We start from the raw sequence: 244,677 nt of genomic DNA on the forward strand, positions 1-244,677 counted from the left end.
AAAATGCATCCATTTCTGCCAGGTTTTCTTTCTTTAGAGAGTATAACTTTTGAAAATAGTTCTTCATAATTGTTTGGATATCTTGGGTATTTGTTGTGATTTTTCCCGTGGGATCCCTGATCTTGTTAATTTGGGTTTCCTCTCTTCTTAATCTTGCCAAAGATACATCAATTTTATTTATTTTTTCAAAGAACAAGCTTTTTGTTTTATTAATTTTATTTATAATTTTCCTATTCTCTATCTCATTAATTTCCACTCTTAATTTGATTATCTGGGTATGTCTAGTAACTTTAGGTTCGATTTTTTTCATGTTTTTTTAGCTGTTTTAATTGCAACATGAGATTATTTATTTGGTCTGTCTCTATTTTCTTGATCTAGGCACTGAGGGCAATAAATCTGCCTGTCAGGACTGCTTTTGCTGTGTCCCACAAGTTTCTTTGTGATGTGTCTTCATTTTCATTGAATTGTAGGAACTTTTTAATTTCTTCTCTAATTTCTTCAGTTACCCAGGTGTTGCTTAGAAGTGTACTGTTCAATTTCCATGTATTTGAGTAATATTCTGCGGTATGCTTTGTTATTGAGAACTAGCTTGATTCCACTGTGGTCAGATAGGATACAGGGGATTATGTCAATCCCCTTATATTTGCTTAAGTTCCGTGCATGAACTATGATATGGTCTATTTGGGAGAAAGTTCCATGAGCTGCTGGAAAGAACATGGACTGTGTTGTTTTAGGGTGAAATACTCCACAGATGTCAGTTAATTCCACTTGAAGTATGGCCTCACTTAATTCGGTAGCTTTTCTGCCAATCCTCTGGTTGGTAGACCTGTCCTTTGGTGAGAGTGGGGTATTAAAGTCTCCTAGTATTAGAGTATTTGGATCTATTTTATTCTGTAAGTTTGAGAGTATGTGCTTAACATATTTGGGTTCGGGGCTGGGAAGGTAGCTCAGTGGTAAAGCGCTTGCCTTGCATGAATGAGGCCCTGGGTACAATTCCTCAGCACTACATAAGCAAAAAGAAAAAAGCTGGAAGTGGCACTGTGGCTCAAGTGGTAAAGCGCTAGCCTTGAGCTGAAGAGCTGAGGGACAGAGCCCAAGCCCAGAGTTCAAGCCCCAGGACCGTTTTGTCAGATATCAGGATAGCTACTCCTGCTTTCGTACTGGAGGCATTTGATTGGTAGATCCTTTTCCACCCCTTCACTCTGAGTTTGTTTGTATGTTTGGCTGAGAGGTGGGTCTCCTGAAGGCAACAGATGGATGGGTCATGTTTTCTGATCCAATCTGCAGTTCTTTTTCTTTTGATTGGTGAATTAAGTCCATTAATATTTAAGGTTATTATAGAGAGATGCATTGTGGTCCCTGTTATTCCCTGTTTTCCTACGTTTTTCTTCTTTCCTTCCCTCTTGTGCTTACTAAGTTAGACTTCTATTAATACCTGTCTGGTGCAGGTCCCCATTCCTGGTTTCTTTCTTCAGGTTGTGTTCCCCCTCTTATTATTCTTTGTAATGCTGGCTTGTTGTTTATGAATTCATTTAGTTTTTCTTTACTATTAAAATTTTCCATTTCTCCATCAAATGTGAATGCTAGTTTTACCTGGTATATCAGTCTGGGCTGGCAGTTATTGGTTCTCAGGTCTCAGATGGTAATTTCTCAGGCCTTTCTTACATTCAGTGTCTGTATGGAGAGATCTGCAGTGATTCTAATTTTTTTCCCATTGTAGTATAGCTCCTTCTTCGTTTTTTCTGCATGCAAGACTGTTTCATTATTCAGATCTATTATTTTTACTATAATGTGCCTATAAGTGTTTCTCCTGGGATCCTGCTTGTTACGAGTTCTATATGCTTCTGTTATGTAGGTAAGATGTTCTCTTTTAAGATGGGGGAGATTTTCATTGATAATCTTGTTGAATAGGTGTTGCATTCCCTTTTTTTGATATTTCTCACGTTTGTCCACTCCAACTATACAAATGTTAAATTTCTTGGCATTATCCATTTGCTCTTGGATTTCCCTTTGGCATAAGTGATTTTTCCATATCTGTGACTTTTTGATCTAGTTGGTGCATTCTGTCTTCTGTATCTGACACTAAATTCCATATCGTTCTCTCTGTTAACTATGGCTTCAATTGTAGTTTGCATTGAGGAAATGGACTCAATTATGGATTCAATGTTGGTTCTCAAAGTACTAATCTCACCTCTTAGTGAGGTGTGTACTGCCTCTATTTTTGTGTGCACCTCCTGTCTGAGACCCTGCATCTCTTTCAATAGTTCGTCCCTGTGTTTTTTAAATTTCTGGTCTATTTCTCACTTTAATTCTTGAGTCATTGCCTCCAGCATCGCTTGGATGTAGCTTTTGTCTTCCATTCCTGCTTTGCTCCCACTGAGGCTCTCTCCTGGGTGGCTGCTGGCTTTTGGGGGTAGCTTGCTATCCTGGGTATTGATAAACCTTGTAAGTTTTCTCTGTGATTTTCGCATGGGGATTCAGGGATTATTGGAGACTAATCTGAAATGTTGTTTTGATCAACAGGTGTCTGTCTTTGCTTTGTTGCTGTTTCTGGGCTGGCAGAGAGAGTCTGTACCTGGTCTAGGTTCGGTTGTGGGCTGCCCTCCAGCTGCTGGTCTGACCCTCGTAGGGTTCTCGGCTCTCTGCTGTAGATCACTGGCAGTTCCTGCCTTTAATAGGACTCAGCAGCCTAGACTGCTCCTGTTTACTCCTACAGGTGCTCTTGGCAATATCGGGTGTGCTGGATGTACTCTCCCAGTTGCTGGAGTCTGCTATGGGCTCCTGATGGGTTTTGGGGGGTTTTGTTTTTTGTTTGTTTGGTTTTTTTTTGTGGCCGGTTGTGGCCTGAACTCTGGGCCTGAGCGCTATCCCTCAGCTCCTCAGCTCAAGGCTGGCACCCTACCATTTGTGCCAGAGCACCACTTCTGGCCCTTTCTGCTTATGTGGTCCTGAGGAATCATATCCAGGGCCTCATGCACACAAGGCAAGCCCTCTACCACTGACCACCTTACCAGCCTGAGCTCCTGACTATTATCAGGTGCTGGCGGCCTGAATTGTCCAATTCCCAGCCTGGGATATAAGGGTTGGGTTCTAGTGGGGTTTGGGCTTCTGGTTCTCTTGCCCTGGACACCCAGGTCTTTTGTTGTCACAGGTGTGATTCCCAAGGGGTTCAGTTCCCTGTTTTCCCTCCTCTGCTGAGGAGTATGCTCAGCTTCTGACTTCAATTGGGAGGAGTTGGTTGTGTTACTCAGGTACTGGATCCCCAGGCCTGGTCCTGGCTCCCCGTCCCCAGCCTGGGGCACGCCAGGTCAGCCTGTGCTGCTGTGCATCCTGCCTGAGTTACGCAGCCTGGAGTACACAGTTCAAGTTACTTCCACTGTTCGCTGTTGTGACCCGGGGCGCTGTTCCTGGCTTGGGTGTTTAAGCTCCCTTCCAGAGGCACTCTTGATCTAGCCTGGCCGCCTGGATGTGCTCCATGGGCTGGTGGATCTCTCAAACAGTTCCCAGTTTTAGTGGGACCTATAGTCCAGGTGTTGGGGTAGAGGTGTGGGTCAAGATTTGGGGGTTCCCACCTGCTCTGGTCTCCCTTGAGGAAGGATACACTGTCCCCTGCGGGGCACTCACCCTGGAGCTACTTGTTTTTGTATGATATAGGTGGCTGTTTGCCGCTGCAATCAGAGTTCAATTGAGATGCTTGTGGGCTCAGAGGGCGGGGCTGGATCTGCGTGTTTCTCCTCTGTCTCTGCATCTGTTGATGCTGTTGGGGTCAGTGCTGAGCGATGGGCCTCTGGCTGCGGGCCAAGGGGGTGGGGAATGGGTCTCTGTGCAGGTTCTGAGCGCTGGAGTTTACCTCTGTTTGAGCTCTCCAGATCAGCACCAGTACCTTGCAGGTCTTCTGCTCTGGCATTCTGATGACAACCCATGTAGTTCTGGGGTTGCCATGGGACTGAGTGGCTTTGGCGGGATGGAGCCCCTCTGCTCAAAGAGTGAGAGGTGGGGGTAGGATCTTTGTGCAGGCTCCCATCTCGGAGGTTTCTCTGCTCATTGCGATCAGTGGGTCTGACACTGGTATCTCAGGTGTCTTCTGCGCGGGTGATCTGCAGATGACCCTGTGTCTCTGGGGACTCTGGAAGCCCCTGCCAGGCTGGGCTGACTGTGGCTTGGTGCATTGCCATGCAGCCAGTAAAGGTTGGGGGAGGGGTCTTCACACTTCTCTGTTCTGAAATTCTTCCTTTTCTTTCTTTTTTGTTTTTTTCCACCTCCTGTTTTTCTCTGGGTGTTTTTGTTGTGGTCGGTCTCTTGGGAAATTAAGCGTTGGAACTCGAACTCTCTTTTTGGTTGGAGAGAGCTGTGGCATTGCCATTTTGGTCCCCCCTCTCATTATTATTCTTATGCAGCTGTTTTCCCTGACTTCAGTGGTTTTTGGTAGTTCACTCATTCCTTCACTATGTTTGTTCAACCACTGCAGATTCCTCTGGTATTAAGCAACAGACCACTTCTTTAACTAGAAAATCCCACCGTTTTAAAGGTCATGCTGAGAGATGGACCATAAATGGAGAGGTATTCTTTGTTTTTCAGAAACAGCAGAGACTTTAACTTAATGATTAAAATAATGATGAACTGCTTTTGATGGATGCTCAGATCAGTAATTCATTAAAACTGTTCAGTGTTTGCTATAGTGTAAATTATCATTTAGTTCACAAAGTACAGGAAACAACTACATTGTTGTCAGATAAGCAGATTCATCATCTCCAGATCTTCTGGAATTATCTGTATCCAATTTCATCAGCTCCTTTTCAACTCAGATTAAAATGAACATTTCTCTGGTTTTTGTTTTTGTTTGTTTTTGTTTTTTTGTTTTGTTTTTTTGTCCGTCATGGGGCTTGAATTCTGGGCCTGAGTGCTGTCTCTGAGCTCTTCAGCTCAAGGTAAGTGCTCTACCACTTGAGCCATAGTGCCACTTCCGGTTTTGAGGTGATTAATTGGATATGAGTCTCATGGGCTTTCCTACCCAGGCTGGCTTTGAACCAAGATCCTCAGATCTCAGCCTCCTGAATAGCTAGGACTACAGGTGTAAGCCACCAGTGCCCAGCTATTTCTCTGTAATTTTATCAATTTTTTTTTTTTATGGAAAATGGGAATTCTTGTGGAAACTATAGTAGTGAGATTTATACCAAATGTTTTCTTTGTAATAAACTTATGATAAATGTTAAATTAAGAAAATAAAAATCTCTGAAAATATCTGCTTTGGTTATAAGTATGGTGAGAGGGTGACTATGCCAAACACTGTGGCATGCCTGTCATCCTACTTTCTCAGGAGGCTGAGATCTGAGGATCCTGATGGAAGCCAGCCCAGGCTTTCACGTCTTTCAAGTCTTTGTAATACTCTTATCTCCAATTAACCATTCAAAAACTGGAAGTGAGCAAGAAAGTCATGAGACCCTTATCTCCAATAAACCACCAGAAAAATGGAAGTGGCAATGTGGCCCCAGTGATAGAGAGGTAGCCTTGAGCTGAAGTGCTGGGGGACAGCACCCAGGCCCAGAGTTCAAGCCCCATGACCAACAACAACAACAAAAAAAAAAACCTGGAAGTGTAACTGTGGCTCTAAGTGGTAGATGCTAGCCTTGCAAAAAATAGCTCAGCCCCACAATTCACAAAGAAAAAGAAAAAAGAGGGAGGGTAGAACATGAGTGCTTAAATTTATCTAGGATTAGGAATAAGTTTTCCTTATTCCTTGCTATGAGGAGCTAATTTTCTATTTTATGCCCAGCATATGTCTATCTGGCCTTTAGGGAATTCTCAAGAGTTTGACTCTGGTGTACATAATGGAATGTATGCCTTAAGACCAAATGGTGGCATTGATCCTTCCTATCTCTTGGTTTACTGGCACCTCATCTCTGCAGTCTATGTTTTGTTTGACCAAAGTTTATTCCATCCTGTGGACTGAGAGATGTGGGCACAGGAGATAGCTTAGTTTAAATGAGTGTTCATTTTGAGTTTCCCAGCATAAATTACAGACAGGAAAATCATGTGTAAGATTAAATTTTCATACAAGCAATATGACCAACTGGCCAGTAAAGTAGCTGTTTACAACTGGAAGTTTTTAGGCAGCTCCTACTACCATTTCTTCCCTCTTCTACCCATCTGGCTTATCTGATTTGTGAGCCACATTGCTGATCAGTCCTGTTGTTACAATTTTTACATTTTTTACCATATATTAGTTATACAAAGGGGTTTCTCTGTGATTTCTGTATATGCGTGCAATTAACTTATTCATGATGCCGTTATGAGGACCATTTAGACAGCTGTGAAAGAACTTTAAAAAACATGAGATGCTGAGTCCATTTTAGTGGTTAATTTATCCAGAATGACTCTAAGCCCTTTGTGATGGCACACTCCTGTAATTTCTGCAACTAAGAGCCTGAGTCAGGAGACTGAGCTCCAAGCCTCCTAGGGTTGCCTAAAAAGACACTTGTTTCAAAGTGAAAATAGTAACAAAAGCCAGACAACAGTGGCTTGTGCCTGTAACACTAGCTACTCAGAAAGTTGAGATCTGAGAATCTGTGCTTGAAGCCAGCCTGGGCAGAAAATTCTGTGAGACTGACTCCAATTAATCACCCAAAAAGCCAGAACTGGATGTTGTCCAAAAACAAATGTACTCTTCATCTGACTTATATAACTGTTCTCCTTTTGTATATCACAAAAATTAAATAACAATTTTTAACAGAATGCTTAAGAGTAGAGGGTCCAATTAAATATATACTAAGTACAAGCCAGAAGTGGAAATGCGTCCCATGTGGTACAGTGCTAGCCTTGAGCAATAAAAGCTCAGAGAGGGTGCCCATCAAGGCCAAGTTCAAGCACACACACAAAACAAAACAAAACCTGCGTCATCACCCGGTGATCTTCCGCCGCCCACCAGGAGTCCCTGCACTCTCTCTGCTCGATTACCGGCGGCCCACCACGCGGACTCACCCGGCGCCCTCGGCGCCTGGCACCTCCCCCCTCCCGCTGGACCCACCCTACCCCCAGGCCCGGGCTCTACCTGCTCCCACCTCCATTCCTGGAGCACAGACCGCTGGCATGCCGGGCTCGACGCCACACGGGCGGCCTCCGGGCTCTGCGCTTGCTGAGGAGAAAGCTACCCCCCCCTGGCCGCCTCTGTGCAGTGGCCTGGAGGGGAGGACCGGTGAGGGGGGTCTTTGTGAAGAAAGGACAATGGAGACGCTGCACAAGGAAGCTCGGGACTCTGGGGTTTTCCTCAGCAAAGGCAACCAAGCTTCCAAAATGCCGGCGCAGGAGGAAGACCATTGCCAGGCAGCACGGGGAGGAGAGCCCAGGGGCGAGCATGGGGGAGGAGCTGAGGGAAAAAGGCGGGAGGAATCTTGGGGCGGAGCAAGGCGATGCTCGCGAGCCCATTGGTTGCAATAGCTAGGGGGTGGGCTTAAGTGGCCGCTCCTCCCATGTGCGGGTGGCTCTGACCCGGAAGTATGAGGTCTTGGTGGGCTTGGCAGTGTGTGTGTGAGCGTCCCTGCGCCCCTCCCCTGCTCTCACCTCTGACCCCAAGGGTCACCTAGCACTCACACCAGGAGGCCTCACCTAGCAGCCAGTACTGAGCCATTCCTGGACCGCAGCCATCATCTCCCCAAACTCAGGCCGTGGAGCGATGGCTCCTGCCCCACTCCAGCTGCGCACAGCGCAAAGCCATCCCAACCTCAAGCGGTGTGCGGGCAACAGAGCTTGGCAGTGGGGGTGAAAGGCTGAGCCCAGGCAGGATTGCTGAACCACAGGGCAGGAGGGGTCAGGAAAGCCAGCTTAGTGACCCCCCGTGAGTGGCCTAGAGTTGGGATTCCTCTGCCCATCAAGTTTCCTGACTTCCTGCCCAGGACAAGGGAGTGCAGGACAGAAAGGCCCCACAGGGGCCTCTCTCCCTCCCACAGGCTCTGTTTGCCAGCTACCTAGCTGCTGTAGAATGGACCCCTACATCTTCACCGGGGAAAGCCAACTGGGGCCCTCTAGAGGACTGTTGACCTTCAGAGGTGCCCCAATTCTTTTTAAGGGTTGGATTTTGGTTGGTCTCCAGCTCTGCTAGGAAGTGTCCTCCCAGTGGAAAATTTAAAACTCTCTCTACCACGGGGCTGCCCTCGTACCACTTGCCTTCCCATCGCCAGTAGTTGTCTTTCTGCAGTGGAAGGCTGCCCTCTACAAGATGTGTGTGAAGTTATTACAGACCCTCTGAAAAGAAATGGCCACAGGGCCATCATTACACTCATGGGCATGCACAGGTGGGTGATGTGTTCCTTATCTCTGAAACGACAGTTTAAGCATGTATTTTCAGAATAAAGCAAAATGTTTAAAGCTCATAGTTGTTGAGTGTTCCAGTGTCATTCCAAGTGATGTTGTGGTAACAGACACTCTGATCCACAATTGGTTTTATCTTGCTTTATGGGTTTTTTTTTTTTTTTGGGGGGGGGGGTCCAGTCATGGGGCCTGAACTCTGGGCCTGGGCGCTGTCCCCTGGGCCTGGGCGCTGTCCCTCAGCTCTTCAGGTCAAGGCTAGCACCCTACCACTTGAGCCACAGCGCCACTTCCGGCTTTTTTCTTTTTGCTTATGTGGTGCTGAGGAATCGAACCTAGGGCCTCATGCATGCAAGGCAAGCGCTCTACCACTGAGCCACCTTCCCAGCCCCATATATATTGTTTTATAAATACCACAGTGACCTTTGGTAGGAAAAAAAAAGATTCCTCATCCCTGGATTGGCATACATTCCTAAAAGAAGGCCAGTTGGAGGAATTAGCTATAGCTGTGTAGTTTTCTTCCTGGGTCTTTTTATTGTTGGTCTTCAGGTCTTTCTTTGTGTCAGTTCCCAGATGTCTTACTTGTCTTACTATGACTCCTTTGAATAACTTGAAGTCTGAAATTATCACACACCACCTCAAATGGCATCCTTTTTCCTTAGAATAACTTTTGCTATTTGGGGTCTTCTAAGCCTCTATATGAATTTTTGGACTGTCTTCTCTAATTCTGAGAGGAATGATACTGAGATTTTTTTTTAGATAGGTATTGCTTTAAATTTGTGCAGTAAGGTCATTTTCATGATAATAATTCTACCAATCTATGAACATCAGATATATTTTTGCCTTGTAATTCTTTTTTTCTTCAAGCTTTCATATTTTCGTTGCAGAGGTCTTTCACTTCCTTAGCTAAGGTAATATCCAGTTTTGATAGTTTTTTTAAAAATTGTTTTAGGAGCTATTGTAAGTGGAATTATTTCCCTATTTCTCAGTTTCTTAGCCTGTCTGTTCCCCACACACACACATCCCAGTTCTGGCGCTTGAACTCAGGATCTAGGTGCTATCCCTGAGTCTCTTTGTGCTTAAGGCTAGCACTCAACAACTCAAGCCACTGCACTACTTCCAGCTTTTTCTGAGTAGTTTATTGGATATAAGAGTCTCACAGGGGCTGGGAAGGTGGCTCAGTGGTAGAGCGCTTGCCTTGCATGCATGGGGCCCTGGGAAAAGGAAAAAGCCAGAAGTGGTGCTGTGGCTCAAGTGGTAGAGTGCTAGCCTTGAGCTGAAGAGCTGAGGGACAGCGCCCAGGCCCAGAGTTCAAGGCTCCACGACCGGACCCCCCAAAAAAAAAGAGTCTCACAGACTTTCTTGCCCGGGCTGTCTTAAAACCGTGATCCTCAGATCTAAGGCTCCTAAGTAGCTAGAATTAGAGGAGAGTCTTCAGTGCCTGGCCAACCTGGTCATTCTTTGTCTTGTTTTTTTTTTTGCTAGTCCTGGGTCTTGAATTCAGTGCCTGAGTGCTGTCCCTGAGCTTCTTTTGCCCAAGGCTAGCACTTTACCACTTGAGCCACGGTACCACTTCTGGCTTTTTCTGCATATGTGATCCTGATGAATTGAACCCAGGGCTTTGTGGATGCTAAGCAAGCACTCTACCACTAAGCCACCTTCCCAGCCCTCCATTCTTGATATAGAGAAAAAGTGATAGCTGGGCACCTGTGGCTCACACCTGTAATCTTAGCTACTCAGGAGGTTGAGCTCTGAGGATCAAGGTTAGAAGCCAGCTTGGGCAAGAAAGTTCATGAGACTCAGCACCAGTTAACCACCTGAAAACCAGAAGTGGCCCTGTGGCTCAAAGTGATGGAGCATTAACCTTTAGAGAAAAAGCTCAGGAACAGCACCCAGATCCTGAGTTCAAGCCCTACGAATGACCAAAAAAAAAAAAGTGAACCTTTTTGAGTATTGATTTTGTATCTCCCTACCTTTCCAAAGGTATTTGTCAGTTCTAGTAGTTTTTTGGTGGCATGTGTACTATCTGTTAAGCATAGGATCCTATCATCAGAAAACAAGATTTTATTTGTATTTACTATTTGAATCACTTTTCTTTCTCCTATGTTATTACTGTGGCTAGGTATTCTAAAGCTATATTAAATAATGGGGAGAGAAGACATCCTTGTCTCATTCCTCACTTTAGAGGAAATGATTTTGATTTTTGATCATTTAATACAGTGTATGGATTTATCACATATAACCCTTACTAAATTTAGGTACATCTGTCTTCAGAGCTTTTATCAGTAAAGGATGTAGAATTTTGTTAAAGGCTTTTTTTTTTTTTTTTTTGTCAGTCATAGGGCTTGAACTCTGTGCCTGGGCACTGCCCCTCAGCTCTTCAGCCCAAGGCAAGCACTCTACCACTTGAGCCACAGCGCCACTTCAATTTTTCTGGTGGTTTATTGGAGATAAGAATCTCATGGACTTTCCTGGCCAGGCTGGCTTTGAACCATGATCCTCAGATCTCAGCCTCCTGAGTAGCTAGGACTACAGGCATGAGCCACTAGTGCCTGGCTTTGTTAAAGGCCTTTTGTGCATCACCTGATGATGTGATTTGTTCTAGTGACACATTACATTGATGTATGTACTTTTTCTTTTGATGTTGCTGTATTCACTTTTCAAGAAATTGAGAATTTTTGCTTCAAAGTTCAACAATGAAAATTGTGCATAACTCTTGTTATATCCTTGTTTGGTTTTGGATTGCTTTATATAGACTTTGACAGCACTGGATTGCTTTACATAGACTTCGGCAGCATTCCTTTCTATTTCATGGAAGCCTTTGTTTTTATTGGTATTAGTTCTTTTGAAGGTCTGAGGGCTGGTAGAGTTCAGCCATAAATCCATCTGACTTTGTTGAGAGACTATCACTATTTTGATATCATTACTTATTATAGCTCTGTTTAGGTGGTTTATATCGTCTTGGTTCAGAGGGTCAGCTGTATCTAAAAAAATCCACTTCTAAAATTTCTAGCTTGAGGGGCTGGGAAGGTGGCTCAGTGGTAGAGTGCTTGCCTCGCATGCATGAGGCCCTGGGTTCGATTCCTCAGCACCACATAAGCAGAAAAAGCTGGAAGTGGTGCTGTGGCTCAAGTGGTAGAGCACTAGCCTTGAGCTGAAGAGCTGAGGGACAGTGCCCAGGCCAAGTTCAGGTACCATGACTGGCAAAAAAATTCTACCTTGAGTATAGATTTTTAAAGTATTCCTTAATTATCCTTTGGGTTTCTTTGGTAGCTGTTGACATTCCCTTTTTCCACTTTTTTTTGTCGGTCGTGGGGCCTGAACTCTGGGCCTGGGCGCTGTCCCTCAGCTCTTCAGCTCAAGGCTAGCGCTCTACCACTTGAGCCACAGCACTACTTCCGACTTTTTCTGCTTATGTGGTGCAGAGGAATCGAACCCAGGGCCTCATGCATGCAAGGCAAGCACTCTACTACTGAGCCACTTTCCCAGCCCTCCACTCTAATATTATTGATTTGAATCTTTCCAGATTAGCTAGGGATTAATCTTACTTTTTCAGAGAACTTTTATATTTTATTTGTATAATGTTTTGGTCTCCAATTCATTAATTTCTGCCTTTTACTATTTTTGTTCTTTTTGCTGGTCCTGGGGCTTGAACTCTGGGCCTGGACGCTGTCCCTGGGCTTATGCTCAAGGCCAGCCCTCTACCACTTGAGCCACAGCTACACTTCCAGTTTTCTGGTGGTTAATTGAAGATAAGTCTCATGGACTTTACTGCTTGGGCTGGCTTCGATCCACAATCCTTAGATCTCAGCCTCCTGAGTAGCTAGAAATACAGGCATGAGCCACCAGCGCCCAGCTATGTCTATACTATTGTTGTATTGTTATTTTCTTTCTCTAAGTATATCAGAAGGCTATTTGGATGTTTACTAGTAATTTTTGTGATGTAGGCATTCTTGGCTACGAATTTTCTCTCAGCACGACAGTCTTTGCTATGTATGTCCCAAAGATTCTGATGTGTTTTCATTTGCATTAGTTTCCAGGAACTTTTTGACTTTTCCTCTTATTTCTTCAGTGATTCATGTCTGTCAACAGTGGTTGTTTGGTCTCCATGTATTTGAATATTTTCTGTAGGATCTTTTGCTGTTGAGCTCTAGTTTAAATCCATTATGATCTGACATGATATGTTCAATTGACAGGTTGAATTGAAACTCTTTGGTACATTAAAAGATTTTTTTTTTTAAAAACTAATTTCAGTTTTCTTGTGTTTTCTCATATTTGCTATACTCCTAAGATATGGTCTGTTTTGAGGAAATTTCCATGGCCTGCTGAGAAGAGCATGTATTGTACTACCACGGGGCAAAATGCTCTGTAGATGTTTGTTAGATTCACGGTGCCATTTAATTCAGAGGATCTTTGATTTTTTTTTTTTTTTTGCTTGATGACCTGTCTGTTGGTGAGATTGGGTAGACATATACTTAAATGTTTAAACACCTGATGAACTTAGTCTAAGTAATTGTACAATTTCACATTTCCACCAGCAGAATGCATTCCAGGTGCTCCATCTTCTCATACTTAAGCCATTCCAGTAGATGTGTGCTCGTATGTATAAGTTTTTATTTGATGGAAGAAGTCCCTTTCAATGGAAGATCTGTATTCAGAGCTGAAGAGGCCAACTGAACAGGAGAGCAAGGCCAAGTGTCAAGTGTCTCTCAAGATTCCAAATGTCTTTGGAGAGATGGCAGCTATAATAAAAAATTTAACTCTGGGGGCTGGGAAGTTGGCTCAGTGGTAGAGCACTTGCCTTGCATGCCTGAGGCCCTGTGTTCAATTCCTCAGCACCACATAAGCAAAAAGAAAAAAGCCGGAACTGGCGCTGTGGCTCAAGTGGTAGAGTGCTAGCCTTGAGCTGAAGAGCTGAGGAACAGCACTCAGGCCCAGAGTTAAGGCCCCACGACCGGACCCAAAAAAAAAAAAAAAAAAATTTAACTCTGGCTGGGATGTAGCTCAGTGGCAAAGTGCTTGCTTAGCAGGTGCAACACTCCAGGTTCGATCCCCAGTACCATTAAAAAAAAAGGGGGGGGCTGGGAAGGTGGCTCAGTGGTAGAGCACTTGCCTTGCATGCCTGAAGCCCTGGGTTCGATTCCTCAGCACCACATAAGCAAAAAGAAACAAGCCAGAAGTGGTGCTGTGGCTCAAGTGGTAGAGCGCTAGCCTTGAGCTGAAGAGCTGAGGGACAGCGCCCAGGCCCAGAGTTTAGGCCCCACAACCGGACCCAAAAAAAAAAAAAAAAAAAAACAGTAACTCGGGTCAACACACAGACCATTGATGTGGTAGCCTCCATGGCCTCTAGCAGCTTTGGGAAACAGACCTAAGTCCACACTGAATGTCAGTGGGCCCTAGGGGAGAAACTTCCCATTGGATCTGGCTAGCAGGGGGTCATCAGCCTTAGCTAAGCATCTGAAACCTGGGGGAGACACAGAATAAGAGGAGCAGTTGTTGCACAGAGACCTCAGTGCTGCCTAGGAAAAGCAGTAGCCCCATATGTGGATGTCTCAGTTAAGCAGATGGCACTCCTGCCTTGGTGAATGCCACCTCACTCACAGCTGATGGCCCAGGAGCCCCACTGGCTTCATGAAAATGAAGCTGTCATAGTTGCCTGACAAGAAACAAGTGCTGAAATCTTGTGTTTCAAAAGTAGCCTCTGCCTTGTTACTATTTATGTTTTTTAGAGTGCAAAATGTGGGGGAAGGAAGAAGTACAAGAGCCATCTAAAGATACTGCATAGCTCACAATTACACAGTACAGATTTGGCCAAAGACAAACTTACAGAGCAGCCAGTTTGGGAAGGCAAGGCATACATTACACAGCATTCACACTAGTTATGTAGTTCCTGGAATCCTAACAAGAAAACTCTTTAGTGATGATGGAATAAAAGTTTACACAGTTACAAATACACAGACTTTCATTTGTAAAGAAACACATTGTTTTTAATACCTACAAACATCATTTTCTTGAATCAGCACACATGCCAAACAGGTACTACCTCGTCACCCCTCCTGGCATCCAGGACCCCGAGGGTCTTGGGTGACAAGGGCCTAGATACATGGAGGACAGTTCATTGACAAGAGGTAGGTAGAGAATGCAATTCAGCAGAGGTGGATGGGACCAAGAACACCTTCCCAGGCCCAGGGGGACTCACAGGAATACCCACAGGTACAGAGGATCAAATACTTTTCCCAAGTGAACTTGAGTCAGGGATGTTTTCTCCCAGTGTTATTCTCCAAGCTCCCAAAAAAGTTACTGGCATACGGCAGGGCTTTAGTAAATAGGAGCAAATCAAGAGAACACAGAAAAAAGCATTTTATAGACTATAAAGTGCCATCCAATATACAGCATTAATACCAGTTCATCTTCCAGATTCTAGGCAGATCTCTGAATTTTTTAAAAAATACTCTCATGTTTATTCAGTGACTGATAGCAAAATATTAATTTCCTAATAGCTGTTGTTATAGTGCAGGGAAAATCGGGATGGGGAAATGTTACAAAGGGCAGAATGTTACAGCCAGACACAGGAGGCATGAAGAAAACAAACTAGTTTAAAGGAGAAATAGGAGAGGCTGGCACAACAGGGCTGTGACAGGGTATGGCACACCACAGAATCTCTGTGCCAGGAGCACAGAAGGTGTTCAATAAATATTTATAAAATGGGAAAGGGAAGGGAGGGAGGGAGTCTGAGCTGATGATCTTGCAAGCAGCACTGGGGTCTCAGGAAAATGAGCTCCAGGCTGCTGACCACATGACAGATGGCAATGAGCCAAGGAATGCTGAAGCGCCCTAGAGCTTCCCTGCATGCCAAGGGAAACTGTCCATGCCACTGCTGCGCCCTACACTTGCTCACAGGCTAGAGGGCATGTATAACCCACCCCTCACCCACCAGCCAAGCACATGGGGGTCTCACTGCACTGTGGGTTCTTGGCGATGCTGGGTCTTCTGGTGCCGGTTGAGAATGGACCTCTGGTTGAAGCTGCGCCCACAGGCAGGGCAGTGGTAGGGCTTCTCGCCCGTGTGGATCCTCTGGTGGCGGACCAGGCGCTCACCCTTGCTGAAGCGCTTCCCGCACACCTGGCAGCCGTAGGGTTTCTCACCAGTGTGGGCGCGCCGGTGCACGGCCAGGTTGGCATTCCTGCTGAAGCTCTTGCCACACTCGCAGGTATAGGGCTTCTCACCGGTGTGTGTCCTGCGGTGCACCTGCAGGTGCTGGCGGCGGCTGAAGCTCTTCCAGCAGTCAGCACACTTGTAGGGCTTCTCACCCGTGTGGCTCCGCTGGTGCACTTCCAGGTGGTGCCTCTGGCTGAACGTCTTCCAGCACTCGCTGCACACATAGGGCCGCTTCCCCAGGTGTGTTCGCTGGTGCTTGGTGAGATACTCCCTCAGGGTGAAACCCTTCCCACACTCCACACAGCCAAATGCCTTCTCCTCCTCGTGGGTCCTCTGGTGGCGGACCAGGTTGGAGCTCCGACTGAAGCCTTTCCCGCACTCAGGACATTGGAAAGGCTTCCACGAACTGTGGATGTGGGGGGCATCAGGCAGGGGGACACCGTGCTGGGGTGCAGGAAGTCCAGGCAAGTCACCCGCAGGGCCCCCAGGCTCCTGCTCACAAGCTCGTCCAGGGCCAGGCCCCTGGACAGCAGCTTCTGCAAACCTCTCAGGAGCCAGCCCACCGAATGCCCCTTTCAGGTCCTCCTCATGGGGCTTTGCATCCTTGTCCTTGCTCCCTGAACCTATGAAGCAAAGGTTAATACTGATGCTGTGACCACAAGGAACTACTGCCCACAGGAGTCCAAGAACTGCTCTTCTCCCTCACCCCTACATCTAAACATTCCCCTCTTTTCCCTTCCCTGACAGGTTCCAACAGCTGACAGCTACACTGCTTGCTACTGCCCCTTCAGTCCTACAAAATCTAACAAACACATTCCTCTCAGAGCCTGAGGATTTGCTCTCCATGGCATCTTCTGCACTATACTCAGTCCTTGTTCAGCATTTCGTCACTGCTTCCTATGGCAAACATTAACACTAACCATATGGTTCTCCCTGTCCTCTTGCTCAGCTCCTGCCCTCATGCTGCCTCCTCTGCCCAACCTTCTCTGTCACTCATTGGGCTTCCCGGCAGGGGTCACCTGCAGGAAGATGGCCATCAGTGCTGGCTGAATGAATGAGCCTGGTCTGCCCCCTATGCTGAAACAGCTGTCAGGAATGAAATGATCTGAATGTCACTACAACCCAACCTCATCCTTTTTTGCCCTAATTCTGGTCCCTCTACAACTCTATAATCTACAGAGACAACTGTTACTAGGGAATGAAGAATACTAAAGAGGATGAAATAAACCAGGCACTGGTAGCTCATGCCTGTAATCCTAGCTACTCAGAAGGCTGATATCTAAGGATCATGGCTCAAAGCCAGCCCAGGCAGCAAAGTCCTGGAGACTGTTATCTTCAATTAACCACCAAAAAAGCCAGGAGTGGAGCTGTGGCTTAAGTGGTAGAGTACTAAGCCTAGGCACAAAAGCTCAGAGACAGCACCCAGGCCCTGAGTTCAAGCCCCAGGACTGGCACAAAAAAAAAAAAAAAAAGGGCAGAAATGACAGTGGCACTTAAAAAAGGAGAAAACCCTTTCAGGTAAGTCCAGGACCACATGAAAAAGAACTGGAAGCCAGGCGCTGGTGGCTTATACCTCTAATCCCAGCTACTCTGTCAGGAGGTTGAGATCTGAGCACGGAGGTCCCAAAGCCAGCCTAGGAAGAGTTATCACCACTGATTTTTATTCTTTATGAACTTTTCATGAAGGGCACAAAATATGAATGCAGAGCTCAAAGAATTTCCATATCGAGCACAATCTTGTAAAGAGCTCCACTCCCAGCTACATCTCTACCCAGGCCTCTCAAGCCCGGAGATGCCTATCTGGTAAGGGTGGACTGGGAATCCAAAGGAGCTGAGAGCCCACCAACCATGTCCCCAGATTCACAGGCCAGGACCACAAGCAGCTCAGGCCCAGCCCCTGTGGCTGTCCCTGCAAGGACTAGATGACATGGAATGAATGCCAGAAGTGGGGAAGGGTCTGGAAAACAGACCTTCATGTCATCCAACAGAAACAACTTGGGATATGTGCCAGTTAGTTTTGAAACATGGAGCTAGTGAGGAGACAGTCAATATGCTCAGGGTCTCCATAACAATCAGAAACAGCCAGAAGGGTAGAAAACCACATGGAGGCATGGTAGAAGTTCATCTCTATGGGGGTTGGGATCATGGCACTGGGGAGCATCATAGAGCCCCTGTTTTAGGCAGTTGTTTATCCTAAGGGCTTGCTTCCATGTCCTTGGCCATCATATCAACCCCAGGGCTCCATGTAAAGCATGCCTGCCTTAGAAAGATAACCTGGCTACACCCATGTCTCCCAATCCACCCAGGGCTCTTCCCAGTTCCTGGAACCACTGTGGCATGACTTGGCCATCATATAAACTATCAGACCCTCGAGGCAAGCATGCTTCCCCTTAGGATTGGGTTTTACTATATGCAGCCCAGCCTGGCCTCAGCCCACGACATGGCACCACCATGCCTGGCTTAGAGGCAAGCCCATTATTTTTCTTGACTGTACTGGGGACAGAACTGGGGTTTGAACTCAGAACTCTGCACTTGCTAGACAGGTGCACTATGTAAGCTACACCTCCAGCAGCACTTTTATTTTTAACTCTTCATTGACCAGCAGAGCTCTGCCGTACAGTAAAATACCAAGTTAACCTTCATAGGTGAATAAATATCAACTGGCCTATAAAAGAATCAGTAGTATTTATACAACTAAGAAAAATATCTGACACCACTGTCTGACACATGTCCCCTTTCAGCCTCACAAAGCCTGAGGCCATGCCTGTGTACAGCCCATTTCACAACTAGGACGGCTAAGACTTGGGCATCAAGGGAAATGCCCAAGGTGGTAGTTAGGAGGCAGTGGCCAGAGGACATCTTCTGTCCTGAGGGACAGTCCTCACTCATCCCTTAAGTACAGGAAGGTGAGCAAAGACTAGGAGCTACTATCAATATACAACTTACCAAGTTATAAGAGGAAACAGAACTGGTGGGAAGGACGACAGCTTCTCCCAGCCATGTGTCCTTTCTCTTCCTCGTCCTCATTGAACCTGAGATTTTCCACAGTCCTCCTGACTGGAGACCTCCCGACTGGCAGACCTTCCATGCTGCCCTGGCTCTCTTCTGCTCCTATCATATGTGGGATGGCTATACCCTCACAGGTCATACCTGGCCACCAGCCAGGCTGCTGCCTCTATGACACAGGCCCACCCTGACCTCTCTCATTTCTAACACCTACTGCACATCCACACATGCACTTGTGGTCCAGCCCTACCTTCTTCCTGCCCTAACACAAAGCTACAGCACAGGACCTGCACACAGAGTGCTCACTAACAACCTCCTGAATGAACAAGATCAGAAGCCTCCTTGTTTTCATCCTGCTGTCAGCCCTCCCTACCCTTTAATCAAGGACACACAGCAGACATATGTGGTTCCTAACGACCAACTGCCATGTGCAGCCACAATAACAGCTTAGCATTTTCCTGCTCTCCGCTCAGACCCTACGCTTGACACAAGAGCACATGCAGCCAGCGCCTTCCATCCCCAACCCATGCTCTTCTTGGGTGCCATGGAAACCCCATCCCTTGCAAGTAGCACCAGGACAGGGCAAGACCCATTACGTGTAGGTTCCAAAACTCCGGTCTTACCTGGAGGGCCCCCACAGTCCTGTGGTTCCACATATTCCCCAAAGCAGTCGATCTGGGCTGGGGTCACATGCCTCCACTCCTCCTCGGGGAAGACCAGGGCCATGTCTTTAAATGGCCCCAGTCCCTGAAACAGCAAGAGATTGCTAGAAGTGAAGAGTGCCTACAGCTGGCATGGTGGTGCAGCCTTGTAATTCCAGCTACTTGGAAGGTAAAGAGAAAGGATTGCAAGTACAAGGACAGCCCAAGCTATACAATGACACCTGTGTCAAAAAAAGAAAATAGAGTGGGCTGGGAAGGTGGCTCAGTGGTAGAGCGCTTGCCTTGCATGCCTGAGGCCCTAGGTTCGATTCCTCAGCACCACATAAGCAAAAAGAAAAAAAAAAGCTGGAAGTGGCACTGTGGCTCAAGTAGTAGAGCACTAGCCTTGAGCTGAAGAGCTGAGGGACAGCGCCCAGGCCCAGAGTTCAGGCCCCATGACTGGACCCAAAAAAAAAGAAAACAGAGGGCCAGGAAGGTAGCTCAGGGGTCAAGTGCTTTCCTTGCATGCATGAGGCCCTGGGTTCGATTCTCAGCACCACTAGAAGCAGAAAAAAATGGAAGTGGTACTGTGGCTCAAGTGGTGGAGTGCTCACCTTGAGCTGAAGAGTTGAGGGACAGCATCCAGGCCCAGAGTTCAAGCCCACAACCGACAAAAAAAAAGAAAAAAGAAAAGAAAATATAGCCAGGTGCCAGTGGTTCATGCCTGTAATCCTAGCTATTCAGGAGGCTCAGATCTGAGGACTGCAGTTCAAAGCCAGTCTGGGCAAGACACTCCATGAAACTACTATCTCCAATTAACCAGCAAAAAGCAGAAGTGGAGCTGTGGCTCGAGTGGTAGAGCACTATCCCTAAGCAAAAAAAAAACCAACCTCCCCACCCCCCAAATAAAAAAACCAACTCAAGGAAAGCACCTAGACATTGAGTTCAAGTCTCAGGACTGGCACATACACACATAGAAAGAGAGCGAGAGAAAATACAAACCAAAAGACTAGGGTGTGGCTCAAGTGGCCACACACTAGCTTAACATGTAGGAGTCCCCAGAAAGTGCTCCTTGGGGCACACAGGAAGGACTCAGCAGAGGAAGGCAGATGCCCTGGAGTAAAACAACCCACCTCCCAACAGCTTAAGGGAGTGCTCAGCTGATTCAGCTTGGGCATCCCACATCCGCCCTCATGCTTCAGAGCCCCAAGCTGCTGTCTTAGGTATAATGCCATGTTGCTATGCCAAAAGTCAAGTGGGCTGGGGGATACGGTATACAGTTTAATGGACAACTAGTATATGCTAATAAAAAGAAAATACATAAATGCAACTTTTTTAACAATTGTGTCACACTACAACCTGAGGAACCACTAGGGTGAAGGGAGGCTCTGAACACAGGGAGAATTGCCCACACCCTTCCCTACACCCTGCAAACCATGTCCTTGGAAATCATATGGGGAATGGCAAAGGCATCAAGTCTCTCCACAGGCAGCTCCCAATGGGTCCAATGTACACCTTTTTTTTCTACCAAATAACCCCTTTCCCTTATCAAAGAACACTGGCTAGCTTCTAATTCATGATTCTTCTGCCTCAGCTTCTGGAGAAGTTGAGAGTACAGTATATAACAATATAACTTACTAAAGGTATGGCTTTTTTAAAGACATGGCTTTTTAAAGATATTTTTAACACTTGCCCCACTCAAAAAGGCACCTCTGGAAACCCTGTAGAAGATTCAAGCTGTGGCAAGAAGCTCTGTTTCTCACGAACCCTAACCTGTGTGTGGCAGGTTCACATGTTCACAAGACCCCAATTCCTGAAAGACAAGTGTGAGCCAGAGACACTGCTTAGCACCCAGGACCCCCCACTCAGGGCCCAGTGCCACAAAAGGCAGCTATTTCCAAACAAGCAGTTTCCCCAGACCCATACACAGGTTTTCCTCAGTAGCAATCTCTCCTCTCATGAGGAAGAAAATAACAGCCACAGTCAGTCTGGAACTTCAGCCAGGTATGATGTGCATACCTGTAATCCCTGCACTCGGATGGCTGAGGCAGACAGACTGCAAAATCCAAACTAGTCTATGCTACATTGTGTCTTTTTTATTTTAAATCTGGGGCTTTTCTTTTTTTAGTCTGGGATTTAGGGTCCAAGCATAAGCTGGTGTGTTTCACCACGGACCATGATGAAGTAGCAAGAACAACGTGGTAGAGCCATCACAGCTAGGAAGGCAGTGGCTGGCTTTATGGACAGCATAAAACCTCAGGGAACGAGAACCCCAGTCTAAGCAGGATCAGGATTTCCAAAAGAGGAGGGAGCCTTGCTCACCTGGGATCCTGCTGTAAGGAACCCAGCTGCCATGTCTTGTTCTCTGGCACTCACTGTGGGGAGAGATGGACCTGGCGGGAGGATAGGCAGCGCTGAGCAGGGATGGAAAAGACAGAAGGATTAGCACTCTTGTCAGTCAGTCCATTCTAAAAGGCATCACCCACTCAACACATACAGCTCAGGAACACACAGGCCCCAGAGTGACCCACATCCAGGGGCAGGGGTGGGGGTCTGACTGTCCTAGCTCTTCAGGGTCGGTCAAACTCCCTGGTCACACTCATGGACAACTCTCTTTGAGAGAAAACAAAGTCACATATGGGTGTGCTCTGATGTCAGCTGCACATTTCCTAGTGTTTTCTAGAAGGGATGTGAGGGAAGGGAGAAGGAACACTAACTCCACCATCCCCTCCAGACACCATGTGTTCAGTTCAGTTGACCAAGTGGCTGGGAATTCAGAGTCACACCTTGCAGGTAACTCAGTTTACGTCTACTGGACTTCTAAAGGAGGCTGTCCATAGGGCACGGTTTCCAGGCTCCTCACCATCTGCGTCTTACCCTGCTCCGGAAACGCCTGTGTCCGGTCCCCACGATGCTGACTCAGCTGTTCCTCGGTGCTTTGGTCTAGGCCTTGAACACCTTCCGCATGGGGCATCCCCCACTCAGGCTTAACCTCCACTGGCCCCAGATGAACCCCTGGCTCCCAAGAGCCTTGGCCAAGGGCTGTCTCCTGCTGCTCTCCCAGCACATGGCATGGAACCTGAGGACAGTCCCCAACACCAATTAGTATCAGGATTGGTCAAGGCCATTAAGAAAGGAGTTGAGGCACCAGTGGCTCATGCCTATAATCCTAGCTACCCAGTAAAAGTTGAAATCTAAGTATCAAGGTTTGAAGCCAGCCTAGGCAAGAAAGTCTCTGAGACTCTCATCTCTAATTACCCACCCAAAAGCCAGAAGTGGAGCTGTGGGTCAAGTGGTAGAGCACTAGCCTTGAGTAAAAAAGCTCATGGATAGTACCTAGACCCTGAGTTCAAGCCCCAGGACTGGCACAAAAAAGATAAAAAAGAAAAGAAGGGAGTTGAATTGAAACCTACTAAGAGAACCAAGGAAAGGACCTCGTGGCTTCAGAGAGGGAGTTTTTCCCAGGGCAGCAGAAAATGTTGGAAAGGAAGCTCAACTCCCTATATGGAGCCCAGAGCAACTTGGATCTGTGCAAGCCAATTGACAAGGGTCTCTCTGCTGCCTTCAGAGGCAGAATCCCCATGCTCCACATCACAGACAGCCCAAAACTGCACCACATTCACTGCAAGAAAAATCTCCTAAGCTGACAAAGCTGAAATTTCAAAGAAAAAAGACAATGCCTACAGTCTACAGTGGATCAGTGAGAAACAGCTGCTCTACAAAGAGGACAACCTGGAGAGAGGCCAGGGGGAGGGAGGAAGGAGGGAGTGAAGGGAGGACCTCACTCTAAGATACAGCCACAAAACAAAGTCCTCCTAGCCCACTTCTAAGCCCCTGCGTTGAGAGTGAAAATCAAATTCGCTTAGGACTCTCCGGTGAGACAAGAGGGACCCCAGCAGTGTGGCAAGCATGGGACTTGTCAAATGACTACTGCAGTGACCAAAACACAACCAGAGTCTGGAAGCATCATATGGTAAGTCCTTCATACCATGAGAACAGCACTACAGCTCTGTCACAGGGGCCCAGACATGCAGACAGCACAGCTATAGGCCCCTGCACTATCCCCCCCAAAAAAAGGGCTGGGTATGTGGGGGGACTCAGAATAATCACATCGCAGTCCTTTGACACACCAGCATCTTCCCTGGGAATGGCTCTTCTTGTGGAGACTCCTGCCTCATCCACTTCCTCTATACTCTCCACTCATTAGGCCCCACGCCAACCAAGACCTGGAGGCCCTCTTCTCACCCACCGCCTTGGCCTCCAGCGCACTCTCCGTCAAATCCTCCACCATGGCCACCAGTGCCTTGCCACTCTCCAGGCCGTGCTCCCGAATCCATGCATAGAACTCCCGGGGCAGGATGGTCAGGAACTGCTCCAACACCAGCAGCTCCAGGATCTGCTCCTTGGTGTGCAACTCTGGCCTCAGCCACCTGCGACAGAGCTCCTGGAGCTCCCTAAGGGCTTCCTGGGGACCAGCGGCCTCCTGGTAGCGGAACTGGCGAAACCTCAGACGAAAGGTTTCAGGACTGGAGTCTTCCCTCGCCCTGCCCCAGGGCAGCTCCTTCTCCAGCTTCACCACAGGAACCCCCATGTGCTGCTGAGGCTCTTCCGCCATCCCTGGGCGCTCCTTAAGCATCTTCACTCTCCCTCGCAGAAGACTGAGAATGAAGGGACAAAGGAGCGTTTGAGAACACAAGACATGTGACGGCCAGTCCATCCCAGTCCTGAGGCCAGTCCATCCCAGTCCTGAGGCATCGTCAACAAATATTCTACCAGGGAACAAGCTAAAGGCCAGCAGAGGCATTTCCAAAGGGCTGAGTATACATCCCCAAAGTCCTGCCCATTAAACTCAGGATTCGCTCAGTACACAGAATATACAGAAAAAAAAAAAAAATGTGGCACTATGGCTCACACTTATAATCCTAGCTACTCAGGAGGCTGAGATCTGAAGGTCACCACTCAAAGCCAGCCCAAGTAAGAAAGTCTGTGAGATTCTTATCTCCAATAAACTACTCAAAAAAGGCTGTAGCAATTGAGGATAGCCTAGAGCAAAAGAGGCTCAGGGAGGGGCTGGGAAGGTGGCTCAGTGGTAGAGCGCTTGCCTTGCATGCCTGAGGCCCTGGGTTCGATTCCTCGGCACCACATAAGCAAAAAAGAAAAAAGCCGGAAGTGGCGCTGTGGCTCATGTGGTAGAGCACTAGCCTTGAGCAGAAAAGCTGAGGGACAGCGCCCAGGCCCAGAGTTCAAGCCCCATGACCGGACATAAAAAAAAAAAAAAAGAGGCTCAGGGACAGCACCCAGGTCCTGAGTTCAAGTCCTACAACCAACAAAAAAGAGTGTGGGGGAGGAAATGTGTAAGATTCAGCTCATACCCACAAACAGCTCAGGACCTCACTGGGAACATAACCCTACAACTGGGAAATAAGAAAAGGGTAATACTTAGGTCTTCATTTAATACACACACACACACACACACACACACACACACACACACACACACACACACACACACACACACACACACACACACACACACACACACACACACACACACACACACCATGTACCACATAACAGAGCACAAGCATACATGATGGTGGTCAGCAAGGGGGCTAGGAGCCAGGTGCTTGTGGCTCACACCTGTACACACACACACACACACACACACACACACACACACACACACACACACACACACACACACCATGTACCACATAACAGAGCACAAGCATACATGATGGTGGTCAGCAAGGGGGCTAGGAGCCAGGTGCTTGTGGCTCACACCTGTAATTCTAGCTGCTCAAGAGGATGACATCTAAGGATTCTGGTTCGATGCTAGTCTGGGCAAGAAAGTCCATGAGATTCTTACCTCCAGTTAACCAGCAAGAAGCTGTAAGTAGAACTATGGCTCAAGTGGTATAATACCAGCCTTGAGGGGAAAAAAAAAAAACACAATCTCAATGCTAGGCCCTGAGTTCAAACCCCAGGACCAGGTACAAGAAAGGTGAGGCAGGTTGGGTAGGCAGCTTACCAAGGACGGCAAGGCCCTGGGCTCCATCCTCAACACTAGGGTTAAAAAACATTAACACTGAGCTGAAAAATTCCTACCACCTAGTAACATCATGGCCATGGAAGTATGTAACACGGACCCAACACATGACATGTTTGTGCTGACACTGGAGTAACAAACCTCCTGTACTGCCTATTGTAGTTATATACTACCCATAATATTCAATAATGACAATAAAGAACTGATAACAAATGACTGTTACAGTCATGTGTTTACTATACTGTATTATGGTTTTAACTGTTTTGCGTATTCCTTCTAATAATTTTTTAAAAATGTAAAAGGCATTCTCTGCATGTAGCAGCCTATGTGTCTCATGTTTATTGTATATATTGATTGTATCACAAGGCCCTGTCAAATAATTCACCCTTAACATCGAGGTTTGTATACGCACAGTCCATGATGTTCAAACAACAATGCATTTTTCAGGATAGATCCCCATCATAAAGTAACAAATGACTGTACCTATATGTCGGTGGGTGTGTGGGTAGACGGGTAGGTGGATGGACAAATAAGTAGACAGTGGAATATCTACTCCACTCTCTGACATGTAGAAGATAGAAAAAAGACAGGCAAGGCATTTATCCTCTTGAAAGAGGGTATAATGCTATACACTCACTCACACACATGCATGCACCCGTGCATACACACACACACACACACACACACACACACACACTAAATGTAAGCAAATACATAAAAATTGTAACTGGGAGCCAAATGCTAATAGCTCATGCCTGTAATTCTAGCTACTTAGGAGACTGGGATCTTAGGATCACAGTTCAAAGCCAACCTGGGCAAGAAAGCTTGTGAGTCTCTTACCTCCAGAAATGGAACTGTGGCTCAAATGGCAGAACCTTGAGCAAAAAAGCTCATGAGCAGGCCCTAGGTTCAAGCCCCAGGACAGGTGCGCACACACACACGCATACAAACACATACACACACGCACACACAAATTGAAACTGGGGAAGAGTTCTATGAACAAATAAGTAGAGGTGGGAACATGGGGGGAGACAAAAGGCTTAAAGAAGACTTTTCTGAAGATAGAATCTTAGGAATGAAAATGAGCCAGTCATTCAACTATTTCAAAGCAAAAGCCCTGAGACTAGAAATTGCCATGCATGTTCAAAGACAAGCCAAAATCCTGTGTGGCTTCAACTGTGTGGCTGAGGGGCAGAGCCATACTAGAACAGATGGCAGAATTAGGCAGAACCCAAATTACCCAGGACCTGGGCCATGGTGTGAACCATGGATTCAGGGAGAATGCCTGTTTCAGCAGTAGAGCACTTGCCTATGATGCCTGAGGTCCTGGCTCAAGCCCAAGCACTGTAAAATAAGAAAAATAAATAAAATAAAATAAAAAGATTTACCGGCTTTATTCTTACTTCTTAGCTTAGTAGGGAGCTACATATTTTACAAAAGTCATACATGCCTATGCAGACAGAACAGATTAGAAGAGACACAAAGGCAATGGCCCAAGCAAGTGACAGGAGCTGACAGGGTGCAGACAATCAATCAGATAAAATTAAGATATACTGGGGCTGGGAAGGTGGCTCAGTGGTAGAGCGCTTGCCTTGCATGCATGAGGCCCTAGGTTCGATTCCTCAGCACCACATAAGCAGAAAAAGCCAGAAGTGGCACTGTGGTTCAAGTGCTAGAGCACTAGCCTTGAGCTGAAGAGCTGAGGGACAGCGCCCAGGCCCAGAGTTCAGGCCCCACGACGGACAAAAAAAAAAAAAAAATTAAGACATACTTTGCAGATAAAACCAACTAACTAGCTGGCAGATTGAGATGTGATAGTACACTCAGTCTAAAGCTAATGGCCTTTCTCACAAATACATGGTGTAGATAAAAATCATGAGGGGCTGGGAAGGTGGCTCAGTGGTAGAATGCTTGCCTTGCATGCATGAGGCCTTGGGTTCAATTTCTCAGTATCATATAAGCAGAAAGAGCTGGAAGTGGTGTGTGGCTCAAGTGGTAGAGCACTAGCCTTAAGCTGAAGAGCTGAGGGACAGTGCCCAGGCCAAGTTTCCCATGACTGACCCAAAAAAAAAAAAAAAAAAAAAGGTAATCATGAGAAACTAAAATAAGAGAAAAATTGAAGGGATGGGGAGGATGATGAAAAGGGTAACACTGATTAAGATGTCATTGTATTGAAAAGCTGTTTTGTTGAATGAAAACTCCTTTGTACAACTATATAATTTTTTTTTAATTTAATTAAAAAAGAGCCAGGCACTAGTGGCTCAAGCCTGTGACCCTAGCTACTCACACTTAGATCTGAGGACTGCAGTTGAAAGCCAGGGCAGAAAAGTGTCCATGAGACTTTTATCTCCAATAAACTACTCAAAAAAGCTGGAACTGGAGCTGTGACTCACGTGGTAGAACCCTGGGCTTGAGCACAAAGAGGCTTAGGGACAGTGCCCAGGCCCTGAAAAGGCTTAGGGACAATACCCAGGCCCTGAGTTCAAGCCCCAGGACCAGAAAAAAAATTTAAAAAAAAGGACTGGGAAGGTGGCTCAGTGTTAGAGTGCTTGCCTTGCATGTATGAGGCCCTGGGGTTTGATTCCTCAGCACCACATAGGCAGAAAAAGCTAGAAATGGTTCTGTGGCTCAAGTGGTACAGCGCTAGCCTTGAGCTGAAGAGCTGAGGGGCAGCATCCAGGCTCAGAGTTCAGGCCCCCTGACCCACAAGTAAAAATAAAAAATAAATTTAAAAATTTAAATATAGTGCTGGGAAGGTGGGCTCAGTGGTAGAGCGCTCTCCTTGCATGCATGAGGCCCTGGGTTCGATTTCTCAGCACCACATAAGCAAAAAGAAATAAGCCAGAAGTAGTGCTGTGGCTCAAGTGGTAGAGCGCTCGCCTTGAGCTGAAGAGCTGAGGGACAGCGCCCAGGCCTAGAGTTCAGGCCCCATGACTGGACCAAAAAAAAAAAAAATTAAATATATATAGTAGAGAGAGAGAGAAATTGACTGAGACAGGAATCCCCAGAGACTGAGACAGGAGAACTGCAACTTCGACAACAAAGCAAGACCCTGTCTAAAAATTACAAATTAAGCTGGATGTGGGTGTCTATCTGTGATCCTATCTACTCAGGAGGCTGAGAGCTAAAGATTCTGGTTTGAAACCAATCCAGACAGGAAAGAGTGAAACTCTTCATCTCCAATTAACCACCAAAAAGTCATGAGTGGAGCTGTGGCTCAAATGGTAGAGTGCCAGCTTTCAACGAAAAAGCTAAGGAATGGGCTGGGAAGGTGGCTCAGTGGTAGAGCGCTTGCCTTGCATGCTCAAGGCCCTGGGTTTGAGTCCTCAGCACCACATAAGCAAAAAGAAAAAAGCCGGAAGTGGCGCTGTGGCTCAAGTGGTAGAGCACTAGCTTTGAGCTGAAGAGCTGAGGGACAGTGCCCAGGCCCAGAGTTCAGGCCCCATGACCAGACCCAAAAAAAGAAAAAGCTAAGGAAGCCTGTCCAGGCCCTGAGTTCAAGTCCTAGTATAGAAACAAATAAGTAAATAAGCAAGCAAGCAAAGGATGAATGTAAGCACCTGGTGGGCAGGAGGGTGAGTCCTAACCTCTGTGCTGGCCTTCAGGAAGGAAACAGACCTGAACCCCGAAGAGATGTGACTAAATAGAGAAAGAACAGGAGGCGTGCCCAAGCTTCTGATAAATAATCTATTCGGCATTTGTGTATTTATCCTCCTCGAAAAAATTTTGGTTAGGTTGGTTGCTTTTGTTTTGTTTTGGTGCCAGTACTGAAGTTTGAACTCAGGGCCTCACTCTCACCTTCGGGTTCACCGCTGGCACTCTACCACCTGACTCAAGCAGTTTGCCAGCTATTTTGGAAATGGAGTCTGGTGGACTTTTCTGCCCGGCTGGCTGTGAACCACGACTTTGCAGATCTCAGCCTCCAGATTAACCAGGATTATAGTCAGGGGTCACCAGCGCACAGTTGTTGGTTTTTTTGGAGACAGAATCCTAGTGTTTTTTTGTTTTTTGTTTTTTTTTTTTTTTTTGGGGGGGGGGTCCGGTCGTGGGGCCTGAACTCTGGGCCTGGGCGCTGTCCCTCAGCTCAAGGCTAGCGCTCTACCTCTTGAGCCACAGCGCCACTTCCGGCTTTTTTCTTTTTGCTTATGTGGTGCTGAGGAATCGAACCCAGGGCCTCAGGCATGCAAGGCAAGCGCTCTACCAACTGAGCCAACTTCCCGGCCCAGAATCCTAGCTTTGTAGGCTCAGAATGTCCTCCAACTCCTGCTATTCCAAGTTGGGCTTCCAGCGTGCTGGGATTACAGGTATTCACTACCAAGTCCGACCTTCAAGCCCAATTTACATCTTACTGTCTACGATATGCAGTTTCCCTGCTGGGTCGGGGTTTCTCCTCCTGATCTTATAGCTATGGCACTAGTTCCCTCCGCCGGTGCGTACACAGGTACCGGGGTCTCCTTCCACCTTTCTTCCAGGTGTGGTACTAGACAAACAGGAGACTTCGCGTGGCTGTTCTTTAAATGGCCCGTCCTACGTCCTGTTCTAAATCCGCACTTTCACTTTTCAAAGAGTTCCCCCGGAGTTCAAAATTCCCCCCGGGGTTCAAGTCCACCCTGCGTTAGGCCACACAGGGCCTGGTGGGACCAGCCACGCTCCTACCTGAGCTATCGCGATGCGACGCGACGCGGTACGTTCGAGCCCCGGTCCGCAGAGCCACGGCGTCGCAGCTATACCGCAGCCAGCCCTGCCGCCGGCCCGCCGCCACCTCCGCCGCCCGCCTCCGAGGCCCCGCACCCCGGCTCTCTCCCACGAGCACCCGCACCTGAGCGGGCCTCGCCTGAACGCTCCGCGAACCGGAAGTAGGTGGCGGAGGCTGTCGGACAGGTGCGCAGGGAAAGATAGGCCACTTCCGTTTCCCCTCTAGGGCGCTGGGAGGTCTCGGAGGTGCGTCTCGATGGTCTTGCGTCACCGCCATAGGCTCCGCCCTCCGGGCTGACGGCGGCGCGCAGGTTTCCCGCGCGGGCTCGGCAGTGGCTCTGCTGTGCCTTGGCCCCTGCTTTTCTCCCGTGGATGGGGTTCAGTGTGTTGCACGGGTCTGTTTTGCGCTACAGTGCTTTAGAAGAAGCGTAGAGGGAGGGAGGGTGGGATAGAGGAAACACTGGACATCTATAGGGCTCACCAACCAGGCAGGCGCCTGGAGCACAGGGTGTGTGTGGAAGGGAGGGAGAGGCCGGGAGCCCTTGGTGAGTGTGTGCTGTAATCTGGGAAGGCTTCCTGGAGGAGCAAGACAGTTGAAGTGTGGACCCAGAAGTGCCAGGAATTGGTGTTATTTCCACATCAGCACGGTCACTACAATGTATGGCTGCACTAGCATACAGCACACACTCTCTCCTGCCTGTAATCCTAGCTGCCTAGAAGGCTGAGACCCAGAAGATTGAAGTTCAAAAATTCCTCAATACGCCATTCGCAAAATAAGCAGGAAAAAGGGTCCGGAAGATGAATCAAGTGTTACAGTAAGCTGAATGAGCATATGGTCCTGAGTTCAAATCTCAGTACCAAAAAAATGAGTTTTAATTACTTGAGAAAATTTCTGAGGGAATGCATCTGTACATTATCCTTTTGTATTCCAGTCCTGGGGCTTGAGCCTGAGGCTGTCCCTGAGCTTTTTTGCTTAAGGCTAGCACTCTTACCACTTGAGGCATAGCTCCACTTCGGGCATTTTTATTAGTGATTAATTGAACTGAACTTGAGAATCTTATGTACTTTCCTGAATGGGCTGGCTTGGAACTACAATCCTCAGATCTCAGCCTTCTACATGATCTACAGGTACTGTGCTCTTTTTTTCTTGTTTTGCTTTGGTGTCGGTACTGGGGCTTGAACCTGGAGCCTTTTTGCTCAAGACTGGTCTGCTACCATTTAGGCCACACTTCCGTTTCTAGTATTTTGCTAGGTAATTAGAGATGAGTTTCATAGACTCTTCTGCCCAGGCTGGCTTTGAACCATGATCCTCAGAACTTAGCCTCTTGATACCTGGCTTATCATCTTGATTGTGGTGACGGTTTTTACTGAAATATTTGTCAAATTTTGTGGAGTTACATACTTGGTGTGCAGTTTCTTGTCAGTTCTACCTCAATAATGCCACTACCTTTACCATTACTAGGGCTTGAACTCACTGGGGCTTTTTTCACTCAGGGCTAGCACTCTACCACTTGTGCATGCCTTGCAGTCCAGTTTTTTGTTCATTATTTGGGGATGGAGTCTCTCAGACTTTCCTGCCAAGGTTAGCTTTAAACCTAGTCCTCAGATCTCGTAATTCCAATAAGAGAGAAATAGTCTGAGCATGCAGGAAACCTCTGGCCATCTTTTTGGTCATTAGTCAGGGTACCATACATGTAGGGAGGGAAAGCTGCTATGTTGGTAGATGACTTGCCTTTACTTCTCCTATATGCACAGACTTAATTAGGTTCAAGCTTCTGGTCCCAGGAGACAAATTTTTGCCCCCTTTCTCAGCCCCAAATCTCCCCTCCTCCAAATACATATTGGGGAACATTTCCTGTATTAAGACATGCATTTATCTAGGAACATCACTTTTTAATATCAATGCAAATCCTGTGAATGGGTCTACTCTATATGTTGCTTTAAAAATCTCACTTCCTTTGATCATGTAATAAATATTCTTTCATCTCCTCCTTGCCTCCAGCCTTGGTTTTTAAGGTATGAATCAACACCTGAAAATAAAGAAAAAAGTATAAAGTTACTCAAGCCAGGCACTGGTGGCTCATGCCTGTAATCCTAGCTACTCAGGAGGCTGAGACCTGAGGAACACAGTTCGAAGTCAATCTGGGCAGAAAAGTCCCCATGAGACTTACCTCCAGTTAACCACTCAAAAACCGGAAGTGGTGCTGTTGCTCTGGTGGTAGAGTGCTAGCCAAGAACTACTAATTGTATGGAGGAGAAAGACAGTCACTATAGCATGAGGGAAGTGGAGGTTTAATTTGACCCTCAGAAGTTCCTCAAAGGGCTGGGCACTGGTGGCTCACGCCTGTAATCCTAGCTACTCAGGAGGCTGAGATCTGAGGATCTCAGTTCAAAGCCAGCCTGGGCAGGAAAGTCCATGAAACTCTTATCTCCAATAAACCACCAGAAAACCGGAAGTGGTGCTGTAGCTCAAGTGGTAGAGTGTTAGCCTTGAGCTGAAGAACTGAGGGACAGCACTCAGGCCCAGAGTTCAAGCCCCACGACTGACAAAAAAAAAAAAAAAGTTTCTCAAAGGCAGCAGAGAGGCTGGGTGCTGGTGACTCACATCTATTATCCTAGTTACCCAAGAGGATAAACCCTGAGGATGGTAGTTCAAAGCCAGCCTAGGCAGGACAGTCCATGAGAACCTTATCTTTTTTTTTCTTTTTTTCTTTTTTCCAGTCATGGGGCCTGAACTCTGGGCCTTAGCGCTGTCCCTCAGCTCTTCAGCTCAAGGCTAGCGCTCTACCGCTTGAGCTACAGCGCCACTTCTGGTTTTCTGGTGGTTTATTGGAGATAAGTCTTTCATGTACTTTCCTGCCTGGGCTGGCTTTCAGATATTGGCCTCCTGAGTAGCTAGGATTACAGGTGTGAGCTACTGGCGCCCGGCGAGACACTTATCTTTAACCAACAAAAAGCCAGAGTAGAGCTGTGGCTTAAATTATTAACATAGTTACAGCTGAGGGACAGAGCACAGGCCCTGAGTTCAAGCCCCAGTATCAGAGAGCAGCAGGAGAGGAGAGTCATGTACACTAGGAACGTGTACTCACCCGGCTAGAAAGAAGGGTAGAAGGCGATATCTTGGGCTAGATAACTGTTTCTTCCTTCAGCAGTGTCTCCTTCTTTATGGAACTCAGGTCTCCTCCCAAATTCTCTAGCTTCTCCAGGTGTGGAGTCCCCTGGGACTGCTCAGTGTTCTGGGAAATGGGCAATAAATGGCAGCTAAGGCAGGTTATTTCCTCAGAAAGGCAGATGGCACCTAGGTTAGAGCAAAAGCTTGGGTCAGATTGGAGAGGAAGAGTACAGAGCTCAAAGCTCCCTCCTGTAATGCAAGCCCTCTCTGTCTTGGGGCCTCCTTCCATGGCTCCCCCTCCAGAAGAGTGCCTCAGAAATAGAATGAGTGCTTCCAACCACAGGAATACCACCACATAGATGGAAACCATAGATGGAGAGTGGGAAAAAATCTTATCAGGAAAATCCAGGCTTCTTGATGCCTAGCTCAAAAGGCTCAGTAAAGTAAAACAAAAGGACAAAACAAAAAAGGATGTTCATAAAATCAAAATGGAGGGGCTGGGAAGGTGGCTTAGTGATAGAGTGCTTGCCTAGCATGCAGTAAGCCTTGAGTTCGATTCCTCAGTACCACATACACAGAAAAAGCCAGAAGTGGGGCTGTGGCTCAAGTGGTAGAGTGCTAGCATTGGGCAAAAGAAGTTCAGGGACAATGCCCAGGCCCTGAGTTCAAGCCCCAGTACTGGCACAAAAAAAAATTAAAATTTTTTTTTAAATAAGTAAATAATAAAAGCTATATTAAGGCTATTTTTTTTGTCCATCATGGGGCTTGAACTCTAGGCTTGGGCACTGTCCCTCAGCTCTTCAGCTCAAAGCAAGCGCTCTACCACTTGAGCCACAGTACCACTTCCAGTTTTCTGGTGGTTTATTGGAGATGAGTCTCATGGACTTTCCTGCCTGGGCTGTCTTTGAACCAAGATCCTGAGATCTCAGCCTTCTGAGTAGCTAGGATTGCAGGCGTGAGCCACTGGTGCCCGGTCAGGCTAAATTTTTTTTTAACTTACATTTTCAGCATTACAAAAGAACAGATACTCTCAGCAGAAACCTAGCACAGGCTCATGCCTGTAGTTCTAGCTACTCAGGAGGCTGAGCTCTGAGGATCACAGTTCAAAGTCAGCCTAGGTGGGAAACTCTGTGAGACTCTTATTTCTAATTAACTAGCAAAACAGCTGGGAGGGGCCTGGACTTCAAAGCTCAGGACTATTAATAGCCAGGTGGCAGTGGCTCACACCTATAATCCTAGCTACTCAGGAGGCTAAGATCTGAGGATTGCACTCAAAGCCAGCCCAGGCAAGGAAGTCCATGAGACTTTTATCTCCAATTAGCTATCAGAAAACCGGAAATGGCACTGTGGCCCAAAGTAGTAGAGTGCTAGCCTTGAGCTGAAGAGTTCAGGGACAGCATCCAGGCCCAGAGTTCAAGTCCCACAAACAACAACAAAAAAAATCTATTGAAATATAAGCAAACAACAAGAGAATATAAAATGACAAGACTTACGACAACACTTATAGTTATGAAAATAGGTACAATAAAAATCGTAGCTGGTGGCTCACGCCTGTAATCCTAGCTAATCAGAAGGCTGAGATCTGAGGATTGAGGTTCAAAGCCAGCCCGGGCAGGAGAGACCGTGAGACTCCTATCTCCAATAAACCACCAGAAAACTGGAAGTGGCGCTGTAGCTCAAGTGGTAGAGCACTCGCCTTGAGCTGAAGAGCTGAGGGACAGCGCCCAGGCCCAGAGTTCAAGCCCTACGACCAACAAAAAAAAAAAGTCGTAACAGATGAGACAAGGCTAAACAGCAGCTGGGTAATACAAATGTGAGCGGGACCTAATAAAGAAATGAAACAAGAAGGGAAAAGGGTAAAAATGCTGAAGGATGTTGAGCATTGTGGTACATGCCTGCATGTGGTACATGCTTGTGGTACAAGCATTCTGGAAAGGAAGGCAGGAGGGTCATTAGCTCAGGAGCCCAGCCTGGGATATACAGAAAAACAGGCAAGACAGTGTAAAAGAGAGGGCAGATCTTTGGAAGTGTTTATTTCTAGACCCAAAAAGGATGAGAAGAGGAAGCCTAAAAATGGGGCACACGGCTCAAAGTGCAGAGCAATGCTGCCCCATAGAACTTTCTAAAGAGTTGGTATTTCCTCCACCTCCTGTTCAATGCAGTAACCACTATACTAGTCACCTATGGTTACTGAAAATATGAAATGTGCCTTGTGAAACTGAGGATGTGGGATGTATTAATGGGCTGGGGGAGGAGATACTAGGAGTTGAATTCAGGGCTTGGGCACTGTCCCTGAGCTTTTTTACTCAAGGCCAGTACTCTCCCACTTGAACAACAGCTCCACTTCCATCATTTGCTGGTTACTTGGAGATTAAAGAGTCTCAGGGACTTTCCTGTGATCCTCAGAGCTCAGCCTTCTGAGTTGCTAGGGTTACAGATGTGAGCCACCAGCGCCCAGCCATAACTGAAATGTTAACTTATTCCCTTTTAGTGAAGTGAAATAGTGTGTGTCATAGGGCTACAGTATGGAAGGATGAAGCTCAGAGACAATCCTTGAGCAGCTTTGTAACTGTGGCCAGAGGGCAGGCAGCAGGCAGCCCTGGGCACTCACCAGCCACTAGGAACAGCAGGATACCACAAGCCAGGACGTAGTACGGCCACTGCACAGAGAACTGCGTGGGAGTGGGCTTCGACCTCAGATCCCGGATCTCCAGGGCATGCAGCAACAAGGCCAGGAATGCAGAGGCCCCTGCGGGGCACAGGGAGGTGGCCTTGCTCTCCCTGTGCTTCCTGCCTTTGTCCCAGCCTCCCTCACAGTGAGTCAGATGTAGTGTGGCTCCTGCTTAAAGATACTTCTATCCTTACCTTCCCAGAGCCAGCACCCACCCTCCTTCCCAGCTTATCTCAAAGCATGCCCCTCACCTCCAGGGCCTGTGCCGTCACACATCCCTTTGCTGATCCCTCTGCATCTGGGTACTTGGCTCACATCTGGCTGGGCTCCCTGGGTGTCACAAGCCAAGCTGATTTTCCCAATGCCTGTGTTCAACCCCTTGCCTTGGCCCAGGAATTCCTGGGATGGGGCCTTCCTCTACCTTCTAAACATCAAAGAGCCCAAAAGGCAGAGACAGGCTCTTCCATTCATTAATTCCAGAAACAGTCACCTCTCCTTATACTAAATAATTCACTCAGAATTCTCTGCCACTATGGCCTCCCTAACATGGAACCCCAAGCCAACAAGGTCAGAGCTGGAAATACAGTGTTGAGAAAATCCTAAACTATGAGAAGGCGGATGTGGGGCCTTAATGATGTCTTTTTTCTCATTGCACTCCTCCCAGGTTCTCCCAAAAGATGGGGTCCACACCTGTGCAGAAGCTGATGAAGGCTGACAGGACATTGTGCTTCCGGGTCCTCAGGAGGAACTCAGAGGCGGTGGAGACCATGAGGAAAGTAGTGAGGAATGCTAAGACAACTGCAGAGAGCAGGAAGACTCGGCCAAGGAGGATGTAAACTGCAGGGGAGGGAGAACCAGGCTGGAGCTCAGGACACTGGCCCCCAAAGGACAGAGCCCCCCACAGAGCCTGGCACGATGACCCCAGGGCCCCTCACTACTCTCAGATCTAACATATGACCTTGGGACCTAAGCTGTAACCTGTCACTTCACCCCCAAGAATGCTCTGGTTCACCAGATTGCTTCCAACAACATGGAAGTGTACATTAAAAACAAATTAGAGGGGCTGGGAAGGTGGCTCAGTGGTAGAGCACTTGCCTTGCATGCCTGAGGCCCTGGGTTCGATTCCTCAGCACCACATAAGCAAAAAGAAAAAAGCCGGAAGTGGCGCTGTGGCTCAAGTGGTAGAGCGCTAGCCTTGAGCTGAAGAGCTGAGGGACAGCGCCCAGGCCCAGAGTTCAGGCCCCACGACAGGACCAAAAAAAAAAAAATTAGAGGCTGGGTGCCACCTGTAATTCTAGCTACTTAGGAGGCTGAAATCTGAGGATTGGGGTTCAAAGTCAGTCTTGGCAGGAAAGTCCATGAGACTTTTTTTTTTCCCATGGGGCTTGAATTCTGAGCCTGGGCACTGTCCTCAGCTCTTAAACTCAAGGCTAGTGCTCTACCACTTGAGCCACAGCGCTACTTCCTGTTTTCTGGTGGTTTAGTGGAGTTAAGAGTCTTTCGGACTTTCCTGCCTAGGCTGGCTCTGAATCTGGATCCTCAGATCTCAGCCTCCTGAGTAGCTAGGATTACAGGCATGAGCCACAGGTGCCCAACTCCATAAGACCCTTATCTCCAATTAATCACCAGAAAGCTGCAGGTGGGCCTGTGTCTTAAGTTGCAAAGTGCTAGTCTTGAGTGAAAAAGCTCAAGGACAGCATCCAGGCCTTGAGTTTGAGCCCCAGGACTGGAAGAGAGGAGAGGAGAGGGGAGGAGAGGGGAGAGAAGGGGAGGGGAGGGGAAGAAGGGGCCCAGACAGTATTCAGCCACATAGATCATCCCTGGCCTAAAGTGAGAGTTTGTTCCTGCACAATGGGTCCCAAGCCCAAGGAGAACCATAACTTCCCAACGTTTCCCAGCTTTCCACATTCACTCCTCTTACCCCCAGAGTAGAGACATGTTCTCATAGCTTAGTAAATTTGCCCTCCATCCCTAGGGCCCTGTTCCCTCCCAACCCCTGCCCCTACTGGCCAATCTCCCTTCTCTTCCCTCTCCCCAGCTTCTCCTTACTAGATAGGGGTCGGGGTTTCCAGCATTTGATATGGAAGCAGTTCTCAAACAGGCCACTGAAAAACACTTCCTGGGTCTCCTCATTCACAAGTCGCACCCAAAAGGGAAAGATAGAGACCAGCAGTATGTGTAGGTAACCCAGCGTGGTCAAGATTGGGGCAATGGCCCAGGCGAATCCCTTCCTGTCCTTGTTCTCCAAGCTGAGCATCACCTGGGGCAAGGAGAAGCAGGGCAGAGGTAGGACATTTCCTGCACATGGAGTAGGTGGAAAGAAGGTCTAAGGGTAGAAGAAGGGTTTGGCAGTCAGGTGAGGTTCCCTGGACTCGTCTCTGCTTTGCCTAACTCTAGAGCCTATACGTGCATACTGCCAACTGCTGCTGACTCACTGGCTTGTGTGTTGGACATACTGTGTCCCACTGCCAGCAGAAGGACCTTGCCACCTACCTCCTCTTCAGCACCCTTCCTCAGTGGCCTTCTGACCACAGGAACCTGAGAGATTCCAATGGGTTGGGGGTAGAGGAGCACCTGGCCAGGAGCCTTATGATAAAGAATGGGGACACCCCTCCACCCTCACCCCCACACCCACATAAAATCTGCACGTAATTTCAGTGTTTCACACGCTAGGCCTAAAAGCAGAGTTCTCAGTTAAGGAGTTCTCTTCCATCAAGTCCATTGTCCCAGTTTATCTTCTCTTTCATAGGTCTGTAAGATCTTCTCTCCACTGTTAGACCAGCCTCACCACGTCTTGAGTCATCTCAAGGAATTTTGCTCCAACTCTCTGGACCATGGCCTCCTCATTTGGAAAGGGGGGGGTCATAAGACCTGCTCCACAAGGCCATTGGGGAGACAAAGGAGGAAACATACATGCAAGTGTCACAACCCGTGCTCTGTGCTCACATCCCTGGTTAAACTTGGGGGTCAGGACAGGGGTGGAGACATCTAAAATCCACATCTCCCCTGCAGGAAGAGATGACAAGGTAGTCGCAACTTGGGGCCATATTTGCTGCACCAGTGTGCTTTCCTCTCCGCCTTGTGGAGCAGGCAGTGTGAGGAAGGAGGACTGTCTGTGAGGGAAGATCAGTGGATGGAAAGGAGGTGGCTGGAAGTCCCCAGCTAGCTTCAAGGAGGATAGGCCTGGTGCCTTGGTTCTAGCTCCTTCCTCCCCCTTTCCCACAGTTCTTCAGTACTGTATCGTTGCCTGTCACTGAATCTCTGACTTTGTCATGGCTCAGTCACATCAGCCCCAGGATCTCAGTCCTCCATTGTGCCATGGTGGCTTGGGCTGGAGCGGAGCAGGGTCCCAGTGAACGGTGGGGAATCTCCCATGACAACTGTTTTCTCTTGGCTCACCACAAAGCATCTAGAGGGGACCTCCATCCTTCCCTATTCTCTTCCTTCTCCAGCCCTCTCCAGCTCCAGCCTTGAGCCTGGACCACTTCCTCCGGTCTGTCCCTCACTCACGAAGGTGTGCAGGCTGCCATCTGCCTGCCTTCCTGTCCCCCACCCCAGTGCCTCCTGGGAACATCCGAGCTTCAAGGGTGTGGCTTGCTCCAGCCACTCTCTCCATGCAGCCCACCCTTACCCGTGGTTCCCTCAACAAAACCCAAGTGTGCACTTACTGACAGTCCCATGCCTATGGAGGGATGAAAACAGACAGGTCTCCTTGCGTCTTGGTTAACTGCAGATGGGAGAGACACGAAGAGGAACCGTGAGTTCCTCTCCCTAACTTTGGGTGCCCCCCTCCCCCACCCAGTTCCTCAGTGGCCTGGGCGGAGGGGATACCATGCTGATGGCCCTGGAGGTCCCTTTCCTCATCCACAGGGCCGTTTTCCAGACCCTCATCTCCACCCCAAGATAGGCCCCAGACCCGCCCTGGGCATCCCCATCGCTCCCGGGGTCTCTGGGGAGGGAGAGGAGCAGGTCTTCCCTCCAGGCTGGTTCCCCATCTATCCGCCTGCGCCCACCCGGGTGGTCCGCCCAGAGCTTCCGTTGGGTTCGTTCTCTGGGGATCCCCCGGCTCAATCAGGCCCTGATGCTGAGTTCCTCCACCCCAGACGCCATCTCCGGGCCCTGGGAGGATGGGGGACTGGGCCCCCTGCGCCACCGCCCACTGCTCACCTGCCTAGGGAGGCACTGGGCCTCAGCAGCTGGCTCTGGGGCTCCGTGAGCAGTACCGGCCTCTCTCCCAGACCGGTGGGGGTCGGGGTCACCCAGAGCTGGATCTGAATTCCAATCCCCACTCTGCTGTGACTAGCAGGGTAAATTACTTCTCCTTGAGAGCCAGTTGGGTCTTATTTGTTACAACAAACAAACATGAGAATAACAATGGTAACCTGCCCCATGGATGGCTGGGGGGGGGGGGGGGGGCAGTACCCAAGCAAAGGTATAGCTAACTAAACCACTGCTGCCACCTGCAAGTGGAAGGAGGCCCAGAGTCTCTGATTCCCCAGGTCCCTTACTCATCACCCCCACCCCGGCCCCCATGCCTCTGATGCCCTGCAGGCCCCCTGCTTCCCACAGTCAGTGGAGGATCTCCTCTCCCAGAGGCTGGTCTTTGGGGTTTGTATTCATTCCATTTTTCTTGGTGCCAGTCCTAGGACTTGAACTCAGGACCTGGACACTGTCCTAAAGCTGCTTTTTGTGCCCAAGGCTAGAGCTTTACCACTTGAGCCACAATTCCACTTCAGGCTTTAAAAAAAAAAAAAAAAAAAACTAATTTGAGATAAGAGTCTCTCCGATTTGTCTTCCCTGGGCTGGCTTTGAACTGCAATCCTCAGATCTCAGCCTCCTTAGTAACTAGGATTACAGGCACAGGCATGAGCCACCAGCGCCTGTCATCAAATTTCCTACACTGCCCTTCCACCTGGCCCAACAACCTCTCTCTTTTTTTTTTTGTCGGTCGTGGGGCTTGAACTCTGGGCCTGGGCGCTGTCCCTCAGCTCTTCAGCTCAAGGCTAGCGCTCTACCACTTGAGCTACAGCACCACTTCCGGTTTTCTGGTGGTTTATTGGAGATAGGAGTCTCACGGTCTCTCCTGCCCGGGCTGGCTTTGAACGGCGATCCTCAGATCTCAGCCTCCTGAGTAGCTAGGATTACAGGTGTGAGCCACCAGCACCTGGCTTCCTTTTTCATTTTTTTTTTTTTTAATTTTGTTGGTCATAGGGCTTGAACTCTGGGCCTGGGCCCTGTCCCTGAGCATTTCAGCTCAAGGCTAGCACTCTATCACTTGAGCCACAGTGCCACTTCCAGTTTTCTGGTGATTAATTGGAGATGTCTTATGTATGTTCCTGCCCAGGCTGGCTTCCAACTGTGATCCTCAGAGCTCAGCCTCCTCAGTAGCTAGGATTACAGGCGTGAGCCACTGGCGCCCAGCTCATTTTTTATTTTTATTTTTTGGGTCCAGTCGTGGGGCCTGAACTCTGGTCTTGGGCGCTGTCCCTCAGCTCTTCAGCTCAAGGTTAGTGCTCTACCACTTGAGCCACAGCGCCACTTCCCGCTTTTTTCTTTTTGCTTATGTGGTGCTGAGGAATCCAACCCAGGGCCTCATGCATGCAAGGCAAGCGCTCTACCTACCACTGAGCCACCTCCCCAGCCCCATCATTTTTTCTTTTTAATGGCTATACCCTAGATAATGGTGGGAAGGCTGACTGAAATAAAAATGCTGACATGAACAGATCAGTTTCATTTCCCATCAGCTGGTGGTTGACCTGTCTGTTTTACACCCACAAGGCAATCCCTTTGGGTTTGAACCTGGAGAGAAAATTGCATCTTCCCTAAGACAGGCGAAGTAGAATGGGTTAGGAATCAAATCTTTTCCTGGCACTGGTATGGCTGAGTTTATTAATTTATTCATTTTCTGAGCCTCTGCAAAGACCATGCAAGAGTTTTGTCAGTGCTGCTGTGGCTGTGCTCTGCCATGCAGAGATGGGCTTTCCTACCTTGTGATAGGTCTTCAGATCTTTTTGTTTTGTTCTCTAAGTCAGTAGTCTTGTACAGGGCCAATTCTAAGCATAAGCTTAATCTTGAGCCTGTGGTCTGTCTGAGGGTCATGGGTAGGTCAGCCTCTCACCCTGGCTTTAGCGGCTCCTGCTCTGGTGATGAGCCTATGGACTGTGGGGCATCAGGAAGCCCTAGGTTCTCTCTCTGATGATGCAAGTCCAGATCTCTATAGTCTTTGGAGCAGGGCTTGGGATGTACAGAAGCCTCAGGAAAGGGTGAAAGAAGGGACAGAGAGGCAACAGTGAAACTTCTAAGCAGCACCCAGCTCAGAAGCAAGAAGCTCCACGCCTTCTCCAGGAGAGATGCCCAAAGGGTACAGCCAGCCAGCTCAGCACCAACTGCCCAGGAGGGACCTGCTGAAACCAGTATCAACCTGCACCAAGGATCTGCAGACCTACCCAGCCCTCAGAAGTCACTCCGACTCCACAGGCCCCAGCTCCAGAGACACAGGCACTCCCAACTCTGGGAACCTTCAGAACCTCAGGGTCCTCCATGAGCACTTCCGGCTCCCTCTGGGCAGCTTGGAAGTCTAACTTTATCAAATTCCACAGTGAGCCAGGGTCGTCTTCTGTGTCCACCTTTACTCAAGGAGGGATTGAAGGCAGATGGTTGCCTTCATACCTACCTTTAATGGCCTGAGGAGACCCATAGTTAGTTGGTGGCCATCAGATTCCTTCTTGCTATTGCCCCCATCCCATCCGTCCCTCAACTTAGCCATCTCCACCTCCCTTGGAAGTCACAAGGCCAAGCTGATTCTGCAAGGCCTCCCTCCAGCCAATCCTCTATACCCAGCCCCTTCCAACTTTGTCTGAGCAGCCTCCATGGACCAAATAGGCACAAGAGCCTTTGAGAAAGGCCCAACATCCAAGCAGTTTACCATAGGCTTACCAGAGGCCTACTTGATAGATCAAAGCAAGAAAAAAGGTCATTTGTTCAACTGTGCATAAGGGAGTTCCTGTTCATTTCAAAAAGAGCAGCCAACAGTTATGGAGCATTGAGTCTTGTGTGTGTGTGTGCGTGCTGGTCCTGGGGCTTGAATGCTGACAGTTTTGTTGTTGTTGTTTGCTCAAAAATGGTGTTCTATCACTTGAGCCACAGCTCCATTTTTAAGTTTTCTTTTTTTTTTTGGAATGTGGCTTAGTGGTAGAATGCTTGCCTAGAACACATGAAGCCCTGGGTTTGATTTCTCAGTACCACATAAACAGAAAAAGCCAAAAAGTGATGCTGTGGCTCAAGTGGTAGAGTGCTAGCCTTGAGCAAAAAACTCAGGGACAATGCCCAAAAAACTCAGGGACAAGTCCCAGGAGAAGGAAGAAAGAAAAGAAAGAAAGAAAGAAAGAAAGAAAGAAAGAAAGAAAGAAAGAAAGAAAGAAAGAAAGAAAGAAAGAAAGAAAGAAAGAAAGAAAGAAAGAAAGGAAAGAAAGAGAAAGAAAGGAGAAAGGAGAGAGAAAAGAGAGAGAAAAGAGAGAGAGAAAAGAGAGAGTCTCATGGGATTTCCTGCCTGGGCAGGCTTCAAACCATGATCCTCAGATTTAGGATTACAGTCGTCAGCAACCAGCACCCAGCTCTCCCATGCTTTTTTAAAATATAGGGTTGAGCTCCTTAAGAACCTTGTTCTCAAACTTTCTCTACTGGGTGATGACTAACATATCTGAGGCCTGGATACAGTCTCAAGGTTGGGGAGTGCACAGCTGCTCCCACACCATTCCTAGGGTTGCCATCTTCATCTGTAGGGTTCAGAGTTGACACCCCCTTTGCTTCAGACTCTCCATGGTACTGTTGTGGCGCTCCCCATGTTTCATTAGGCCTCTATTTCCATTCAGGAATGCAGCTTGATTTTTTTTTTTTTTGGCCGGTCATGGGGCTTGAACTCTAGGTCTGGGCGCTGTCCCTCAGCTCTTCAGCTCAAGGCTAGCGTTCTACCACTGGAGCCACAGTGCCACTTCTGGCTTTTTCTGTTTATGTGGTGCTGAGGAATTGAACCCAGTGCCTCATGCTTGCAAGGCATGCACTCTACCACTGAGCTACCTTCCCAGCCCCTGCAGCTTGATTTTTCCTGTCATTTTGCTCCACTAGGGTAAGAATGCATGCCCATTACACCAAGCTTGGTTAGGAAAAGCTCAACAATTCTGGGACATAAGAAATGCAAATGTGGGGGCTGGGAAGGTGGCTCAGTGGTAGAGAACTTGCCTTGCATGAATGAGGCCCTGGGTTCGATTCCTCAGCACCACACAAGCAAAAAAGAAAAAAAGCCGTAAGTGGCGCTGTGGCTCAAGTGGTAGAGCACTAAAGTTGTAGAGCACTAGCCTTGAGCTGTAGAGCTGAGGGACAGCTCCCAGGCCCAGAGTTCAGGCCCCATGACCTGAAAAAAAAAAAAAAAGAAAAAAAAAGAAATGAAAATGTGAAACTAGCAATGGGAGTGGGGATGTTTGAGCAAAGCTAGGAATGTGGAAGCTTTCCAATTACCTGTCACCTTTGTTAACCTGTCAAATGACCAGTCTGTTTCAAGGAGCTTAGATTAGCTTTACATGTGCATTCACTTCTAGCATCCCAGAAAGCCCTGGGAGCTTCAGCATCATTTGCAGATGACAATATCCAACTAATGAGGATGTAATAGGACATGAAGAGCCATCAGAATTAAGTTCTCAGAGTTCCAAGTTGTCCAGTAACACCATCACCATGTCAATGAATAGTTTTGGAGTCAAACAGATTGGACTTTATGCCACTAACTTAGTGAGATCCAATTTAACTTTTCTACACCCCAGCTCCTCTACAAAATGAAGCAATTAATTCAGAATTGTGAGAATTAAGTTTAATCTGTACTTACATATGTGTGCATGTAGCCAGGTGGTGGAAGAAAATAAATGTTCCTTTACAGCAGGGGTGGGGAACATCAGGCTGCAGACTATGAAAGACCCTGAAAATGATCAGACACACAGTGGACAGATGTGTATGCTCCTGGTTGGCTGCACTTGGCTGTTTGCCTGAATTGATGATTTTGTAAGGTCAGTGGATAATATCAGAAATATTCAAATGGGCTTTGGGAGAAAAAAGGTTCCCACCCCTGCTCTATGGGCTTCTTCTCGCCGCCTCCCCTTCAAGAACAGAGACAGGACACAAATTTACATTGTATTGCACCAATTAAATAACGTGTCCTCAAAAAATATTTGGGCTTCTTTTCAAGTATATTTTTTACTTCCAAATTCCCCCACATTTTCCAAGTTCTACCAAAACTGCCAAACTTCTGGGCGCCCATGGCTCATGATCACAGTTCGAAGCCAGCCTGGGCAGGAAAGTCCTGTGAGACTCTTATCTTCAATAAAGTACTCAAAAAAAGCTAGAAGTGGTGCCATGGCTCAAGTGGTAGAGCAGTAGAGCACAAAGAGGCTCAGGGACAGTGCCCAGGACTAAGTTCAAGCCCCAGAATGGGCAAAAAAAAAAAAAAAAAAACCCAACAACTGTAAAACTTATTTACTCTTCTACAATACACAACAATCAAGTTAATAACCCATTAGATCCTGAACACTGAGCTGAGTTCCTGGGGGTAGGGGGGTGGCTATGGAAAAGCATGCTATAGGATCCATTCTTAATGAGAAGCAAAATTGCAGTCAAGGTTATTCCATATTCCCAAATGCTTTCAGCTGAGGCCTTCAGATTTTGTTTAAAACAGATCTCAGAATATCAAGCACACCTTTATTCAAGTACAAAAGCACATTCCTAAATCAAATGCATACATGTGATTTTTTAAAACATATTTTTCTATTTAGGGATTAATTCTGTCTCATAGTCACCAGAGAGGAAAGACTATTGGTCTCTACAAGAGTATACATGTGTGATAGAAAAAAAACAAAACAAAACCCAAAAACATGCATTTTTCATTTGCTTTTACATTTAGATCAACTCACAGCCTTACCTTGCCCTGATGGTGTCTTATGCTTGCTGACAGCAAAGAAGTAAAATACAGTGGCAGAGCTATTCTAGAGGTTAGCCACAAGAGGCTTAGAGAAAGAGCAGTATCTTTTTATATATTGGTTTAGAATTCCTAGTGAGTATTATAACATCTAAATATGAAAGCCCCAATTGCTTGACTGACAACTCAAAGTTTAAGTAACATTTGTCTTATTCACAAAATGTTCTAAAGACTAAAATGGAAAAACAACAAAATGCTTTGACAACAGCTGAAGAATCATGAACTCTTTAGGTATAGACCATGACACCAACACCCGTGATTTTTATTAATCAAAAAGAGCCATGTTCTTTTATATGGCCTGTAAATTCTACAACATACAAAAATACAGGCATGGTAGCACATGCCCAAAGAACCAGTTACGTGGGAGGCTGAGGCAGGACTGACAAGAAGAGGGGGGAGTTCAAACAGATAAAGAAGCAATTCTAATGGTTACACTTTTACCAAGAACAGACCTGCCACTTTCTTGAAATACTGCTCTAGAAACAATACAGAACAGCAACATCTTTGTTGGAAGGCCGTATTCATTTGCAATGTTCTCATTTCCTAGGTCCGTCACATTTTCCCTATCAAAAGCAGACCTGAGCATTTTGCTGGCCTTCAATAGAAGCATATAGAAGAATTCTAAACTAACACATGCAGAATAGGCACTGAATGAATACAGCTAGGTCACCAGGAGCCTTCCTGGCTACCTTATGTCCTTATTTCTTAGAGGGCTGTGGATGCAGAAAAGGCAGCTATAAACTTGGCATCACTTCAAAATATCTAATGGCCTGCTGCACGAAGGGAGATTGAATTCTCTGTCCTTGTGGATGGCTGGTGTGGAAATCCCAATTCTTAGAAAACACCAGACCAGCAATACCAAATTGGAACAGCATATGTACTAGTGAGGAGCTTAATAGGAAGTCATCACTTGAAGGTGCTTAGGAGAATGCAGAAATCGACAGGAATGTAAGGGTTGTAACTAGAAAGGAGCAGGATGTAGGATCCTCAGAAAAGAGCAAGCCTAAGAGTCTGTACTAGGAGAACTTGGGCCAAGAACATCATGGAAAGCTAAGTGAGCTGCTTTTCACTCCTGGCATCTTAAGCCTGGTGCATTGACAATATCCTACAGAAACCGAATAAGAACCAATTTCAAAAAATATAAATTGTGTATAGACTATAGTAAAATAAAAATAGCTTATGAGTCTGTAAATAAAATTCTCGTACCTACTTAGAACACTTAAATTAAAAAATGCCATATGAAAATAGGACTGCTTTCAGCAAGTTACCTTTCAGACTAGATTCATCTGCCGTGAAAAAAGACTGGGACTAAATACGAACAACTTCATACATGAATAACAATTTTCTCTCCAATAAGTTGAGGTTGGGCAAAGCCTGAAATACTTGCATTCCATCAGAACTTCATTTGGTATACAAATTCTGATCATGGCCTGACACATACACTGTACTCCAATGACTTCTCTGGGGCTATATTAGATGTTCAATGAGCACTGGGTTATGAGTGAATATCCTCACACAGAAACATTTATTACATTCATAGGCTTTCCATATGGCATGAAGTTGACACTCAAGGTAGCTTCTTTTACTGATGGCTTTTTCATGTTCAGTTCAGTAGAGGAATTTTATTCTAGTACCAATTCCCCAAATGTGGAGAATTAACCACATCCAATACATTCATCAGCTTTCCTTAGTAGTGTGGATTTGCAGGAGCCAATTAAGTTGAACAATACTCAAATACTCCCAATACTGGTCACATTCAAAGGGTTTCTCTCGATGTGAATTCTGCTGAACAAACTTGAGCAGTGGCTGAGTGCTTTACCACATCCAGTGTGGACATAACTTCATCCCACTGGGAATTCAGAGGGTGAAGGAGGCTTGAACTGGACTAAGTGCCTGCCCATGTTCACTGCATTCATAAGGCTTCTCTTTGGTCTGAATTCTCTGATGTGGAACAAGATGTGCTCGTGGACTGAAGTTGTTTTCCCAGGCCTCACAATCAAAGCCTTTTTCTCTGCTGAGAATTTCTTGTTGCAGGGTAAGATCTGAGCTGTGACTGAAACTTTCCTCATCTTCATTCCGTTCATAGGCTTTCTCTTTCCTGTGCATCTTGTGATGCTGAATTAGGTATGAGGTCTGACTGAATACCTGTCCACACTCATCACACTCGTGCGCTTTCTCTCCTGTGTGAATTCTTTGATGCTGAATAAGATGGGAATTCAATCTGAAGTCTTTTCCACATTCTTTACAAGTATAGGGCTTTTCTCTGAAACGAACGCCTCGATGTTTCACATAGGCCAACCCACACTCATCATACCCATAGGGTTTCTCTTGATGGTGGATCCTCTGGTGTTCAACCAGGTAAGAAGTATGACAGAAGTCACGGCCACACACACCACACTTGCAAGGCATCTCTCTGTGCACTCTCTGATGCTGCGTGAGATGCACGCTGCGGCTGAAGACACGCTCACAGCTGCTGCATTTGTATGATTTGGCTTTGGTGTGAGTCTTCTTATGCTGAATTACATCTGAGCTTTGACCACCGGATTTATCAGATGTTTCACATGACTTTTCAGATACTTCACATTTATAGGGCTTTTCTCTAGCGTGTATTCTTTTATGCCGACTGAGACTTGAACTCTGACTGAAAGACTTATCACATTCTTTACACTTGTAGGGTTTCTCTCTCGTGTGAATTCTCTGGTGTCTGGTGAGGGCTGAGCTCTGATGGAAGGCTTTCCCGCACATGTCACATTTGTAGGGTTTCTCAGTGGTAAGTGTGCTCTCCCATTTGCTAAGGTGGGAGAAGTCCATTATGCTTTCTTTATATTCACTACTTTGTGAGTTCTGTGTTAGACTTATGTGTTCATGTTTATCAGCAGCTGAGTTTTGGTTAAAGTTCATGTGGAACTTACTGTCATCGACAGTCTGTATTCTAAGAACCCTCTGGTCTGTATCAAGAGTGGAGTCGGCACAGAAGCTCTTCTCAGGGTCGTTACACTCGCTGCTCTTCTCGCTGGCAGAGGTTTTCTTGCTGATAGTTATTTGCCTAAACTCTCTCTCCAGGAAGAGGAATTTCCTTAGGATCTCCTGAAGCCTTTCTAATCTGTCCTCAGACCCTTGTGCTTCTCTGGTCTCAGGAGCCTGGGCAATGTCCTGTCTGGGTCTTCCTACTCCCATTTTGTCTGAACGAACTTCTTCCAGATTGTTTTCTTCTCTGGCTTCTCCATCTGATAAAAAATACAAATAGAAAATTCAAATGCAATCTGTACTCTGCCCTTAAAAAGAACCCCAGATAGGAACAAAGTAAGTAATTTAGTATCTATGAAGATCAGAAAATTTATTTACTCTGGAAAACATGCACAAAAGTTTAACAGCAGACATAAGGGCATGAAATGGACTGAGAAAAATGGCAGAAATGGGGGGCATTTCTTGCAGAGTAAAAAAATATCTAGGCAAGGTGTTTCAAAAGCAATAAAAGGGAAATAGTGAAAAGAATTTTAGACAATTTTGAATAGGGACCAAGTATTACTTGTACCAAAGGGGTAAAACACACAGAACACATCAGCCTAAACTGCAAAGAAAGCAGATGCTCTCCATTCAGGAAGGCAGAGCTCTGTTTTGAGTATCAAAGCAGCCAAAACATGGCTCAGTACTTAACTTTATATCCCTAAGTCCATTTGATTAATTCTGCCTTACTCACCTGAGCAGTCATCTCTTAAGACTTCTCTATCCTTAGTTTCAGGATCAAAGACCTGTAGATCTTGTTGCAGCGGGGTGATCTCATCAGGCTTAGAAATTGGAAATCCTGCTCATAAAAAAGGAAATGGGATGTGGCAATTTATCCTCAGAGGCTACACCAGCCACATTTTCTTTTAACTGATAACTAGCAGAGAGAAAAGGGAAGTTCTGCGAAGACATTAATACAGAAGGTTTGGAGAGTAAGGACGACAAAGATGCTCTACAAGGAGCTCAGATTCGTGCTCTTTTGTAGGAGGGGTGAGCTAAACACAGCACAGTGAGCTAAACTGTGGCAAAAAAAAAAAAAGTACATATTTCAAGGACCAACCTCAAGGAATAGGGAGCACCAAACCACAGAGGAATTAGTTTTCTGGTTCTCCTTTTGCACAACAGGGTTAATGACAGACTAAAAACACTATTTCTTTCTTCTTTTTTTTTTTTTTTTGGTCGGTCATGGGGCTTGAACTCAGGGCTTTGGGCGCTGTCCCTGACCTCATATTTCTTCAAGGATAGTGCTCTACCACTTTGAACCACACTATCACTTCTGGTTTTCTGGAGGCTAATTGGAGATAAGACTCTCACAGACTATCCTACCCAGGCCAGCTATGAATGGAAAAGCCAAGTGAGAGTACAAGGCCCAGAGTTGAAGCCCTAGTATTGCCTCATGCATGGGTGTGTGTGTATAAGTACATACATACATACACACACACACCACAAACACATACACACCATAAACACACACACACCATAAACCACACACACACGTGCACACACACAAATACACACCACCAATTAATGTTTAATCATCCTGATTTGGTTACTGAATTAGCACAATGTATCAAAGTATCCAATGAAAATATACAAATATTATCTCAAAAACAATTTTTTTTGGTGCCAGTCCTAGGACTTGAACTAGGGTCTGGTAACAGTCCCTGAGCTCTATTTTTTTTTCCCCCCTCAAAGCTAGTACACTACCTCTTGAGCCACAGCTCTACTTCCAACTTTTTGTGGTTAACTGGAGATAAGAGTATCATGGAATTTCTTGCCCAGGCATATTTTGAACCATGATCTTTGGATCTCAGCCTCCTGATTACAGACATGAGCCACTGGTACCTGGCCTCAATTTTTCTTTTTTTGTCAGTCATGGGGCTTGAATTCTGGGCTTAGGCACTGTCCCTGAGCTCTTCAGCTCAAAGTGAGTGCCCCACCACTTGAGCCACAGCACCACTTCCAGTTTTCTGGTGGTTAATTGGAGGTAAGAGTCTCACGGACTTTCCTGCCCAGGCTTGTTTTGAACCATGATCCTTAGATCTCAGCCTCCTAAGTAGCTAGGATTACAGGCATGAACCACCAACCCCCAGCTAAATTTTTGTTTTTGTTTTTTAAAAGAAATTATTTGTTTCAGTGCACATGAGGAAAAAAGAATATGGTCCACAAAAGTTAGCTTACAGTTTTGCTTATTCAATAAGCATTTTTGGAGAACATCTTATATGCCAAGCATGCAGGTGATGAGATCCGTGCAAAAAAGTCCATCTCACACTAACTGCAGAGACAGCTGTAAATAATTCAACATTACTACAATGTGGAAATATGATAAAAGTGATCACTGCAAATGGGGAACCATGGTAAAGAGGTTGTCAGCAGAAAGGGGACACAAAAACAATAGTGATCAGGGAGGAAAGAATAAAATCAAAGTATGTATGTATGAAAACAGCTTAATGAAACCCACTAAAAGCTATTAGAAAGGGGCAGTAAATTAAGAAAGAGTAATAGAGGGGGGGATTATGATCCAAGTACATTATATGTACATATGTAAATATCACAATGAAACTGCTTTGGACTATTAACTTGCCCAGGCCCAGAGTTCAAGCCTTATGACCAAAAAAAAAAAAAAAAAATTGTAAGCTGGGCACCAATAGCTCACTAAGCTATTCAGGAGGAAGAGATGAGAGGCTCATGGTTCTAAAACTTCACAATAACCAACAAAATGCCTGATTACAACATGGCTCAAGTGGCAGAGCATCAGAGGTGTGCACCTCAAGCCCTAGTACCAGCACAAAAGAAAAGTATATCTGCACAGAAAACAATTTTTCTATGACTTGTCTAAAGGTCTGCAAGGACCTCATCTCTTGCACTAAAGCAACAGGTAGTCTGATTCTAAGAGAACAAAACTTTGGTATTATTCTAATAGCCCAGAGAAGTTTTGTTTTGTTTTTGTTGGTCATGGGGCTTGAACTCTGGGCTTGGACGCTGTTCCTGAGCTCTTTAGCTCAAGGCTAACACTCTACCATTTGAGGCAAAGAGCCACTTCTGGTTTTCTGGTGTTTTATTTGAGTTAAAAGTCTCACGGACTTTCCTGCCTGTCAGAGAAGTTTTGAGTCCAGATAGTACACATACAAGATCTTCTATGAGCCCTTAATCTCCAAAAAGATATTTATTCAGTGACTATAAATTTTTTCCCCTTACCCTGACATGTCACTATATAATATTTACAGATTTTTACAAATTGGCTTTAGACATTATCATCCCCACTCAGTTTATACTTGTTGATAGTCAGGACTATGTACCTTGCACTTCTTTTGATTAATTTACTCAACAGCTACATATGTGCAAGTGTCAAAGTGTGACAGCATTTCAATTTTGTAAAAAGGGTATTTTGGACCAGCAAGCATGATAGACCAATAGCCTGGGATCCCACATAAGACCCCATATGCAAGGAGACAGAACACATCAAAGGCACTTACTACAATTCTGAATCCCAGCTGGGATTGACAGTCACTTTTCCTTTGGACATATTAATGTTTTGGGTCAAAAGTTTTGTGCAAGCCGGGCGCTAGTGGCTCACACCTGTAATCCTAGCTACTCAGGAGGCTGAGATCTGAGGATCGTGGTTCAAAACCAGCCTGGGCAGGAGAGACCGTGAGACTCCTATCTCCAATAAACCACCAGAAAACCGGAAGTGGCGCTGTAGCTCAAGTGGTAGAGCGCTCGCCTTGAGCTAAAGAGCTGAGGGACAGTGCCCAGGCCCAGAGTTCAAGCCCCACGACCGACCAAAAAAAAAAAAAAAAAAGTTTTGTGCACACAGCCATTGGTGAATCCCCAGTACTGAAAAAAGCTTAAAAAATAGCATGACATGGAAGACTTAGAATTCTAGCAGTATATTTTGTAACTTTTAACTTTTGGGGTATTTACTAAGGTGCTTTTTAGTATTTCATTTAGTTACACTGAAAATACAAAGGCATCAGGCAGTCCTCATGTGGGATAAGAAGTTGGTTTTTAGATTTGTTAAAGGCAATGCAAAGTGTGAGAGAAAATGCCTAAAAGGCAGTTAGAAGAGGTTAAGAGTGCCTTTTAGATATATACACTTATGAGTCACAACCATCCATATATTACAATATTGTTTACAAAATACTCAGTAGGTACAAGGCACAATATCAAGAGTATTAAGTTTTTTACTTATTAAATACTCACCATAACTTTACGAGGGACAACAATGGACAACTTCCCCAAGGTCAGAGTAACTGCTGAAGCTTGGATTCCAACCCAGTCTTACTTCAGAACTTGGCTTTTAAACACTCGACTATAGCATAAAATGATGACTATAAAATAAACCCAATTTTTTAGTTGATGAATAAAGAAGAGAAAACAAACATTGATAAAAAATTAAAATAGCTGGGCACCAGTGGCTCAAGCCTGTATTCCTAGCTACTCAGGAGGCTGAGATCTGAGGCTCACGGTTTAAAGCCAGCCTGGGCAAGAAAGTCCATGAGACTCTTATCTCCAATTAACTACCAGAAAAACCAGAAGTGGTTCTACGCTCAAGTGGGAGAGTGCTAGCCTTGAGCTAAGGAGTTGAGGGACAGCACTCAGGCCCAGAGTTCAAGCCCCATGACCAACCAAAAAAAAAAGAGCCGGGCGCTGGTGGCTCACACCTGTAATCTTAACTACTCAGGAGGCTGAGATCTGAGGATCACAGTTCAAAGCCAGCCCTGGTAGGAAAGTCCATGAGACTCTTATCTCCAATAAACCACCAGAAAACTGGAAGTGGCACTGTGGCTCAAGTGGTAGAGTGCTCGCCTTGTGCTGAAGAGCTGAGGGACACTGCCCAAGCCCAAGTTCAAGCCCCATGACCAACAACAACAACAAAAGATTAAAAACAAAAAGTCTTAGCACAAAATATGGGAGAGCTAGGAGCACAGCTCAGTTATAGAGTACTTGTCTAGCATGCAAGAGGTCCCTGGCTGATTTCCAGCCTCCTCTTGTCTTGACCAAAAAAAAAAAGCCAGAATTCTTAGAATTTGGAGTCACAGAAATTATATTTAAAAGTATCTAATTGGCTATTTTATGACAAAGAAATGCAAATTTCTTATATTGAAATTTCACACCAGTAGAATGGTCTTAAGCAAAATCTAACTTGAGGAAATTAACAGTATAAAGTAACATAAACATGCTCCTTTTGTGTTTGTCTTAGAAAATCTGGTCTACATTTCACTTGCTGTGCTCTCCAAAGTATTTAACATAAGACAAGATTTAGCCATCTGGAAGCATCATGCTTTTCTTGGTCCTTAATAAATATGCAAGTGAAAACTCTACATAGCAACTGCATTCTTATGTAGCTACCTGGTAGGCAGGAATACTTCTTGAATGCAGGGCCCTTCTGTTCTCACACTGTATGAATTGGCCTGTCTGCCCAATTTGTTATGGTCATTTTGAATTTTCTTGCCATCAGAAGAGACAACACATTAAAAATACCCAAACATGAGCCGGGAGCTGGTGGCTCATGCCTGTAATCCTAGCTACTCAGGAAGCTGAGATCTGAGCATCTCGGTTCAAAGCCAGCCCGGGCAGAAAATTCCGTGAAACTCTTATCTCCAGTAAACCACTAGAAAACCCAAGTGGCACTGTGGCTCAAGCAGTAGAGCGTTCGCCTTGAGCTGAAGAGTACAGGGATAGTGCCCAAGTCCAGAGTTCAAGCCTCACAACCAACAAAAAACAAAAAACAAAACTGCCATATGCAGTTGGACCTACTATCATAAAAGGACAGATTTGGATCCCAAACCTACTAACCCTGTAAAGGTAACTTCTCTGAGCCTCAGTTTCCTCAGCTATAAAATAATAATAATGTCCTCTGCTCACAGAACTTTGATATCTAGTACCACGTATAAATAAGAAACAGCCATCTCAGTAGAAAACATTTTATAGAAAATCACTTGTCCTCCATGACATCAATTTCAAAAAGCAATAGGAGAGCTGGGCCCTTGTAGCTCCCGCCTGTAATCCTAGCTACTCAGGAGGCTGAGACCTGAGGATCACATTTCGAAACCAGCCCAGGCAGGAAAGTCCCCATGAGGCTCTTATCTCCAATTAACTCACAGAAAACTGTGGCTCAAATGGTACAGCATTAGCTTTCAGCACAAGGAGGCTCAGTAACAGTACCCAGACCCTGAGTTCAAGCCCTACAACTGACAAAAACAAAAACAAAAAAAGCAATAGGAAAGATGTGGGAAACACAATCTACTGATTCATTTTTCAACTAGAATTACAATAAGCATATTTCTAACACCAGGACACCTGCCACAATGACACATGTGAAATACATTCCAGCCCTCTTCCCAGGTCTCACTCTCTAGGATTAACTCACAGATAACTCCCATTTGGGTATAACCCTTCAAGTCAGCTGTTCATTCATTGTCAACAGAATATGGTTCTTCTTAAATCTGATAATAAATAGCACTTAATATCTGATTTTCAAGAAAGTAGGACTGCTTAAGTCAAACTTAATTATGCAGTCCTATTCACAATTCTAAACAAGAAATAAAATGACAAACATATAACCTTAAACTTTGGGTGGAGTAGTGCAGAACTCACATATGAAAATGACTTCCCAAGAACTGTAGAAATAATTGCTAAGGAACCGACAGGTGGTTCATGCCTGTCATTCTAGCTTCTCAGAAGGCTGAGATCTGAGGATCAAGGTTCAAAGCCTGCCCAGGCAGGAAAGGACATGAGACTCATCTCCAATTAACTATCAAAAAGCCAGAAGTAGAGCTGTGGTTCCAGTGGCAGCTTGACAGTCTTTTGAGTGAAAATGATAAGGGACAGCATCCAGACCCTGACTTCAAGCCCTAGTACTGGCATGTGCACATACACAAAAATAAATTGCTAAGATGTCACTGATTTGGTCACAAAAGTGAGCTGAGTAGGAGGGCTGCCTGGTGTGAGTGTGCATTTGTATCCAGTGTGTATGCACAGATGGCAGGAAAAAAGAATAAAGTCTAGTTTGGTAGATTCTTGGGCTATTAGGCTTTGTTAAACTGATACCAACTTTCTTTACACCAAGAAGTAGACAAGTTAATGGTTGGAAATTCTGTAATTAATAGGTAAAATTAACAGTAGTTTACAATTATATATGTATCGCTTTACAGTTTACAAAGTTATTAAATATACATTCATTTTGATGCCCTGAAATAAAAGTCTTAATTTTTTCTTAACTCTCCAGCTTCCCCTCCATTAAGACAGCATTAAGGAACACTGAATTGGGAAAGGCAATATAAACACGCCAATCTGTAGGGCACTACAAAGAACCAAGGGCAGAACCTTGAAGGAAGGAGAAAACTATGATGTGAAACATGAAGAAAGTCCAAGAGTCACAGGACAGTGTGGCCACACAAGGGGCAGGTCATGTTCACTACTGAAAAGGAGGACCCATGTTCCGTACTCTAACATGAAAAGAACATAACTGAAGAAATGGGGGTAAAGTTGGTGTTTTTCAGAACAAAGCAGCTGACTACCAAACATGGTTTCCAAAGAAGCTGGGTTCAATCTGCAGCTGGTTGCACAGAAGTCTTCCTTCACCCCTCGAGTTAGAAACTTAACACCGGTCATTTGAGCAGTTGCAACTTTACAGAGTGGTGACATCCTGAGGAGCATCCACTCCAGGAACCAAGCTTAATCTCACAATTGTGGAAAAGAAGTTCCCGAGCAGGCACGTGCACTACCGATGGAAAGCCGACACTTGGGCCACCTCTTGGAGATTCCTGCCGTAAGGACTGCAAGTGTTTCTCCAGAGAAAGCACAAGCCTGGGTATGACTCAGGGCTGGGCAGGAATTCACACAATGAATCCGGGTGGTGGGAAGGCGGAGAAGTATGCCTACAAAGATCAAAGAACCACGAATGGGAAACACACTAAAAACCTTCCCAGTGGGCAAACTGCTTCCCCACAAGAAGACCTCTTGAACCCTAGGTGTAATCAAGAAGAGAAAAAGTGTCCTAGATGTCACCAAAATAGGCAAACTAAAAAAGGGGGAGGAGGCCCAAGAAGAGAGTGAGCAAGTATACACACATTCACAAGAGTGCAAAAGCAGACAGGCCAAAAAACAAGAGAAAAAACAATGCTCACCTCAAGGAGACTGTCAACAACCGCCTCTGATACTTCTCAGCAGCACATAGGCTTGCCTAATTTCAGCTGCCTACTGCACTATTCAGACTTACAAGAGAGATGTGGTGGAAGGATTTACCCCATCTCAGAGTGATGCAAGGAGTGGGGTAAACATGTGAGACTTCTGCTGGCCTGGGTGTGGTTATTTAGGATTACCATTTAGGTGACTCACTGAAAACTACTTAGTGAGTCATGTCTTTAAATGAAGTCTCTCAAACTTCCCTACTTAGAGATGAACTTAGGGATCTTAAGAAATGAGGGAGATTTTAGCTTATCTTTTTAAAAAGGTATTTTTCTTCAGTGGAAAATTTTCAGACACAGGGGCACTGATATATAAGAGGAAAAGAATCTAGCTGGGGGTTGGGAAGACATTCAGATCTCTCATAAAAAAGAAAAAGAGAAAAGGTGAGAACTTAGGCAAAGCACAAACAAGCTTTCCTTTGCTAACAAGGAACGGATGTCCCACAAAACAGGAAACATGAACTGGGGATAAAGAGTAAAATGTCTTCTTGACACTCCAAAGGAATTTTAGTTCCCCTCCCATAGGAGATGACCTTAAAGATAGAGGATTCAGAGGCTCTAAAACCTGAAATCTAAGCCACACTCTACTGACCTCAGAGATCATAAACCTACTCAGAAATAGGTAATTTGCATAATAAGAAAGCTGGTCCTTACCCAGTGAGACCACGTTCCCATAATTCTCTAACATCACTTCTCTGTAGAGATCCCTCTGAACAGGGTCCAGGCATCCCCATTCCTCTCGAGTAAGGTGTACAGCCACATCCTCGAATGTCACAAACTCCTGAAATAATACATTCTGGATGGTCTGGGGAATAAGGCCAATGCAGCACCATGACCAGAGAGTGAAGATGAGAACAGAGATGGTATTTGGTGTGTGTTTATGTTGGGGAGGAGGGAGAATGGAGAGAAGCTAGGGTATAAATCCCTTAACATCTAACACATGCCCATCACAATATCATGGACAAAGGTGGTGTTGGGAGATGGGAAAGAGGTTTACATAAGGTCTAGGTCTCCGAAGAGGAACAATGCCACACCTGAGGTCTGCTACTGAAAAAATAAATAAATCCACGCAAGGTTCACAGATAGGATGAGGGATAGGCCACACTCAAGCAGCAACCACAGTCCCTGAGGAAAAGCAGAGGGTTCCTCAGCTCACCTGGTACCTGGCTGTCAGGAGTGCAGCTGCCTGGTCTCCTGGGCTTCCCTCATGGGGAAGAGCAGGTACCTGCAGAACAGATGGAGCTGAGGGAGGAGAAAGGAGCCAAGAGTGAGAGCAGCCCTTTCCTAGGGCTCCCTTTCAGAAGAAGCACAAGGGGTGTCAATGGGACCCTCCTTCATGTCAAATGTTCTAATGAACCACTTCTCAGGTACTGGGCATGTCTGCTGCTCCTCCTACTAGCTCCCACTTACACATTTAGTCCTATCATACAGGATTTTACTACTATCCTCATGAATGATATTCCTCTTGCAGAAGAGTAAGCCCTGTACCTGTCTTGGCACATGAGCAAAGCAAAGCATAAAGATGTGGATGTGTAATGACTTATCTAGGCCATTTGTCGATGAGCACTGCCTCTGCAATCAGTGTGTAAAGCTTCTAGAAACAGGAATGATTCTCTCTCAATGCTCCCCCCCCCCCTCCACCTCATGGCACTCCACAGTGTTGCTGACACACAAGTTACTTCAAGTACTGGAGCTGGCCACAGCAATCTAGGAACCAGTTGTCAAAAACAGGGAAAAGAAAAAAAAAACCTGACCAACCTACTTATATACTAACATGTGACTGCATGGTCAATATGTAACATATATACATCCAAACAGGCATTATGCTCATCCAAGGATTAAATGGTTGTTTTCTTGCTGGGAGCTGGTGGTTCATGTCTCTGTAATCTCAGGAGGCTGAGATATGAGGATGGCAGTTCAAAGCCAGTCTGAGTAGGAAAAGTCTGTGAGACTATCTGTAGCTACCAAAAACCCACAGTGGAGCTTTGGCTCAAGTGGTAGAGCACAAAAGCTCAGGGACAGCACCTAGGCCTTGCGTTGAAGCCCCAGGAGGAGCAAGCACCCCCCCCTCAAAAAAAAAGTTGCTTGTCAAAAATTAGGTATGTTACAAACACTGCAGCTGCAACAGAATGCAGGGGCAAAGCACAAAACGTCACAAGGAAAGAGAAACTAAATTGAAGGGAACAGGAGGTAAAGGGGGGAATTTAAGAGGAAGCCAAAGTCAGTCAAGGACTGTGAGATATGGCAAAAGCAGCATATCTGAGGAATTATTCTGGATGTGGCAACTGGGACAAAGGGAAGGTTTTCTGAAGGACAAACAGCCAGAGCAGAGCAAGTGACTACCACTCTGACATTAAAGCAAGATGAGCCAGGCTTAGAAGAAGGGTCAAGAAGGAGCTGAGCTATAACTGCCCCTCCTGTCCAGTCCTCCCTCTAAGGGCCATCTTCTTATTCAAGGCTCTGGATTCATACCAGGCCCAGGATGTAAGTATCATCTCTGTCTTACCCCCAATGAGTCCCTGTTCCATGTTGGTATCTTGCATGAACTGAGGCTCTGGGGAAAGACACTCAGGTCTTTCAAAGGTCTCCAAAGACTGAAACTGGACCCTTGATGATCCTGCTGTTTCCTCAGTTGATATTTCCTCCATCCCTATCCAGGAGGTCAATGAGCATCACTGCAGGGTGAAATTAGGAGAAATTATTGTTGTAAGTTAAAATATCCCATAATTACTCAGGACTTAGCAAAGTATCTTTATATACTGTTCAAAATTAATCCCGATAGGCCGGGCGCTGGTGGCTCACACCTGTAATCCTAGCTACTCAGGAGGCTGAGATCTGAGGATCACGGTTCAAAGCCAGCCTGGACAGGAGAGACCGTGAGACTCCTATCTCCAATAAACCACCAGAAAACCGGAAGTGGTACTGTAGCTCAAATGGTAGAGCGCTCGCCTTGAGCTGAAGAGCTGAGGGATAGCGCCCAGGCCCAGAGTTCAAGCCCCACGACCGACAAAAAAAAAAAAAAAAAATTAATCCCGATAAACCACTCAAAATTTGGAGGGGGGGAAGGAAAAAAAGGATATTATTCCGTTTAAAATACTTAAGATCCAAATGAGAATGTCCTACGTTATTTCAACTCTAAGAAATTTGAACTTGTAGCTTTTTTGTTGCTATTTGTTTTTGTTGGAGTTGTTGGTTTTGGTTTTCCAAGACAGGGGCTCTGCTGAGTCTAGGCCTGGAACTCTGGCTCTCCCTCCCACTCACCCTCCCTTGTGCTGGGATTATAGGCGTGCACCAGCACACTAGCATTGTGATTTTTCCTTTAAGGGAAAAAAAAAAAAAAATCAACACATCAGTTCAACAGTGTAAGGCTTTTCGGAGCAAGTTTTAAGTATCTGGGAATTTGCAATCTTCTCTGGAGGCTCCAGGGTGTTCTCAAGAGAACCAAGTCAGTTATGATTACTCATTGTTTTTCTCCGCCCCCAAGGCAGGCCCTTTAGGAATTATTTAGTAACGCCGCCAGCACACCGTCAATTAATAAACAGGTCGGACTAATAATAAAAAGTCCAGTATAGGCGCCAGCCCCTTCGTTAGGCTGAGTGGACAGTCTGCAAGAGCTACGATTCCGATCGGGTTGAGTGATGTCCTTCAAACCCAAGGACGTAACGGGGCCCGGTCCTCCGCACCCAGCCCTCGCCCGCTCCCAGTCAGGCCCTCCCAGGGCCTCGCCCTACGCCGCCCGCCTCCCACTTCCCCTTCTGAAGCGAGAAAGCGCAGCGTCCGAGCGGGCCGTGCGGACGCAGCTCAGGCCAGGGCTCGGTCACCCGGTCCTGAGCGCCGAGCTCTGGGTCCCCGGGGCTTCGGGACTAACCAGGACGGAAGAGAAAACCAGGCCCGGACGCCTGGGCCTCCGCGTTCCCACAGACGTCAGCCGAGGCCGGCCGCCGCCTCCTCCTCCTCTCAGGGACTCGAAAGCAGGGCCTGCTCCCACGGCGGCGACGCCACAACGGCTTCCGGAAGACTCACCCGAGCGCAGAGGCGGGCCCGGCGACCGTCCCGTCACCGACACACTCACTCGTTCGTCGGCCACGCCAGCCTTTCCAGGGCCGCTCTAGACTGCCGGGAGGACTGCGCTTCTCGACGTCACTTCCGGCGGGCCCCGGATGAAAGCCCCGGATGAAGGCCCCGCCCAGGAGCCTTCTGAAGCTGTCACTCATCAGGCTGACGCTAGGGTCATCACTAGAATGATACTCTTTTTCCCGGAGTTAGTGGGGTTGCGCAAAGCCGCATGATTCTGAAAATCCCTTCTTCCTCTCTTTTGGTACTGGTACTAGGATTTGAATTTCACACTCTGTCCCAGCTTTTTCCATCCATGGCTGGTACTGTACTACTTGAGCCATGCCTTCAGCCCAGGTTTTGTGTGTGTGTGTATGTGTTAGCTAACTTTTCTACTCAGGCTGATTTGGAACCACTATCTTCAGATCTCAGCTTCCTGAGTAGCTAGGATTACAGGTGTAACTCACCAGCGACAGGAAATTCTCTAATTCTTATATTATTTTCCTCTTTGTCCTAAACCTTACGCCAGTCACTTCATCCCCTTCTACCTATATAGCATCCCAATCCATAAGTGATTGTCAGTAGCTACCAAGGACTAGCAACACTCAACCCATCCTCATTAATGGAGGTCTCACTGGTCTCCTGGAGAACAACAACTAAACGAGTCATTCAGGTAAAGTATATCAGCTGTCCAAGACCACTGGGTCCTCTAGGGTAGAGCCTGAGGCTGGGATGCAGAGTCATGTGATTTACTATGAGTAACTCTTCAGGAAACACTTCGAGTCAAGAGGCGCTGAGAGGACAGGGAAGACAAAGCAAGCATGGGTGTGGACTGATTTCAAGAAGGTTTGGAATACAAACTGCACTAGAATTTCCGTCTCCTCTCAAGGCAGCAAATGACTCAGCCTTTGTGCCTCTTATCAGTCAGTCACTGCAGAGTGGCTTGGAGGAAGAACTGTACAAGGCAGGCCCTACCTTCTGAAGGTGATTTTCCCCAGATTCAGAAGGCCAGGTGTGAGCACTTAGCAGCTGAGGTCTAGTCAAGGTACCATGATAACACACACAGAAGATCACAAGTACCAAATGGGCACTAGTTTTGCACCAGGCAATACCAGAAGGAGCAGAGATTCAGGAGGGTCTAGAAGCACTCTCTCTAGCAAACAAGCTCAAGTCCATGCTCCCAACCACCTCAATTTTCCCCCCACAAAAGCAGTGCACATCTGTAATCCCAGCACTCAGGAGGCTGAGGCAGTAAGAAGCCATCAATTAGAGGGTAGCCTGGGCTATATAGACTTCTAAGTCAGTGGAGCTGCAGAGTGAAGATGTGTCTCCAAAATAAAAAAATCCTACTGGGCTGGGAAGGTGGCTCAGTGGTAGAGCGCTTGCCTTGCAGCATGAGGCCCTGGGTTTGATTCCTCAGCACCACATAAGCAAAAAGAAAAAAGCCGGAAGTGGCATTGTGGCTCAAGTGGTAGAGCGTTAGCCTTGAGCTGAAGAGCTGAGGGACAGCATCCAGGCTGAGTTCAGGCCCCACGACCGGACCCAAAAAAAAAAAAAAAAAAAATCCTACCAAGATGTTCCCAAATGGCAATGCTGAAACACATCCCTCTCTGGTCTAGCTGTGACATAAACTGAAACTCACTGTAGATACCATCTCCTTACATGGGAGGCCTTCCCAAGTACCACATACTGCACAGACCAAGTCTTTAATTCAACTTTGTCCCATTCCTTCTGTGGAATTTACTGCCTTCTCCTTTTTGGTTCAAGACTGGGACCTGAACTGTTGGTGTGTGTGGGGATGTGTCATGGGTGAGACCTGAAGTTTGTACCTGATGCTTTTGCTTATTGGCTAGTGCTCTACCAACTGAGCCACAACTCACACACTTGTCTCCTTCTTGTACTATACTCCATTCCATAGCTTTGTATGTCTATTCTCTTCTCTGCCTCCTCAGGTCCCTCTCTCCTGACTTAAGTTCTGACCAACCTGTAGCACTGTTTCTTCATTTACAAATTAACACTCCTCTTTCTACCAGCTAGCCTTGTTCTAGAACAATCAAAATGAAAACAAGTCAGGGTTTCATGGAGGGTAAAGACTGAGGCAAGCAGGAACCACATCCCATCAGGCCTCTGAACTCCCATTTCGCTAAATAAAATAAATGCCTTAAGTCAATTTCTCTTCAAAGGATTTAATACTCAAGATGGGAACAATGGAGCATTCTAGAAAAGGTTCATTGCTGAGGTACCCAGACGGATATCATGCTAAGGAGTTCTTTCCTTCACTTCACTCTTCCCTGAATAGATACACTGTCCAAAAAGAAGGCAGAAACTACAAATAAAGCTTATTTCTACTGCATCACGTGTCAATTTTCTGAGTTCCACATAAGCAATGAGTACCATCCGGAAGGCTTTCCTTCATCCACCGTCCAGAGGTTCTTCTGGTGGCTTGGGGAGGACACTTCTGGAAAGCCAGCAGGGATTGATTTCTGGTGGACACTGGCGGGTAATGAACGGCTGAGTTCTCACGGCACAGTTTCACCACACCCACAGGGGACGGTTGGATGGCTGTGCGGGGGAGATGGCATGTGGGGAGCTGTGTGCGGGAGCGCAGGCCTAGACGCCGAAGGGGCTCCTGGGGTCTGTCCTTTCATGGCTTCTCAGGTGCTTCAGGAGGCTTCCGCTCCAGCTGAAGCTCACCCCGCACTCCTTGCACTGGAAGGGCTTCTCGCCAGTGTGGATTCTCTGGTGTTGGCTGAGATGGGACTTGAGGGCGAAGCCCCTCCCGCACTCGGGACACTGATGGGGCTTGGGGCTCACGCAGACTTTCGGGGGTGGCTTGGCGTGGGGGCACGGGCCCGCGCCTTCCCTGCACGCGGCGCACCGGCGGGCCTTCTCCACCGTGTGAGTCCTGTAGTGCTGAATGAGGTCGGGCGGGTGCGGGAAGGCTTTCCCGCACACGTCGCACTGGTATGGCTGCGCCTCCAGCTCCACCTTCTTCTCGTCGGTCACCGTGAGGTTCCAGCCCGGAGCCTCCTCGCCAGGGCCTTGGTTTTCCTTCTTCGGGCCCACGTGCAGCACCTGATGCTCGATGAGGCTGACGTACTGGAAGAAGATCTCCCCGCACTCGAGGCACTGGTGGGACCTCTGGCGGGAGTGCAGCCGCAGGTGGCCGGCCAGGTGCGAGCGCCGGCCGAAGCCCTTCCCGCACTCGGGACACTTGAAGGGCCGCTCGGCGCTGTGCACGCTCTGGTGCTGCACCAGGTGCGAGCGCACGCGGAAGGCCTTGCCGCACACGGCGCAGGCGTACGGCTTCTCGCCCGTGTGCACGCGCTGGTGCTGCGTCAGGTGCACGCGCTGGTTGTAGCTCTTCCCGCACTCGTCGCAGCGGAACGGCTTCTCGCCGGTGTGGATGCGCCGGTGCTGGATGAGGTGGGCGCTCTGGATGAAGCTCTTCCCGCAGTCCCCGCATTTGTGGGGTCTCTCTCCGGCGGGGGACAGCTTCTTGGGGACGTCGCCGCCGTGCATCCTCTTTGTCGGGGGCTGTCCTGGGAGCTCTTTCCTAGGGAGCCCCGGCGTTCTCTCCGCTGGGCCTTGGGGGTCATAGCCGTCTCCCAGACTTCGAACTTCAGAGGTGTCTCTTTGGCTTTTCCCCGACAGTTCCGTGTCGGCGGCTGCAAAGTCTGACATTTTCTTCTTAACGCTCAGCTTCGTGTTCTTGGCTCTCTTGTCACCACCTAAAAATAAAGCAAAGAGCACATGCATGGGCCATCGGTTCTTTTTTTGTTTTTGTTTTTTGGTTGGTCGTGGGTCTTGAACTCTGGGCCTGGGCGCTGTCCTTCAGCTCAAGGCTAGCGCTCTACTACTTGAGTCACAGGGCCACTTCCGGTTTTCTGAGTGGTTTATTGGAGATAGGAGTCTCATGGACTTTCCTGCCCAGGCTGGCTTTGAACCGCGATCCTCAGACCTCAACCTCCTGAGGAGTTAGGATTACATGTGTGATCCACTGGTGCCCGGCTCGTCATTGGTTCTTTCACGAAAGAAAAAACAAATGATTAGGTTTGAAAAAGGCAATCATCAGATGAACCTAGGATGCGACACAGTAATGGGGATACTGGAGGCACTTGGTGTCAAGGAGAATGAAAAGGAACAACCTTTTGGTCTTTGATCAGTGGGGAAAAAAAAAAAAGTGAGAGACTGACCACAATGAGAATAACTCAGGTTAGGCAAGAACAGACATGAGTTTTTGTTTTGCTTTGTTTTGAAGTGTGGTTTCTCTATGGAATTCTGAAATGGGAGGCGTGAGAGAAACCAGGGGGAGTGGCTCAGTGAAGTGTGTGGCTCAGTAACCCACCATGAGGTAGGCAGGAAAAATAAGGAAGAATAAACATATACAACTGGATGGTGAGAGAAGTGACGGAGACCATAAGAATGACAAGCAAAGGATTATGAACAGAATATGGAGTTGGGAGAATATCTAATCAGGAGCTGGGAGAAATGACCCAGAAAAAAAAAAAAATACTATCAAGGCCAGGCTCAGTGACTCACACTTGTAATCCCAGTTACTTTAGGAGGCAAAGATAGGAGGGTCATGGTTTGATATTCCCAGGAAAAGTTAGTAAGACTTTAACTCCAAGAACAAGTAGGTCAGGTGGGGTTCCTCTGTAATCCCAGCTACTCAAGAGGTAAGAGGATCAAGGTCTGAGGCTGGTCCATGGCTAGCTCTGGCAAAATCATGAGAACTTATCTTAAAACAAAAAACAAAAAAATTGGGGCATGGATCAAATGGTAGAAGGCTTACCTAGCTAAGACTGAGGTTCTGCATTCAAATCTTAGTAAAACACACACACACACACACACACACACACACACAAATACTGACAAGAGGACAAATGATACATGTAGCAATCCCTGCTCTCTTTACTCTGAGCTGGTGTTTTGCTTCAGTTTCCTGCGCACACACCACCTCACACTTCACCTAGGGAGTGCTCACGGCCTTTCCTGTCAGCTACTCCACCAGTCAATTCCATGAGGACTCAACCAGGGTTTGTTGTGTTCACTGCCATACCTTGAGAACCTAGCATTAGAGGCTCAAAGAACAAAACAGCTGGATGAAAAAGTGCTCCACACAAAAAAGTGTGTGTGTGGGGGGGAGGAGTATTAACTGGGAAATCAGCCACAATTGCAAGTAAGATATAAAAGATAGTATTTTAAGCCAGGCCTGCAATCCTAACTACTCAGGAGACTGAGATAGCAGTTCCCAAAGCCAGTCATCTCTAAGTAAACAGCCAAAAGCTGGGATGGAGCATGGCTCCTGTGGTAGAGCAGCACTCTAGCAAGCCCAAGGCCCCAAGTTCAAACCCCTATACTACCAGATTGCTTTTCAAGTCCAGAGTGTTTGGGTGGATTTCCCAAAAGAATGGGATAAACCTGGTTGAGAGCCCAGATCAACACAGAACTTTCAACACATCACAAAACTCAATTTCTATACCATGACAGGGTACTTGAACAGCTAGGCTTGGGCTATTCATATCAATTTTATTTACTACTGGGGTTTACTATGCCCAGGGTTATTTTTTTTTAATTAACAAGTTGAATAAGTAGAAGAAATTTATTCAGGCCAGGCACGGGTGGCTCACATCTGTAATCCTAGCTACTCAGGAAGCTGAGATCTGAGGATTGTGGTTCAAAACCAGCCCAGGCAGGAAAATCCATGAGACTTTTATCTCCATTCAACCAGTCAGAAAACTGGAAGTGGTGCAGTGGCTCAAGTGGTAGAGCTGAAGAGCTGAGGGACAGTATTCAGAAAGTTCAAGCTCCATGACTGACAAAAAAAAAAGAAGAAAAAAAAAAGAAAAGAGATTTATTTTCATTGTGGAAAACTCTGAGTAATTTCCATTTTTTTTCTCTAAGTGACATTAAACGTATATGGAAGAGATCACTGTAAATGGAGCTGTGATTTTTTAATACTCAATTATTAAGCTCATGAATGATGCCAAAAATTGAAAACCAATTTTTCTTAAACAAAGAAATTTCTTCGGTTTATTCATCTTGTTAATTTTTATGTGCATGTGTGCTGAATCTGGGACTTGAACTCAGGGCCTGGGCGCAATCCCTAAGGTTTTGTGCTCAAGGTTAGCACTCTACCACTTGAGCCACAGCTCTTCTTATATTTTGGTGGCTAATTAGAGGTAAGAATCTCATGGACCTCCCTGCCCTGGGGCTGGTTTTGAACTGAGATCCTCAAATCTCAGCATCCTAAACTGTTAGGATTACAGGAGTGAGCCACTGCTCCCAGGCCTAATCCTACTTCTGGGGTCTAATATAAGGAAAAATCCTAATTATACGAAAATCTGTCAGGAAAACACAGTTATCAAGTCAAAAAAAAAAAAAAAGTTCAACACGGGAACAGCTGGATAATAGGTTGCAATGTCACCCATGGTGGCAAGATGGTGAAAAATAAGCAACAGAAGGACTGAGACCCACTGGAAAATGTTGAGTGACAGCACCCTGTGAGCACGGCCTGGTAAAATGGGATCCTGAGGACCGAGAAGGAAATACTACGTGACAGTAGTGCTATTGGTTAGGGGTCGTGGGAGACCTTTTCTTCTTTCTTTCCTTCAGTCTTACCTCAATACTGCTACTTTATCATTCTAAAATAAAGTGAGTGACTGGAGTAAGTGAATCTAATTTGGTAGGACAAGCAAGGTCGCAGATCATATGCAAAAGGTTCCAGCAGCGCCAGAGCAGAGCCCTATGAGCCACAGGCAGACGGCCCTGGGGAAGGGCGGGTTGTAGGCAGGGGTGACCAGGGGATCAGAGTACAAGGGAAGAGGTGCACGGGCTGGCATCTTTGCCTGGCAGTGGGGTGGGGTCCGGATGAGGCGGTGGCAGCTCCATCCGTCTGTCCGTCTGTCCGTCCACCACCCGTCCCCACACACACCCCTCCCGCGTGCGTACACCGTTGGGCCTTCTCCCTGGCATGGCGCTTCAGGTGCTCAACGAGGTGCGAGTGGCGGCCGAAGCGCTTCCCGCACTGGGCGCAGGCGTGGGGCCGCTCGCGGCTGTGCACGCTGCGGTGCTGCACCAGGTGCGAGCTCACGCGGAAGGCCTTGCCGCACACGGCGCAGGCGTACGGCTTCTCGCCCGTGTGCACGCGCTGGTGCTGCGTCAGGTGCACGCGCTGGTTGTAGCTCTTCCCGCACTCGCCGCAGCGGAACGGCTTCTCGCCGGTGTGGATGCGCCGGTGCTGGATGAAGTTGGAGGCTTGCAGGAAAAACTTCCCGCAGTCGCTGCACCGGTGGCCTCTCTCCCCACCGCCTCCAGCGCCGCTGACTCCGCCAGTGCCAACGCCGGGCTTGGGGGGCGCAGAGTGCCTCGACCTCCCCGCGGGGGGGCTGACCTGCCACCTCTGCACCACCCCCTCCCCGCCCGGGGAGCCGCTGCCGGCTGGGCCCGCTGCAGCCATCCAGTGCGACTCGGCTTCCTCGGAAATCTGCTTCACCACGAGCTCCACAGCGTCCTTGGACTCATAATCTGAAGGAAAGGAGGGGAGACCGGCAAGTCAGCCACGACTGAAGCCGGCCCGAAAATGGAGGCAGGGCACAAGAGCAGTAAGTGGGCAAGGATGGCACGACCTTGTAACATGACCTGGCCGACTGGTGTGGCTGACTTTCGTGGTCCCGACTACTTGGGAGGCAGACATAGAAATGTCACCATCCCTATCCCCCAAATAAACTAAAGGTGGACTGGGGACATGACTCAAACGATAGACTGGCTTGCTTGGGGAGTAGAAGTTCCATCCCCAACACTGATCAAAACAAATGAACAACAACAACAACAAAAGGCTAAAGAGAGCCTCCATCTAGCAGCCAAAGCTAAAATACTAGTAACAATAATTATAATAATAGCAATAGTTTAAAAAAAGAACTATCCAACTTTCAAGGGATACATTAACTGCTAAAATTAAAACTAAAATCGATTTATTTTAAGCTTTTATCAACACTATCCACTGCAAAGGAGCACAGAAGAAGGAGTGACATTGACCAAGATAAGATGCATTATACTGGGCTGGGAAGGTGGCTCAGTGGTAGAGTGCTTGCCTTGCATGCATGAGGCCCTGGGTTCGATTCCTCAGCACCACACAAGCAGAAAAAAACAGAAGTGGCGCTGTGGCTCAAGTTGTAGAGCACTAGCCTTGAGCTGAAGAGCTGAGGGACAGCGCCCAGGCCCAGAGTTTGCTCCACAAGGGCCGGGGAAAAAAAAAAAAGATAAAAGAAAAAGAAAAGTATCAGCAGTAGAAACATATCTGCTTTTGTAGCATGTGACAGAAACATTGTTTACAAGATAACAAAATGAAGATGCCTTAAGTCCATGCAGTGTGATCATTCTTCTTACCCATGCAAGTAATCCTCCCATAATTGTCCTTCCTGCTGTCCCTATACAAAGACTTCTGGGCCGGATCCAAATGTCCCCATTCCTCCAGGATAAAAGACACTGCCACATCTGCCACATCTTCAATTTTCACCAACTTCTGAAACAGGAGAGGTTGGGTAAATTCCCACTCCTCATATTCAAATCAGGAGCTGGAGAAGGTCTTGTCATGAAGGAAGGGAATGAGGGGAGGTTCTATGCCTCAGAGGAGAGGAAGGAGGGAAGAAAGGAAAAGGACAGAGGGAATGAATCTACCAGACCTACCTGGGCATGGATGCATGAAAGAAAATAGCCTCCCTATAAAGACTTGGCTGAAGGCAAAGAAGAGGTATGGGTTCTCACAAAGGAAAAAAGTTCTGGCTCACCTGGGACCCAGCTGAGAGAAGTGAGGTTGTCAACTCCTGGCTGTCCTTCAGGGGAAGGGGAGGAACCTGGAGAACAGGAAGGGCTATAGGAGGAGAAAGAGAGGTGTCAGTGAGAATACTGCAGTCTAGGTCTGAAACCATCAAAGACCTCCTTTAATCAAGTCCACAATGCCCCCTGGCAACTGCTTAGCTCTCAAGACCCTCTACAACCAGGTGGGGTGGTGCACATCTGTACTCCCAGCTATGGAGGAACTGTAGATAGGAGAACCATGGTCCTAAGCCAGACAGGACAAAAAGCAAGAAACTCTATAACCTGGAGACCTCCCTACATGGAAGGTTCTGACTCAAGAGGCCAAGGATATTCTGATTATTTCTTCCTTGTTCACTCCATATTGTGTGTGTGTGTGTGTGTGTGTGTGTGTGTGTGTGTGTGTGTGTGTGTGTGTCTCAGTGGTGGGGCTTGGATTAGGGCCTGGGCACTGTCCCTAGGTTTTTTCACTCAAGGCTAGCATTCTACCACTTTGAGCCACAGTACCACCTCTGGTTTTCTGGTAGTTAATTGGAGATAAGAGCCTCATGGTCTTTTTTGCCCAGGCTGACTCCTGAGTAGGAAGGATGATAGGTGTGAGCCACTAGCGCCCAGCTTACATTGTAACTTCTGAGTGAAATGTCACAGGCCCAGCCTCCCTGGAAGCTGCCTAGAAGTTCATCATAAGTTTCCAACCCTGTTCAACCTCCAGATCCCAACCTGCTTCCAGCCTCTCTCTTGCTCATATGGCCAGAGAGACTTCCTACTCTCACATCTATTTCACTGAACCACAGAGCCTCACCATTTTCTTCCAGGAGATGGGGCTTCAGTGGCTCTTGATCAGCCTCAGGGTCTGTGGACAAGGCCTGGTGAGCGAGGGACTCCTGTACTACTTCAGGCAGGACCATCTTCGGAGGAAGCGCTTCAGGACACACAATAATCTAACAACAACAACCACAACCTATCAGCAGTGTTAGTGGGCCAGGAAACAACCTAGGAGAGTCCAGCCAGACTTTTCATTTGTTCCAGTGTTTCCTATGCATCTACAATGAGCCAGGCATTGACTAGGCAGGGTCTAAAGAACCACAGTTGGCTTCTATTTGGAGAACTCACACATACACACACACACACACACACACACACACACAATTGTGAACTGTGTTACGTCTTAAGACAGGAAAGATATGATGCTTTGAGACAGAATAGGTGAAACCTACTTTAGGCTTTTCTAGGGAAGGGTCCTTTTAAAAACCTAAGATTAGAAGAAGAAAGCCAGAGGGAAGGCAGAGAAATAACCCAGACAGAGAGAGCATGTTAAAACTCTCCTACGAAGAGATGTGGAATGCAATCCAGGAAATGGAAAAAGCCCAGAGTGAGTAAAAGTTAATTAAGGGGCTGGGAAGGTGGCTCAGTGATGGAATGCTTGCTTCGCATGCATGAGGCCCTGGGTTCAATTCCTCAGCACCACATAAGCAGAAAAAGCAGGAAGTGGCGCTGTGGCTCAAGTGGTAGAGTGCTAGCCTTGAGCTGAAGAGCTGAGGGACAGCGCCCAGGCCCAGAGTTCAGGCCCCACAACCAGCCAAAAAAAAAGTTAAGATGAGAGAGCAGGGCCTCTGTGGCTCATGCCTATAATTCTACCTCTTCAAATGGGCTAAGATCTGAGGATTGCAGTTTGGAGCTAATCTGGACAGGAAAAACCATGAGACTCTTATCTTCAATAAAGCACCAAAAAAAATCACCAGAAGTGAAGCTATGACTCAAGTGGTAGAGTGTTAGCCTTGAACAAAAAAAGTTAAGGGACAGCACCCAGATCCTGAGTTCAAGCCCCAGGACTGGCAAAAAAAAAAAAAAAAAAAAAAAGGAGAAGATGAAATTATATAAAGTTATAAATTCCCACTATACTGACATATGATTTAACATAACCTTAACAATACGAACTATATTTTTAGGGCAATGGAAACAAAACAATCTCTATTTCTCTGTCTTCCTTCCTATCACCCTTCCTTCATTGCTTGCTTGCTTCCTTCCTTCCTTCTTTCCCTCCCTCTCTCTTTCCTTCCCCCTTCCTTAGAAAGGGTCTCACTATATAGCCCAGACTGGCCAGGAACTCATGATCCCTCTGCCTCACTCTACTGAGTGCTTGGATTACAGGTATGTACCACCAAGCTTGTCTCTAAAAAAGTAATTCTGAGGGCTGGGAAGGTGGCTCAGTGGTAGAGCGCTTGCCTTGCATGCCTGAGGCCCTGAGTTCGATTCCTCAGCACCACATAAGCAAAAAGAAAGAAAGCCGGAAGTGGCGCTTGGCTCAAGTGGTAGAGCGCTAGCCTTGATCTGAAGAGCTGAGGGACAACGCCCAGGCCCAAAGTTCAGGCCCCACGACCGGACCCCCAAAAAAAAAAGAAAAAGAAAAAAAAAAGTAATTCTGAGGTCCCTAAAGGGAAAAGAAAGCACTGGGAAAAAAAACCAACAAACTGGAAGGAGTAAGAGTAGCCATACCAGATATCAAAAATATTTACACAAATCAGGCACCAGTGTCTCAAGCCTATAATCCTAGCTACTCAAGGCACTGAGATCTAAGGATTGTGGTTCAAAGCCAGCTCCAGCAGGACAGTGTGTGAGACGCTTATGTCCAGTTAACCACCAAAAAGCCAGAAGTGGAGGTGTGCTCAAATGGTAGAGTGCTCTCCTTGAGCATAAAACCTCAGAAACCCAGGCTCTGAGTTCAAGCCCTAGGACTGGCACCAAAAAACAAAACAAAACAAAAAAACTCAAAAAAAAGAAAAAAGAAACCAAACATTTACAGAGCTCAAATAATTCAAATAATGATACATGAATAGGCAATAAACTTGCTAAAATAAAATATACCAGAAATGGATCCCTATAAGCAGAAATCTGATTTGTGCTAGAGGTGACACCTTTAACCAGCTAAGATTTTTTTCTAATTGCTATAACTGGATAGACTTCTAGGGAAAACAATAAGCTATAACTACATCAAACATGACACATGAAAATAAATTCTAAAGAGAACACTTAAGAGCATTAAAAAAAAAAAAAGTTGGGTACTAGTGGCTCACACCTATAATCCTAGCCACTGAAATCTAAAGAATCATGTTTAGAGGCCAACCAGGGAAGAAAAGTTCCAGACCGTATCTTGATAATAACTAGCAAAAAACAGAACTAAAGGTGTGCCTCAAGTAGGAGAGCATGAGCCTAGCAAGTAGGAGGCCCCAGAGTTCAAACCCAAGTACTGACAAAAACAAAAAACAAGGAAAAGAAGCAATGAGAAATGTTTTCATGATATTGTAGTGAAAGAATATGAAACCCAGAAACCACAAAATAAAAGTTAAACCTTAGCCTCAACTGGCAAGATAAACAAGAAACTAGAAAAGTTACACATGCAAATCATATAGCAGACACACTTATTGTTGCTAATAGGTGAGAAATACAGATAAGAAACATCATTTGTGAGAAATAGCTTTTAAAAATATGTTTGTGCTCATAAGAGAAACACAAATGATAACTGCACAGAAATGAAATGAAATTTCACATCTTTCACATTGGTAATATCCCAAAAGGTTGGTAATCCCATATTAGGCTGTGGTTAAAACAAAATGCTCTTGTGGACTGCTGGTGGGACTAAGAATTGGTATAACCTCTCCAGGAGCAAAATGCAACAGCTATCAAAACTGGAAATATATCTCTGAGCCAATAATTTGATTCCAAAGCTTCCATTTTACAATCACTTATATAATGGAACAGTCATTACAGTCAACATTCCAAAACTATCTAAAGGAACAACTTCAGTGTGACAAGTTACAGTCTTTTAATAAGATGAATAAATTACGGTATGTCATATGGTAGAATGTATGGATTCAGGTCAAAATTCAATAGAATGTAGTTTCAAGAGTAGGGCAGCTCTACTTACATTTACTTATATTTAAGATATAGTAGATAAAAAGGAAGAGGCAGAAGTACACAGAAACTTGTACACACAGAAACATCTGTGTGTTTTTTAAGCATGCCATATACTTCTGTAATAATATCCAAATGAATATGGTATATCTCTGCAAAGATCTACAAGTATCAGCAAACTGACAGCTGCCTCTGGAGAGAAGAATGAGGCAGATAAGCAGCAAGGGGTGTAAGGAAAACTTACTTTTCATTACAATCTTATGTACCTTTTTTTGTACCATGCCATTCAAGAAAATATATACAATCTTAAAAACAAATAAAAATTGCAGATTGTCTTCTGCAGGTTAACACACTGGATATTGCTTCTTTTTTTTTTTTCCTCCTGGAGTGGCAAGGAATCTCCATAGTGTACCTAATTCCAGGAGAATAAAAGAATATGAATGAAGTACCCAAGGGCTAAGGATCTCACCCCTGCTCAGCAGCTCCTAAACTCTTTCCTCCTCTCTCTTTTCTCATTGCTCAGATCTTTTCTTCCACTCACCTGCTCCCTGCGTTCTTCAAGGTCTCTCTGTATACTTTCGATGACAGCCACAGCCTCTTCTCCGTTTTCAGGGTGATGTTCTCTGACCCAGGCTTGGAATTCTTCAGGCAGGATGGTCAGGAACTGCTCCAACACCAGCAGCTCCAGGATCTGTTCCTTGGTGTGCAGCTCGGGCCTCAGCCACTCACAGCAAAGCACCCGGAGCTGGCTCAAGGCCTCCCGGGGTCCTGAGGCCTCATGGTACTGAAAGTGACGGAACCGTTGGTAAAATGTCTCAAACGTTGGCGGATTGTACTCCTGCATCCAGGTGCAATCTTCTTCTTCTTCCACCTTTACTATTAGAAGGTCCTCTTGTTCTTGAGACGACTCAGATGGAGGGTCTAAGTCTATAACTTCCCGGAATTCTGTCATTATCATTCCAACTCAGAGGGAAGTCTCTCGAAGTTGGGCTGTGTTACTCTGACTCAATTTCTTTTCTGCCCTTTAAGCTCTTGCGAAGGTCATTTTTTAGTATTGTATAACCTACTGATATATCGAGAATCATTGTTAGCAAAGAGAGATGGCAAAGGCGTCATCCATACTAAAGAGAACCACTTATCAAAGTAACTCACTTAGAATGACAGCCATCACTCCACCCTTAAAAATGATTACAAGCAGGGCAATCCTCAAGATTTTTCTTTTAAAGGTAAAGAATAGCCATAAAAATCGGACATCAGACCCAACCGTTTTAGAGGTGAAAATACATTTCGTATAAATAAGGGGCCAAGATAAACAAGAAACTCAAGTCAGCATAAGTGGGAAGAACCATTTAAGATGATCATAACTGTCCTGTCCTCCGAGCCACGAAAGCTTGAGAGATCCAGGGGAGACCTCATTAGTCCCGTTGGAAAAACTGGGCTTATTGGTACAGATGCGGACCGGGAATTCGCAGCGTCACCCCTGACCCCAAATCAGAGAGACCCTCCCCACGGTTAGGGACAAGACCCCAGGCCGGACACAAAGCCCTAGGCCTTCCCACTCCAGTCTCCAAGGTCGGGGAACTCTCTCCTCAAAGATCAAGCACCCGGCACGCAGGCTGGGGAAGATGGAGTTCTTACAAACCCTGACAACACCGAACCCGACACTTCTCAACACTTCCTCGCCGGAAGTAAGCAAGTCCAAGACTAAGCCATAAATCCCACCCCCGAGAGCACTTCCGAGTCCTCTCTAGGAATCCCGGAGGTCCTCTCCTCACAGCGGGCGGGCGGCCGGGAGGGAGGTGTCGCCTCTAGTTCCGCCCCGACCACGCCCACAGATGGAAGTCGACCAATCATCAAGGAGATGATAGGGCGCGGGTCGGACCCCTCCTGCCCGCTTCCTCTATAGCCTGGTAGTCTAGAGGCCTGCCTAGGAGTCGTCGGTGCCCAGTCACCAGAGTGGGTCAGAAAACAAGCCTTTCTATAGTTCACCCCACACCATAGTGGCCTGCGCTCCGCTGGTTCCTGAGTGTGGGGACAGGGGGGCGGGACCTCAGCAGAAGGACAGTAATTGCAAGCGTCTGATTGGATGTCACCATTCATCACACACCGAGGCTTACTTCTAAGTAAATCTGTACATTTCTGAAAAACCACAACCCTCACTCATCTTAAACTTTGAGCCTTTCTGTTTTTTTTTCTCAGCTGAATTCTCGCCAGTCCTCAAGTTCCTTTTCCAAACACACACCTCTGACCCCTGTCAATTCCCTCGGCCGAAATCTTCAACATCACCGGCCTCAGACGCTGTCGGGACTACATCTCCCAGGAAGACCTGCGCGCGCCACACAGGATAACCAATACGGTTGCGAGCTCTCAAGAGCCTATCAGAATGCAACAAGGTTGGATAGGCGGGTCCTCGAGCGCCTTTCTGGCACGCTCAGAAAGAGAGGCGGGGCGTCTGTCAACCTCACCAGGGAGGAGCTCCTGGGAGGACATTGGTCTCTCGGGGCTACCCTGGCGCAGGAATGTTCCCATGGTAACCATCTCTCCCTGTCGGAAGATGCTCTTAAAGTTGTCCTTCTCAGTTTTCAAAGCTATTGGACAAACAGGATCAAGAGTGCCTATCGCTGCTCTTTAGGGTCTCAGAGGAGAAATTGATATGGAATTAAAGCCTCTGATAACAAATGAAAAGAGGTATTTAAAAGGTTTAAGGACATTGGGGGAGGGGGTGGGGCACCTAAAATCATACCAGATAGGATCAAGCTTCTGGTGAAAGTCTGCAGCGTTGTGTTTTGTGTTTTGGTGAGGTGACAACTTAAAATAAGAGTAAGACTGTGAGAAATGAACTGTGTAACTTGTGGGCAGGGATAAGCAGTGGATAACTGAGGGATAGCGATGAAAAAAGGGTATCAATGTCCAAAAAGGATTGCACTCTTTAATTTTTTTTGTCGAGTGAGGCCTGAACTCTGGGCCTGGGCGCTGTCCCTCAGCTCTTCGGCTTAAGGCCAGCACTCTGCCACTTGAGCCACAGCGCCACTTCCTGCTTTTTCTGCTTATGTAGTGCTGAGGAATTGAACCCAGGTGCCTCATGCATGCAGCAAGGCAAGCACTGTACCACGGAGCCACCTTCCCAGCCCCAAGGATTGTACTCTTATCTGACTTATGAAATAGTAACCCCTCAGTACAACACCTTAATGATAACAACAAAATTATATTTTAAAAAATGAGAGGAGTGTGACTGCGACTCAGAAATAGGGTTGCCTAGTGAGCTAGATGCTTTGGGTTCGATTCTCAGCACCAATAGACCGATCAAATCTTTCAAGGTTGTAGGTAGTATAGCAATTTTGCAAGGATGGCTTAACTTTGCTCCTTTGTGTTGAATTGGCTTAGTTTAATGTTTATAAAAACTCTCTTATGCCAGGTGCCGGTGGCTCACGCCTGTAATCCTAACTACTCAGGAGACTGAGATCTGTCGATCACAGTTCAAAGCCAGCCTGGGCAGGAAACTCCGTGAGACTTTTATCTCCAATAAACCACTAGAAAACCGGAAGTGGTGCTGTGGCTCAAGCAGTAGAGCACCTGCCTTGAGCTGAAGAGCACAGGTAAAGCACCCAGGCACAGAGTTCAAGCTCCACAACCGAAAAAAAATTCTCTAAGCCAATATATGTGCTACCATTTAAACAATTTACAAATGTCCTTTACATCTTAAAATTTTCATTTGAATAGCTATACATTTAAGTTCAAATTTGATGCTTATACAGAATAATTTTCCCTCCCATTCCTTATTCTGCATCTAATCATAAAGATAGTCGACTAATTTATTTTGTGTCAACCAAAATCATATATATATATATATATATATATATATGAATCGTCAGGCAAACATTTTACATGTAAATGACAGCACAGTTTATAGCTTTTCTCTACCCAACTATATTTACTTAATAAATCTTGGAGCGTGTCTATCCTTGTATAGTGTTCGCATTATCTTACTGAGTAGTGTAGCATTTGCAAATACATATTGGGCCTTGAACCCAAGGTTTTACATTCCTTCTTGCTCACACCTTAATCTCACTTTTGGAGCCTCCAAATTTTAAGACAGTAACCTCCTGCTTAAGCCATCCAATTTATGCTACTTTGTTGAGGGAGCACTAACAAGTGCTGCCTGCTTCACTTCCTCTGCCCAGGGAGGACGGAGACTAGTTGCTATGCTTGAGCTTCATTGGCAATGGTTCTCAGGAAATAGTCATTGGGCACTTTATGACTGGAGGCTTAGTGTGTCCTGTATTGTGCTAAAGAGGTGCTGTGGCACATATTAACAGTAAATAGTCTGACGTGACTTGCTGCTTTCCTGAGTGCAAAACACTGTAGGCTTTTAACTCGAGTGAATTAGGCAGCAGTTAGGGAGAAGGGGGAATGACAATAAACGAACATAGTAACCGTGGAGAGACCTCAATTTTTGAGTTTGAAACGGGCAATCATTGGTTTTATGTATCAAGTCATTATCAACTTGATGTGGGGCATGGCTTAAGTTCCTCCAGCCTCGGTTTCCTCATCTTTGTTTGCCGAGACTGCAATACGTGGTGTACAGGAAAGCACTTAAGGTTTTATTTTTCCCCCCAATCCTGAAGGTTCCCTGCATCCACACTCATTCACTTAGTCCCTTATTTTCTTGATCTGTGGCTAACTGGCCGGGGACCTGCTTCGCGGTGCTGAGGACCATAAACCACCGAGATGTGTTTCTCTTATTCCTCCCAGGCGCTTAGAGTGGTCCCGGAAGTACAAGGAACGAACCCTTCAGGGTTTGTGAGGCACTTCCGGCACGGGATTTGCATTGTGATTTGGGGGCGGGGGATTTCAGCGGAGAGCGGGTGTGGAGGCTTCAGTTTTGCCAAGATCCCATGTTTGAGGAGATTCGCCCAAGACTCCGGGGAAGTCACGCCAGTCGGAGGAAGACGGATTCGGGCTTGACCACCCAAAGTCTGTGATGGCTGCAGGGCCCGGAGTCCCCGCCTCGTCCCTCTGTGAAGGGCTGTTGGTGGTGAAAGTGGAGGAAGACTCACCCCGAGGTTTGGGATCCGAGCAGCCGGGGGCCTGGCAGCATCTCGAAACTTCTCGAAAGCAGTTCCGGCAGCTGAGGTACCAGGAGGTGGCGGGGCCCGAAGAGGCGCTGAGCCGACTCCGGGAGCTCTGTCGGCGGTGGCTGAGGCCCGAGATGCACTCGAAGGAGCAGATGGTGGAGCTGCTGGTGCTGGAGCAGTTCCTGAGCATCCTGCCCGACAATCTGCGGGCCTGGGTGTGGCAGCGCGGCCCCGAGGGCGGGGACCAGGCCGCCGCCGCAGCGCGGGCTTGCCGCCAGACCACCCTGGACCAGGCCTCGTCTCAGGTGAGGTGGGGGAAAGGTCTGCCTAGCGTGGAGCCGGCGGGGGGGGGGGGGGGGGGGGGAGGGAGGGGACAGGTGAGGGAGGCCTTGCGCTTCAGACAGCCTTCCTTCCCGGATTCTCAGGCATCTGAACTTGAGGAAGGCATGCGTTTGTCTGTGTGCCGGTCCCGGGACTTGAACTCAGGGCTGCGCGTTGCCCCTTTTTCAGTCAAGGCTGGTGCTCTACCAGTTGAGCCGTAGTTTTGCCTCTGCGCTTTTTGGGGAGTTAACTGGAAATAAGAGTCTCACAGGAAAAAAAAAAAAAAGGCTCACAGACCTTCCTGCCTGCCCTGGCTCTGAGCCTTGATCCTCATCTCTCAGCCTTCTGAGTAGCTAGGCACAAGTCACTGGCACCCAGCAAGCATTGTTCTGTGTAGTGCTGGTAGAGGCGCTAGAACTCAGCCTTAGTGCTGTCCCTTACTTATTTTCGCTCCAGGCTGGCGCTCTACTATTTAAGCCACACCTGTCCTAGCATGAATCTTTTAGGTAACAATGATTCAAGACCTTAGAATTACTGTTTTTTTTTTTTTTTTGGTCGGTCGTGGGGCTTGAACTCTGGGCCTGGGCGCTGTCCCTCAGCTCTTCAGCTCAAGGCGAGCGCTCTACCACTTGAGCTACAGCGCCACTTCCGGTTTTCTGGTGGTTTATTGGAGATAGGAGTCTCAAGGTCTCTCCTGCCCGGGCTGGCTTTGAACCGTGATCCTCAGATCTCAGCCTCCTGAGTAGCTAGGATTACAGGCGTGAGCCACCAGCGCCCGGCAGAATTACTGTTAAAATCATTTCAAGACACCCTGTTACCTGACTGGGGGAGATGTTAGGATGGGAAGCAAGCTCACATCCCTAAACCTTTGTGCTAAAAACTGCACTCTCTCACCGCTTTGAAAGTGACCATCTTTTTTGTTGTTCTTTGAGATCACCGATGCTCCACACATCGATTCTGGGTCTGTGACAAGTGGAATTTCATGGCAGAAGGGCTATGGTGGAGCAGAACTGTTCACATGGCAGCCAGGAAGTACAGCAGGGCTACAGGAAGGTGCTAGGGTAAGATACCATTTCCAAAGGTACATTCCTCTAGACAGGACCTCTTTCCTAAAACTTCCAGTAACTTCCAAAATAGCACCGCCAGCTGGGTACAAAGCTTCAACACATCCCATTTCGCATTCAAACTTAAAACTGTGAGCAACAACCCCATGGAATAAGTTTGTGACATTCATAGGAAGCTGGACGCTCTACTTTTAGGACCTTCTCTTTCTAAGAATTGTGGGTTTAATCTGAGTGATTGGTTTATGTGTTTATTATTTATTTTTGATTTATTATTTATTTTTTAATAGGGACATTTCAAAAGACTTTCAGCCATATGCTGGTGGCTCATGCCTGTAATCCTAGCTACTAAGGAGACTGAGATCTGAGGATTGTGGTTTAAAGCCAGCTCAGGTACAAGTCTGTGAGACTTATCTCCAAAAGTTAAAAGCTCAGGACAGCACCCAGGCCAAATTCAAGCATCAGGACCAGCACACACAAAAATGACTCATTGGATAATTATCTTACCGTGAAGTAGTCAAGTGAAAGAAAACATTAGCAAGCACCTGCTGTGGGTGATGTACCCTTTTCTAGACATTATGTCTCAGAAATCTGCATACACAGCATCTAAAGTTAGCACTAGAATGTGCACCTTTCTGATTTTGTGTTTTCATCTAGATCTAGTTTACATTTTGATAAATCACAGTGATTTAACTCAGTTTTATTTGGTAGTCCTAGTCCTGCTTGTGAGGCAGGTGCTATATCACCTATACCTAGCCCATTTTTTGGTTTCTCAGATAACATGTCATGTTTTCCCTATCCAGCCTGGATCACAGTCCTATTAATGCCTCTCACATAGCTGAGCTGACAGACATTTGCCATCATGCCCAACTTACTGGTTGGGGAGGGGCAAGGGCCTCATTACCTTATTGCCTAGGCTAGCTTCGAAATTCAATCCTCCCAATCTTTGCCTCCAAATGGCTGGGATTACAAGCATGAGCCACTGTACCCAGCTAGCTCAAATATTTTACTACTAAATTAGTATATACTCCAGAGAAAGTCTTTACAGGGATACAAAAGAATGTTAGCCTCTGTCTTTTTAAACTCTAGTCAGTACAAAACTCATTGGGAAAAGCCATGACTGTTTCTGGGATCCAGCCTCATGCTCAAGACTAGCAGTAGCATGTCTGTGGGGATCTTGTGTTCCAGGGGTCTATGTGTTTTGCGGATGTGGCTGTCTCTCTAACTTGGGAGGAGTGGGAGCAACTGGATGCAGCTGAGAGGAACATCTGCGGAGAGAGCACACAGGATTATGGTAGCCCTGTCCTGCCCAGTAAGTGCTGCTGTTCTGCTGGTTTATGTTGTTTGTGATGTCCGAGGGGCTGGGCTCACTCCCATCCTCAGTCTTCCACTCACAGACATGGGTCAAGACCCCTTGTATTTTTTCTGTGACTCCAGGCAGCACCTTTCTGTTCTTTTTTACAACATGACAGAGTTTTTTTTTTTGTTCATTTTTAACATTGTGTTATTTTATTTATTTTGTGCCATTACTGAGACTTGAACTCAGGGCCTTATGAAATTGCTTGGGTCCAGTCGTGGGGCTTGAACTCTGGGCCTGGGCGCTATTCCTCAGCTCTTCAGCTCAATGATAGCGCTCTACCACTTGAGCCACAGCGCCACTTCCAGCTTTTTTCTTTTTGCTTATGTGGTGCTGAGGAATCGAACCCAGGGCCTCAGGCATGCATGGCAAGCGCTCTACCACTGAGCCACCTTCCCAGCCCCTGCTTGACTTTGACTCAAAGCTGTAATCCTACCACTTGAGCCACACCTTTACTTCCAACTTTCTGCTGGTTCATTGAAGCTAAGAATCTCACGGACTTTCTGGTTGTTCAAACCAGTACACTCAGATCTGAGCCTTCTGACTAGCTAGATTATAAGCATGTGCCACCAGCACTAGGTATTTCCATTTTTGAGACAGGGTCTCTGAGGAGCCCAAGCTAACTTCAAACTTGGAGGGTATGCACCACCTGGCATTTTTTTATTTATTTAGTTATTTTTGTTGGTTGTGGGGCTTGAACTCCGGACCTGGGCACTGTCCCTCAGCTCTTCAGCTCAAGGCTGGTACTCTACTACTTTGAGTCACAGTACCACTTCCTGTTTTCTGGTGGTTCATTCAGGATAGAGTCTTCGGACCTTTCTGCCTGGGCTGGCTTTGAACTGTGATCCTCAGATCTCAGCCTCCTGAGTAGCTAAGTATTACAGGCGTGAGCCACTGGTGCCAGGTCTTATTTTTCTTTTCTTTTTCTTTTCTTTTTTTGTCAGTTGTGGGGCTTGAACCTCTGGGCTTGGGCACTGTCCCTGAGCTCTTCAGCTCAAGGCTAGCGCTCTACCACTTTAGCTACAGCACCACTTCTGGTTTTCTGACGATAAGAGTCTCAGGGACTTTCCTGCCCTGGCTGGCTTTTAACTATGATCCTCAGATCTCAGCCTCCTCAGTAGCTAGGATTACAGGCGTGAGCCACCGGCATCCCTGAGCCCTTCAGCTCAAGGTGAGTGCTCTACCACTTGAGCTAGCTAGGATTACAGGCGTGAGCCACCGGCATTCCTGAGCCCTTCAGCTCAAGGTGAGTGCTCTACCACTTGAGCCACAGAACCACTTCTGGGTTTCTGAGTGGTTTATTGGACATAAGAGTCTCATGGACTTTTCCTGCCTAGGCTGGCTTGGAACTGTGATCCTCAGATCTTAGCCTCTTGAGTAGCTAAGTATTACAGGCATGAGCCACAGCACCCGGCTATTTTTCACTATTTTATACATTAAAAAGATAAAGAAAACCTGCATATTTATGATCCAGGTTTGCCCAGTTTTAATATTTGAGCACACTGGTTTCATTATTTTATTTTCCCAAGATGCAGCTGTAGGCGTAGCCTGTGTACCTCGTTCCTTCTCCAGAGGTAACAGTATCCTGTGGTGGCATGTATCATTTCCATGCATGTCGTAGTCTAACTGTACCTGCATGTTGTCACAAAGTGTGTATAATTAATACATGATTCTCTGCATTCAACATTGCTTTTTTTCTTTTGGCAATACTGTTTTGTGCATTGTTTTCTGCCTTGTCTTTGTTATTTGGTGGTACTGGGGACTGAACTCAGGGCACTGAGCTCCCTAGGAAGCCATTCTACCACTTGACTCATATACCCCCAGTCTGGAATGCAGGTTTCATGCTTGCTAGGCTGGTGCAACATTGAGTCATGCCTCCAATTCTGTTCATTTTTTTTTTTTGGTGGGTGGAGGTTGGTTGGGCATTGAACTCAGAGCCTGGATGCTGTCCTTGAGCTTTTGCAATCAAAGCTAGTGCTCTACCACTTTAAGCCACAGCACCAGTTTTTCTAGTGGTTAACGTGAGGTAAATATTCCACAATATTTTCTTTCTTTTTTTTTTTTTTTTTTGTCGGTCATGGGGCTTGAACTCTGGGCCTGGGAGCTGTCCCTCAGCTCTTCAGCTCAAGTGAGTGCTCTACAGCGCCACTTCCGGTTTTCTGGTGGTTTATTGAAGATAGGAGTCTCACAGTCTCTCCTGCCCGGGCTGGCTTTGAACTGTGATCCTCAGATCTCAGCCTCCTGAGTAGCTAGGATTACAGGCGTGAGCCACTAGCGCCCGGCTTCCACAATATTTTCTAGCCTGGCCTGGCTTTGAACCACGATCCTCAGATCTCAGCCTCCTCAGTAGCTCAATCCTATTTTTTTGCTGGTCGTTTGCCAAGCCCATGACTAAGCTACACTCCACTTACTCTTAGGCTTCTTGTTTTTGCTGGGATCAAAGGCTTGCACTACTGTATCAGCTTCCCTCTTTTCTGTGGATATAGAATCTTGTGAACTTTTCCACCTTGATTGTGATATTCCTATTCTGAGCCTCTTAAGTATGTAGAATTACAGTCATGAGCCACTAGTATCCAGTTTTCAACACTACATTTTTGAGATTTATCCATATGGACATGTATAACTCTTTCTCTTTTTTTCTGGCAGGTCCTGGGCTTAAACTCAGGGTCTGGGCACTGTCCTTGAGCTTTTGTGCTCAAAGCTTGGCGCTCTACCACTTGAGCCACAGCTCACTTCTGGCTTTTTTTATGGTTAATTGGAGATAAGAGTTTCATAGACTTTCCTACCCAGGTTGGATTTGAATCATGATCCTCAGATCTCAGCCTACTGAATAGCTAGCATTACAGACATGAGCCACTGGCTCTCCTTTAAAACCCAAGTAACTATGACTAGTCCCAGACTCACCTAGTTGAAACTGTAAGCATCTCTGACAGGTTGGTTAAAATAATTATTTAAGGAGTTCAGTGAATAATTAGAAAGTAGTTAGGAGTGTTCTTTTGATAGCATTTGCTTCTTCCTTGCAGAGGGATGAAAGGCAGCAATTTCTATTTTAATTTTTTAGGTTTGGAAACCAGAGCTGAGAACGAGAGGTTGATTCCAAAACAAGAAAATTTAGAAGACCAACCACAGGACTGGCTACGAGAAATTGGGCCAGGGAAGGCCCTCCCATTTCCTGAGTGTAGTGACATCTGTGGGGACGGAGCACAAAAGCCCATGTCCTTGAAACTCACAAATCCTCCTAAAGAGCATGAACTCACCAACACAAAAGGGAGTTCCACACAAAAGGGAGTTTCTGGGGATAGTCTTAAAATGGAGAGGCTCACTGATGATGATGAACATGAGAACAAGCACACCTCAAGTCTGGCCAAAGGGAAGTGTCACTGGGTGAAACCTTACAACCATGCTGCCAGTGGAAGCAGTGTCTGCAGTTCTAGCCTTTCTGAGGCTCACAGGCAGTGCCGTGAAGAAAGACCTTATAAATGTGAGAGCTGTCCGAAGGCTTTCAAACAGCGCTCAGACCTCTTGAAACACCAGAGGATCCACACAGGTGAGAAACCCTATGAATGTCATGACTGTGGGAAAAGCTTCCGCCAGAGTGCCGCCCTGATTAAACACCAGAGGACACACACAGGTGAGAAGCCCTATGTGTGTCCCAAATGCGGGGAGTGCTTCCGACAGAGCTCACACCTAAACCGGCACCAGAGAACCCACATTGGCAAGAAGTACTGTCAGTGTGAGGAGTGCGGGGAGATCTGCCATGTTTCCAGCCTTTTGAAACATAAGAGACTCCATAAAGGGGAAAGACCCTACCTGTGTGAAGACTGTGAGAAAAGCTTCAAGCAGCGCTCTGACCTCTTCAAGCATCGGAGGATCCACACCGGGGAGAAGCCATACGGATGTACCATGTGTGGGAAAAGTTTCAGTCAGAGTGCAACCCTAGTTAAACATCAGCGAACTCACACAGGAGAAAAACCTTACAAATGTCTTGAATGCGGGGAGAGCTTTAGACAAAGTACACATCTTATCCGACATCAAAGGGTCCATTGAAATAAAGTGCCAGCACTTTAATATGATTCTGTGTCACCTGTGTTCATGGGAGGATTAAGCAGCCTCCCACAGACATGATGCTGTGTGTAGGTGTTTATGGATGAGTTTTGGCTCATGTGACCAATTTCCTTGTCATCTGTACTCCTACCTCTGCTTTTTTTGTTGTTGGTCATGGGGCTTGAACTCTGGGCCTGGGCACTGTCCCTCAGCTCTTCAGCTCAAGGATAGCGCCACTTGAGCCACAGCACCACTTCCAGCTTTCTAGTTGTTTACTGGAGATAAAAGAATCTCACAGACTTTCCTGCCCGGGCTGACTTTGAACTGTGATTCTCAGATCTCAGTTTCCTGAGTAGCTAGGATTACAGGTGTGAGCCACTGGCACCTGGCTCCTACCTCTGCTTTTAGAACAAATCTTGACACTCAATTACTTTGCTTTTAGAACAAATCTTGACACTCAATTACTTCACTAAGGTTTTTTTTTTTTTTTAAAACTTGTGTGTGTGTGTGTGTGTGTGTGTGCGCGCGCGTTCATGCTCATGCTCATGCACCAGCCCAAGCAGAAAAGTTTGTGAAACTCTTATCAACAACCAGCAAAAAGCTAGAAAAGCCAAGCAAGTATATGAGGGTCTGAGTTTAAGTCCCACCATTGGCGCATGCGCGCGCACGCGCGCGTGCCCGCGCACACACACACACACACACACACACACACACACACACACAGAATCAAGTGATATAGACTTTCTGTCGGGAAGTTTTTGTATGTCTGGATGTTGCTCCAGAAGGGAAACCATTGAAGCACCCTGGGAGACTGTGCTCACATGATATAGAGATAGACTACCAGAAAGGTGGGTATTATTAAAGTTCAGAAATTAAGTCAGCTTAAAATAATTTCCTGGGAACCCACCAATGCCAGTAAGAAAGTAAAAAATGAGTTTTCAAGAGACACAGTAAATGTCTTAGAAACCTAAGTCAACCATAATTTTTTTCAACTCCTTCAGGTAAAAGATGGGTGTGAGTGGAATACACATCATAAGGTTCTGAGCCCTAAAGCAAACCACTGTTCACTCTCCACAGTCCCGTCTTTGAAACCCTTAGGGCCAGGTGTATTTCCAGGCTCAGAATGTTCCCAGACTTCAGAAGGAAGACTTACATACAGTTTCTATTAAGTTTGATCCCTGATAGGTCTGGAGTTGTGTCTTCAGCCAAACAAGGACATTTCAAAGCTAACTACATAGATAAGCATGGTACATGGGAAAAATGCAAAGTTGTGGTTCCTTGTGGGGGTGAAGTCAGCCTTCACTTCCCAGTGACTTCAGCTGAGCTGTGCAGCCCAGTTAGTCCAGGGCTCATTTGGGTTTGGGGCCTGCAGGTAAGAGACTGGGGGCTGGTACAGATACGTACACAGAGCCATTACCCAGCAAAGCCATGGTCCTATGCTCTAGCATCTCATCCTGGTAGAAGTTCTGCAACCAGTCAAGGTGACTCCACTCACCTGAAGAACCTTGCCACATCTTCTGGTCTTAGTACTTCCCATTCATACAATCACCTGTGAGCTGTTACTATGCAGGTGAAGAAACAGATTTGTTGAAATCAGGGCTATAGACTAGGTGATTCAATAAATGATGGGTTTAGGACTCAGGTCAGCCATGTTTTTTTTTTCTGTGCTATTTACATCTGTTTTCTATAGAGCCACTTGGTAATGTTCTAGGTTTTTCACACCATTTGGTCTCTAAGGCAACTATTCAGTTCTGCTATTACATAAAAGCAGTCTTAGAGCACAGTAAGCAAATAGCTATAGCTGTGTTCCAAAAGAAATTTGCTACCAAGGCTCCTACTCCTATACAATACTGTCTTCACCTGTCCTGCCTAATGGAAGTCACATCATAGCTGTGAAGGGTAGGATAGGAGGAAGTTGAAGGGAGCTATGGGAATAGACACCCGGCCTCAATTTCCTCCAGGCCTCTCAGTTCTGACCCCTGTCCCTGCTCCATCCCATTGGCATAGACAATCACAGGGCAAGAGAACACGCTGATAGAAGAACACGTCTAGAAGGATAATGCAGTAGGACTTCCTATATTGCAACTCACTGTGCTCAAGTCACGGGTAGGGCACAGTGTGCCCCCCTCCTGTAGCCTTTGGAGCAGAGGCTGACATATGTCCATCACAGTCCCTTCTTGACAATACACAGTGGGGGGAGAGAACACCCTTTTTGGGTGATCACCCTAACCAACTGCCTACAATCACATAACTAAGACATATAACTAGTTCTAAGCATGAAGGGATCCTTTGCCTTTTTATAAAAATTATTTTTGTCAGTCGGGGGCTTGAACTCTGGGCTTGGGTGCTGTCGCTGGGCTAGCACTCTACCACTTGAGCCACAGTGACACTTCTGTTTTTCTGGGTTTTAATTGGATGAAAGAGTCTCACAGACTTTCCTGCCCAGGCTGGCTTTGAACTGCGATCCTCAGATCTCAACCTCCTAAGTAGGATTACAGGTATGAGCCACTGGTGCCTAGTTTAAAAGTTATTTTTTTGGTTTCTTTTTTCTTTGGTCAGTTGTGGGGCTTGAACTCTGGGCCTAGGTGCTGCCCCTCAGCGATTCAGCTCAAGCCAAGCGCTCTACCACTTGAGCTACAGTGCCACTTCTGGTTTTCTGGTGGTTTATTGGAGATAAGAGTCTCACGGACTTTCCTGCCTAGGCTGGCTTTGAACCGTGATCCTCAGATTTCAGCCTCCTAAGTAGCTAGGATTACAGGTGTGAACCACTGGCACCTAGCTTACTTTTTAAGTTAATAATTCTTTTGTGCCAGTATCAGATCTTGAGCCAGGGCCTTGAGTTTCCTTGGCTTCCTTGCTCATGTAAGCCATACCTCCAGCCTGGCTTTTTGCTGGTAAATTGGAGATGGCGTCTCCAAGAGTTGTCTGCCGTGTCTGGTTTTGAACCCCAACCCACAGATTCAGCCCCCTGAGAAGAGCTAGAATTACAGCCATTAAGACACTGGGGCCTGGTTGCTTCCCCTGCCTCCCCTTTTCTGGTCTGCATGATGTACAGACGAAAAGCACTACTTGCCCTAAAGGGAATGTAAGTTTGCTTAACCACAAAGCGAATGGAGGTTGGTAAGAGCCTCTTAACTATAAAGATCATGCACATCCTGCTGGTGCCTTAGAGGCTGCTTGGGAACCGCTGGCGAGCTGTCCCTTCCTGTGTACAATTAACTCTTCAAACTCCCATTTGACCTGATGCTCACTTCTGACTACCTAAAATGCTATTTCCCAGTAGCGTGCATCACATCTTCGCAATCACATCTGTTTTTCCCCCATAACCAAATCCAGTGTTAAATTCATCGCACTCTGGTCCTAAGCGGCTGAAAAACGAGCATCTCCCAAATACTCAAAAGGAGGTTCCACACGGGCCTCTAGGACCCTAGTACCCTGGATTCCCTGGCAGGCCCGGGGTGGGGTGGGGGTGGGGGGGGGAGTGTCACTGGGTGTTGGATCCCCAAACACTGACAACTTTCTTCACTGTCTTCTTTCCCAAAACCTTCCCGACGCCTCCAGCCATCCGCCGCCACGTCTTCTCCAGAAAGTCCTGAGCGCAGTGTTTGGAGACCGTTGGTAGTGGTAGGTTTCCTCTGGTGGCTCCCCAGCTGGTCCACAGCTCAGGTCAGCGATTCTCCACAGACCCCAGACCTCCGCCTCCAGAAAGGCCGCCTACTTCTCCACAGCCGTACGCATGCGCGCTACGCAGAGCGTGTTTCTATCGGCCGCTCTAGGATGGCGGAGGTCTAGCAACTCGCTGATCAAGAGAAGAAAGCATCCCATTCACTTGCCTCCGCTGGCCCGGACCAATCAACGATCTCAGAGCAGTTACGTAATATTCAGGCCCCTCCCCACCTGCTATTACTGAAGCAAAGCTCTGGATTTTCCCACTGGGAAGAACCAGAGAGATACCTTGGATCGTGGCAATGACTAGATTTCTCTAGATCGGGTGCAGAACCTCTATGTGCTGTCACTTCAACATAAAAATAAGAAAAATAGGTGCTTTTTCTAAATGTCATTTTGTAGGCTGGGAAAGTGGCTCAGTGGCAAGAATGCTTCCCTTGCATGCATGAGGCCCTGGGTTCAATTCCTCTGCACCACATAAACAGAAAAAACCAGAAGTGGCGCTTTAGCTCAGATGGTAGAGTGCTAGCCTTGAGCTGAAGAGCTGAGGGACAGTGCCAGGCCCGGAGTTCAAACCCCACAACCGATAAAATGTCATCTTGTGACACTTCTCTGCTTCATAATGCAATTCTTTTATTAAAAAAAAAATAGCCATAGGACAAGTTAGTAGTGGTTATAGCGATTAAATAGCTGGGTTCTTTAAGTAAATCGTGTATGTGAGAAAATTATAATAGTTGAGTCTTTATTTCTGTCCACTGATTCGGAAACTTATCTATCTGTCTATCTATCTATCTAGATATTTATTTATTGTCAGTCTCAGGGCTTGAACTCTGGGCCTGAGCGCTGTCCCTCAACTCTTCAGATCAAGGCTAGCACTCTACTACTTGAGCCATAGTCCCACTTCCGGTTTATTGGTGGTTTATTGGAGATAAGAGTCTCATAGACTTTTCCTGCCCAGGCTGGCTTTGAACCGTGATCCTCATATTTCAGCCTCCTGAGTAGCTAGGATTACAGGCGTGAGCCACCAGCACCCGGCTCGGAAATTTATTTATTTAATCATTATATTGGAAAGCTCTATATGCAGCCTACGTGTGTGTGTGCGCGCGTGCATGCTCGTGCAGGTCCTGAGGCTTGAATTCAGGGTCTGGGCAATGTCGTCCCTGTCTTTTATGCTCTTATCTCTTGTGCTACAGCCCCACTTTCGGCTTTTTGATGGTTAATTGGAGATCAGATTTAAGGGGACTTTCGCTTTGAACAGCAATTTTCTGATCTCTACCGCCTGAGTAGCTAGGATTACAATTGTTTTTGGGATTTCTTTTTTTTGGGTCCGGTCGTGGGGCCTGAACTCTGGGCCTGGGCCCTGTCCCTCAGCTCTTCAGCTCAAGGTTAGCGCTCTACCACTTGAGCCACAGTGCCACTTCCGGCTTTTTTATTGTTTCTGCTTATGTGGTGCTGAGGAATCGAACCCAGAGCCTCAGGCATGCAAGGCAAGCGCTCTACCACTGAGCCACCTTCCCAGCCCTAGGATTACAATTGTAAGCCACGCCGGGCGCTGGTGGCTCACGCCTGTAATCCTAGCTACTCAGGAGGCTGAGATCTGAGGATCGCGGTTCAAAGCCAGCCCAGGCAGAAGAGACCGTGAGACTCCTATCTCCAATAAACCACCAGAAAACCGGAAGTGGCGCTGTAACTCAAGTGGTAGAGCGCTAGCCTTGAGCTGAAGAGCTGAGGGACAGCGCCCAGGCCCAGAGTTCAGGCCCCACGACCGACAAAAAACCAACAACAACAACAAAAAAAACAATTGTAAGCCACCTGGGCCCGGAGGCTATGCGATTTAAAAAAAAAACATTTTTTAAGATACATAAATGTAAGATTGCCTGTGATTTGTAAATCAAACCTGGTCTTCAGCCCTTTTTGGTGTTGTGAGACAGGGTCCCGTCAAACTCGTGATCGTTTGTGCCTTCCAACTGCAGAGATTACTGGGACATTTCACCTAGCTCCAACTACCCTTTCTTGTATCACCGCCCCAGGGCTGTCAACTGTCTAGGGCTCGTTTTGTTGCCCTTCAAATCATGGCATCTTTCCAAGTCCAGCCAAGGACTGTATTACTAGCTGGCGACCTACTTCCCGTGAGCCTCTGCTCCCCGCGCCCGCTTGCGCGTAGGCTCTCTACCCAACATCCCTTGCGCGGCGCGGCTTAGCGGACAGCAGGACTCCGAGATGGCGTCCATAGGTGAGTCCCTTGTCGTTATTTTTGGATGTGGCGTTGACGGCCGGGTCCAGAGCCGTACTGGGAGGAGAGGGAACCGAGGAGCCGCCCGCCTTTCCTTCAGCGACTTCCCCACAGCCTCACGGGAGGCGCGATGGACCCTGGCTCCGGGGTTCTGAGCCACCCGACCCTCCTTGGGTCGCCCAGCCGGCTCCGAGCCCTCCGGGGCCTGCGCGGGTCGCGCAGGGCCGTGCGCAGGGTGAGGGTGGCCTGGAGACGCGCCCCGGGCCTGGCAGTGTGCTGCCTTCGGCCCCTCCATCCCCCCCCCCCCCCCACTAAGGATCTGTTAACTGCATCCTCCCCTCTGAGACTCGAACCTGACGCGCAGTCTCTGCCCTTCCCCCAAGCTGAAGCTCCAGTGAAGGTCTAGGGAAGAGCCGGTGCCCACGACGGTGTCGGACGCCACATTCGGGTTGGATGCGTGTAGATCGTTTAGGCTTGCCCAGGTGAAATGACCTGTTCAAGGTCACAGCTCTTGGCCGAGCAGAGCTGAGCCTCAAGCCAAGCCAAGTGTGAAGCCTCCGAGGTACATGAGCGCAATTCACACAAGTCTGGGCTGAGGACCGGCTGTCGGTTCCCTGACACTCATCGGCCGTGTATTCCGACTGATGGCTCTCTTTCCTGAGAGAGTCTCTCGTGGTAACTCCAGGCTGATCTTGAATTTGCGATCCTCCTGCTTCAGCCTCCCAAGTGGATGCAGATGTGCTGCCACCATGCCCGGCTTGATTTTTTACAAAAAATTTTAAATAGGAAACGATATTTTAAGTCTGCATCATAGTAGTCTTATTAAGGAGTCAGTGCGGCTCGTGTTAATTCATTTTATTTCATATATACATTACTGAAGTTTGAACTGGCCTTGAGCCATACCCTATTTATCCTTTTGTAAAGATGGAAAATAAGTGTTTAAGATATGTGGCTTGTGGGGCTGGGAAGGTGGCTCAGTGGTAGAGCGCTTGCCTTGCATGCCTGAGGCCCTGGGTTCGATTCCTTGGCACCACATAAGCAGAAAAAGCCAGAAGTGGCGCTATGGCTCAAGTGGTAGAGCGCCAGCCTTTAGCTGAAGAGCTGAGGGACAGTGCCCAGGCCGAGTTCAGGCCCCACAACTGGACCCCCCCCCCCAAAAAAAAAAAAAAAAGATATGTGGCTTGTTAAGGTCCTGTCATCCCAATAGCGGTAGAGTTTTGAGGTTTTTTTTTTTTCTTTTTTTTTTTTTTGGCGGTGGGGAGGCGGGGCACGCCATGGGGCTTCAACTCATGGTTGGGTGATGTCTCTGAGCTCTTTTGTTCAAGGCTAGTGTCACAGGCCCAACTTCTGGTTTTCTGGAGATGGAAGTCCCAGGGACTCTTCTGCCCAGGCTGGTTTTGAGCCATGATTCTCAGAGCTCAGCCTCCTGAGTAGCTAGGATTGCAGGTGTGAGCCACCAACACTCTCCTGATAATGGGTTTCTTGATCCACCCTTGGTACTATGTTGCTTTATCCAGGAACCTTCCTATGTTTTGTCGCTACTCAATGGGATGTGGCCTGAGCCCACCAACCCATTTGGAAAGGCTCTTACTAAGTTATTTGATTTCTTGTTGTCTCATTACTGTCTCTGAAAATTGTTGATCATAGCAGTTCCAAATAGGCTGCTTGAGATTGGAATTCCTCAGGCTGGCATACCTGGGGAGGTTGGCACCCGAAGGAACCAGATGCTTCTCAAAGCCCACCCCTAATGACCAAGTGCATCCACTCAGAGCCAAGAGTATTTGGAGGTGCATCCGCTGGGCTTCCTCTTCCCCTCCAATTCTCTGGCTACACTTTTCCAGGGGTAGGACCGGTTATCCTAAATTCAGGAACATGGCTAGTTCTGAGGTTCAGTTCTGCTGCCAGGCTGGGGGTGAGACCTTGGCCAAGTTGCCTAACCTTTCTGAGTATATCTTTTCCCACCAAGGGAAGGACATGATTATTTATGATGATTAAATTAGCCAAAGTATGTAAAGCGTTAGTCTTACAGTATCCTATTCTGCCCTTCACTTTCTTCCTCTCTCCCCTCTCCCTTTCTTCCTCTCTTCCTCAGTACCACATAAACAGAAAAAGTTGGAAGTGGTGCTGTGGCTTTCAAGTTTGGTAGAGTGCTAACCTTGAGCAAAAGAAGCTCAGGGACAGAGCCCAGGCCCCAGCACTGGCCGAAAACCGCAAGTGGCGCTGTGGCTCAAGTGGTAGAGCGCTCACCTTGAGCTGAAGAGCTCAGGGACAGCACCCAGGCCTAGAATTCAAACCCCAAGATAGAAAGAAAGAGAAAAGAAAAGAAATTAGATGCTCAGGAAAACAAGCTATCATTTATGCATAGATTTAACGTGCAGTATATAGCCTAACAAATGTCCCTTTTGGGTTATCAAGTTGATGGAAAAAAAAAAAAATTGTGTCCAGAAACACATGAAAAAGGTATATAGTACATCTACACACACCTTGCCCTTGAAAGAAATGTGTTCACAATTTTACTTAAGGAAAAAAATAACACCACTTCTTATAAAGTAACACAGAATTATTGATTAAAGTTCAAATTTCTGGAAGAAGACACAACCCAAAAGGAAACAAAACCACTCACACACTGAAAACACACACATCTGACCACCTCAAATACTGGTCTGGTTTTTATACAAGTCCACCTACAAAACAATTACTAAAACTTGAGGCAAAAATAAGCAAAACTGGGCAACAATTATAAACATTTTTTAATGTCACAAGGAAAATTATCAATAATACACAAAACATCTACTTAAGCTGTCTTACAATAATAACTTCTTCCACATAAAGCATACTGTTTATAGCTCTTTTTGTAAGTTATTCCTAGCAAGGTGTAATTAAGATATCCTCTTGCTCCTTAAAGCAGTTGAGCAGTTTTGCCATTATATAAGCTTAGACCTAAAATAACAATTTTGACAGAATGTACTTATTCATATAGCCTGTGTGTAGTGACATCACACTCCTCCCTGAATATACAAAATGTTAGCTTGGCCCTGGTAGCTCATGCCTGTAATCCTAGCTACTCAGGAGGCTGAGATCTGAGAATCATGGTTCAAAGCAGGCACTAGCAAAAAAGTTCCCATGAGACTCATCTCCAATTAACCATTCAAAAACCGGAAGTGGCATGTGGCCTAAATGGTATAATGCTAGCCTTGAGCTTAAAGAGGCTCAGGGACATTGCCCAGGCCCTGAGTTCAAGCTCCACAACCAACAGAAAGATCGTATTTGGACTGTTGGCATATTATTTAGTGAGTATATTTTTTTTTGTTCTTCTTTTCAGTACCACTGAAGGAAAAGAAACTAATGGATGTCAAACTAGTAGAGCTGCCAAACTGGATTTTGATGCGGGACTTCACCCCAAAAGGCATTGCTGGAGCATTTCGGAGAGGTCAGAGACTGTTGATTATGTGTAAACAAAAGCAAACCTTTGTTCTTCCATTTTCTTTTTGCAGTGAATTAATTTGAGCAAAAAAAAAGTCCTTGTTTTAAGACTAGTAAATTCTATGGAGAAGGAAAGGAGAGGGATTTCACCCTTGAATTTCCACATTTGAGTCATCTAACAAAGGTTCATGCTAAGATTTTAGCCCAGAAAATGTTTGTTTTGCTTTCTTTGGTTTTGAGATAGCTTATTACTATATTGGCCAAGGTAACCTGGATCTCACAATCCCGCAGTCTTGGCCTCCAGAGTGCTGGGATTACAGGTGTGCCACCACACCTAGCTAAAAAGGGAAGACAAAAAAAAAAAAAAGTTTTGTTGGTTTGAATCAATACCCCTTCATCAGAGGAATGTCAATAAGTATTTTGGATCGTCTCAGTCTATAAGAGCTTTCATATCTCTATGCCATGACTCCCACGGAAAACAGTTAAAATGGCCCATCTTCCAGCTGTATGCATTTAAACAATTCAGGACTTCTGAGTACAGCCAGCTACTCAACGACGTGGAAGGCAGAGATCAGGAGGACTGAGATTGGAGGCCAACCCAGGCAAAAAGCTATCTCAGTAAGGTGTGGGTCACATCCAGAGTCCCCAGCTATGAGGGAGGCTATAGGAAAGAAGAGCCTTGTCTGAGCAGGCCCTGAACAAAAACACAATACCCTCTGTAAAAAGTAAAGAAAGAAAAAAAACACAAAAAAACAGGCTGAGTTCGTGGCTCAAGTGGTAGAACAAATGCCTAGCAAGTGTGATAGCCTGAGTTCAAATCCCAGTTCTGTCAAAAATAGAAAACATGCTGGGCACCCGTGGCTCACCTGTAATCTTAGCTACTCAGGAGGCTGAGATCTGAGGATCGTGGTTCAAAGCCAGCCCGGGCAAGAAAGACTGTGAGACTCTTATCTCCAATAAACCACTCAGAAAACTGGAAGTGGTACTGTGGCTCAAGTGGTAGAGTGCTAGCCTTGAGCTGGAGAGCTGAGGGACAGCGCCCAGGCCCAGAGTTGAAGCCCCACAACCTCCTACTGAAGAAAAAAAAAAGCACAAGACTAATTAGAGGAGTGCTTCATAACCTGTCATATCTCCAGAAATGGAGATTCAGATCATCCACAGAGGACAGGGAGCTACATGATCTCCACATCATCTTTCTAGTGCTCACTCCTCTCTTTCTGGGCCTGCCTGACCCAGTGAACCACAATCAAGTAGCCCTTACTTGGGGTTGAAATTTGGGACACAAGAGTAAGGCAGAATTAGGGTGGGCCTGGCACTGGACTTGGTCTTAGGCTGTGGGACTGGAATCTACAGAGGATATTTGTGCTGTCTGCCTTTAATCAGCCAGTGAATGTAGGGTGAGTATTCTGAGAGCTAAGATCAGGACTTGAATACCAAGCAGAACCCACTGTGAACTACAGGACGCAGTCTGTCAATAAGCACCTTTTCTGTTGCAGGTTATGACCGGTACTTCAACAAGTACATCAATGTGAAGAAAGGGAGCATCGCTGGGATCAACATGGTGCTGGCTTGCTATGTACTTTTCAACTACTGCCGTTGCTACAAGGAGCTTAGTAAGTGCCTCTATTTCTCTGTAAGATTATAGTGTGGTCTAGCTCTATTACATAGGGAAGCATTTTGGAGGGAATAGTCCAAATGCAGCATATAAAATACTGTTTGTGGTGAAGAACACAGAAAAAAAAGGCTAAATATAGTACTTGTGTTAGATATGCTTCTGGATGTTGGGGTATCACACAGTAAGAACATCAACTTGAAAGGAACTCAGCAAGGCAGTTTTTACTTCTGCAGAAGCATAGGCCCACTGCCAAAATCTGGCAAGCCAATCACACAGCAGACAGGCTGTTCCCCTTTTTATCCCTAATCCAGCAGGCCCCACCCCTCTGCTTGGATTGGCTAAGCTCAGGTTTACAACCTGCTACAGGATGTGTTTAACAAGAAAGGGCCAAGCCAGGAACTTGTCAGAAAAAGTTCTTCCAAGATTGCAGAAAGAGACCAACTTTGATAGAAAAGACTGCTTTTCTCACTCCTGAGAAGCATTCTGTTCAGACATTGCAGGCTTGATCTGCAGTCAGTGCAGAGGAAAAGGTTCACGTAGCGTGTCAGCTGTGTGGCTCCAAGACCTGGGCTTGTCTGGGAGGATGCTGGGAGCTGTCAGTGGCTGCTTTCTAAAGCTGTTTCTGACAGGATCCAGCCCCTACCAGTCTGCTGTGCCAGAGCAAAGCTGTCTCTAGATGGGCTCTTGGGGAGCTTTGTTCAGTGCCTTCCTAGAAAGGAAGGTCTGCTAACTCTTGTGGCACTGGCAAAAGGGGCTGGGCCATCTCTAAGGAACTAGGAAGGTTTCGTGTGACCATACTGCTATGGTTTCACAAGAACCCTTCTGAAGGCACTTTTTCCTGATTTCAGAACATGAACGGCATCGCAAGTACCACTGAAGAGCCCATGAGGCTACCTGCATTCTTGATGGAGGCTGTCTGGCCTGGCTCCCATCTGTCGACTTAATCACAGCGGAGTCCTTTCACATTCTGAGACAATTACTGCTCAATAAAAGGTGACTGGTATTGCTGTCACTGTTTGGCACCCAGGACTTTGTCCCGTGATACTTTAGTGGTCTCCATACAGTACTATTAGCTAAAAGGGTTCCATATCATTGTCCACAGTCCCAACCTGGAAGCACTGTGACCATTTGAAGAACTTCTCTCAGCTGACACCACCATATATAGCAGTGGTTCTGTCACTGAGAATGTCAGAGTTGGCCTGACCATATTCCCTTCCTCCATTTTCACAAGAACTCAAGCCACCAAAAACTCCAGGATGAGATCACCGAGCAATGTGGCACTCCTAGTAAGATAGCTCCATTGACAGAAAGTTCAAGTACAGGCCTAATGTGAGTTTACCATCCCCTGTGTGCCCAACATCTCTCTTCCTGGCCCTCTGGAGGTCTTGAAAGATAAACTGAGCCAGGGCCCTCCTAGGTGAGCAGTTTGGAGAAGCAGGTGTCATCCAGCATCTGACAGGCTGTTACCACTGTGTACAGCGGCCCTTCCTTCCTCTCCATGAGATCTAGTGAGGGACAGGAAGTACCAATGTCACCCTCTTCAGAACTCCCATGAGGAATAAGACACAGTTTAAAAAACAAGCTTTAATCAACTTCATAAAAATGGTGTTGTGGTTGAACTGGGATAGGCCCACTTGCCCAGCAGGCTGCAGGTGATGGTTTCACATTTTCTAGGCTCCAAGATGGGGTGGTTTCCTCCGCATGCCCCATGTCTGAGTGACAGTACAGATGCTCCATTGGCAGGAGGTAGGCGCAGAAGGATTGGGTCAGCTATTTAAGGGGTGGTCTGTGATTCCAGCTGAAAGTGTACTTTAAGCACTGTTAGGCAGGGTGCTCCACAGGAGTGAGCCCAGGGCCAGACAGGGCAGGAAGTGACTGGACTTGGCGGGGAAGATGCCCTCATTCAGATCATATGGGTGGCTTCAGGACTCATGATGCCAAGTGTGAAGAAGCTGACACGACCAGCCCACAGGCTCACATGAGCTGCCCTGAGAAGAAAGGCCATCTTCCATACCCAAGAGCCTTTTGCCTCAAGCACTATCCTCTCCCCCCTCCCCCCAAGGCTGGTATTAAGGAAGGCCCAGCAAAAGGCCCTGGTGCCCAGGCAAATGTGGTGGTCACTTGGGAGCCCCACTGAAACATGTGTCCCTTAACTTACAGCACAAAGATAGACCAAGAGAGGGCCCCACTGTGGCCCTGCACAGGTGCCCGCAGGCTCGGCCAGAGTCCCACCAACACTACATCCAGTAGTCAAGTGCACACTCCCAGCAGGGCCCCTTGGGCTGCTCTGAGCTGGCTCCAGCTGCTGTCACTGTCCACTGAGAAAGGCCAAGTGCCCTTTGGTGCATCTGTTGGCATAGTGTCCTTTTTCACCACACTGGGAATAGCAGGGGAGGAAGAGGAGACAAAACAATATATTTTTTTTCAAATGCAATTTCCAACTAAGGCTACCCATCAAATACCAGCCGGGAAAGACTGAAAATGTTGGCACAACTCCTTGAAAACACAGCCAACAGCTCCAGGCGGAAGAAACCACAGGAAGCTAATTGGTGGATGGAAGGGAGAATGGGCCCACTAGAGTGGCCTTACTGCCTGGGCTGGCCTTACACAAGCTAGGGCCAGGCCAGAGACACTCTGTACAGACCACTTACCTCTGAGCCAACACCTAGAGCCCTCCAGGGAGACAGTGAACAATGTGAGGGAAGCCACCAGGCTCTGGCCAACCTGGCCATGCTGTGGACATGGAGGGTGATTGCACCTGAGGGCTTCCCTCTGGCCTTTACCTATGTCTAGGCTACCCCTGGGTCAGGCTTTGTTCACAGGGCCAGAGATGGGCAGCGGTTAGCTGGGTGAGGAGAGATAGCTGCATCACCTAACACACGACTTAGACTAGCTGATTATCCAGGCTTGTCTGTACTGTCTGCTCTTGACACCCCAAAACAGGAGAAAATTTTAAGGTGAATGGCACAGGGGTGGGAGGTAGCTGGAGTCCCCAGGTCTGCACTCTTCCTTGCCACCAGACCCCCATTACCCCTGCCCCCAGGCTTGCTTCCTTGATGATGCCCTACCACCTCTACCCATCCACTTCACCTGTTCCTCATGTTACTTGGGGTTTAAGTCACCTCAGTGACGCCGGCCCTGAATCCATATGCATCTTTCCTTTCCATGTTTTCAGACACCTGGACAGAGCAAGAGCAGGCCAGAGGAATGCCTGGCTGCTGAGCCAGGGGACCCTGGGATCCCATCTTTCTTGACAACAACTTGTACACACAGGTTCAGCATGCATCCTTTTACTCCACACTGCCTCTAGAAGGCACTGAGGTTGATGACAACAGACAAGAACTAAGATGTCCATGTGGCAGTCGTACTGTCACTAGGAGCCAAGGTCATAAACTGTCAACAGAAAACTGGTAAAAATTGTGATTATGCAGCCATTATAAATTTAAGATTAGATTGCCTATGTTGGTACAGAAGGGGCTCTTCGGATTTTGATATATAAATCACCTTGTGAAGTACAGGCTGGCCTCAAAATCATGATCCTCCTAAGAGAGCCTCCTAAGTGCTAGGATCACAAGTATGGCCACCACATGTTACTCTTTTGATATTAAGATGAGCTTGTGTGAACAGGTTTTCAAGAGCATTTCAACACAGGAGGCTTGAAGGACTCTAAAGGTTGGTTCAGAAGGACATGACTGATGGACAACATTTCTTTTCTTTTTTGTCGGTGGTGGGGCTTGAACTCTGGGCCTGGGCGCTGTCCTTCAGCTCTTCAGCTCACAAGGCGAGCGCTCTACCACTTGAGCTACAGCGCCACTTCCGGTTTTGTGGTGGTTTATTGGAGATAGGAGTCTCAAGGTCTCTCCTGCCAGGGCTAGCTTTGAATCGCGATCCTCAGATCTCAGCCTCCTGAGTAGCTAGGATTACAGGCATGAGCCACCAGCGCCCGGCCGGATGGACAACATTTCTTGTGTTCAGTTTTGTTGTTTTTTTTTTTTTGGTCGGTTGTGGGGCTTGAACTCTGGGCCTGGGTGCTGTCCCTCAGCTCTTCAGCTCAAGGCTAGCGCTCTACCACTTGAGTTACAGCACCCCTTCCGGTTTTCTGGTGGTTTACTGGCGAGAAAAGTTTCCCAGACTTTCCTGCCTGGGCTGGTTTTGAACCGCGATCCTCAGATCTCAGCCTCCTGAGTAGCTAGGATAACAGGTGTGAGCCACTGACACCCGGCTGTGTTCAGTTTTTATAGTCATGTAGCAACCCTGTGCTTTGCTTTGTTAAGCAATTCCCAAATCTGCAGGCTTTGTGGGTTTAGTTCTTTTGCTGGCCATTACTGCTCACTCCCCTAGTGGTGTCTGCATTCTGTACAGCATGGACTGCACACATATTGCTCAGAGCATGTGGAAATGCTTCTAAGAGGTGCCAGGAGTGAGAAGGGATGGGCAAGCAGAGATTAGAAAACCCGGTATGGCTGGGTGCCAGTGGCTTATGCATGCAATCCTAGCTACTCAGTGCTGAGATCAAAAGATTATGGTCTCAAGCCAATCCTGGGAAGGAAAATCCAATGAGATTGTTATCTCCAGTTAACCACCAAAAAGCCAGAAATGGCACTGTGGCTCAAAGTGATACAGCAGAAAAACTCAGGGACAGCTCCCAGGCCCTAAGTTCAAGCCCCAGGACCAGCACAAAAAGAAGAAGAAAACCCTGTGCATAACTTTAGCTCTCATCAGGAGTATGAACACAGGAAGTTAGCATGCAAATCTGAGCACTTTTTCTCTCCACCCAGAGCCGGGAATGAGAAAGACAAGCTCAATAGGCTTAGGTTTTTGGTTTTGTCTCTCCCCCGCCCTCCGCCAAAAAAAAAAAAAAAAAAGCTTTCCTAATGCAGTTCCTCCCAGTGCAGGCCCAATGCTGTCCTGCTTCTCCTAGCCACAGGCTTCAAGGCACTGCTTCTCCCTGCACAACTCAGTTCCATGCTCAGCCTTGTTGAAAACTTCCCTCCCACTTATCCACTCTCCACTGTGCTCCATCTTGCCCTGGTGTGCCTAGGAGTTCTAAGCCACCCTAGTGGCCCTCCTTGATTCTTGCAGTCAGCAAAAGCAATGCTTCAATTTTCAAAAGCAACCAGAACATGTGGGGAGCACAGGAATGGAATGGCTGCTGACTTGAGAGAGGTCCCCACCGCTCCCCCAGCCCGAGACTCACCTTGTAACAGGTGACCTGCTCCAGCGGCCGGGGTCCCCGGTTGCCTGCACTGCTGTTCTGACTCTGCATGACCCCGATGACCTGCGGGGCTCTCTGCTGATTGGGAGAAGAGTTCTGACTCGTTAACTGGATCAGGGAGGACGACCTTTGTAATGGCGGATTGTTACTTTGCTGGAAAGAGTTACACAACACGGTTTTACTGCGGAAAACACGTGCACGAAGACTACCGTGGGGACAGAAAAAAAGAGGGCGGGACTGCTCCCGCATGACCAGCAGGGCTCCGCAATGGCCCAGCTCTAGAGAGCAGGCAGAGAAGGAACTTCTGATGATGATAGCAGTAGCCGCTGCCCGAAAACACCATGCAGACACACAAAAACGAAAAAGAAAAGAAAAGAAAACACCAAAGAGACAAGAGGAGGTCTCTGGGGCGAGGGCATGATCAGGCCTTACTTTTGTTTCTGAGGTTCTAGCTTCATGTCAGGATGAACGCTTGGTTCAGCCAGATGTTTAGCAGCCTACACGGCGAGCAACAGTCACAGAAAAACAGTTGGAGCCTGATACTCTGACCTGCATTCTAGGGGCTGACAGGGCCCTCCTCTGGGGAGTCGATGTGACAAAGAGGGATAGGGGCTTCAGCCCTGGAAACTTCCCTGTGCTAGGAAGTCCTGGCTTTCCCCTGGAAGTGTGACTGGCGTGGCACTGCCAGCTCCCGTGGGTAGATGGAGGGCAAGCTCAGCCATATGGCATTGATGAGGCCTGAGTGGGTTTTGGCAAGGGGCTCAGGCCACCCGGGTAAGAAGACTTCACAATGGGTGGGCCAGTTTACTGGGGTAGGGGCTGAGGGCGGGCTGCTGCTGGAAGCCCTGCCTGCCTTCCTGTGGGCCTAACCACCTCCTATATCCAAATTAGGGTGTTCTTGGTTTGGGGATTGCTTCCCGCATCTGTGTTTTCCTCTTTCCTGGTACTGAGGTGATAGACCACAGCACCATGTACAGTCTAGAAAACTACAGCAGTGATGGATCTAGCCAGAGAGCACTGACACAGTCCTGCCCTCCAGGTGCAGACACCCTGCCTAGTGGTTACCCTCAGGCAAGTCCCTTCCTGTGGAGTCGTTTTCCTGTGTGTAAAGGGAAGTCTTCCCCACCCATCTCTTCAGGCAGACACAGCCACCCTTCCCATGCTCACACAGACAAACAGAGGAGACCTCAAAGTCCTTCTGCTCTAACAGATGCCCCCCATCTCCAGAGGCCATGTGAACTGTTCTGCTCTGACGCCCCCCCCCCCCAGCCCACCCCAGCCCAGAGGCAGATGCACACCCAGGCGGCACGGTACCTTTGTCGGTGGCTGCGTCTGCTGCGGCAGTGGGGGCTGCTCAGTGGTTCCCATGGGCAGTTCAAATCGAGGGCTGGTCACCACCAGAGGGGATGAGAATGAAAAGAGGGCATGAGAGGGGACAGGGCAGGGGATGTGGGATAATGATCACACCAACCTTGTAAGCACAAGTGGCCTAAAGCACAAGTGGCCTTGGGGGGGGGGGGGGGCTGGCACTCAGCCATGCTACTGGGGGCTGCAGGAAAAACAGGATAGCCACCCAGAACTGGCAGAGGAGTCTTGCCTACTATGTAGAAAGGGCTATGTTCACAGAAGCCCTGCTCCTCTGGGGGTTACCCCATACTACTTGGAACCCAAACACAGAACCACTTAGGGTGTCTAAACTTCCCAACAGACCCAAAGCCTTCCAGGTCCCCAGATGGGTCATAGCAAGGCTGGCCTGGGCAGAGCCACCATTGGGTTCCAGAAGGAGCAGTAGCCATAGTGTGGTTTTGCCATCTTCCACCCAAACCACCCTCCAGGTTGGAGGCCACTCAAGGATCAGCCCCTAAGCACCTAGGGCAGAGGCAGAGTACTCACTGCATGAATTTACACAAGGGTCCCTCCGGGCAGAATCCGACGAGGTAATTTACACAGATGACTCTCCGTGTGTGCCGGTGCCTGCACAGGGGACCTACGGAGCCCAGCGTCTGAGTCACTCAGATGTCCCCTCTGCGAGAGAATGCCCTGGTGTCCCAAATAGCCTGGGTGCAGAGGACCAGGGCACAGCACCAGATGCCACCTTTGCCGCATAAAAAACCAGCAAGCTGCCCATTGCGCTAGAGGCCTGCTTATTTGTGGAGGACAACAGGCAAGATTTGGCTTCTGCACTAGCCCTCTCATCAAAAACACAGGTGAGAATGCAGCCCCCATGTCCCCACTGGGAGATGATGTATGAAAAAGCCTCACAGCTGGGTGCGGTGGTGAATGGCTACAATCCCACAATCCCAGGCTAGGAACGCAGAAGACCATCCTGGGCTTAAAAAAAAAAAAAGGGCTGGGAAGGTGGCTCAGTGGTAGAGTGCTTGCCTTACACATATGAAGCCCTGGGTTTGATTCCTCAGCACCACATAAGCAGAAAAAAAAGCCGGAAGTGGTGCTCTGGCTTAAGTGTAGAGCCTTGTGCTGAAGAGCTGAGGGACAGTGCCCAGACCCAGAGTTCAGACCCCATGACAACCAAAAAAAAAACAAAACCTCAAGCCAGCTGCCTGTGGCTCACACCTGTAATGCTAGCTACTCAGCTACTAAATCTAAGGATCACGGTTCAAAGCCAGCCCAGGCAGGAAAGTTGCCCATGAGATTCATCTCCGATAAATGACCAAAGAACCGGAAGTGGTGTTGTGACTCAGGTGGTAGAGCCCTAGCCTTGAGCTGAAGAGCTCTGAGGGACAGCGCCCAGGCCCAGAGTTAAAAAAAAAAAAAAAAAAAAGCCTCAGCCACAGAAGGTCAGTTTTGCTTGGACAGGTGGAGTGACTTTCTTGGTGACCAGCGCAGGAACCCCAGGGCCCCAGGTCCTGGCACCTACCATGCTTGCAGAAGCCACGGTCGTACCAAGGGCAGTCCTTAATCTTGGACTCAGGGTCAATGTGCAGGAAGGGACACTCCTTGTTGCTGCATTCCCCTGAAGGAGATCAGACGTGTGGGCTTCCCGGAGCAGGACAGTCCCCTTTTAGCCTCCAGCCCCCCAGGCTGATGTCTTCTCCAAGTCTTCTCAGATCCCTCTGCCGGAAGTCAAGGCTACCGTGGGCATCACCACTGCTCATTTCCTCCCCTATACTTTCCAAGAGCCATTTCTCTGTTCCACTGTATTATCTGCTACCCATTCCTGGGTCACTAGAGCAAGAACTCCATGGCACACAAGGATGGTGTCCCCTTGATGCTTAGATGAGAGTCCTCAACAAAAGCCTGTAGCCAAGTGACCCACAGGTGTTGAGCTTGCATCTGTACAGGCTCTGCAGGGAACAGGCAAGCAAGAGGCACCAGAGACATGGGAAGTGCCAGGCCCAGAACTGTCAGCAGAAAGGAGGGAACCCCAGGCCTGCCCCGTAAATATTCGGGGACAGATCTATTGTGGCTGATGGCAAGAGCTCAAGGGTGTGGGGAGCCAGGAAGGTCAAGTCCTGTCTGTTTGCTTTGAGGACAAAACAAGCCACAAGCACCATTAATAAGCCAGCAGCCAAGCCTGCTGGATCACTGAGAAAATTAACACCTCTAATAACACAAAGCATGTCTTGCACACCTCAGCTCATCCATTGCACAGCTTCCTGTAGGCTTTTGACCAGCCTGGTCCCTGTACAGGGCCTGATGCTGGCAGTTCTAGAGCTACAGCTAGCCCTTGTTCTGACCACCTGAGCTGCTTCCTGAGGCTGCAAAATCCACACCATCCTCATCCCTGGATCCTGCATACAGGCTGCTCAGGACAGGGGACCCATGTTCTCCAATCATAGCTTAAAGCAATCTTCCTTTCTGGGTGAAGAATGGAGCTCATTGCCACCAGAAGTCAGCCCCCTTCCCCCTACTATCATGAGGTCTGTTGGCAGAGAGAAGGACCCCAGCAGACCCTGGGCAATCAGCAACCACAGTGGAGAATGAGATGCAGACTTCTGGAATAAGGCTGATGTCTATGATAGCTGTGCAGTTCACTTCTCATTGCAAAACCCTTCTTAATCTCGGGATAACCCCAGAGCACTAAACAGCCATCTGGCTTACTAGAGAGTCCCAACATCCCCTCACCAAAGAGCCAGCTCAGGCTTCCAGGCTCTGCCCATGTCCCAGAAGGGTGGGAGGAGGCAGGCAGGGATGGAGTCTCTGTCAGCTCTGGGCGGAGCCTCCCAGGGTTCCATGCAGCTTACCAAACTTGGAGTAGAAGTAGCACTCGGGCATCTTGGTCATGTCATACTCATGTAAGAACTCACACTGGTCCCCTTTCTTGCACAGCCCTCGCAGCCAGTGCTTGCACACCACTGTCTTCTCACCGCTGATGTGGCGGAATGGGCACATACCCCCTGGCAAGGAAGAAGGGCAAGGCTGTGAGGAGAGAGGTGGGCCGGGATGGGGGTGGGGGATGACAGGGACAGGTCTGGGGGAACCAGGGCACCTTCATCCCACGCAGTGAACAGCCCATGCTGGATGGCGGATAAGATACCCCTGGCAGAGGTAAGCTAGTGTGCTAGCAATTATTTTCAGTTCACATAGCTATGCATTTTAAGATGTTTCGGCATTGAATCATGATCTTAGAGATATCACTAGAAGATGGAAGCCAAACAAGCCTAGAGTAGGGTGGTAGATCCATTTGTTAATTTAATCCAAGCACAGTTCCAGTAGTACACAGGCATGAAGAACTGTAGTAACATTATTAAAGACTAGGGTTTAGGAAACCCTAAAGGAGAAAGACAACCACCAGCAGAAGTGCCAGGTATGGTGGTGCATGCCTGTAATTCCAGCACAAGAGGATAGTGGGTTGAAGATAGCCTACATTTCATTCATGAAGATAGCCTACATTTCATTCATAGTGAGATTATCAAAATTTTTTGAAAGTGTCCATACAGCCTTAAGATTAAGATCAACTTCATGACTGAAGCAATTAAATGAGCACATAGGTAGAGGTGCCCCACAGCAGGATCTACCTGGCCTTGCTGGGGCAGGACCATCCTCTGGGGATGTCGGATGTCTAACTGGCCTTGAGGACCGGAATAAAGCTGTGACTGAGAAAGCCCAAGACCAGCTCTGTTAAGAACTGTCCAATATGGCCGCCACTCATCACACATGGCTATCTGGTATTTGAATGATCACTAGTGTGCTGAGGAACTAGATTTGGAATTCTTCAAATTTTTATAACACATCTGTGGCTAGTGGCTACAGGACTAGCAGACAGTTGTGGCACTCTGTGTTAAGATGAGTTATCACAGAATGGGGCTAGCATAGAGCAGAGTAACTGAGCAAATATGGCAATGAGACCAGGAGCCAGTGGGGGAATGACACACAGCATGAGGAGCTGGTTGGCACACGAAGCCATCCCTTGCCACGAACTTCCTATTCAAGCTTCTGACTCTCTTTCCCTACATGGAGGAAGATGCCCAGATCTCTACACGCCTTTAATTAGGAGCTAATGGATACACCCAGCTTCACATGGCTTGTTGGGCTTTGTGAAGAAGATTCAAGAAGGAAATATTACCCCAGGCCTTTGGCTAAGAAGCCACACAGGTCAGAAAGCCCTTGTACACTGCCAGTAGAGAGGCCTGGATTCAGACACTGAGTTCAACCATACAGTAACCATGGAACCATGAGAAAATTCGTGAAAGTGTAAATGTCTGGGGGCCTCAGTCCACCTCACAGGGAAAGATCAGTGAGCCAGGCTCAGTCTTGGGACACAACACCCAGTCACAGCTTCATCCATATCATTATTTGTCTGCAGAAGGCAATGATAACCGCAGAGATGTGGTGGCTCTTAGCTCTGTTAAGGTACCAAAGGAGGCTCGGCAAGAAGCCAGTGATAGGGGTCTTACCTTTGCCACAGGCAGCTTTCAAAAAGAATTCGCAGACAGCAGCCCCGGACTCTGGAGAAAGGAGAAAAGGCAACAACATTAACCAAAGTCAGGTGCCACCACTGTCAGTGACAAACACAGACAGTGGAGGGTAGGGGAAGAACACTTACTGGTCTTTGAGCCAGGACATAGGAAAGAATATAAACAATGCAAAGTCCAACCAGCCAGCTCAAACCTGAATATTTACACCATGCCCTGAAAAATGAGATGTGTACACTGAGACCATTATTCTGAGCTTTCTGATCACACCTGCAAATCCAAGAGGCAGGGGTAGGAAGATCAGAGTCAGGGGCTAATCCAGGCAAAATCAAGACCTTAAACAGACTAAAAGCAAAGGACTGAGGGCATGCTACCCTGCGTTTGAACCCCACATCACCCACCAACACACAAAATAACAAGTGGGTATTACAAGATCCCAGAACTAAAATTACCCCCAGCTCAAATCTCTTAGGAGGGCTAATTCAAAGAGTCTTTATTTAACAGAAGCAGTGGGATAGAATGAAGCTCACAGAAAATACCATCAATGGAAAATGGCCCTCTGGGACCAGATTCCAGGAGGAGGACACAGGTGTTCTAGAGGACCATCCACCTGGAGGAGGTGAAGAGGAGCCCCAGAAGCAGGACTGCTCTTTTTTTTTTTTTTTTCCCCTGGTCGTGGGGCTTGAAATCTGGGCTTGGGTGCTGTTCCTGCGCTCTTCAGCTCAAGGCAAGCACTCTACCGCTTGAGCCACAACGCCACTTCCAGTTTTCTAGTGGTTTATTGGAGATAAGAGACTTTCCTGCCCGGGCTGGCTTTGAACCACGATCCTCAGATCTCAGCCTCCTGAGTACCTAGGATTACAGGTGTGAGCCACTGGCACCCAGCAGGATTGCTCTTAATAGGCCATGGCCATGTGTAATTACAAAGAGCATCATCAACACAAGTGTAGCCAGTTCTGGTGACAGAGCAAGACTGCAGAGGCAGTGCCCTGAAGTTGGTGCCATTCTGATGGGCCCAAGAATTCCCTGGCAACAGCTTCTAGAACCAACTGTCCTTGAGCCAGGGAGGCAGCTCCCTGGGAGAGCGCTCATGTGGGAGGCCCTGGACTCAACCTCCAGTACCAAAGAAAATAAATAGAAACTCATTCACAGGCCTCCCTTGTCAACTTGCCACTTCCTAAAAGTGGGCAGGTATTGTTAGGACTGAATTAAGGCTGTAGAATTTAGGGGTGTCAAGGGGAGTTAAAGAGGGATCACTTTTTGGCTTTGAAAAGTTGCATTAGAACAATGTACCATTCAGGAAACCCTGGCTGGTGCCAGCCAATGAGCAAAAGCATCAGATACTGAGTTTGAGTCCCAGTCTTAGACAAAAAAAAACCAAACAAACATATTTCTGGGCTAGGTATTTAACTGGATGGGAGAGTGCTTGTCTAGCCATGTACAAGGTTCTGGGTTCCATTCCCAGCACTACAATTAATATTTAAAAAAGAAAATCATTCAGAGGTTAAGGTTGCATCATTCCCTAGTGAGAAATTCAATCCTTGGGACAGGGTCACAGGCTGACATTAGAGCATGCCTAAGGGTCAATCAGAGTTTTCACACCAAGAAGGGAACAAAGCAAAGGGACCAAGGGGAAAGGACATGATCATCCAGAGCCTTAACATATTGAGCCCAATCTCACACAAAGCAGTGTATACTCACACAAGCAGTGTATACTGAACCAAATCACAAACTAGCATTGCAAACTAACACAATCACAAACCAGCACTGCACACTGAACACAATCATAAGTCTATGAAGGCTGAACCCAGGCTAGGACAGCACCCTTCCTAAGAACAGGTATGTGCAGCCCTCATCACAGCACCCATCCCCACAGGGCTAATGACCTGTGGTGCCAGGCAGGAGAAGGGTAGAAGAGAAGGCTGTACGGGCAATCACAAAGTGATCAAAGGTTTCGAGAGGTAAGGCTGTGAATATGAGCAGTTGCTTGTTAAGGATGTCAGATGTGGTAGTGTATGCCTATAATCCCAGCACTCAGGAGACTGAAGCAGGAGAATGTTGATCAAAGCCGGCCTGAAGACTCCCTTGAGAGGAGTGAGGATGGGGTGGACAGGCAGGAAGGCACCAGCTGCAGCCCTATGGCAGTTAGGGGAGATAGCAGGGGCCCCAGCCCGTGGTCACTAGTGGGAGTCCTCAGCAAATCCTTCCCACCCTGGGCCTCAGGTTCCTCACCAACAGACTGAATTCAGTGATTTCTAAGAGCCTGGGCTTGGGGGGGGAGGGGGGAGGGGGGGGGGCGGGGGAAGGGAGGGTTAGGTTTCCAGTACATCCAGAATGGAGTGAATAGGGAAGCTGCTGGTTTCTCTTAACACAGGAGACATCCCAAATGAGTGGGGGGAGGTGGAGCGCCGGAAGCCACCACGTGAAGCGAGATAATTAAAGGGGACATTGGTTAAGGGTCCATCTCAACTACCTGCCTGCCGCAAAACACCCAGAGTTGGGGGTACAGAGAAGCAGGGCCTGGCCCAGACTGGGAATGAGAAGCCCCCACCCCCAGGACAGCGAATCCTGGGGAAAGAACAGAGTTGGAGCTGCTTCTAGTTGGGGGGGGGGGGGGAGTCACCAGCGGGGTCCTTCCCTCCAACGGCCTAGCTTTAATAAAAACAAGGGCGCTCCATGTGAGCGGGGGGGGGGGGGGGGGAGGCTGGGAGAGACGAGGGGGGGTCTCCCAGGACTTTCCTCTAGCAGGGGGGGGAGGGGAGCATGGAGGGTACCCCACTTCACGATGGTCTGTTCTCATCCAAGCACGGCACCCCCAACCCGCCGCCCGAGGACCCCCCCTCCCGCCCCCCCCCTTTCGGGGGTCAAAGGCCAAACCAGGCAAAGTATGGATGGGGACTCCCGAGTTCCACAGAGGGGACAAGAGGCTCCAGAGAAGGGGGGAGTTCGGGGCCCGTCTGCCCGGTGCCCGCGCTCACTGTCCATGCCCGGGAAGGGCAGCGGCTGCGCCCCGAGCTGCTGCTCCACGGCGATCTCCAGGTCGAACTTGATGTGGTCCACGCTGGCGATGATCTCCTGCATGGTGGCGGCGGCGGCCCCACTCGGCCCGGCTGCCCCCTCAGATCCCCGGCCGCCCTCACGCCGCCGCCCGGCCGTCCCGCCGTCCCGCCGCCCCGCCGCACTCGGTGCTGCTGCCGCCGCCGCCGCCGCCGCCGCGCCCGCCACCGCCGCCGCCGCCGCCGCTGCCGCCCGAAGGATGTCGGGAGCGCCCCAAGCGCGCCTTGGCCTTCCGCCGGCCTAGGCCTAGCCAATCCAGCGGCCGACTACGGCCACGATGCCAGACATAGTTAGCAGACAGCCGAGCCACCGGCTGGTCGGCGCTTCACCTCCAGCCCTGTGCGTGTGAGAGCTCGAGACGCGGACTGCGCCTGCGCGAGCCTCGGCTGCGGCGCCTGCCTAAGGTATTGGATGACACCGCCCGGCGACGGCCCGGGGGACGCGCTGAGGACCGCGCGGGGACCTGCACGGCGTTCGAGGCTCCCGGCCGTTCCGGTGAGTTCCTGTTCCATCCACGCAGGAGTTCTGAGACCCTGGCAGAGCTGGCCCGTGTGGCAGCGAGAGTCCTGAGTCCAGGACTGACTGGAACTTGGGGCTTGACTGGAACTCAGGCTCTGAGGGCCTGGGGAGAAGGGGGTCGCGCTGGCTCGAGGGCCGCGGGATCGAGGGCAGGTGGGATCTTCAGCGTGTCGGTGATTCTGGAGTTGGATTGGTCGATTGGGGTGCGGTGGAGGGGGGCGGGTGTCTCACTAGGAAACCCAGGCGGGCCTCTAACTCGCGATCCTCCCGATTCAGCCTCCTGAGTGCGGGGATTGCAGTCGAGCCTAGGAGAAAGAATGGATTTCATAGGAAGATAACTCTCGCTTTACTTTTTTTCCCCCCTGTGTAAACCTTAGCATTTCCTTCTCTGACTGGCAGAGAATATGTTAGCAGTGGATGATTTGTCAGAAGACAGTTTGTGCAGCTACCACACTGGGTGGTCACTCGTGCTATCATTTAGGCGCACTCCTGCTGTGAAATTACCATAGGCTTGTGTTATCTAATGCATTGAAAACTTCATAGACTAGTATACCACATATGCATGTACAGTACATATGTACACTGTTATTGTACTACAGTCCGACTCCACTCTAGTCTCAGTTATTGATGTGTTGTCTTTTTTTTTTTTTTGTCGGTCGTGGGGCTTGAACTCTGGGCCTGGGCGCTGTCCCTCAGCTGTTTAGCTCAAGGCGATCACTCTACCACTTGAGCTACAGCGCCACTTCCGGTTTTCTGGTGGTTTATTGGAGATAGGAGTCTCACAGTCTCTCCTGCTCGAGCTGGCTTTGAACCGTGATCCTCAGATCTCAGCCTCCTGAGTAGCTAGGATTACAGGCGTGAGCCACCAGCGCCTGGCTTGTCTTTTTTTTTTTTGTCCAAGACTGGGACTTGAACTCAGTACTTAAAGTTTTCACTCATTGACTAGCACTGTAGCAACTGAGCAATGCCTCCAACCTCAGAGCCCTTCTAATGTATCCAAATCTTAAAGGTGTTTTCATGCTGCCAGTCTCCAGTAGCTCATACTTGTAATCTTAGCTACTTAAGAGGCTGAGATCTGGGGGAGGTCAAGGTTTGAGGCTAGTCCAGGCATAGGAGTCCTAGAGACTCCATCTCCAAAAATGATCATCCAATAATGAGGCTGGAGGCGTGGTTCAGGAGGCTAGGATTGATTATTGGCAGGCCTTATATAACCACTACCAAGTCTTCTGTCTTTGTAACTGTGAATCTGACTTGACTTCCTTAATTTGTTTGAAATATTCCAGGCCCAGGTGGGACAGGAAAGCCAGACATGGATATTATGAGACTTGCCCGCCTCTTCTCTGGTCCTGGCCCTGTGGGACTGTCCATCCTCCAATGCCTTGGTCCTCGTGGAGTCTGGTGGACAGGAGGCAAGGAGGGGCTGGTTTGGCCCAGGATCCTGCAGCCAGCACGGCCAGTGTCAGTGACCTTCAGCAGCTCCCTGGGGCAGGGGAGCCGGAAGAACATGAGCAGCCAACACGGTGACCCCAGTCAGCCCAATGCCCTAACCACTCAGGAAGAAGAGGAGGAAGAAAGCTTTGGAACTCTCTCTGACAAATACTCCTCCCGGAGAATATTCCAGAAATCCACAGCTGAGTTGTATAACTGGCAGCTCAGAGAGCAGAATATGGAGGAAGATGAAGAAGGGGAGACAGAACCCAAAGTATGGCAGGGCCGGAGGAACACCCCATATTGGTACTTCCTCCAGTGCAAACGCCTGATCAAAGAAGGGAAGGTGAGGAAACCTGGCATTCCTTCTGCTTTCCTGAGCTCAGTGTTGGGTGTGTAGCATCTCAGTGCTCCCCGTTGCTAAATGGTGGGGTGCTCAGCAGCACTTGATCCATGGGCCCTTTTGTTCCTTGTCTTTTTTTTTTTTTTAAGTGGTACAGGGATTTGAACACCCCCAACCTTTTTTGCTTAAGTTAATTTTCAGATAGTGGCTCATGCTTTTGGCTTATGCCAGCCTAGACTATGATTCTCTTACTTATGGCCTCCTGTATACCTGGGATTACAGGTGTGGGGCACTATGCCTGGCTTATTAATTGAGATAGAGGGGAATCTCACTTTTCCCCCCTCAGGCTGGCCTCAAACTTGCAGTCTCCCCAATATCTACCTCTTGCATAGCTGGGATTGCATGTGTGAATCACTGTCCCCTTACTCACCATGGTGACCCAGCAGTCTCATAGCATGAATATAACTCAGTTTCTACTGTTCAGGTCTCCTGCCCCAGCCTCCTATAGAAGCTGGACGTATATGTACAGCTCTGGCTGTTTGCTGGTTAATTGGAGAAAAGACTCTCAGATTTGTCTGCCTGGGCTAGCTTTGAGCCGTGATCCGCAGATCTCAGCCTCTAAATGGCAATTCTATTATTCCATTTGCTTGGTCAAATTTCCTTGGGTCATGCTCTATTCTCTTTCTCTGTCCCACACTACCTCCAAGCTTTTCCAGCCCTGCTTCCCACAACCCTGCCCTCAAATATCTGGGTGTAGACTTTCCTTTACCTCCTCAACTTTGGTGGTTTTTTTTTTGTTGTTGTTGTTTTGTTTTGTTTTTTTGTTCTTTGGTGATAGTACTGTGAGGTTTGGAGTCAGGGCTTCTATTTGCCAGGGAGATGCTCTACACCTGAGCCACACTCCCGACCCTTTTGCTTTGGTTCTTTTTCAAGGAGGGTCTTGCAGATTTTGCCTAGGCCAACCTGGCTCATGATCTTTCTATCTACAGCCTCCTGCCTTGCTGGGACTACAGGTGTCTATCACTGTGTCTAGCTCTCCTCAGCTATTAAGGACATTTGTCACTAGGTCTTCTGTCAATATCATGTCCTTTGCCACCTACTTGCCGCACAGAAAGCAGATCCTGATCATCTTCTCCCTCAAACTACCAAAGTATTCTGTGCCATTGCTTTTATGTTGCTGGTTAGAGCGTGTGGCTCAGTGTACATTGCTTGCCCAGCTCACTCAAGGCCCTGAATTCTATCCCCAGCACTGAAAAAGAAAACAAAAGTTTCTTAAAGATTGACAGTGACATTGTGTTTATATTTTAAAATCTCTTAGTGGTAAGTGCTGAAGACCTTGTGAGTGTTTAGAATTTACTTTAAAAAAAGGCATTTGATGCCGGCTATAGGTGGCTCATGCCTGTAATCATAACTATTCAGGAGGCTGAGATCCGAGGATTGTGATCCCAAGCCAGGGGAGGAAAGCTTGTGAGATTCTAATCTCCAATTAATTACACCCCCCTCCAAAAAGAAAAAAAAAAGCCAGAAGTGGCTCAAGTGGTAGAGTGCTAGCCTTGGGTAAAAAAGCTCAGGAACAAAGTCTAGGCCCTGAGTTCAAGTCCCAGAACAGGCACCAAAAAAAAAAAAAAATTTAGCATTTGAGGGGAGGGTGCCCAACTCAGGGTTAATAAGATCAGCTGGTCATTGGGCCAGCATTGCATGTACATCCTTTTCCCCTACTCTTCTGTTCACTTGGAATTTACCATTGTGAGAAGTTAAGAAATAAACAAAGAAGGCCAGGTTCCAGTGACTCACGCTTATAATCCTAGCTCTCAAGAGGTTGAGATCTAAGGATTGAGGTTCAAACCCAGCTGGGGCAAGAAAGTCCACGAGACTCTTAACTCCAATTAACCACCAAAAAAATCAAGTGGAAAAGCACTAGTTTTGAATGGATAAGCCACACAACACCCAGGTGCTGAATTCAAGCCCCAAGACTGGCACAAGAAAAACAAAGGGAAGCCAAGATCCTCACAGTGGTTTATGAGGACCTGGGGGATCTGCTGCCCCATCCCCATTTCTCTCCATCCTCCTACTCCCCATGCTGTTGTGGCCATCTGGGCACCTTGGCTGCTCTTTCAATCCTTCCCACTTCCCTGGCCTCAGGACCTTTGCACTGGCTGTCCCTTCCCACCTTTCTTCCTCTGCTGAGCATCTTGGAGACCATCCTGAGCCCCTGCCCTGTCCATCTCCACTTTCCCCTCAGCTGGCCAATGCTCTGGACCTGTTTGAGAGGCAGATGCTGAAGGAGGAGAGACTGCAGCCGCTGGAGTACAACTACACGGTGCTGATTGGTGGCTGTGGGCGTGTTGGCTACCTGAAGAAGGCCTTCAGGCTCTACAATGATGTGAGTGCAGGGGGTGGGGGGGGTGGGAAGGCAGGCAGGGCCTCAGGGCTGAGCCTCTTAAGGTGCATGCACTGGGTGCAGGACCTAAGGGTGCTAGTTGGCAGTGCTTGGGCCAATAACTTAGACTTCCTGGAGTCAGGTTCACCACTGTAAAATGCAGGTGGTCTCAGGGGATTGAATGAAGCAATGTGAAGAAACATCCTTTACCTGAGCAGATGGCTCACACCTTTAATCTTAGGTACTCAGGAGGCTGAAATCTGATGATCATGCTTCAAATCCCACCTGGGCAGGAAAGTCTATGGGCGTCTTTTCTCCAGTGAACCACCAAAAAAGCCAGAAGTGGAGCTATGGCTCAGGTGGTAAAGCGCTCTCCTTGAGTACAAAAGCTTAGGCCCTAAGTTCAAGTCCCAATACTGGCACCAAATTTAAAAAAAGAAATATCCTTCAACACTTGGCATGCCTGGGCTGTGGTGTGCATTTCCTGAGTATCTTTTTTGTTCCCCTGTCCTGTGTGTGCTTGTTCTTTTTCTTGATCCCACTCCATCCAAGCTAGCTCTTTGGGAAAAGGCTTCCCTAAGAGCCAGGGAGCCGTTTCCTTTGTGTGTCAGAAAGGAGTGTGGCCCTGGAGACCTGGGTGCTCAAAGGGGAGAGCTCATCTCCTGCAGCCTGAAGCCAGCCCATGGCAGCCCATGCTCTTGCTATTTGGTATACTCTGCTCTTGGCATGACCATGGGGAGCCAGGAAAAAAAGGTGTGTGTGTGTGTGAGAGAGAAAGAGAGAGAGAGAGAGAGAGAGAGAGGAAGACCAAGGAACATCTTTCAATGTTCCTGTATTTCTCTCATCTGCACAGATGAAAAAGAGACAGCTGGAGCCTTCAGACGCCACATATACAGCCTTGTTCAATGTCTGTGCCGAGTCCCCGTGGAAGGACTCAGCCCTGCAGAGTGCCCTGAAGCTCCGACAGCAGCTACAGGCCAGAAACTTCCAGCTCAACCTCAAAACCTACCATGCCCTGCTGAAGGTAGCTGCCAGGTGTGCAGACCTCAGGATGTGCCTCGATGTGTTCAAGGTGGGGAGCCGCCCCTCTTTCCTGCCCCTCCCCTGAGGGTCTTAGGGTACTCCTGTGGGGTGAGGAAGTGGAGGGAGTGTCCCAGGAAGGCAGTGGCTAACTCTGACATGCCCAAAGGGCCAGTGAGAAGTACTGTGGCAGTGTGCTAATCTTGGTGGGCTGCACTCACTTGCTCCCACAGCTGGCCAGGGGTTGGGTTAAGAGACACCCCCCCCCCCCAGCTCTGTGACTGCCTGGGTGGCCTTTGCAGAGATGCTGCCCAAGCTGGCTAGAAGCAAGGTATGTGGCTTGGGCCCTGCTGTAGGTTTGCAACCAGCCTGCCTTGCTCCCCACCTAGGAAATCGTCCACAAGGGCCACTTGGTCACCGCGGAGACCTTCAGTTTCCTGCTTATGGGTTGCATCCAGGACAAGAAGACAGGCTTCCGATATGCCCTGCAGGTCAGTCCCTCCTACCCTGAGCCTCATGCGCCGGGGTGCAAAGCAGGTTGTGTGCGTGGCCAACTTTGGCCCTCCTGGCAACTATCATGTGGCACCTGGAGCCCCTGTTTTGTAGACAGCAGGAAACAAAGGTGTGCAGATGGGCAGAGACTCTGCCCCCTAAACTCCCTGCTGACCCCCTGTAGTGTGATCACTAGGAGTGCAGAGATCAACACATCCAACCTGAATCCCACCCCACTTACCCCCATGCACACATGCACGCAGTCCCCTTCATTGCAGGATTGGTTGGTGTTTACATGGGTGTTGTGGCTGCTTCTGTGGCCTCTCAGTGTCATCCTCTGCATCCTAACGTGTGTGTCAGAGACCAGCAGCAATCCCAGCCCAGCCTCCCATCCTGTCCTCTTTCCAGCAAGCTCCCCCCGCCCTCCCTAAGCAAAACCACAACTTATTAGGACCTCAGGCCTGTGTCCCTCTGCAGAATTCCCAGAAGCTGTGGCTGCCCAGCTGGCCTCCACCTCCTAAGATCAGCCAACACATTCCCCTTGGCCTTGGTCTGTTCTGGTTAAAGTACCCTATTGTCCTCAGGGGGTGTTTGTGCTGCACAAACACTGAAATGCCTCTGCCCGGCTCTGTGAGTCCCATTCTGCAGGTGAGGAAATGGAGATTGGTGGAGATTTGAAACTTCCCTGAGGTCCCACATCCACTGAGCGCTGAGGCTAAGACTGAAGTTGACGTGACCCTAGAGCTGACTCCCTGCTACCATCATGGGGTAGCGCATGTCCCTTCCACGTACACACACACTCCTTGTCTGTGTGGCTGCCCAGATCCTCACCATCCTCAAGATCCTGCCCCAGTAGGCGGTTGGGACCTGGCCTGCTGCTCTCCCGGGCAGCTTTGGGAGTGCCATTCATCCGGTGAGCTGGGATGTCAGGCGCCACCCTGGCCCCAAGTTCGGTATAGATGCCTGTCTGAGCCTGCAGATGAAACACATAAGCTAACTGGCATCATAGAAACAACAGCACAGTCCTGGCCCAGATGTGACCCGAGCGCTGTGGGTCACCCCCACACATGTGCTGGGTGTATGTTGCAAACATGGGAATGGCTTGAGATGTGGGGTTTAGGCCACAGCCTGACAATCTACATTGCTGGCTCTCTCTGCCTCTGTCCTGCCCTGCATCTGACATGACGAATTCAAGTCTCAGCATCTAAGCCTCAGCCTTGGGGCCTGTGGCTAGACATGCATCAGGTAAATGGGAGGCACTGCTGAATCTCAGCCTGCAAAGTCAGCCTAGACTCTTCTAGAACCTAGCCTCTTTGGCCAGCCCTACCATAGGGGAGACGAAGGAGATGATGGGCAGAGATCTCAAGTAGAAGGGTTCTGAAGAGATGGTAGAGGGACCATACTGGTAGAACAGTTTAGGGGTGAGCTTGAGGAAGGAGAGGAGAGCTGCTGGAGTCTGGAGTCAGGTAGACACTTGTCAGATTCTTCTGGTCCCTTTAAAAAAAAAAAAAAAATATATATATATATATATATATTATATTATACATATTATATGTAACATATACTGCATATATATACATATACATAGTGTTTATATGTGTATAGATATGTGTATATGTATTCTCTGTGTGTGTGTGTATATGTATATATAGTGTTTTACTATGTTACCCAGGTGAACCTTGAACTCCTAGTCTCAAATGAGCCTCACATCTCAGCCTGCTGAATGCTGGGACTACTGACCCACACCATTCTGCTTTTTTTTTCTTCTTTTTTTCTGGTATTGGGTGGAACCCAGCTTTTCACTGTGCCTTGAGGGTTTTAGGTACCTTTTGACTTTGCCATCTGATTCCTCACTCCCCTGCTGCTGGAGGCCTTGGATTGGTAGAACTCTGAGCCAGTGTGTGTGTTTTCCTCACAGGTGTGGAGGCAGATGCTGAGTCTGGGAATCAAGCCAAACCAGTATGGCTACAACTTGCTCTTGGGGGCAGCTCGGGACTGCGGCCTGGGGGACCTAGAGTTGGCCTCCAGGCTGCTCCTGAGGCCCCAGGAAGGCACAGTTCTGCTCCAGCCATCAACAGGCAGGCGGCGGGTAGGAAGGAAGGGCCAGTTCAAATTAGGTGATGGTATGGCAACAAGACTCCATGTTGAGGCACTGGAAAAGGAGCTGTTTCTGGAACCTTCTCAGGCACTAGAGGGGCCTCCAAAGCCTCGGGATGCGAGGGTGCCTAGCAAAGCCCAGCCCGAGATGGAAATGGAGGCACAGGCCGACCACTCAGCAGCCCTCGCCCCACTGGCCCTGAGGCCTCCTCCCATGGAGCCAGAGGTCAACCTCCTGGCTCTCGGGGCTGTCTCCCCAACTGTGGTCTCCTTTGGGAACGTGGCCACTCCTGCTGACAGGCTGGCCTTGATGGGGGGCCTAGAAGGCTTCCTGGGCAAGATGGCAGAGCACGGGATCCAGCCAGACATCAAAACCTTCACACTGCTGGCAGAGGTGGTAGAGCCTGGGAGCCCTGCAGAGGCCTCGCTGCTGACCTCACTGGACACACACCAGGTGGAGGCTGATGTGACGTTCTACAACACGCTGATGAGGAAGAAGAGCAAGTCAGGGGATCTGGAGGGGGCAAAGGTAAGGGGCTTGGCTGGGGGTGGGCAGGCCCCAGGTACACTCCCATGAGCCCCTTTTCCTCTTCCTCTCTGGATCCCATTGTGAAACGTAGCTCTAGAGCCCAGGCCCTGCATGATGCCGGCAGCAGAGTGCACTGGGAGGCCTTTGAGCAGACCCGGGCCCCTGGGGGCTCCAACAGCCCATCCAAGGCTTCAGCACAAGTCCTCCCCTGGGGGGCGAGCCCCAGAGGACAGACATGATACATTTGTCCTCACAGGCTCTGCTGCCAATCCTGGCAAAGCGAGGAATTGTCCCTGATCTGCGGACGTTCTGCAACCTGGCCATTGGGTGCCGCCAACACAAGGACGGTCTGCAGCTGCTCGCAGACATGAAGGTGAGGGGGTCCAAGCAGGTCTCCTGTGGTAGTGCACAGGGTAAAAGTTGTCAAGGACATGGGGGTACAGACCCTTTATACTTGGGAAGGGTAAGTGGACTCCACTTCCAGCATAGAGTGGCATCTACCCTCTTGGGGACCAAGGGGAGCTGCTGTTGGACTTGGCACAGAAACAGGCCATTTCCATACTGAAGATGGTGCTCTTGGGGGGCCCATGGAGGGGATGGGAACAGGTCTGGGCCCAAGCACCCTGGAGGGATGAGAGGTATTTCTAGAGGACAACGAATTGGAAGTCTTGGGGGTCAAAGGGCAGTTATTACTGCCTTGACCAGTTCTGATACATACCCTGCCTGGCCCCCATTGGATCTTAGTGCTAAACGGATTTTATCTGAGCTTAAGAGGGCGCTGTCTTCGGACCACATATACCCCTCATGGTCAGCCTATGGCAGCTCCTCTCCAGGGTGCTGCCACCTCCCTGTCCCCAGGAAACAGTCAGAAGCAAGGCCCTGGAAGCTCCTGTGACCTCAGCAGCAGGCTTCTCCCAAGTTTTTCTGTCCTTTTGGAGGGGGAGGATGGCCAGTGTTGGCCTTAAGGCTCCACCCTTCTGACCCCAGAGCAGGCCTGATGATGACTGCCCCTGCCATCATACCGCTGTGTGCTTTCATTTCAGAGATCCCAGGTGACCCCCAATACCCACATCTACAGCACCCTCATCAACACAGCCGTCAAGAAGCTAGACTATGCCTACCTCATCGACATTCTGAAGGACATGAGGCAGAGTGGTGTCCCTGTGAATGAAGTGATCATCCACCAGCTGGAGTTTGCGGCCCAGTACCCCCCCAACTTTGACCGAGTATGTGCCCCAGGCTGAGCATTGCCTTCTTGGCCAGGGTCACCCTGGTTCTGGCCTTTGGGGGCTGTCTAGCAGCTTCTTGGAGAACCCTCTCCCTCTCCCCTGGAGATAGTTGTGGTCCCAGGACGGAGGTGCCTTCAGTGTGGGGGCAGTGAGTGGATGAAACCCAGTGTCTATGGCTTGTGGGGCTAGGAGACCTCCAATGAGATGACACTGCCTGGGCAGGGATGTGACCTGCCCAGTGGGGTGGCCATCTTGCCAGGAATCAGGCTGACAACAGCTTTTCTGCCTTTCCCTGTAGTCTGCTAGGAGGCAGCAGGGAACAAGGCCAAGCCAGCTGATGGGATTTGGGGTTGGTGGCAAAGGCACACAGTGACCCTGATGCCCTCTTTACCATTACAGTACAAAGGGAAGAACACCTACTTGGAGAAGATCGATGGCTTCAGAGCCTACTATAAGCAGTGGTTGAAAGTGATGCCAGCAGAGGTGGCCCCCCACCCTTGGCAGGAGTTCCGGACCAACCCCCAGAGGGACGAAGACTCGAGTGAGGACACTGGTGTGGACAAAGGCCATGGGGGACAGAGGTGATCAGAGGCTATGTGGGACAAGATGCCCTCACGCTGTCCAGAGGAGCCCCAGGGGTCCCCTCCACCTAGTCAAGGGAGAGGCTGTGGCATCTACATAACAGGCACTGTGCTGGTATGAGGCACATTTGGAACCTACGGTGCCCACACTACAGCAGGGAAAAAGCAGGTCCAGTCACCCCTGCTCAGGTCAGCCAGACCCGTACAGTTTTCATCTTCACTGAGGAAGCACACTTGCTCAGGGCCACCCTGCACCTAGCAAGGGGAAGCAGGACGCCCAACTCAGGACCAAGAGGTGGAAAGGTTTTATTTTTACAAATCACAGCTGGTGAATGCCAACGCTTTCACCTGTAGAGGCCACCCACAAATGGGGCCTGAGGAACTGCTCTGACAATAGCCAATCCTAGGAAGGAGTGGGCACAGTCAGCAGGAACCTGCGAGGTCCACAGTCCAGGATGGAGAAGGGGGTCTGGGCCAGGGGTCTCAGCCGGAGCAGCCACGGCAGCCACAGTGTGTGCACTCGATGATGCGGCCCTGCAACAGAAGACACTTGTGAGACTGCAACCCACTGCCATATCCCTGCACCCACGGAACTAGTAGGACATTCCCTATGGGAAACATGAGAGTTCTAGAGGGAATTTCATTCCCTGTGTGCATTTCATTTATGCGAATTCATTGCTGGATAAAAAAAAAAAATCTGTGTGCATAAGTCTTATTCTGAAGAACCTTGGGCCCTGTGCTGGTGGGGACACTGGACAGAGTAGGCCCACAGGTTACTGTGGCTCACTGGCCCAGCGCCCTGGTGGCCCTAGAGCAGTGGGATGGGTTCTACCTTTCCTGACTCTTGGAGGAATTAAGTGTAAGCACCTCCTCTGGTGAGATCCAGTTAAACCCAATCGTCCAGAGGCTCTCTGAGGGGAGGAGCTTCTGCCTGTTGCCTGCCCCCCACCCCCAATCCATGTTCCCAGCACACCTGTGTGCATGTGGCCTGAGCACAGCTTGGCTCCAGGATGAACATTTGCTGTGCACAGGCTTTGTGGAGGGGGCACCTGTGTGAAACTAGAGGTGAAAAGGCCACACTGGCCAGACCTCCAGCTGGGCCAACAGCTACCATGGGCCATACGCCAGTGACTCCTCTGCCTTTCAGCTGCATTTCAGAGGGGCTGGAGCCCTAAGCACAGCTACTGCTTATCAGTACCACTCCTGGGTGCATGGCCAAGCTAGAATATTAGTTCTTGCAAAAGGAATGTAGTAATGGTGACACTGAAGTGTCTCTCTGAGGACAGACGAGCAATCACTAGCAAAGGGGGCTCAACACTGACCTAGATACCCCACCTAGCACAGACTCCAAAGAGAGAGAAGCGCTCCCAGGAAGGATGGATAGCAGGGCCCCTGTGACAAACTGCATTCCAGACAAGTGCTGCTCAGTGCTCAGCAGGAATTAACATGTAACGGAATCATTAGACATTACCACTTCCAGCTTGCTTTTGGGAACCCGGCAAATGCAGTTTGTCCCAAAATTAGTGTCCCGGGTCTGAATGCAGCGCAGGCAACACAAATTCTCATAGCCCTGTTTTTTCCACTTTGCAATCAGGTTCTTGTCCGCATAGCCTTCTTTAATACAGTATTCATAGAGTTCTGCCAAAGAGATGAGCAGAGGGCATCAGATTGCAGCATGACAAACCCACTTCCACCCTCAATTAAAAAGAAAAGTTCCATTCCTTTTTTTTTTTGGTTGGTCATGGGGTTTGAACTTGGGACCTAGGTGCTATCCCTGAGCTTTTCTGCTCAAGGCCACAGTTCCACTTGAGATTTTACTTGAGAATTATCAATTGAAAATCACCGAGTCTTGCAGACATTTCTGCCCACGCTGGTCTTGAACTGAAACTTTCAGATCTCAGTCTCCTGGTTAGCTAGGATTACAGGCATGAGCCACCAGCACCCAGCAGTTTCCCCCATTTTTTTTTTCTTTTTCTTTTTGCCAATCCTGGGGCTTGAACTCAGGGCCTGGGCACTCTACCACTTGAGCCACAGCACCATTTCCAGCCTTTTCTGTTTATGTGGTACTCAGGAATCAAACCTAGGGGCTTCATGCATGCTAGGCAAGTACTCTACCACTAAGCCACATTCCCAGCCCCCAGAGTTTCCCAATTTTTAATGGTAAGACAAATCTCAGTGTTTGCTGGGGTAACAAGGACAAGACTCTACTTCATTTTGGAAGCTGTTCAAGTGTAACAGGCTGAGAAAGTTTAGCCACTCACCTCTGCTTATGGCTTTCCGCTTGTAAAAGAGGTCAAAGATATAGCGGGTTTTTTGGTGGTGGATTCTAAAGATGGGCCAGAGGGATTCCACTTTCCTCTTTCCTTCATGAGGCTCTGTTTCAGCTGTGAAGAGAAAAAGTATAAATGACCGTAGTGTGTTTAGCAGAGTAGATGCAGTCTGCACAGGGGGGTGGGTTTTGTTTAAGACAGAGGATTGTCTCAGATTGAGGACATAGCTCAGTGGTACAGCACTTGTCTACCATATATAAGGCACTGGGTTCTGGGTTTCTTCCCCAGCAATGCAAAAACAAAACACCAGCATCTTACTATATAGTGCACTCTAAGTAAGGATGGCTTCAAAGTCTGGATCCCCTGGCTTCAGTCCCCCAAGTGCTAGGATTACGGATGTAATCCCAGGAAACAATCTGGAAATTCCTCAACAAGTTAAATGTAGAGTCAGCCATTGACCCAGAAATTTCACTTCTAGGTACATACCAAAGAGAACTGAAAATGTGCCCACATACTTGTACGTGAATATTCACAGATGAAAGGGTAGAAAGAACCCAAATGGCCATGAGTAGAGGCATGGATAAACCAAGTGTGGCTTCCCCACACAATGGAATGTTATTCAGCCAGAAAAGGAATGAAGAAGTGATTGACACATGCTACAACACAAAACAAACAGAGTGTATACTAAGCACCTCTTAACTAGACACTTTAAACTTTACAGTATTTGATCTGCGTCTCAATAAAACAGTAAAATAGAGATCTTCAACAATTACATTGAAGTCTTATTACTAAAGAACAATGGGGGGGCTGGGAAGGTGGCTCAGTGGTAGAGCGCTTGCCTTGCATGCATGAGGCTCTGGGTTCGATTCTTCAGCACCACATAAGCAAAAAGAAAAAAGCCGGAAGTGGTGCTGTGGCTCAAGTGGTAGAGCGCTAGCTTTGAGCTGAAGAGCTGAGGGACAGCACCCAGGCCCAGAGTTCAGGCTCCACGACCGGACCCCCCCAAAAAAAAATAATAAAAAAATAATAAAGGACAATGAGGTCTGAAATCAGGGTGCTTATCAACTTCAGGAGAGCAAAGAAATGCTGAGAAGTTATGCTGTTAGAGCAAAATGGCCCAAGGAATATTCTTTACACAAATAAAGAATATCACATACAAGGCAAGATTCCCCAGGGTTAGATCCCTAGTACTGTAAAACACTGCTCCTTTGAAGAGTAAGTTATAATTTTATTTTAGTCTGTCATAGGGCTTGAACTCAGGACCTGAACTCTGTCCCTAAGCTCTTTTATTCAAGGCTATTGCCCTAACATTGTGAGCCACAGCATCACTTCCAGTTTTCTAGTGGTTAATCTGAGATGAATCTCACATATTTCCTGCCTAGTTTGGCTTCAAACACTGACCCTCAGATCTCAGCCTCCTGAGTAACCATGATTACAGCTGTGAGTCAACAGTACCCACCTGGAAGTTTTTTTTTTTTTTTTTTGTCGTCATGGGGCCAGAACTCTGGGCCTGGGCACTGTCCCTCAGCTCTTCAGTTCAAGGCTAGTACTCTACCACTTGAGCCACAGCACCACTTCTGGCTTTTTCTGCTGATGTGGTGCTGAGGAATTCAGGGCCTCGTGCATACAAGGCAAACGCTCTACCACTGAGCCACCTTCCCAGCCCCATAATTTTTTTTTGCCAGTCCTGGGGCTTGAACTCAAGGCCTGGGCACTGTCCCTGAGCTTCTTTTGATCAAAGCTAGTGCTCTGCCACTTGAGCCACAGTGCCTCTTCTGGCTTTTTCTGTGAATCAGACCCAGACAGGGCTTCATGCATGCTAGGCAAGCACTCTACCACTAAGCCACCTTCCCAGCCCTGGAAGTTATAATTTTAAAGGACTCTTTATTCCAGCACTCTCTTGTTTCCTTTATTATGACAAGAGCTGCTTGGAGAAAAAAAAAACCTCTCAACTCACATTAACCTTGATTACTGTAATTTCCTCACCCACAAGTTACCTTCTGTTGTGAAAACAAGAGATAAAGTAGCAGGCCATCTGACTTGTGATTACAGCTAATTACAGTAAGACTTCATAATTACAATGACTAGATTAGCAACAATAACCATTTAAAAATGGACAGAGAAGCACATATCTGTAATCTTAGCTACTCAAGAGGCTGAGATCTGGAGGGTAGCAGTTGGAAACCAGCCCTGGCAGAAAAGTCCTAGAGATTCCATCTCCTGTTAACCAGGAAAAATGCCAGGCTAGAGGTGTGACTTAAGTGGTAGAGCAACAGCCCAAAGCTGAGCTAGAGTGAGAGGCTCTGAATTCAATCCCTAGTACCAGTACACACACACAACTTTAAATAGCAATTCAAGTGCTTCCACCATGATTATAGGTCAACAGATCTTTGTGTTTCTGATAAAATTTCAGAGTCAGTATATACATAGGTTCACAAAGTGCAAGATCACACCCTATGTAGAAAGAAGTAACAGTACAGTCTAGAAGACTAGAGATGCCAAGACTAAGAAATAAAAGAAACAGTGTTAAAGATGCAAAACAGTATCAAAAAAAAAAAAAAAAAATGTTCCATAGAACGTGATTGTGAAAGAGCATTTCCAAGTAACAACACATAATACTAAATATATAAAAAACTGAAGTAGTACATAATTTATAGGTAGGCCATCTGACCTTCGTTCCCTAAAGCTTTAATATTCAAGTTGGTCAAAAAGCTTTTGGAAGTGGCGCTGTGACTCAAGTGGTAAAGCGCTCGCCTTGAGCTAAAGAGCTGAGGGACAGTGCCCAGGCCTAAAGTTCAAACCCCACGACCAAAAAAAAAAAAAAAAAGCTTTTGGAGACTGGCGCCGGTGGCTCACGCCTGTAATCCTAGCTACTCAGGAGGCTGAGATCTGAGGATTGTAGTTCAAAGCCAGCCTGTGCAGGAAAGACTGTGAGATTCCTATCTCCAATAAACCACCAGAAAATCAGAATTGGTGCTGTAGCTCAAGTGGTAGAATACTCGCCTTGAGCTGAAGACCTGAAGAGCTGAGGGACAGAGCTCAGGCCCAGAGTTCAAGCCCCACGAAGCTTTTGGAAGGCCTTTTCAATAATGTTATTTTACTGGCAGCATTTCCAGCACTGTGTGTACCGACAGGTCACTGTTAGTAGACTTGTCTCTTCACTATAATGAGTTTATGCCCCTCCCGGAGGCACCAGTCCTTCTCCAGCCCACCCACACAAGAACATCTCCACTCACCTTCTCTCATCTTCTGATCTAATTCATCCAATGTTGGCTCAATCAACTCCCAGCCATCTGGGGGGGCTTTCCGGCTTCTTTTTACTTTAGGCATTTCCCCCCAACAAGATAATTTTCAAGGATCTGGAGGGGGGAAAAAGCAGTGGATTAGTTTGTGAGCCTCAAGTTACCAAAAACCTTTACCAGTCACTATTTTTGGTACACCTTGACTTTAGGGTTGTAACCACAGGAAGTAGTTCAGCATTCCGGTCAACCTGGGTTTAAACTGAAGCTAGCCAACACAGGAAAAGTCCAAGACTTACTATTTCCCACTAGCCACCAAAAAACCTAAAGTGGAGGTGTGGCTCAAGTGGTAGAACACCAGCCTTAAGGGCTGGGAAGGTGGCTCAATGATAGAGTGCTTGCCTTGCATGCATGAGGCCCTGAGTTCGATTCCTAAGCACCACATAAACAAAAAAAGCTGGAAGTGGTGCTGTGGCTCAAGTGGTAGAGCGCTGGCCTTGAGCTGAAGAGCTCAGGGACAGTGCCCAGGCCCAGAGTTCAGGCCCATGACCAAAAAAAAACACTAGCCTTGAGTAAAAAAACTCAGGGACCCAGGCCCTGAATTGAAGCCTCAGAGAGAGAGAGAGAGAGAGAGAGAGAGAGAGAGAGAGAGAGAGAGAGAGACAGAGAGAGAGAGACAGAGAGAGAGAGACAGAGAGAGAGAGAGTGTGTGTCTCTATGCACACAGCATTTGCCACTAAGAGGTGAAATCTTAGTAAGATTGACAAACAAGATGACAAGCCTGGGGAGAAAGGACATCAATTATGATAGTGTAAAGAGGACTACAACTGAAAGAGCTATAAGGAATTAGAATTTAGAAAAAAAACCGCCACAAAATCATGGTACCTTACAATCTTTCCTGGTCTCTGCAGTAACAGGTTTGGAGTCTTTCCAGCTTTATCAATTATTCTGTGACTTTGGAGAGACTGCGTTCCCTCTTTGGTCCTCAGTCTCACCTGAAAATTGAGGTTTTACATTACCCAAGTGCCAAAGTCTCTTTTAGACCTAACATGAAATCTGGCCAGTCCAAACTTAAATATCAATGTACTTTTAAAACCACAAAGCATTTCCTAACTGGCAAAACAAACTCCTACCATTAAGCACAGCAAACTTATCTTCCTCAAATCCACTCAATCCCTCCCACTGTAAGGTGCTAAGGTGCCAGGTGTTTTACAAAGACCCTTCTCATAAGAACTCTCCCATTACCATTTTTAAAAAGGAAGAAGGAAGCTGGGTGCTGGTGGCTCATGCCTTGCAAACCTAACTACTCAGGAGGCTGAGATCTGAATACCAAGGTTCGAAGCCTGCCTGGACAGGAAAATCCCTAAGACTCTTATTCCCAATCAACCATTAAAAAAAAAAAAAAAAAGCCAGAAACAAAGCTGTGGTTCAAGTGGTGGAGTGCCAGACTTGAGGGAAGAAAAAAAAAAAATCTTAGGGACAGCACCCAGGTCCTGAGTTCAAGCTCTAAAATAGGCACACCCCAAAGAAAAGAAGAAAAGGAAAGAAAGAAAAAGTGGAGGAGGAAGAAGAGGAAAGCAGCAAAAGCAGCAAGGAACTCTACGGGGGGAGCACAGCTGGGATCTGCAAGAGTGGGGCTCAACAGGGACTCCTGACATCCCCAACCAATGGGTCTTTGCAGGAGCCCCTGCTCTGAAGCTAGAGATGGGTGGAATCTGGTCCTTGTCCCAGAGCGTCCCGGGACGACAGCCCCACTTTCCTCAGATCTCCGATCCCCTCGGGGAAGGAAAGGGATCGAGAGGGACGAGGGCGCTACCCAGAACTAGAGGGGTGCTGGGGAGAAGAGGCGAGAGGAAGACAGGGAGGGAGAACTCTGCAGCCATGCCCACGGGAGTCGGCATCGGGACAGAACGGAGGAAAACCAACGGAGTTTACACCGAAGGCGTCCGTCCCAGCACTGAACCGCGGCGGGCGAAGAAACGAGAAGAAGATCCCAAACCTACCCGCCGCCTCAGGGCATCCGAGCCTAGTGGGCCCCGCCGGCTCAGGCCGCACTCCAGGGCCCGCCCACCGCAGCTGGCGCCCCGGGCCGGCGACGGGAACGGAGGAAAACACACTCACCAGAAGCCCGGGCGCCCAAAGCCGTCGCTTTTCTTCTGACAGCTTCCGCTCCTTTTGGGCTCTCTTCAAGAAGCGGCCTTCGCGGGGGGGGGGGGGGTCCCGCCCCTCCTCTCGCGAGATTTGTCGCCTTAGCTGTCCGCAGCGCTGCCTTCTAGAATTCCGTGGTGGCCCTCCGCCCTCACTTCCGGCAGGGTTAGCCGTCAGGGCTACGCGTCTCCCCAGACGGGAACACTGAGCGGGGGAGGGGGGGGGTTGTTGCCTGGCAGCGCCCTGACCGGCCTGAATTCAGGCGACTGGCGGGGGCAGTCCCCGCCTCCGGTGAGGTCCTGATCTTCGCGGCGACAGCGGCGGCGGCGGCGGCGGCGCGCGGTGGGGGTGAGGGGGTAAGGGGGGGGGGGGAGACTGAGCCCGACGGAAGAAGTCGAACCCAAGATATTTCCGGTTCCGGTGTCAGTTCGAGGCGCCGCCGCCGCCGCCGCCGCCGCCGCAGCTGCCGTAGCCGCGATGCCTAAAGGAGGTGAGGTGCGGGCGCGCGTGGCCGCGAGCCCTCCAGCGTGGCCTGGCGTCAGCTCTGGTGGTCCCCTCGGCCCACGGGCGGCGCGGAAGGCGGCGCGGCGGGCAGCGCCGGGCGCCAGCTGCCGGGGCCTCGCGGTCCAATTGTCCTCGTGGGGAGGGGGAAACGGAGGCCCGGGGGGTGATGGGGAGGCTCCAGGTCTGGGGTGTGAGGAGATGGAGAGGCTCCCGAGTTCTCCCCTCGAGGTGCAAAGCCGGTTCCGGGCGCGCCGCTCCGTCCGATCCCGGGTGGGGATGGGGCTGGGCGGGGTGGGGGGGGAATCTGAAGTTTGCTCCCACTTTGAGAATGTCCGGAGACCGAGTCACCGCGCCCCGCGCTGGGCACGGCAGGGCCTGGCCGCCCCGCGGGGCAAGGGCGGGCGCCCGGGGGTGCTCCAGCCATCCAGTCGCATCCTCCCTCCTCCCCCCGTGTCTCCATTTTCTTATTTGCAAACGGGGGGGGGGGGCAGTGATTGTGTCTACTTCATAATACGAGGCGTAAGCGACAGGCCTCCGGTGCCAGGCCCCCAGGAAGCGGTAGCTATTAACTCCTTGTAGGGTTCTGGTAAGATCCATAACGTCCACGGCTTCCTAGTGAACATCGTAACCCGTCTACCTGTCGTCTTCTCGCTTTTTTAAGAGTCCATACCTAGTGTTGGGCTTGAATCCCAGGTATCTTCCCCGTCGAATTCTGTGCCTCGAGCACGTTATTTAGTCTCGTCCAGCTTATTGTCTGCCTCTGAGTGTCTGGGGTGTTAAGTCTTAGCTTGGTGAGTTGGGCAGAGAGGTAATACAATGACAGGACATGGGAGTGCCAGGCTTAGCTCCTGGCACAGAACAGATGTTTAGTTGCTATTAGTGGATTAGGTGTTTTAGGCTTATTAATGCATTCCGGCCTACAGGAACATCTGCCCCGGTCTTTTTGAAACCTCAATTGCTTCCTGACTTTACTACACCCAGAGATACTGACTGGGCTTTACAAAGAAGAATCTCTATATTCAGTGTCATTCTCTGCTGAGTTCTTCTCCATCTGGAAGAGACATGTCAGTTTTCTGGTGCCTTGTCTATAAAAGGCAAGAGGGGTGGTTTTGTTTCCAGCTGTGGGTTGGAGGTTACAATTACAAGAACTAAGTTACAATTACAAGCTAAGGTGGCTTGGTCTTTTGATTTATGCTAAGCTTTTCTGACAGGTAGGGTTGCCTTCCTTGTTTTAAGGTGCTAGAAAAGCCAAGAAAACATGAAGATGTTAAAAGGAAAAAATCCCCCAAGATCAGAGACCAACTCTTTGTTCTCATTGTTCTACAAGTCTTGAAGAACCTCTGATAAAAACCTACTGCACATCAGGCCAAGGCAGTGTCTGGAGTCTTAAGATGAGAGCCTATAGAACCAGTTTAGTTGTTAACAGGTGCCTGGAATATTAAGAAAGGGTGTGAGATTATTTTTTTTTAATGGCAAGTTTGATTTCTGACAATAGGCTTTCCTGAGTACAGACTGAGATACTCCTGGGAATGGAGGTAGTCATTAAAAGTGCGTGGTGTGGGCCATACACTGCCCAATTATAGCTCTGCAGCTGCTGTCTAGGAAATCAGAGGAGGCTGATACCTCTGCTGCTGTCTCTGGAGTCCAGGGCTGCTCTGGCTGGCTAATTACAGATTCTCTTCTCACTGAAGGGCTCTCTGGAAGTCAGGTGGGCTTTAAGCTTGCCAGAGGGGATGCTGCCTTCTGTAAAAGTGTGTCAGATGGCTTTAGTAAGGGTCAGTCTGTTCTTAGAGGCTCAGAATGTAACACTGACACTTTTTGTTGTTGTTGGTCATGGGGCTTGAACTCTGGGCCTGAACGCTGTCCCTCAGCTCTTCAGCTCAAGGCTAGCGCTCTACCATTTGAGCTACAGTGCCACTTCCACTTTTCTGGTAGTTTATTGGAGATCAGAATTTCATGGACTTTGTTGCCCAGGCTGGCTTTGAACCACGATCCTCAGATCTCAGCCTCCTGAGTAGCTAGGATTACAGGCGTGAGCCACTGGCGCCCGGCTAACACTGACACTCTTACATGACCTTTAGTTGGTAGTCACTTTTTCTTTTTTTTTTTTCCTGGGCAGTGCTATAGTTTGAATTCAGGGCCTCACACTTTCTGATCAACTACTCTACCAGTTGAATCATATCCTGCCCTTTTTTGCTTCCGTTACTTATTTGGATAGGCTCCTGGATTTTAGCCAGGAGCTGGTGAGATCATTTCACTTACTGCCTGAGATGCAGGTGAAGTGACAGTTGTAAACCATCCCATCCAGCTTATTGGTTGAGATGGTGGGGAGTGGGGGCAGGGGTGTCCCATCAACTTCTTGCTGATGCTGGCTTTGAATTGAAATATCTCTGAGTTGCTAGTCACGGTAGACTGTATAGTTAGGTTTTATATTGTTTTGCTGGTGGGTCTTGAGGGTTGATTCCTTTAAGTTTTCTTACTCTACACTAAGATGGATGTGAAATATTTTATTCTCATTTGACATTGCTTATGTGGCCAGTGGTATTTGTTACTTTCCCACCAAATTCTCTATTGAAGAAAAAGTGAAAATCTCAGAAAACATTTTTGGAGTGCTTGTCCAGTGCCAGGCACCACCAGCATCCCTATCTATGTTAGCTAATTTATGACCATGGCAGCCCAGGGAAGTAGGGACACAAATGAGGAAACTGAAGCTCTAAGAGATGGAGTGCTTGCCTAGAGTCACAAATGTAGCAAGTGGTAGTGCTGAGCTTTGACTCCCAAAATTTGTCCCTTTCCCTGTTTCATCTTAAGTCCGCTTTGATCTTAAGTCTATCAAGTGAGATTAACACTGGCTCTGGCAGCATCGGTTCCTGAGGATCCGGTGAGCCCGTGCCTGTGGCAGCTTTGCAAGTAATATCCTCTGTCATTGGGGTGGGAGGCAAGTACTCCCAAGTGGAGACCGAAGGGGTCATTCTGGGTCATGTACTGTCCTGTATTTTCATGGGAATTTGCTTCTGCAAAGTTGTTGCACCAGGCAGTGTCCATTGAACACTGGAGGGTAGGTCTGGGTATTGGGTGAGGGTGGGTCAAACGTGCAGCCTTCAGCCCTCTGAGGGGTAGGATGATCAAGGCAGTCGCCTCCCTCTTCCATTCTGAATTGTTACTGTCTGGACAGGGAGAAAGGGAGGCCATAAAGGCCGGGCAAGGCAGTATACAAGCCCAGAAGAGATCGACGCCCAGCTCCAGGCTGAGAAACAGAAGGCCAGGGTGAGTAGGAGCCTGTCCAACCACTCTAGTGGCTCAGGGTGGTGTCTCTAGTTTTTAGTTCCAGGGAGGAGTCCTCACTCTTATGTGAGAACCAGCATGTGGAGTGGGGAGGGACAGCCATCCTGGGGACCGTCCTGTGACTGGGCAAGTAAGGAAGAACTTGGTTCACAGTCCCTCTCCCTGCCTCTGCCCATACACACTCATGCTCCCAGTGTGCCACCTGTCTCTACAGGCACATAGGACTGCTTGCCAGGCTTGCCCTCAGAGTCTCATTTGCTGCTCTGGCTTTGTTCAGTGTCACCTCCTTCAGGACTTCCTGGGGCAGCCCCACCCCTGGTGCTTCTAAACTTGAGAGATAAACTTCTTATCCAGGCTGCCCAAGGTGTCTCCCAGAACAGGGTCTTCTACAGCAGTGTGAGGGACTAGCCTCAGCCCATGGTGCTGCATGGGTCAATTCCCTATCTCTGACTCTAGTGTCCCACGCTGGGGACCAGGCACACAGAGTAGAACCCTTGTCATACTTAGTTCCAGTTTCTAGCACTTAAATGTCAAGGTTATTGTCTGGGGGTGGGTGGGGCGGGGGTCCACAGTGGTGGGGGGTGGGGGGGATGTTTTGCATTCTTAGATTTTGAGTTCTCTTGTCCATTTTTCAAATAGGAAGAAGAGGAACAAGAAGAAGGTGGTGATGGGGCTGCAGGTGACCCCAAAAAGGAGAAGAAATCTCTAGACTCAGATGAGAGTGAGGATGAAGATGATGACTACCAGGTACTGAGTCTGATAGGGGTCTGAGACTTGGACTCAGTTCAGACAACATTTACAGGTCCCGTCCTGATGGGAGATCAGACAGTATGAATTCAGTGTTGTACCCTGATTTTTGTTGTTATTTTGGGCTTTTTTGGTGCTCCTGAAGTTGGAACTCAAGGCCTCACACTTGCTAGACAGTGGCTCCACTGCTGTGAGCCATGACTGCAGACCTTGAGTGATTTTGCCGTGGAATGTTTTACTTGTGATGAGTATTACGGACAAAACACACTATGATGGCAGGGATGAATAATGTGGTGGTGAGGTGATGTAAGCTGAGACACGGAAAGCAGGACGGAGTCAGTCATGGTGAAAATGTTTTGCAGAGAGATTAGCTAGGGCACTGGGAAGGCCCTGTAGTGGAACAGAAATGACCAGATTTTCTTATAAAGGATGTTTGGGCTACCCTAGAGAAGGGATTCTGGGACATTGAGATTGGAAGGAGTGAAATGGCATCCCATGGCGAGGAGAAACTGGCTTGCTGTAGGTGTGGCAGCGCCATAGAGGAGAGCTGTCATACTCAGGCCGTGTTTGCAGTCTGCTGGACAAATTAGGAATCAAGATTGTTCTTGGGATGAACAGGAGCAAGTGCAGGAAGGAGGATCTCAAGTTCATTCTTCTACTTGCCTTGTGCAGTCCAGGGCGTCTGGGTGGAGTTGTGAGTAGGTGGCACACGGAACCCTTAGTCAGATGATCACTATTAAGCTGCATTCTTGGTCACTTGAGAAAAGCTAGGATGGACAGACCAGACTTGCTAAATAACTGGTATTCTCTATATCTTCACACACATAAGCGCATGCGTGCATGCACAGCAAACCTGCAGACTGTGATCCAGTGATCACATTGCTCACAGGTTGCCCTTCGGTCTGCTGAGACAGGGAAGGCTGGGGCTGATCAGGAGAACACTTTACCTTCCTTCCTCTGCATACCTCCCCCTCCCCCCGCCCCCGGGGTCCAGCATGTGCTTCTTGAAGCCAGGCAGGGCTTCAATGGGAACAGTTTCTAGAGACTGTGCTTAAGAGTAGGGGAGCAGAGCTCTCATGTTGAGGCCTCTGCACATCTACTGTCCTCTTTCTGGTTCACCTTGGGCATGTTTTCAACCTTTAGTTGCCAGTGTCACCTCTGAAGTTAGGGTGATAGTCCCCAGTTGCTGGGGCTTGCCAGAGTAAACCTTTTTTACACGCTTGTATTCCCTTCCCCGCCTCCCCCTCCCCAAGCTGGTAAAGTACTCCTGAGTTCTGTGCCCCTGGGAGACTTGCACAAGCGCCCTCTAGGCTGGAGTTAGAGACCTGGGGCTTTGGAGAGATGGTGGGAGTGGCCTTCATGGGCTCTGCCAGTCCTGAACTTCTTGCTCTTGTCTTAGCAAAAGCGCAAAGGCGTGGAAGGGCTCATTGACATCGAGAACCCCAACCGGGTAGCACAGACAACCAAAAAGGTCACACAACTGGATCTGGATGGGCCAAAGGAGCTTTCGAGGAGAGAACGGTAATGTCTGCCAGGCAGGCCTTTTGACCTGAGCACATAGGCAGAGGCTGAGGTGCCTGGTAATTGAGTGGGGGCCACACATCTAATTTCATCTAATTCCCAAAAGCTCTACAGTAACTCCTTGAGAGAGAGAGAAAGCCAGATGCTGGTGATCACTCTTGTAATCCTAGATACTCAGGAGGCCTCAGCCTCCAGAGGGTTGTGGTTTGAATCTAGCGTGGGCAGGGACATGCTGCCCAGCCAGCACATTCCCACTTTCCTTTGGGTGCCATGTGAATGTGGCTGAGATCAAGTTCCCATGTGCTTGGCACATGATCAGTCCTGATAAGACTTCCCTTGACTTTTTTTGAGGGGGGGAGAGGGTGGTGCTGGCGATCGAACCCAGGGCCTTGTATGGCTGATCAGGTGCTCCACCACTGAGCCACACCTCCAGCCCCAGTGACTTGATGGCCACCAGGTAAGAGGCTGAAGGCTTCTTGGCAAAAGGGCCCCGATTCCTCTCCTGCTCAGCCTCCTAGAGCTTCAATCCTCCATCCTCTAGGTCCTGGGTAGCTGAGTTTGAAAACTCCACAGTAAGGGCCATGAGCTCAGGGCATCATTGGAGGCTACAGGACTCCTCCATCCTCACCCTTCCATTAGCTTTCCTGGGAATTGACTGCCAGAAACCCAGCAGCTCTGGCTCCAGTGTCCACCCTGGTTCTGCCACCTTACCCCTGATCAGCCTCAGACAAGTCACTGCCTTTGGGGGTCTCAGTGTCCTCTCCAGTACCCTGAGGATCCTTTGCTTCCTGCTTGACAGAAGCAATACCCTCAAGTCCAACCCCTGCCAGGTACCCAACCGCCGAGGGTCCCTGGCACACGCTGGAGTAGCCTTGCAACTTCTGGGGGCCCAACTTAGACGAGGTGTTAATATCCCCACCTGGTCTACGTGTTTTGGCCTCTGGGTGAGGTGGCCAAGTTTCTTGCCCGTCCCCTCTAGCCAGGCCCTTTGCCTGGGACTTCACAAGCCTCTTAAGAGGTCAGGTCCTGGGGCTGGGAAGGTAGCTCAGTGGTAGAGCGCTTTGCCTTGCATGCATGAGGCCCTGGGTTCAATTCCTCAGTACCACATAAGCAAAAAGAAAAAAGCCTGAAGTGGCTCTGTGGCTCAAGTGGTAGAGCACTAGCCTTGAGCTGAAGAGCTGAGGGACAGCGCCCAGGCCCAGAGTTCAGGCCCCACGACCAGACCCCCTCCCCCCCCCCAAAAAAAAAAAAAAGAGGTCAGGTCCTTCCCCACCTCCTGCTTACTGGGGTGATGACTGGTCCCACGGAGTATAACTGGCCTCGAGAGGCAGTCTTGCACACCTGAGCTGGCGCAAGAACGTCCCGTGTCACGATGACCTCTTCCATCTACAGCCCTCCTTCCCTGCCCCCTGACAATCTGAGGCACCTATTTCTCTGTGGTTTCCAGTGCCTTTATCCCCCTGATCATCGTCCTTGGTTTGGGTCCCCCCGCCTTTTTTTTTTTTTTTTTTTTTAACTGTGGCCACCATACTCTGGTCATGACTCCCTTTGTCACCACCTTGACCTGCAAGCCAGGCTTTGTGCTCATGCCAATTCTCTCTCGGGTGTTTATCATTTGGGCCTGTTTCTTCTGCTTGTTTGGTGGCGTGTGGAGCCAGGGCCCTTCCTGCAGCTAGAGTACATCCTTCCCCCTTTATTCTGGCTTTCATAACCAGCTGAGCTAGTCTTGGTACAAAAGATGTCCTCTGACACCATTTTATCCAAACAGAGAAGAGATCGAGAAGCAGAAAGCAAAAGAACGCTACATGAAAATGCATTTAGCTGGGAAGACAGAGCAGGCGAAGGCTGACCTTGCCCGGCTGGCGATCATCCGGAAGCAGCGGGAGGAGGCAGCGAGGAAGAAGGAAGAAGAGAGGAAAGGTAAGGCCAGTATTGGCTGTGTGGCCTGTCTAGTAGAGGCCAACCCAGTGTTGGGGGTAGACAGGAGCTCTAAGAGAAGCCAGTGGGCTCATGGAATGTGGGTGGACATTCAACAGAACACTGTCCATGACAGTACTTTCGCTGTCACCAGCAGCTAGTGACAAGAGTATCAGTAATACTGGAAGTCCTGCTGAGGCCTCTGGTGCCTAGTGAAGCCAAGCAAGCTGATAGTTACTACTGTGCGCCCAAAGGCTAGACACAAAACCCTGCAGATTCTCTGTGTGCCTCCCCCATGAGTGTGTGTAGGTCAGAGGTTTTACAGAAGCATTTGCTCATGACTGTCCGTGTCCCCGAGGCTGGGGAAGCCCATGGAGGTGAGAGCAGTTCAGGGCACGGTTACCTAGCCTGAGATGCCTTATCACAACTCCCAGTTCCCATCCTGCGAGCCCAGGCAGGAAAGGACCTTGTGCAGCCAGGGGATGTTGCTGCTGACGTAAGACCCTGTGGAGAGGATGGACCCCACAGGGTTTTGCACTGGGGCTTGGAGCTTTTGGTCTTCCTCAGCGGTAACAGCCTGGGCCTATTGGGTCTCTTCCTGTGTGCTGGCTGATGAGCACTGTCCTTGGAAACATAGAGTTCTGTGGTTCACTCTGCTGTGTTCTAACTCCTGCCCTTCCCCTTCCGCTCCTCAGCAAAAGACGATGCGACTTTGTCAGGAAAGCGAATGCAGTCGCTGTCCCTGAATAAGTAAGCTGGCTATGGGAGGAGATGCCAGGGAACCCGGCCGTGCCGTCAGGACCTCTGCAGCATCTCACCCACCCTGTGCCCTGGCGCCGCTGCAGCAGCCCTTCATGGCCGCGAGCCCCCGGCCTGGGGCCTCCTCCATCGTGGCACAGAAATTGCGGGGCTGTGGGGGGAGGGGCAGCTGCTATCTTTGTGACAGAAAGATGCAGGACAGCATTTCATATGTAACCATTTGAATGTTTTTGCTGTTTTTAGAATTCAGAACCCTGGTTGGGGGGTGCTGGGAGGTGGGGTAACAAGAGCTTCCGTTTGTCCAGTAGATTGCACGTCGGGGCAGGGTGCAGGGGGCAGGGCAGCTTCTGTGGATTTGCAGCAGCCAGCCCCAGTCTGTTGCTGGATGCTCACGCAGGGCTGTTGTCCGGAGCCTGCATAATAATCTGGGTCCCTGAGGGTCTTGGTTTGTCCCTGGCCAGTCTCTTCCCGCCAAGGCCCTCTCTGCTCTTCCCCACCCTGTTCCCACCCATCTGGCCAGGGCTAGTGCCCATTTTTACCTACCCATGAATCATTTCAAGAACCTCTGGTTCCTGTGCAGCACCAAGGCAGAACATGTTCCATAAATTCAACTTGTATATTTGGCAGATTAAAGTTGACATTATCGTAACTCACGTTTCAGTTGTCTTGTTGCTGATGCTTGTGCCCCTGCTAAGGTACAGCTTGGCTGGGAAAGCCTGTCAGGTGGCACAAGCATGATGTGGGGCCTAAAAGGGAAATCAAGTGGGGAAAGCTCTGATGTCATGGCTAAGGGCAAGTCCAGCCCAGCACTGTCTGGAGCAGCCAACAGACATTTGTCTTCTGGCCTTCGAGTGCCCCCTAGTGGTAATGGCCTTGTTCTGTGTTAGCCTGCTAATAGCTAGGTTTGCCTGAGTGTGCTTCTGTATGTGTGTGTGTGGGGGGGGGGGGGTGGCGGCCATGAGGCTTAATGCCATTTAGGGCTATCTGTGGACTCAGCTACCTGGAGGAAACTCCACAGCCAGTCCTACCCTCTACTTTTTTTTTTTGGTTTTTGGTTGGTCATGGGGCTTGAACTCTGGGCCTGGGCACTGTCCCTGCACTCTTCAGCTCAAGGGAAGAGTTCTACCACTTGAGCCACAGCACCACTTCCAGTTTTCTATTGGCTTATTGGAGATAAGAGTCCCACGGACTTTCCTGCCTGGGCTGGCTTTGAACCGTGATCCTCAGATCTCAGCCTCTGGAGTAGCTAGGAATACAGGGGTCAGCCACCAGCGCCCAGCTTCCTCTACCTTGTAAAGTGCATGGTCCTCAGAGGCCAGCACACCTGCAGTGGCTGGATGCAGAAGGGAGTGTGGGTGAGAGTATTATGGTTAACTGACAACATGCAAAATTATTTAGTGGTAGATACTGGGGCAGGGGCAGGGAGGGGACGTAATCTGTCTAGATTCCATTTTATTCATCAGGTGGAATTCCACCACTAAGAAGTCCTTATAATTCATTACTTAGATTAAGATTCTTAGGTGAAGAGAGATCCACATCTGTGCTTTAGGGAAAAAAATACCCTCTAGGAACAATGGAAATAGGAAAAGGATCTTAACTGGAAAATCATCGATTTATCAAAGCCCAACTGCCTGCGTCATGTTTGCACTAAAGTCCAAAACCAGCCAAATGTCCACTAAAAATCATGACCTAAAAGATACCTTTTTTGCCAGCTTTGAAAGGTGCTGCCCACCGGGCGCCGGTGGCTCACGCCTGTAATCCTAGCTACTCAGGAGGCTGAGATGTGAGGATCACAGTTCAAAGCCAGCCCGGGCAGAAAAGTCCTTGAGACTTTTTTTTTTTTTTTGGTCCGGTCATAGGGCCTGAACTCTGGGCCTGGGTGCTGTCCCTCAGCTCAAGGCTAGCAGTCCACCACTTGAGCCACAGTGCCACTTCCGGCTTTTTTCTTTTTGCTTATGTGGTGCTGAGGAATCGAACCCAGGGCCTCAGGCATGCAAGGCAAGCGCTCTACCACTGAGCCACCTTCCCAGCCCTCCTTGAGACTCTTATCTCCAGTAAACCACTAGAAAACCGGAAGTAGTGCTGTGGCTCAAGTGGTAGAGCGCTTGCCTTGAGCTGAAGAGCTGGGGGACAGCGCCCAGGCCCAGAGTTCAAGCCCCAAGATGAACAAAGAAAAAAAGGGGGGGGGGCTGCCCAGGCAGGGCTGGGCTGTGGTGGGAGCTGGGACTGTTCACTGGGCTTCAAGCCGGTGGATACCAACCTTCCAGACACAGGCAGACACACCACATTTGTAACATTTATTACCTCCCTTCTGAAGCAGTTCATGACCAGCATTGTGCTTTAGGAGCATTTTTACAATAAATGCAAGCATTTCTTTTTAAAGAAAAAGGTACATGTTCTTTGAATAGGTAAGAAAAGCCCCCACCCCTCCCCTGCGTGGACTCATACTGGTACCTAGAAGCATTCAGCAAAGCCACCCTCAGCCTCCCGTCCCCGGTCCCTTGCCCAGCAGCATGTATGAAGCGAGGACAGCGTTCCTCCCACAGCTCACTTGATCTTCAGGTCCTTCAAGGCTGACTCCAAGCTCTGCAGGGAGGCAGAATGGACAAGCAGACTCAGCTGCCTTGTGCTGACACCCTGCCATGGGCAGTCCCTGCACATCTCAATCCCGGCACATTGAATCCTGACCTAGGGACTTGAAGGTCAAGGGGATGCCATTGTTCCTCTCTCTCCTCCCATCCCAGGACTTTTCTCCTGTAAGGATTCCAGACAGGAGGAGTGGGGGAAATCAACACGGGAGGCCTGGCAGGAAGTGGGGTTCACGGCAGGCCTTACCTTCACATCCCAAATGCTCATGCCACCATCCATGCCTGTAGTGCAGAACTGTGAGCACTTAGCCTTGCCACCACTCAACACCGAGATCTGGCTGTAGAGAGGACAGAGGGTTCAGGAGCTCCCAGACCCCTGGTGGAGCCCACTCTCACGCTGAGCACCAACATGGGGTGTGCCAGCCGGGGGCTGCCTGGAGAGCGCACTTCCCAGCCTGCTTTGGGGAGCAGTGGTGTGGCTGGCAAGGATGGCCATCTGGGCCAGTGTAACATAACTCTGAAGGCTTGGGTGGGGAGGAGGGACACAGAAAGTGCCTCTAGTGCCCCAGGCCAGGGGAAAAAGCTAGGAATGGGCCTATTAGGATGTCTTGGCTGACTGAAGAGCCCCTTCCTCTGCCTCCTGGCCCCGCCCACGCCGGTCTGCGCCCCACCCCCATTGCCCTGGGCGGACAGGCACGCCCTCCCGAAGCCCCGCCCTCTCGCACCTGACGCTGTTCTTGTGCAGCGAGTCGAGGCCCGCGCCGGCGCCCGCGCCGCCCTCGGAGCTCGCCTTCTTGTCCAGGCTCTGGAAGCGCTCGCGGGCCGTCATGCCGCGCTGTGAGCTCTGCTTGGGCACATCCAGCCGCCCTCCGAAGCTCAGCGACCCCGAGGCGCTGTCGTAGGTAAACAGCACCGGGAAGCAATCGTGGCCCTGCAGCAGGATCGAGGTGTCACCTGGGAGATGTCACGGGGCACTGGCCACTCACCACACGGGAAACCAAGGCTAGAGGGGAGGCCACCCTACTGCTGCGGAGGGAACCAGGCCTGCTCGGTCCAGGCCTGGCCGCCAGGGAGATCTCTACCCCAGGCAGGCCTCGCACCCGGCCATGTGCAAGACTGCCCTCTGCCCTCACCCTAGATACTCAGCCCACTGGGGACGCCCCAGGATCCCTGGCCCCTGCCCAGAAGCAAGCAAGCCTCATCCTCCTGGCAGCCCCATACTGAATTGCGGAGGGATGAAAAGGAAGTTGGCATCCACGTGGGCAGGCGGGTGAGCGGGTAGTGGACATGGCTGTCCACTCTCACAAGCCTGTCCTTTAAGGGTCTGCAGATGCTTGTAGCTAAGTAGCCCAAGCTAGCCTCAAACTCACATTCCACCTGCCTCAGCCTCCTGAGTGCTGGGATAGGTATGCACCACCATGCGGGGTCCCGTTGGGAATTTGTTACTGCAGCATCACCCAACCTATTCTACTACACCACATTCATGGAGGCATGGATGGATGAGTGGATACTGAAGGGATAGATGATAGATGGATGATGGATGGATGGATGGATGGCAGATGGACAGGAGGGAAGCAGGGAGAGCAGAATGGATGAGTTGGACTCAGCCTACCGCTGCCACCAGGCTGTTGTCGGTGATGAAGGTGAGGGCCAGCAGCGGGAGCGTCTCCGAGGTAAGGGTGGCAACCCTGAGGGGGAGAGGAGGTCAGCCGCGCCCTGCTGCTCTGGGCCCTGGCTTCCCTAACCCCTACCCCCACCTGCTGGACTCACGCCATCTTCTTTTCCGCATCGGCCAGGCACACAGTGCTGTCGTGGCTCACCCAGGCCACGCGGCTCCCACTGGCTGAGAAGCAGACGCCATGCACCCAGCCGCAGCTGCTGCTGGACTCGAACATCAGCTCCCCGAAGGGCATCTTGGAGCCCCACGGGGTGGGGGCTGGCCTCTCCTCCACCTCCTTGATGTAGGCTGAGAAGATCCTGTGCGAGAGGAGCTCACCTAAGAAGGGCAGCCCTCTTCCAAGGCAGCCGCGGAGCCACCTCAGCATGGTCAGTGCATGGAGTGAAGTCTGGGCCTCAGTGTCCCCTCTGAGTAACGAGCTGGGGGCCCAGTGGTCTCCCAGCTCAGCATCCTCTGACCTCCTGCAAACCCTGGGCCCTAACTTGAGCCAGCCATTCACGCTGCCTCCAGGGGTGTCATGGCCCCTCCTGCGGGCTTCCCCCTCCATCCTCAACACCCCCCACTTTCTCTCACACACCAACCTCTTCCTGATCAGCTGCCCATGCCATCCTCAGTCCCAGGGCCTCTGGGGCTTGCTGATTCCCAAAGGGAACCTTCAGAGTCAAAGGACAGATTTGTGGGGGTAGAGCGGGAAGGTAGCTATCTGCCTGGAGCTAGAGTTGGGGTTCAGTGGCCAAGGAAGATTCATGTCCAGGAATGAAAATATGAATGGAAACTAGACACTTGATAGTCTAGGCTTTAAGGTAATAAAGGGAGCTATGCTTCAGCTTACTAGTCATTTACACTTGAGTATGAATCAGGATACCCATTCACTCTCCTCCAGACAAGCCAGGAAACAGCTGTGGCGAGAGGGTCTACTGAGGCAGGAAGAAGGCTTGGACAGGACCCTGCTGGCGTTCAGAGGTGACATGGGGTGTGCCCTGCTAAGCCCACCTCTGGGCATGTAGCACACATGGGGCGCCCATCCCTGCGCGGCTGCCCACCTTACCTGCACTTAAAGTCACAGGAGCCAGCAGCCAGGAGCACGTTGTTGGGGTGCCAGTCCAGGCTGAGCACGGTGGAGCGGATTGGCTTCTTAATGTGCTTGCACACCCACCTGGGCACACAGGGCGAGAGGGACAGGCACGTGGTCACCATGGGTCTTGGAGCCCTGAGGCACCAGGTGCCCCTGGCTCCCTGCCGCCTCCTGTGGCCCAGTGGCTCCAGTGGCCATGTGCGCTGGTCCCATCTCCGTGCCCTGTCTCCTGTATGTCTCACAGGGCTAGAGGCCACAGTGGGATTTGAACTGAGGTCTCCCAGACTCAAACTGCGCTCCTGCCTGGATCCTGACCTCAGGATATCCAGTCTCACACACCTGACAGGGTTGTGCAGAGTGATGGCTCCTTGTATTCCCAGCTATTTGGGAGGCAGAGACCAGGAGGATCACGAGTGGGGCTGGTCCAGGAAAAAAAAAAAGATAGTCCCCATCTCAACCAATAAGCTAGGCATGGTGGGGCACACCTGTGGTTCCAGCTGCAGGGGCAGCACAGACAGGAGGAGACCCAACCTCAAGATGACCTAAAGCCAAAAGGGCTGGGGGTGTGACTCCAGTGGCAGACGCTTGCCTAGCAAGTGCAAGGCTCTGAGTTCAAGTCCCAGTAGCGCATACACACACACATACACAACCATGTGTGCACGCCAAAAAACAGCGACTGATAGCCCAGAGCTTGGAGCTTGTCCGCGGCGCCCCACAGCCTCCTCGTGCTCCTGTGTAAAGCCAGCAGCCTGAAGGGCTGCAGGGAAGGGGGCACTGGTACCGCCCTGTCCCTGTTACCCAGGGAGCGCAGAGGGATCATCGGGCCCTCTACTGCACGGATGAGGCCCTGAGCCAGAGCTCGCCGGGGGTCCCGGGCCTCTTGTGCGACACTCATTCTTGCCTGTGGGGGGCAGTCCTTCCCACGTCCCTCCGCCCCTCCCACACACTCACCAGTCATTCTCCTGCTCAAAGTAACAGATGGAGATGACGCGAGAGCCACTGCCCACTGCGAACTTGTTCTCCTGGGGCGCCCAGCGCACGCAGCGGGCGGCGCGGTTGATCCGCAGGATGACCAGCGTGGGCTTCCACGTGTGGCCCTTCAGCGTCCACACGTAGGCGTTGCGATCCGTGCCGCAGGTCACAATGCGGTTGCTCTCGGGGGCCCAGTCGATGCCTGGGGGAGGTGCAAGGCTGAAGCCGCGCGCGTGTGCGCGGTGGCACCTGGCCGCGTGGGAGCCGCTTCAAGGTCTCCCCACCTCGCAAAGCGGCTCTGCGGCGAGCACGCCCCCACCCCCCACCCCCCCCCCACCCCCCCCCCCCCCATGCTGCTCCTGGAGCCTACCTGAGAACCTGACAAGCCTCCCGAACTTTCAGATGGGCAATGTGTGGCAATGAGGAGCTGCTGGATCAAGCCTCTCCTGAGGCCCAGACACCCCTGCATAGCCCAAGCCAGGGCTAGAGCAGAGTCTGGTGATGCCTGCCCGTTATTCCCAACTGTTCCACTCTGGAGGCCAGGGAGCGCGCCAGGCCCTGACCCACCTGTCACCTGCCCGTTGTGCTCCTTCAGCTCGTGCGCCTTCGTCCACTTGGCCCCGCTCTTCTCATAGATGTGCACCTCGTGGTTGTTGGGGCAGATGGCGATCTCTGTGGGAGAGAGGACGGGGTTCAGCCCCCCTCCCCACCACGGCCCCCGCTCCTGAATGCCTTCACAGGGCTACGGACTGGGGCCCTCCCCCCAGCTCATGACCTCTGCACCTCTGCTGCTTCTGCCCACTGTCTGGCTCCAAACCCCGCTCATCCCAGGGAGCTGCTTCCTCCTCCTCCTCCTCCTCCCTCCCTCCTCCTCCCCTTTTCCATCCCAAAAAGGTCTTTCTGAGCACCAATTCTAACCTGGTTCTCCTGCCTTGCTTTTCTTTTTTATTAGTCATGGGGCTTGAACTCTGGGCCTGGGCGCTGTCCCTGCGCTCTTCAGCTCAAGGCGAGCGCTCTACCACTTGAGCCGCAGCGCCACTTCCAGTTTTCTAGTGGTTACTTGGAGATCAGAGTCTCATGGAGGACTTCCCTGCCCAGGCTAGCTTCAAACCACAATCCTCAGATCTCAGCCTCCTGAGCAGCTAGGATTACAGGGGTGAGCCACCAGTGCCAGGCGCCCCGCCTTTCTATCTTCCTTCCCTTCCTCCCCACCCCCAGGTAGGTGCACTGCATGAGCTCCTCCTCCTGTCCCTCTCTCCCTTCCTCTTTCACTATTTGGAGACAAGGTCTCACTCTGTAGCCCAGGATGAGCTTGAACTCCCAGTCTTCCTAGTTCTGAGATTACAGGCATGTGTAACTATGCACAGCCGCTACCATTTTTCCCACACCTCCATCTGCTCCCCAAGACTGCATGTTCTCCCTTTGCCTGCCTCCCCCTGGTCCCCTCCATGCAGCACCCCAACAGGGCCCAGTCCCTCCCCACCCGGCTGCCCTGCATGTTCTGGGTATCATGGTCACCCCTCCCAACACAAGGACTGGGGAGGGACTCAGGGAGCCCCACTTCAGAGGCCTGCCTGCCTCTCCCGGCCCTGCCCCCCAGCGGATCCCCACTGCCCAAGGGGCAGCGAGCACTCACGCGTGCGGCCCTTGTTCCAGGCATGGCAGCTGATGGGCTCCACCAGGAAGCTGTGGTACGCCATGGCCGCTCAGCTCCTGCCACGACCAGATAATCCAGGTGAGACGGGGTCCGGGCCTGTGCACCCCACCCCACAAGGGAGGACTCGGGCCCATGGCCTCAGTTTCCCTCCTCTCAGACAGTAGCCGTGTCCGGGAACAAGGCAGCAATGGGAGGGGGGCTGAGCTGAGCTGCTTCCTTTCCACAGCCAGCCGTGGCTACTCAGAGGCTCACAGCCAGAGCCCACTCCACCCAGAATATGGGGCGCAGATGGAGACAACCCCACCAACCATGCAGCACCCAACATGTGGCCCCCAGCAGAGGGTGTGAGGGGAGGAAGGAGGTAGGCGGATGGTCAGACAGACGGTGTCCCTGGAGGAAGGAGGGCATGTGAAAGGAGGTCCCACATCTGGCCCTAGCACCGCTGGTAACCCTCCCACAGAACACATTCTGCCCACCTGCCCAGAGCCCCAGGTCCAGTTTCTGGGGGACCTTCTGGGTGGTGGCAGGGGACCAACCCAAGCCCAGCTCACCTCGGGGTATGGGCCACTGCCCCCTGCCCCTCCCACCTCTTCATGTGGCTATCCATTACCATCCCTCCCTGGAACGCCCGCTGCCCTGAACAGCTTGGAGTCCACAGGCCCCCTGGCCTTTGCACGGGCTCTTCCTGTCCAGCTGGTGTGTCATCAGGGCATTTTGTGTGTGTGTGTGTGTGTGTGTGTGTGTGTGAGCACGCGCACGCTGGCCCTGAGGCTTGAACTCCTGGCCTGCGCGCTATCCCTGAGCTCTTTTTGCTCAAGGCGAGCGCTCTACCGCTTTTGAGTCACAGCACCACTTCTGGTTTTCTAGTGGTTTATTGGAGATAAGAGTTTCATGGACTTTACTGGCTTGGAGACGCAATCCTCAGATCTCAGCCTCCTGAGTAGCTAGGATTACAGGTGTGAGCCACCATTGCCTGAGCATTTTCATTTCATTTTTGCTGGTACCAGAGCTTGAGCTCTGGGCCTCCAATCTCACTCAGCCTTTCCTGCTCAAGGCCGGTGTTCTACCACTTAAAACACACCACAACCCTCAAAGCCATCCTTTTCACACCTGTAATTCGCACCCCTTGCTCTGGTCCAACTCAAGGCAAACACAACCTTCAAACCCACTCCTGCCATTTGCAGATCACCAGGTGGGAGGCAGAGGCCCAAAGCTCTTGCCAGAGGTGTGGCCCCGGCTCCTCTCCTTGTCTGCATTTCCTCACGTGTGCACAATGCAAAGCATGGAGAGGATCAAGTAAGATGATGCACCTAGGCTAGGCCTGATGTGCATGCCTATAATCCCTCCACTGGGGAGGCTGAGGCAGGAGGAACATGGGTTAGAGGAGAGCCTAGCTACATAGTGAGACTGTCTCAAAAAAGCCTCAGCTCTGAGGGTCACCACTGGAAGTTAGCCCAAGAAGAAAAGTCCATGAGACACCCCCACCACCTCCTCAAGTCGTGGGGCCTGGGCGCTGTCCCTCAGCGCTTCAGCTCAAGGCTAGCGCTCTACCACTTGAGCTACTGCACCACTTCTGGTTTTCTGGTGGTTTATTAGAGATAAGAATCTCTTGGACTTTCCTGCCCGGGCTGGCTTTGAACCGAGTTCCTCAGATCTCGGGTCAGTAGCTAGGATTACAAGTGTGAGCAACCAGAGCCTAGCTCCATGTGACCCTTATCTCCAATTAACCAGCAAAAAGCTGTGGCTCAAATGGTAGAGTGCTAGCCTTGAGCAAATAAAGCTCAGACAGTGCCCAGGCCCAGAAGTCAAGGCCCTGGACCTACACAGATTAAAACAGGGAAGGGAGAAGAGGGGAGAAGTAGAGTTGTATCATGTCTGCTAGTGACAGCTCTGGTCCACGGGGTGGTGATGGCACCCAGCCTCAGTTTACCCATTGTGAATTATCCTCCCTGGCCAGGTCAGAGGGGCACAGAACCCGCTGTGTCAGGCCCCTAAACTGGCTGCTTCAGCCCACACAGCCGCCCCCAGACACAGGGCTCTGAATGGCACCCCCTACTTCCTGCTTACCACCTGCTTCTCTATGTGGCAGAATGTTCTAGAAAGTCCTCAGGGCCGCATGGGACAGACACAGTGTGTGCACACACCTTTGAAGGTGTGAGATGCACACGTGTTTCCTGCACATTTAGAATGGCATCTTTACTTGCCCTTTGCTGAGGGGACGTGTGCAGATGTGTGCGCACACAGCTCAGGCCTCAGGGGCGATCAGTGTGGCACACGCGCGCATGCACACATAACCAACCACTGCAGCCACTGGGTCTCACCTTAAGCGTGACAGCCTTCACAACCTCCTCCGCCCCTTCCCCGTGAAGGCCTCTGGGTAAGGGATAGACAGGTCTGCAGGCCCCACCAGGCTTTTCCTGAGGGCTTCTGGGGCCAGAGGCCCAGCTCCAGAAAGGAAGCTCCAGGCTAGTCTGCCAAGCTGTTCCTCCAGCGCAGGCCACTGTGCAGGAGGCCAGAAGCCCACCTCCAAACTCCAGCAGCAGGGTGCCAGGCACATGGCTGCCCTGGCTGTAGAGAAAGAGCTGTTGCCCCCATTCACAGCCCCTATGCCCTGGAGGAGGCCGAGCGTGTGCAGGGGGAGGTGAACAAGCTAGTAAACATAGCCGTAGGCAGGGCGTGAGGGCAGAATGAGTTCAGATCACTTCTATCAGCCAGTCACACTTTAGTATGAATTCAGACAGCTCCCCAGAACCTTACAAAGTGCAGGGGAAGGGGCAGGGGAGGCAGAAGAGGGGAAGACTCATTTCCCCTTTATTCCCTTGTCATCCCCCTCACCCCCAGTACAAACAGCAAGACTCCAGCAGATTGGCCTACCAAAGAAGGAAGTGGGAGCCCCGAAAGGGGTAGGCCTCAGGGCTCACATCATGTGGTTATATCCAGGAAGCAGCTTTCTGAGCCTCAGCCCCAGCCCGGGCTTTATCTAAACCTCCAGCCTACCAAGTAGGCTGCACACCCACCCCAGGCTCCTGGGGGAGGGAAAGGCTGCCCGGGCGGGGCTCCCATTCAGGCCCATGGGTATCTTATTTTATAGTGCTGGGGATGGAACCCATGGCCTCCCACAATGCTAGGCAAGCGCCCCACCCCTGGCCTTCCATCTGTATTCCTTCCTCACACACTAGAAATGTCCTGTATTGCCAGGAATGGTAGTACATACCTAAAATCCCAGCTATTTGGAAAGAGAAAATAGGTGGATCAACGCCCAACGCCAGCCAGGGTAAAAATGCACGAGACCCTATCTGAAAAAAAAATTTTTTTTAAAAAGCAAAAAGAGGCCAGGCACCAGTGATCCGCACCTGCCATCCTAGCTACTCAAGAGGCTGAGATCTGAGGAGCAAAGTTTGAAGCCAGCCTGGGTAGTTAAGTCCATGAGACAAATATCTCCAATTAACCATTAAAAAGAAAAAGAAAGAAAAGATAAATTCAAGAGGGGGATGGGAGTACATGCTCCAAATGGAGTCAGTAATCAGGAGAGGCTTGGAGCCGCCTCCGGCCTCCAGTCGGGGTGCACAGCCCCCTGCAAGCCAGCCTGACACAGCGGCAGGCTGTGGGTCTTGGGTCTCAGGGCTCCTTGCAACAGGGCTGAGTATCCTCAGCCCACAATCCCCTGGTGTATCCTGGAGTCCCAGGTATCACTCAGCTTCCCGGAGTGTAGGATCTCAGGCAAAAGCCGGCAGGCGTTGCCTGCAGCAAGGTCTTGGCTCTAGGAGCTCCCCAGGAAGTCCACGCCCAGCTCTGGCTGCCAGCAAGTCACCCAGCGCGGGGCTAGGCGTTACTCAACTTCCTGTTGTGCGCTGGAGCAGGGGGCCCGGGAACAGCCTGGGGGGGGGGGAGGGATAGGCTCGAACACCAAGCTCAGATTCAGCCCCAGTAGTCTTCCTAGCCAGGCCAGGTCAATCCGAAAACAGACACACCAATCACCAGAAGGCATGCAACAGCAGCCCACAGAGTCCCAACAAACCCCCCACACAGGAAACTCAGTGCCAGCAGGATGGTGGGAAAATCCACACAGCTGCCAACTCGAACTCTCCACAACTGTGGAAGGTCACTGAGAAAGGGAGACCCGAAGGAGAAGGGAGGGAGAAAGGAGAGAGAAAAGGGGGCTGGATATGACCAAGTACCCATAAGTGTGTGTGTGTGTAAATATATATAGATATATATACACACACCAGATATGATATGCATATATACATATATGTACACACCATACAGGATATATACATGTACATGTCATATGACATATATACACTACATAGGAGATGGATAAGATAAACAGATTCCACTAAAATCTGTTAAAATGGGGGCATAAGGACATTATATGCCACTATGGAAGTATCACCATGCCCTTCTGTATAATTTATGCTAACAAAAATTAGAAAAGCCAGACATCTGAGGATCAAGGTTTGAGGCCAGTCCAGGAAGGAAAGTCCATGAGACTCTTATCTCCAAATAGGCACCAAAAAAGCCACAAGTGGAGTGAGCAGTGGCTCAAATCATTAGAGCCTAGACAGCCTTAAGGAATAAAGCTCAGGGACAGCAATCAGCCTCTGAGTTCAAGCCCAGGTCCTGAACCAAAAAAAGAAAAAAGAAAAGAAAAAGAAGCCAGGCTCTGGCGGTTCAAGCCTAAAATCCTAGTCAGGAGGCCGACATCTGAGAATCACAGTTTAATCAGCCCAGACAGGAGAGTCCCTGAGACTCTTTCTCAAGCGGAAGTAGAGTTGTGGCTCAAGTGGTAGGCAGAGCACTGCTAGCTCAGGGAAAACACCTAGACCCTGGAGTTCAAGCCTCAAGACTGACAAAAGAGAGAGACAGAGAGGAAAGAAAGAAAGAGAGAGGGAGGGAAGGAGGAAAGGAAGGAGGGAGGGAAGAGAAAATAGGTTTCACATTAAAACTGTGTGAGAGCACAGGACAGAGTTCACATTTTGTTATTTTTAAATTGCTGGCAATCTTAGGTCCATGTATAGCCTTTGTAGGGCTAAGGAATCCACCACCAATATGTTTTTGAAATTATGTTAATGTTCACAAAAGCCATTGTTTGTACAATAGTGACAAGTTAGAACTTAGGTTAGACCCTCTCAAACATGTAGCGTTTACTGCACTGAGTTTAGGGGGCTCAGCATAGGGCCCCGTTAGCAGAATGCATGCCCAAGCATGCACAGGGCCCTGGGCAAGGAAAAAAAAAGAGGAACAAATATGAAATTTCGTCCAGTGCTGTGGTTCATCCCTGTAAGCCTAGCTACTTAAGAGGCTGAGATCTGGAGAATCTCGGTTCCCAGGCCAAGTCCCAGAGGCTATCACCACTTCACCACCCAAAAGGAGGGCTGGAGACGTGGCTCAAGAAAAACGACCCACTGCCGGATGATGCAGAGAAGATGGAGCTACTTCCCCGGCCGGGGTTAAGCTAGAACTTTCTCTCGCACACTTCTCACTTTTGGGGCCCTGAAGCGATCCTGAGACGTCTGTTTCCTTGGGTTCTTCCCCCCCCCCTCTTTTGTAGCCGACCACAGTCAAGAATCCCTCCAAGTCACACAGTCCTCAGGGACGGGGGACCCCGAATCACACCAGGTCTCCTGGGGTCACCCCGGGGGTCCACCTCCGTGTCCTGCACACCGACCCCATTTTCCAGGTGAGGAAGTGGGGACCCCCGGCCCGGGTGGAGGATCGCGGGGGAAGGGGGAGGTACGGGCCCGCCCGGGGCGCCGCCCGCCTCCACCCCGACCCCCGGGCCCCCGGCCGGACCCCGGGCCCCGCGCGCGGCCGAGCGGGCCGGGGCGCCAGCTCACTTCCCGGCCGCAGCCGCCCGAAGGCGGGAGCGCGGCGGGGAAGCGGCTGGGCGTGGGGCCCTGCGCCCCGGAGTAACGGGGTGACGCGGGAGGGTGGGTCCGGGCTCGGGGCGGGGGGGACGGGGGGGGGGACGTGCTGCGCCCCGGCGCCCCGAGGGCTTCGGACGCGCGGGGCAGGGGGGGCGCCCCGCTTCTGCCCTCCGCAGCCCACGCCGCACTTCGCTCTCTTCCGCGTCCCCTCGCCGTCGGGCAGCGTCTCCCACCCAGAGCCCCCCACGTAAGGCGACCCCGACCCCCCCCCACCCCGGGCCCAGCGCCCCCTCACCTCGGGGCGCTCCGGCCGCGGACTCTGGACAGTCGACGCGCCGACCCGGCTCTGGCCCCGCAGCGCTTCCTCGTGGGCGGAGGGCGGGGCCTCGCGGGGCGGGGCGGCGGGGCGGGGCCATGGGGAGACGGGGCGGGGCCACGAGGAGAGGGGCGGGGCTGCATGCCACGCCTACCCCGCGGGTATGGGGATCCGCCCTGGACGTCAGACCCTCCCCCCCCTTCCGCAGTCGCCCCTTCCTGCTTTCTGGGTGGGGAAACAGGTTGCAAGAGAGGTGCGCAGCCTGAGCGCCCGGGGCGGGTGGCCATAGGACCCAACCATTTCGCGACCCCTATCGCCCAGTCCCAAGCCGCGTCCCATCCCACGGGGGTTCCCCGCCCTCCCCGCCATCGGTGTACCAAGGGCGTCGGCCTTGGCGGGGGCCGGGGAACAGGGCGGGGGGAGCCCCTGATGGCGAGCACAGGGCCTCCTCTGGGGACTTCCTGTCCCTGTACATTCTCCCTCTCCCCTCCGCCTTCCCCCCCCCCCCCCACCTCCCCATTTCTAGTCCCACTCGGCCTGCTTCTCCTGGGCTGCCTCGAGGCCACACGCTTTACACCCTTGCCATTCAGGTTCCCCTCGGATGGAGGCCCTGGGTCCGGGAAATCTCAGAGCTCTAGGGGGTATTTTTATTTTTGTGCGTCCGTCCTGCATTTTGAACCCAAGTCCTGCACACTGTCCCTTAGCATTATGCTCAAGGCTACTTCTCTACCACCGAGGCCACCGCTCCACTTCCAGGTGCTTAGATGGAGAATAATCTTACGGACATTCCTGCCTGGGCTGCCTTTGAACTGCCATTATCTGCTTTTAGCCTCGTGAGTAGCTAAGATTTCAGGCGTGGGCCATCGGTGCCTGGCCCACCTAGTCTTCTTTTGCCAACTTGGATTTGCCCTGCATGAGAAGGCTGAGGACCTATGAGGTCACTTTGGCCCTGTCACTGCCCTTCCACCAAGGCAATGCCTGCTAAACTCCCAATAGCCATCTTCACCAACTTGAGACTCTACTCGGAGTCCCTGTGCTCTGCCCGGGAGAATTCTGCATCAGAAATTTCAGCTCAGATTTATTTAGTTCTGAGAACACCGGGAGGGGCTCCAATCCAGTTCCCCTTCCCCGCAGCCTGCTGCTCCTGCATATTTGTTTACATAGTCTTGGCAAAGCCACACGTAATTGCTTTTAGCTTAGAGAAGTTTCCAGCTTTTTGTAGCAGCAGCTTCCTTCCCATGGGAGAAGGGAGGCAGGGAGCTTGTGTGTTCTAAGTGTATCAGCTCCAGCTATCTTCTGTCCCAGGCTGTGACCTAAGCTGACCCAAAGCTTTGGATCTTGACCAAAGCTGAGCCATGTCCATAACTCTGGGGTTGGCGATCCAGGCCAAGAAACCCCTTTCTGAACATGAAAGTGCCCCCAGCCCAGGGAAAACAATGCCCCCAACACAGTGCAAAGAACCCTAGAGAAAAAAACTTCCTGTGTCCACTCAGCCTCCAAAGGATTCAAATAGGTGAGCCAAGACACCTGCTGAATCTTCCTTTCTTTCCTTCTTTCTTTTCTGTTTTGATTTTTGAGACAGGGATGGTTCACTATTGTACTTCAGGCTGCCCTTCAACTTTTGATCTTCCTGCCTCAGCCTCCTAAGTGCTGGGATTACAAATCTGCTTTGCCACACCCAGCCAATGTGATATAATATTGTATATATATATGTATATATAAATATATAATTTGCCTGCGGGGCAGGTGGGAGTATTAGGGCTTGAACTCAGAGTCTTGTACTTGCTTAGGTAGGTACTCCACTTAAGCCATGTCTCCAAGTCCTTTTTACTTTCGTTATTTTTTTCCATAGGGTCTCTTCCTTTTGCCTGTGCTGGCCTCGGACCATTATCTTCCTTCCTCCACCCCTCTGCTTTCATATAGCTGGGATTATAATGGACTACTTGCCTGGACTGGCTTCAAGTTGGTTTGTGCTGCTCTTCTGCTATCCATTACCAGAAGCATCCCAAGGACTAGGTAGGCCTGAGGACGTTTCTCTGAGGCTGGCTGAGGTGAAGAAAGACTCAGAGTTGACACAGGAAGCAGCAGCTAGGTTTGCATAACCCACTGTGCCCCTTGAGGGGGATATCCTCAGCATGATCACATGTGGCCCACAGCAGAATGAAATTCCAGTTGGGCCACTTTCAGCAGTGGTAGTACCTCAGGCCCCCCGCCCCCTCCCATGACGGCAGAGGGCCTTACAAACCTGCACTAAGGTCCTGTGAAGCAATGGGAGGTGTTATTTGAAATGGCCTGGTCTAGTCTTAGTGAGGCAGGGAGGAGCAGGAGAGCTGAGGATGGAGGAATCTCATCTGGAGTGTGGAGAGGGCTTGGGCAGCTTCCTGGCATCTGAGTGTCCAGGGATGAAGATGCTCAGCTTTTTTTTTTCTTTTAAATCCAGTCTGAGGTTTCCAAGTAATGCTGTTAACTTCTTCAGAAACAGGCAGGCAGACTGAGGTTCTTGCTCGTTCCCCACTCCCCCCTCCTCCTCCTCCTCCCAGCTGATTGCAGGCAGGAACCCCTTTCCCAAGTGCCCCTGAATAATCTCGTTTTGCTGGGCATGTGTACCCCCAAATAGGGATGATGAGCCCCTCTTGCTGAGACCAAGGGCCCCATCACCACCTGGGTCACCGCAAGCAGGAAGCAGAAGGGAAAGTTTTGTGCCCCGCCCAACGCCTGAAGGCCCCTGGAAGGAGACAAAGTCCTGGGGCAGAGGTCTGTCTCCACCCATAACACAGGCTGGGCATTACATACTTGGGATAGTCTGGTAACCGGAACCCCTCACCCACTTACAGCCTTCTCAGAAGCCTGATTCCCAGCACTCACTCACTCACTCATGGACTTCTCAGTCAAACAGATGGCTGAGAAACTCAGGTCTTCAGAGAAACCCCTCAAAGTGCTGTCAAGGAGGGCCCATCATTTCCAGTCACTTGGGAGTGAGGGCGCGGGAAAGAGGACCTGGGCTGTTAGCCTGGCATCTCTACTTCCATCCACTGGGGTCTGGAGACACTGGACCTTCATTGTCTCTGGACTTGACTGTTAGTCATCTATAAAATGTGGCAATCACAGTTCAACTCTACCAGGTGAGTTGGTACATGTCTATCATTCCAGCCCTCGGGAGGCTGAGATCTGGAGGATCATGATGATTCAAAGCTAGCCTAGGCAGAAGAGTTCAAGAGACTCTTATCTGCAAATAATAAGCAAAATGAGAGAAAAGGTGGGAGGCATGGCTTAAGTGGTAGAATACCAGGCAAGCAAGTAAAGCTGAACGAGCACTGGGCCCTGAGTTCAAGCCTAGTACTGGGAAACAAACAAAACCCAGGTTATCCCTATAGGGTTGCTGTGGGTAGTTACAGCTTACCTTGGTAGGCTGACACATTGCATTGTTTTTCTAGTAGCTATGGTATTGAAGGTGTAGCTTACTCACCCTTCCTTAAGGACTTGTTCTCAACCCTGACTTACCATTGGTGGCTTTTTTTTGTTGGTTGTGGGGCTTGAACTCTGGCCTGGGCATTGTCCCTGAGCTCTTCAGCTCAAGGCTAGCACTCTACTACTTGAGCCACCGTGCCACTTCCATTGGTGGTTTTTAAACCTTTGAAACATCACAAGCCCTATTAAGATGATGCCCATGGGTCACTTAATGATGGGGGTACACTCTACCACTAAGCCACATTCCCAGCCGTCTGTATGTATTTTCTACTTCCTAGAACTGTCAGCCTGGCACAGTCAAACTTTAAGATGGAAAGACTAGTTTTAAAAAAAAAAAAAAAGAGGATGAAGCTGGGCTCCGGTGGCCCACTCCTGTAATCCTAGCTACTCAGGAGGCTGAAATCTGAGGATCCCAGTTCAAAGCCAGGCTGGGCAGGAAAGTCCCCGAGACTCATCTCCAATAAACCACTCATCTCCAATAAACCACCAGAAAATCGGAAGTGGCGCTGTGGCTCAAGTGGTAGAGCACTAGCCTTGAGCTGAAGAGCCAAGAGACAGCAAGCATCCAAGCCCAGAGTTTAAGACTTTCGACTGACAAAAAAAAAAAAAAAAAAAAAGGGAGAATGGCTGGGAATGTGGCTTAGTGGTAGAGTGCTTGCCTAGCATACATGAAGCCCTGGGTTGCATTCCTCAGTAGCACATACACAGAAAAAGCTGGAAGTAGTGCTGTGGCTCAAGTGGTAGAGTGCTAGCCTGGAGCAAAAGCAGCTCAGGGATAGTAAGGGAGGGAGAGGAAATAGGCAGGGCCCTCCTCACCAGAGCAATGGAGTGTAAGGGAGGACCCTCAGCTTGGGCACAATAATCTAAGACAAGATGATGTTTCTTCCCTCTTGCCGTCCTACTGTGGGCCCTGGGCTGGCGTCCTCCAGGGCTGGCTCTGGGCGCAGTGTTGAGGGAGCGCTGGGATCAATGCGTCCCACAATCAACAGTCCCACAGGACAGTGCAACCTCGAAACTGGACTCTTAAGATCCCACCCTCAAAATGAACTAATGAGGAACTGACCCACATTTGTTCTGAGGAAAACGGCAGCGTATAAGAAAACAAAACCAAAAGCACATTCAGGATGTTTATTTCATTTTCTAGCAGACAACGAACATACTTCCTCCTCTTTTCTTTAAGTTAGTGTGACGTTTCCATAATAAACTAAAAGAAGCTTTGGTCAAGAATGGAATGAAATAGCAAACACGAAACAAGATGAAAAACTCACTGCTGCCATTAAAAACCACCACATCCACCACGGCTGTGCTCACACACGCACACACAGACACAGACACACGCACACACAGACACGCACACGGGGCTGCGTGCTCCGTGCTCCTGGGCGGCCGTCCTCACCCTCATGCGCGCGGCGGGCGGCGGGCCGGGTCACCGCGGGTCCTCTTGCGGCTGGCAGAGGCGCCCTCACTTCACATTATCCGGAGGCCCTGGATGGAGGCCTCCAAGGTCTTGAGAAAGGTGGAAGACAGACACTCACTGATCATTTGCAGGACTATGCACTGGCTTCCCACCGTGCTCCAGTCCCACTCCCTCCCCAGGACCAGGCCCCGCCCCCAGAGCTGTGCACAGCCCGCACCCTCAGCCACAGCGGGCTGAAGCTGTGCTATGCCATACATGGTGGAGTTGCCATTCACTGTCCCAGCCCTGCTCTGTCCCTCCTAGGGGTCCACTGCACAATCCCCAAGCGGACAGCGTGGTTTCCCTGCAGGTGCGTCACTGAGTCCTCACCCCCTCTCCTGGCTGGGTGCGCACACACTTTACCCATGCCCTCAGCGCTCTCTCTCTTTCTGGTCCCCACAGCTCTCCTCTCCAGCTCCATCTTGGGTTCCAAGATTCCCAGAGGGCCATAGCACGGTGATGATGAGACATGGCTGGGGTGTGGGGCAGGACCATGCGTCCTGTCCTCTCTCAACTCACCACCCCGGCCCTACCCCATGTGTGACACACCTGCCCCGCTCTGTCAAGGACCCCTTCACCTCCAGATGCCGATCACTAGCATGGTGCCCGACACCTGGCAGACTTTTAGTGTTAATTATATTAATCACCGTAGAGTACAGCTGGGCACCAAAATGCAGGCTGGTGGCCAGGGCAGGGCCTGCTTTGCCAGCAGCACTCAGGATCTTGTCAGTGTCAGAAAGTATTTCTCACCCCACGGACAGTGGGGGTTCCCTCTGGTAAAGATGGTCAGAGTTTTTTTTGTTGTTGGCCATGGGACTTGAACTCGGGGCCTGGACGCTGTTCCTGAGCTCTTTTCACTCAGGGCAAGTTACCACCTTGAGCCACAGTGCTACTTCCAGTTTTCTGGTGGTTCATTGGGGATAAGAGTCTCATGGACTTTCCTGCCTGGGCTGGCTTTGAACCATAATCCTCAGCTCTCATCCTCCTGAGCGGCTGGGATTATAGGTGTGAGCCACCAGTGCCTGGCCTGCTCAGGTTTTAAAGCAGTCACACTGTAGCAGTTTGGTCTTCTGTGGATACAGAGCTCACCACTTCACAAAATGAGGAATATTTGTCTGGGGAACAGTTGCTACACAAAGGAGATATGTTTACCTTGAAATCCCAAATGGTCATGGCTCCATCGATACCAGTAGTGCAGAATTTGCGACAATCTTGTTTGTCGACCTCATAGATAGACACTTGGCTGGAAAAAAGCAATAAGAGATGGTGTAGTGCATGGTGGACACGAGCCCCATGTTCAGTGTACATGCCCTTTAAGGAGATGATCCGTTTTCCTTTCATTAATTTCTCTATTATCATTTATTTTTTTGAAGATAAACTCTTGCTACTTTGTAGCCCCGGCTGGCCTCAATGATCTTCCTGCCTCAGCCTTCCAAGCGCTGGTATTACAGGCAGGCGCCACCATGCTTGACTTATGACCAGTCTTTCACCCTCTAAATGGTAACATGTCCAGCAATGTTAGGCCACAGTGATCTAACTCATAAGATACCCCAAAGCATTTCACTGCCAGGTATGTAGGAAAGACAAAACTGAATCCTCAAGGGGAACGTAGTGGAGTATGAAGCAGTGTGGCTTGAAGAAGCCCCTCAGGGATGACGGAGCCACCCTGTAGGCAAATAAAGAGCACTTCGTGGGATTGAGACGTGGCTCAGAGACAGAACACCTGGCTGGCAAGGGCAAAGCTCTGAGTTCAAACCCAAGAAGTGCCATAAAAGAAAATGAAAAAAAAAAAAAAAAAGCAAGCCAACAGCAAAGACAGACACAGGAAGAATTTTCTTCCATGATTACATGTTAAGTGAAATCCAACTGGCTCCAGACAAAACTCTGAAACCACCCTATAGGGCAGCCCGAGCCCCCAAAGGCCCCAGACTCAGCACTAGGCCCCACCCCTAGGGCTAAGCAGCTAAGAGACATTGTGTGGGAAGCTCTAAGAAAGCCAGCCCTACAACTGAGACAGTTCCTTCTTTCTTTCTCCTCTGAGCCGCAGGGTAGGGCCAGTGAACGAGGCACACATGGCCACTGTGTCCGGCCCGAGAGCAGACAATGGCCTTCACATTTTTAAATGACTGGGAAAAAAATGGAAAAGACCATTATCTCATGATGTGAAAATCCTATGAAACTCACACTTCAGTGTGGAGCATTCTGCCGGGCCCAGCCAGCACACCATGCTTTTCTGAACTATTTTCATGCCTCAATGCAGAGCAGAAAACTACCACAGGAGCGCAGCTACCTAACAGAAAAAAGGTGCCAACACTGCACTAGCAAAGATCTCTCTTTTTTTGTTTGTTTGTACTTAATTTTTTTTTAATTTGTTTGAGACAGGGTCTTCTATGTAGCCCAAGCTGCCTTCAAACTTGCTATCCTCATGTCTCTAAGCCTCCAGAGGCTGGGACTACAGGTTTATGCTACCATACCTGGCTTAAGATTTCTAATTCCTATGAACAAAAGTAGACTATCCAGTATGCAAGAGTTTCTTTTACTTTTCACCAAAAAGTGTCAGAGAGGAGATGAGAACTGCTTCCCTCAAGTTAGCACAGAAAAAGTAAGAAATTCACTAGTGAATTAACTGGTTCCAGAGAGAAATCTCAACAGTGTGTTTTTTTTTGTGTTTTTTTTTGGGGGGTCCGGTCGTGGGGCCTGAACTCTGGGCCTGGGTGCTGTCCCTTGAGCTGAAGAGTTCTTCAGCTCAAGGCTAGAACTCTACCACTTGAGCCACAGCGCCACTTTCAGCTTTTTTTCTTTTTGTTTATGTGGTGCTGAGGAATCAAACCCAGGGCCTCATGCATGCAAGGCAAGCGCTCTACCACTGAGCCACCTTCCCAGCCCGAACAGTGTGGTTTTTTTCGGTCAGTCATGGGGCTTGGACTCTGGGCCTAGTCGCTGTCCCTCAGCTGTTCGGCGCAAGGCTAGTGCTCTACCACTTGAGCCACAGCACCACTTCCAGCTTATTCTGTTTAAGTGGTGCTAAGGAATTGAACCCAGGGCCTCATGCATGTGACGTAAGCACTCTACCACAGAGCCACCTTCCCAGACCAACAATATGGTTTTACTTAAGCTCAGTTTGTACTTTTCAACACAGCTGTATATATTTTTTTAACTTTTTAATTTTTTTGTTGTTCGTGGGGCATGAACTCTGGGCCTGGACACTGTCCCTGAGCTCTTCAGCTCAAGGCAAGCACTCTACCACTTAAACCACAGCACCACTTCTGGTTTTCTGGTAATTAACTGGTGATAAGAGTCTCATGGACTTTTCTGCCAAGGCTGGCTTTGAACCGCAATCCTCAGATCTCAGCCTCCTGAGTAGCTAGGATTACAGGTATGAGCCACCAGCACCCAGCTTCTCAGCCTCCTTTAAATCCTGCTGAACATGAAGCACAACTTACATTTAATAATTACATTTCTAAGTCTGGTGCTAGTGGCTCACACCTATAATCCTAGTTATTCAGGAGACTGAGCTGAGGATCGCTGCTCAAAGCCAGTCCAGGCAGGAAAATCCAAGACTCTTATCTGCAATTAACTACCAGAAAACCAGAAGTGGCACTGTGGCTCAAAGTGACAAGAGTGCTAGCCTTGAGCAAAAGAGCTCAGGGACCATGCCCAGGCCCTGACTGAGTTCAAGCCCCGTGATTAACAACAACAACAAAAAGCACCTTTCTAGAAAAAGCCAGAAGTTTCCTTTATTCTTCCTGCCAATACCACCATAATAAAAGTCTCTTGATATTAAAGGCCTAGTTATGCCAGGTGCCAGTGGCTCATGCCTGTAATCCTAGCTACTCAGGGGGCTGAGATCTGTCTCTGGAAGGGCTTGTGACTCCAGGCCTGTGACACAGGATGTAGGTCACTCAGGAAGGTCTCCTCCCATGCTCAACCCACTTGGTGAGGATCAGGCCCCATGCCCCTCCTGCTGGACATGCGGCACCATTATGATGATAGTAGGACTGGGTGGCGGTGGTTCCCTCTGGCATGAGGTGTAAATCAGAACTCGGAAGTCAGGAAGGGCCTAGAGCCATCACTGCTGTGTTTCTTGCAGGGTGTTGAGGGAAGGACAGGGAAGGCCACACATAGTTCACTTGATCACTTGGGTGGGTTGTGTGTGTGTGTGTGCGTGTGTGTGTGTGTGTGTGTGTGTGTGTGCGCACGCATGCCAGTTCTGGGGCTTGAACTTGGGGCCTAGGCACCGTCCTGGAGCTTTTGTGTTCAAGGCTGGCACTCTGCCACTTGAGCCATAGTTCCATTTCTGGCTTTTTGGTGGCTCACTGGAGATGAGTCTCACGGACTTTCCTGCCTGGGTTGGCTTTGAATAGTGATCCTCAGATCTCAGCTTTCTCAGTAGCTAGCATGACAGGCGTGACCACTTGTCTTATGACCCAGGAGCCAGGCAGGCGGTACCTACGTGATGCTGTTCTGGTGCAGTGTCTCCAGGGCAGCGTGGCGGTCCTCAGTGGTGGCCCTCTTGTCCATGTTGCGGAAGCGCTCCATGGCTGACATGTTGCGCTGGATGCTCTGTTTGGGGATGTCCAGCTTGGAGACGAAAGTCAGGCAGCCACGGTCGTCGTAGTTAAACAGCATAGGGCAGCAGTCGTGGCCCTGATAGGAGAGGTCAGTGAGTGGGGGCAGAGGAGACCACCTCTGCCCACTCCTCAGCACAATGCCCAGGGGGCAGGGTCATAGGACATCACCACGCCCGCTCTGCAGATCACAGCGGGCCCCACGGCGGGCAGGGGATACTCACAGCAGCTACGACACTGTTCTCTGAGACAAAGGACACACTGAGGAGAGGCAGGAACTCGGTCTTCAGAGTGGAGACCCTGAACACAGAACACGTGACCCTGAGTGGAGCCAATTGTGCATCCTGAGACACAGATGACAAAGGCCCCTGCTCCAAGGAGCTCCAGTCTCAGCTGATGCTGCTGAGCCGGGCACTGGTGGCTCCTGCCTGTCATCCTAGCTACTCTGGAGGCTGACATCTGAGGACTGTAGTTCAAAGCCAGCCCAGGCAGGAAAGTTCATGAGACTCATCTCCAGTTAATCACCAAAAAGCCAGAAGTGGAAATGTGGCCCAAGTGGTAGAGTGCTATCCTTGAGCAAAAAGAGCTAAGGTTCACAGAAAAGCTCAGGGATAGCGCCCAGGCCCTGAGTTCAAGCTCCATGACTGACAATAAACAAACAAATAAAAAGCTAAGGTCCAAGCACCAGGCCCAGCACCCCCCAATAAAAAAACCCCTGACCTTTTCTGCAGGAGTCTCTAGCATGCAGTGACCCCCTAAGTGATCCTACCCTCAGGAGCTGAGGCCTTCTGGCTGGGGGTGTAGGTAGAGACGGAGTGAGACCTTGGCTGCATCCCAGCACGGGAAGAAACAGGAGTTGAGTTCTCTGTCTGCCTCTGCTGATGCCCTTCCCACTGAGGACAGGCTCCCCACAGACAGTATGGTCCTGTTCCTCTAGCCATCAAGGTTTGGCCCAGGCAGCAGTGGCAGCACCTGTCACCCACTGGAGTGCCCATGGAGTGCTGGCCCTGGTGGGCACTCTCCCTCACCCAGGTGCCTCCAGAATGGCCTGTGTGTGCAGCCTCCACCCCCACACCTGGCAATCCCTGAGGTGAGTCAGAAGCACTGGCATCGCCAGCTGCTGGGCCTCAGGAGACCCTGACCCTATGGGGATGGAGCTGAAACACTAGGCGGCGCTGTTGAGGTACACTTGACTTTTATGTCCTGAAGTATTCATGCTGGCTGGAACAAGGAAACACACTTGCACAATTAGAAAGGGTAAAGCCTGAGTCTCCCTGATGGCAGGCAAGAATGTTCTTAGGGGGGAGGGGGCCAGGACAAAGGTGTTAGAGTGCTTTCCTAGCATATATGAAGCCCAGAGGGTTTCATTCGTCAGTGCCACATAAACAGAAAAAGCCCGAAGTGGTGCTGTGGCTCAAGTGGTAGAGTACTAGCCTTATGCAAAAGAAGCTCAGAGACAGTGCCCAGGGCCTGAGTTCAAGTCCCACCTCCCCTCAAAAAAAAGAATGTATTCACAGCCCACCCCAGAAATCAATGCCAGCCCCAGCCTGACATCGCACACTGCACTCTCTCTAGGGAGGTAAATCACTGCACAAATGGCCACACAGTCCATTGTGTGCAAAAAGAAAGACAAGTGCCTGTATCTGTACAGGAATTTTCCAGAAGGTAATGTTTACTTTTAGCTTAAGGAGATTTTTCTTGTTTTCAGAATGGGACCTAGCTAAAGAGACAAGGTTGGCCCTGAACTAGGATCTTCCCCTCAACTGGGATTATAGGCATACCACACTCAGTTTAGGGAGCTACATTTATAATAGGGGGAATCCTTGTAAGAATAAAAATCAACCATAAAATTAACAAAATCCATAGTCAGTCCAGGTAGGAAGGGCTATGCAGCGTCACGTCTCCCAGTCATAGGGTAGTGGGGGTGGGAGGAGAGAGAGACTTACTGTGACCAAGACTACACACAGCCCAGAGAGTCTGAGACCTCTAGCAGTGAGCTACTTTTTTTTTTTTTTTTCGGTCAGTCCTGGGTCTTGAACTCTGGGCCTGGGCACTGACCCCAAGGCTCTTTCTCTCAAGGCTAGTACTCTACCACTTTGACCCACAGCTCTATTTCCGGTTTTCTGGTGGCTCATTGAAGAGTCTCACAGACTTTCTTATCTGGGTGGGCTTTGAACCATGATCCTCAGATCTCAGCCTCCTGAATAGCTAGGATTATAGGTGTCAGTGCCTGGCACAAGCTACCTTTAGCTACCAAGGGCAAAATTGCAGCAGTAGACTCATGACAGGAAAAGGATTCCGGTGTCTCCCCTCCCACATCTAATAAGCATCAAACTCTGCACCAGACTGAACAAGGCTGAGCAGGCGGCCCACTCACGCCAGTGGTCACAGCCAGCTTCTTCTCTGACCCACCTTGAGTGGGTCATCCATGGATGAACAGCGTAAGCTGCCATTTTGAAGGGGCCTTTATGAGCAGCAGAGCAGGAGGTTGTCCGTAGGAGTCACTGGCTACCCTAACTTCAAGGAGTGATTACCCCAGGAAGTGCCACCTCTTCAGAGCTGGGCATGGCAGCACGCCTCTGCCTGTAATCCCAGTACTTGGGAGGCAGAATCGTTGGGCAGAATCATGAATGTTGAGACTGTCTCAAAAAGCCAAAAGATGTCTGTCTGTATGTATATTGTGTGTGCATGCACACATGTACACATGCATGTATGTAGACATGACAAAAACTGCAAAAGGTCACAGAATGGTGGGTCTGTAACCTCACTGGCACCTGCAATCTGACTGGCATCTTTTTCGTGCCAGGGTGCCTCCAGGGAGGGACAGTCATGCTCACCATGGACATGGTCCATCTGCTCCCTACCTTCCAAACAAACAATCAAAAGCAAATACGCACTGCACACTCTTTGAGGCATCAGCAACAGACACAGTGCTGTCGTGGCTGACCCAGGCAAGACGGTTCCCACTGGCGGAGAAGCTGACCCCATGGACCCAGCCACCAGTACCACTGCCACCAAACTCTGACATCAGCTGACCAAAAGGCATCTTGCTGCCCCAGGGTGTACTGGCTGGCTTTTCATCCACTTCTTTAATGTAGGCAGAAAACACTCTGAAGGGAGAGAAAGAAGACACAATCAAAATATATGTATATAGGTTGGGTTGGTGGCTCACACCTGTAATAAAAGCTACAAGAGGGCTGGGAAGGTGGCTCAGCGGTAGAGTGCTTGCCTTGCATGCATGAGGCCCTGGGTTCAATTCCTCAGCACCACATAAGCAAAAAGAAAAAAGCCGGAAGTGGCTCAAGTGGTAGAGCACTAGCCTTGAGCTAAAGAGCTAAGGGACAGCGCCCAGGCCCCAACTTCAGGCCTCACAACCAAGAACAACAACGAAAAAAACCTACAAGAGAGACAGAGATTAGGAAGATAGTGCTCTGACACCGTTCTGGCAAGAAGCTCGCAGGACTTCATCTCAATAAACAAGCTGGGTACAGGGGTTACATACATGTAACCCCAGCTGTGTGGGAGGTATAGCTAGGGGCATTGCTGTCTGCGGCCAGCCCTCGAAAAAAAAAACGCTAGGCCCTATCTGAAAAATAAAGATAGTAGCTCTTGGAGTGTGGCTCAAGTGGTAAAGCACCAGCCTAGAAAATACAAGAATCTGAGTTCAAGCCCCACTACTAAAAAAAAGGGTGTGTGTGGGGGGGAACGGAAAGACACGTTGAGAGGAAGAGATAGAACAGACAGCACAAACTAATCCTCCACTTAAGGCAAGCTCTCCAGCCTGCCCTGCCCTTCCTACTGCCTTCATCTATCTACCTTGGTGACTTACGCATGTGCTTTCTGTAGACCACAAGCTCCTGCAATCTTTGTGGCCCTGCCAGTGCTTAGCATAGAACCTTGCAAAGAATGCGGCCTGCCAGGTTCTGTGAGTCCGCACCTGCATTTGAAGTCACATGACCCTGCAGCCAGCAAGACGTTGTTGGGATGCCAGTCCAGGCTGAGGACGGTGGAGCGGATTGGCTTCTTAATGTGCTTGCTCACCCACCTGCGGGAAGAGGAAAACCACAATGGCTTATCCACACATGATCTACAAATGCCCCTGCATGGGTTTAAGATGGCACCAAGTTTCCTGACAGAGAGCAGGCGCACTTTCGAAAAAGAGAATGTGAGATTGCATTTCCTGTGATGTTAAACCTTTGGGATAAAAACTGGGCTGGGAAGGTGGCTCAGTGGTAGAGTGCTTGCCTTGCATGCATGAGGGCCTGGGTTCGATTCCTTAGCACCACATAAGCAGAAAAAGCCAGAAGTGGCGCTGTGGCTCAAGTGGTAGAGCACTCACCTTGAGCTGAAGAGCTGAGGCACAGTGCCCAGGCCCAGAGTTCAGGCCCCATGACTGACCAAAAAAACAAAGCAAAACAAAACAAAAACAAAAAACCTGAAGGCTGAAGCTGGAGCCAGTGGCTCACACAACTATAATCCTAGCTACTCAGAAGGTTGAGCTCTGAGGACTGCGACTGAAAGTTAGCAGGAAAGTCCGGGAAACTCTTTTCTCCAATAAACTACTCAGAAAAAGCCAGAAGTGGCTGTGTGGCTGAAGTGGTAAAGCCATGGCCTTGAGCAAAAGAAGCTTAAGGACAGCACCCAGGTCTTGAGTCCAAGCCCAGGACTGGCAAAAACAAAACAAAACAAAACAAAAACCTGAAGGCTTAAATTACTTAAGTGTTTCTTACATATACCCAATAAACATTGAAGTAATTTGGATTAATTTTGGCTTAATTCTTTTACAATTGTCCATGAAGCTATGAATTTGTTTGTTTCCCATTGAGAAATCACAACCAAGTAAGTAGAACTTCTTGTTGGAAGATTATCCTCTAATTCTGCAATGCTATTCAGAAAAGATCATTTATGTATAAGCTGCTTTAAAGTCAATCAAAAGCCAGCTGGTGGCTCACGCCAGTAATCCTAGCTACTCAGGAGGCTGAGATCTGATGATTGGGGTTCCAGCCCAGACAGTAAAGTCTATGGGACTTTTATCTCCAATTAACCACCAGAAAACCAGAAGTAGCACTGTGTCTCAACTGGTAGAGTGCTTGCCTTGAGCTGAAGAGCTGAGGGACAGTGACCAGGCCCAGAGTTCAAGCTCCATGACCAACAAAAAAAAGTCAATCAGTACAGGGCACTAGTGGCTCACACCTGTAATCCTACTCAAGAAACTGAGATCTGAGGACTGTTCAAAGCCACAGAAAAGTCCCAGTGATACTCTCATCTCCAATTAACCACACAAAAACCAGGAGTGGCACTGTGGCTCAAAGTGGCAGAGTGCTAGTATTGAGCACAAGAGCTTAGGGACAGTGCCCAGGCCCTGAGTTCAAGTCCTACAACCACCACCACCACCACCACCAACAACAAAAAAAGTTAGTTAAGGTGTGGAGGGAAGAATTTATAGCTAATAAATATTCTCCAGTAATTTAGAAAAAAAAGGTAAATCAGAAGCAGTGCTGATTGATCATGACTATAATCCTAGCTAGTCAAGTGGTTGAGATCTCAGGATCACAATTCAAAGCCAGCCCAGACAGCAAAATCCATGAGACTCTTACTACCAATTAACCACCAGAAAATCAGAAGTGGAATTATAACTCAAGTGGCAAAAAAGCTCAGGGACAGTACTCAGGCCTTGAGTTCAGGACTGACATAAAAACAAACAAAAAGAATAAGAAAACAGCATCTGGCAGCACAGACAAGAACTGTAGATTATTCTATAGAATAATCGAGTTAAGGGCTGGGAAGGTGGCTCAGTGGTAGAGCACTTGCCTTGCATGCTTGAGGCCCTGGGTTCGATTCCTCAGCACCACATAAGCAAAAAAGAAAAAAGCCGGAAGTGACGCTATGACTCAAGTGGTAGAGCGCTAGCCTTGAGCTGAAGAGCTGAGGGACAGCGCCCAGGCCCAGAGTTCAGGCCCCACGACCGGACCCAAAAAAAAAAAAAGAATAATCGAGTTAAGAGAGGAGAGGTTGTTCATAGTAACTATACTTTGATAAGAAAAAAAGATGTGAGATTTGACTCATTCAATGTACCATAAGGAGAAGAAATAAATGCTCAAAGAAATGAAGGATTCTAGAAGGAAACCCCACAAATCCCTCAATGAGGAGAACGTGGCGCTGTAGTTGGGCATTCACACAGTGCCTCAAGAAGCCCTCAGCTGTCCAGGAGTGGATTCTGCAGAGAGAAACACAAGGAGGGCCATGGTGCTCACCAGTCATTTTCAGACTCGAAGTAACAAACGGAAATGAGTCGGGCTCCACTGCCCACAGCAAATTTGTTCTCGAGGGGTGACCACTTCACAAACGTGGCCGCACGATTAATCCTCAGGATCACCAGTGTGGGCTTCCACACACCGTCTTTCTGGCTCCAGACATAGGCATTGCGGTCTGCCCCACAAGTGACAATGCGGTCGCTCTTCGGAGCCCAGTCAATGCCTGAAAGTATGACAAACACCACCTGCTGTGACAGTGGGTCCGGCTCAGCAGAATGCAGCGCTTGACAGCTTCCTCCACCACCAGGCCTCACCACAACCTCACACCGAAACAAGGACCTTTCTCTGCAAAGTGTCTGGTACTCAGGAAGTCCCACAAGGGACTCTGTCTCAACAGAGCTCATTGGTTCAGTAATTGATCACAAGCCGGTAGCTGGTGGCTCACGCCTGTAATCCTAGCTACTCAGGAGGCTGAGATCTAAGAATCACACTTCAAAGCCAGCCTGGACAGGAAAGTCTGTGGGACTCTTGTCTCCAATAAACCACTAGAAAACCGAAAGTGGTGCTGTGGCTCAAGTGGTAGAGCACTCATCTTAAGCTGAAAAGCTGAGGAGCAGTGCCCAGGCCCAGAGTTCAAGCCCCATGACTGACAAAAAAAAAAAAAAAGAAAAAGAAAAGAAAGAAAGAAGAAACTGATCATAAAACAAAAAGACTAATCACAACCTTGTATTTGACTTCATTTGCATCCCAATTAAAAGTTGGTGGGATCCAGGTGTGGTGGAACACACTTATAATATCAGCTTTTGGGAGGCTGAGGCAGGAGGTCAGCCTGGGACACAGTGAGATACTCTCAATAGAAAAAAACAAGGGGGGTGCTGGGAAGGTGGCTGAGTGGTAGAGCGCTTGCCTTGCATGCATGAGGCCCTGGGTTTGATTCCTCAGCACCACATAAACACAAAAGGCCGGAAGTGGCGCTGCGGCTCAAGTGGTAGAGTGCTAGTCTTGAGCTGAATTGCTGAGGGACAGCGCGCAGGCCGAGTTCAGGCCCCACAACTGACAAAAAAGAAACAAAAACAAGAAACAAGAAAAAAACAAGGCAATTAAATAAACTCTGAGACCATGTCCCAAACTTTGTCTTCCCTTTGATGTTTGCCCTACTTGTGTTGCGTATAGTACTGGCTAGTTTTTCCTTCTAGAATGCTTCAGAAAATCTGTTTCCCGTGAAGAAGTTAGTATGAGAAAATATATTTGATTCTTGATTTCCAATAGAGAATTATATTTTGATTTTCCAAAAGCAAATTTTTTTTTCAGATTTAAAAACTGAAACAGGTACGATGGCTCAGGCCTGTAATCCTAGCTACACAGAAGGCTGAGATCTGAGGATCACAGTTTGAAGCCAGTTGGGGCAGGATAGTCTGTAAGACACTTATCTCCAATTAACCACCAGAAAGGGCCAGAAGTGGGCTGTGGTTCAAGTAGTAGAGCACTAGCCTTGGGCAAAAAAAGCTCAGGGACAGCACCTAGGCACAAAAACAAAAACTCTTTTATGTGAGTGGCCAGAAAACAGGCCCCAGTTCAAAGGACCCCAGGAAAGAAGTGAAAAAAAAAAAAAAAAGTATTTCACACTTTTGGCTATATTTGGAAATCTTTCACTTTACCTTTTCTCATTTAAAAATATTTTAAAATATTTCCTAGCCAGGGGCCGGTGGCTCATGCCTGTAATCCTAGCTACTCAGGAGGCTGAGATCTGAGGATCACGGTTCAAAGCCAGCCCAGGCAGGAAAGTCCGTGAGACTCTTATCTCCAATAAACCACTAGAAAACCAGAAGTGGCGTTGTGGCTCAAGCAGTAGAGCACTCACCTTGAACTGAAGAGCACAGGGACAGTGCTCAGGCCAGAGTTCAAGCCCCACGACCGTCAAAAAATAAATAAATAAATAAATTTCCTAATGCTAAACTTCCAATTTAAGACTTAAATGTTTTCTTTCTTAAGCATAAGGCTGTTGGCAGAGGAACTTAAAACAGGCCAGAGCTAATAGAAATGAAGTCCTGGGAAGCAAGCGCAATGAAAACAGCAACAATGACTTCGGTGATATACTTGTTCATAGTGCTTGTGAGCAACATGCGTAAACCACTGGTCAAAGCACGATTGCCAGGATTACTTGCCACAGAGCCTAAGAAGAAGTTTTCATCTATTAGACCAAACTGCTCAAAGCAGCCGGCTGAAGCAACTTTTCTGCCAGAACATAGTAAAAAAGGCTACACGATGACAAAATACTAAAGATACTAAAGAGCACCTATGAATACATAAACATACATGTAAATGCATTAAAAATGAAGTGGTGCTGGACGCTGGTGGCTCATGCCTATAATCCTAGCTACTCAGGAAACTGAGATTTGAGAATTGTGGTTCAAAGCCAGCCCCAGCAGGAAAGTCCATGAGACTCTGATCTCCAACTAACCAGTAAAAGCTCAGAAGTAGAGTTGTGGACCAAGTGGTAGAGCATTTGTTTTCAGCTAAAGAGCCTTGAGCAAAAAAAAGCACAGGTGCAGTGCCTACATCCTGAATTCAGCAAACTGTTTCATGGCTTTAAATGACAGGGCTCAATGCCTGAGCCTCTTCACTGAAAGGCTGCGTGCTTGACGGGGAAGGGGAGGGCGCACCTCTTACCTGTGATATGCCCATTGTGCTCCTTCAGCTCTTGAGCCTTCACCCACTGACTCCCGTTCTTCTTGTAGATGTGCACCTCATGATTATTGGGGCTGAGGGCAATCTCTGGGGAAAGAAGACCGCATAACTGTTAATACCTGATCTTAAAGCTGCCACCAAAACAAAAAGAGATGTTGCAACTGAAAATGAAAAAGCAGTTTCAAAAAAAGGGGTTCCCAAAGTCATCCCTGAAGAATTCTTTACTAGCTGGGTGCTGGTGGCTCACGCCTATAATCCTAGCTACTCAGGAGGCTGAGATCTGAGGATCATAGTTCAAAGCCAGCTGGGGCAGGAAAGTCCAAGAGACTCTTATCTCCAATTAACTACCAAAATGATGGAAGTGGAGCTGTGACTCAAGTGGCAGAGTGCTAGCCTTGAGCACAAAAGCTTAGAGACAGAGCCCAAACACTGAGTTTAAGCACCCAGGACTGACACAACAACAAAAAAAAGATATGCAATTGTGAAATGCTCTGAAGGTATCAAATACTGTAGGGAACTCAACAGCATACTTACGGGTTCGGTCCCTGTTCCAGGCATGACAGGTGATGGGCTCTAGTAAGAACTGGTGCAGCGACATGATTCTCAGTATTTTCTAAGAACAGAAAGCTGCAACAGGCAACAGAAACAAGCATTTCAATGGTAGGCAACCAGTATTCAACTTATGAGGACCCTAAACTGTTTGGGATAACTCACACATTGTTCTTTCATTAAAAAGAATACACTTTAAAAGGTAAGCATTTAAACAGAACTAGCATTGTAAACATCACTGTAGACTCTCAAACCATGGTTTAAAGTTTGTAGGGGAAGCCGGATGCCAGTGGCTCACACCTGCAATCCTAGCTACTCAGGACGCTGAGATCTGAGGATCGGGGTTCAAAGTCAGCCAGGGCAGGAAAGTATGTCAGACTCATCTCCAATTAACCACCAGAAAATCGAAAGTAGCTCTGTGGCTCAAGTGTTAGAGCTTTGAGCTGAAGAGCTGAGGGACAGCGCCCAGGCTCAGAGTTTAAGCCCCATGACAAAAAAAGAAAAGAAAAAAAGTTTGTGGGGGAAACAGGCTAATGTACACAGCCTCAGATTATCACCCCACACAGCACTCTTGAGTTACAAAGGGGAACACATGGCTTCATAAATGATCAAACTTCTTTATCAAATAGCAAGGTAATCTAACCTAACAGGGCTCCTAAGGAGAGGCAAGAAAAAGCAAGTGCACGCCACCATTTTAACACTGACCTACTTGGTCATCCAGACCAGTCTAATCCTGAGGCAACATGGTCACCCCATCTAGAATACCCTTGCATGCAACAGGCCTGCAACTCCTCAAAAAAAGGCAATACAAAGCCAGGCACAGGTGGCTCATACCTGTAATCCTAGCCATTCAGGAGCCTGAGATCTGAGGGTGACAGTTCAAAGCCAGCCAGAGCAGGAAAGGCTGTGAGACTCTGGTCTCTAAAAAAGCCAGAAGTGGAGCTATGGCTCAAATGATAAGAGTACTGGCCTTTGAACAAAAAAGCTCAGAGACAGTGCCCAGAGTTCAAGCCCCAGGACTGGCACACATACACACAAAAGACAACAGGAGAGGAAGATTGTTGAAGACTTAAGTATCTCATAAATGAAACTTGATTATACTGTGTAGAAACAGTAACAAAAGATATATGCTGTCAGGCAACAAGGTTTTTGTCTTTTTGTTCTCTTGCAGGCTGGGGCTGGAACTCCAGGCAAATGCTCTACTGCTGAGCCACATTCCCAGCCCAATAACATAATATACAACTGGGAAAATTTGATTTGAGGCTATTACATAACAATAAGGAATTCTTTTCATTTTCTTAGCTATAGTAATGGCATTGCCTTAAGGCAGAGGCATGTTTTGGCTTTTGGAGATAATAAATATGAATGAATTGCTTCAGATAAAATCTCACAACATCTTCTGTAACTTCAATTGTTCAGGACAGAAAATACAGAAAATATGACTGTGGTTAAAAAAAAAAAAAAAGAACTAAGGGACTGGGAAGGTGGCTCAGTGGTGGAGTGCTTGCCTTGCATGCATGAGGCCCTGGGCTCAATTCCTCAGTACCATATAAGCAGAAAAATCTGTGGCTCAAGTGGTAGTATGCTAGCCTTGAGCTGAAGAGCTGAGAGACAGCACCCAGGTCCAGAGTTCAGGCCGCACGACCAAAAAAAAAAAAGACAACTAAAAATCTGTTAACTACTAATCTAGGCAAAAACTACACAGGTGGTTTATATTACTGTTTAACTATTTTTCATAGGATAAAAAGCAAGAATATGCTGGGCGCCAGTGGCTCACACCTATAATTCTAGCTACTCAGGAGGTTGAGATCTGAGGATCACAGTTCAAAGCCAGTCCAGGCAGGAAAGTCCGTGAGACACTTATTTCCAATTAACCACCAGAAAACTGGAAATGGCACTGTGGCTCCAGAGGTAGAGTGCTCGTCTTGAGCTGAAGAGCTCAGGGATAATGCTCAGGTCCAGAGTTCAAGCCCCATGGCCAAAAAAAAAAAAAAAAAAAAGCAAGAATATGAAAAACATTCATCAAATTAAAAACAAAATTAAATTCACTCTCTTTCTACTCAAATAGCAATTATTTCCTCAACTGAGGAAATTTTTCCAAAAGGGAACCAGTCTTTCTTCACATAGCTTTGTCATTTCCTTTTTCTTTTCTTTGGTGGTACTCTGAGGCCTGGCACTTGTTAGGCAGGTGCTCTACCCCTTGAACCACATCTCTAAGCCCAGCTTTGTTATTTCCTTGTTTTGGTGCCAGTCCTGAGGCTTGAATTTAAGAGCATAGGCGCTGTCCTTGAAGGTTTTTGTTTTTTTTTGATCTGGTCATGGGGCCTGAACTCTGGGCCTGGGCGCTGTCCCTCAGCTCTTCAGCTCAAGGCTAGCTTGAGCCACAGCACCACTTGAGCCACAGCACCACTTCTTTTTCCCCCCTGCTTATGTGGTACTGAGGAATCAAACCCATGGCCTCATGCATGCAAGGCAAGCGCTTTACCACTGAGCCACCTTCCCAGCCCCCGTCTTTGAGTTTTTTTTGTGTTCCATGCTAACACTCTACCACAGCGCCACTTCCAGCTTTTTAAAGTATTTAATCAGAGATAAGAGTCTCACCGTAGCAGAATGTACCTCAGTGGTAAAGTGCTTGCCTAGCAAGTATAATATCCTGGGTTCAATCCCCAGTACCAAAAAAGAAAAGACAAACACACAGTTGTTTTTTGTTTTTGTTTTAAAGTCTCATGGACTTTCTTGCCTGGGCTGGCTTCGAACTGTGATCCTCAGATATCAGCATCTTGAGTAGCTAGGATGAACACCTAGCCAAGCTTGTTATTTCTATCTTACTATAGATAAATTTCAACACACTTACCTAAGTCATGCTAACCTAGGGAGAATATTGAAATGTGAATTTTTGTGAAACAGGTATTTTTGTCTTTGGCCCTGGGTGTCATTTACGCAGCCCCAGATTGTTCTCCAGTTTCTTGCCTTCCTAGTGCCACTCCAGGCACACTGCTTGCTCCTCTCCAGAAGTTGATGCTTACCCCAACTGTTCTGTCACAACAGGTTAGACCCAGAGTCCTTTAAAATAACACATCCTGTCACGAATATCTCTAATTAAAGCAATTTAGTTTAAAAGCAAAATCTTGTTGACTTCCCTCTGTACAGTATTTTTACCATAAAAACATATAAAAAAAAAGAAATGTCAGGGCTGGGAAGGTGGCTCAGTGGTAGAGCGCTTGCCTTGCATGCTCAAGGCCCTGGGTTCGATTCCTCAGCACCACATAAGCAAAAAGAAAAAAGCCGGAAGTGGCGCTGTGGCTCAAGTGGTACAGCGCTAGCCTTGAGCTGAAGAGCTGAGGGACAGTGCCCAGGCTCATAGTTCAGGTCCCACGACCGGACCCCCCCCCCCCAAAAAAAAAGAAATGTCAAAACCAAAAAAAAATCTTGTTGGCTGTCACAAAATTTGTTGGCAAACTAATAATTTCACATGAATATCTGTATAAGAAAAGCATATGTTTCATGTGTAGCCATAGACAGAGGTTTTCAAAAGAGGTACGTGGTCATACAATGGTATAATTACTTCTTAAAATACACTTCTAATTTTGTTCAATCACTCAAGTTCTATATTTGAACATATATCTGAACCAGTCTTTCTTTTATAATCCTGTGGCTATTTTAAGTCTGCAGGCCTAGACAATAATCCATGTTAGTTAAGTTTATAATGCATGCAGTGAACATGTGACTTTTGTACCGAGAAAAGCATACTTCTGACATAGGGTGATAATTATACTCTCTACAATGACCGGCATTTACATGGAATCTAAAAATCTTTGTGCTAATTAGGCTTAGAGAGGAGAAAAATGGGGACAAAAGGTGGTGACATTAAACATAGCAAGCTCCTTTGTCAGCACTGAGAGAAATAAAATGACTTATGGAAGAGTAGAATTCCAGGGACTCCCACTCCTGTTCTTCCTGGATCACACTGAATACTGCCATTCTGATGTATGGACACTGAACTTGGATATACTGACATACACTGTACATTCTAGACCTTTAAAAGTATCTGTGGAAGTGGGAATTTCTATTCTCTGTTTAGGTTCAGTTTTTCAATACTGTGATTCATCCAGTTTCTAATAATTTAATCACTCTCATGACCCAACCCAGCCACAGCAGGTTCTTCTAGGAGATAGCCACACCCTCCCCTCCCAAGGCCCACAGGTTTCCACTCCAGCTAGGCCAGCAAATCCAGCACATGCGTTTTAACCTAAGATTAGATATTTAGCTCCAAGTACTGCCACAACTGACTCCAAAGGCATGAGCTGTAATCTTCCACAATGATTTCCCCTTCTTTAAATGGGAAACCTAGAATATCAGCCAAATATTTTGTGGTAGCAAGCAACCAATTAGTTACACCCACTTCCTACCCGGGGTAACTATACCTTCCTCACTGATTTCAGATAACTTAACTCTAAGGGCCTACAAGAAACTAGAGGGTTAGGTAAAAGTAACAGAAGAGGAGCGAGCTAGGGTAATTTCGATCATTTGAGTTGAAGTAGACAGAAGGCTCCAAAGTCACAATATAAAAACAGATGGCTTTATAATCAGATTCTAAAGTACAATTAACTAAGGGACTACCATGTTCCCAAAAGTATTCTAAGTAACGGGCTGGAGCTAAAAACCTAAATAAATCTGCTATCATTCTGGTCCTCAAATCCGGAGAGGGAGAGTAAGATAGATAGGCAGTAATACTAGTTAGTATTAATTGAACACTTACCCTGGGCCAGAAACAGTTCTCAGCAGTTTAAATATGCAAACAAGTGGATGAGGAAACCGTGGTACATAAAAGTTACCTTCCCAGGGTCACCCAACAAAGTGACAGCTTGGAGATGGGAACTTGGCTGGTCCTAAAGTAAAAGGCTCCACGGAGTGACTAGGAGCCCGGAAAAGAACAGCACATAATTCTGATTTGGAGGAAAAGTGTCCTAAGACTCGGGCGGGATTAAAGAACTCGAGGGGAGGTTTTCTTCGAGTTGGGGAGGGTGGCCCATGGCAAACATCTTAGACACTAAAGAAGGGCCCCTCGTAACGATCCATTCGGGGGAAGATCGGCCCATTTTAATAGAATTTTATGGTCTGTGACAGATGCTCAGAGTTGAGGTACCACTAGGGTTTAATGGGGCGCCGGAGAGATGGGTGGAGAATCTTGATAGAGGGCCGATCTGTAACAGTGGGGACCCCAGGAGCTTGAGGAACGTCACGGGGTTAACGGGGACCTCCTGATCCCCTCCCCTGGTTTCTCAGAAGGTCCGGCCGCCCCCCAGCTCTGGGCCCCGCGGCCTAAACCCCGCTCTCACAGCCCCACAGCCCCGAATTCCATGAGAGATGGGGGCCGTGGTGGCCCGCAGGGCCAGCCGTTCGCCCCTGGAGCCCCTTACCTGGGGTTGGGGCGGTTCCGGGGCTCGGGGCGGAGGATTCGCGGACTCTGGTCAGTCGACGCGAACGGGCTCCGGCGGGCGCGCGGGCGGAGGACGGAAGCCGGGAGGGAGCGGCTGACAGGTCCCGGAAGTAGCCAGGGCGCTTGCGCGGAGCAGTCGCTAGCCGCGTCTGCGCACGCGCACGGCTCGGTGGGCGGTGGGTCTACGCACCGTACGGCTCGGTTGGGCCGGGCCTGGGTTCTGGGAGGCCTCGGGGCCGGGGGCCGGGTGGCTGGCTGCCTGGGGTCTGGAGTTGGTCCCTCGAGGTGGTGCGAGACGACTTCCCGAAGGTAGTGACCAGAGCTCGCTTCTGGGAACATCTCCTCAGCGAGATGTGTGCTCTTTGTTAAGACGCGAGTTACTGAGGGTGCGTGTGTGTGTGTGTGTGTGTGTGTGTGTGTGTGTGTGGTGTGTGTGTGTGCGCGTGTGCGCGTGCGCGCGCGCGCGCCTGCCTGCCTGTGTGTCAGTGTGTGTAAGTCGTGGGGCTTGAACTCAGGGCCTGGGCACTGTCCCTGAGCTCTTTCGCTCGAGGCTGGAACCATACCACTTTGAGCCACAGGGCTCTTTCCCTCCCTCCCTCCCTCCCTCCCTCCCTCCCTTCTTTCCTTTCTTCCTTCCTTCCCCCCTTTCTCTCTTTCCTTTCTTTCTCTCCTTCCTTCCTCTCTCTTTCGGCAGTAAGAGTCATGGGTTTTCCTGCCCGGGTGAGCTTTGAAATCACAGTCCTCAGATCTCAGCCTCCGAGTAGTTAGGATTACAGGCGTGAGCTACGGGCACCAGGCCAGAATTGGGGACTTGTGGTCTTCGTTCACCTGGAGGGCGACTTCTTTTCAGAGCTTCAGCGGCCACAGGTGACCTCTGCTCGGCCTGTGATCTTGTTTCCTTTGTTCAAAGCTTCTGAGATCCAACTCTTCCCGCTCCTTCTTCTCCCACTTTCTCCTCCCTCACCTCCTCTCCTACTCCTTTAGTATCCCTTGAAAAAGAAAAGTTGGAGGGAACTTGGCAACTACTCCAAGATGCAACTACTCCGAGAAGATGCACTTTTTTTTTTTTTTTGGTCGGCTGTGCGGCCTGAACTCTGGGTCTGGGCGCTGTCTCTCAGCTCTTCAGCTCAAGGCTAGCGCTCTACCACTTTGAGCCAGAGTGCCACTTCAGGCTTTTCTGCTTATGTGGTGCTGAGGAGTCCAACCCAGTGCCTCGTGCATGCAAGGCTAGCGCTCTATCACTGAGCCACCTTCCCAGCCTAGAAGAAATGTCTTGAACCAATGGGCTGGGAAGGTGGCTCAGTGGGAGAGTGCTAGCCTAGCATTTATGAAGCCCTGGGTTCAAATCCTCAGTATCACATAAACAGAAAAAGCCAGAAGTGGCACTGTGGCTCAAGTGGTAGAGTGTTAGCCTTGACCATAAAAAGAAACTTAAGGACAGTGCCCAGACCCTGAGTTCAAGCCCCATGACTGATACACACACACACACACACACACACACACACACAAATACAAATACAAATGTCCTGAACCACACTTCCTCCCAGACAGACTGCTGCCCTTGAACCTGTGGAAGTTCAGGGGTAAACACTGAGTCTCACTACCTGTCTCCAACGTGCTTGCTCCGTTCCTGATGATTTGTTTGACCACCATGATGTGAAATAAACTCTGCCTTAGCAGAAACAATAGTCTATTCTGAGCCAGAAGGGACACAGGTTAAATTACTGTGAATGACATCTGTCATCATGGGAGAGGTTACTCAAATGTTTACATTCCCAGAATGAAAGAAAGGCATAAATCAGCACTATTATCAATGTCAGTTGATGAGGCTTCAGCTAGATGGGGAAATCAAATCACTTCCTATAGGTTTCAGCTATTAGCTTTGAGTGGGTGGGGGACAGGGGTTCCCTAAGCTTAGTGATCCATTCCCAGAGGCTTACACAATAATCATGAGAATATTAGCTAAAATTTTTTAAAAAAGTGAATGGTGATTCAAGTGTCTAAGATAGCCCAAGATCATTTTGTCACTCAACCTGCAACATTCATCTCTCCATAATCACTATGTTAATACAATTCAGCTTCCAGGAATTTCAGTTTACAAATTCATGCCTGTTCTAAAGGTGAGATTTAGTAGCCTTGGGCTGGTGGTGGTTTATACCTGTAAACCTAGCTACTTGGGATGCAGAAATCTGAGGATTCTTCTACTAAAGCCTTCTGAGTACTAGGGTACTAAGCATGTACCTCAGGACCTGGCAGCAGAACATTTTTTTTAGTCTAAGACATAGCATAGGAAAATGTAGAAAGAACAGTCCTTTATAACGTTCAGCAGGTTCCCTTTGGGCCTTTGATTCAACTAAGTTATGACTGGCCTTTTTCTAGCAAATCTTCTGTCTTGATAGTAGCTAGTGAGTGGGAGGGTTGGGAGTTTCTGTGATGATTTCCTGAGGAGAAATAACAGCCTTGAAAGCTAGCTCAAGACATTAAGAAAAGCCATTTAGTTGTTGGTCCATTTTCTCTGTGTCTGTACCCTTACTTTGACTTTTGTGGATTTGCGGATTACCAATTAGTGTCCTTTTTTTGTGTGTGTGTGTGCTGGTCCAAAACTTGAACTCAGGGCCTGTGTGCTATTCCTAGTACTCTACCAGTTGAGTCATAGCTCCACTTTCGGCTTTTTGGTGATTAATTGGAAGTAAGAGCTTCATAGAATTTCCTGCCAAGGCTGGCTTCAAACCACAATTCTCAAACCTCAGCCTGGGTAAGGCTGAATAGCTAGGATTACCAGCGTGAGCCACCAGTGCCCAGCTAGCATAATTTTTTTACAAGACCATAGATTATATTTTCGTATCAAACCATTCTGCAATTACATAACAAAGTGTGTGTGTCACAAGTCCTTTTTCTTTTTCTTTGTGTGTGCTGGTATTAGGACTTGAACTTAGGGACTAGACATCATTCCTTAGCTTTTTCACTCAAGATTGGTCCTCTACCACTTGAGCCACAGTTATACTTCTAGCTTTTTGGTAGTTAATTGAATATCATAGTCTCACAGACTTTCCTGCCCAGGCTAGTTTTGAACCTTGATCTCAGATGCCAACTTCCTTAGTATCTAGGATTATAGGGGTGAGTCACTGGCTCTGTGCTGGTCCATTTTCTTAGAAATACGAAGCTAAAAACATCACCTCATCTCCCACTACAAGAACTTTTCTAGTTCTGCTATTAGGAAGTTGAGGAAGGCACAAACACACCTGGATCCTGTTCCCTGAAAGGCAAGGAGGGCTGCTTTGGAATTCCGTGAGGCGGGGGGAGGGGATGCCCTTTAGCAAATCACCACAATGCCTCCTTAAAGCCTAGGGAGCCCCCCACATTTCTCCAGTAAGAAGCCTCCAAGCTGACACCTGCTAGAATGGTTGATAGGCCAAAAGCCCCTCTGGGGATAAGCACAGGAAGTCCTAGGGAATGACCTAAGGAACTTGGGAAGTGTCAGGCTTAATGGGATGTGTACCAAGCCATTATAATGAAACTTCAGGTTAGTATGGGAGGGACTCTGTACTTGTTTTGGCTTAATTGTTGAGGAAATGGAAGGGTAGAGTTCTTCAGATCATACCCCTGAGCAAATGGAAGCGCGAACAAAAGCCTGAGTTTAAATGGGGGAAAGTCGAATTGCTATTTTATGGAAAGATATCCCTAACTGCACATCTCTCAGGATGTTTCGTCTAGCCCCAAAACTCAAATATAATTCTAAGATACGACCTGGTGTCTCCCAAGAAATCCACACACAGTAGTTCCCCCTCTCACCACCTTGTGGCAGTGTTTCCACATTTGGTCCAGTTGCAGGGAAGGAAAAAAGAAAGGCTGAAAAAAATGGAGTCAAGAAGTGTTAGAACAATGGAAACCTGTGACGCCATTCAATCTAAAGACAACCAGGAGGGGCCGGTACCAGTGGCTCATGCCTGTAATCCACTCAGCTGCCTAAGATTTGAGGATTGTGGTTTGAAGCCAGCCTGGGCAGAAAATTCTGAGACTCATTTCCAGTAGGTCAGCAAAACACTGGGCTAGAAGCATGGCTCAAGCACCAGCCATGAGCAAGAAAGCCCCGAATTCAAGCCAGAGTACCAGCAACTACCACAAAATCCATTACAGATATGCCAGTGAGCATCCTGAGAGATGCAGGGATGGAACTTGTAGTCAGCTGCACTACAGATGTTATCTCTCAAAGGATTCTTTGACTCTCTTGGCTTTAGGAAACCTAGTTTGTCTTTATTTCTCTGATATGCCCTTTCAAAATGTGGAAAGAGCAGAGGACACTGGTGGCTTATGCCTGTCATTCTAGCTACTCAGGAGGCTGAAATCTGACCATGGTTTGAGGTCAGCCCAGGCAGGAAAGTCCATGAGATTCTTATCTCCAGTTAACCAGCAAAAAGCCAGAAATAGAGCTGTGGTTCAAGTGGTAGAACACCAGTTTTGAGAGAAAAATGGGCAGCATCCAGGCTCTGAGTGAAAGCCCCAATATTAACACATGCTTGTGTGTATGCACGCACACGCAGTTTAAAATGAACTTCAACAAAATGGTGCAGTATTCATGGCTTCCAATAGAAAGTAGTCTAGGAATTAGGGTCCAAGTATACAATTAGACCCATGATATTTGGTAGTTGTGAAATTTGTACTCAGATTTGGAAGTCTTAGATAAAAATACAAATTCTTAAATACGAACACTAGAGCTGGGTATGGTAGCATATGCCTGTAATGCCAGCACTCAGGAGAGGGAGGCAAAAGGCTCATGAATTCGAGACCATGCTGAATACACAGGGAGACTGTGTCTTAACCTTCCCCACCCCCAGCCCCACACACAGAAAATGAAAGCTATAAAGAGGAAAGCAGGCTGTCATTATGTTCTGCACATATCTTTTATGGAGGCTATAGTGGAACAGATCTGCAGTTGTCCACGTGAGAGAGACTTTTCTAGAGAAGGGACAGGTCCTGACATGACACATTCTGTCCTTGACATGAATGTGTAGCCCCTCAACTAAGACAGACCCATTGCTCCTGTCACCCCAATGCCTGACACGGCTCAAAGCTTAGCCCTGAGCAGCTGGATGCTTCACCCCTCCTCATCTCCCCCATCGTTGCCTGCATTCCTTAGCACCCAATGCTAAGGAAACAAAACAGGGAAAAGGGAGTGGTTTTGTTTAGTGGTTTCTGTGATCAGATGAAATTCATCAGATAGCCAAAGACATTTTTGGTGGTATCAGGGTTTGAATGCAGGGCCTCATTCTTGCTCAGTTTGCTTTTTCCTGGCTGGTGCTTTACCACTTGAGCCATACCTCCAGCTCTGTGTTTTGCTGTTTGTTTTTTTTTTGGTCGGTCGTGGGGCTTGAACTCTGGGCCTGGGCGCTGTCCCTCAGCTCTTCAGCTCAAGGCGAGCGCTCTACCACTTGAGCTACAGCACCACTTCCTTGCTGGGTATTTTTTAAGATGGGGGTCTTGCTTGCCATTCAGGTCCGCACTTGGGCCTTGATCCATCATTGCTGGGATCACAGGCATGCACCAAACCTCCAGTTTCTCATTTGTGGAGATGGTATCGCAGATATTTTTTGCCTGAGCTGGCCTGGGACTGTGATCCTCCTGATCTCAGCTTCCCATGCAGCTAACAGACATGAGCCACCAGCACCCAGCTACATAGGCCAAAAAATTAAAGCAATATCCAGAGCAATGCAACTTCAGTCCCAGAGGCCAGTGCTCCCACCCAGCGTCTTCTAACCTTTTTCCTCTGATTAACGTAACTGCAAGAGACTGTCAATGACCAGGTTCCCATCGTTGTTGCGGATTCCAGCCCACATGTCCCACAGCTCACTCTCAGAGGGTCCAAAGACAGGGGTGAGACCTCGGTAACGATTCCCATTCATTTTATCTATGGGCCGTTGGATCCTATAAACCCCTACCCAAAGGTTTTGGAGCTGTACAGGAAAATGCTGCCGCAATCCACAGTGTCAATTCTGGATGACCACACTAGCCACGACCCACAGCTAGAGGATCCCATGGTCGTCTTGAATGCATATATGGGCTTCATCAAATCCTTCTGAGCTGGAAAGAGTAGTTTTCCCATATTACCTCCCCCATTCCCTTACTTGTTGTGTATTCCATTTAGGAAGAAAGGCCCAAAAGAGGTCCTGGAAACCCAACACCATTCTCTTAACAAAAGTCCACTTTACTCACATTCTGAACAGAATATAGAAAAAGGCAGCAAAAGCTCCAACTAAGAGTGACATAATAGTCCACCTCAGTCCTCTGACATCTGATCAAGTGGACTTGCCTTTGTGCTATTAGGAAATTCTGGTCTGCATTATTTCTTACTGATGCAGAACGATAGGCATTAGACATCACTTTGCATAAAAGACTAAATACTCCTGTGGATTTTTCTGAAATATTTATATATGGGAATTTCTGTCTCGATCCCAAGTGAAATCCCACAGTAGAGAATGAGGAAGGCTTGTTTACCTCTCCTAACATGGCTTTAAGAACACATAGGTTTTTTTTGTTGTTGTTTTTCAAATAAGTTTTTTATTGTGAAAATACCGTATAGAGGGGTTACAATTACATGAGTAAGGTAATGAGTACATTTCTTATCAAGCATTGTTGCCTCCTCCTTTGTTTTTCTTACCATCCCTTCCCTCCCACCTCCACAACTACACCCCCCCCCCACATAGTTTTTTAAAAGTTTTCTAAGAAACATTGCTTAAGTGAGAATGAGAATCTGTTGTCTTAACTGTGGATTTAGTTTCATCAGCTATTTTAATTGTGGATGTTTTGTTAGATGCTAGTCTAAATAATGTAGTACCATAATTATGTTTTAAGACAATGACTTGTCTGCACATGTATATGTTTTATAAGGATGCTAAACCAGCAGACCCTTCCCCTGCCAGAGTAGTAAACCTTATTAAGAATGTATAAGTTCTGGGTTGGGAAGGTGGCTCAGTGGTAGAGTGCTTACCTTGCATGCCTAAGGCCCTGGGTTCGATTCCTCAGTACCACGTAAGCAAAAAGAAAAAACCAGAAGTGGCGCTGTGGCTCCAGTGGTAGAGCGCTAGCCTTGAGCTGAAGAGCTGAGGGACAGCTGTCTCACTTGCTAAGTCAAATACTCTTTTTTTTTTTGGGTCCGGTCGTGGGGCCTGAACTCTGGGCCTGGGCGCTTTCTCTATGCTCTTGAGCTCAAGGCTAGCGCTCTACCACTGGAGCCACCTTCCCAGCCCAAGAATGTATAAGTTCTGAATAAATTGAACTAAATCCAAATTATTTACAGAATTTCCTAAAATCACAGGACATTAAGGACCAATTGCATCTGTGCCAGATACTTACTGTTACTAGCTGGAAAGCCAATAATAATGCGACTCCTCATACCTCAGTGCTTAGAAGCATGTCCCTCTGGAGTGAAACGGGAGGGAAAGGGACTGTTGTTACAGAGCAGATTATTGTGCTGAACGTACACTGACCTGTGATGCTTGGCTCCCTATTGTCTGTCCCAGAGAGGCTTCCCACACAGCTCAGCAACTCCTGCACCTTACAGATGGCAAAGTTCCTGGACACTTTCACAACAAAAAAAATTTTCTTTTTGGTCAGTTGTGGGGCTTGAACTCTGGGCTTGGGCACTGTCCCTGTACTCTTCAGCTCAAGGCAAGTGCTCTACCGCGTGAGCCACAGTGCCACTTCCAGTTTTCTAATGGTTTATTGGAGATAAGAGTCCCAGGGACTTTCCTGCCTGGGCTGGCTTTAACCACGATCCTCAGATCTCAGCCTCCTGAGTAGGTAGGATTACAGGTGTGAGCCACCAGCACCCAGCTCATAACAAATTTTGAAAGACCCTGAGCAAATGGTGCTGAACACTTTTTTTTAAGCCACAGTCTCATTGTCTTAGTAGAAAAAAAATTAAGTGATTAAATTCTTTTTTTTAATTTTAGAATTAGGAACTTCAAGTATAACAACTTTGAAATTGGAATAAGTGTTTATTTTCTACTAATAAAAATGAATTATGATCTATCCTGACAACAGGAACCAGTGTACAAGGACACATGCACCTCCATGTTTATTGCAGCACTGTTCACAATAGCCAGCATATGGAAACAACCCAGAAGTCCCACCACAGATGAATGGATCCAAAAATTGTGGTATCTATACACAATGGAGTATTATGCAGCCATTAGAAAGGACAAAATAATGGCATTTGCAGGGAAATGGATGGAGCTAGAAGAAATCATGTTGAATGAGGTAAGCCAAGTGCAAAGAGACAAAAGACACATGGTCTCCCTGATAAGTGGATGTTAAATCCAAAATGTTAGGTGGTCCAACAAAATTAACAGGACTTAAGAAACAAAGGACTTCCACTCATCTGGTCGAATCACTACTAAATAACCCCGTGCTGCTGATCACATGTATATATATATATGTGCACACCGGAGGGAAACCAGGAGGACGACACAGAACTAGAGGGAATCAGGAAAAAACATACAACAGCGGGACCCATCAGCTGCACTGGACATTGACCAAAAACTAAGCAACTCAATGGCAGCGATGGGAGGGAGGGAACAAGTGGGAAAGAGGGAACAGCTGATGCTACGCAAACCAGAAGAAATGTACATATCACCCAATGTGGAAGAAATAACTATTGCAAAGCTCATAGAACTCATAAATGTTATAGACCATGATAGACAATTTGCTCCATGAAAGTTAGGATGTGTTTGTGACTTTAACTAAGCATCACTATCCCACAATACTGTGAAATTTGGGAAATTATTTAACCACTTAATCACAATAAAAATTTGAAAAAAAAATGAATTATGATAAAGTGGAAAAATACTCCAGTCCCTGAGTCTTGTATTTATGAAACATGGATTATTCACTTATGAGAAATGTAAGGACTCAATATAGAAAGTCATTCAAGGGCTGGGAAGGTGGCTCAGTGGTAGAGCACTTGCCTTGCATGCCTGAGGCCCTGGGTTCGATTCCTCAGCACCACATAAGCAAAAAGCCGGAAGTGGCGCTGTGGCTCAAGCGGTAGAACGCTAGCCTTGAGCTGAAGAGCTGAGGGACAGCGCCCAGGCCCAGAGTTCAGGCCCCACAACTGGACCCCCCCCCCAAAAAAAAAAAAAAAGTCATTCAAGCCACTGTGTGTGCCAGGTAAGGACTTCATATATGTCAGATTTTATTTTCACATGAAGCTGTCAAGGAAAAAGTTATTTCCTGGTTTTGCAGATGAGGAAACGCACAGGGCTCAGTTTCCAGGGCACTCAGCAGGAACCAGGCCTGGGGCCTGGCCATCACCCTGCAGGTTTTCTTCCTCACTGGCTCCAGGTGCTGGAGCAACTCCTCATAGGCCATCTTGATCTTGAAGCTCTCGGTCATGTACACGCAGCACTCCTTCTGCGAGCTGTCCACCTCCACCCGCAGCTCCTTGAACTTGTGCTGACACTGGCCAGCATCTTATCAAATGCACTGCTTCTTGTCCAGGGCAGCAGTGACCACGTTGGCCTGGGAAGAGAAGGCCAGGGGGAGGGGAGTGGGAGGGCCCCACTTCCCAATCCTTCTCTCAGCAACCATGGGCCTCCTTTCCACACTCTGGCTCTGAACACACACTGTGGGAGGGCTGTGGCTGCCCTATGACGTCTGCTCAGGCCTGGGCTCAGGCAGCATTCTCCATTTTCCCAGACCAGAGCTTGCCTTTCCTTCCTTCCTTCCTTCCTTCCTTCCTTCCTTCCTTCCTTCCTTCCTTCCTTCCTTCCTTCCTTCCTTCCTTCCTTCCTTCTTTCCTCTCTCCTCCCCTCCCCTCCCTTTTCTTCTTCTTTTTTTTTTTTTGGTCAGTCGTGGAGCTTGAACTCTGGGCCTAAGCCCTTAGCTCTTTAGCTTAAGGCTAGTGCTCTGCCACTTGAGCCACAGCGCCACTTCCAGTTTTCTGGCGGTTAATTGGATATAAGAGTATCACGGACTTTCCTGTCCAGACTGACTTTGAACTGTGATCCTCAGATCTCAGCCTTCTGAGTAGCTAGGATTACAGGAGTGAGCCATGGGCACCAGACATCTCTTTCTCTCTCTCTCTCGTTCTCTCTCTCTTTCTTTCTTTCTCTCTCTCTTTCTTTCTTCCTTCCTTCCTTTCTTTCTTTCTCTCTTTCTTTCTCCTTCCTTCCTTCCTTCTTTCCTGCCTGCCTGCCTGCCTGCCTGCCTTCCCTCCTTCCCTTCCTTCTTTCCTTTCCCTTCTTACCTTTCTTCCTCCTTTCCTCCCCCTCCCTCCCTCCCTTTGCCTTCTTTCCCTTCCCTTTGTTACTCTACCCTTCTTTCTGCCTGTCTTCCTTTTTTTTGGTGGGTCATGGGGCTTGAATTCTGGGCCTAGGTGCTGTCCCTGAGCTCTTCAGCTCAAGATGAGTGCTCTACCACTTAAGCCATGGTGCACTTCAAGTTTTCTGGTGGTTTATTGGAGATAAGAGTCTCACAAACTATACATCTTTGGCTTGGGGGGGTGTGGGGGTGAGGGGGGCGGGAGATGGGAAGGGATGGGAAGGGGAAACAAAGGAGGAGGCAACAATGCTTGATTAGAAATGCACTCATTACCTTGCCCATGTAATTGTAACCCTCTGTACAGTATTTTCACAATAAAAAAAAATATTAAAAAAAAAAGAGTCACTGACTTTCCTGCCTGGGCTGGCTTTGAACCGCAATCCTCAGATCTCAGCCTCCTGACTAGCTAGGATTACAGGCGTGAGCCACCAGCGCCCGGCATTTTTTTTTTTCCATGAGACTCTTTATCTCCAAAAAACTACTAGAAAACCAGAATTGGCTTTGTGGTTCAAGTGGTAGAGTGCTTATCTTGAGCTGAAAAGCACAGGGACAGCTCCCCAAGTCCAGAGTTTAAGCACCATGACTGACAAAAAAAAAAGTTTCACAGACTTTCCTGCCAGCTTTGAACCACAATTCTCAGATCTCAGCCTTCTGAGTAGCTAGATTACAGGTATGAGCCACAAGTGCCTGGTTTCCTTGAGCTTTTTCACTGAAGGCTAGTACTCTACCACTTGAGCTATAGCTCTGCTTTGAACTTTTTGCTGTGAATTGAAGATAAGAGTCTCTTGGAGTTGTCTGCCTGGGATGGCTTCAAACTGTGAGTTTGCAGACTGATTTGTCAGCCTGAATTAAAATAAGATGTCTAGGCTGAGCACTGTGTCTCATGCTTGTAATCCCAGTTAGAAGATGGAGATCAGAAGGACTGTGGTTTGATGACGGCCAATTTGAAGACCCTATCTCCACCAATAAACTAGGCAGTAGTGACTCACAAATGTCCCAGCTAAGAGAGCAGCATAGGTAGGAGGATTGTGGTGTGAAGCTGGCCAAGACAAAAAAAAAAAGGAAGACCCTACCTGAAAAACAACTACAGGAAAAAGCTAGGAGCCTGGGTCAAGTGGTAGAGCACCAACCTAGTATGCATTCACATTCCAATACTGTGGGCAGATGTGTGCATGAACACACACACACACACACACACACACACACAGCTTCCCAGGAGAACACACAACCCTCCCCTCGGTGTGGGAAGGATCCTGGACCCATACTGACTGTGACAGGTCACAGGTAACTGAGTCAGAAAATGTGGCTCTGTCCAGTGGCCACACAGCCAAGAGGCCACATCATGTGAGAATGTTCCAAACAAATCCCTGACACCCAAGGGGTTCTGCCTCCCCCAAACTTTATAAAACGTAACCTTGCACAGCAGTGCATATATGATCACCAGAGGGTTATGAGGCAGCTGGAAGAACCACGGGGAAATCAAGTCTGAAAACAAGACATATTATCATCTAGAGAAATGCATCATGGGGAAATTAGGTTGGGTGACATGCATTTCTCATGACCCAAACTCCTCATTCAACACTGGAGAAAATTCTAGTTCACGCCTCATAATCCCAGTAATTTCGGAGGTAGAGGTAGGAAGATCTTGGCTAGTCCCTGGAAAAAGCAAAACTCTATCTGTAACATAACTAAAAGTAAGGGACGCTGGGGTGTGGCTCAAGTGGTAAATTGCCTGCCTAGCAAGTGTGGGGCTCTTGAGTTCAAACCCTGGTACCACTGAAAAGAAAGACCTAGCTACTCAGGAGGAAACCTTGTAAAATATATATTTGTGGTGCTTAGAATCAAACCCGGGGCCTTGGTCATGCTAGGCAAGAGTTCTAGCACCAGGCCCAAACCATTGAACCACGCCCACACCATTGAACCACGCCCTCACCACCGAGCCACGCCCCCAGCCCTGGACCAATCAGTCTTTACCATAGATGCAATGAGACATACTTAGTTACACAGCGTGGTGAGACCTGGTTTGTGTACACAAGAGGGAAAGGGGAAGACTTGTCACATAACTTTCTAGGAACACATTTTATCTTCATGGACCTATTTAAATACAGCTGTTCCTCCTTATCCTCAGATTCTGCATCTGCCAACCATAGAGTCAACCAGCCACAGATCAAGAATATTCGGGAAGGCGGGCTGGGAAGGTGGCTCAGTGGTAGAGCGCTTGCCTGGCATGCTCGAGGCCCTGGGTTCGATTCCTCAGCACCACATAAGATAAAAGCCGGAAGTGGCGCTGTGACTCAAGTGGTAGAGTGCTAGCCTTGAGCTGAAGAGCTGAGGAACAGCGCCCAGGCCCAGAGTTCAGGCCCCACGACCGGACCCCCCAACCAGATTCCCCCCCCCCCAAAAAAAGAATATTCGGGAAGGCATGAACTGAGACAGGGTTCAGGTGGTAGAGTATTCACAATGTAAACTTGGGGTCCTGAGTTCCAACCCCAGCACATTCAAAAATAGGTACATAGAACATACGAAAGGGTATGCAAACACTTCATAAGGAACTTGAGTACCCATAGATTTGAAGATTCTTGGGGAATCCTGGAACCAACCCCCTACCGGTCCTGTGATGATGGTTGTAGTTTGATGGGTGTTAAGATCTCAGAATGGGGCTGAGCGTGGTAGCCCACAGCTGTAATTCCAGCTATTCAGGAGAGGGTAGGATCGTGGTGTGAAGGCAGCCTAGGCAAAAGTGTGTAACCCTATCTAAAAAAATAGCTCAAGCAAAAAAGGGCTGAAGTGGTAGAGTGCTTGGCTAGCAAGAATGAGACCCAGTAACTCTTTCTCCTTCCTGCCCTCTCCTCCTTCTCCCTCTCTCCCTCCCTCCCCCCTTCTTTCTCTTGTGGGCACGCACATGTGGTGCGCACACACACACATGTCCAGTGCACTCGTGAAGACAAACCCTGTGCCCCACTCTCCTGTCACAGGCATAGGATGGCCTCACCCAGCCAGGGTTGTGAGCTTTCCAACTTCTCACCTTCTCCAAGTAGATGGGGAGGTCCTCCGCTTCTGCCTGGAACCTCTGTTTATTTTTCTCAGGGGACGCAATCCAGGCCTGGGCAGTTTCAGCTGCCTCCTCTGTTTCCTGAAGCCTACCCGCCAGCTTCCTCCTATGGATGAGGACCAGACTGGTTGTCAAGGAGACAGGAGTATACAGGCCTGGCCTGCCATTGGTGGGGGCCCAGGGCATGGCACCAAGCTCTGGGTTAAGAGTGTATATCCATCCACGTATTAATCATCCATCCACCATCCATCCATACTCCCATCTATCCACCATCCATCCACCACCCATCCACCTACCATCCCATCCATGAATGTATCCATCTATTCATCCATCTTCCCATCCATCCATCATTCCATCCATCCATCCATCCATCCATCTTCCATCCATCCATCAATGTATCTGTCCGTCTATCAGCCATCAATCCACCATTCCTTCCATCTATCCATCATCCATTCGTCCATCTATCCATCCACCCTCCATCCATCCACCCACCCATCCATCTTCCTATCTGTCCACCCATAATTCCATCTATCCATCATCTATTTATCCACCCATCCTCTCATCCATCCATCATGCATCCATCCATCCAGCTGCTGCATCTCTGACAGCAGTGAGCAAGCGTGGATTGGTCCCGAGCAGTGAACAGCACACAAGGATGCACAGTACATGCAAGTGCAGACAGCTTCCTCTTGGTCTTGGTCCTGGTCAGCAGGGACTCCTGAGGCTGAGAGCCACCACTACCACTTCCTGCTCAGCCTCCGGCTCTTGCAGCTCAAGGCCACCACTCACTTGGTCTCCTCCAGGCCCTTGGACCTCTGCATGGTGTCTGTCTCGTACTTGGTCCCCCAGGTGATCACCTCGGTGTTGAGTCTGGACACAAGGCGCCGCAGCTCTGACTTACCGCCCTGCTCCTTCTCCAGCCGTTCCTTCAGCAGGTCCAGGTCATGCTTGGTGTCGGTGAGACTCATGACAGCTGTGCTGTGGTGGGACTGTGGGACGAGCCTGTGAGGGCCTGCATTCTGCCCTAGCTCTGAGGCTGCTGCATAGCTGTATGCAACCCCACGCTCCTGTGAACATCAGTGGAGACATGACATACTCACACCTGGTGCTTTAGTCCATGCTATCTGTCCATGATTGTTTCCCTCCCCTCTTTTCCTTGACAGTACCAGGGCTCAAACTCAGAGCTTTGTATTTACTAGGCATGCACTCTGCGACTTGAGCCACATCCTGGTCCTTTTTGTTTTTGTTATTTTTCAGATAAAGTCTTTCGTTTTTGCCTGGGCTGACCTTGGACCATTTTCCTCCTGTCTATGCCAACAGAATATCTGTGATCACACATGTGTGACACCATGCCTGGCTTATTTGTTTAGATGGGGGTAGGGGGTATCTCAGTAACTTTTTCCCCAGGCTGCTCTGGAACCTCAATATTCCAGATCTCTGCCTCCTGAGCAGCTGGGATTATAGATGTGAGCTATGGTGCCCAACTTAAACTGTTATTTTCCTCTAGGAGACAGCTCCACTTCAAACCAACCTTGGACGCTTCTTGTAATCATGCACTTGGGAGGTGAGAGACAGTTTCACCCGCAGGATTTGATGGAGCTGGCTCTGGGACTCTTCATACTCGCAGGTCAGTTCACTGTTTTCAGCTGGGTGGGAAGAAAAGCAATGCAATATGGCTGAAAAACTGGTTCTCCAACCCAATTCAAAGCAGCCCTGAGCATTGCTGCGAAAGGATCTCATAAATATGGTGGTTGCCCAAGTGATCTGAAGTGGGAAGCCCATTGCACCACCCAGCAGCTACCAAAGGAGGGGGGCTCAGCATGGGGCGTGGCCCAGGGTTGCCAGGCTCAGCATGGGGCGTGGCCCAGGGTTGCCAGTGTCCGGGTAGCTCACGTGGACTCTGTGGCCTCAGACAGCAAAGCCTCAGCTCCTAATTCTCACAGGACCTTGGAGAAACCAGTGAAGCACAGAGTCTCATTTGTACCTTGTCTGGATCAGCTTCCCAGAACCCACTCCTCTGTCATCTGTGAATGACTGCTGGGGTCCCATTCCATGCATCAGAGAGTCATTGCACGAAGACTCACTTTCCTTAACCCTACTTTAAGCAGCAGTCCGAGGCCAAGTATAGTGGCTCATGCCTATCATTTCAGGAACTGGGCAGGTAGAGATGGGAGAATGTCAGTTTGAGGCCAACCTAGGCTAAAAAAAATTTAGTGAGATTTCCCACCCCATCCCCCATCTCAGTCAATAAGCCAGACATGATGGTTCATTCCTATAATGCCAGCTATTGGGAGATATAAGTAGGAGGATCACAGGCCAAGATGTGGGCAAAACTGTGAGATCCTAGCCCCAAAAATAAATAACTAAAGCAAAAAAGGACTGAGGCTGTGGCCTCAATGGTAGTGTACCTGCTTATGAAGTGTTAGGCTCCACATTCAATATTCCAGTACTGAAAAGGAAAGTACTCCAAATGCAGAAATGAGACCACAGGTTGCCTGCAACTTAATGTGAGCGAAGAGCTAATGCTCTGTCTGCTTTTCTGTTTACTGCTGACTAGAGCTGTACTCCTGCAAAGCTACATGAACTTGCGTATCAATCAATGGCAAACTATTTAGTCACAGAGAGGCAAAGGATTTTCTTTGTGATAGGATGAAACAAAACAAAACCCAGAAGCTACCATATTAGAGCCTTGAAGGACACACCTGAGGTTTGCAGGTAATTTAGCAAAGTTGTTTTAGTGGAACTTTTCTGGTGGAATCTATACAGCTCAGCCTTTCCAGTCTTCTTAGACAGAAGTCTTTTCATGTTATCTCATTTATGAATTAATAGAATTATTGATGAACGGTCATTTTATATTCATCTGGGGTACAGTTTTAAAATGTTTGGAGTCAAGTGCCACTGGCTCATGCCTGTAATCCTAGCTACTCAGAAGGCTGAGATCTGAGAGGATCAGGGTCCAGAGCCAACCTAGAAGGAGAATCCATGAGACTCTTCGTTCCAATGAACCACCAAAAGGACCAGAAGTAGTGTTGTGGCTCAAATGGTAGAACACCAGCCTTGAGCAAAGAAACTCAGGGACAGTGCCCAGGCCCTGAGGTCAAGCCCTAGGACCAGCACCCATACGCAAGAAAAGTTTGGAGACTGTGTTTGGAGACTGTCAGGACTGAGAGAAGGGACAGGAACACGCAAATGAAGAACAGTCTGCCATCCTCTGGCCAGGAATCTGGGTGTGAATTTTCCAGACCAGAAAGCTTGGGGAGGAGACAGGAGTTCCTCTATCTCCCAAGGTTCCTGGCAGCTCCCCAGGCTCACATGGGCCCTGGAGGAGGCGGGTCCTGATGGAGTTGATTGCCTGGTTTTTGCTCCAGCTCGACCACCTTGGCATTAGCTTCTGCTAGGCTTTCTTCCAGCTTCCAGACGTGTTTACCTGTCCAGGAAGAAGGAACCCAGCTCAATGGGCATTTCTTCTGGGTCAGGGACAATAGGAGACTTACAATAATTCTGCAGTGGGTGCTACTGTTTTCCCCTCCATTTTCCAGATGAGGAACCCCAAGGACAGTGAGGACCTGGGACAGGTTTGTCCCAGTCTCCTCCATGGTCTGGAACGTGGCCTGGTGCGAGGGCTGGTGCTGGAACCCCCCGGGCTCTGGGAGGGGCCCCCTCACCTCGGACTTCTGCGCAGCCTCCATTCTGGCATTGAGGTCGTCGATCTCAGCTTTCATGACTTGCTAGTCCTTCTCCAGCTTGAACTTGATGCTCTGCAGGCTCTCCACCTGCTCCATCAGCTCTGCCACGGGGTCCGTGTGTTTCCTGCACAGCACGGAGGCCGTGGCCTGGCTCTGCAGGGCAGCCTCCTCCAGTTCACAGCGTCAGCAGCTCTACCTCCCACTTGTGGTTCTGCTTGATCTGCAGAGGAGGAAGGGGAGGAGGGGGGGAGGGGAAGAAGGGGAGGAGAGAGCAGATGAGGTTGGCACTGCCCTCCTGCGGGTGGCTACAGCTCATCTGTCTTCCTGTGGTCCTGACAGTATTCTGCACCCTGCAGAGGAATGTCCTAGTGGAATTGCCAGTCCTTAGCCTCTTCGCAGGCCATGTGTACGACGTGTGTTGTGTATTGAACTGCACCCCACCTCCAACCCCACAACACATTCAAATCCCAACTTTGGTCACCTATGAATGCAAATGTATGTGACAGGGGCTTGGTAAAGGCAGTGAAGGTGTCATACTGGGAGCCAGGTGTGGTGGTTCACACCTGTAATTCCAGCAGGTAAAGATTGGCCTCCCAAAGGTAAAGATTGGGAGCATAGTAGTCTAAGGCCAGTCCAAGCAAAAAAGTTACTGTCATCTCAGTCCATAAGCCAGGTACAGTGGGTCATGTTTGTAATTCCGACTGCAAGACAGACAAAAGTAGGAGGATCACAGTCCATGGTGAGCCAGCCCTGGGCAAAAAGGCAAGATTTGCTTGAAAATCAAAGCAAAAAAAAAGGCTGAGTGGTGACAGAGTGCTTGGGAGAGGCTCTGAGTTCAATTCCCAGTGTAGAAAGGAAGGAAGAAAAAGAAAGAAGAAAGGAAGGAGAAAGACGCAAGGAAGGGAGGAAGAAAGACGGCAGGAAAGAAAGAAAGAAAAAAGAAAACTAAAACAAAATGGAAAATGAACTCGAAGACCCAAGGGAGGCCAGGTGAAGGAGAGAATTTTTAGGAGGGGGATCTGGGTCAACCCCACCATCTCCAGCTTCCAGAAGGTACTAAGACCACCCACACCTCGATTTCAAGAGGGCCCTAACCAGGAGAGGTCCACTTCCAGGCTTTCTGCCACCCTGATTGTGGGCAGCAGCAGCCCCTTGAACGGGGCCTGGACTGCCCCGGGTGCTGAGCACAAATGTATAGTTCTCACCTAGCCCCAGAATTTGGGAAGCTCAGGTCTCCACCAGAGCCTGCTCCAGCCCTTCCAGGTGCCAACTGTCCTTGCCTGTGTGTTCTTCCTCTCCGAGGCCCTCCCAGCTCCAGCTCTCATGCCTTGGCCCTGCTTCCTGCCATGCCTGAGGTTTTCCACCCCTGCAAGATTCCTATAAACCCCATGGAGTTCCCATGCCAGTCGCTCACGCCTATAATCCTAGCTACTCAGGAGGCTGAGATCTGGGGATCACAGGCAGGACAGCTCAGGAAACGCCTACCTCAGTGAACCACCAAAAAGCCAGAAGGGGCGCTGTGGCTTAAGTGGTAGAGTGCTAGCCTTGAGCAAAAAAGCTCAGGGACAGTGCCTAGGCCTTGAGTTCAAGCCCCAGGTCCAGCACATACTCCCCCCCCCCCCCCCCCGAACTGTATTTAAGCCAACTGCCCTCTATCCACAGTCTTTGCCTCCACGCATAGGCTGTACAGGGGCGCTGGGCAGGAAGTGGGGGGGGGGAGGTCCCTCTCCTCCAGCCTTTATTCAAAATGGAGTTCTGCTGGCTGGTCGGGAAACCACAGCTCTCTGCTGGGTATTCTCAGGGCTGGGGGCCCGAGCCCCTCCAGTCCCCCGTGATAGCGGCAGGCTGACGAGGTCCTGCCACATCCTCCAGCCTGTCATTCAGGTCCTCCAGGTCCCTGGACAGGTGGCTGCACTGCTTCTCCACCTGGGGGATTTGCAGATGCTGATCCGAGCTACCCAAGGCTCCTTTTCTTCAGCCATCACCGTACTTGGGGTCCCTGTACCCCTGTACTCATACTGGGTGGGGGCGGGCCTGAACCCCATCCAGTGAGGTGTCTGTGACTCACCTTCCACCAGCTTTCAGGCCTTGTCTGCACTTTTTAAAAAATTAATTAATTTTTGCAGCAGTACTGGAGCTTGAACTCAGGGCCTGGGCCATGTCCCTGCTCAAGGCCATCAGTCTACCACTTGAGTCAGTGCTCCTCCTCTCTCTCTCTCTCTCTCTCTCTTTCTGTCATACATGGGGTTTGAACTCAGCCTGGGTGCTGTCCCTGAGCTCTCTGCTCAAGGCGAGTGCTCTACCACTTTGAGCCACAACACCACTTCCGTTTTTCAGGTTGGTTTATTAAAGATAAGAGTCTCATGGACTTTTCCTGCCTGGGTTGGCTCTGAACTACAATCCTCAGCTCTCAGCCTCCTGAGCAGCTGGGATTACAGGCATGAGCCATCGGCGCCCTCTCCTACATTATTCGTTCATCATTGAGGCCAAGTGTTTCTTCTCTCTTGGCCCCTGGCAGCACCCGTCCTCGGGATTTGGCCACAGGAAGTATCTTTGCATCTCATCATGGCTCAGGGGCCCTGTGGTGCAGCACCCGGCAAAGGGCTCTCTGTCCGCTCACTTCTGCAGTGCGTGTTTCTGCCGCTGTTAGCTGTGAGCTCAGCATTGATTGGGGTCCTTTGACTCAAGAAGGAGTAAAAATATTTCCTTTACCTTGGCTCTCCTGGGCCTCTCTAGATCTTCCTCTAGCTCTTTGATTTGGGCCTGGCACACACAGAGACAGGTAAGGGCACACATCCAGTCTTGAGTAAGACATAGGGAAGGGAGTATATGGTGTCCAGTGTTAAAAGCACAGAGACACAAGGCACGTGCAAAGACCCTGCGGTAGAAGGGAGCCGGGCATAGGGTGGAGGATGGTGGATGATGAAATCCAGCAGAGAGCAGAGGTTAGATCGTGGAGTGCCTCATAATCATCATAAGGTCTCAGCCCCTCCTTTAAAATGGGGGGGGGCGGATGAGTGACAGTGTGTTTCAAAGGGGAGGCTCAGACTTTTGGGTCCAGGATGTACTTGGTGTTTCTTTAACTTCCACTGCAGGGTGGAATTCAGAAACTGCTCATCCTTGTATTTCAAGGTGAAAGAATTGATTTCCATGTCCCTCCTGCAAAGAGAAGGGTTGTCTTCTCAGGAAAAGACCAGAGGCAGAGCCACCAAGCTGGAGAGCCATGGAGCAGGCAGCCAGACACCTGTAAATGACTCAGGTCCCCTCCCCTCCCCTCCCTCCCTCCCTCCTTGCCTCCCTCCCTCCCTTCCTTCCTTCCTTCCTTTTTTTTTTTTTTTTGGTCCAGTTGTGGGATCCGAACTCTGGGCCTGGGCGCTGTCCCTCAGCTCTTCAGCTCAAGGCTAGCGCTCTACCACTTGAGCCACAGTGCCACTTCCGGCTTTTTTGTTTTTGCTTATGTGGTGCTGAGGAATGGAACCCAGGGCCTCATGCATGCAAGGCAAGCGCTCTACCACTGAGCCACCTTCCCAGCCCCCCCCCTTCCCTCCTTTCCTCTTTCCTTCCCAACCTCCCTTCCCTCTTCCCTTCCCTTTTCTCTCTATTTCTTTTGTGGTTCTAGGATTTGAGCTCAAGGCCTATGTCTGTTAGGTAAGTCCTCAACCACTTGTACCACATCTATTTTTTTTTTTTTGCCAGTCCTGGGGCTTGAACTCAGGGCCTGGGCACTATCCCTGAGCTTCTTCCGCCCAAGGCTAGCACTCTACCACCTAAGCACCACTTCCGGCTTTTTCTGTTTATATGGTACTAAGGAATTGAACCCAGGGCTTCATGCATGCTAGGCAAGCACTCTACCACTAAGCCATATTCCCAGCCACCACATCTATTTTGCTTATTATGGTATTATGATTTACTTAGTTTTGCACTGGTCCTGGGGTTTATATTGTATACCTGGGTGGTATCTCTGAGTTTCTTTTGCTCAAGACTTGCTTTTCCACTTGAGCTACACTACTTGCACCTTTGGGGGCGTTTCATCAGAGATAAGAATTCAAACTTCAGTCCTCAGATCTCAGCCTCCTGAGTAGCTGGCATTACAGGCGTGTATCACGGGCCCTAACTCAGGCAGACATACTTTTTTTTTTATACCACCTCCTTGAGGTCTGTCTTGGAATGCCCCAGGTCGTTGAGGTTGATGGTCATCCTCAAGTCGCCCTTGGCGTTCAGGTGAGCCTTCTCCACCTGGATTTTCTTTTCCTTTTTTTTTTTTTTTTTTGGGTCCGGTCATGGGGCCTGAACTCTGGGCCTGGGCGCTGTCCCTCAGCTCTTCAGCTCAAGGCTAGTGCTCTACCGCTTGAGCCACAGCGCCACTTCTGGCTTTTTTCTTTTTGCTTATGTGGTGCTGAGGAATCGAACCCAGGGCCTCAGGCATGCAAGGCAAGCACTCTACCACTGAGCCACCTTCCCAGCCCCATATTTTTTGACACTACTGGGATTTGAAACCCAGGGCTTCATGCTTGTTAGGCAAGTCCTTTACCACTTGAGCCACACTTTGGTTATTTGTCAGGTAGGGTCTAACACTACTGCTCAGGTTGGCTTTGGACCATCATCTTTTCTTCTTCCACCTCCTAAGTACTGGGATTACAGGTGCACACCACCACTCCTGTCTACACTGGTAAATTTTTTTACATCATGCATTGTATCCCTTAGAATTTCGACTTCAAAATATAAAAGGCATTCTCAAATACAGTCAGTCCCCAGTGCTTGTTTTTCCTCCAAATCGAAGCCTGTGGTGTGCTTCTGGGAGTTGTTTGTGGATGTGTGCACAGCTTGAGACCAAGATGGACACATTTCCCGCTGAGGCTGAGCAAGGTAGTGCCTGGCCCTCGTTTCGGCTCCAATTCTGTGAACCAACTGGTGTCATTTAATGCCATTTTGTGCCATGATGTTGCCCTTCTATACTTTTTTCGGTTGTGGGGCTTGAACTCTGGGCTTGGGCACTGTCCATGCACTCTTCAGCTCAAGGCAAGCACTCTACTGCTTGAGCCACAGCACCACTTCCAGTTTTCTAGTGGTTTATTCAAGATAAGAGTCTCATGGATGGAAGTGGTGCTGTGGCTCAAGTGGTAGAGAACTAGCCTTGAGCTGAAGAGCTGAGGGACAGTGCCCAAGCCCGGAGTTCAGGCCCCACGACCAGACCCAAAAAAAAAAAAGAGTCTCATGGAGTTTCCTACCTGGGCTGGCTTTGAACCATGATCCTCAGATCTCAACCTCTTAACTAGGATTACAGGTGTGAGCCACCGGCGCCCGGCCTTTCTATACTTCTTGATGGTGTTTTCCCCATTTAAAATAGTCCCAAGCTGGTTAGGTGTCGCAAAGCACAAGAAGGCTGCCAATCCACTGCACAGAAAATGTGTGTACTCAGTCAGCTCCACTCAGTGCCATTGGCCCTGAGTTTAGCAATCATGATCTGCTGTGCAAAGGGCAAAGTGATGCGTGGGCCACAGCTGTGCTTGCCATGTGTGGGTGGCCTGACAGAGCCTCAGAAGCTGTGGTGTACGGTCTCTGACTCAAGGTTTGTTTGGGAGCCATAGACCAAAGGCGATGGTTCCAGAAACAGCCAACACCTGGGCCTCTGTCCACTCAAGACTCCCTACCTGTGCAGTGCTGGCTCTGCCTCAGCAGGCTGGGAGGGGTGGTGTGTGAAGTGTTAGTTGGTGCTTATCTCCATCTCCTGAGTAGCTGCGATTACAGGTGTGTGTCACCAGTTAAACCAGGATGTGTTGTGCTGCTTTCCCCCTCTCTACCAGGGGGGACCCTACCTGGTGCAGCTCCTCCAAGGCCCTCTTCTCTTTCTTCACCTTGGTGATCTCGTCCTTGTGAAGGGACAGGTACCCCAAGAAGGTGTATATCCTGTGGCCCAGGGCCTGAGGTGGAAATAGTGATGGAGCCTTAAGGTGAGAAGCAGTCTTTGCAGGGGGATATACTCACCCAGGAGCCTGAGGCAGAGGACTGGGGGTGGGCAGGAGTGGCCACTCAGGTCTTGGTGGCTCAAAGCCTCAGACAATGGACATTGAACTTGTGTGGCAGTGCCCTAGAGATGCACATTCTGGGCCTTGTCCAGCAAGACCGCCAACCTCATGGCATCAAGAGTCAGGGCTCCTGAGGAACCTGCTAGAGGGGGTGCAGCAAATGCTTATTTAAGAAAAAAAAAATCCGAAGGGGGGACAAAGATGGCGAAGGGACAGTAGGGAAACGCCACAGCTCTCTCCAACCAAAAAGAGAGTTCGAGTTCCAACGCTTAATTTCCCCAAGAGACCGACAACAGCAAAAAGACGAACACCCTGAGAAAAACAGGAAGCGGAAAAAAACAAAAAAAAGAAAAGGAAGAATTTCAGAACAGAGAAGCGCGAAGACCCCTCCCCCAACCTTTACTGGCAATGCACCAAGCCACAGCCAGCCCAGCCCAGCCCAGCAGGGGCTGCTGGAGTCCCCAGAGACACAAGGGGTCGTCTGCAGATCACCTGGGCAGAAGACGCATGAGGTACCAGTGTCAGACCCACTGATCGCAATGAACAGAGAAACCTCTGAGCCAGGAGCCTGTACAAAGATCCCAACCCCACCCCTCACTCTCTGAGCAGAGGGGCTCCATCCCTCCAAATCCACTTGGCCCCAAGGCGGAAACCCCAGAACTATATGGGTTGCCCATAGAATACCAGGGCAGAAGACTTGCAAGGTACTGGTGCTGATCCAGAGAGCGCAAACAGAGACAAACCCCAGTGCTCAGAACCTGCACGGAGACCCCTCCCCCACCCCTCAGCCAGAGGCCCATCCTAACAGCATCTACAGAGGCAGAGACAGAGGCGAAACACAGAGCCACCACCTCCAGGCCCAGCTCACAACTATCTCAATTGAACTCTGATTGCAGCAGCAACCAGCGACCTCCATCACACAGAAACAACAACTAGCTCCAGGGTGAGTACCCCTAAGGGGACAGTGTATCCCTCAAGGGAGACCAGAGCTGGTGGGAACCCCCAGACCTTGGCCCAGACCCCTACCCCAACACCTGGACTACGGGACCCACCAAAACTGGGAACTGTTCCAGAGCTCCACCAGCCTGTGGAGCACATCCAGCCGGTCAGGCTAGAGCAAGAGCACACCTAGAAGGGAGCTTAAACACCCAACAGCACCCCTGGGTCACAACAGCCAACAGTGGAAGAAACTTGAACTGTGTACTCCAGGCTCTGTGACCCAGGCAGGATACACAGCAGCACAGGTCCAACTGGTGTGCCCCAGGCTGGGGACCGGGAGCCAGGGCCAGGCCTGCAGATCAGGTGTCTAACACAACCACCTCCTCCAGATTGAAGTCAGAAACTGAGCATACGCCTCAGCAGAGGGGGAGAAACAGGGAACTGCACCCCCTGGGAATCACGCCTGTGACAGCAAAAGACCTGGGTGTCCAGGGCAAGAGAACCAGCTCAAACCCCACCAGAACCCGACCCATATATTCCAGGCCAGGAATTGGACAACTCAGGCTGCTAGCACCTGAGAATAGTCAGGAGCTCAGGCTGATAAGGTGATCAGTGGTAGAGTGCTTACCTTGTGTGCATGAGGCCCTGGATCTGATTCCTCAGCACCACATAAGCAGAAAGGGCCAGAAGTAGTGCTGTGGCTCAAATGGTAGGGTGCCAGCCTTGAGCTGAAGAACTGAGGGACAGCGCCCAGGTCCAGAGTTCAGGCCCACAACTGGGGAAAACAAACAAACAAACAAAAAAAACCAAAACATCAGGAGCCCATAGCAGACTCCAGCAACTGGGAGAGTACATCCAACACATTCGATCTCGCCAAGAGCACCTGTAGGAATAAACAGGTACAGTCTAGACCACTCAACCCTTCTAAAGGCAGGAACTGCCAGTGATCTACAGCAGAGAGCAGAGAGCGCTATGTGGGTCAGACCAGCAGCTGGAGGTCGACCCCCAACAGAACCTAGACCAGGTACAGACTCTCTCTGCCAGCCCAGAAACAGCAACAAAGCAAAGACAGAAACCTATTGACCAAAACAAAATTTCAGATTAGTCTCCAATAATCCCTGAGTCCCCATGCGAAAATCACAGAGAAAAATTACAAGGTTTATCAACACCCAGGAGAGCAAGCTACTCCCAAAAGCCAGCAGCCACCCAGGGGAGAGCCCCAGTGGGAGCAAAGCAGGAATGGAAGACAAAAGCTACATCCAAGAGATGTTGGAGGCAATGACTCAAGAACTAAAGTGAGAAATAGACCAGAAATTTAGAGAACACAGGGACAAAATATCAAAAGAGATGCAGGATCTCAAACAGGAGGTGCATGAAAAATACAGGCAGTACACACCTAACTAAGAGATGAGATTAGTACAAAAATAGAGGCAGTACACACCTCACTAAGAGATGAGATTAGTACAAAAATAGAGGTAGTACATACCTCACTAAGAGGTGAGATTATTACTTTTAGACCCAACATTGAATCAATAAATGAGTCCATTTCCTCCATGCAAACCACAATGGAAGCCACAGTTAACAGAGTGAACGAAATGGAACATAGAGTGTCAGATACAGAAGACAGAATACACTAACTGGACCAAAAAGTCACAGATGTGGAAAAATCACTTAAATTATGCCAAAGGGAAATCCAAGAGCAAGTGGATAGTGCCAAGAAATTTAACCTTCCTATAATTGGAGTGGACGAAGATAAGGAATATCAAAGCAAGGGAATGAAACACCTATTCAACAAGATTATCAGTGAAAACTTCCCCCATCTCAAAAAAGATCATCTTATCTACATAATAGAAGCATATAGAACACCTAACAAGGAGGATCCCAGGAGAAACACTTCTAGACACATTATAGTAAAAATGATAGATCTGAATAATAAGGAAACAATCTTTTTGTGTGTGTGTGAAAATACCATATAGAGGGGTTACAATTACGTAGGCAAGATAATGAGTACATTTCTTATCAAGCATTGTTGCCTCCTCCTTTGTTTCCCCTTCTCATCCCTTCCCATCTCCCACCCCCCCATCCCCACCCCTACAAGGAAACAATCTTGCATGCAGCAAAAACAAAGAAAGAGCTATAGTACAACAGGGAAAAACTTAGAATCACTGCAGATCTTTCCACACAGACATTGAATGCAAGAAAGGCCTGGGAAAGTACCATCCAAGCCCTGAGAACCAATAACTGCCAACTCAGACTGTTATACCCAACAAAACTAGCATTCACATTCAATGGAGAACTGAAAATTTTTAATAGTAAAGAAAAACTAAGTGAATTCATAAATAATAAGGCAGCATTACAAAGAATATTAAGGGGGGAACACAACCTGAAGAAAGAAACCAGGAACAGGGACCCGCATCAGACAAGTATTAATAGAAGTCTAACTTAGTAACCACAGGAGGAAAGGAAAGAAGAAAAACAGGAAAACAGGGAATAACAGGGACCACATGCATCTCTCCATACTATCCCTAAATATTAATGGTCTTAATTCACCAATCAAAAGAAAAAGAACTGCAGATTGGATCAGATCATCCATCTGTTGCCTTCAGGAGACCCACCTCTCAGCCAAACACACAAACAAACTCAGAGTGAAGGGTTGGAAAAGGATCTACCAGTCAAATGCTCCCAGTAAGAAAGTAGGAGTAGCTATCCTGATATCTGACAAAATAAACTTTTCATTAAAATCAATACAAAAAGACAAGGAAGGACACTACATATTAATACAGGGAACAATCCAAGAGGAGGATATTACCATCATCAACTTATACGCCTCAAACATTGGAGCACTCAAATATGTCAAGAAAATACTCTCAAACTTACAGAATAAAATAGATCCCAATACTGTAATACTAGGAGACTTTGACACTCCACTCTCACAGGTCTACCAACCAGAGGACTGGCAAAGAAGCTACCAAATTGAGGCCATACTTCAAGTGGAATTAACTGACATCTACCGAGTATTTCACCCTAAAACAACACAGTACTCATTCTTCTCAGCAGCTCATGGAACTTTCTCCAAAATAGACCATATCATAGTTCATGCAAGGAACTTAAGCAAATACAAGGGGATTGATATAATCCCCTGGATCCTATCTGAACACAGTGGAATCAAGCTAGTTCTCAATAACAAAGCATACCTCAGAAATTACTCAAATACATGGCAATTGAACAACACACTTCTAAGCAACACCTGGGTAACAGAAGAAATTAGAGAAGAAATTAAAAAGTTCCTACAATTCAATGAAAATGAAGACACATCACAGAGAAACTTGTGGGACACAGCAAAAGTAGTCCTGAGGGGCAAATTTATTACCCTCAGTGCCCACATCAAGAAAATAGAGACAGACCAAGTAAATAATCTCATGTTGCAATTAAAACAGCTAAAAAAAAAAACATGAAAAAATGGAACCTAAAGTTACTAGACATAGCCAGATAATCAAATTAAGAGCAGAAATTAATGAGATAGAGAATAAGAAAATTATAAATAAAATTAATAAAACAAAAAGCTGGTTCTTTGAAAAAAATAAATAAAATTAATAGACCTTTGGCAAGATTAATTAACAAGAGAGGAAACCCATATTAACAAGATCAGGGATGCCACAGGAAGAATCACAACAAGTACCCAAGATATCCAAACAATTATAAAGGACTATTTTCAAAAGTTATACTCTCTAAAGAAAGAAAACCTGGCAGAAATGGATGCATTTTTAGAGAAATACAAGTTGCCCAAACTGAGCAAAGAAGAAGTAAATCAATAGAATAAGCCAATATCTTACAACGAGATCTAGGAAGCAATCAGAAGTCTTCCAACAAGGAAAAGCCCAGGACCAGATGGATTCACAACAGAATTCTATAAGACCTTTAAAGAACTAACACCCATACTCCTCAAGCTCTTCAGAGAAGCAGAGAAGGAGGGCACTATCCCAAACTCATTCTACAATGCCAATATCACACTCATCCCCAAACCAGGCAAAGACCCAACTAAAAAAGAGAATTACACCCCAATCTCCTTGATGAACACAGATGCAAAGATCCTTACCAAAATTCTAGCTAACAGAATCCAGAAACACACAAAAAAATTCATACACTACAACCAGGTAGGCTTCATCCCAGAGATGCAGGGATGGTTTAACATACATAAATCAATAAATGTAATCCAACTCATCAACAGATCCAAGGTCAAGAACCACATGATTATCTCCACAGATTCAGAAAAGGCTTTTGATAAAATACAACATTCATTCATGTTTAAAGCTCTGGAGAAAATAGGAATAGAAGGAACATTCCTTAAAACAATAAAAGCCATATATGACAGACCAATAGCCAATATTATACTTAATGGGGAAAAACTTCAACCAATTCTCCCAAAATCAGGAACAAGGCAAGGATGCCCACTGTCTCCACTCCTCTTCAATATAGTCCTGGAACCCTTAGCCAGGGCAATAATGCAAGAAAAAAACATTAAATGGATCCGCATAGGGAAAGAAAAAGTTAAACTATCCCTTTTTGCAGATGACATGATACTATACCTTCATGATCCCCAAAACTCCATCCCCAAACTCTTAAAAGTTATAAATCACTTCGGCAAAGTAGCAGGATACAAAATCAACCCACAAAAATCAGTTGCCTTCCTGTACAATGACAATGTTCAAGCAGAAAGGGAAATAAAAGAAGCAACTCCATTCACAATAACCCCCCTAAAAAATAAAATATTTAGGATGTAAAGAACTATTTAACAAAATCTATAGAAACTTAAAGAAAGAAATTACAGAAGACACTAGGAAATGGAAAGACCTTCCATGCTCTTGGATAGGCAGACTTACTATAGTGAAAATGGCAATACTGCCTAAATTAATATACAAATTCAATGCAATTCCTATTAAAATCCCAATGACGTACATTTCTGAAATACAGAAAACAGTCCAAAAATTCATATGAAACAACTCTAGGCAAAAAAGACAACATAGGAGGGATCTCGATGCCAAACTTCAAACTCTACTATAGAGCCATAATAACAAAGACAGCATGGTACTGGCACAAAAAAAGACCCGAAGAGCAATGGAATAGAATAGAAGACCCATAAATAAAACCACACACCTACAGTCAGCTGATATTTGACAAAGGAGCCAAAGACATACAGTGGAAGAAACACAGCCTCTTCAACCACTGGTGCTGGGAAAACTGTGCGGCCACATGCAGAAAACTAAAAGTGGACCCCAGCCTATCACTATGCACCAACATCAACTCAACATGGATTAAAGACCTTAACATCAAACCTGAATCTCTGAAACTACTGCAGGACAGAGTAGGAGAGACACTTGAATTTATAGGCACAGGCAGGAACTTCCTGCACAGAGTCCCATGGTTACAACAAATTGAAAAGAGACTTGACAAATGGGACTACCTTAAAATAAAAAGTCTCTGCACAGCTAAAGCTATAGCAACCAAGCTAGAAAGACAACCAACTAACTGGGGAAAAACATTTAGCAGCAGTACATCAGACAAGGGGTTGATATCCAGTATATACAGGGAACTCAAGAAACTAATCTCTCCCAAACCTAACAAACCAACTACTAAATGGGCAAGGGAATTAAGAGAGACTTCTCAGAAGAAGAGATAAAAATGGCAAAGAAACACATGAGGAAATGTTCACCATCCCTGGTTGTGAAGGAAATGCAAATAAAGACAACTCTGAGATAACACCTTACCCCAGTCAGAATGGCCTACGTCTTAAAGTCAGCCAAGGACAAATGCTAGAGGGATGCGGAGAAAGAGGAACCCTATTACACTGCTGGTGGGAATGTACACTTATACAACCACTTTGGAAAGCAGTCTGGAGGGTCCTCAGAAAGCTAAAGATTGACCTCCCTTATGACCTAGTCATACCACTTCCAGGCATCTATCCTGAACAACAGGAACCAGTATACAAGGACACATGCACCTCCATATTTATTGCAGCACTGTTCACAATAGACAGGATATGGAAACAACCCAGAAGTCCCATCACAGATGAATGGATCCAAAAATTGTGGTATCTATCCTTAGAAAGGACAAAATAATTGCATTTGCAGCGAAATGGATGGAGCTAGAAGAAATTATGTTGAGTAAGGTAAGCCAAGAGCAAAGAGACAAAAGGCACATGGTCTCCCTGATAAGTGGATGTTAAATCCAAAATGTTAGGTGGTCCAACAAAATTAACAGGAATTAAGACACAAAGGACTTCCACTCATCTGGTTGAATCACTACTAAATAACCGCATGCTGCTGATCACATGTATGGTATATATGTGCATACCGGAGGGAAACCAGGAGGACGACACAGAACTAGAGGGAATCAGGGAAAAACATAAAACAGCAGGACCCATCAGCTGCACTGGACATTGACCAAAATGAACTAAGCAACTCAATGGCAGCGATAGGAGGGAACAAGTGGGAAAGAGGGAACAGCTGATGCTATGCAAAACAAAAGAAATGTACAGATCACCCAATGTGGAAGAAATAACTATTGCAAAGTTCATAGAACTCATAAATGTTATAGACCATGATATTTTCCTCCATGAAAGTTAGGATGTGTTTGTGACTTTAACTAAGCATCACCATCCCACAATAGTGTGAAATTTGGGAAATTATTTAACCACTTAATCACAATAAAAAAATTGGAAAAAAGAAAAGAAATCCACCTGACACGGGTGGCTCCTGCCTATAATCCCAGCTACTCAGGAGGCTGAGAGCTGAGGACTGTTGTTTAAAGTCTGCCTCAGCAGGAAAGCCCATGAGACTCTTATCTCCAATTAACCACCAGAAAACCGGAAATCGTGCTGTGGCTCAACAGGTAGAGTGCTCACCTTGAGCTGAAGAGCTCAGAGACAGCACCCAGACCCAGGGTTCAAGCCCCACAACCGATTAGCCCCCCCCCAAAAAAAAAATCCATTGGCTCCGAAGGAGACTCCTCTCTTTGGGATGAGAATATCTCCAGTTCCCTTGGTCCCAAAGAACTTCATATTATGTGATTTTTTTAAATTCTTTTTTGGGTGGTAATGAGGTTTGAACTCACAGCCTTATACTTGCTAGGCAAGTGCTCTACTACTCAGCCATGTACCCAGTCCTTTTAGTTTGCTTGTCAGACAGGGTCTCCTTAGATCTCGATCTTCCTATTTCTACCTCCTGGGTGGCTGGGATTATAGGCAACCGCCACCATGCCCAGCCCCAGTCCTGTAGAACAATGATGGGCACATTCTCTGTACAGTCCAATACAGAAGCACTTAACAGAAGTGACCACTGAGCATTCAGAATGTGTCTGGGGAAGCTGAGGTGCTATATGAACTTGGGTTGGGTTGATGGGAGCTCAGACATCCTCCATGGCTGGCCACTGGGTACACTGAGGGGATCATGGCATGGTCCTGCTGGTGAGCAGGCTGTGTACCTGCTTCATCTTCTCCGTCTTGGCCAGCATGGTCTCCAGGCCCTCCAGGTCCACTTCAGATGGCTCAGCTCCCCTTCCAGTTTGTGTCTGGCCACCGTGCCTTCCTCCTCCTCCAGCCACTCCCACATGCCGGAGATCTGGCTCTCCAGATCCATCTTGGATTGCATCATCTGTGTCAGCCGCTCCTCTGTGTCCCTCAAGTTCTCTGTTCCTGTTGTGAGGAAGAGCCTTAGTCAAAGGCAGAAGATAAGCCAGGCACCAGTGGTGATGCATGGAATCCTAGCCACTCAGGAGGATCGCAGTTCAAAACCAGCCTGGGCAAGAAAGTCTGGGAGACTCTTATCTTCCATGAACCAGCAAAAAGCCAGAAGTGAAGCTGTGACTCAAGAGGCTACTTTCTCTCCCCCTCCGGTTCCAACTGAAGCAGCCCAGAGGCCTCAGTTGCTCCCAAGGCCACCCTAGCCCCTACCCTTCTCCTCGGGCCCCCATATACGTCCTGCAGTTAGATGATGAGAGCCTTCTCCTGGTGCAGCATTGCTGTCTTCTCCAAATCTTTCACCTTGTTTATCAGTTCCTGGGTCTTGGCCATGGCATTCCTCAGCTCCTCCTCCTTGGCCTTCATCTCTCCTCTTGTTGAGCCACGTTAGGAATGGTTTGACCTGGATGATAAGTGACACCACAGTGTTAGGAGGGGGCAAAAGGCATTGAGCTGTGGTGTACCTGCCTCAGAATTGACCTCAGACCACATTGTGGTTGCATTGGCTCTGCAGGTGCAGTCTCTCTCCACAGATGCTGGCAGTCCCAGTTTCTTGCTACACAGCACCTCAAGTGCTCATAGAGGAGGCTCATTTGTTCTTGGGACTGACTCATTCTTTATCTGAGATCCTCAGATCTCAGTCTCCTGAGTAGCTTGGGTTACAGGCATGAGCCGCTGGGTGCCTAGCCATACCGTGATGTTTCTGAGGGAGGAAATTAGCCTGTCAGCAAGGTGGCTAGACTGCCTTGTCTCCAATATCCCTATCCCTGTAGCCTCCCACCCCAAGGGGCCCCCTCCCCAGAGCTGAGCCTCCTGCAGCCCACCCCAGCCATACTGACTCACCCGGCCTGGCCTCTGACCCTCACTTTATTGTAGAGTTCCCACCAGCCCCATAAGCAGAGCTGCAGGAACTTTCACACATTCTTCTGAATGACTTTCAGGCCTAGTCTGTAAAAATAATTGGGGTCGGGGGAGGGAGGAGGAAGCAGGTGTCAGGTCCTGGCCTCCCTAAGGGAAAGGATTTGAGGAAGGAAGGCGGAAAAGAAGTGCACAAACCTATGTTGCCTAGACACAAAAGTGCTTCCTAAGCCCTAGCATAGCTTATGAAGTCTGGGACAGGGAGAGGCAGACTGGAATCAGAGTGCTGTGGCTGATTAAGGGAGTCAGGCATGGTGACTCACGCCTGAAATCCAAGCTACTTGGGAGGCAGAGGTAGGACAATCATGATCTGAGGCTGTTGGTGTAAAGTTCGTATAAGATCCTAGCTGAGCTAGATGGGGATGGCTCATACCTGTAATCCTAGCTAGTAAGGACTGCAGTTCAAAGCCAATCTGGGCAGACAAATATGAGAGACTCTCACCTTCAGTGAACCAGCAAAAAGTTAGAAGTGGAGGTGTGGCTCAAATGGTAGAGAACCAACCACCACCACCACCAACAAAAAAAGCTAAGGAAGAATGTGAGGCCCTGAGTTCACACGCTAATGACAGGGAAAAAAAAGATCCCATCTGAAAAAAAAAAATGGAAAAGCAAATTGTGCTGAGGCATGGCTCAAGTGGTAGAGTACCAGCCTAGCAAGAACAAGGCCCTGAGTTCAGCCTCAGTACCATCAATAAAAGGGAGGAAATGGAAACTGATAGAGTTGCTTCCTCCCAGACAGCACAAAGCTGAGACACATTTACTCCAGTGTTTTTCCTCCGTCAGCTCCCTCACCACAAATCACCAGTCTCCACGTCTCATCAATGTGTGGTTTCTGAAATCCGCCCTTTCACTGTTCCCTGTGGCTTCATGGACTGGGCTGGTATTTGTTGAAGGCTTCTTTCACCCAGAAGGCTAGCTGGTGCCCCTCCCTCTGGGTGGAAGAAGGTCTGCTAGCAGGTGACTAATTCATGATTAATATTATGATCACCAAGAGCCAGCATCAACAATAGGCCACCTGTGCTGGATGGATCTAGCAAGTTTTTAGTTATTTGGCAATACTGGGATTTGAACTCAGGGCCTTGTAACTTGAACCCCCACTTTTTTGGTTTTGTTTTTGCTTTATTTTTCAGGTATTTAATTTTTTCCTCAGTCTTCCCTTGGATCTCAGTCCTCAATCCTAATGCCTTTCCTGTAGCTGGGATCACAGGCATAGCACCACACCCAATTTGTTGTGATAAGGTCTCATATAACTTTGGCCTGGGCTGGATCAAACTGCGACCCTCCTCCTGACTCTCCACTGGGAATACAGGCACATGATATGTCTGTTTCCATCAAGTAACTTAAGAAAAATGATTGAAAAATACAATTGCTAGGGTCACTTTGGGAGGTCGGTTCCTTGGTTCTAATCCTGACACTGCATGAACTTGACCCAGTCCCTTAAACCTTCCACATTTTTGTTTCCACATCTGTAAAATGGGGTACTAGTCTTACCACACTGCCTCTCCTTGTGCCATCACAGGACTGGAATAAGGGTAAGGCCATGTAAATGACTCGTACCTTTAAAGGGAGGAGTTATATCAGTGGGTCCCTGTTAGGGGTTGAATTTGGTCCCTTTCAAAAGATAGGCTGGCCGGGCGCTGGTGGCTCACGCCTGTAATCCTAGCTACTCAGGAGGCTGAGATCTGAGGATCGCGGTTCAAAGCCAGCCCGGGCAGGAGAGACCCTGAGACTCCTATCTCCAATAAACCACCAGAAAACCGGAAGTGGCGCTGTAGCTCAAGTGGTAGAGCGCTCGCCTTGAGCTGAAGAGCTGAGGGACAGCGCCCAGGCCCAGAGTTCAAGCCCCACGACCGACCAAAAACAAAAAAAAAACAAAAGATAGGCTGGTGTCTTAAAACCCTGAGCAAAATGTGACACCATGCTAGGGGATTATAATTGATGCAAGAGAGATGATGGTGACACATCCCCACAGGAGAATGTCACATGAAGATGGTGGGAGGGGAGGACCAGTGAACCCTGGAAGAGACAAGAAAAGCTCTGTCTTTCCTGGCTTCAGAGGGAGGTATGGCCATGTCCACTCACTTTGACCTTGGACATGGGGCCTCCAGAATTTTGAGAGCATCAATTCCAGTTTTGTAGTACTAAGGATGGAACTCAAGACCTCCTGCATGCTAGGTAGGCACTCTACCACTTGTGCCATGCCTCTACCCCTTTTATTTTACCCGACCTGGCCTCTTAACGCTCTCCATCCTCCTCCTGCCTCTGCCTCCCAAGGTCTCTGAGATTACAGGTGTGCATCACCACACCTGGATACAGTCTCACAGTCTGAAGCCACTCAACGTGCAGTGAGTAGTGATGGCAAGCTGCAGGAGACTAAGCCAAACTCCAAGTGGAATTCCTGGCCTCTGCAGAAGGCATTAGCTATCTACAACTCCTCCCCGCGGGATCCGGGGAAAGGCGCCGAGTACTATTAGTACCATTTGTTCGTGCGCATGCGTATGTGCATGAATGCGCGTGCGTTCCTGTGAGGGCGCATGCGTTCCTGTGAGGGCGCATGCGTTCCTGTGAGGGCGCATGCGTTCCTGTGAGGGCGCATGCGTTCCTGTGAGGGCGCATGCGTTCCTGTGAGGGCGCATGCGTTCCTGTGAGGGCTGCATGCGCACGTACACGCGTGCGTGCGTCCATGCATGCTTCGCGTTCCTACCCTAGGAGGGAAAATGCCTGCAAACGTCCCCTTTGTTCCAGCATGGTCTTGAACTCCACTCTCCTGAGGAAGCCCCGGCACTGAAACCATAATCTTGACCAGACGCTCATCCGTCACGTCCTTAAACTTGGCCAGGCTGCTCGCCCGGGAGAACACCTGGAGAAGAGTCTCGATCTGAGCGGAGCCCAGGCCGTGGGGAGGCCACCTCAGGGCAGTTCTCAGGAAGACCCGGATGTGCTGGGGACCATGTGAAGAAAGATCCCAGCCGAGCGCTGTGCTTCACTCCTGGTTGCAGCTACTCAGGAAGCTGAGATTTGAGGATTGTGGCTCCAAGCTTAGCCAGGGCAGGAAAATCCGTGAGACTCTTTTACCTCCAAGCAAAAAGCCTGGAGTTGTGGCATGAGTGACAGGGCACCAGCTTTAAGCAATAAAGCTCAAGGACAGTGCTCAGGCCCTGAGTTCAAGCCCTAGGACGGACACGTACAGACACACAAAGTTAAGACCCCAGCTGGCCCCGCCTGCACACCTCCACCTGCAGGTTCCCCACAACTTCTGTATGTACTTTCTCTGGCCTACCAGACCCTTGGATCCTCCAGAGTTGGCTGAGCTCCACGTCCTGGCTTTGTACCTCGAAGCTGGGTCATCTTGGACCTACCTTGTCACCTCTTAGGGCCTCAGTTCCTCATCTGGGTGGGGGGCAGGGTGCTGCTTCCTGTCTTAGCAGGTCGCTAGGGATGATAGGATTGACCAATGCACAAGGGCTTCAACGAAGGATGACATGGTGGAACATTATATACTATGGTGAGTGCCTGCAGCCCTTCCTCCAGCATAATAAGACTTCTGATGGTACATGACTGTAGTCAGTTATGCGGGAGGCAGAAGAAGGAGGATCAATTTGAGGCCACCCTGGCAAAAGTGCAAGACCTGGGGCTGGGAAGGTGGCTCAGTGGTAGAGTGCTTGCCTTGCATGCATGAGGCCCTGGGTTCCATTCCTCAGTACCACATAAGCAGAAAAAGTCAGAAGTGGCACTGTGGCTCAAGTGGTAGAGCACTAGCCTTGAGCTGAAGAGCTGAAGGACAGCACCCATGCCCAGAGATCAGGCCCCATGGCCCACAAAAAAAAAAAAAAAAAGTGCAAGACCCTACCTGTAAAACAAACTAAAAGCAAAGAGATATGGGGATATAATTTAAGTGGTAGAATATTTACCTAGCAAATTGAAGGAGGCCCTCCCTCATAAATAAGAGGACTCCTAGTGAAACAAGAGCTGGCAAAGGTGTCCATCTAGGGTGAGTAAATTGATAGAAGAATTTTGAAAAGCATTCTGGTATTCCTGTAGCAGGTGGGATGTTAGCCTGGTTCCTTGGAAGTATCCCAACCATGGCTGCCTATCAAGCTGCCTGGAGGTTTGGAAGATACCCAGTGATGCCTGGGCACAAATAGAACTTCTGGATTATATTATATAATATACAGCATATAATATATATATGTGTGTGTGTGTGTGCACATATGTGTACGTGTGTATTTTTCTAGTCCTGAGACTTGAACTCAGGGTCTGGGCACCATCCCTGAGCTTTTTTGCTCAAGACTACTCCCCTCTTTTTGACAATTAATTAGAGATAAGAATCTCACAGACTTTCCTGCCCAAACTGTGATCCTTAGATCTCAGCCTCCTGAGTAACTAGGATTACAGGAATGAGCCACCAACACCCAGAGCAGGATTTGGTATTTTTAAAACTGCTCCCTCCCCATCCCCAGATGAGAATACTTGAAAACTTTGTTGTAGAAAAACTCCTATATGGGGCTGGGAAGGTGGCTCAATGGTAGAGTGCTTGCCTTGCATGCATGAGGCCCTGGGTTTGATTCCTCAGTACCACATAAGCAGAAAAAGCTGGAAGTGGCACTGTAGCTCAAGTGGTAAAGTGCTAGCCTTGAGCTGAAGAGCTCAGGGACAGTGCCCAGGCCCAGAGTTCAGGCCCCATGACTGGCAAAAACAAAAAACCAAACAAACAAACAAAAAAACTCCTATATGGGACCAGGGGAAAGAAATGTGCACATGGCAGCATTGTTGCTGACTACATGGAAAAAAGAGAAAATTTGAAAAAGAAGGAGAGAGAAGAGGAGTCAGGATGAGGAAGCAATCCAAGTGACCATAGACAAAAGAAAGGGTAAATGTTTCAGGTCATGATGGCCATCACAATACAGTGGCATTGATGGCAAATTGCTGTCATGTGCCACAGAGAAGAATCTTGGAATATGACTTAGCTGCTCATAAATGTCATCTGTTCCTCAGCAACAGCATGAGAGCCCGCATCCCACCACGCCATGCTCTGCCATGTAATAGAGTTCGTTATTCACCCTATATGCTAACTTCCTTGTCTTCAAGTACAGGAGAGGGATTTTGCCTTTTTTTATGTATGCCTGTCCTGAGGAGGCTTGAAATCAGGACCTGAGTACTGTCCTTGAGCTCTTTTTATCCACTCATGGCTAGTGGCTAGTGCTCTACTACTTGAGCCACATACAACTCCACTTCTGGCTTTTTGGTGATTAATTGGAGGTAAGAGTCTCAGGGACTTTCCTGCCCAGGCTGGCTTTGAACTGCAATCTTCACATCTCAGGCTTCTGAGTAACTAGGATTATAGGTGTGAGTCACTAGTGCTTAGCAGCATTGTTTTCACTTGTACATTTTGTGGTATCTTAAAAAGAAGAAACTAAGGGACCATGTCTTATTAATTTTTTGGATTTCAGATTATAGCAGACTATTTAGCATAAAAGAGATGATAAAGTATTTTGCACGCACAGGGTCACAGTTCTGCTTCTGGATTTTGGTTAGTTAGTTGGAAATAGGAGTCTTGTGGACTTTTCCTGCCTGGGCTGGCTTTGAACTGTGAACCTCAGATCTCAGCCTCCTGAGTAGCTAGAATTACAGGTGGGCAGTGAGTTGGCTTAATTTTTTTCTTTATTAAGCTATCCCCTCCCCCCAAAAAATCCAAGACCTCTCACAAAATTAGCATCACAAGGTAGAGAAGAAATTGGGCTTGGGGCCATAAAGTGTTTCTTCGTATTTCAAAACTAATTGATACCAGGTGCAGTTGGCTCACACCTGTAATCCTAGTTCAAAGCCAGCCTGGGCAGGAAAGTCTAATCTCCAATTAACCACCAGAAAACTGGAAGTGGCGGTATGGCTCAAAGTGGTAGAGTACTAGCCTTGAGCTGAAGAGCTCAGGGACAGCCAGACCCAGAGTTCAAGCCCCATCACTGACAAAATCCCCCCAAAAAACCCTAATTGGCAACGAGGCTGGTATTAGTGTGTGTGTGTGTGTGTGTGTGTGTGTGTGGTGGGGGGAGAGATGGCCTATAAGAGATGACAGCCAGGAAAAGGACACAGTTGTCAGGCAGAACCATCCTATTCTTTGTTTAGCTCCTGCTGCCAGATTGTCCTAATCCTTAAGGCAGCATAGATGGGGAAAGTGAGGTACAGCAACAGCCAGGAATTCAGAAATAAATGTTATATAAATGAACTTGATTAAAAGCACACAGGAACCAGGCCCTGCTGGCTTACGCCTGTAACTGTAGCTAGTCAGGAGGCTAAGATCTAGGGGATCACAGTTCAAGGCCAGCCTGGGCAGAAAAGTCCAACAGACTCTGCAGAATAACCAGCGAAACTCTGGGCTAGAGCCGTCACTCATGAAGAGTATCAGTGCAACACTTAAATGCCAGGTAGAGACAGTCCATTTGCCCAGGCAATGGTTGTGTCTGATTGTGGAGCTGTGAACACCCAGGTTATCTGACAGATTTGTGACATTGGCAGGCTACCTCCACTCTTCTGCAGTCTTCCTTAAGATTCACATCTGTCAAAGGTGCGGGGTGGGGATGGGAGGGTGTGGGGGTGTAACCAGAAAACTGCAAGTGGAACTGAGGCTCAAAGTGGTAGAGTGCTAGCCTTGACCAAAAAGAGCTCAAGGACAGCACCCAGGCCCTAAATTCAAGCCCCATGACTGACAAAAAAGTGGGTGCTAAAGGAAAGAAGGGGTATGTTAATATCTACCCAGGTTTTATTTTTGATCAAGTGTTCAAAAGCTCAAGGGTCCCTGTTAAGTTAATGCAGCTACACACATATTTGGTTGATACTGGGGGAGGCAGGTGCTCTACCACTTGACTAACGAGACTTGGAGGGGCAAGCAAGATGCTTGTCTCCTGTCTCCCAGATGCTGTGTTGGGGTACATAGGTTGCACCTCTGGCCGAGCTGGGCCTCCTGATTCTCTCCTTTTTTTCCTGGAGGGCCCAGGAAGTGGGTTAGACCCTGGGTGGCCTGAGTCCCATGAGTCAGGATCAGGAGGCTGCTATGAGTCAGCCCTGATTCACTGCCAGCTCAAAACTCGGACATGCTGTTGGGGTGAGCTGGGATTATGGGGTTTATCACCCACACATGCAGCTAGGCCCAGTCCAATCTGGGACCTCAACTCTGATCCATTCTTTAAAACTTTTTTTGCCCTCTCTGTCCTGGGATCAAATCAAAGCCCTTGGGTATGCTAGGCTGGGGTTCTAGCACTGAGTGATACCCACAGTGCTTGCACCTTTTCCTTCAGGGTGTAGAGGAGACAGTAGTAGAGTTTGAGCTCATTTGCTAGGCAGGTCCTTTTTCACTTGAGTTATGCCCCCTGGCCTCCCTGCCTGCCTGCCTGTCTTCTTTCTTTCTTTCTTTCTTTTTCCTTCTTATCTATCTTTCTTTCTTCCTTTCCTTTTGCTTTAGCTATATTTTTGAGATTGGCCTTGGTTTTTCAGAAGCTAAACCTGAGACTCAGCAGTGGCAACACGCTCAGTGGCTGAGTTGGAATCAGTCCAAGGGAAGAGGGAAGGGACAGAAGCTCCCACCTTGGTATGTATTCGTTGGCATCCAGAAGGATGCCAGCGAGCAGCGGCTCTGAGGTCTTGTTGTCTACAAAGCCCTGGGGAATCACGTTGGGGCTCAGCACTTGGTACCTGGCAAGACAGAGATGAGTGACCGTGGTTACAGGCAGGCGGCATGCCTGGCGCATCCACAGCCTCATCTGCTGATCTGCGCATGCACCAGGCCATGGCTTCAACCTGAGCCACTGGTACCCAAGGTCTTGGGGCACAGGCTATAGCTTGGGAGTGAGTGTTGGTGTAGGCTGGGGTTCTAGGAGTACAGAAGGGGATATGACTTTGTTGATCTGTGGGCAGCCCTGTTGGTGACTGTAAATCTTCCATGAGGAGGCAGGGCTTAGACAAGGTGAGTTTTAGTGACTTGGAGGGGGGCATACTTGCTAAGCAAGCACTCTTACCACTTCAGCCATGCCCCCAGTCCTTTTGCTTTTAGATTGTTTTTGTTTTGTTCCCACTGGGGAGGGGTTACACTTGAACATACCCATCTAAGCGTCCATTGCTGTTCTGTGTGCATGCCAGTACTGGGGCTTGAACTCTAGGCCTCATACCCTTGTGTAGCTTTTTTGCTTATAGCTATAGATTGTTTTAAAGGTAGGATCTCACGCTTTTGCTAAGGGCCTACCTCAGACCATGATCCTCCTATCTCTACCTCTTAGCTGGGATTATAGGTATGTACCACTGGGCACTGGTGTTTTCCATTTTTGGTGGTACTGAGGTTTGAAGGTCTTAAGCCTCTTTTCTAGTTTTCTTTCTTTCTTTTTCTTTGAACTCAGGGCCTAGGTGCTTTATTACTTGATGCACTCCATCAACCTCCCATTTTGGTTTTTGATTTTTTTTTTTTTTTTTTTTTACTTGAGACAAGGTATTACTATGTATCTCTGTCTGACCTGGAACTCACAAGTCTTTCAGACTTCCAAGTGCTGGGATGTGTGCCAGCATGCCCAGCTTTCTAGTGATTTCATGTGCGAGTAGGCCAGGCTTGATGGCACATGCATGTAATTCCCAACTGTGTAGGAGGCTGAGGTAGGAAGACTGATGCTTAGGCCTATTTTGAGACTTAGGCTGACTCAGGCAAAAGCATGAGACCCTTGTGGGGGTTGGGGTGTCTGAGTGACTACTGATCCACTGTCAGTGCCTGGACAACAGCCCCCTAAGCAGGGGTTCACAGAGACACCACGCACCTCTGTTTGAACTTGGGGTACTGCAGTCTGTTGGGGAAGCCTTTCCTGCAAATTTGGATGCCCTCTAGAATGCCATTGCGCACCAGCTGGTACAGGATGAGGTGGGCCTCCACCACACCTGCTGGGAGAGAACACTGGCTGAGCGCCCAGCCTGCAGCCTGGCCTGGGCCTGCACTCGTCCTGCGGGGCCCCAGCTTCCCTGTGGTTTGAGTGGGATGTCAGTGGGTATGGTCCGTGGGTGCCTGCTGTGGCAGATACCTTGTCTGTCATCACCAGTTTGGGCAGGGCAGGGCAGAGTGAACCCTGGGATGAGTCCCATAACCCACCTGACTGCTTGAATTCATTAAGGATGACACAACAGACAAAATGGGGGGGGGCATGCTGTGCAGCATGGTCATCAGCTTGTTCATCTGCTCTTGGGGACAGAGAAACAAAGAATGAGCAAAATTCAGCATTCACGTCACAGGGTGACCTCACTCTGGAGAAGTACTTTGCTAGTGTTTGTCTTGGGTGTTGGTGTGTGTGTGTGTGTGTGTGTGTGTGTGTGTGTGTGTGTTGTTTTTTGTTCTTGATACCAGACCTTAAACTCAGGGGCCTGCCTTGCACTTGCTCAACTTGCTTGCTCATAGCTGGTACTCTACCTGTACTCTACCAGCCCAGAATTTTGTTGGTTAATTGAAGATGGCGTCTTGAATATGTTTTAGTCCAAGCTGGTTTCAAATGATTATTGTCTGGGTCTCAGCCTTCTGAGGGTCTAGGATGACAGTCATAAGCCACTGGTGCCTGGCATGCTGTTTTTGTTTTTTGTTTTGGTGGGGGTTGGGGTCAGGGTCTTGCTGACATTGCCTCAGCTTTCCAAAATGCTGGGGTTACAAGAGTACACCACAACACCCAGATTAGAATGAAATAAAATCTTCCTTCTATCACACCTGCCCCTTTTCAAGTTCTCCCTAACTACCTGGGGCTGTGGCCACCATATTGGACAGTGCAAAAGAGAACATTTTCCTCTCTGCAGGAAGCATCACTAGGCACAGCTGTTCTCCAGATTCAGGTGATATAAGCTATAGGAAACAAAAGCCCTCTTTGTTTGGGACCACTGCATTGTATGATCTCAGTTCTAGAAAACTGTGGGGTTGGACTGGGAATGTGGCTTAGTGGTAGAGTGCTTGTCTAGCATGCATGAAGCCCTGGGTTCAATTCCTCAGTACCACCTAAACAGATAAAGCCAGAAGTGGCGCTGTGGCTCAAGTGGTAGAGTGCTAGCCTGAGCAAAAGAAGCTTAGGGACAGAGCCCAGACCCTCAGTTCAAGCCCTAGGACAGGAAAAAAAAAAAAAAAAAAAAGGAAGGAAGGAAGGAACGGAGAAGGAAGGAAGGAAGGAAAACAAAAGAAACTGTAGGGTTTTCATGGACAAGGACCTGCCGGCAGATACCCTCCCCCGTGGAGGGTCCCTTCCCTGCCGCTCAGGTGGCCACTCTGGCCTGGACTATCAAGCCTTGGTAAATCCTCTGTATAACAGCTTGCTGTTACAATACTGGTGTCCCAGTATTGCCCAGGCCCTCTTAGAAGCCCTGTTGGCCAAGTCTGGCACAAGGTCTTAGGCATTGAAATACTGATCTGTCACACAGCATAGTCCCTTCAACACTGGGGCTCACCCACAAATGATGTGGTTGGGTTGGACCTTCTCTGAAGGTTACGTGCACACAGGTGGCTAGGGCTTGAACTGAGGGCCTGGGTACTGTCCCTGAGAATTTTGTGCTCCAGGCTAGCGCTTTACCACTTGAGCCACAGCTCCACTTCCAGTTTTCTGGTTGTTCATTTGAGGTAAAAGTCTCATTCATGGGGATGGGAAGGTAGCTCAGTGGTAAAGCGTTTGCTTTTGCATGCATGAGGCCCTGGGTTCGATTCCCCAGCACCACATAAGCAAAAAGAAAAAAAGCCGGAAGTGGTACTGTGGCTCAACTGGTGGAGCGCTAGCTTTGAGCTGAAGAGCTGAGGGACAGCGCCCAGGCCCAGAGTTCAGGCCCCATGACCAGACCACCCCCCCCCCCCCCCGCCAAAAAAAAAAAGAAAAAAGAAAAACAGGGGCTGGGAAGGTGGCTCAGTGGTAGAGCGCTTGCCTTGCACGCCTGAAGCCCTGGGTTCGATTCCTCAGCACCATATAAGCAAAAAAAAAGTCTCATTGACTTGGCCTGTGCTGGATTTGAACCGTAATCCTTATATCTCAGCCTCCTGAGTAGCAAGGATGACAGGTGTGAGCCACTGGTGTCCAACATCTGAGCATCTTTTCTGCTGAGGGACCCATGTTTCTGTGGTTCTCTTCGGAATCGAATCAACTCCCCAGATGAAGGAGCCAGTCACAAGCAGAGAGATGAAGTGATCCTGCAGCAGCCGTGAGATGACCATCACACCATTGAAGGCAGGGTTGTGGTGCTGGCTCTAGGTAACCCCTGGGAAATGTGCACTCACCCTGTACAAGTTGGAGACTGTCTCAAAGGAGGAGCCTCTCTTCTGCTTCTTGGTTCCAGTAGAGAAAGAGAAAAGCACATTGTATGTCCATACCCAGCATCAGCCAGACAACCATCCAGTGCTCTGTGACAAAGCACAAGCAACCAACCCTCTGATTTTAAAAATGCTTTTCTTAGCTGGGTGCTGGTGGCACAGGCCTGTTAATCATAGTGACTTGGGAGGCAGAGAACCGGAGGATAGTGGTTTGAGGTCAGCTGAGCAGGGGTTGGTGTTGGCCTTACAGGGGAGAGTGGGGGAGCTCAGAGGATTTGGTGTCAACTTTTGCAAAGCAAGAAACTACCTAGAGGTGATGGCCCAGTGATCAAATGAGATGATAGAAACTCCAGGAGGGGGCTGGGAAGGTGGCTCAGTGGTAGAGTGCTTGCCTTGCATGCCTGAGGCCCTGGGTTCGATTCCTCAGCACCACATAAGCAGAAAGAGCCAGAAGTGGCGCTGTGGCTCAAGTGGTAGAGCGCTAGCCTTGAGCTGAAGAGCTGAGGGACAGCGCCCAGGCCCAGAGTTCAGGCCCCACGACCGACAAAACAAAACAAAACAAACAAACTCCCAGGAGGCTTGTTGCCACTTCGCACTCATTTATTCAGTCGCTCATCCACTCATTCATTCACTCAATTATTTGCTCATTCACTCACTTAACAAGAACATGGGTTTCTTTCTTCCCATTTTGGCCATTTTGGGGCACTGGCACAAGTGAGCCCTACCTGGAGCCTCCTCCTTTTTGATGAGAAGGGCCAGTATTGCCAGGGAGGATTTTTGGAACAAGCCCACCACAGTCATTCAAGGGGAATTTGTTCTTCTCCAGCTGCCTGTGATGTTGTAACCTCCATTGGGTGTGGAGGGGGTGCAGATGCCAGTCCATAAGCTTGGGGCTCAGCCCCCACATTTTCGTCAGTCATGGGGCTTGAACTCTGGGCCTGGGCGCTGCCCCTCAGCTCTTCAGCTCAAGGCAAGCGCTCTACCACTTCAGCCACAGTGACACTTCTGGCTTTTTCTGTTTATGTGGTGCTGAAGAATCGAACACAGGGCCTCATGCAAGGGAGGCAAGTACTCTACCGCTAAGCCACCTTCCCAGCCCATCAGCGCCCCCTTTTAAGGTCTCTCCCTGTCTTCAGCTCCTGCCTTCAGCTCTGCTCTGCTGTAGGCACCCAGGACCTGCCTTCAACCCTGGTGCTTCAGTTCCCTAATGTATTTCATGGCATCTGGGATGGTCCTGAGCCCCACATGGAATTGGAGCATCAGCCACTCTCACGCAACACTTACTGAATGAACATGGCTGGGAACCAGGGCCCCTGGTTGTGCTCTCCTGACCTCTACCTGCTTCCCCTAGCCCTCAGATCTTTCTCTGTCCTGGTGGAATTGCTGGTGGTGACTGATCACACCTGCCAGGATCCTGAGCTACAGGCAAAAATCTCTCCAAGGCTTCTCATCTCCCCTCTGGACAGCAGTCCTTCCCTTTAAAAATACCACAGACTCATCCATCGGAATTGGGGATACAGGTAATCGGACATCTACTACTTTCTGTGTCCTATTTTGCCACATGGCTCTGGCTGGAAAGAGGAGCAGGAAGCAGCCTGCCAGATCCTACCATGTACATAGAGAACAGAGGAAAGTAGGTGAGTGTCAAAAACCTTTGAGCTTTCTATCTCCTACCCACCATGCAGACATTTGGGATCACATGCCTGATTTTAGGGTCACGTGAAAGGGGACAGGTATCATTTGATTTCGAATCTTCCATTGCTATAGCTACCAAGCTTTTTTCTTGTTTCAGGAGTGGAAGTCTAGGGCACTGCAGTGTGGTTTACTAAAAATATTGGCCCAATGCATTTGGCCAGTCATTGGTGCTGTTCTGACTGCTGATACAGCTCACAGCCCCGGGGCCCAGTGCAATTATGACTTTCCTGACAGCGTGTCCTAAAGCTGCTGTTTCTCCACATTCATCCTAGAGAGGCACACGCTGCTCTGTGGGTGACAGGCACCTGGGCCCTTCTGGTAAGATTAAAATTCCAAGGAAGACGAACACACTCTTCCAAGCTGGCTGGACAAGTGAGTGTCAGCCCCTCTCTTAGCCACCAACAGAACCTAACTCTTGTCTATGTGTCATTTCCCTCCTTCCCCTGGAACATGTTTGTCATGACTGGAAAAGCCACTTGCAGGTAGTGGCTTTGAGCAGACAAATGGACACATTCATCCACTGGAGGTCGTTCACAGGCTCGTGGATTTTTTTTTTTTTCTCGCTTTGCAAGTGTTGTCATTTTTGGCCAAGACTAATGTCCAGCCATCTCATCGAGGGCCATAAACACTGGTGTGGCTGCCCCTGGCCTACCTTTGGCTGCATGGCACTGGGAGTCTCCCAGGAGACAAGTTCATTTCAGTGAACTGTGCTAGCAGGGGCAGGTGGTCAGGAGGGACCGGCCAGGGCCTATCCCAGAAGCATAGAAAGGGCAAGGCCAGTACTCACAGTGCTGGTGTAGTGGATGCGCATGAAGTGGGCCTCTGGCCCTTTGCCCTTGCCTGCAGCCCCGGGGCATGAGGAAGTTGCTAGATTTGCCCAGGTGGTTGTCGTACAAAACTGCCTTGAACATCGCATCTGTGGCTTTGGGGAAGACAAGATGGAGAAGATCCCCATGGGCTAGGAGGTAGAAGAGTAGTGTTGGAGGGGGCCTTGGTCTGGGGCTGGTTGCCAGGTTGCATAGTTACCCATGTGACCTGGCAGCAGAACTTGGAGCAGTTATATCCAGAAACAGCTCATGACATTCCCTAGCCTTGTCTTCAAAAGCCGTAGCCATTTAGACAACAAAGAGACAGAAGGGAAGGCTGAGGCTAGAAGGGGCATTAGCTCCCTGAGTGCCAGTCCCACCTTAATCAGACCCCAGGCAACACTGGCACTATAGATGGGTGCTCCCGGCTTTTCCTTCTGACCCCGCCCTCTGTCTACCTTGGGCCTCATGTTGTTCCACATTGATTCTCACATGCAAAGTGGGAAAAATAACAGCTGCTGTTAGTGACCTCATTGTCCCCTTGGCTTTTGTTTCGTTTTGGAGGTCCTAGAGATGGTACTCAGGGCCTAGCACTTGCTAGTCCAGCACTCTACCACTTGTGGCCCAACCCTTTTTATTTTTAGTTTATTTTTCACGTAGGGTCATGTGATTTTGCTCAGGACTAGTGTCTGACTGTGTTCCACTTAGCTCCACCTCCTGAGTAGCTGAGATTACAGGCACCCACCGCACCAGACCTGGCTCTGAGGATCTGGATTTTGAAAGATGATTGTGGAAGAAACAGTGCCTAAACCCAAAGCTTAAAAATAAGGCTATGTCCTGCTCTGGAACAGCTGCATGGGGAGGCTTGTGTAGGCACTGGAGGGCAGGGGGACCACACATACAACCTGGTTTTAGAGCCTCTGCATTGCTGGGAGGTTCAGGTTAGGCCACACTGGAGACCCCGAGAGGCTTCGAAGTATGACTGTGGCTGGCCAAGGAGGAGCCTCCACAACAAGACGTAATCTTTTCAAATTTATTTTAAAATTACCTTTAAATAATTATACATCCAGGCACCAGTGGCTCACACATATCATCCTAGCTACTCAGAAGACTGAAATCTGAGGATCGTGATTCAAAGCCAGCCCAAGCAGCAAAGTCCATGAGACTCTTTTTTTTTTGGTGGGTCGTGGGGCTTGAACTCCGGGCCTGAGTGCTGTCCCTCAGCTCTTCAGCTCAAGGTGAGCGCTCTACCACTTGAGCTACAGCGCCACTTCCGGTTTTCTGGTGGTTTATTGGAGATAGGAGTCTCACGGTCTCTTCTGCCCGGGCTGGCTTTGAACCGCGATCCTCAGATCTCAGCCTCCTGAGTAGCTAGGATTACAGGCGTGAGCCACCAGCACCCGGCTTTGAGACTCTTATTGACACATAACCACCAGAAAACTAGAAGTGGCTCCGTGGCTCAAGTGGTAGAGTGCTTGCCTTGAGCTGAAGAGCACCCAGGCCCAGAGTTCAAGCCCACAAATGAAAGAAATAAAAATTATACAAGGGGGTTTTAGTTCCACATGTCAGTCTATAAATATAGTGTATCTCGAGCAGTGTCATGCTCCCATTTGTCCCAGCCCCACCCAGCCCCTCAGGTTGATTTGTTCTTTCTTCAGATTTTCACATTGAAATAACTTCAGGCTTGTAAAAAACTGCAAGTAACTTGCAGATTGCTGCAAATAACACAAGTCCTTCCTCCAGAGTTGCAACCCAACCTGCACACTAACATTAATGATTATGTGGTAATGAAAGCTTAGCATGGATACCCTCAACTATGAACAAATTTCGTTCAGATTGTGTCATCTATCCTGTCACATCTTTTCCTGAAGTTCCTGAAAATGTGTCACTTAGCCAGTATAGGTTGGGCCTGTATTGAATTGGAAATATCTATATGCGTGTGTGTATATATATTCTCTTGAAATAGAGTCCTACGACTTGGGTTCAAACCAGCTTCGAACTTACCAGGTAGCCTAGGCCGGCCTCAAATTTAGGATCCTCCTGCCTCTGCCTCCTGTGTGTGCCCGGATTATGGGGATTACAGGAGTGTGCCATGATATCTGGCTATATTCTTTTTGTTGTTGTCGGTTGTGGGGCTTGAACTCTGGGCCTGGACACTGTCCCTGAGCTCTTCAGCTCAATGCTAGTGCTCTACCACTTGAGCCACAGCACCATTTCTGGTTTTCTGGTGGTCAATTGGAGATTAGAGTCTCATGGACTTTCCTGCCCAGGCTGGCTTTGAACCACAATCCTCAGATCTCAGCCTCCTGAGCATCTAGGATTACAGGCATGACCCACCAGTGCCCAGCTCTGGCTATATTCTTGAAATAGGCCATTTGCTAAAAATATTCTCTGGGGTGTGATCACAGGGGAGGTAGACTCTGACTCTGCCACTTGCAGGTTGGGGGACTTGGAGAGTGACTTCCCACTGTGAAGTGGGTGTAATGAAAGCCCTTCCCTCACATAGTGGGTGTGAGCGTCCTTTGCATGTTGGTTTAACAGCAGCCATTGCAGTTGCTACTGTGGCCATTATGTAGAAGATGAGCTAAGGGTCAGGATGTCCAAGGCCTTCAGTGGTGTCTCCCACTGCTCCTTAGCTCAGTGTCACCTCCTGTGGGTCTTAGTGAAGTTGATGCACAGCTACTTGAAGCTGTTGAGCAGATGAAGGTCATAGAGGGTCATGGATGCAGGCCCAGGTGAGCAAGATGTGTACATGTGCAAAGATGCGTTCATGGCCCACCAGGATCAGGCCCTGTTGGGAAGGCCTTAATGCTGACTGCTCCAAGGTCAGGTCAGCCAGTGAGAAGGGGCTCTCTGTTATCTCCCCTGTACCAGGGATATCGAGAACAGAACCAGGCAGCCCAGACTCCAGCCCCTCTGGCTAATTAAAATCATCGTGGAGAAAACCACAGTCTTTCCCAGAGATGCTTTGTGGACTGATCCATCACGTGCCACCTGTGATGTGTTGGCAAATCATCGTATTCAAAACAAAAGCAACCTTCATTTGTAGCATTTGCCAATTTCCATGGTGTAAATGTTCCCACCATGGTGAATTTCACACAGTATCAACTAGCTCCCCAAATTCCTGAAGCTCCTGAAAATGTAACACTCAGCCAGTACAGGCTGGGTCTGGCACCTCACGCATTCCGTCCATTCTTTACAACTCAGCACCATAGAGCTGAAGATGGAAATTTCTGGAGTCCAAAAGTCAAGGATCCAGTAGCAAACTGAGATTGGCCTGACCCAGGTCCCCGGTGATAAACAAGACAACCCCAATGAAAAGTAGTTTATAAAAAGAGATGGAGACTTTTATCTCCAATTGACCACCAAGACCCAAGAGCAGCACATGCACATGTGCACATGTGTATACACACACACACACACACACACACACACACACACACACACATGCTTTGGGAGGCTGAGAACAAGAGGATTATGGTTTGAGGACAGCACAAGCCAAAGGTTTTCCTAAGATTCCCTTCTCACAGCTGGGCACAGTGGCACCTGCCTAATATCTAAGCCACATGGGAAGCTGAAATGACAAGGATCACGGGTCCTTTTCTGCTGGGCAGAAAAGTCCACGAGACATCATCTCCATAGAGGGGAGCTGGCACACACCTGCTACCTGCCATCCCAGCCATAGGGGAAGCCTAAAAGTAGGTGGATGGAGGCTCAAGTGCTTGTACTGGTGGGAGGCGAGACTAAAAAAAATTTCAAGGGGGCTGGGAAGGTGGCTCAGAGGTAGAGTGCTTGCCTTACATGCCTGAGGCCCTGGGTTCGATCCTCAGCACCACATAAGCAAAAAGAAAAAAAGCCGGAAGTGGCGCTGTGGCTCAAGTGGTAGAGCGCTAGCCTTGAGCTGAAGAGCTGAGGGATAGCGCCCAGCCCAGAGTTCAGGCCCCACAACCGGACCCCCCCCCCAAAAAAAAAAATTACAAGCAAAAACGAGACTGGAGGTGTGACTCAGCCATATCTCATCAGACTAGCAAGCTCAAGACCTGAGATCAAAGCACTTCAGCAGAGACTGGGAGGGGGCTTGACATGGCAGGGCAGACACTGCACATAAGACCAGATGTACCTTGAAGCTCTTGAAGCCTGTGATATCCAGCACTCCAATGAAGAATTGCCTGTGCCTTTTTGGTGGCCAGGGTCTTGTTGATCCTGACCACCAGCCACTTGAACATCTTGTCTTAGACTGCCTTGCCCAGGGCACCCATGGAGTTCTGGCACTGTTTCAGGTTCTGCCCCTTTTGTACAAATTCATTGTCGACTTCGACCCGGGGCCTGGTGATGCCCTTCTGGAGATCCCTGGAATTGAGACCCATGAGATGGGTCAGCCACTGCAAGGGGAGGGGTAAAAGGAAGATGGTGGTATGCCCAGGAGACAGCCAGCACCTTCTACTGTGCTTTTGGAAGGAGAACAAGGAAAGGCAGGAGATACTTCCGGGCCATTTCCATACTTTCTCAAGGTTGCAAAGGTAGCAAAAAAAAAAAAAAAAAAAGTAAAGAAACCCAAATCAGCTGGGCATGGTGGCACACCCCTGTAAGCCCAGCACTTAGGAGGAGGCAGCAGGAAGACAGTAGGTTTGAAGCCAGCCTGAGCTACATAGGGAGAGCCAGTCTCAAAAAGGAAGGAAGCAAGCAACCTACAGCCCCCAGTCAGTCTTCTGGCTCTGTTCCATGCCTTTCTGACAGTTTTGAAGTCTTAAGACTTGAAGGAGCAAGCTTGATTTAGACACACCTGGCCCGTCTCTGCAATGCCCAGCATTAACCCTTTGTGGCACACACCTCAGCTTGCTCCCTTTCTGGGCTTCTGCTTAAACTTCATGCTCCCAAAGTGCATAATGCCCCCAGTGAGCTTGTACACACACCCAGCTGAAGCCCAGCATATTACAAGTCATCTGGGAACACACAGAAGGAAGCCAAACCTCAGTGAGCTCCCCACACGGCCCTGGGGCCCAGGGACTGCCACCCAGGGATGCCCAATGTGCCTCTGTGGTGGTGAACTCTTGGTCTGGCCCAGAACCTTAAGACACCTGCTTTCCCCCAAGAATCCCAAACCAGACCCTCTGTGCCTAGACACAATGTGTCTTCAACTTCACTGGCCCCTGTAGAGCCATCTGAAAAATGGGGAGAGGGAGTGGTTAGAAGAGATCAGAATGCCATGTAAAATGTTTGGTTCCAGGGCTTGTCACATAGCAAGTGCTCAATAAAGGAGGCAATATTATTATTATTACTGTTGCTGGTAATGTTAGGGCTTCCTGCAAGGTCCTGGGAGTGGGAAAGCCAAGATGAATTAAGAATCTATCCCTTGCCAAGTGCTGGTAGTTCATGCCTATAATCCTACCTACTCAGGAGGCTGAGATCTGAGGATTGTGGTTCAAGGTCAGCCTAGGCAGATAAACCTGTGAGAACTCGTCTCTCCAATTAACCACCAGAAAAATCAGAAGTAGCTATGGCTCAAGTGGTAGAGCAACAGCTTTGAGCAGAAAAGTTCAGGAACAGTGCCTAGGCCCTGAGTTCAAGCTCCTTGAATGATCAAAAAAAAAAAAAATCCATTCCTTTATGGAAGAGGGCCTAGTACAGTGCAGTCACATGCCAGACTGGGCCACACAGCCATGGTGGCCTGCAGGTCCTAGCCTAGCTGAGAAATGCTTTTCTTTTCCTTTTCCTTACCACATATTAGTCCTACAAAGGCCTTCCCCCTGGTGATTTACAGGCATATTTTATAATTAGTCGGGTTAACCTCATAGTCCTCTCTTTCTCCCTGGTACATGGGGGGGATTGAACTCAGGACTCATGCTTCAAACATTCCACTATTTGAGCCATGCCCTCCAGCCCTCTTTGCTTTTTCAGTTTGTTTTTCAGAGATGACCTCACACTTTTGCTCAGGCCAGCCTCAGATGGTGATCCTCCTACCTCCACCTCCTGAGCAGCTGGGGTCACAGGTGTGTGCCACCACCCCTAGCACCTTAGTATGTTTTTCATGGTTATTTTTAAGTACTTCTACTTAAAAAAAGTTCTGCATAAGGCAGTGTGTTGGGTTAGGTCGGCAGCAGCTCCTTACATCTTTCTTGGCAGCACTGTTTCTCTCTACATGATTTCATCTTCTGTTTTGTCCACCCTGGCCCTTGCAGCAAAGGCTTGTACCACACATACGACACAAACTGTGTAGTAGAGGCTTCTAGATGTATCGGCTCTGGTGTTCGGCCGATGTCCCCTCCCAGCGCATTACCAGGCAACACAGGACTGACCTGCATGGAAGTTCAAATGCTGCACACAGCGTCCGTATCAGCAGACACCTGCCATCCCCACCCCAGCAAGCAGAGGCCGGAGGATCACAGGTCGAGGCTGGCGCAGGCAAAAAGTTAGCAAGACCCCATTTATAAAACAAACGAAAAGCAAAAAGACTGGGAGTAGTATGGCTCAAGCAGTAGAGCACCTGCTTGTCCTCCCCTCTCCCTGCAGCATTAGGAAAAAAAAGAAAAGCGAGCCCGTGGAGCCTGTGGCTGCTAGCTGGGCTGGGAGGCGGGTGGCATGCGGTAAGAGGTGATGAACTGAATCTCCACAGAGTACTGATTAAGCCAGGCTGCTCTGAGGGGCCTCCCCCAAGTCCTCCACTCCCCATCCTTCTAGCCACCACTCACCACTCTGTGATCTGCAGCTCCTTCCTGCTGTCCATGTTCTCCACCATCATGACTCCTTAGCTCACCCACCTAGTGGTATTGCTTGGGGTTGGGGGCCAGCAGCAGACTCTGCCAAGAGCGCCAGAGGGGACAGCAGCCGGGTGACGGGAGCTTGTCCCCTTCATATCACTGCCAGTCCCAGGTGTGTGTGTGTGTGGGAAAATATGTCCTCTGACCTCTGCCCTGACATGCATCTTTAAACCAAATGCTCATGGGGAAATTCTTTCATTGGGGAAAGAAAGGAAAAGCAAGTTCCAGGGCAGGGAGATGGGCACCAGGCCCCTCACCGACAAGTTGGGGCTTCTTGTTGGAGAGAACCTGGTAGAAAATGTGATAGCTCCTCTCGGCTCCCTGTGGCGATGTCTCTAAGAAGTCTGAAAAAGAAACGGGAGAAGCACGGAGCATTCCACCAGGGGATCGGGTTCCCTGGGGAACCGGTGCTCCCTCTCCTCGAGCCCGCAAGAGTCACCATTGGGGGACCCACAGGCTCCATGCATGCATGCATGCACATGTGTGTGTGTGCGTGCATGTGTGTACATGCATGTGTATTCACTGACTACCAGTGAGGGAATCTAGAGCAGAGCCTGCCCCTGAGCGCAGGACTGCTAACACTCAGAAAGGACCCCAGATGCTCTTGATAGAAATCATCTGTGGGTGCTTGAAGTACTTACTTTTTTTATTTTGTAATTTGTATTCTTCTTTTCAAGGCGTACGGAGAATGGAACTCAGGGTCCTGTGCTTGGTGAATGAGCGCTGTACCACTTAAGCCACCCCTCAGCCCCATTTTGCTTTTATTTATTTTTCACCTAGGGCCTTGTTCTTTTGCCTGTGGCTGGCCTCAAACTTTAATCGTCGTACCTCTGCCTTCCAGGTAGGTGGGATTACAGGTGTGAGCCATCACGCCCAGCTTGTTTTTTGAGTTAGGGCCTCACGACGTTTTCTGCCCAGGCTTGCTTCAAATAATAATCCTCCTGCCTCTGCTTTCCGTGTGGCTAGGATGACAGAGGTGTGCCACTTCACTCACTTTTCTTTTTTTTACTTTTGTATATTTAATTTTTTCTCTCTTTTCTTTCTTTCCTCCATCAGTTTCGGGGATTGAACTCAGGGCTTCACACTTGTTAGGCAAGTGCTCTACCACTTGAGCCACAAGTCTACTCCTTTTAGGTTTTGAGACAGGATTTCACTTTGTAAGCCCAGGCTGGCCTCAAACAATCCTTCTAGGTGCTGGGATTACAGGCCTGGACTATCACATCCGACTTGAACTTAATATTTTTTAAATGAAGGCTCCTCATCTTCATGTTGCCCAGGGCCTCAAAAATGAGGTAGCCATTCCCGCCTGGATGAGCTGTCTTTGAGGGCCTGACTTACAGCTCTCATTTCCTCCTGCTACAAAGCCCTGACCCACCCTTCGTGGCTCTCAGCGCCTCTGCCCTTAAGCCAGGTCTTTGGCCAAGTCCCTTGATTCTACTATGAAGCAGGCTCTGTGTGTTGATTAGATCCCAGTATGGATTAGACCCTGCTATTCCTTAAACACCCATGGGAGGGGAATCCTTTCCCCCCCCCCAACCCCCGCCTTCCTCCCTTCCCCCTTTAAATCACTCTCAACTTCTGACACCTGTCCTACCACCCCCACGGGGCCTCGATTGCCCCTGCTCATACTCACAAAGCGGGAAGCTGTTCCTGGTGGTCTCAGCATTGCTGAAGGCCTCCAGCACCAGGGTCACCTGGATGATCTGATCCTCCAGGGACCCCTGGCTAGAAAGCAACCCACGGGTGGGGGGTGGGGTGGGAGTGGGCAGTCAGCCGCCCCCCTGGGGACCCCAGGGAGGGGCTGCAGGGAACGTGGCCTGTGTGCTTCAAGACAGGATGGAATGGCCCAGGGGAGGCTGATTTGTGGGGGGCGGGGTGGGCACAGGGAGGGAGGCATACACACATTGTGTCCGGAGAAAGCCCCAGCTGTGTGTGCCTTTGTAGCTCTGATGCTGGGAGACTGTGGCAGGCTGGGATGTGAGCTGTCATTCCCTCACTGTGCTCCTGGTGGAGAGATGCTGAGCAGACCTGAAACCTGGCCCTGGCCACTTTGGTCAGCCTTCAGATCTTTGTCACCTTTCCATAGCTGTCACTTGCCCAGAGGTATTCCATGTGTTCCCCCAGGGGCGCAAGAAATTAACAAGGAATTAAGCTGCTGCTTCTCTGCTGAGCACAGTGGCTCTTTTCTGTGTCTTTACTCAGGCTTATCACCTGGGAGATGGTCATAACCCCCCAACTGGCCCAGGACCGTATGTGTGTTCCTTTACTGCGTGTGCCTGATCCTAGCATATGGCCTTAACTTCTTATCCGAGGACTGCTTTCCAGAACCTCCAATGTTGGCAGAATACTGGATGACCTTCTTCGTGTTCTCTGTCTTGCCAGCACCTGCTGCAGGAGGAAAGAGGGAACCAAAGAGAGACCCACCTTTCTCCTTTTTCTTTTTCTTGTTTTTGGTCAGTCATGGGGCTTGAACTCAGGGCCTGGGCACTGTCCCTGAGCTGCTTTTTTGCTCAAGGCTAGCACTCTACCATGTGAACCACAGCGCCACTTCCAGTTTTTTCTGTTCATGTGGTATTGAGGAATCAAACCTAGGGTTTTAAGCATGTTAGGCAAGCACTCTACCACTAAGCCACATTCCCAGCCTATGAGACCCACCTTTCTATCCACAGCCCCTCCCTCAGCCTGTACCCCCAGCCCGTGGGGCCACCTTCCTATTGGCTGAGCAGGTGAGCCCCTTCCCTGCCTGCCAGCTCTGTTCAAAGTCCCCCAATTAATCTAAGAAGGCTTAATTATATGTGTAAGGTACCGACCTAATTATATGTATATAGCCTGGGATAAAGAAGAGACACTTACGTGATTAGCATGGACCGATTTTCACGATCTGTGGGGAAGAAAACAGCAACGGAAAGATGTAATTAGGAAGCGTTGAGAAATGAGACATTTGACAAACCCCACCACATTCTTCCCGACCCCCCGCCTGGCTGCTCTGGGATCCTGCAAGATTGCATGAGTGTGCCCAGTACTGCCACACTCACCCTTGCAGGATCTACCAGTGGCTCCATTTCTACCCATTCAGGAAACAATATGAAGAGTGAAAACCAGGACTGAGGGCATGGCTTAAGTGGCAGAGCACTTTGCCTAGCAAGCATGAGGTCCTGGGTTCAAATCACTTAGTGGTGGCTTCTCGTTTGGGTGTGAGGTAGGGATGTTGCTTGGCCCATGCCCTCCCCGAGCAGAACTGGGGTCTTGTGGTTGGTAGCCACAAATGCCCAGGGAAGGCTTCCCCCACCTCCCATCCCAGGGCCTGGCATGCACCATGAGCATGGCATGGGTGTCAAAAATGGAGAAGAGGTGGAGCAGCATCTCTGTGTGCTTCATGCCCTTGTACATGTTGGCCACATGGTGTAGATGGGCAGCCACCTGGAGTAGGTCTGGTGGAGAGAAGAATATGGTGGCGAGGAGGCCTGCATCCCTCTGGGCTGGGCACTCTGCATCTCACCATTTCTCTATCTAGTAAGCACAGCAAAGCCTTTGCTGTAATCCACATTTGTTTCATTTTCTTTGGCATGAAGAATTCAAAATAGGCAGCACACAGTCCGTTGTGGGTAGCACAGCATCTGGTCCCCGGCTTGGGTGCGTCCCTCCCTCCTTCCACAGGGGGCGCTGTGTTCTGCTCTCCTCTCACACATGGTGGTAGAGTTCCAACATGTCAAAACCTGGGCTCAGCACCTTTGTCTGCATCCTGATGGCTACGGGAGGTGGGGGGAGGGGAGAGCGTGGGAGGGCTCCACCCAGTCCTGCCACTCTGCCACTCACGTAAATCCTCATGTGGCTGTAGCACTGGCTCAGGTTGTCCAGCGCACTGGCCTCATTCAGAAAAGTCCTATCTGCCATGTCGCTGGCCTGGTAGAACTTGGGTGAGTTCCTCTGGTGGATTTCATCTCTCTTCACAGTGAGCATCTGGTGGTTGGGAAGTGGTGTTCGCATGAGGAATTGTACCTTGGTGGCCCCACACAAGCCCCACACAACCCCTGATGTTCTGGAAGGGCCCCCAAGTGAGCCCAGCTCCTGGCCTGGCCATGGCAGCCTGCACTGCATCCTCTCTGAAGCAGGGATGGCAAGAACCATGTCAAATACCTCCACCTCCTTCAGAGTGTTCACTTCTAAAATGGCAATAGACCTGTCCACTTTTTTTTTTTTTTTTTTTTTTAGTACTGGGGTTTGAATTCAGGCCTCATGCTTGCTAGGTAGATGCTTTACACCTTGAACCAACAGGGAATTGCATTTTTGCTTAGGGCCAGCTTGAGGCCTGCCTTGAGCAAGATTCTTCTACCTTTGCCCACCAGGTAGCTAGGGTTCATAGGTGCATGCCATCACATCTTCCTAATTGATTGAGATGGGGGGCTTGAGAATTATTTTTCCTGGGTTAGTGTGAAACCATGATCCTTCCCAATCTCTGTCTCCCAGGTGCCAGGATTATAGGGGTGAGCCACCACACTTGGCTCAAATATTTTATCTATTTATTTTGTAATACAATTTTATTGTTACAATTAAGGTGTTATTTATTTATTATTTTAAAGAGACATTACCCTGCTTGCAGCAAACCACCTTTAAAAATAAAATTAAACTGGGAGCCAGTGGCTTATACCTATAATTCTAGCTGAGATCTGAGGATGTTAGTTCAAAGCCAGCCTGGGCAGACAAATCTTTGAGACTCTTGTCTCCAATTAACGAGCAAAAAGCCAGAAGTGGAGTTGTAGCTCAAAGCTGTAGTGCACAAGCTATGAACAAAAAGGGTAAGGGAGAGGGAGAGGACCTGAGTTCAAGCCCCAGTACAACACACACATACACACGTGCACATGCGCACACAGATCGAAAATGTAAACAGCAGTATATGCTTAGCAATAATGTGTCTTGCTCCTAGGTAAGGCAAACAGATCCCTCTTCCTCTCCCCTAATTTCTTCGTCCATAGGAGAACCAGCACCAGCTCTTAAGTTCCAGTAACTAGGACAAAGCTTAAGACACATGATTCAGAAAACAAACATCTTTCAGCTGCCTACAGCCTTAGATGTGAGGTGGGAGGACATCCTGGGATTTCTGGGCCTTTTTAATAATTTAGAAGTTCTAGAAAAATCTACCTGCAGCAGTCACCACACCCCTGGTGAATGACGCTGATGTTGAATTCAGAGTCCTTTCCTAATAGTTTCCAACTCTCGGGCCCTTGGACCTTAGTCCTCCTATTTATTCCTCCCACATAGCTAGGCACATGGCTGTTTGGTGTCTAGGAAGGATGCTTTAGAGGATGCAGATGAGGAGACGTAGAGCAAAGTTCAGAGGAGTCCATGTAGGCAGGCACTCAGTCCCGGACCTGGGGTGCATCATCCTCTCAGCACTTGAATGTATCTTTGTTCATCACCCAGGAAGCTGTCTGCACCCTGTCGCTCCAATATTACTCACACAGCCTCATGGCACAGTGTTGTCCATTATTCACTCAGTTTCCAGTCCCTTTCGCTTCCCAGATGATGGGTGGGGCTGGGCGCCCCAGGCTTCTAGCGCTGCTGATTTTCCTGGTGAGCTCACTAGGGAGCAATACCATTAGAACAAAAGATGCCCTGTCACCTGGGAAATCACAGAGGATGTGGGAGCTCTGTGTCAGGCTGGGTGTGGTGGTGGCATGCCCCATCATCCCAGCTACTTAGGAGGCAGAGGTAGGAGGATCGTGGTCCAAGGCTGGCTCCAGGGGAAAAAAAGCAGGAGACCCTGTCAGAAAAAAGATAACTGAAACCAAAAAGAAGGGAAAAAGAAAAGGAAAGAGCTGGGAGGGATTCCCTGAGTTCAATCGCCAGTGCTACCAAAAAGAAGAAAGAAAAGAAAAAAGAAAAGATCTCTGGATCAGAAACATGGGCTAAAGAGCAAGTAGGAGAGTGCTAGCCCACCATCCCATGACTCGGGAGCTAACGCAGGCATGCGGTGGGAGGAAGGGAACAAATGTGTATTTTCTATTGTGGCACACCTGGACACTTTCCTGAGTCAGGTAGAATATGATAGTCAAGAACTTGGACTCCTGGGGGATTGAGCCATGGCTCTACCCCTCATGAACTCTTTGGCCTCCTGTGTTTTCTGTCAGTGAAGTACCACAGTGCTATTTTCCTTAGTAGCTATCCTATATGTTCATCTAGGTGAAGTACTAAGATTTCTGGAACCACCGGGTGTCTGCAGGATGAATGGAAGCCAGGCCAGGACAGACAGGACTCTCTTGGGTGCTTGGGGGGGCAGGGAGGAGAAATGGCATGTACAAAGGACCAGGACCTTACCCCACAGCGCTGAGGAGCTCAACCTCCAGCCCCGTCTGTGTAGCCCTCTCTTCCTCTTCCTCTCTTCTTTTTTTTTCCCCAGCTCCTTGGTGAGCAGCTCTGTGCTGGCTTTTTCTTTTTCTTCAAGGAACTAGAAAAGACACAAAAATAACTAGGTTCATTCTCTGCCCTTGAGCTTCTGAGTCTCCTTTGAGGAGTTTCCTTTGTTCTGTCTTGGCCTCCAGCAAGAAAACACTGAGCTAAGACAGCCCAAGGAGGAATGAAGAGTTGGTGAGCTAGAGGCTAGCTGGGGAGGCCCCTGCTCCATGCTAGAACCATGGATAAAACTGAGTTCCCAGTCTAGGTATGTCAATGTAGGCTGTTAGTGGCTGCTACCGGTAAGCCCAACTGTGGAGGTACTGTCTTTACAAGAAAGTTGAGGGTGGTGGTACATGCCTGTAATATCTGCTACACGTATATGGGAGGAATAAATAGGAGGATCACTGTCCAGACCAGCCCAGCAACCCCCTCTCTCCTCGCCACACACACAATGGAGAATCTATCTGAAAAGTTAAAAGCAAAAGTGCTGGGGTGAGGCTTAAACAGTAAGGCTTAAACAGTGCCTGCCTAACAAGTATAAGGCCCTGAGTTCAAACCCCTGGCCCACTGAAAGAAATAAAATGGTGTTTAAGTGAATCTGACCGCTGTCCAGATCTGCAGGAAGAAGTATGTTATCCATAGAGATTTTTCTCCTGTGCACCAGGCACTAGACGGGGACCAGGCACCTCTGGAGCTGCCCCCTTTCTATAAACCCATGGCTTCTGGGGGGACATTGTGCAGGGCAATGCTGACAGCCTGTGGAAGGTGGACCTGCAGCAGCTGCCTGCTGAGTATGCACAGGGCCCAAGTTCTGTACACTGTCCTACAGCTTAGGCGGCAGCCTGCCTGACTGTCCAAGACCGTGCATATAGAGGGGGCGTGGTCTTCTCTCTGCTCACCAGGCCTTATCCAATTGGGTGAGAGGTGTTGGTGTTTAGCATCTCATGGAGGCCAGGAAGGAAGAGAGAGGGAGGATGTGCACCATCTTGGGCGGCCAGGCAGGCAGCTGCCTAAGCTGTAGGCCTGTGCACAGAGCTTGGGCTCTGAGGGTCATCAGCAGCAGCTGTTACAGGTCCTCTTCACAGGCTGCTAGCGCTGCTTGCACGATGTTCATAGAAAGTCAGGTTCCGAGGCTGCGTTTTTCCGTATCTTCATTCTGCACGTGTGGTGTTTGTCCTTCTGAGTTGTGTTTATTTCACTTAGCATCATGATCTCTAGCTCCATCTGCTTTTTTGATTTTTTTTTTCTTCTGTAAATCCCATCATTTCATGGCATGCTTTCTCATGGCTAATGGCTAGAGTTTTCAGGGCAAGGACTATGAAAGGCTTCTAGCATTGGAAATAATTTTTAGTGCAAAAGAGGGCAACAATGCCAGTGGGTGCCAGGAGGCTCCCCTTGGTTCTCCATTGAGGGGGTGGGAGGGTCCTTTCTGGAACCTTCCCAGAGGTTCATTCCCAGCTGTCGTTGGCCATCGGGGAGGAGGGGAGGGAGGAAGGGAGGGGATCAGTGCTCTCCCAGCGGGGGTGTGGGGTGAAGCCTTGGCCAGATCACTGTGTGCTCCTTAAAGACCAAACATGGACACGGAGTCTGGGCTCAGAAATAGCCCCTTGCCCCAGAGAGCCTTGGAATTCTGCAGGGTCATCTCAGGGAGGGGAGCAGGGCGCAGCTGCTGGAACCTTCCTTCCTGACTCTGAAAGGGAAGAGGAGGGCCAGGCCACTCATTCCTGTGTGCATGGGACTCCTCCATTTTGGCCTATGCAAGCCTGGGACCTAGGGGAAGAATTCTCCAGTGCCAGCCCAGCTTCAGGAGTCTCTGTTAGCAGCCACTTGGAGATATCCACCAAATGGGGGGGGGGGGTATCTGCGGGCCCCAGCAGCCCTAGGTCTCCTTTCTGTCTCTTGTTCGCTTGTTGGTTTATAGGGCATTTGGATTTCTGTCTCACGTATGCAAATGACAGCTTTCTTCATTATCTTGGGAATATTACTTTAAATCTTTCCAGCCTTTTATTTCCCTTACCTTCCCCTTTACCTCATGAGCTTGACGGCACTTGTGTTTGTCAAAAAAGTATCTGTCTCGGTTCCTCTCTGTTTCTTGGGGGACAGGGTCTCATCCTGTAGCTCAGGCTAGCCTCACACTCATAATCCTCCTGCCTCTGCCTCCCAAGTAATCCAAGATTACAGGTGTGCACTGTGTTCAGTTTTCATACACGAGGGGCATCTATCAAGCCTCACCTGCCCCCAACACATCCAAGTCCTGAAGTGGCTTCAGTGAACCCAGGGTAGACTCTGTGTCTGTCTGTCTGTCTGTCTGTCTCTGGCTCGTCTCTTCACCTCTGTTGACTCTCACAGTACATGTGTGTGTCTCTCTTGAGAAACTTGCCTTCGCAGATCTCAGCCCTTCAGAGTCTCAGATCTTGCAGTTGCTGTAACCACTATCGAGCACCACCAGCACTTAGGGCACAGACATGGACTTGGCACCACAGCTAGATAGGAAAGACAAGCAGAAATGGTGAAGGGTGCAATTGTCCTGCAGAAGCACAAGGAGGCTTGGGGACCAAGCAAGGATGTCATTGGTGGGTGAGGAGGGGAGGGGAGAGAAAGGGTAGGGCAGCCTGAGTTCCATGAGGGCCTGGCGGAGGCAGATGTGTGGGGGTGAGGCCTGAGAGATAAGAGCCCTAGTTTCTCGCTTGACTGGGAGCCATTCATTGTTCTGAGCTTGGCTCCTTTATCTCAGATGCTAACACTGTGGTCCCTCTTCTCCCCACTCCCTGCCTGCCACCCCTCCCCGCTTCACACTGCCCTCCTCTGTTCCCCTCAGTTCCCTCCTATGCAAATCTCATGACTGAGGCTGGTCCCACTGTGGAAAGGGGAGGTCCTGTATTGTTCAGGGAACAGCCGGAGGCAGGGAAGTCTGAAGTGCTCATCACTGACATTCATATCCATACGTCTCACAGGGGACCTCACAGGTGCTCAACCACTGAGCTACATCCCCAGGCCTTTCTAGTTCTCGTTTCCAGACAGGACCTGGCTAAATTACCCAGGCTGTAATCAGGCCTCAGCTTCCTGTGTAGCTGGGATTACAGGCACACATCACTAGACCTGTCATCTTGGGTACTCAGGAGGCTGAGATCTGAGGATTGTGGTTCCATACCACTGAAGAGGAAAGTCCTTGAGACTTTTATTTCCAATTAGGCAGCAAAAAAGCTGGAAGTGGAGCTGGGGCTCAAGTGGTAGAGCACTCATCATAAGCAGAAAAATTCAGGGACAGTACATAGGTTCTAAGTTCAAGTTCCAGGACAAGTAAACACGCATGCGCGCGCGTGCGCGCGCGCGCGCGCGCGCACAAACACACACACACACACACACACACACACACACGCTGGGGACATGGTGCAAACGGTAGACCTCCCTAGCAAACACAAGGACCTGAGTGTAGTCCCCATTACTGCCAAAATGTAATTCATTAATGACTACAGTGGTTCATGCCTATGACATCAGCTACTCAAGAGGCTGAGGTAGAAGGATCGTGGTTTGAGGCCCACCCCAGGGAAAAGTGCAAGATTTTATCTGAAAAAAAAAAAAAAGTTAAATCCAAGAGTACTGTGCCTAGCAAGTGCGAAGCCCCCAGGCATCCCTAAACGAACCCCAAAAGCTACAACCATTGAGGGGTGAGGCTGTGGCTTTGGGGAGCTCCTGGGAGCACAAGCAGCCTCTGGTATCTGCTTGCTGTTGTCCCCCACATCCTGTCTCCTTTCCCCCCATGTCCTGGTTCGGGGCCAGATGCCTTCCACAAGAACCTAAAATTAGCTCCTAGAAGAGTCACATAATCCCCCGGCCCTGGGGACTGTGTGGTCCTTGGACGCCCACGGAGGCGGTATGTGGGCGCCACCACGTCAGCAGCCCATGGTCCTGGAGTCTGACCTCGACCCAAGTCCTTCCTGAGTCCCCGAGGAACCACGGCCCCGGCTCGCAAACACAGGGGCTTGGAGAAGAAGCCCTTTTTATAGTAACACAATAAACAAGTGTGGCCATGGCAGTAACTAGCGGTCACCAATCGGGAGGGCAACTTCATGCCACCTCCCCTGCCCGGGGGAGCCCCTGGGGGTCATGGTCCTGATGATTCGACAGGAAGAAACATGCAAAGTGTGCTTTTGCTTCAAGGAACACAATCAGAAATCAAGGAATTCTTTTTTTGTTGTTGTTGTTGGTCGTGGGGCCTGAACTCTGGGTCTGGGCACTGTCCCTCAGTTCTTCAGCTCAAGGCTAGCGCTCTACCACTTGAGCCACAGCGCCACTTCCAGCTTTTTCTGCTTATGTGGGGATGAGGAATTGAACCCAGGGCCTCATGCATACAAGGCAAGCACTCTACCACTGAGCCACCTTCCCAGCCCCAAGAAATTCTTTTTCCTTTCCTCTCCTTTCCTTTCCCTTTCTTTCCCTCCCTCCCTCCCTCCACTCCCTCCCTCCCCCCCCCTTTCTTTCCTTCTTTCATAGGGTCTTACCAGGCAATGTAGGCTGGCCTTGAATTCATGGTCCTCTTGCCTCAGCCTCCCAAGTGCCAGGATTATAAGCAAGTACCACTATGCATGGCCACACACAAAGCAGCAAATTCTGACACACAGATATACTTGAAGATACCAGGCTGAGTGAGGCAAGCCAGGCCCAGAGGACACATCCGTGAGCCACCCACAGGAGTCCCTCAGAGGTGAGGACCAGAGCTGGGCAGAGCAGAGAGGGGGCATTCACTGGGACAGTGTCAGTGTGGGCTAAGAGCACTAGAGCCTGTGTCTGGTGGCTCATACCTGTAATCCCAGCCACTCAGGAGGCTGAGATGTGACGATCATGGTTCCAAGCCAGCTCAGGCAAGAAAACCCATGAGACTCTTATCTCCAATGAACTACCAGAAAACTGGAAGTGATGCTATGGTCCTAAGTGGTAGAGCACTAGCCTTGAGCAAAAGAGCTCAGGGATAGCATCCAGGCCCCGAGTTCAAGCTCCATGACTGACCAAAAACAAAACAAAACAAAACACTGGAAATGGATATGGTGGCAGTTGCACTGTGAGCATACATAATGTGCTGGACTGTCCCTTAGCATAGTTAAGATGTAAAGTGGGAGGCAGGGAGGGAGGGAGTGAAGACAGGTCATCACACCTGCCCTCCTTGCCCTGTGTGACCTTGGACGGGTGGCAGGATGTCCGCAGCCTCGGGTGCCTGCTCTGGGAAGTGACACGGGCAAAGGCAGGTAAGCCAAGCCCACCGCGGCGATCCAATCTCAGTCCACTGGTGTCTCCCCAGCTCCACGGGCATCAGGGAGCAGAGACCATGAAGACCTAGGAGACATCAGTGCAAGATGAGGCGAATGTGGAGAGGGAGGAGGGAAGGGGACAGGATTGGGGTTTCAGGGCACCGCAGGCACACTGGCTTCCATTTGAGGCCTCACATCGCACCCAAAGATTTTCCTTCCCCTCCTGCATTTCTGACCTCTTTGGGTTGCTAGTTCACTGATGAGACTCATTTCAAGCCTGAAGACTTAGCAGTGCATGGAGGTACACACTCTAATCTCTCAGCACCCAGGAGGCTGAGGCAGGAGACTTGATGCTGGGCTGGAGAGCATTCTGGAGCTCTGCCTGCTGTTCTGTGGCCAAGAAACACCATGTAGGGCGTAGGGAGAGCCTGGGATTGGGGCACTCCATGGGTAAAGGGACTAAAGCAGTCAGATGCAGTAGCCGGCACTCAGGAGCTGGCTTTCTAGCTCAGGAGACAGAAAGCAAAGAAGCAAGCGAATGAGGGCTGCCAGGGAGAAATAGAATACAGGTCAGAGTACAGGTTAGGGTGGAGTGTGGTTTTACACAGGGATAGTCTCTAACAGCATTTTGTGTGTGTGTGTGTGTGTGTGTGTGTGTGTGCACAAGCACACGTGCATGTGTGTGCCAGTCCTGGGGCTTGAACTCAAGGCCTTACACTCTTACATGGCCCTTTTCTCTCAAGGCTGGCACTCTACCACTTGAGCCACATCTCCACTTCTCTAACAGCATTTGAACTGAACCCTGATGGAAGTAGGGGAGGAAGCCTGTACTAGGGATCAGGTGCAAGCAGGTGCAAAGGCCCTGTGGTGGATGTGAGTCTGATGTGCCTGAGAGATAGTGAGGAAGCCAGGCATCTGGAGCACAGCAAGGCGTGGTGGGCATCGAGGTCAGGAGTAGCAGGCTGGGGTGGGTGGGGCATCCAGGGCCTCACCTGGGCGGGGGAGGGGCCCAGCACTGCCAAGGGCTGTCATCAGGCTCAAATATGTACAGGGCCCCTCCCACATTACCTGGGGAATTGCCTTGCAAGGACACCTGCCAAAGCAGCCATGGCTCTTTGAGGAGAAAGGGGGAGAGATGTGGAAGAAGGTCATCTGTGTGTTGTTCTCTGAAAGCGAGACCCTACCTGGAAAGTAGTTAAGACAAAAAGGAGCTGGAGGCGTGGCTCAAGTGGTAAAGTACCTGCTAGCCAGTACAAGGCCCCAGGTTCAACCCCCAGTGTCGTCAGCACAAACCAAATTGAAAAAGAATTCTTCCATCAAGAGGTTAATGAAGAAAACCTACCTTGAGTTGGCTTAGTACTGAATTCAAGTCCCCTGTAGAGCTGGTATAGAGCTGGGGGCTTGATCCCAGCTACGGGAACCTGAGATCTGGAGGATCTCAGTTCCCCAGACTTGATCTCCAGATAACCATCAAAAAGAAGTAGGGAGGGAGGTGTGGCTCAAGCACCAGCCAAGCAAGCAAGCAAGCTTGAGACCCTGAGTTCAAACCCCAGTACCAGCAAAAAGAAAAACCTGCCCAGTAGAGAGAGGCTAAATGGTAGAGCCCTTGTGAAGCAAGCATTAGGCCCAAATTCTGTACCCAGCACTACAGAATCAAATCCCCTCTAGGTTCAGCAGTCCCTGATGGTCTCATCCGCTGTGGTGTCCCATCCCTCCCTCCCCCGGTACACAAGCCATCTTACCCCCTCTGTTCCTATGGCAACACTGTCCTAGGACTGAGGCCTTGCCTGGAGCTATTGCTCCTCCCCCAAGCCCTGCACTTGGCAGGGAGGGTTTACCTCTGCTGCTATTTGGGAAGGTAGGTACATTGGTCTTTCATTTGCTTTATGTGGGTACTCAGACTCTGTTAAACGTACGCCTGACATGTTGTTATTTCCGTTTCTATTGGAAGCAAGCAAACTGATTCTCATTACCACCTCCCCCACTTTTTTTTAACCACCTGATTCTTCTTGCTTCCTCACAGGTGCAAAGGCCCTGAGGCTGGGAAAGTGAGGAAATCTGAGAAGCCAGAGTCTGGTGGTTGGTGAAGCAGCGGGGAGCTGATGCTTAGTGTCATCAGAGGCAGCTGGAAGTATACCCTGCGATTTTAGGAAGGGAATCGCTCCACCCAAGTACATCTCAGGAGCCTGAGATCGCCAGGCGGAAACGGGCCTCAAAAAAGCTACAGCTGTGGAGGCTGAAGGCTGCAGGCCTCCAGCTGGACCTGAGTATCACTTGGGAGGCAGGCAGAGGTGGTGGGGAAGGGGCTTCCCTCCCTCCCCCAACTCCAGCCCCAGTGCTCCACGTGATCCTAATGTGGGTGAGAGGAGGCCAGCTAGTCTGGGAAAACACCTGCGGGCCCGGAGGACATTTAAAGCTGACCCAGGAGTGAGAGGCAGCAGCTCTCGGCCAGGTAAGTGAGAGGTAGGTGGTGGCTTGTGGCTGGGTGGCAGGGCCTCTGGGCTGGCCCTCTGACACTCCCCCCCCCCCAGCTATGTGGCAAGTAAGGTGGCGCCTTTCTCTTGTCCGGGTGGCAAGCCAAGCAACTGCGGCCTTGTCCGGGAATAATGGAGATGGTTTTCAGGAACCTTGCCAGAGCTAAGTGGCCTGATCTAAGCAGGCCTTCCAAGTCCTAGGCTGCTGTCTGGCCTTCCTGAGTGGGGCTTTGGGGTTCAGGGTACTTGCCTAGCCTGTGCAAGGCTCTGGACTCCATCCCCAATACTGAAGAGGTCGGGGGAGGAAGGGCAGGGGAAGGCAGAACTTTGGCTGGGTGCAGTGGCTCACAACTGTAATCCCAATTAGTGAAAAATGGCTTGGTGGATTTCGGGAGGATGAAAAAATATGAAGCTTGCCCAGGCAAAAAGTTAGCAAGACCCCCCCACCCCCACCCCATCTCAATCAACAAGCCGGGTGTGGCAGTGATACCTGTTAGCCCAGCCCCCAGGAGGCCATCAGCAGGATTACAGTCCATGCTGGTCCTCAGCCCAAAGCAAACCTATCTGGAAAAAACCTTAAAGCAAAGAAAAGCATTGGATGAGTGACTTAAAGGGTTGAGCGCCTGCCTAGCAAGCACTTCAGAATTTAAGCAACTTCAGAAAAGGTAAAACAAATCAGCAAAATCAGTCCTGGCTTATTCCAGGAGGGATGAGGAGGAGGCCATTGCTGTACCCAGGGGCCCGCAGCGAGGTCTCCCTGACATGGCACAGTGGCCTCCTGAACCCCTGGCTGTGGCTGTGTGCTTGGTGGGCCACCTGGAGCCCTGTGGCCCCTCCCCCCCCCCCCGTGGGTACTGCCCACCCGAGTCCACCTGAGAGGCCTAATCACCCAGGAGAGGGCTGCCTGCCTGGCCTTGAACCTGGCTCTGGAGCCCACCCGGCTTGGGACGCCCACATTGGTGCAGCCCCTTCCTAGGGGAACCCAACAAGCGCCAGATGGAGGCTCGGCCTCTATTGGAGTCCTCGCTGGGCCTGGACCACCCCTCCCTGCGTGCCCTGGTAACTGGAACCCCTCTGCTGGCCTTCCTGGGGAGTAGGTGTCACCTCAATGTGTGGTTTTTGGCTGGAAACAAACCCTCCACGGAGCATATGGCCGTCCATGCACGGCTGGCCAT

At 48.9% G+C, this 244,677-nt stretch overlaps 12 protein-coding genes and 1 pseudogene across 29 annotated transcripts; 4 read left to right on the forward strand and 9 right to left on the reverse strand.

The window, feature by feature from the left end:
* Nucleotides 1-14,063: 14,063 nt before the first annotated feature.
* Zscan25 (zinc finger and SCAN domain containing 25) lies at nt 14,064-29,937 on the reverse strand. Of its 2 annotated transcripts, none has more exons than XM_042686746.1 (6): nt 29,812-29,937; nt 23,356-23,764; nt 21,984-22,185; nt 21,429-21,499; nt 19,089-19,212; nt 14,064-16,082 (listed from the first exon to the last, which is right to left on the reverse strand). In XM_042686746.1, the coding sequence occupies exons 2-6, from the start codon at nt 23,740-23,742 to the stop codon at nt 15,256-15,258; spliced, it is 1,611 nt and encodes a 536-aa protein (XP_042542680.1). In that variant the 5' UTR covers nt 23,743-23,764; nt 29,812-29,937; the 3' UTR covers nt 14,064-15,255. The 2 variants fall into 2 exon arrangements, with proteins under 2 accessions (XP_042542680.1, XP_042542679.1); XM_042686745.1 differs by having other exon boundaries at nt 21,429-21,520.
* Nucleotides 29,938-30,197: 260 nt separating this feature from the next.
* LOC122113692 (zinc finger protein 655-like) lies at nt 30,198-60,974 on the reverse strand. Of its 8 annotated transcripts, XM_042686763.1 has the most exons (7): nt 60,873-60,974; nt 59,356-59,524; nt 58,006-58,091; nt 57,504-57,630; nt 49,352-49,456; nt 47,502-48,878; nt 30,198-30,208 (listed from the first exon to the last, which is right to left on the reverse strand). In XM_042686763.1, exons 2-6 carry the CDS (start codon nt 59,495-59,497, stop codon nt 47,509-47,511), a joined length of 1,830 nt encoding a protein of 609 aa, XP_042542697.1. In that variant the 5' UTR covers nt 59,498-59,524; nt 60,873-60,974; the 3' UTR covers nt 30,198-30,208; nt 47,502-47,508. The 8 variants fall into 8 exon arrangements, with proteins under 8 accessions (XP_042542697.1, XP_042542695.1, XP_042542696.1 ...); XM_042686761.1 differs by lacking the exon at nt 30,198-30,208 and having other exon boundaries at nt 45,353-48,878; XM_042686762.1 differs by lacking the exons at nt 30,198-30,208; nt 60,873-60,974 and adding an exon at nt 60,718-60,866 and having other exon boundaries at nt 45,353-48,878.
* On the reverse strand, nt 31,723-37,890 carry Tmem225b (transmembrane protein 225B). The gene is made up of 5 exons (XM_042686770.1): nt 37,683-37,890; nt 36,324-36,470; nt 35,574-35,711; nt 32,940-33,148; nt 31,723-31,880 (listed from the first exon to the last, which is right to left on the reverse strand). The coding sequence occupies exons 1-4, from the start codon at nt 37,888-37,890 to the stop codon at nt 32,976-32,978; spliced, it is 666 nt and encodes a 221-aa protein (XP_042542704.1). The 3' UTR covers nt 31,723-31,880; nt 32,940-32,975.
* Nucleotides 60,975-63,068: 2,094 nt separating the features above from the next.
* On the reverse strand, nt 63,069-75,372 carry Zkscan5 (zinc finger with KRAB and SCAN domains 5). Of its 3 annotated transcripts, none has more exons than XM_042686759.1 (6): nt 74,176-75,372; nt 70,525-70,663; nt 69,695-69,777; nt 69,294-69,426; nt 67,857-68,432; nt 63,069-64,633 (listed from the first exon to the last, which is right to left on the reverse strand). In XM_042686759.1, exons 1-6 carry the CDS (start codon nt 74,590-74,592, stop codon nt 63,513-63,515), a joined length of 2,469 nt encoding a protein of 822 aa, XP_042542693.1. In that variant the 5' UTR covers nt 74,593-75,372; the 3' UTR covers nt 63,069-63,512. The 3 variants fall into 3 exon arrangements, with proteins under 3 accessions (XP_042542693.1, XP_042542692.1, XP_042542694.1); XM_042686758.1 differs by having other exon boundaries at nt 69,294-69,429; XM_042686760.1 differs by lacking the exon at nt 74,176-75,372 and adding an exon at nt 73,879-73,939 and having other exon boundaries at nt 69,294-69,429.
* A 3,084-nt stretch (nt 75,373-78,456) lies between these two features.
* On the forward strand, nt 78,457-85,526 carry Znf394 (zinc finger protein 394). Its single transcript, XM_042686810.1, has 4 exons — nt 78,457-79,014; nt 79,963-80,091; nt 81,280-81,403; nt 84,510-85,526. The coding sequence occupies exons 1-4, from the start codon at nt 78,616-78,618 to the stop codon at nt 85,493-85,495; spliced, it is 1,638 nt and encodes a 545-aa protein (XP_042542744.1). The 5' UTR covers nt 78,457-78,615; the 3' UTR covers nt 85,496-85,526.
* Nucleotides 85,527-91,283: 5,757 nt separating this feature from the next.
* Nucleotides 91,284-97,455, forward strand: Atp5mf (ATP synthase membrane subunit f). Its single transcript, XM_042686822.1, has 4 exons — nt 91,284-91,391; nt 94,714-94,821; nt 96,311-96,427; nt 97,278-97,455. The coding sequence occupies exons 1-4, from the start codon at nt 91,379-91,381 to the stop codon at nt 97,304-97,306; spliced, it is 267 nt and encodes an 88-aa protein (XP_042542756.1). The 5' UTR covers nt 91,284-91,378; the 3' UTR covers nt 97,307-97,455.
* A 543-nt stretch (nt 97,456-97,998) lies between these two features.
* Nucleotides 97,999-110,668, reverse strand: Cpsf4 (cleavage and polyadenylation specific factor 4). 3 transcript variants are annotated; one of them, XM_042686813.1, is made up of 8 exons: nt 110,499-110,668; nt 107,503-107,553; nt 105,850-106,002; nt 104,523-104,618; nt 103,538-103,631; nt 102,959-103,031; nt 101,627-101,719; nt 97,999-98,806 (listed from the first exon to the last, which is right to left on the reverse strand). In XM_042686813.1, exons 1-8 carry the CDS (start codon nt 110,599-110,601, stop codon nt 98,738-98,740), a joined length of 732 nt encoding a protein of 243 aa, XP_042542747.1. In that variant the 5' UTR covers nt 110,602-110,668; the 3' UTR covers nt 97,999-98,737. The 3 variants fall into 3 exon arrangements, with proteins under 3 accessions (XP_042542747.1, XP_042542746.1, XP_042542745.1); XM_042686812.1 differs by having other exon boundaries at nt 101,627-101,722; XM_042686811.1 differs by having other exon boundaries at nt 101,627-101,797.
* Nucleotides 110,669-110,980: 312 nt separating this feature from the next.
* On the forward strand, nt 110,981-121,392 carry Ptcd1 (pentatricopeptide repeat domain 1). Its single transcript, XM_042686809.1, has 9 exons — nt 110,981-111,072; nt 112,380-112,870; nt 115,110-115,250; nt 116,101-116,319; nt 116,657-116,758; nt 118,678-119,385; nt 119,642-119,758; nt 120,429-120,611; nt 121,014-121,392. Exons 2-9 carry the CDS (start codon nt 112,406-112,408, stop codon nt 121,197-121,199), a joined length of 2,121 nt encoding a protein of 706 aa, XP_042542743.1. The 5' UTR covers nt 110,981-111,072; nt 112,380-112,405; the 3' UTR covers nt 121,200-121,392.
* A 92-nt stretch (nt 121,393-121,484) lies between these two features.
* Nucleotides 121,485-128,910, reverse strand: Bud31 (BUD31 homolog). Of its 5 annotated transcripts, none has more exons than XM_042686817.1 (6): nt 128,826-128,910; nt 127,590-127,699; nt 126,702-126,824; nt 123,457-123,579; nt 122,667-122,833; nt 121,485-121,729 (listed from the first exon to the last, which is right to left on the reverse strand). In XM_042686817.1, the coding sequence occupies exons 3-6, from the start codon at nt 126,793-126,795 to the stop codon at nt 121,679-121,681; spliced, it is 435 nt and encodes a 144-aa protein (XP_042542751.1). In that variant the 5' UTR covers nt 126,796-126,824; nt 127,590-127,699; nt 128,826-128,910; the 3' UTR covers nt 121,485-121,678. The 5 variants fall into 5 exon arrangements, with proteins under 5 accessions (XP_042542751.1, XP_042542753.1, XP_042542750.1 ...); XM_042686819.1 differs by lacking the exon at nt 128,826-128,910 and adding an exon at nt 128,708-128,798 and having other exon boundaries at nt 127,595-127,699; XM_042686816.1 differs by lacking the exon at nt 128,826-128,910 and adding an exon at nt 128,708-128,797.
* A 326-nt stretch (nt 128,911-129,236) lies between these two features.
* Pdap1 (PDGFA associated protein 1) lies at nt 129,237-138,234 on the forward strand. 2 transcript variants are annotated; one of them, XM_042686815.1, is made up of 6 exons: nt 129,237-129,339; nt 132,532-132,623; nt 133,281-133,388; nt 134,788-134,909; nt 136,678-136,829; nt 137,522-138,234. In XM_042686815.1, the coding sequence occupies exons 1-6, from the start codon at nt 129,330-129,332 to the stop codon at nt 137,578-137,580; spliced, it is 543 nt and encodes a 180-aa protein (XP_042542749.1). In that variant the 5' UTR covers nt 129,237-129,329; the 3' UTR covers nt 137,581-138,234. The 2 variants fall into 2 exon arrangements, with proteins under 2 accessions (XP_042542749.1, XP_042542748.1); XM_042686814.1 differs by having other exon boundaries at nt 129,240-129,342.
* Nucleotides 138,235-139,868: 1,634 nt separating this feature from the next.
* Nucleotides 139,869-151,813, reverse strand: Arpc1b (actin related protein 2/3 complex subunit 1B). The gene is made up of 10 exons (XM_042686712.1): nt 151,721-151,813; nt 145,535-145,611; nt 144,466-144,570; nt 143,878-144,100; nt 142,900-143,007; nt 141,944-142,150; nt 141,786-141,861; nt 140,899-141,104; nt 140,421-140,511; nt 139,869-140,171 (listed from the first exon to the last, which is right to left on the reverse strand). Exons 2-10 carry the CDS (start codon nt 145,596-145,598, stop codon nt 140,133-140,135), a joined length of 1,119 nt encoding a protein of 372 aa, XP_042542646.1. The 5' UTR covers nt 145,599-145,611; nt 151,721-151,813; the 3' UTR covers nt 139,869-140,132.
* Nucleotides 151,814-156,322: 4,509 nt separating this feature from the next.
* Arpc1a (actin related protein 2/3 complex subunit 1A) lies at nt 156,323-176,255 on the reverse strand. The gene is made up of 10 exons (XM_042686866.1): nt 176,145-176,255; nt 170,710-170,802; nt 170,158-170,262; nt 167,488-167,710; nt 165,171-165,278; nt 164,131-164,343; nt 161,458-161,533; nt 161,119-161,312; nt 157,818-157,908; nt 156,323-156,715 (listed from the first exon to the last, which is right to left on the reverse strand). Exons 2-10 carry the CDS (start codon nt 170,771-170,773, stop codon nt 156,677-156,679), a joined length of 1,113 nt encoding a protein of 370 aa, XP_042542800.1. The 5' UTR covers nt 170,774-170,802; nt 176,145-176,255; the 3' UTR covers nt 156,323-156,676.
* A 9,082-nt stretch (nt 176,256-185,337) lies between these two features.
* LOC122113674 lies at nt 185,338-233,376 on the reverse strand (annotated as a pseudogene).
* Between the last annotated feature and the right edge of the window lie 11,301 nt (nt 233,377-244,677).

Source organism: Dipodomys spectabilis, unplaced genomic scaffold, assembly GCF_019054845.1.
Source record: "Dipodomys spectabilis isolate Male_0828 unplaced genomic scaffold, ASM1905484v1 ptg000098l, whole genome shotgun sequence".
Lineage (NCBI taxonomy): Eukaryota > Metazoa > Chordata > Mammalia > Rodentia > Heteromyidae > Dipodomys > Dipodomys spectabilis.

Coding starts and splice junctions, on each gene's coding strand:
- Zscan25 (XM_042686745.1), bottom strand. CDS start 23,742: ATGCTTAAGGAGCGCCCAGGGATGGCGGAAGAGCCTCAGCAGCACATG. Junction 19,213..21,428: donor TCCTTACAGCAGGATCCCAG/GTGAGCAAGGCT, acceptor TTGCTGTTTCAG/GGACTGGGGCCATTTAAAGA. Junction 16,083..19,088: donor GGACTGTGGGGGCCCTCCAG/GTAAGACCGGAG, acceptor TTTGCTTCATAG/GTTCAGGGAGCAAGGACAAG.
- Tmem225b (XM_042686770.1), bottom strand. CDS start 37,890: ATGCTCAGCTTGGAGAACAAGGACAGGAAGGGATTCGCCTGGGCCATT. Junction 36,471..37,682: donor GAAACCCCGACCCCTATCTA/GTAAGGAGAAGC, acceptor CCTCCCCTGCAG/TTTACATCCTCCTTGGCCGA. Junction 33,149..35,573: donor CCTGCTGTTCCTAGTGGCTG/GTGAGTGCCCAG, acceptor GCTCTAACCTAG/GTGCCATCTGCCTTTCTGAG.
- LOC122113692 (XM_042686763.1), bottom strand. CDS start 59,497: ATGGAGGAAATATCAACTGAGGAAACAGCAGGATCATCAAGGGTCCAG. Junction 57,631..58,005: donor TCCTGACAGCCAGGTACCAG/GTGAGCTGAGGA, acceptor GTATTATTTCAG/GAGTTTGTGACATTCGAGGA. Junction 48,879..49,351: donor CTTAAGAGATGACTGCTCAG/GTGAGTAAGGCA, acceptor ATTTTTTATCAG/ATGGAGAAGCCAGAGAAGAA.
- Zkscan5 (XM_042686758.1), bottom strand. CDS start 74,592: ATGATAATGACAGAATTCCGGGAAGTTATAGACTTAGACCCTCCATCT. Junction 69,430..69,694: donor TTCTCTCAGCTGGGTCCCAG/GTGAGCCAGAAC, acceptor CTCCTGTTTCAG/AAGTTGGTGAAAATTGAAGA. Junction 68,433..69,293: donor TGGGAGGATTACTTGCATGG/GTAAGAAGAATG, acceptor CCTTTCCTTCAG/ATTATGAGTCCAAGGACGCT.
- Znf394 (XM_042686810.1), top strand. CDS start 78,616: ATGGCTGCAGGGCCCGGAGTCCCCGCCTCGTCCCTCTGTGAAGGGCTG. Junction 80,092..81,279: donor GGCTACAGGAAGGTGCTAGG/GTAAGATACCAT, acceptor CTTGTGTTCCAG/GGGTCTATGTGTTTTGCGGA. Junction 81,404..84,509: donor TGGTAGCCCTGTCCTGCCCA/GTAAGTGCTGCT, acceptor TTAATTTTTTAG/GTTTGGAAACCAGAGCTGAG.
- Atp5mf (XM_042686822.1), top strand. Junction 94,822..96,310: donor TGCTGGAGCATTTCGGAGAG/GTCAGAGACTGT, acceptor TTTCTGTTGCAG/GTTATGACCGGTACTTCAAC. Junction 96,428..97,277: donor CCGTTGCTACAAGGAGCTTA/GTAAGTGCCTCT, acceptor TCCTGATTTCAG/AACATGAACGGCATCGCAAG.
- Cpsf4 (XM_042686811.1), bottom strand. CDS start 110,601: ATGCAGGAGATCATCGCCAGCGTGGACCACATCAAGTTCGACCTGGAG. Junction 106,003..107,502: donor GAAAGCTGCCTGTGGCAAAG/GTAAGACCCCTA, acceptor CTTCCTTGCCAG/GGGGTATGTGCCCATTCCGC. Junction 103,032..103,537: donor CCCTTGTGTAAATTCATGCA/GTGAGTACTCTG, acceptor GGTGGTGACCAG/CCCTCGATTTGAACTGCCCA.
- Ptcd1 (XM_042686809.1), top strand. CDS start 112,406: ATGGATATTATGAGACTTGCCCGCCTCTTCTCTGGTCCTGGCCCTGTG. Junction 116,320..116,656: donor TGTGCCTCGATGTGTTCAAG/GTGGGGAGCCGC, acceptor CTCCCCACCTAG/GAAATCGTCCACAAGGGCCA. Junction 116,759..118,677: donor GCTTCCGATATGCCCTGCAG/GTCAGTCCCTCC, acceptor TTTTCCTCACAG/GTGTGGAGGCAGATGCTGAG.
- Bud31 (XM_042686817.1), bottom strand. CDS start 126,795: ATGCCTAAAGTAAAAAGAAGCCGGAAAGCCCCCCCAGATGGCTGGGAG. Junction 123,580..126,701: donor AGATCAGAAGATGAGAGAAG/GTGAGTGGAGAT, acceptor TTCTCTTCACAG/CTGAAACAGAGCCTCATGAA. Junction 122,834..123,456: donor GCGGAAAGCCATAAGCAGAG/GTGAGTGGCTAA, acceptor TCTCTTTGGCAG/AACTCTATGAATACTGTATT.
- Pdap1 (XM_042686814.1), top strand. Junction 132,624..133,280: donor CTGAGAAACAGAAGGCCAGG/GTGAGTAGGAGC, acceptor TTTTTCAAATAG/GAAGAAGAGGAACAAGAAGA. Junction 136,830..137,521: donor GAAGGAAGAAGAGAGGAAAG/GTAAGGCCAGTA, acceptor TCCGCTCCTCAG/CAAAAGACGATGCGACTTTG.
- Arpc1b (XM_042686712.1), bottom strand. CDS start 145,598: ATGGCGTACCACAGCTTCCTGGTGGAGCCCATCAGCTGCCATGCCTGG. Junction 144,101..144,465: donor GCACAACGGGCAGGTGACAG/GTGGGTCAGGGC, acceptor CACCTCCCCCAG/GCATCGACTGGGCCCCCGAG. Junction 140,172..140,420: donor TGAGCATTTGGGATGTGAAG/GTAAGGCCTGCC, acceptor GCCTCCCTGCAG/AGCTTGGAGTCAGCCTTGAA.
- Arpc1a (XM_042686866.1), bottom strand. CDS start 170,773: ATGTCGCTGCACCAGTTCTTACTAGAGCCCATCACCTGTCATGCCTGG. Junction 167,711..170,157: donor GCACAATGGGCATATCACAG/GTAAGAGGTGCG, acceptor TCATACTTTCAG/GCATTGACTGGGCTCCGAAG. Junction 161,534..164,130: donor GATGCCTCAAAGAGTGTGCA/GTGCGTATTTGC, acceptor TTCTGTGTTCAG/GGTCTCCACTCTGAAGACCG.